The 288,358-nt window shown below is 43.1% G+C and overlaps 1 protein-coding gene across 2 annotated transcripts; it reads left to right on the top strand.

Moving 5' to 3' along the window:
• Nucleotides 1-87,389: 87,389 nt before the first annotated feature.
• nkd2b (NKD inhibitor of WNT signaling pathway 2b) lies at nt 87,390-228,571 on the top strand. 2 transcript variants are annotated; one of them, XM_078415699.1, is made up of 9 exons: nt 87,390-87,783; nt 87,970-87,996; nt 88,242-88,363; nt 192,478-192,538; nt 212,314-212,441; nt 218,892-219,039; nt 220,365-220,449; nt 224,335-224,462; nt 226,353-228,571. In XM_078415699.1, exons 1-9 carry the CDS (start codon nt 87,759-87,761, stop codon nt 226,991-226,993), a joined length of 1,365 nt encoding a protein of 454 aa, XP_078271825.1. In that variant the 5' UTR covers nt 87,390-87,758; the 3' UTR covers nt 226,994-228,571. The 2 variants fall into 2 exon arrangements, with proteins under 2 accessions (XP_078271825.1, XP_078271818.1); XM_078415692.1 differs by having other exon boundaries at nt 220,365-220,488.
• The last annotated feature ends 59,787 nt before the right edge of the window (nt 228,572-288,358 follow it).

Raw genomic sequence — 288,358 nt, 5'->3', positions numbered from 1 at the left:
TTATGAGAAGTGTTGCAGAATTTTTACAGAGAATGCTATGAATGTGAAATTTATGCTACCCAGAGTGGTTAAAGCAGATGACAATGAAACATTTAAGAGCAGGTTTTAAGACTCAACTTTAAGCATTTAAGAGGAGCATTTAAGACTCAAATGTATCCTTTCCTAGTCATTGAACCATTTCCTTATTATATGTAGATATGGTGCATGATTCCCCTTGCTTCATCTATCACTTCAAGCCACAGATTCATTGTCAGCAGCAAGTTTCTCCTTGCCACTACTGTCAAAATAGGATTTCCTTGCTTACCTTCATCAATTGTATATCAAGGAATGCCTCATTGAACTGGAATGAACTTGCCCTTTATGGTTCCATCAGTAAATTTTTATTTTCCTGTTGCAATGTATCTAATTCCTCCAATTCTCTCTTTGCTTTGATCTTCTGAATGCCATTTAGCTCCATTAATATTGACCCTGTGAATCTTAGCCTTTGGGGGAAATGGTGAAGGGTATGGGAAAGATAACGCGCTTCTCCTCACCACAGGTAGTTGACTGTTGATTAAACACAACATTCTTGGCGCGTCCATCCTTTGTGTATGCAACCAAATTCTTGCGAGCGAGTGATCCCAAAGCTATTAGGAAGTTGAAATGTGTCAGTAAAATGAGGCTAATACTCCAGCAAAAGTTATGTCTAAATGCTGCATTGCTCAAAAAGCAATTAGCGCAAATAATTCTTTCTTTCTTTTTCCCCAAGGCTTACTGCAACCCTGTTGATCTTGATGATTAACTCACAGCGTTCCTTTTATCTCGGCTCTGGAAGGATGCGCTGGTGACGTAGGGATCAGTTCTCAAACAGAGCCATTATTTGAAGGTCTGAACAGCAGTCTTTGTGTAGAAGTTCGCTGGGTAACATGAAAGGCATCAGGGTTTGGCTGAGGTCAACAGCAATCACCTGCACTTGGATTGGAATAATGATGGTCTTTGTTGCAGGGATAATTGGCAGAGAATGGAAGGGACCTGACTGGTCAGGAAGAAACTTCAAGCTGATATATCTGCATTTAGCTGGAAAATTACATGTACATCTCAGTGAGAGGGTTAGAAAATACAATCAGAGTATAGTAGCAGATAGTTTGAATACCAGAGATGGCAGGTATCTGATAGCTGTGTTATTCATCTGCGGGAATGAATTTAATCTGTCTGCATGAGACAACATTGGAACAAGATTGGCTATTCAGCCTCTTGAGCCTGTTCTGCCACTCAGTCAGATCATGACTGATGCATTTAACTCCAATAATATTCCATATCCATCACTGACTTTATATTAAAAACAACTGTATGTTGGGCTTAGTATAAAATTAGCATCCAGATGTAGATATGGTGTATTCCATAAACAAAAATAATTTAGAAACTTTAGGTACTGTAATAATTACATTTCAGTTCTGTCACCAAATTCAAAATAATAACACTGCTCTGAATAATCTCACACCGTTTCTGAATTCATCTCAAACAAAACTCAGCTGCCCATATTCAAACACTGGGCCTCTTACATACATCAACCCTCGCTTGCAGAACTATCTCCCCTTAAATCCCTTCACTCCCTATAACCCTAATTTCCTCCAGCCCTTCATGACTCAATAATAGCTGGCCCAACCCTCCATTAACCACACACTGGCCTTCTGTGCATCTCTCATGTCCCACCACTGCAACCAGCATCATACGCATGCAAGGTAGATACAAAATGCTGGAGTAACTCAGCAGGACAGGCAGCAATTCTGGTGAGAGGGTATGGGTGATATTTTGGGTTGAGACCCTTCTTCAGACTTAGGAAGGTACTGCAGATGCTGGTTTACACCAAAGATAGACACAAATGGCTGGAGTAACTTAGCGGGTCAGGCAGCATCTCTGGAGAGAAGGAATGGGTGACGTTTCGGGTCGAGACCCTTCTTCAGACTTATAGGAAGGAAGTACAGATGCTGGTTTAAACTGAAAATAGACACAAACCGTTGCAGTATCTCTTTCAGTCTTGACCCGAAACATCTCCCATTCCTTCTCTCCAGAGATGCTGCTGAGATTCTCCAGCATGTTCTGTCTATTTTCGGTGTAAAACAGCATTTGCATTTCCTTCCTACTCATACACATGCAGCTGCCTTCACCTCAGCACTATTGGAAGTGCTTTCAGTGGCCATACATCTAAACTCTGGAACTTTTTCTCTCAATTGACACTCTTACTAATTCTTCTTTTGGGACCTGGGTATTGCGGGCAAGGCCAAAGTTTGCTCTTCATCCCTAACTGCCACCACCAAAAACTGCAGTCCTCCTGGTGAAGGTTCGCCTGCAGAGTTTTTGAAGAGGGAGTTCCAGGATTTAGGTCCATCGACAATGAACAAATGGTGATGTACTATTATATCAGGATGTCTGCCGGTGGTATTCCCATGTGTCCGCTACCCTTGTTTTTTCTTGATGATAGAAGACAAATTTGGAATCTGCTCAGGGACTATTACAATGTACAGTAAGGCAGTCAACAGTCCAGGATAACCTGGTAGACTATAGGAACTAAATATTGATCTGACTTCTTCTGACTTCAAGAGGCCACTGCCTCTTCTCCTTTCTCCCATCAGGCAAAAGGTCTCGAAGTGTGAAAATGCACATCTCCAGATTCACTGCTGTTATCAGGTAACTGAATCATCCTACCACAACCAGAGAGCAGTGCTGAACAGCCATCTGCCTGTCTCTTGGCTACCCTCAGATTATCCTTGATCGAGCTTTGCTGGCTTTACCTTGCACTAAATTTTATTCCCTTATCATGTACCTATACATTGCATTTGGCTCGATTGTAATCATGTATTGTCTTTCTGCTGACTGGATAGCACCACAAAAGCTTTTCACTGTACCTCTGTACACGTGACAATAAACTAAACTGAACTGAGAGCAAACTTGAGAGAAAATTGGGGCCACAATGAACTACGGAAGATGAAATCTTGAGCAAAACACAGTGCTGGAGGAACTCAATGGGTCTGGCAGCATCTGTGCAGGGAATGGACAATCAACATTTCGGTTTAGGACCCGCCTTCACAACTTTCTGAGGAGCAATTTTTGAAAAATTTGGTCTCACTTCTTTCTTTTGACTGATTTTTGTTTTTAATTAAACATTAGCAATGGGGAGGGTGGTGGTGGGGGGGGGGGGGTGAAGGCTATTTAATTTGGCAAGCAGACCAAACTTTGTGCATTAAAAAACAGAAAATGGTAGAAACACTCAGCAGGTCAGGCTTCATCTGCAGAAAAAGAAATATTGTTAATATTTCAGGTCAAAGACCTTTTGTCAGAACTTTGTTGTTGATGTTGCCTGACCTGCTAAGTGTTTCCAGTTTCTTGAGATCTTTTGATTGTTTTTAAAATGCTTTTCGGGACAGTGTTTCAAACATTGTTCAGAGGATCCACATTATCCTGTTTACCTTTGCAGACCTCAAATTGTCATTGTTCATGCAATCTGCATCTTACTAGCAGCGGGCAGTTGTTACTGATAAAGAGAAACTAAAATAATATTATGTCTTGAAATTTGTGGGACCAGGACTCCAAGTCTTCCAGTTTTTGCCTCAATTGCTCCAGTTATCTCTGTGTCACAGCGATTATGAAATGTAATTCAGTCTTTTAACTTTTCAGAAACATTAAGTCAAAATATCCAAGATTTACCCTGAGAAACAGACACGGGCCATTTAGCCCAACAGATCCTAGGACAGTGCTAATACTTACCACAAATATCCGGTTCAGTTAAGTTTAATTTATTGTCACGTGAACCGAGGTACAGTGAAAAGCTTTTGTTGCGTGCTAACCTAGTCAGCGGAAAGACAATACATGATTACAATGAAGACATTGGACAGATCTGAGAGGAGTTTTAAGAAGATCATGGTTAAAGTATGAAATGTCGCTGTAGGAGTAGAGATTTAAAAGTGTGGAACGATTGTAATATGCGATGGTTAGATCTGCTTCCATGGCTAGAATGCAAATCGTCGCCTGGGTTGGGCGCCATTTTGTAAGCTTGGAGAACATGCCTCTCGTTTTCCTCCATTTAACTCTTTCAGCATTTCCTTCCAGTCATTTATCCTGAATCATTCTGAAAATCTGTTGGATTGTTATTGAAATCTAACTGATTCATTAGTGTCCCCAAATGAAAGGATTACAGTGGATTTTTTTTAAAAGCCCATCGGTATCTCTTCAGGGTAAATAGGTGTGTACAATAAATTGCCAACGATGCTCGTATCCAGAAAATGAATTAAAACCAGCTCAGACATGAATAACAGTTACACAGGCAAAGAAGCAGATCTTGAGAATATCTCTATAAAATTGTAACAAAAAAAATGCATTCAACAGAAGGAAAAATAAGCTACAAGGAAAGAGTTGAGATAAATTCTGATCCCTCAGCAAATTGAATTTCTCTATTTGACGGAACAAGTTGATGAACTGGTTTATCATTTTGAGTCAGAGGAATGATATTTGGCAAAACTCATGAAGATTTCTTGAAATAAATAGTTAATATTTAATTGCAAAACTGCAATAAATATAAAACAGATTGAAAAATATATTTTCTGTGTATGCTGGGAAACAAAAGTCTGTCTTCAGGAAATTTGGCTCAGAATTTGCAAGAATAGCCCAATACATTAGCATAGGACAATTATAATTAGGAAAGTGGGAGCACTTTTCTATAGCACATGTTATGGAAAATTAAATGAAAACTAGTAACAGCCTCAGGATATTTCCATTGCTCTAAAATCTAATTGCCTGTATAACCCATTCCAACTTTCTAACAATGAACAGCACGTAAAATTTCCAGCATTCGGAACACAACAGCACCTTTTGTGTCTCCAATTTGAACACAAAGTCTAACTATTCAAATCCCTCAACTTCTTATTACTAAACATGTTAAGACCAAAAGATACCGACGTCTTTGTTTGTCATCTTACTGTTTCCTCTTCCAAAAGCCAAAGAGACTTGCACAAGCTGAATCTTTGAAGATCTTTAACATTTGAAAAGCTATGCAGTATTCATAAAAGAGTTCTTTATAAATGGAGTTTGAATGGGGATACTGAAGGCAGGGAATTGTAATCACTAAGGAGGCAATAATTTTCCAGCAGCATTGCACATCTTCCGTGGAACATAGGAAAGAATTGAGTCCATTCAGCCCTTTGAGGATATTCTACTATTCAATCAAATTATGGCCGCTTAACTCCATTGCAGCTTTGGTTCACACCCCACAATAACTTTTATAAGCAAAAATTAATCAACTTCAGTTTTGCAATAGAGTCCCGAATTTCCATTACCCTTCGTGAAATAATTCCATTTGTAACCGAGGAAGAAAGGTGAGCGGATGATAAGAAACTGAACTTCTAACAATATATCCTTACCTAAAAATAGTAGATCAGTGTCAAAGATAGGTTGCACGATCGTTGCACAGTATGACATTAACCATAGACACAAAAAGCTGGAGTAACTTTTTGGTTATGACACTACTACTGGAAGCTCAAGCCCAAGGCCTTGTGCATTTGTGGGGAAAATGCACGTTGCGACCAAGGCCAGTTTTGGAATGAGAGGACCAAAGGGAGAGTTGACTCAGCCATCACTGATTAAGTTTGGGAGAGATGGGCATGGGCAGAGTTTAGTCACCCATCAGAACAGTGGCAGTAATGGACTGGTATTGGGATGTAGAAACCAGGAGATCAGGATCGCAACCAAGTGATTGTTTGGCCAGAAACATTGGACAATTAGCAAATCTGGATGTCAGAAGTGAGTTGATTGATCTGGAGGTCAGGAATGGGTGAATTAGCAACAGTGAGGTCGATGTGGGGAAAAGAAAGGCTTGAATAAAATGAGCATAATTATGGAACTTCAAATAGTTGGATATTAGTCCAACACTGTGCTGAAAATACGGTTGTCCCCACATAGGCTTTACCGCTGCTAATTCACCCATTCCTGACTTCCTGCTGTCTCCCCCCCCCCTCCTGGCATCTAGATTTGCCAAATGATCACTTTCTAGCCAAATGGTCATATGATTAAGATTGGGATAAAGTGATCCACTTTCATCAGCAATATTCCTTAAAGAACTTTGCAAGGCGAGTGACATCACCTGGTGCAGAAATTGTATCTGCAGAGTGTGCTTGATTCATGCAAAGTGAATCTCCAGAACAAGGGAAAGATAGTGGTCTTTATCACATTTCATTCCATTCACTCACATCGTGCTAAATTTTTTAAAAAGCGTTGTGCAGAAAGGAACTACAGATGCTGGTTTAAACCGAATATAGCTACAAAATGCTGGAAGTGAAAAAGTAGCTGAAGATGGGTCTCGACCTGAAACGTCACCCATTCCTTCTCTCCAGAGATGCTGCCTGTCCCGTTTAGTTACTCCAGCATTTTGTGTCTATCTTAAAAAAAAAGCAATATGTAATTGAATTTCTGGGTGCACAAGTTTAAAACTTCATTAGTTGCACGTCTGAGATGAAAATTAGGAGAATTCTATAAAAGACTAGACCAAGTAGACCCGTTGGGCCCAAACCTCTCCTGCATTGGTGCAGCACCCTCCCTCCCCCCCCTAGGAGATAGATTTAAACTTTAAAATGTGAATAACTTTAAAAGCATAACACCGATTTCAATGAAACTTCTTCCATTAGCACCAAAGGGACAACGGTGAGCAAGGTGGGCCTAAAATTGTCGCGCTATCGTGTGCCGTTTTAGCTGTAGTTCAGGAACAAACAAACAAACAAACGAGAGTTTTAGTATATAGATGGCACTCCATTAGCATAGCCTCAAAAAAATTTAGTATATAGATGGCACTCCACTAGCATAGCCTCAAAATTTCAAGTGTGTAGAATAATCCCAATTGTTGAATGTATAGCACATGTTTTGATTTTGCAGTCCATTTTTACGCTCATGCAGAGGCAAGATTTGAGTTATGTCTTTTGCTGTTAGTTTATTGAACTTACAGAGTCAAAGACTCCTCATGACCCTCGGACAGACTTGAGCAATGACTACCTTATTTCATATAAACTTAATGTAAGTAAAGTAAGCATTAACACTTTATATCAGTAAATCGGATTCACTCTCCATGTATTATGATATGGTATAGCGTTTTATTTGTCACATATACCGAGGTACAGTGAAATTCATGTTTATATACAGTTCAGTACAAGTATCACTATACATAAGCACTTAGATACATATTAGATAAGTATCTCAGATACAGTACAAGTGTATAGCAGTAGTACACTGAGACAGTATACAGAGTTGTCAGTTTGGGGCCATTTTCAAATCCCAGTTGTTTCAGCAGATTGCCCTACCGGCTAAAATTACTTTTGAGACCCGATCTACACATTTGGAATATAATCTAAGGTAGACACAAAATGCTACAGTAACTCAGCGGGTCAGGCAGCATCTCATGAGAGAAGGAATGGGTGACGTTTCGGGTCGAGACCCTTCTTCAGACAGTACCAAGCTCTGGCAGAACATGTGATGTTTCGGGTTGGGACCCAAGTAGAAGGGTACTGACCAGAACCGTCACTTATCTACTGTATGTTCTCCAGCGATACTGCTTGATCCATTGGGTTGCTCCAGAACTCTGTGTCCTTTTTTGTGTAAGCCAGCATCTGCAGTTCATTATTTCTACATTGTGGCAGACATTGCCTGTTTAAAGAATAACCAGTGGGAAGGCAATGGAATAATTGGGGGTTAGTTATTGCAGCCATTGTAACCACTCAGACAAACAGACACAGCAAGCAAATAAACAAATTAAACAATCAAAGCAAGACATCCCCCCTTTTGGAATGGTTCTTTGATCACAGCTGGGAGCTTTGATCAACATGACCCTGGAAAGTAATTGGCAGATGCACAGCTAGAAAAAGCTACCCTCTAGTAGCAATCTCGTTAGGCTGTTGTTCAACACCATCATCCCTTCAAAATTTATCAACAAACTCAGAGAACTGAGTCTCCACTCATCCCTTTGCAATTGGAACCTCAACTTCTTCATTGGCAGACCACAATCAGTATGATTAGACATCAATGCTTCCTCCTTGATAGCCATCAACAAAGGAGCTCTACCCTTTGTCTTTCCATGCCGGTGTAGCCAGACACAACTCCAACACCATCTTTAAGTTTGCAGACGATACGACAATTGTTGAACAAATAACTGGCAACATTGAGTTAACGGGAGATCGATAATCTGATTGAATGATGCCAGAACAATAATCTTGGTCTCAATGTTAGCAAGGCCAAGGAGATAATTGTTTACTTCAGTAAGAGCAAGCCACGGTACTTGAACCTGTCTTCATGTGATATCAAAAAAAGGGCATTTCTGAGAACCCTGGATGCAGCAAAACGCACGAGACTCAGCAACATCCCAGCTGTAACGCTAAAGACATTGTTCTCCAGAGGTAACCGCACCATTGCACTAGAGGTACAATGAGTGCTAATCTGGATGGACCATGTACTCAAATGCTAAAGTGAGCCGAGAATGCAGAACTGCCTGAGCTGGAGTAGAGAGAACCATCAACCACACTCCAGTTTACAAGAGCCCATAAATAATCCAAAATGGCGCCCAAGCCAGGCGACTCTTTGTGTGCTGGTCACGGAAGTGGATCTACAATGACGCATTACAATTGCTCCACTCTTTTAAATCTCTCCTCCAACAGCAGTATTTCTTCCTTTCACTAAACATTATTCCCTTATTCATGTATCTGTACACTGTGGATGCTTGATTGTAATCATGTATTGTCTTTCCGCTGACAGGTTAGTACACAACAAAAGCTTTTCAATGTACCTCGGAGCACGTGACAATAAACTTAAGTAAACCAAAACTAAAATGACATCAATTCGACAACGTGGACAGCTACATAGAGATGTTCACAAAAATCGATCAAACCCAATCAAAAGCAATTATTGCATCATCTTCTCACAATGATCAACAAAGTGCTGGAGGTTTCTGTAGGCAATGCTGTCAGCCAGCAATTACTCACTGGAGGTGGTACCTGCGTTACAGCCGTTCGGGTGACTGATGTTTCCCCTTACAGAATTCATAAATCATTATTCAAAATTTTGAGCTATGGAATAACATTCACTCTCATGGAATTTATGTGGGGAAATAAATAAAACAACACAAAATGTTTTCAACTTGTATTACTCAAGGTACATGCACATGATGTGACAATGTCTGATGGAAAATCGTGATACATGCCATTTTCTCAGAACGCAACCCACCCCCTCCCCCCCCCTCCCCCCCTCCCCCCCCCCCCTCCCCCCCCTCCCCCCCCCCCTCCCCCCCCCTCCCCCCCCTCCCCCCCCCTCCCCCCCCTCCCCCCCCCCATCCACACCCTGTAACACAGTCTGAAGAAGGGTCTCAACCCGAAACGTCACCCATTCCTTCTCTCCTGAGATGCTGCCTGACCTGCTGAGTTACTCCTGCATTTTGTGAATAAATACCCTGTAACACAGAGGTCGTCTGGCTTTTGAAGTTCACTTTGGATTCTGCCAGACCACTTGACACCTCACCTCATAAAAATGTTGATCTGAACATGGATCAAAGAGCTAAATTCCAGAGATAAGATATGGTCAATTGCCCCAGACAGCAAGGTAGCTTTTGACTGATTGCAGCATCAAGGAGTCCTGGTAAACAATAGTGAACGGATATCAAGATTTAAAAAACATGGCTTTGAGTTGGAGTTGGAGTCCTCACGTACAAAAGAAGACGGTGTGTTTTTTCAGAGGCCTGTCATCTCTGCTCCATGACAGCACTGCAGGAAATTCAGGAGTCAGCAATGGGATGTCTGGTCCTTGCTTGCATGCACTAAGACCTTGATTGCATTGCTTGCATAGATCAACCAAAGCTAGAGTGTAATTCCATCTCAAGGCTTGTTAAACATTATGAATCTGAAAGCCACCATTGGGGAACCATGGTGCAGTAAGGACTCCCGTCTTGGGTGGTTTCATTCCAATTTGTTGGTTTTATCTGAACATGTTCTCAACCAGAAAATAGGAAACGTATTTTAACAATTTATACCTTGTTTCCATTTGCACAACTTATTTGATACGGGCTTAATTTGGTTTAATTCACTATCAAAAAACACATGCAGCAAATTGTATTGTGGAGGATGTTTTTTTGGCCACCAGAGAAACATTAATGATACTTGCACAATATGTCATGTGCAGATAAGGGGTTATTGAAGTTCAGATGGATGCGTGGGAAAGCTGAGTACTAAATATGATTGAAGTACACATTGTAAAGAATGGTAACATGCTAGCGTGCCAGCAGAGGAGGGGGATGAAGAGAACAAATCTTTATTAAGAAACAAACAATGTACTGAAGTAGAATCCTCTCACAGCATTAGAGACAACTGATTTATCTTAACACTGCTGGAAGCCGAGGGCAGATTGCCCATTCTGTATCAGTTTGCCTCTTTTTGCTACACTGGCATTGTAAGACTCGTGAAGTAATGAATGGCTAGTTACAGGCCTCAAAATATCCAGCTGAACTTAGCGTTCACTTTCATTAAAGAATGCTTGATAACTAGCTTCAATTAAACAAATATATATATCTAATTGAGAATTTGGAAGAATATCTTAGCCTTGGAATGAACAATGCAAATTTACCAGAAATATACAATGGTTTAGATAGTTAAATTAGGTTACGTTGGATAAACTTGGCTTCTATCCCTTTAACTTTAAAAGACAGAAGGGCCTATCAAAATCTTGAAAATGTTAACATATGTAGAAACCATTTCCTCTAACGGGGATATTGAGAAGAAGGGAAGATAAGTTTTACTCTGCAAATGGAAAGGCAGAAGGGAAAATCAGAAGTGTCGGTATTACAGTATAGCAAAGGGGATTACAGAGGCATGAGGCAGGAGCTGGCCAAAATTGATTGGAAGGAGGCCCTAGCAGGGAAGACGGTAGAACAGCAATGGCAGGTATTCCTGGGAATAATGCAGAGGTTGCAGGATCAATTTATTCCAAAGAGGTGGAAAGACTCTAAGGGGAGTAAGAGACACCTGTGGCTGACAAGGGAAGTCAGGGACAGCATAAAAATTAAGGAGAGGAAGTATAACATAGCAAAGAAGAGTGGGAAGACAGAGGATTGGGACTCTTTTAAAGAGCAACAAAAGTTAACTAAAAAGGCAATACGGGGAGAAAAGATGAGGTAGGAGGGTAAACTAGCCAATAATATAAAGGAGGATAGCAAAAGTTTTTTTAGGTACGTGAAGAGGAAAAAAATAGTCAAGGCAAATGTGGGTCCCTTGAAGACAGAAGCAGGGGAATTTATTATGGGGAACAAAGAAATGGCAGACGAGTTAAACCGTTACTTTGGATCTGTCTTCACTGAGGAAGATACACACAATCTCCCAAATGTTCTAGGGGCCGGAGAACCTAGGGTGATGGAGGAACTGAAGGAAATCCACATTAGGCAGGAAATGGTTTTGGGTAGACTGATGGGACTGAAGGCTGATAAATCCCCAGGGCCTGATGGTCTGCATCCCAGAGTACTTAAGGAGGTGGCTCTAGAAATAGTGGAAGATTGGAGATCATTTTTCAATGTTCTATAGATTCAGGATCAGTTCCTGTGGATTGGAGGATAGCAAATGTTATCCCACTTTTTAAGAAAGGAGGGAGAGAGAAAACGGGTAATTATAGACCAGTTAGTCTGACGTCAGTGGTGGGGAAGATGCTGGAGTCAATTATAAAAGACGAAATTGCTGAGCATTTGGATAGCAGTAACGGGATCATTCCGAGTCAGCATGGATTTACGAAGGGGAAATCATGCCTGACAAATCTACTGGAATTTTTTGAGGATGTAACTAGGAAAATTGACAAGGGAGAGTCAGTGGATGTGGTGTACCTCGACTTTCAGAAAGCCTTCGACAAGGTCCCACATAGGAGATTAGTGGGCAAAATTAGGGCACATGGTATTGGGGGTAGGGTACTGACATGGATAGAAAATTGGTTGACAGACAGAAAGCAAAGAGTGGGGATAAATGGGTCCCTTTCGGAATGGTAGGCAGTGACCAGTGGGGTACCGCAAGGTTCGGTGCTGGGACCCCAGCTATTTACGATATACATTAATGACTTAGACGAAGGGATTAAAAGTACCATTAGCAAATTTGCAGATGATACTAAGTTGGGGGGTAGTGTGAATTGTGAGGAAGATGCAATAAGGCTGCAGGGTGACTTGGACAGGTTGTGTGAGTGGGCGGATACATGGCAGATGCAGTTTAATGTAGATAAGTGTGAGGTTATTCACTTTGGAAGTAAGAATAGAAAGGCAGATTATTATCTGAATGGTGTCAAGTTAGGAGGAGGGGGAGTTCAACGAGATCTGGGTGTCCTAGTGCATCAGTCAATGAAAGGAAGCATGCAGGTACAGCAGGCAGTGAAGAAAGCCAATGGAATGTTGGCCTTCGTAACAAGAGGAGTTGAGTATAGGAGCAAAGAGGTCCTTCTACAGTTGTACCGGGCCCTGGTGAGACCGCACCTGGAGTACTGTGTGCAGTTTTGGTCTCCAAATTTGAGGAAGGATATTCTTGCTATGGAGGGCGTGCAGCGTAGGTTCACTAGGTTAATTCCCGGAATGGCGGGACTGTCGTATGTTGAAAGGCTGGAGCGATTGGGCTTGTATACACTGGAATTTAGAAGGATGAGGGGGGATCTTATTGAAACATATAAGATAATTAGGGGATTGGACACATTAGAGGCAGATAACATGTTCCCAATGTTGGGGGAGTCCAGAACAAGGGGCCACAGTTTAAGAATAAGGGGTAGGCCATTTAGAACGGAGATGAGGAAGAACTTTTTCAGTCAGAGGGTGGTGAAGATGTGGAATTCTCTGCCTCAGAAGGCAGTGGAGGCCAGTTCGTTGGATGCTTTCAAGAGAGAGCTGGATAGAGCTCTTAAGGATAGCGGAGTGAGGGGGTATGGGGAGAAGGCAGGAACGGGGTACTGATTGAGAGTGATCAGCCATGATCGCATTGAATGGCGGTGCTGGCTCGAAGGGCTGAATGGCCTACTCCTGCACCTATTGTCTATTGTCTATTGTCTAATTGTAATATTAGAGTCTGTGTTTTTTAGGAGTCAAAGCAGAAAACACTTTCACATCCAAAGAGTAGTGGAATTCTGTCCCGTAAATGGGTGTAGATGCAGAAACAATTGACATTTTCAAGACTGAAGTCCTATATACATTGATCACTTTCAATTCTGACTATTCCGATATTTTCCACTGAATTGTCTTTCCTCTGCTAATGCAAACTTCACATCATATAAAACCTCCTTGTGCATTTTGGTTCCAATTCACGAATCTTTGCTTTACCCCACCGATTACCAGTAATCTGCATAGACTTGCTACATGGCCATGGGCTCAGGAATTCATTGTGTTTTTCTCATAAAAGCCAATCTCTTTGACCAAACCCTCATTACATCTCCTTCTTGGACTCAATAATTCTAGTGTCATTTTTAAAAAATGAAGTATTTTTGGGAAGCTTTTCCTAAGTCAAATCAAGGTATTGGCTTAGCATGTAATAATGACAACATTAAAACCATGTAAACCCAGTGTCAAGTAGCAAAATAGTGAGAAAATCTGTTTCCCCTTCCCTTTGATTTTCTTAATTGAGTTTGGCCCTCTGTTTTTTGAAAAAGCATTCCTAAAAAATAAATCTCCCAAGAATAAATAATTAAATATAAAAGAGAGAAAAAAAAATATTCACAAAATCACACTGTTAATTATTCATTCCTCTCCTCCTCATCTAAGCTGCAGTTAAATGATTAGTTCTTGTTGGACCAGCTCCAGCAGTAAGGCATGAATGATGAAGTCAATCCCCAGATGGGAGTCATTGAGTTTTAAAGAACATGTTTCCACAGAGTAATTTTGAGGCTGGAAGCAATTTGGATTTCAGTTCTGGAGCCAAGCACTGGAGGAACTGTGAGGAAACAATCAAGTAGAAAAGTTTACTGACGCAACTTAAAACCACCAGAGTTAATGAATAAGTGCCTTTTGGTTACAAGCTGCTGCGGCTATTATTCTTCAATGGAAAAACTTTAAGGGAGAAATACTTTAAACTCCGACATGAGAAGATGTGCATAGTTTAGGCAAGAATCCCGATGCAATACTGAGAGAGTCAGCTCCCTTTGGTGGAAACTAAGAACTACAGGTAGAAGAGTGAGCCAGTCAGTTCCTTAAATAGACAATAGACAATAGACAATAGGTGCAGGAGGAGGCCATTCGGCCCTTCGAGCCAGCACCACCATTCAATGTGATCATGGCTGATCATTCTCAATCAGTACCCCGTTCCTCCCTTCTCCAAATACCCCCTGACTCCGCTATCCCTAAGAGCTCTATCTAGCTCTCTCTTGAATGCATTCAGAGAATTGGCCTCCACTGCCTTATGAGGCAGAGAATTCCACAGATTTACAACTCTCTGACTGAAAAAGTTTTTCCTCATCTCAGTTCTAAATGGCCTACCCCTTATTCTTAAACTGTGGCCCCTTGTTCTGGACTCCCCCAACATTGGGAACATGTTTCCTGCCTCTAACGTGTCCAACCCCTTAATAATTTTATACGTTTCGATAAGATCTCCTCTCATCCTTCTAAATTCCAGTGTATACAAGCCTAGTCGCTCCAGTCTTTCAACATATGACAATCCCGCCATTCCGGGAATTAACCTAGTAAACCTACGCTGCACGCCCACAATAGCAAGAATATCCTTCCTCAAATTTGGAGACCAAAACTGCACACAGTACTCCAGGTGCGGTCTCACTAGGGCCCGTACAACTGCAACTAGGGCCCTGTACAACTGCAACTAGGGCCCTGTACAACTGCAGATGCAGATTAAGGCTGTTTTATCATTCAATTAGATCATAGGTGGGTCTGTTTCTTAGCCAGCCACCCACCTTGGCTCCAGAATTCATAATATGCTTGCCATTCAAAAATCCATCACAACCACCACTCTGCACACTGAACTTTTTTTTCTCGTTTATTATGTTGTTTACAGTGTACTATGTTTACATATTCTGTTGTGCTGCTGCAAGTAAGAATTTAATTGTTCTATCTGGGACATATGACAATAAAACACTCTTGACTCTTGACTCACTCACCTAATAATAATATTAAACAGGTCCCATCACTCCTGTCAAATGGATGTAAAAGGCACTTTAGTAGTGATAGAAGCAGAATTAGGCCATTTGGCCCATCGAGCCTAGAGAAGTTAGAAGAAGTCAATATTCATACAGCTGCGTTGTAAGCTGCCCACCCCAGCGGTATGAATTTTGACTTCTCTAATTTCAAGTAGCCCTTGTTTTCCCTCTCTCTCCATCCCTTCCCCTTCCCAGTTCTCCGACCAGTTTGACTGTTCCCCTGATTACAATGTATCTCTGTTTGCCTTGTTGTCACCTTCTCCAAACTAACAATAGCCTCTTCTACATTTTCCTTGATCCCCATCTCTTACACTTCCTTTTCTCCGTAACTCCCTCTCTCTCCCCTGACGCTCAGTCTGAAGAAGGGTCTCGACCCGAAACGTCACCCATTCTTTCTATCCAGAGATGCTGCCTGTCCCGCTGAGTTACTCCTGCATTTTGTGTCTATCTTCAGTGTAAACCAGCATCTGCAGTTCCTTCCTAAGGGAAATGGGATGGAGTGGGAAGCCGGGATGCAGTTTATTTGATTAAGCAAAAGGAAACATGGCAAATCAGAAAAGAGGGATTGAGAGCAGTGATTGTGAGAATTAGATGTTTAATTTTACTCTTTTAATCTCTATGATCTTTGAATTTATGCTGAATATGTGCAGTGTTTTTCCTTATTTCCCCAAAGGAATGAATGAATCACTTAGAAACCAGGTTTTTGAAATAAGAATCAAACAGACATATCAAAAACATCTGAGCATTTGTTCTAAAACCACCATACTTTTAGAAAACTAAGAAAAATGCTTACAAATGGATTTCAGTTCTAAAAATACTTGCACCAGCAAGTCGGTGCAGAACCAAGTAATTTCCAGGCCCTGGCATACATTCCCTTAAATTTGGAGTTCAAACATTGAGTAAAAGCTGATGTACTTTTTAAAGTACTTAGATGTAATTTTTATCCTTTCTTGACTGAAAGGACAGGAGTGGACATTAGGCTGTTGGGGAGGGTGACACCATTCCACTGACCTTCTGTTCAAAACGAGCATAGAAAGCTCAGGGAGGTTGCTTTCAATGACTCTGTCTGACTTCGCTTGTAGTCTGTGCTAGCATGCAAGCTTGCCACAATCAGCGGGTTTCTGTGTGTTTAGTCTGGGGCTCGAGCTTGGTATGGAGCTGCCTCTTGGCGTCCTTGATGGCTTGTACCTAGATTGCAGGTAGATGGATCAGAATCACCCGACTTGAATGCCTCTGAAATGATTTTCACTTCGGAATGGATTTCACAGTTCATCCATGGTTTCTGGTTGGGAAACACTTGGATTGACTTCTTTGGCACACAGTCAGCATTTGCACAAAGTGTGAATGTAATTGTACACACTTACTGACAAAGTTTGCGATGACAGAGGTGCACTCATTTAGTTTGGCTGCTGAGTCCTTGAATATGGACCAGTTCACCGACTCAAAGCAGTCACTTAGAAGCTGACCAGCACTGATGACTTGCTGTACTGGATCTTCACCCTTCAGCTTCTGCTTGTATGCTGGCAGTAGGACCACAGTCTGATGGTCAGATTTTCCAAAATGTAGGCGGAAATAGAGCAGGAGGCATCTTTGACGGTTGTGTAGCCATGGCCAAGAGCACTTGGGCCTCTGGTGGGACAGGAGAAGTGTTGATAGTATTTAAGTTACACAGTCCGAATGCTGGCATGATTGAAGTCTTCAGCTATTATGAACACAATGTTGTGGTAATTTGTTTCAAGGCTATTGGCAGCGGTGCTTAGTACATCCAGTGCAGGCTTCTCATTCACATGGAGCGGTTAGTAAACTGCTGTCAAATGAATTCCCAAAGGCAAGTCTCGATGATTCCCAAAGTTAAGAAGCTCAATGTATGTTGGCCTTTAAAGCAAGAGGATTTGTGGACAGGAATAAAAAAATGTCTTAATATAACCCAGATACAGCGTGGAAACAACCCCTTCGGCCCACGGAGTCTGCACTAACCAGTGGTCATCCCGTGCCACTCGCTCTATCCTAGAGACAATTTACTAGAGAGCTAGTAATAGAGACACTAGAGACAATTTACAATTTATCAAAGCCAATTTTTTTTTTAGTATGAGGTGACACCAGAGTACCTAAAGAAAACCCATACGGTCATTGAGAGAACATACAAACTCCATACAGACAGCACCCATGACCAGGATCGAATCCGGGTCTATGGCGTGGTAAGGCAGTGACTCTACCTCTGCGTCACTGTACCACCCCTGGTGAGACTACTTTCCCAACTGATGCCTTTAGAGACACAGACTCTCTGGCTCATCGAGTCCCAGTGAGACCATGCCTGGAGCTTTGTGTGCTGTTTTGGGCTCCTACATCTCGGAGAGAATGCAGTGAAGGTGCATCATACTAGTTTCTTCCTCGATGGTACATCTGCAAATGAGGAGATTGAGTAGTACAAGTCAACTCAAAATATGATCCCCCATTTGCCGATTGCCATTGAGCTAAACTTTATTGCACAATTCAAAGATTAAATTTCGATATCCCACATATGGATTTTTTGGTTACCTTCTCAAAAAACTCAATCAGATTCATCTTTCAATAGCTCAGGCCCTCAAGTCCTGGCAATATCCTCGTAAATCTTCCCTGCACTATTTCCTGTTTATCAACCTAATTCATAGAGCAGGGTGAACACAACATTGTAAACAGGGCCCCACCAACATGATGTGGAATTGTAACGTAACATTCCAATATTTATGCTCAATACCCTGACTGATGAAGGCCTATATACCGAGAGCTTTCTTGACCATCTTATCTACCTTATATAGACAATAGACAATAGACAATAAGTGCAGGAGAAGGCCATTCGGCCCTTCGAGCCAGCACCGCCATTCAATATGATCATGGCTGATCATTCACAATCAGTACCCCGTTCCTACCCTCTCCCCATACCCCCTGACTCCACTATCATTAAGAGCTCTATCTAGCTCTCTCTTAAAAGCATTCAGAGAATTGGCCTCCACTGCCTTCTGAGGCAGAGAATTCCACAGATTTACAACTCTCTGAGTGAAAAAGTTTTTTCTCATCTCCATCCTAAATGGCCTACCCCTTATTCTTAAACTGTGGCCCCTGGTTCTGGACTCCCCGAACATTGGGAACATGTTTCCTGCCTCTAGCATGTCCAATCCCTTAATAATCTTATATCCTTTTGAAGGAACTGTGTACCTGCACTCCTAGATCGCTCTGCTCTACATTCCCCCGGGCCCTGCTATTCACTGGCAGTCAGTAGTTAAGAAATCGCAACCAAACATTCAAATTTGTGGTAATATTGGCTCCTACTAAATTCATTCCTTGTCTGAACTTGCAGTAAACAGCAAGAAGCCTTGCTTAGCTGGTGGTATAAATATGGATTATAATTTAAAGATTTGATCTAAGCTTTAAATAGTTATTACAGCATTTAAGCAGATAAATGCAAACAATCTCCATGGGGTGGGCACTCTCCTTCGAGATTTCAACCTCAACATAATGGTGGGCTAAGATTTGAAATTTCAAATCCCACGAAAGCCAAATCTTGCCCACTTTAAAAAAATGAAATGTTTACAACCTTTAAATGCTTTACATAGAAAAGGCATTCCAGAACATTTACTTCGTTAATTCTGGAAGCTATTTCAGTTTATATTTAACCTCTGGTGAGCCTTTCATTATGGTGAAAGGGGAAAATTGCAGTAGAAAAATCGTAACATTAAAAAGCAGTCACAGTTCAGACTTCTAACATTTCAGGTCTTGTAAGGCAGGTCACATGCAAGCCAGGAGTGGACAATACTGCTGAATTTTGAGAAAGAACATAGAGCTTTGGAAGAGAGGGTTGTGAGTGAGTCTGGCTCTTGAATGTTCGAGAAAAAAAGGAAGCAAATGCTGTTCCTAATTATTTGTTGATACACTTAAAACCTCAGAGATCAGAGAGACGGCAACTGAACCATATCAGTATAAAATATGATATGGGTGACGGCAAGAGTGAAACATGCCGTTTATTTTCTTTTAATTGTTTGTTGCTATTGCAAAGCAGGAAATCAAATCTGAGCTGAGCCAAGTAAAATCAATATAGCACAAAATTCTTGGGCCCAAAAGAGGGTTATGCATTTCCAGTTTTAAGAAAGTGGAAACCACTACTCCATATTTTAAGACCAGGAAATTTCTCAGAGTGGCTCCTGATCCATATGTTGGGCTTTTGGCTAGGGTCCTGGTGAAGTCGTGTTGGTGGGCTGGGAACAGTTGTGAGGAATTTTTCTGGCCTAAATATATATTCTCCATCAACATCCATACCAACAGACATGGTTCAGATATGCCAAGCTCAATTTGAATTTCCTGCATTGAAAAATCCCTGCCTCCAGCAGCCTTCTCAACCTGGATTGTAGTCTAAGGAAGGGCCTCAACATGAAATGTCACCCATTCCTTCTCTCCAGAGATGCTGCCTGCCCTGCTGAGCTACTCCAGCTTTTTGTGTCGATCTTAAAAAACTTCTTGTTGTAACCATCCTGGATTGTAGGGTGGCAAGGGTGGCAAGGGTGGCAAGGGTGGCAAGGGTGGCAAGGGTGGCAAGGGTGGCAAGGGTGGCAAGGGTGGCAAGGGTGGCAAGGGTGGCAAGGGTGGCAAGGTGGTGTGGCGGTAGAGCAGCTGCCTTACGGCGCCAGAGACCCGGATTCCATCCTGACTGTGGGTGCTTGTCTGCGCGGAGTTTGTACATTCTCACCGTGACCTGCATGGGCTTTCTCCGAGATCTTTGGTTTCCTCCCACACCCCAAAGTCGTACAGGTTTGTAGGTTAATTGGCTTGGTGTCAAATAAAAAGTAAAATTGTCCCTCGTGTGTGTAGGGTAGTGTTAATGTGCGGGGATCTCTGGTTGGTGCGGACTCGGTAGGTCCAAGAGTCTGTTTCCGCGCTGTATCTCAAAACCAAACTAAACTAATTCAAGAAGACAGCCCACTATCAACTTATTCGATGGCAAATCAGTCAGTACATGTCAGGAAAGTCTACATCTCACGGTGTCACAAACATCAATGCCTTGTATTACAACTTTAAATTCTCCTGCCACATGTGTTTCTCGGGATTACACAGAACTGCGCAAATCTGAGAGAGGAGGATCATTTTCTCTACATTGGGACATCCATTCCAATAGAAGAGACAATAATCTATTAGCGGTATCCAATTGATAATGGGTTTCAACATCTTGTCTGATGATTATTATCAGAAGAACTTCCTCACCCAAATATGTAGCAACAGCAACAAATATGTAGAGCATCATTTTAACTCTGCATCCCTGTGTGTTACAGCCACAGTTTGCTTTGATGAACTCTTTAGAAGTAGTGCAAACATGGCCTCATCTGTGTTCTCAGCAAGCTTTATCCCACCATTTTATAACCTGAAAACAGACGTGCCTCGGAATTGGATCACACCCATTTCTGTTACTCTAAACTGTTTTTGGAACTTATGCATGGTCAATCAGGTTCCCTGCAAAAAAAAACCTACCCAAAATCCAATGTGAAACAGTGTTAGGGGGGAATATATCCAGAAACCAGTGCTAAGCTAGGACCTACATGAATCACAAGTGGACCTTAACCAATTTCAGGCATCTCCCTAAACGTTGCTGCGCAATATTCAGGGAAGGACATCATCCTCCAAAGAGTGAATGTTCATGGCAGCCACTCGGAAGCAACATGTACAATGCCCATCATGGAGGAGATAGCGTTCGCAGAAACTACTTCCACATCACTGTGGGCACTCCTGGGTGATGTTTGGTACACCATGTTGCTATGAAGAGCTGCCTCACTTAGTTTTGGATTGTGCGATGTTATTTTGCAGTCTCCTTATAAAAAGTATCTCTGTATTAGAGAGATAGAGTCATTGAATCTATGAATCTAGAGTCCAATGGTTCAATGGTTCTTTGTTGTCACGGCGAAATCTTTCGTCCACCCGTCGCCATATTTTAACGTCATTTACAAAGGCGTACACAGAATGGAAATAGGTCCATCGATCCAACTGTTAAAGTATACTACAGGATATAGATCAGCTACAGAAATGGGCAGAGAAATGGCCGATGGAGTTTAATATGAGAAAATGTGAAGTGTTGGCCTTTGGGAGGTCAAACATGAGGTTTGATGGCAGAACCCTTAGTCGATGCTATGTCTAGAGGGATCTTGGCTTCCAGGTCCATAGTTCCCTGAATGTGATAACACAAGTAGATATTGTGATAAAGAAGGCATATGGTATGATCGCTATTATTGGATGGAGCATTGAGTATACGAGTCAAGAAGTCATGAAACAACTCTTCTGGACTTTAGTTAAGCCACATTAGAAATATTGTTTTTACAGTTTTGGTTGCCCTTTTAAAAGAGGATGTGGAGGCTTTGGAGAGGGTGCAGAAGAGTTTTACCAGGATGCTGCCTGGAATAGGGGGTATTAGCTACAAGCAAAGGTTGGACGGACTTGAATTGTTTTCTCTAGAATGCTGGTGGTTTAGGGCTAGATCTAATAGAAGTATATAACATTATTAGAGGCATAAATAGACAGTCAGAACCTTCATCCCAGGGGCGGATTGTCAAAAACGAAAGGGCATGATAGCGGCAAAGTTTAAAGGAGATGTGCGGGGCATATTTTTTTTACACAGAGACTGGAACACATTGCCAGAGGTGGTGGTGGATGCACATAGTGTAGTGACATTTAAGAAGCTTTTAAATAGGCACATGGATATGCAGGGATTGGAGGGATATGGATCACATGCAGGCAGGGGTAATAGGTTTAACCTGGCATCATGTTCAACATGGACATTATGCCAAAAACCTTATTTCTGTACAGTACTGTTCAATGTTCTCTTCCATTTTATCCGCCCTTTTCCCCTCCCCCCTTTTCCCCTCCCCCCCTCTCCCTACCACCCATATCTTTCCCATCACACAATTCATTCCTCCTTTCCTAACACTGACCCTAATGCCACCTCTTTTTTGCAGCTTCCTGCCCCCTGTACCAATACATACCCCAAACGTTGTCAGTCCATTCCCTCTACAGATGCTGCCTGACCCGCTGAGTTACTCCAGCACTTTGTTTTCTTGCTCAAGGGTTCCATCATCAGCAGTTTCCTGCATTCCCTTTACTGAGCCAAGAATGTTTATTATGCTGACATGTGAAGTGACATTTTTATTGCCATTCTCAATATGCTTTTGACATGTTTTGTGCAATCGGCTTACAAAATGATACCAGCCTACAATTAGGGATACAATTAACTGTACTGTTCATTTAATTGTACTGAGTAAGACCTGCAGTAATCAACTTTATTCATTATTACAAAACTGCCCTTACGTTGGAATACCATGTAGAATTTTCAGAACTCTGCCTATTTTTTTTCGGGTCTGTTCACTGTCTAATTTTCTATTTAGATTGCAATATAGAGTTTTTGACTGGTATATTTGGTTGATTTATTAAGACAGCAACGATGGGATAAACTGCATGAGATAATAAGCCTGCAGCACACAGTGGATACAATAAACAGTTTCTCATTGTCCCCTGAAAGTCATTGAGAACACAATGCACAGATCATAGGATCATGTCACTTCAAAGTCTTAGCAGCATGATCTTTTGAGCCCAGTATAAAAAAAAGAAAAAGAGAAATGAAGATCGTGCTGGCTGCCAGCCTTGAGAGAGGAAGCAACGTTTGATCTCCACTATTCAAAGGCCTGTTCCTGGAAGACGCTGCCACAAGTGACACAAAGCAGAACAGCTATGTACAGTGCCTCATTACAAAGTTGAATCTTAGTCTCTGCTCATGCTAAACTTGCTATGGACGCCTCTAATTGGAAAACATCTGACAAATCCTTTTTAAGTCTTACATTTAGCTTGTTGGCACTGTAGATTCTGCACGCTTGACGTGCAAGTTCATAGAGTGTCGGAGAAAATTAATGCAATGATAAATAAATCATTGGGCCACCACTCCGTAAAGTTCAATGTGATCCTATTTAGAATTATGAGCTTCCAATTATTCCCGGTGGATCCAGTGGCTGTCGACAAAGTTTCTTTCTTACACTGTCAAAATAATATACAACCACTATATGCACTTCTTTCATGCTACTAATGTTATGATAGGATATGGGAGCATGAGCTATAAATGACAGGACAGGGTTGAGGGGGTGCCTAGACTTCTCATACGTTTTGTACCCTCTTTTCAACTCTTAAATTTCTGAAATAACATTTTTCAGTAAAAATGTTAAATGGGCAGCACAGTGGCACATCGGCAGAGTTGCTGCCTTACAGCGCCAGTGACCCAGGTTCGATCCTGACCACAGTTGCTGTCTGTATGGAGTCTGTATGGAGTTTGTACGTTCTCCCTGTGATCGCGGGTTCTTCAGTTTCCTCCCATGTTCCAAAGATGTGCAGGCTTGTTGGTTAATTGACCTGTAAATTATCCCTAGCATGTTGGATAGAACTAGTGTGTGGGGATTGCTGGTCGGCGTGGATTTGGTGAGCCAAAGGGCCTGTTTCCAAGCTGTATTTCTAAACTAAACAAAATGCACATTGTGCCATTTAAGAGCACAATGTTCAATTTAATAATCCGGTACACATCCAATAAACTATCAAACTACTCATATATCAAGCCCTTATTTTTTTTTAAATAAGGCAATCAATATGGACATTTATTTAACCTACAATCTTTTCATAGAGCTAAAAAGGGCTTAAAAACTTGGCAACATTAATCTAAAAATAGACAAAAATATGAAGTCAATAAAATTAGTTCTTGACACTGTGGTTTTTGGTTCCACTCAGTAGAAATGTTACTTGTGTAGAATAAATTAAAAACTGGCACTTACTATACTAACATTAACATTGCCTCCCAGATAAAGTTGATACAGTTCTTGAAAAAGCCTTGGCTAACGGCTCATCAAAGCCTCTTCGTGTATTCGTCTAATCTTGCACTATTACCAAAATACACAAAAACTTTTATTTTGTTACTTGGTTTATTTTATTGTCACGGGTACCGAGGTACAGTGAAAAGGTTTTTTGTCGCGTGCTATCCAGCCAGCAGAAAGACTCAACAATCAAGACACAGAATAAAGGGAATAATGTTTAGTGCAAGATAAAGTCCAGTCATGTCCGATTAAAGATAGTCCCAAGGGTCTTCAATGAAGTAGATGGTAGGTCAGGACCGCTCTCTAGTTGGTGATAGGATGGTTCAGTTGCCTGATATGTATCATGGGATTTGCATTTTATCAGGTGAAGATGTCAGCCAAGAAGATTTAAATTACTGGCCTTTCTGTGCATGCATGCACTCAAACACTGACTTTCAGCTTAAAACATGCTAGCTTGATATTTTTTGCTATTTTTCCCCTCTCTTTCCTCAAAGAACGATATGCACTGATGTTGCTATTGCCATGGGTATCAGGCATCAAGAGGTAGCAAGATTCAAGAAAACAAGATTCACACCACAAATTGTTCATTTGTTTCAATATTTCAGCATTTCCATTTCCAAGCGTGAGGTGTAGATGGAGTCGATGGAAGGGAGGTTTGTGTGATGGTCTGGGCTGCGTCCACAATTCTCTGCAATTTCTTGTGGTCTTGGATGGAGCTGTTCCCAAACTATGCTCTGATGGCAACCTCGGAACCAGTCTAATGAGTCTTTGCCGCATTCCTTCTGTGGCAAATAAATCCCATCCTCGGCAGGGAGGCCAAAACAGCATAGTTTACTCCAAGTGTCATCTCACAAAGTCCCAACATTAGCGAGCTCAACATTTAAAATGGGGTCTATTTAAATGGTACTGTTTAGATTACATATAGTAACAAAATGTCAAAAACACAAGAGCATATTTCTAGTGCTGGTGATAAAGTAAACCTCCCTTTGGAAAATTAACAGGGAGAGTCAAGGTCATTTCTGACAGTTAATAGCTTCATCGGAGAAATGATTACAGTGCTTGGAAGATAAAGTAAAATCAGTGAAGGACTGTAACTCTCTTCTGTAAAATCTCCATCATTTCATTTAATTTGAGGTTTATGGTGACCCTTGGACTATCCTTGATCGGACTTTGCTGGCTTTACCTTGCACTAAATGTTATTCCCTTAACATGTATCTATACATTGTAAATGGCTTGATTGTAATCATGTGTTGTCTTTCTGCTGACTGGATGGCATGCAACAAAAGGGTTTCAATAAACTAAACTGATGCACTGATAGATTAGAGGAGCAAAGCGCGTAAAAAGCAAACTGCTGGAGGAACTCAACAATACTGCAACTGTGGAAGGAAATGGACAGATAACGTTTTGAGTCAGGACCCTTCATCAGACACGCAGCATCTCTGGAGAGAAGGAAGGGTCTCGACCCGAAACGTCATCCATTCCTTCTCTTCAGAGATGCTACCTGTCCTGCTGAGTTACTCCAGCATTTTGTGTCTATCTTTGGTTTGAACCAGCATCTGCAGTTCCTTCCCACACACTTCAACAGAGGGATGGACAAGAGGAGGAATAGCTGGTAGAGAGAGAGAGACGAGGGAAAGGGGTGGATTGGCAGAAGAGTCACATGGGAGGGATAAGGTTGGAGAGAGTAATCAAGGCTGGAGGTGATGAGTGGAGTAGACAAAATGGAATCTGACAAGGAAGGAAGGTGGGAAGTGAATTGTACAACCTGAGGGAAGGGAATAGACAATAGGCAATAGGTGCAGGAGTAGGCCATTCAGGCCTTCAAGCCAACACTGCCATTCAAAGTGATCATGGCTGATCATCCACAATCAGTACCCTGTTCCTGCCTTCTCCCCATATCTCTTGACGGCGCTATTTTTAATAACTCTATCCAACGCTCTCTTGAAAGTATCCAGAGAATCAGCCTCCACTGCCTTCTGAGGTAGAGAATTCCACAGATTCACAACTCTCTGGGTGAAAAAGCTTTTCTTCATCTCCATTCTAAATGGCCTACCCCTTATTCTTAAACTGTGGCCCTTGTTTCTGCTCTCCCCCAACATCGGGAACATGTTTCCTGCCCCTAGTGTGTCCAATCCCTTAATAATCTTATATGTTTCGATAAAATCCCCTCCCATCCTTCTAAATTCCAGTGTATACAAGCCCAGTCGCTCCATTCTTTCAACATATGACAGTCCAGTCATCCCGGGAATTAACCTTGTGAACTTACGCTGCACTCCTTCAATAGCAAGAATGTCCTTCCTCAAATTTGGAGACCAAAACTGCACACAATACTCCAGGTGTGCTCTCACTAGGGCCCTGTACAACTGCAGAAGGACCTTGTTGCTCCTATACTCAATCCTCTCGTTATGAAGGCCAACATGCCATTAGCTTTCTTCACTGCCTGCTGTACCTGCATGAGTACTTTCAGTGACTGATGTACAAGGACACCCAGATGTCGTTGTACTTCCCCTTTTCCTAACTTGACACCATTGAGATAATAATCTGCCTTCCTGTTCTTGCCACCAAAGTGAAGAAAAAATGGGGGGATCGGAGTAGGAAGGGGAGGGAGATCAGTGAGGAGAGGAAAGGAACTGAGTGATGGGGGTGGGTGGAAATAGAGAGAAAGGTGCATCTGGGGATAGGGGACTGGGTAGGAAAGGGGGGTTACCAGAAATTGGTGAATTCAATGTTCTTTCAGCATCTGCAGTCTCCTGTGTCTTCATTTTATAGGATGAAAGTATGGCCAGGGAATTCAAGAGTCAAGAGTTTTTTATTGTCATGTATCGAAACTGAACACTGAAATTTTGACTTACTATGCATTTGCATTAATAGTAATCACTTTTAAGGTCATAAGGTCATAAGTGATAAGAGTAGAATTAAGCCATTCGGCCCGTCAAGTCTACTTCGCCATTTAATCATGGCTGATCTATCTCTCCCTCCTAACCACATTCTCCTGCCTTCTCCCATAACCTCTGACACCTGTACTAATCAAGAATCTATCTGTCTCTGCCTTCAAAATATCCACTGACTTGCCCTCCACAGCCTTCTATGGCAAAGAATTCCACGGATTCACTCAAGAAAGGAGGAGGAGCCAGCGCTGCCCTCGCAGCTGCGGCTTGCCTGCAGTCCGTTTGTCTTTTGTGTTTTTTGTTGTTTTTGTCTGAATTGTAGTTTAATATGGTGCAGTGTTTGTATGTTATGTGTAGGGTGGGGGGGGTGGGAGGGAACGCGAACTGTAACATTCTCTCTCCCGAACGGAGACGCGACCTTTGTTTCTGTGTCGTGTCTCCGTTCCCGCTGCGGCCTACCACCGGCCATGCACCTGGGACCACCTGGGGCTCTGGTTCGCAGAGCCCACGGCCTGGACTCACCACCTGCGGCGCTGGCTGCCTTCGGATGCTGCGGGAGCGGCTGCGACTCGTCTCCGGAGGCTCCGGCGCGGGCCGCCTGGACGTCGGAAGCCCGCAGGCCCCTGGATGGGGGCCGACATCGGGACCTCCGGCAGCGACAGCGTCTTCGCCCACCCCGAATCGCGGGGCTTGGGTCGGCCCGCCGCGGACCTTTCACCGTCCGGCGGGGGCTTCAATGTCGGGAGCCCCGACCGCCCCGACGTGGCAACTCCAACAGCCTGACCGCGGGAGAATTTGGCAGGGAAAGAGCAAAAGACAATCTCGCCTTCCATCACAGTGAGGAGGGGATTGGAGGAGACTCACTGTGATGGATGTTTCTTTTGTTTGGTGTTAGTTTATGATTGTATGTGTTATTGCATTTTTATTGATTATTCTTATTGGTCTTATTGTTGAACTGCGGGTAATGTTTCATTTCACTGCACATTTATGTGTATGTGACAAATAAACAACTATTGACTATTGACTATTGACTATAACTAAAGAAATTTCTACTCATCTCCTTCCTAAGAGAACATCCTTTAATTTGAAGGCTATGACCTCTTGTCCTAAACTCTCCCACTAGTGGAAACCTCCTCTCCACATCCACTCTATCCAAGCCTTTCACTATTCTTTTGATTAATTTAATCATACTCTTCCCTGTATACAAAACAGGAATTTAACTGTACCTCGGTACATACGACAATAAAGTACCGTTGAACCATTGAGAAATTAATTGCAGTTTATATCACTGAAAAAGCCTCTGACGAGCCATTGGCTTACTGATTAGTAGTTTAATTTAGAGATAGTTTAGAGATACCGTGTGGAAACAGGCCCTTCGGCCCACCGGGTCCGCTCCGAACAGCGAACCCGCACATTAAGACTATCCTCCACTAGGGACAATGTACACATACACCAAACCAATTAACCTGCAAACCCATGCAGGTCACGGGGAGAATGTATAAACTTCGTACAGATAGCACCTATAGTGGGGATCGAACTCGGGTCTCCGGAGCCGCAAGCGCTGTAAAGCAGCGACTCTACTGCTGCTCCACCGTGCCGCCCCGTAACCGTCTCCAGGGGAGCTGCCCTGGCGCCTGTGGTGAGGTGATAATTTTGCCTTTAATGTGCTAATGAGAACGTTATTTTCTCATAATGTGAGCCAAGAACATAGGTAAAAAGCAACATTATATCAGCCACATGCATGCTTGTCTCAGACTCTGGAACCCATCCTGTCATCGCACTCATGTTAATGCTGCACGAGAGTGACAGAAGAGCCTGCATTTTATTTTCCTGTGAAAGAAACATAGCTCCAGTGATTTGGGGTTTTTTGGTGGATGGTTTTCAAAAAATCTGAAGTATGTCAAGAAGTATTTGGCTCCCATATCCAATTGACACTTTCAAAGTCATCACTGTATGATACTAAGAACAAAGAAGGACCCGGCATACTGGGGACCACCGTGAGGGAGGGGGAGGGGGAGAGAACAAAGGAGGACCCGGCATAGGGGGAGGGGGAGAGTGCACTTCCCCCTTACCTAACCTGACACCATTGAGATAATAATCTGCCTTCTTGTTTTTGCCGCCAAAGTGGATAACCTCACATTTATCTATATTATACTCCATCTGCCACGCATCTGCCCACTCACTCAACCTGTCCAGGTCACCCTGCAACCTCCTAACATCCTCTTCGCAGTTCACACTGCCACCCAGCTTTGTGTCATCTGCAAACTTGCTAGTGTTACTTCTAATTCCTTCCTCCAAACCATTAATATATATGGTGAATAGTTATGGCCCCAACACCGAGCCTTGCGGCACTCCACTCGTCACTTCTGCCATTCTGAAAAGGACCCGTTTACTCCTACTCTTTGCTTCCTGTCTGCCAACCAATTCTCTATCCCTGTCTGTCAAGACTCTACCCCCAATACCATGTGCTCTAATTTTGCTCACCAATCTCCTGTGTGGGACCTTATCAAAGGCTTTCTGAAAGTCCAGATACACTGCATCCACTGGCTCCCCCTCATCCATTTTACTTGATGGGCCAAATGGCCTAATTCTGCTCCTATCACATGACATTATGAGAGCACCTTCCCAGATTGTCTGCAATTGTTTTAAGATAGCAACAAATCAATATTACAGAGGAGTTGAAGAAGGGCAATAAATGCTGTCCTGGCCAGTGATGCCGAGATCCTGAAAAACTGAAAGCCCAGATGCTATTAACTGGAAAAATAAATTTAAACCAACTTTTTTGCCTTTTACATCATCCGTTGAAAATTTCCGTGTCTATTTTTGTTTCTTGTTGGATTACACGCCTGTTCTCCTTTCCCTTATCAGTGTTTTAGTCGTTGGCTGAATTCTCAAATAGTTCCTTTCCTCTGGCTTGCTGTTCTCTTTGGCAACGTTAAAAGTCTTTTCTTTTGATCTACCTCTGTTTTTAACTTCACTTATTCGCCATGATTTGAGCACATTTCTTGCTGTTTATTTTTTGCCTTAAAGGGTTATACATTTTTTGTAAACTATATAATAAGCTGTTAAGCATTACCCATAACTTGTGTGCTGTCATATATGCTCATGTAGTTTCCTAAAATATAGAACATAGAACAGTACAGCACAGGAACAAGAGGGTCTCGGCCCGAAATGTCACCCATTCCTTCTCCCCAGAGATGCTGCCTGTTCTGCTGAGCTACTCCAGCCTTTTGTGTCTATCTTTAGTTTAAACCAGCATCTGCAGTTCCTTCCTACACAGGAACAGGCCCTTTTGGATCACAATGTTTGTGCTGAACATGATGCAGTTAAACTAATCTCATCGGCCTGCACATGATCCATATTCCTCTATTTCCTGCACATCCAAGTGCCTATCTAAAAGCCTCTTAAACACCATAGCTGCCTTCACCACCACCCCTGGCAATGCATTCCAGGCCCCCACCACCCTCTATGTAAAAAAAAACCTGCCCCGCACATCTCATTAAACTTTCCCCCTCTCACTTTGTAGCTATGCCCGGTAGTGTTGGACATTTCCACCCTTGGAAAAAGCTTCTGGCTGTCGACCCTGTCTATGCCTTTTCATTGCCTATTCACACCGCATAGCTTCATCAAACACAAAGTGTTGATCAAACTCAGCAAGTCAAGCAGCATTTGCAGACGTTTGATTGGTAGACGGGTGGAGTAGGTGATCAAAGGAAAAGGAAACACGAAGGTGCCTGATAAGGAGAGAAGAGGAGGGGAGTGTAGAGTCAGGTGGGAGAGATGTGGGTGGACAGGGACGGAGGGGAGGGGAAAGAGGGGGGAGTAAAAGGGAAATAGGCAATTCAGGGATGGGAGATGAACATACAGAGGAGGGGAATGAAGCAGAGTGGTGTGGGGTGAGAGATGGTGAGATAAAAACCCTCACCAGGTGGGGGGCATGGTCTATGTGGGAAGGAATGATGGGGATAGACACAAAATGCTGGAGTGACTCAGCAGGACAGGCAGCATCTCTGGATAGAAGGAATTAGACCCTTCTTCAGACTAATTATGGTGATTGGCCTCAGGATCTGTTGCAGCTAAATGTTGTCAATAATTGGATACACCTGTCTCCTGTGTGCTTATTTTAGCATTGTGGATTGAATAACAGGTAATAGAAACTGCAGTGGAAGGGCAGGAGTTTTTCATTCAAATGCACTAACAAGCAGATGCACCCTGTCGGCACACAAGATTACGCTAAGCAACCATCATAATAAATGTGCTGTAACGTAGCTCAGGGGCATGCAAAATATGGTGAGAGCTCAGATGAGGGGAAGCCAAGGGACCTCAGTCCTGTGCCAAACATATTGTGAATGCTGTCCAAGGATAAGGATGCTGACATGCCCATGGCAGCTTAACTAAACCTGGAGGAACAAAGGTCAGAAGAGCGATTAAACTAATCCTCTCCTTAGTGATCCAGTGATAATGAAATGAAAGAATTTGCATCTGTATCACATTTTTTTATGGCTTCAAGATGTCTCAACCAATCGTTGCTGAAGCCAAACATCATAGGTCTTAAACACAAAACGCTGGAGTAACTCAGCGGGACGGGCAACATCTTGGGAGAGAAGGAATGGGTGACGTTTCTGGTCGAGAGGTCTCGAGTTACTCCAGTATTTTGTGTCTATCTTCAGTTTACACCAGCATCGGCAGCTCCTTCCTACACATCATAGGTCTTAACTGCTGCAGTGCCTGTATATGATCAGCCATGATCACATTGAATGGCGGTGCTGGCTCGAAGGGCCGAATGGCCTACTCCTGCACCTATTTTCTATTGTCTATATTTGTGTAATTTTGTGGATGAAGAGTCTCAAGCTCAGATCTGAGCATCGCATGATGGTTTATTCCAAGGGGCTCCTCAGACTGTTCCTGGCAGCCTCTACGGACAACTAACTATTCGTAACCCAGAGAGCGTTCAGTCGCATGACTCTGTATTTAACAAGCCACAATCACCTTTCAGCAGCTGATGCTAAATAGACCACAACTGCGGAAAGGTTTAAAGACTTACAGAAATCTTTCCAAATCAAAACACCCCGGGATTATTATTACAAGATCAAATGGCCTACCTGACTGGTTTTCATGCTGTGAGAAGTAAACCCAATTGGAGGGGGTTTGGTGAGAGCACCATTTGAAGTGAACAATTATTCATTGTTTGTAATTAACACAGAGACTGGGAGAAAGGGGACTGCCGGAAAATAATAAAGCTCTTGATAGTAGGGCTGAGAAAGAAAAATAAGCCTTCACTAGGCATGAAGCTTGGGGCACTGCTTTATTGAAACATGATTTTCTTCAAAATACCTTTTTTGCATGAACAATAATTGGGAAATGCACACATGTTTAATGTACTTTCATGAATCTTCTTGTAAAGTAGAAGGACCCCATTTGGTCCATTGAGTCTATGTTGCTTTCAGAGTAATCTCATTCCCTCAAGTATTCTCTCTCATTTCACCCAGCCACACCAGGGGGTACTTTACTCTGGCCAGTTAACCCTACCAACCTGCTCGTCTTTTTCAATGTGGAGAGAGGAAACCAGAACCACTGGAGAAAATCCGTAAGGTCTCGGGGGGGGGGCATGCAGAGTCTGCATAGCTTCAGGATGGAACAAGGATTGCCAAAGCTTAGGGTTAAGGGAATCAAGGGAAGCTTCTGTGGAAGCTTCAGTTCTAGACCCTGCAACAGGATTGAGAGGAAACAAGACAGACCCAGTATACAGCACCATGTAGGGGCTGGGAGGAAGGAGAGGGGGTGGAATGGAGACTAGTAGGTAATAGGGGAACCAGGTGGTGAGGGTAGGACATGCAGGTGGAATCAGCTGGAGGATGTTGATGAGACAGAGGCTGGAGGGTGATAAGGTCATAAGGAATAGGAGTAGAATTAGGCCATTCGGCCCAAGGGGGCTACGCCACCATTCAATCATGGCTAATCTATCTCTCCTAACCCCATTCTCCTGCCTTCTCCCCATAACCTCTGACACCCGAAGGTGTGATAGTTGGAGCCAACTCAGGGGAGAGGATGAGAGGGATGAACAAAAGTAGAAGAGAACTAGATGGACAGGTGAGTACGTGTAGGAGGAGGGCACTGGGGGTATAGGTTATCTGAAGTTGGAAAATTCAATATTTATATCACTGGGTTGTAAATGACCCAAGCAAAATATGAGATATTTGTCTTCCAATTTGTGCTTGACCTCTCCATTGCAATGGAGAAGGCAGAGGACAGACTGGTGGGTGTGGGAGTGGGAGGGAGAGTTAAAAGGTCACGCAACCAGAAGTTTGAGATGGCCATTATGGACAGAGCATAGGTGGTCTGCAAAACGGTACGCTTTGGTTCATGAACACTGAGGAAAAAAGATTCATGATTACTCTCAATTGTGTTAGTTAGGGTCACTGAAATGCTTCAGTACTAAAATGCTAAGGTCAGTTGTCAAGTGTGAACATATGGACGAGTGGAGATCAGTGAAATCATTTGTTATCAGTTTCTCAGCCAGTGCTGTCCTCGGGGAGGAGAGATAATTCCAGGTTCTACACAGGATCAAAGGAGAGTTGCAGTCAGCACTAAAGCACAGGAATTTTGTTCTGATGGGCAAAACGATGGATTTCAAACGGACCAAAAATAAAGCCACGAAAGAGCTCATCTTATGATCTTTGAAAACTGGTGAATCTGCTATTTTATGTTTGCTGATATATTCTCTCTTGATGTAGTATACAGTAAAAAAAGTGGCAACTTGAATTTACAGAGTGCCTTTAATGTGGCAGAATGTTTCAATAGGGTTACCAAAGAAAACTTGATGTTGAACCATGCTTTCGGAGATTTGACCCAATGCTTGATCAAAGGGGAAGGTTTTATAGAGTATCTCCAAGGAATAAAAGGAGGGAGAGAGGCAGAGATATTTAGAGAGGGAATTTCAAAGCTCAGAGCCTCTTAAGACGAAGAATAGTCTTTCCTGATGTAACAAATAGATTTGGCAGTGATCATGAGGCTACAATCCATGGTACAGTAATCTCTGGTTTGTAGGCATTGAGGAGATTAGAAAGATAGGGCGGGGTCAAATCAATACAATACAATACAGTATATCTTTATTGTCATTGTACAGGGGTACAACGAGATAAATGCACAATGTTTTTCTTTGCTATTTCTGTTCTTCTTGCACATGTTAAGTCTATTTTGCAGACTATTAATAAAAGCAGTTAACTGTGCCAGATAAGCAGTTGGTCGCAATAATAAACAATGCACTGTAGCATTAAGCTAGTTACAATTTACTCAAAAGCAGCAAAACCAATTTAAACCCACCGTGAATTGAAGAGTCATTGCAATCTTTTGCACGAGTTTATAAAACAGTTCATTAGAATCAGTCTCCCACAACACCCAACAAAACTGATTACGCCCTCCCCTTGGGTGAATTAATCACCATCAGCTCATTGCAATTGAATCTTTTTGTTGATTAAACCAGTTCTTTTGGTCACAAAGTTATTAAAAGGAATATTTAAAATGCTTTCAAATAAGTTTTTATATTTTCTATTCAATTTCCTATTATACTCCGGTTTATCTAGGGAATGGCTCTAGTACACATCTTAAGAGTCGATTTTAGTAATTCGAAATGTAGATACACTGTGATTCAAAACACTTTTTTTTGTGTGTTGTATCAATTTTCAGCTATATTAATTAAAATGCATCATTACTGCCCTTAAATATATATTTTTTTCATATTTCAGATACAGCGCGGAAACAGGCCTTTTCGGCCCACCAAGTCCGCGCCGCCCAGCGATCCCCGCACACTAACACTATCCTACACACACTAGGGACATTTTTTTTTAACATTTACCCAGTCAATTAACCTACATACCTGCGAAGTATATTTTAGGCAATTGTTTACATTTAAGTTTAAATTGCAAAACACTATTGCTTTAGTTCTTTGGATATTTTGAATCTTCATAAATGAGTTTGAGCAGTGATTCAGAAAGAAAACATTTTCAAAATTATCTCTTTGGATTTGTTTCACAAAATGCACCAAAAAAGGGAAATTTTATCTGCAATCACTTATTTATAGCCCTGCCATATTTTTTTTTACCAAATCTACAAAAGAAAGGTGTGTATGGGTGTCAGGGGTTATGGGGAGAAGGCAGGAGAATGGGGTTAGGATGGAGAGATAGAACAGCCATGATTGAATGGCAGAGTAGACTTGATGGGCCGAATAACCTAATTCTGCTCATATCACGTGACCTTATGACCTTATGAAAGAACACAAGATACTTTGCTTTTACAGCCAGTTCAGTAGATACAGGTGCAATATCATTCCTTTCACCTTCTCCCTTCCCATTGTCCAGGGATGCATTCTTTGCATGTGAAGCACTGATCAACTTGTACAATAGAAGCATAGAGCCCTTCAACTTGGAAACTAGACATTCAGCCCAAATTGTTCACATTAACTAGTAGGCATCCTTTTTCCCAGCTCTTGGTCCATAACCCTCTATGCTGAACCATTTCAAGACTTCATCTAAGCTCTTCTTAAATGCTGACCCGGTTTCAACTATTCTCTCAGGTTTTTACCACTCTCTGTGGGATGGACAGTAGACAATAGGTGCAGGAGTAGGCCATTCGGCCCTTTGAGCCAGCACCAGCATTCAATGTGATCATGACTGATTATCCACAATCAGTACCCCATTCCTGCTCTCTCCCCATACCCCTTGACTCCGCTATCATTAAGAGCTCTATCTAACTCTCTCTTAAAAGCATCCAGAGAATTGGCCTCTACTGCCTTCTGAGGCAGAGAATTCCACAGATTTAGAACTCTCTGAGTGAAAAAGTTTTTCCTCATCTCCGTTCTAAATGGCCTACCCCTTATTCTAATACTGTGGCCCCTGGTTCTGGACTCCCCCAACATTGGGAACATGTTACCTGCCTCTAGCGTGTCCAATCCCTTAATAATCCTATATGTTTCAATAAGATCCCCTCTCATCCTTCCAAATTCCAGTGTATACAATAGACAATAGACAATAGGTGCAGGAGGAGGCCATTCGGCCCTTCGAGCCAGCACCGCCATTCAATGTGATCATGGCTGATCATTCTCAATCAGAACCCCGTTCCTGCCTTCTCCCCATACCCCCTGACTCCGCTATCCTTAAGAGCTCTATCTAGCTCTCTCTTGAATGCATTCAGAGAATTGGCCTCCACCGCCTTCTGAGGCAGAGAATTCCACAGATTCACAACTCTCTGACTGAAAAAGTTTTTCCTCATCTCAGTTCTAAATGGCCTACCCCTTATTCTTAAACTGTGGCCCCTTGTTCTGGACTCCCCCAACATTAACATATAACATATAACAACTACAGCATGGAAACAGGCCTGTCCGGCCCTACCAGTCCACGCCGACCATTCTCCATGACCTAGTCTCATCTACCTGCACTCAGACCATAACCCTCCAATCCCCTCCTATCCATATACCTATCCAATTTACTCTTAAATAATAAAATCGAGCCAGCCTCCACCACTTGGGAACATGTTTCCTGCCTCTAACGTGTCCAAACCCTTAATAATCTTATACGTTTCGATAAGATCTCCTCTCATCCTTCTAAATTCCAGTGTATACAAGCCTAGTCGCTCCAGTCTTTCAACATTTGACAGTCCCGCCATTCCGGGAATTAACCTAGTAAACCTACGCTGCACGCCCTCAATAGCAAGAATATCCTTCCTCAAATTTGGAGACCAAAACTGCACACAGTACTCCAGGTGCGGTCTCACTAGGGCCCTGTACAACTGCAGAAGGACCTCTTTGCTCCTATACTCAACTCCTCTTGTTATGAAGGCCAACATTCCATTGGCTTTCTTCACTGCCTGCTGTACCTGCATGCTTCCTTTCAGTGACTGATGCACTAGGACACCCAGATCTCGTTGTACGTAGGCTATTGCTTGTGAGTTGAACTATCAGGCAGTCATTAGCCCCATTGGTTTTGGCTTGGCTGTTGTAAATGGGACACATCTAGTCAATTCTCCATGTTGTTGGGTAGGTGAATGCCTGGTGGCTTCACTGGAACAGATTGACAACAGTGGCGTCTAGTTCTTGCACACAGGTTTTCATGGACTGCATCTGATCCTGTCGCTTTTGCAGTATCTTTTGCTCTCAGCCATTTCTGTTATCATGTGGAGTGAGTCAGTTTTGTGGAAGATTGGCTTCCATGATAGTGGAAGCTGAAATGGATCATTGCTTGCCATTTCTTTAGCACTCACATGCCGCATCCTGCCATTAATGAAGATGGGGATTTTCTTGGAGCCTTCTCCTTCAATTAGCTGTTTAATTATGCACTCCAGAGAGCCTTTGCCATTGGATCTATTCAGATAACAGAAACAAAAACTTGCAATTGAGTAAAGCTGTCTCTTGATTCTTTAAACCACTGTGGTGTTTTGATGTGCAACCATTGTTGAAATATAAGAAACAAAGTGACCATTTGCAAACACACTCCTGCAAGAAGCAATGAATAAACCTGGTTTAGGTGTGAGTTTCGTGATAGTTGGACGGTGGCATGGTATCTTTAACATCCATCCTTCACATGCCTCAATTAAGAATTGAGCACACCAACACCTCTACTTCCTTAGAAGGCTTAGGAAGTTTGGCATGTCCCCAACAACTCCCACCAATACCTACAGATACGCCATAGTGTAGCGACCATAGAGAATGGTCCGGGTCGTCGAACCCTCAGATTGGCCAGCAAGGTCACGTGTGAGCGCGACCGTAGGGATTGGTCCAGAGAGCGACATCGCTGATTGGCAAGCGTTGTCATGTGCGCTTTTGGCGCCCGAAATGTTCAGTTCGGCGAAGTCTTCGAAGAAGACAGTAAGTTTTTGATGGTTGTCCTTTACCTTGTTGTTTAACTTTGTATTCGAATATTGCGGCTGCAATAAACTTCTTCTACAACCAACAAGTTTTCGGACACGCCATATTGGTGACCCCGACGTGATCTGGACGATCACCGACTATGCAGGAACATGACGCCCCGTTGTTGATTGCCGCGCCTGGCACACCGGAGTTAAGCATGGTAAGCGTTCACCTTCCGTTGTTTTGGACACATTCACCGCAATCTTGGTTTGTCCACACCGAAGCCCAATTTCATATAAAGAACATATCGGCCGACTCGACGAAGTATTACTACCTCGTCAGCGCTCTATCACCGGAGACGACCACACGCGTGATGCGGTTCATCGTTAATCCACCTGCGGAAAGCAAGTACGAGGCAATGAAGAAATTGTTACTGCGAACCTTCGGGTTTAATAGGCATGATTGCGCTGAAAGACTTCTGCACCTACCGGACCTCGGAGATCGACGGCCGTCCGTTCTCATGGCCGAGATGATGATGCTAGCCGGTGAGCATACGGATTGTCTCATGTTCAAACAGGCATTCCGAGAGAAGCTTCCTGAGGATGTCCGACTGCTGCTCACTGATTGTTCTTTTAAGGACCCCGAAGCATATGCAGCGAAAGCGGACGCGCTCATATCGGCTAAAAACAAGGCAAGCGGTTCGATCAACAAGGTCTCGACATCAGTGACCACGCCACAGCAAAATCAAGATGGCGCCGCGTCTCCCGCCAGTTCTCCGAAAGCCCGCCAAAAAGATCCGCACAAGCGCGGCTGGTGCTATTATCACCTACGATGGGGTAGAGAATCCCGCAACTGCCGCTCACCTTGTACCTTCGCGGGAAATGCCTCGGCCGATCGTACATAGGGGCAGTTGCGATTGGCCAGAACCGACGCCTCTATGTCCACGATCGATTCACGGACACAGAATTTTTGGTAGACACGGGAGCCATCGTCAGTATAGTGCCGCCGACCGACCTCGAAACCAGAACGGGTAAGACAGGTCCCACCCTCATCGCGGTTAATGGCAGCCCCATTCGCACTTTCGGTATACGGAAGATGTCCCTTGTGTTAGGCCTCCGCACGTACGAATGGCCATTCATCATAGCAGACGTCAGACAAGCGATCCTAGGCGCAGATTTTCTCTGGGCTTTTTCACTGGTCCCTGATGTCCGCGGTAACGACCTCCGACCCTCCGCCAGCGAGGAGCCCGTCGCTCCGACAATCGCCTCCCCGCCCAGCCCTACTGTCCAGGCCGTCGTCGCGGCCCCTGACTCGTATGCTGAGATCCTGGCGGAGTTTCCAGAGCTGCTCATCCAACGTTTTGACACGCCTTCGGCCAAGCACGGCGTGGTCCATCACATCCGCACCGAGGGCCCTCCCGTTTTCGCTCGGGCCAGGAGACTACTGCCAGACAAACTGGTGGTGGCACGGGCGGAATTTAGGAAGATGGAGGAAATGGGCATTGTCCGTCAGTCCGACAGCCCGTGGGCCTCGCCGTTACATATGGTCTCCAAGGCATCTGGGGGGTGGAGACCATGTGGCGATTATCGGCGTCTCAATGCTGTCACCACGGCTGATCGCTACCCCATACCGCACCTACAGGACTTTTCGTCTGGGCTGGAAGGAGCGGTGGTGTTCTCCAAAATCGATTTGGTGCGAGGATACCACCAGATTCCGGTGCGTCCGGAGGACATACAGAAAACTGCCACGATTACTCCGTTCGGGTTGTTTGAATGGTTGCGTATGCCTTTCGGTTTAAAGAACGCGGCACAGGCTTTCCAACGACTGATGGACCATATGGGTCGGGGTTTACCCTTTTTGTTTATTTATTTAGACGACATCCTGGTCGCCAGCCCCTCAGTGCAGGAACACCAGGTCCACTTGCGGACTGTGTTCCAGCGGCTCCAAGACCACGGGCTCATTATCCAACCCTCCAAGTGTCAATTCGGCCTCCCTTCTCTTGATTTTTTAGGGCACAGAATTACCCCTGCCGGCGCCTCCCCTTTGCCCGAGAAGGTGGAGGCTATCCGGGCATTTTCCAGGCCCACCACAGTAAAAGGACTACAGGAGTTCGTAGGCATGGTTAACTTCTACCATAGGTTCGTTCCAGCAGCTGCGCGGGTCATGCGCCCGCTCTTCCAGTGCCTTGTGGGAAAACCGGTAGAGTTGATATGGTCCCCGGCCGCAGAGTCGGCTTTTACAGCAGCTAAGGCAGCATTAGCAGACGCCACCATGTTGGTCCACCCGAGCCCCTCCGCCCCCACGGCCCTGACGGTTGACGCCTCTGACGTGGCGGTGGGCGGGGTCTTGGAGCAGCAGGTCGGTGGCCGTTGGCAGCCCTTGGCGTTTTTCAGCCCGCAACTAAATTCGGCTGAGCTGAAGTATAGCGCATTTGACCGAGAGCTTCTGGCCCTCTATTTAGCTGTTCGTCATTTCAGGTATTTCCTTGAGGGCCGCCCATTTGTGGCCTTTACGGACCACAAACCATTAACATTTGCATTTTTCAAATTGTCTGACCCATGGTCGGCCCGCCAGCAGCGGCACCTGACTGCTATCTCCGAATTTACCACCGATGTCCGTCATGTCGCGGGTAAGCTTAATGCCGTTGCTGACGCCCTGTCTAGACCTGCTCTTTCCCCTATTTCGGCGGTAGACTGCGAGGTGGATCCCCAGGAGCTTGCGGAGGCACAGCTTCTAGCGGATACCGCCTCGGCATACCAGTCCACCACTTCGGGATTGAAGTTGGCTCAGGTAGCCTGCGGGTCGGAAGGCACAAAAGTCTGGTGTGATGTTTCCCTTCCCCGTCCCAGGCCGGTTGTACCACCCTCCCTTCAGCGCTGGGTTTTTGATGCCATTCATGGGCTGGCGCACCCGTCCATCCGCTCCACCTCTGCTTTAGTAGCAGCTCGGTTTGTCTGGCATGGCCTACGGAAACAGGTAGTGGGTTGGGCGCGTTCCTGCGTTCCCTGTCAGACCGCTAAAGTCCAGCGCCATGTCCAGCCCCCCGTACAGGAGTTCGAGGTCCCAGCAGTCCGTTTTTTCCACATCCACGTGGATTTGGTCGGGCCTTTGCCTTCCTCCCGGGGCTACACCCACCTCCTCACGGTGGTGGATCGGTTCACCCGGTGGCCAGAGGCTTTTCCATTGTCTGATATTTCGTCAGCCTCCTGTGCCAGGACTTTGGCCCTCCATTGGGTAGCTCGTTTCGGGGTCCCGGCAGTTATTACCGCTGACAGGGGACCGCAGTTCACTTCGTCCCTCTGGGCCGCGCTCGCAGAACTGTACGGTTCCAAGTTACAACCCACTACTGCATATCACCCCCAGGCAAATGGACTTGTAGAAAGGTTCCACCGTCAACTTAAGGCGTCCCTCAGTGCAAGGCTTGACGGCCCGGACTGGGTAGACCAACTCCCCTGGGTTCTTCTGGGCATCCGGACTGCTCCTAAGCAAGATCTCGGTGCGTCGTCCGCGGAGCTAGTATATGGCTCGACACTTCGAGTACCCGGAGATTTGTTTCCGGACCCCTCAGACCAGCTGCCTCCAGTCCCATCAGTCTTAGCATCTCTCCGGGCACGGGTGGGTTCCCTGGCTCCAGTTCCGACTTCACGTCATGGGTGTCCCATGGTACATGAACCGCCTTCCCTGAAGGACTGTGAGTTTGTGTTTCTGCGAAAAGATTCCCATCGTGCCCCGTTACAGAGGGTCTATCAAGGGCCGTTCCGGGTTTTGCGTAAGGGAACGGCTACCTTCACCTTAGACATGTGCGGCAGGAGTGAGCTCGTCTCGGTGTCCCGGCTCAAACCTGCACACTTGGATCCGGATCAACCAGTCCAGGTCGGCCAAACCCCTAGGAGAGGCCGAACTCCGTCAGTTCCGCTCAGTCCAGGACCCCCCGTTCCGGCAGTTCCTCCAGGACCCCCCGTTCCGGCAGTTCCTCCAGGACCCCCCGTTCCGGCAGTTCCTCCAAGTCCGGAACCCCCGGCTCCTGTGGTTCAGGCTGCCCCTCTCCATACTCGTTATGGTCGCGAAATCTGGCTCCCTGCTAGGTTCCGTACCTCGGGTTCTGGGGGGGGTCATGTAGCGACCATAGAGAATGGTCCGGGTCGTCGAACCCTCAGATTGGCCAGCAAGGTCACGTGTGAGCGCGACCGTAGGGATTGGTCCAGAGAGCGACATCGCTGATTGGCCAGCGTTGTCATGTGCGCTTTTGGCGCCCGAAATGTTCAGTTCGGCGAAGTCTTCGAAGAAGACAGTAAGTTTTTGATGGTTGTCCTTTACCTTGTTGTTTAACTTTGTATTCGAATATTGCGGCTGCAATAAACTTCTTCTACAACCAACAAGTTTTCGGACTCGCCATAATAGAAAGCATTTTATCGGGATGCATCACAGCTTGGTTTGGGAACAGCTTCATCCAAGACCGCAAAAAATTGCAGAGAGTTGTGGACACAGCCCAGACCATCACACAAACCAACCTCCCTTCCATTGACTCCATTTATACCTCAGGCTGCCTCAGCAAGGCCAGTAGTATAATCAAGGACGAGTCGCACCCTGGCCACTCCCTCTTCTCCGCCCCCCCTCCCATCAGACAAGAGGTAGAGAAGTGTGAAAGCACACACCTCCAGATTCAGGGACAGTTTCTTCCCCGCTGTTATTGGGCAACTGAATCATCCTACCAACAACTAGAGAGCAGCCCTGAGCTACTATCTGCCTCATTGGAGATTCTTGGACAGTCTCTGAATTCATCCCATAAACACTGGCTCTGATAGTCAAGTGTGTTTTATTGTCATATGTCCTGAAACGGAACAATGAAATTCTTACTTGCTGCAGCAGCACAAAAGGTTTGTAAAGTACAGCACTCCCTCAGTAATGGCCCCAGTTTGTAAACCTACGTGTACAGGCATTCTTCTCTCTGATGTTGGATCATCAGACTCCTGAGTGAAGTTGTCAATGCTGACAACAATCGGATCCTGAAGAGAAGGTGCCATTCTTCTATTAGTTTCTGTCATTTACTGGGACTCATACAGAGCACCTCCAACTGAAGGGAAGTCAATAGACAATAGACAATAGGTGCAGGAGTAGGCCATTCGGCCCTTCGAGCCAGCACCGCCATTCAATGTGATCATGGCTGATCATTCTCAATCAGTACCCCGTTCCTGCCTTCTCCCCATACCCCCTGACTCCGCTATCCTTAAGAGCTCTATCTAACTCTCGCTTAAAATCATCCAGAGAATTGGCCTCCACTGCTTTCTCAGGCAGAGAATTCCACAGATTTACAACTCTCTGAGTGAAAAAGTTTTTCCTCATCTCTGTTCTAAATGGCCTACCCCTTATTCTAATACTGTGGCCCCTGGTTCTAGACTCCCCCAACATTGGGAACATGTTTCCTGCCTCTAGTGTGTCCAATCCCTTAATAATCTTATATGTTTCAATAAGATCCCCTCTCATCCTTCTAAATTCAAGTGTATACAAGCCTAGCCGCTCTAGTCTTTCAATTGGTAGACCTTGAGAGGGTAATGATGTGCGTATGGATATTAATTTAATAAAGTTTCCAGCATATACGACAGCCTGGAAATATATATAGAACATGGAATGTAGAACAGTACAGCACAGGAACAGGCCTTTCGGGCTATGGTGTTTGTGCCGAACATGATAAACTAATCTCATCTGCCTGCATATGATCCATATTCCTCCATTCCCTGTATATCCATGTGCTCATCTAAAAACCTCTTAAACGGCACTGTCATATCTGGCTTCACCACAAACCCTGGTAGTGCAATCCAGGCACGCACTAGTCTGTGACAAAATAACTTGTCCTTTCCATGTACCTGTCTAGTTGTTTTAAACATTGCAATAGTCCCTGCTGCATCTACCTCCTCTGGCAGCTCACTCCATACATCCACCACCCTTTGTGTGTAAAGGTTACCCCATCAGATTCCTATTAAATGTTTCCCCCTTGGGGTTTATTGTTGTTGTTATATGCACTGTAATTAATTAAATTAAAAAATTTAAAAATAAACATTTTTCCTTCACCTTAAACATATTCAAGATTTCAAGATTTCAAGATTTCAAGATTTCAAGATTTCAAGATTTCAAGATTTCAAGATAAATTTATTGTCACATGTACTAATTAAGGTACAGTGAAATTTGAGTTACCATACAGCCATTCTAAGTGAAAAGCAACAAGACACACAGCCACATCAAATAAAATTGAACATAAACATTCACCACAGCGGATTCCACATTCCACACTGTGATGGAAGGTGATAAAATTCAATCATCTTCCACTTTGTTCTCCCGCAGTCGGGGCTGTTGAACCATCCGCTGTTGGGGCCCCCGATCAAAGCCCCCGCAGCCGAAGCCCTCGTGTTGGGATGATCAAAACTCCCACGTCGGGACGGTTGAAACTCTCCGCAGCATGGGGCTCCCAAGTCGGCCTCTTCTTACCAGAGACCGCGGGCTTCATGATGTTAAAGTCCACAGGCCTCGCGGTTGGAGCTCTCCACAGTCGATCCCCAGCAAAGGGATCGCAAGCTCCGCAATGTTAAAGTCTGTGCCACGCCAGGAAAGACCGCCAACTCCTCGATGTTAGGCCGCAGTGGGGACAGAGATATGATACGGAAAGAAATCGCATCTCCGTCGAGGTAAGAGATTGAAAAAAAATTCCCCCAACTACCGCCCCCCCCCCCCCCCCCACCCCCACCCCCACCCCCACCTCCCATAAAACAAACCAAAGAACACTAAAACATACTTTTAACACATACTTAAAATAACAAAAACAGAAGAAAGGACTGACAGACTGTTGGCGCGGTAGCCATTGTTCGTGGCGCCACCCGGTGGATATGTCCTCCGATTCTCCATTCCTCTACTCTGGGCAAGAGGCACTGTGCCTGATCTACCTAATCTATTCCTCCCATAATACTACAGAAAATATTCTGGACACTCATGGGAAGCTGGTCTGATAGTGCTGCCCCTGTAGTGTTCAATCACTTGGTATAGTCAATGGGATGAGAATGGTGATCATGAAGTATTCATAACGTGAATGCGGCACATATACATTCCCAGCAGGGTCGTGATTCATTAGTAGAGAACTTTTAACGACTGGAGAGCTGAGATCAATAATGGAATCAATGAACCAACAGGTACACTGTTAATCACTGGCAATGGAAAAGAACAGCACCGAGCCAAGCATTACGCATTCACTGTGATTGCAGTCAAATACAGTGTCCAGGGTGCAGCAAAATGAACAACCATTTCTTAATATAAGTTAGCATGAGTTTCGCTCTGTATGTTCAGTACTAAATAACTTATAGGTCAGCGTTCAGAATTTCATTTTTTAAATCCCTCAGGATTTCCAGTACTCTATCACCATTTATGGAATTTCCTAAAAACTGCCTCATTGACCAAGGTGTTAGCCACCTCTTTCAAAATATTCTTCAATGGCTTGGTTTCAATTTTGTCTGAATATTGAGAAGCAACTTGGGAGATTTCTCTTTGTTAATGTTACTATGTAAAGACAAGTTGTGTTTAACTTTATGCAATAGCCATTTTTCAGATTTCTTAAATCAGTAACTGGACTTTACAAGTAACTTGTGTAGGAAAGAACTGCAGATGCTGGTTTACACCGAGGATAGACTCAAAATGCTGGAGTAACACAGTGGGTCAGGCAGCATCTCTGGAGAAAAAGAAAAAGGAATAGGTGATGTTTCAGATCGAGACCCTTCTTCAGGCAGATAAAGAGGCTCGACCCGAAACATTACCTGTTCCTTTTCTCCAGAGATGCTGCCTGACCCGCTGAGTTACTCCAGCATTTTGTGTCTATCTTCACAAGTACCTTATTGGCTGTAAGTAACTATGCAGCAGACAGAGAGTGCGAAGGGCACCATTTAAATGCAAGTTCTTTATTTACTAATTTGTAATCTCCCTTGAGAAATGTCAATGTTAGGTTTTTTCTCGCAAATACAAGTGATTTTTATGATTCCCATTCAGAACAGATTGACAGTCAACTTTTCCTGTTGCAATGTACACTTCAAAGCTGAGTAATGACCTGTGCAAGGTCTAAAAATATAATTATTCAAATGGAAACAGTCTTTGAAGAAGAAAAATAACTCTCCTTTTTTTTTTAGCATAGAGCGAATTCCTTGACATTTAGACTTTCAGCTGAGCAGACGAAAAGTACATGGGAAAGAATCCACACGGCCCTGATGCTCATTTTGATGGTCTTTCTGATCGGAAATGTCAGAGGGCAGTTGAGAGTGCACTTCAAAAATGGGTGGGGACAACCTGGGAATAATTAGCATTCTCATTTGAACGCAATGCTTCAATGACTATTTGTTTGTGTGTCGTATCTTGTGACATAAATTAGGTGAATAATGAACTACCTGGGGAGCAATTAGGAAAATTGTTTCGAACTTTGCAAATTCGGAACCATAGTTGGAATGCTTTGGGCAGAATACAGGAGCAGGCCGGCAGAAAATATTTAAGCTACGAAGGCTGCTTCAGTCTGAAGAAAGGTCTCAACCTGAAACGTCACCCGTTCCTTCTCTCTGGTGATGCTGCATGTCCCGTTGAGTTTCATTTCATATCATTTCATATATGCAGCGCGGAAACAGGCCTTTTCGGCCCACCAAGTCCGCGCCGCCCAGCGATCCCCGCACACTAACACTATTAACACTATCCTACACACACTAGGGACAATTTTTACATTTACCCAGACAATTAACCTACATACCTGTACGTCTTTGGAGTGTGGGAGGAAACCGAAGATCTCGGAGAAAACCCACGCAGGTCACGGGGAGAACGTACAAACTCCTTACAGTACAGCACCCGTAGTCAGGATCGAACCTGAGTCTCCGGCGCTGCATTCGCTGTAAAGCAGCAACTCTACCGCTGCGTTACCGTGCCGCCCCTGGAGTTACTCCAGCATTTTGTGTCTATCCGTCAAAGATACATTGGAAGCTCGGCTTCACTCCTTAATATAAAGTAGATGCCAGTGTACGACGGGATTGGAAGTTGGAATATGAGATTGGCTTTACTGCTAATAAAAATGTTTGCTGAGAGTTTTTAAAGCCTAAGTAATTAATGCCCAAACATGCTGGGAATTGCTACGCTCCATGCCAGATTGTGCATTTCCCAGACTAAGCACCACAAAGTTCAAGATCCCTTCAGAAATGACCGTTCTTTGCTATTTTCCAACTCACGCGTGGGGTTATGGAGCTGTGCAGCACAGAATCAGGCCCTTTGGCCCACCTTGTCCATGCTGGCCAAGTTGGAATTCTAGGTTAGTCTCATTTGTCTGTATTCGGCCGAAATCTAAATCCTTCACATCCGTATATATGTCTAAATCTCTCTTAAAAGTCTTAATGGTATTCACTTCTATAGGTTCCTCGGGCAGCTCATTCCAGATCCGGACTACTCTCTGAGTGAAAAGGTTGTCCCTGAGGTCCCTCTTAAATCTCTCCCCTCTCATTTTAAGCCTGTGCCCTATTGTTTTAGAATCCTCCACCCTGGGAAAAAGACTGTGAGAGTTCAATTTATCCATGCCCTTCAGGATCTTGTACATCTCAGTAAGGTTGTCCCTCAGCCTCCTTTGCTCCAAAGAAAAAGTTCTCAGCCTATCCAACCTCTTAGCAAACCAGAACTGCACACAATACTCCAAGTCTGGTCTCACCAATAACTTAAGATTGACACAAAATGCTGGAGTAACTCAGCGGGACAGGCAGCATCTCCGGGGAGAAGGGATGGGCGACGTTTCAGGTCGAAATCCTTCTTCAGACTAGTCAGGGGAAAGAGAAACAAGAGATATAGACGGTGATGTGGAGAGATAAAGAACAATGAATGAAAGATGTGCAAAAAGGTGACGATGATAAAGGAGACGGGCCATTGTTAGCTATTAGCTAGGTGGGAACAGGAAGCTGATGCGATGTGGGTGGGAGAGGGATGGAGAGAGAGAGAATGCAGGGGTTACTTGAACTGAGAAGTCAATGTTCATACCACTGGGCTGTAAGCTGCCCAAGCAAAATATGAGATGCTGTTCCTTCAATTTGCATTTAGCCTCACTCTGACAATGGGGGAGGACATGGACAGAAACGTCTGTATGGGAATGGGAATGGGAATTGAAGTGTTTGGCAACCGGGAGATCAGGTAGGTCCAGTCGAACTGAGTGAAGGGTTCAGCGAAACGATTGCCCAGTCTACGTTTGGTTTCTCTAATGTATAAGAGTCCACATCTTGAACGACGGATACAGTAGATGAGGTTGGAGAAGGTGCAAGTGAGCATCTGCCTCACCTGAAAGGACTGTCGAGGTTCCTGGACAGAGTCGAGGGAGGAGGTATAGGGACAGATGTTGCATCTCCTGTGGTTGCAGTGGAAGGTACTTAGGGAGGGGGTGGTTTGGGTGGGAAGGGATGAGTTAACCATGGATTTACGAAGGGACCGGTCTCTGCGGAAAGCAGAAATGGTTGGAGATGGGAAGATGTGACTAGTGGTGGGATCACGTTGGAGGTAGCGAAAATGTCAGAGGATTATGTGTTGTATACGACGGCTGATCGGGTGAAAGGTAAGGACTCGGGGGACTCTGTCCCTGTTGGGACTACTGGGTGGGGGAACAAGGGCAGAGATGCAGGGTACCAAGGAGACAAGTGTGAGGGCCTCATCTATGATTGAAGAGGGGAACCCCCATTCACTAAAGAATGAGGAGGGGCCTCGACCCGAAATGTCACCCATTCCTAAGCAAAAATAACTTGTACTGCTGTATCACAATGTCCCAACATTTTGTACTCAATACTCTTCCCAATCAGCATGGTGGTGCAGCAATAGAATTGCTGCCTTACAGCACCAGGGACCCTGGTTCAATCCTGACTATGGGTGCTTGTCTGTACAGAGATTGTACGTTCTCCCTGTGACCTGCGTGGGTTTTCTCCGGAATCTCCGGTTTCTTCCCACACTCCAAAGACGTACAGGTTTGTGGGTTAATTGGCTTGGTATGATTGTAAATTGTCCCTAGTGTGTCCAGGATAGAGGTAGTGTGTGGGATCACTGGTCGCGCGGACTTGATGGGTCGAAGGGCCTGTTTCCGTGCTGTATCTCTAAACTAATCTAATCAAGGCAGCATGCCAAATGCCTTTTTCACCCCACTACCCACCTGACTTTTACCGCATAAATTATGTACATTAACGTGAAGGCATTTGGCATACTTGCCTCCATTGGAAAGGGTATAGAATATAAAAGTTGGGTCATCATTGTGCAGCTGTACAAATCATTGGTGAGAGCACACTTGGAGTACTGTGTGCAGTTCTGGTCACCCAGCTATGGAAAGGATGTCATTAAGTTGGAAAGGATGCAAAAGAGATTTACTAGGATGTTACCTGGGCTTGTGGGCTTGAGTAATAAGGAGTTATAGTGAGAGGTTGGATAGGCTCGGACCTTTTTCTTTTGAGCGTAGGAGGTTGAGGGGTGACCTTACTGAGGTGTACAAGTTCATGAGGGGACAAGGATAAAGTGAACAGCCAACATCTTTCTCCTCTGATAGTTGATTCTCAAATGATAGTGCACAGGCTTAAGATGAGAGGGGATGGATTTAAGAGGGATCTCTTTCATTCAGATGGTACTCCATGTCTGGAATGGGACAGCAATGGAAGCAGACACAATTACGACTATTAAAAGACATTTGGACAAATATATGGGTAGGAAAGATTTAGCTGGTGAATGCCGCAAATGCAGGCAAATGGGATTTGTCAAATATGCCAACTTGGTTGGCATGAACAAAGTGAGTTGAAGGTCCGTTTTTCAATGCTGTGCTGTGACGCTATGACTCTAAGTCGTGATCTGGTATGACACATCAAAGTTCAACACCACGCTCACACTTGCAAGAGTTAAATTACATTTCCCCTTCCTTGGCCCACCTTCCCAGCTGATCTAGATTTTATTGCAAACATAGATATCTTTTTTTCACTGTCCACTATGCCTCCAACTTTGGTGTTATCTGTAAATTTATTAACCATGTTAACTACATTGTTATCCAAATTGTTAACGTAAATAACAAACAACAGTGGACCCAGCACTAACCTCTGTGGCACTCCACTGGTCATAGGCTTCCAATCAGAAAAAGTATCCTCCACGATGACCCTTTCACTCCTTCCTCCAAGTCAATCTTGAATCCAATCAGCTAGCTCGCATTGTAATCCATGCCCTTTAACCTTCCAGACCAGCCTACCAAGCAGGACCTTGTCAAAGGGCTTGCTGAAGTCGATATGGACATTGTCTATTGCCCTACCCTCAACAGTCCAGTTGCTGACCTCTTCAAAAACCTCAGGTAGACACAAAATGCTGGAATAACTCAGCGGGTCAGGCAGCATCTCTGGAGAGAAGGAATGGGTGATGTTTCGGGTCGAGACCCTTCTTCAGACTTCAAAAACCTCTATCTGATTTGTGAGACATGGTTTTGCACACACAAAGCCAAGCTGATAGCCTCTAATTCCTCAGTGGTGGCACAATGGCACAACTTTAGAACAGTTGACTCAGAATGCCAGGAACCTGGGTTTGATCATGTCCTTGTAAGCTGTCCATGTAGAGTTTGCACGTTTCCCCTGTGACTGTGTGAGTTTCCTCCATGTGTTCTGGTCCCCTTGTACATTCCCAAAAGATACGGGTTTGCAGGTTAATTGGCCTCTTGTAAAAATATCCCTTAGTATGTGGGGAGTGGATGAGAAAGTGGAATAACATATAACAAATGCAAATGCGTGATCGTTGGTCGGCGTGGACATGTTGGGGCAAACGGCCTGTTTCCATATTGTATCTTTCAAATAATTAATCAGTCCATGCCTGTCCAAATGCTGGGAGATGCTATCTCTAAAAATCCCCTCCAACAATAGAGTCATAGAGCCATAAAGAATGGAAACAGGCCCTTCGGCCCAACTTTCCCACACTGACCAACAAGTTCTATCTACACTAGTCCCTCCTGCCTGCATTTGGCCCATATCCCTGTAAACCTATCCTATCCATGCACCGATGAGGAAAAACGTTTTCACCCAGAGAGTTGTGAATCTGTGGAATTCTCTGCCACAGAAGGCAGTGGAGGCCAATTCACTAAATATTTTCAAGAAAGAGTTAGATATAGCTCTCAGGGCTAACGGAATCAAGGGATATGGGTAGAAAGCAGGAACGAGTTACTGATTTTGGACGATCAGTCATGATCATATTGAATGCCGTTGCTGACTCGAAGAGCCGAATGGCCTACTCCTGCACCTATTTTCTATGTTTCTATCTCTTTGGTAATTTGCATATGACCTAAGACATCATAACTCCTACACCTTCCGAGGTGCCGCTGCGGCAGATGCCTTCCGGAGAGCCACTGAAAAACCAAGGTCAGAGCCTCGCGACCGGAGTCTCGCGGGCTGGAGCCTCATCGGCAGGAGGTGGAACCTCTTGAGCTGGAGCCTGGGCCTCACGGCCAGAGCCCTGGTCGAAGCCTCGCAGGCCGGAGCCTCGCCGGTCGGAGCCTCGTGGGTCAGAGGTGGAGCCTCGGGGGTCGACGACGCCCGCGGCCCATGGCCCCTGGTTCTGCGGAGCCCGCGTCTGTAGCCTGGGTCGGCCTACCTCAATTCCTTGAGCAATTGTACCTGATATCCTCTCTTAAGGATTTCTTATTTCCATTATTGGCAATTAAGAGACTTTTGGATAGGCAGTTCAACAGTTCAACAGTTCAACAGAGCTTTATTTGTCATTCGGTACCAAGGTACCGAACGAAATTACATAGCAGTCACACACAAAAAAGAACACAAGACACATGACCCCAACACAAACGTCCATCACAGTGACTCCAAACACCCCCTCACTGTGATGGAGGCAACAAAACTTCCACTCTCTTCCCCACGCCCACGGACAGACAGCTCGTCCCCGACCGACCCGCACAGTCCCCGCAAGGGGATGGAAGTCCTCGCGGCCGAGCCGCACCGGGCGCTGAAACATCTCGCGGCCGAACCGTGCGATGTTAGGCCCCGCGGCCGAGCCGTGCCGGGCGATGTTAAGTCCAGCGGCCAAGCCGCACCGGGCGATGGAAGGTCCCGCGGCCAAGCCGCACCGGGCGATGTTAAATCCCGCGGCCGAGCCGCACCAGCGATGAAAAGTCCCGTGGCCGAGCCGCGCCGGGCGATGTTAAGTCCAGCGGCCGAGCCGCACCAGCGATGAAAAGTCCCACGGCCGAGCCGCACCGGGCGATGTTAGGCCCCGCGGCCGAGCCGCACCAGCGATGAAAAGTCCCGCGGCCGAGCCGCACCGGGCGATGTTAGGCCCCGCGGCCGAGCCGCGCCGGGTGATGTTGCGCCCCGCGCACTGTTAAGTCCAGCGGCCGAGCCGCACCGGACGATGTTAAGTCCAGCGGCCGAGCCGCACTGGGCGATGGAAGGCCCCGCGGCCGAGCCGCACCCCACGCCGTGAGGAAGAGACCTAAAAGAGAAAGGTTCCCCCCCCCCACCCACACCCCCCCACCCACACCCCCCCACCCACACCCCCCCCCCACCCACACCACCACCCCCCACACATACACAACCAAAAAAAAACAAAAACCATCCCAACACATATGGAAGTGAGGACACCGATGCCGGGGGAAGGAACAACGGACTTCCCAGTACGGGGGGAAGGCCGTGAGGGAGGGGGAAGAACAATGGACAATGGAGAACCCGGCATTGGGGGACTGCCGTGAGGAGGGGAGGGGGGGGAGAACAAAGGGGGCAAATATTGGCAATTAAGAGACTTTTGGATAGGTTTATAGATATGCAGAAAATGGAGGGATATGGATTATGTGCAGACAGATAAGAGTTGGTCTTGGCATCATGCTCGGCAGAGACATTGTGGACCACATGCCCTGCTCTTGCTATGCTCTATGTCTTATGTTCTATGCCTGGAAAGTAGATTTTCTATATCAACATATTCAGTTGCACTTTATGCTGCTGTATGTCATGCTCCAGCCATTCAGTATCCTTGTTAAAAATTGCTAAATTGGTCAGAGATCTTAGAAAGGCTTCAGGGCGATTTACACCCTGAAATATGTTGCAACATGTGTTGATTTTAGAGGGTTGTATGAAAACAATGCATTTCACTGTACGTTTACATGTGACGATAATGTATCACTTAATCATTGAAGGCTCTCTGGGAATAGGCTCCTCCTAGAAATGCATGTTGATACCACGACCTGGATGTTCCCAACATACTTTACAGGAGACACAGTGACTTTGAGCCACTGCCTCCCAGATCCAGCATTCAGAATTTAATCCCGACATCTGGTGCTAACTGCATGGAGTTTGCAATTTCTTTCTGTGACAATGTGGTTTTCCTCTATGTACTAGTGTTTTCCCTCATCCCAAAGTCATGCAATTGATAGGTCAATTGGCCACTATAAATTGTCTCTAGCATATGGTTGGCTAGTAGAATCTGGGGGGAGTTGACGTGATTTGAGGGGAGAATAAAACAAAGGGTTAATATAGAATTAATGTAAATGGATCTACTGGCGTCCAAATCAATATTTATCGGATATTTAGAAGTGGTGTCAGGGGTTATGGGTAGAAGGCAGGAGATTGAGAGGGAAAGGTTGATCAGCCATTATTGAATGGTGGCATAGACTTGATGGGCCGAATGAACGTACGCCGCTCCTGAGACTTATGAACTCACACATATAGTTATCACTGATGCAAATTATTTAACTACAATCTAAATGGAGTTTTCTTGGATTTTGTGGAGAGTAAATTTGAATCCTGTTTTCTGGTTTCCTCGAACATTAATAATCATCCAGGGCAATACAAGGGAAGGTTGAGTTTCCTCGACATTGGTTACAATACAGAGAAACAGTTCCTGCAAACAGCAAAGAACAATGTACATTATGATTTTCTGCTTTTCCTGCTGAGAAGGGCTGTAAAGTTGGTCAGTGGGAATTAAATGAGAGGTAGAAGTTGGAGTAGCCAAGGCCTGATTTCTGAAACAGTGGATGGGTTTCTAACCCAAGCAGTTTGGACTAAAGAAAACTGTTAAGATGATGGGCAGTCTTTTTCTTTCACATTTATTATTAATATTATGCTATTCTAAACTCTGTACAGAGATGCAGTGTGGAACTATGTTAAAGTTCAAGAATTTTATTAGCAAAAGAGCTCAGTGTTACTGAAGTCATTTTTTTTTTGCTGGTTACAACATTTTTATTTCAGTTCATCAATAGTTAGGTTCAAAAATATGCCAGAATCTTAGCTATGAGATCAACATCCTGCACCAAAAAGGCTAACAATCCCAAAACAATAGGCAGAACTTTTTTCAGTAACATTTGTCCTTAACAAACTATTCAGTTGGTTCTATTGACCCCCATAACCCTTTCCCAATAGTGGTTAGAATATAAAACTCATGTGGTGCTATTACTGATTTCGAACATGAAACAATGTGGTTCTAAACAATATGGACCACAAGAAATTACCACCACTATGAAAACTGTAACATCCAGGTTCAGGAACAGCTTCTTCCCAACAGCCATCAGGCTATTGAACCGCCACGACGAACTCCAACTTAACTCCAAACTACAAAGTGCCTTGGTTGCACTACGGACTTTGGACTTTGTTTATTTTTTTGCACTACACATTTTTTTTTTTACTTTGTTTTTTTTTAATGTGTGTTTATTACATCATCGATTGAGTACTGTGTTTCCAAGTAAGAATTTCATTGTTCCTTCTCGGTGCAGATGACAATAAAATTTGTGCGGCACGGTGGCGCAGCAGTAGAGTCGCTGCCTTACAGCGAATGCAGCGCCGAAGACTCGGGTTCGATCCTGACTACGGGCGCCGTTTGTACGGAGTTTGTACGTTCTCCCCGTGACCTGCGTAGGTTTTCTCCGAGATCTTCTGTTTCCTCCCACACTCCAAAAGACATACAGGTATGTAGGTTAATTGACTGGGTAAATGTAAAAATTGTCCCTAGTGTGTGTAGGATAGTGTTAATGTGCGGGGATCGCTGGGCGGCGCAGACTCGGTGGGCCGAAGGGCCTGTTTCCGCGCTGTATCTCTAATTCTAAAATCGAAATCTAAAACGCTCTTGTCTCCCTCGTGAGAATGTAGATAACATTTAATGATGCTTTCAAGAGTAGGGAAGTGCTTCTTATTTTCTTGACCTAAAGTTATCCCTTTGTCAACGTTGTTAGAAAACATTAACTGGTCATTTTTGCATTGCCGTTTGTCAGACCCTTCCTACCCATAAGTTGGATGCACCATTAGTTAAATTACAACAGCAATTAAGCTTACAAAGTACTTCACTGGTAGTAAATCTTTTGGGGGAATAGTGGGAAAGAGAAAGGGACCTTAAAACTGTAAGTTTTATGCCTTTGCCTAAGAAGGAACTGCAGATGCTGGTTTACACCAAAGAGAGACACAAAATGCTGGAGAAACTCAGCGGGACAGGCAGCATCTCTAGATAGAAGGAATGGGTGACGTTTCAGGTGGAGACCCTTCATCAGGCTAGAATGGGTGATGTTTTAAGTCGAGACACCTTCTTTAGACTTTCAGAAGAAGGGTCTCGACCCGAAACGTCAACCATTCCATCTATCCAGAGATGCTGCCTATCCCGCTGAGTTACTCCAGCATTTTGTATCTATCTTCAGCTTTATTTATTTTCCTTGTCTGGTTTTACAGCCTTGATATTGCTGCTTGTCATTTCCTCCACTTTCCATCATTTTTGACATTCTGTAACAAAAATATAGCTGGCCAACAAAGAGAAAGGATAACAAATCATATCACATGTGACAGGAGGTTAACATTGTAACACGTATCGAGGTTCCATGCAGGCTTATCTTTCCTTCTTTTCTCCAACAAAACTTATTTTCTGCTTGGTGCACTTGGAAAGATTTATTTTATCCATGCACTTAGCTTAAATATTTCAGGCAGAAAGAAATTCTGCACCTTTTCCGATGGCTTAACAATTGGTAAAAGGCCAAATCATATCAAAGTTACAGAAGTATCATTCTAGGTCTAAAAGTCAATTAACTATGAGAATCTTTCCGACATAATTGTTGAGAGCACGATGCCACTGAGTCCCCACAGATACATGAGAATGCACACAGATCATTGATAGCTCAGCTTGGACTTACAAACCACAAACTTTAAATTAAAAAACGCTGACTGGTTGCATCATGGCCTGGTTTGGTAACTCAAATGCCCAGGAAGAAGGAAGACATTGCCCAGTCCATCACTGGGTACTGACCTCCCCACCATCGAAGGTGGTGCCTCAAAAAGGCTGCCAATATCATCAAAGATCCACACCACCAGGCTTTCATTTCGCTACTACCCTCAGGAAGAAGGTACAAGAGCTTGAAAACTGTGACCAAAGGTTCAAGAGCTGCTTCTGCCCAGCATCGGCCACGGTGGCGCAGCAGTAGAGTTGCTGCCTTACAGCGCTTACAGCGCCAGAGACCCGGGTTTGATCCCGACTATGGGTGCTGTCTGTACAGAGTTTGTACGTTCTCCCCGTGACCGCATGGGTTTTCTCCGAGATCTTCGGTTTCCTCCCACACTCCAAAGACGTACAGGTTTGTAGGTTAATTGGCTTGGTATACATGTAAATTGTCCCTAGTGTGTGTAGGATGGTGTTAATGTGCGGGGATCGCTGGTCGGTGTAGATTCGGTGAGCCAGAAGGCCTGTTTCCGCACTGTATCTCTATGCTAAACTAAATCTATCAGGTTCCAAATCACTACACAACTATGATAACCTCAACAACAATGATTTTCCATGGTCTATGTCTTTGGTTCCACTACAGACTACAGTTTTGCACTATTATGGTTACCCAACATTATAGTTATTAATTTATTGTATGATTAATTATTATTTATTTATCTTTGTGTTACATAAATATTAATCACTTACTGTAATCAACATTCAATTTCTAAACTATTGTGTTGTGTCTTGGATGTGACATTAATCTGGGGTCCTGTCTACACTCCCAAGTGAATGCATAAAAATCATGTTTCCATTCTTAACTAGAAAGTAGAACATAAAACGTGTAGTAGGACAGCACAGGAACTAGACCGAGGGCCCACAGTATCCATGCTGAGCATGATGCCATGTTAAATTAATCACCTCTGCCTGCAGGTGATCAATATCCCTTCTTTCCCTGCATTAACCATGTGCCTATCCAAAAGCCTCTAAAATGCCACTATTGTATCTGCCTCCACCACCACCCCTGGCAACTCATTCCAGGGAACAACCACTGTCTGTATAAAAAGTATGGCTTGCACATCTCTTTTAAACATTGCCCCTCTCACTTCAAAGCTATGATGTCTTTGACATTTCTACCCTGGGGAAAAAGTTCTGACATTTTATCCAAACTATGCCTCTCATAATTTTTGAATGCTTCTATGGGGGTATTAACAATTTCAATAAGAGCAGGGAGACACAAGAAACTTCAGATGATGGAACCTTGAGCGAAAAACAACGTGCTGGAGGAACTTAGTGGGTCAGGCAGCACCTGGAGAGGAAAAAGGACAGATGATATTTTGGGTCTGAAGAACTGTCCCAACCAGGAAAGTCACCTGTCCATTTCTCTCCAGAGATGCTGCAAGGCCAGGGAAGATCTAGAGTCTTTGAGTCATATGGCACAGAAACAGACCCTTCAGCCCAACTCGTCCAGGTGGCGCAGCGGTAGAGTTGCTGCCTTACAGCGAATGCAGCGCCGGAGACTCAGGTTCGATCCTGACTACGGGTGCTGCACTGTAAGGAGTTTGTACGTTCTCCCCGTGACCTGCGTGGGTTTTCTCCGAGATCTTCGGTTTCCTCCCACACTCCAAAGACGTACCGGTATGTAGGTTAATTGGCTGGGTAAATGTAAAAATTGTCCCTAGTGGGTGTAGGATAGTGTTAGTGTGCGGGGATCGCTGGACGACGCGGACCCGGTGGGCCGAAGGGCCTGTTTCTGCGCTGTATCTCCAAATCTAAAAATCAAAAAAAAAAATCCATGCCGACCCCGATGCCTAACTGATCTAATTCCACTTACACATCTTTGGCCCACCACCCTCTAAACCTTTCCTATCCATGGATCTATCTACATACATTTTAAACATTACCAGCCACCAAGATCGGGTGAATCTAAATGTGCACCAGATTTCCCATGTCAAGCAAACCTCCATCAGATCTAGAGAAGACACAAAATGCTAGAGTAACTCAACGGGTCAGGCAGCATCTCTAAAGATGCTGCCTGAGAGGAACTCAGCTGAAGTAATACAGTCTGAAGAAGTCTGTCCTAAAATGTCACCTATCCATATTCTCCAGAGATGCTGCCTGATCCACTGAGTTACTCCAGCATTTCATGTCTTCTTTTGTAAACCGGCATCTGTTTCTTCCATCAGATCTATTTGTCATTTATCTTGCAAAGATAATGCCAAAATGAAATGAGCCAATGTCATTAAACCAGTTACAAAATAAACGCTAGCAAAAATATAGAATTCAACAGGCCTGTTTAGCCATGCATTTTATTTCATGCTTATGCTTTAATGGGATACAGCAGTTGGGAAGTGATCTACTATAATTGAAGGAATTGCTGGATGGAAGAGATTAAATTATTACTTCTGACACACATCTAAAAGAATGAGGCATCAGGTTAAAATGAGAAGTGCACCTGTCATGGATAATGTTGGGAAATACTTCAAATTATACAGCCATGATAACCTGGAACCCTCTCGCAAACTCTGTTGGGACTGAATGCCAGTTGAAAATATAAGAACTGCAATGGGTAAAATATTGTTAGACAAGAGCATTAAAGATCACAGAACCAAGATGACTAAATGGAATTAACATATAAATCAGCCATAATCTATTTGAATGATGGTACAGGCTCAAGGGGAAGAATGGCCTTCTATAACTCCTTCATTCCTTTTGTTTTGTATTCCTTTATCTGTGATGCTCTACAAGTACAATGACAAAATTATTCCACCTCTACGGAATGATTTATCACAGATTTATGAGTAATTGTGTCTACCTTACTTGTGGAATGAAGTGCGTATCCATTGGGTCCTGTTGTGTATCCTTGCTCTATATTTCTTGGCTTTCAAGGGAAGGAAGTTCAGTACCCAAAGGGTTACTCAGTAACTGGTTCTAATTATACTCACAACTCATTCCAGTTCTATGAAAACATACTGAGTTTGACCATGAGTCAAGCCCATTCATGATCCTCGTAAACGCAGTCACCCCAGTCCCATTGACCATAAAGATGAAATTTATAATACTGTCTGAGTGAAACAGCATTGGAGATGTATTTTGTGATTAGACAATTAATCCCACTTTCACTCCTCTCCACAGCAAGATATAGCGGAAATTGCAATTCATCGAGCAATATCATATTTTCCCATTATCATGGTAAGTGTCAGACTTTGTGGCGTTTGTAATAATTTTTGATTGTTCACTTCATTGCAACCCCAGCTAAGCAAATTAGTAAGTGCTAGTTCACTATCAGTCTAGTTGTAAAATGGAAAGATTAAAAATCATATCAGGGTGACTTCATACAAATTAAAAGTTAACATGGACCCCAAAGTAAAGTAAAAAATCTTTATTTACATATTACCCCTCATAACCTTAGAAAATTATAAAGCACCTTACAACCAATGAATTGATTGAATTGCAGTTCATGTTGTGTTGTAAGGAACATCGAAACTAATTTGAACTGTATAAGACCTCAGAAACTTGAATCAGATAATGTCGAAATAATTTGCTTTGGTAGAGCTATAGAGTAATAGAATAATGTAGCATGGAATCAGTCCCTTTTGCCCAACTTGTCCATGCCGATCAAGATGCCCATCTACGCTCATCCCACCTGCCCACATTTGGCCCATATCTTTCCTAAATCCTTCCTATCAATGTAAATGTCCAAATATCTATTAAATGTTGTTTTAGTATCTGACTCAAATACCTCCCCTGGCAGCTCGTTCCATATATCCGCCACCCTCTATGTAAAGAATTTGCCCCTCAGGTTCCCACTAAATCTTTCCCTTTTCACTTTAAACCCATGTCCACTGGTTCTTGATTCCGCTACTTTGGGTAAAAGATTTTATGCATTCACCCTATCGCTTCCCTTCAAGATCTTATAATGTTGGTTGAGCTGTAAATAAAGGCAAATACACTGGGAAAAGCCATCCCCTTCTTTTTAAAGAATGCTATTGGAATTCTACTGTCCATGGAAGAACCCAGGCAAATACTCAGGTAGAAATCTCATTCAAAGGATGGCACCTTCGACAAAGCAGCATGTCCTCAATACTGGAGTATATGTTCAAAATAATTGGATGCATAGTCCATCCAATGTTATGAGCACTGATAGATTTGATGACTGACCGAGAGCCCATGGTATCAAAGAACAGATACTAGCATGGATAGCAGGTTGGCGGAATGGCAGAAGACAGAGTGGCAACAAGGGTTTTTTTTCTGGTTGGCTGCCAGTGACTAGTGGAGTTCCGCAAGGGTTGGTTGCTGGGGCCGCTAGTCCACGTTGTATATTAAAGATTTGGACGAGGGGATTGAAGGCTTTGTGGCAAAGTTTGTGGCTGATACGAAAATAGGTGGAGGCACTAGTAGTGTAGAGAAAGCAGGGACTCTGCAGAAGGACTTGGACAGGTTGGAAGAGTGGCCAGAGAAGTGGCGGATGGAATATAGTGTAGCAAAGTGTGGACTCATGCATTTTGGTAGTAGGATAAAAGGCATAGACTATTTTCTAAATGGGGTAAGAATCCAGAAATCAGAGGTACAAAGGGACTTGAAAATGCTGGTGCAGGATTCCCAAAAAGTTAATCTGCAGTCGAATCAGTGGTAAAGAAAGCAAACTGAATGCTAGCATATATTTCAAGGGGGCTTGTATACAAAAACAGGGATATAATGCTGAGGCTCTATCAGGCCGCATTTGGAATATTGTGAGCAATTTTGGGCACCATATTTGAGGAAGGATGTGCTGGCTCTGGAGAGGGTCCAGAGGAGGTTTACAAGAATGATCCCAGGATTGGGAAGGTTAACCAATGATGAGCGTTTGTCGGCAGTGGGCCTGTACTTGCTGGAGTTTAGAAGAATGAGGGGGGACCTCATTGAAACATACAGAATAGTGAAAAGCTTGGATGGAGTGGATGTGGAGATCTCATAGATCTCAGAGAAAACCCAGGCAGGTCATGGGGAGAATGTACAAACTCCGTACAGCCAACACCCGTAGTAGGGATCGAACCCGGGTCTCCGGCGTTGCATTCGCTGTAAGGCAGCAAATCGACCGCTGCGCCACCGTGTCTCACATTCTTATGTAAGCAACACATTACACAGACAATGAGTCTTCATTTGATCTTAAATGTCCTTTAGCTGTCACATTAGTCTTCTAATCTCACCGTCAGACATATTCCATTTCTTCCACCCATACCCCTCGCTCACCTTCTATACCATCTGAACTGACTAGTTTTCTAATTTTCCCAGTTGATGAGTTCATAAGTGATAGGAGCAGAATTAGGCTATTTGGCCCATCAAGTCTACTCTGCCATTCAATCATGGCTGATCTTTCTCTCCCTCCTAACCCCATTCCACAGAGGACAGTGGAAGCCAAATCACTGGATGGATTTAAGAGAGAGTTAGATAGAGCTCTAGGGGCTAGTGGAATCAAGGGATATGGGGAGAAGGCAGGCCCGGGTTATTGATTGTGGACGATCAGCCATGATCACAATGAATGGCTGTGCTGGCTCGAAGGGCCGAATGGCCTCCTCCTGCACCTATTTTCTGTTTCTATTATCCTGCCTTCTCCCCATAACCCCTGACACCCATACTAATCAAGAATCTGTCTATCTCTGCCTTAAAAATATCCATTGACTTGGCCTCCACAGCCTTGTGTGGCAATGAATTCCACAGATTAAAGAAATTCCACCTCATCTACTTCCTAAAGGAACGTCCTTTAATTCTGAGGCTATGACCTCTGGTCCTGGACTCTCCAACGAGTGGAATCATCCTCTCCACATCTATCCACTCTATCCGAGCCTGATGAAAGGTCCCAGATCGGAAATGTTAACTGTTTCTCTATCCACAGATGCTACATAACGCAGATAGTGGTGGGGGCCTGGAAGTGCTGCTAGGGATGGTAGTGGAAGTAGATAGCATCATAGCATTTAAGACATTTTTAAATAGGTACTGGGATATGCAGAAAATATAGGGATATAGATCATGCGCAGGCAGAAGAGAATAATTTATCTTGGCATCATAGTTGGCATAAAAAGCCTTTTCATGTCCTGTACTGTTTTATATATTATGTTCTCTTTAGCTGAGTGTTTCCAGCGTTTACTGTTTCTATTTCTAATCTCATTTATCCCTTACTGCCCATAGTCTTCAATATCTTTGCTCGTAATCTCAAGACCTTTGTTCCCCTAAACCATTTAAATGCAACTCAGTATAATTGATCTATCTCCCAAATTCCCATATACTTTGGTATCTCATCTCATGCAATTTTACTCTCTCCTCACCGTTCTTCAAACAGTATGATACAATGAGGACAGTTATCAGTGGTATCTTTCTCCCAAGATAGGCACAATGTGGTGGAGTAACTCAGCGGGTCAGGAAGCATCTCTGGAGAAAAAGGATGAGTGACGTTTCAGGTCGGGACTCCTCTTCAGACCTGATTATAAGCCAATACAACCACCTTCATCAGGGAGCCACTGAGGGAAATGCCTCTCAGAGTTCAAGAAAGCAGAATAAATGCCAGTTTATGTTCATAAGATAGAGAAACAGGATTAGGCCATTTGGCCCATCAAGTTGAATCTGCCATTCAATCATGGCTGATCTATCTTTCCCTCTCAACCCCATTCTCCTGCCTTCTCCCCATGATCCCTGACACCTTTACTAATCAGGAAATGTTGTAAACAGCACTCGTGTAGTGTGAAAACAGCATTGGACTTTTCAAGGTCAGAATGGTCCCAACAGGAAAGTTTGGCCATCGTAGATCAAGTCTCTAGAATGGGATTTCAACCTCTGATTCTTTGACTCAGAAGCAAGAGCATTATCATCCAAATTAGACTGATATACAATGTAAACAGAACTGAGGATTTAAACAAATATTCCCTTTGAATGTGTGATATAAAGTGAAGCATATTTTGTGTTGTGATATTCAGATGGTGCTATTCTTAAAGGCCATTACATCTGCCAAATGTTTCAACTCTCCAAACACTTAAGGATGTAAGCCAAACTGAAAAAAAGCGTGGTTGTTAAAATGGATGAAACAAAACCCTAACACATATGTGCTATAACAACAAAGAACAGGCTGTTTCTCTAGTTTTACTTATCCTAGTCTAATTCCTCAGGAAACGAACACAGCAGGATTCCAGACTGTGTCTTAGGTGTCTTGCCAGTGTAAAACAGCATGAAACTAGATGGAGAATTTTCACCCTTTCAGAAGGCCCCCTATCATTAAAGGAAGGTTTGCTCATAGCTGAGAAGCTATTAGTAGTAAAGATAAAACTACTGGTACCTGAGTGCTCCTTTGTCTTTCAGCATCGAACAATACTAAAAGACAGAGCAATGTTAATCTCTGGTTGATATCTTTTTCTCTTTCCCTGCTGAACGTCTAGCTGCAGCAGACAAAATTCAAAATGAAATCATGTAATGTTTTGTGTCACTTTCTTGGCACACTGTTAAAGCTAGAAATGTGTATCAGGTTGAAATTAAATCCAATGTGGAACATACACGATCAGGCGGAATAATTCTGGTGTGAGGGTTAAATTAATCTGGATTTAACTTTCTTCAAAAGGAGGGATGAAGACAAGAGGAGCTCATTCCTGTAAAGTGTGTGTGGCATAGTCCAATTCTTAGATCGTGGATGAACAGCAGAGAGAGTGGAACAATGAGTAAAGAACTTACTCTTAAAGAGTAAATTCTAATTTAAGGGAAAAGAATAAACTGCCTTTATCCTGCAGTAAAACTGGCTGAATATCAACGTGATAATATCATAAGACTGCGAGTAATTGTTATTCATTATAATTTCTGACTTAGCTACAGAATCATTTGTAATGTTTTACTCTTCCCAGGATGTGTGCAAACCAGCTTTTGTTGCCCACCCAAACACCCTTGAGAATATGATGTGCAGGAAGGAACTGCAGATGCTGGATTTAAACTGAAGATAGACACAAAAAGCAGGTGTAAATCAGCGGGACAGGCAGCATCTCTGCAGAGAAGGAATGGGTGACGTTTCGGGTCGAGACCCTTCTTCAGACTCAGAGACTATGATGATGAGTGTGCAAGAAGGAACAGCAGGTGCCGGTGTAAACCGAAGATAGGCACAAAAAGCTGGAGAAACTCATTTCGACCCAAAACTTCACCCATCCCTTCTCGCCAGGGATGCTGCCTGTCCCGCTGAGTTACTCCAGCTTTCTGTGTCTATCTTCGACTATGATGATGAGCACGATTAGAAACATAGAAACATCGAAACATAAATAGGTGCAGGAGGAGGCCATTCGGCCCTTCGAGTCAGCACCGCCATTCAATATGATCACGGCTGATCATCTAAAATCAGTACCCCGTTCCTGCTTTTTACCCATATCCCTTGAAAACATCCAGTGAATTGGTCTCCACTGTCTTCTGTGGCAGAGAATTCCACAGATTCACAAATCTCTGGGTAGAAAAATGTTTCCTCATCTGAGTCCTAAATGGCCTACCCTTTATTCTGAAACAGTGACCCCTGGTTCTGGACTCCCCCAACATCAGGAACATTTTCCCTGCACCTAGCCTGTCCAATCCTTTAAAAAATGTATATGTTTCTATAAGATCCCCTCTCATCCTTCAGAATTCCAGTGAATACAAGCCCACTCGGCCCATTCTTTCATCATATGTCAGTCCCGCCATCCCAGGACATAAGCTCATAAGAAATAGAAGCAGGAGTAGGCCTTCAGCTTTATTGGCCCTTCACGCCTGTTTCACCATCCAATAAGATTGTTCTGCTCTTTTACCTCACCAACACTTTCTATGACTAATCCCTTGAATTCCTTAATATCTAAATATCTTTTGATTGCTGTCTTTAATATACCCAACATCTGAACCTCTGCAATTCTGATGGGTGTTGAATTCAAGAAATTCAGTGCCCAATTGATGAAAATATTTCATCTCATCTCAGATCTTAATGGCCAACCCCTTAGAGATACAGTGCGGAAACAGGCCCTTCGGCCCACCTAGTCTGCACCGACCAGTGATCCCTGCACATTAACACTATCCTGCACACACTAGGGACAATTTACACTCATACCAAGCCAATTAACCTACTAACCTGTACGTCTTTGAAGTGTGGGAGGAAACTGAAGATCTCTGAGAAAATCCATGCGGTCACAGGAAGAACATACAAACTCCGTACCGACAAGCACCCGTAGCCAGGATCGAACTGATGAACTTTAGAGATACAGTGTGTAAGCACTGTAAGGCAGCAACTCTACCGCTACATCACCGTGCTGCCCCTTAATATCTTATATTAAGATTGTGACCCCTGATTCTATCCACTCAGCCAGAGAGACATCACTTACTTTGCTTTTTTTAGTACTTAGCACACCAATGCCTCTACATCCTTAGAAGGCATAGGAAGTTTGGCATGCCCCCTACAACTCTCACCAACTTCTACAGATGCACCATAGAAAGCATTTTATCGCACAGCTTGGTTTGGGAACAAATCCATCCATGACTCCAAGAAATTGCAGCGAAATATGAATGCTGCCCAGACCATCATACAAACCAACATCCCTTCTATTGACTCCATTTATACCTCCCTCTGCCTCGGCAAGGCCAGCAGCATAACCAAGGATGAGACGCATCCTGGCCAATCCCTCTTCTCCCCTCTCCCATAAAGATATAGAAGTGTGAAAACGCACACCATTAGATATCGGGGACAGTTTCGTCCCAGCTGTTATAAGGCACTTGAATCATCCTACCACAACCGGAGAGCAGTGCTGAACTATTATCTACCTCTTTGATGACCCTCAGACTATCCTTGATCAGACTTTGCTAGCTTTAAATTGCACTAAACGTTATTCCCTTATCATGCATCTATACACTGTAAATGGATCGATTGTAAACATGTATTGCCTTTCTGCTGACTGGTTAGCACACAACAAAAGCTTTTCACTGTACCTCGGTATATGTAGGCTCGAAGGGCCGAATGGCCTACTCCTGCACCTATTTTCTATGTCACAATAAACTAAACTGATAAACTTTAGAGATACAGATGTAGAGGCATTGGTGTGCTAAGTACTAAAAAAGTAAAGTAAGTGATGTCTCTCTGGCTGAGTAGATAGAATCAGGGGTCACAATCTTAATATAAGATATTAAGGGGAAGCACGGTGATGCAGCGGTAGAGTTGCTGCCTTACAGCGCTTACAGCGCCAGAGATCTGGTTTCGATCCTGGCTACGGGTGCTTGTCGGTACGGAGTTTGTATGTTCTTCCTGTGACCGCATGGATTTTCTCTGAGATCTTCGGTTTCCTCCCACACTCCAAAGACGTACAGGTTAGTAGGTTAATTGGCTTGGCATGAGTGTAAATTGTCCCTAGTGTGCGCAGGATAGTGTTAATGTGGAGGGATCGCTGGTCGGTGCGGACTAGGTGGGCCGAAGGGTCTGTTTCCGCGCTGTATCTCTAAACGAAACATAAAATATAAGGGGTTGGCCATTGAGATCTGAGATGAGATGAGATATTTTCATCGATCAAACTTTAGAGAAACAGTGTGGAAACAGGCCCTTTTCACTGTACCTCGATACGCGTAATAATAAATTAAACTGTTAAACTGATAAACTGATAAACTGATAAACTGATAACTGATAAACTTTAGAGAAACAGTGTGGAAACAGGCCCTTTTCACTGTACCTCGGTACACGTAATAATAAATTAAACTGATAAATTGATAAACTGATAACTGCTAAACTTTCGAGATACAGGGTGGTGTGGAGATGAGGAACGCAGAGCCAGATCCCCAAGCAAACAACCAACTGACCGGGAACACGAACTCGATAGTGGAAACAGGCCCTTTTCACTGTACCTCGGTACACGTAATAATAAATTAAACTGATGAACTGATAAACTGATAACTGCTAAGCTTTAGAGATACAGTGTGGAAACAGGCCCTTTGGCCCACCAAGTTCATGTCGACCAGAGATCCCCTAGCACACTATGCTACACACTAGCAACAATTTACAATTATTACCAAAGTCAATTAACAAGTCTACAAACCTGCACATCTTTGGAGTGTTGGAGGCACCCGTGTGACAATAGACAATAGACAATAGACAATAGGTGCAGGAGTAGGCCATTCAGCCCTTCGAGCCAGCACCGCCATTCAATGCGATCATGGCTGATCACTCTCAATCAGTACCCCGTTCCTGCCTTCTCCCCATACCCCCTCACTCCGCTATCCTTAAGAGCTCTATCCAGCTCTCTCTTGAAAGCATCCAACGAACTGGCCTCCACTGCCTTCTGAGGCAGAGAATTCCACATCTTCACCACTCTCTGACTGAAAAAGTTCTTCCTCATCTCCGTTCTAAATGGCCTACCCCTTATTCTTAAACTGTGACCCCTTGTTCTGGACTCCCCCAACATTGGGAACATGTTTCCTGCCTCTAATGTGTCCAATCCCCTAATTATCTTATATGTTTCAATAAGATCCCCCCTCATCCTTCTACATTCCAGTGTATACAAGCCTAATTGCTCCAGCCTTTCAACATACAACAGTCCCGCCATTCCGGGAATTAACCTAGTGAACCTACGCTGCACGCCCTCAATAGCAAGAATATCCTTCCTCAAATTTGGAGACCAAAACTGCACACAGTACTCCAGGTGCGGTCTCACCAGTGCCCGGTACAACTGTAGGAGGACCTCTTTGCTCCTATACTCAACTCCTCTTGTTATGAAGGCCAACATTCCATTGGCTTTCTTCACTGCCTGCTGTACCTGCATGCTTCCTTTCAGTGACTGATGCACTAGGACACCCAGATCTCGTTGAACATCCCCTCTTCCTAACTTGACACCATTCAGATAATAATCTGCCTTTCTATTCTTACTTCCAAAGTGAATAACCTCACACTTATCTACATTAAACTGCATCTGCCATGTATCCGCCCACTCACACAACCTGTCCAAGTCACCCTGCAGCCTTATTGCATCTTCCTCACAATTCACACTACCCCCCAGCTTAGTATCATCTGCAAATTTGCTAATGGTACTTTTAATCCCTTCATCTAAGTCATTAATGTATATCGTAAATAGCTGGGGTCCCAGCACCGAACCTTGCGGTACCCCACTGGTCACTGCCTGCCATTCCGAAAGGGACTCATTTATCCCCACTCTTTGCTTTCTGTCTGTCAACCTATTTTCTATCCATGTCAGTACCCTACCCCCAATACCATGTGCTCTAATTTTGCCCACTAATCTCCAATGTGGGACCTTGTCGAAGGCTTTCTGAAAGTCGAGGTACACCACATCCACTGACTCTCCCCTGTCAATTTTCCTAGTTACATCCTCAAAAAAATCCAGTAGATTTGTCAAGCATGATTTCCCCTTCGTAAATCCATGCTGACTCGGAATGATCCTGTTACTGCTAACCAAATGCTCAGCAATTTCATCTTTTATAATTGAATCCAGCATCTTCCCCACCACTGATGTCAGATTAACTGGTCTATAATTACCCGTTTTCTCTCTCCTTCCTTTCTTAAAAAGTGGGATAACATTTGCTATCCTCCAATCCACAGGAACTGATCCTGAATCTATAGAACATTGAAAAATGATCTCCAATGCTTCCACTATTTCTAGAGCCACCTCCTTAAGTACCCTGGGATGCAGACCATCAGGCCCTGCCTAATGTGGATTTCCTTCAGTTCCTCCATCACCCTAGGTTCTCCGGCCCCTAGAATATTTGGGAGATTGTGTGTATCTTCCTCAGTAAAGACAGATCCAAAGTAACGGTTTAACTCGTCTGCCATTTCTTTGTTCCCCATAATAAATTCCCCTGCTTCTGTCTTCAAGGGACCCACATTTGCCTTGACTATTTTTTTCTTCTTCACGTACCTAAAAAAACTTTTGCTATCCTCCTTTATATTATTGGCTAGTTTACCCTTGTACCTCATCTTTTCTCCCCGTATTGCCTTTTTAGTTAACTTTTGTTGCTCTTTAAAAGAGTCCCAATCCTCTGTCTTCCCACTCTTCTTTGCTATGTTATACTTCCTCTCCTTAATTTTTATGCTGTCCTTGACTTCCCTTGTCAGCCACAGGTGTCTCTTACTCCCCTTAGAGTCTTTCCGCCTCTTTGGGATAAATTGATCCTGCAACCTCTGCATTATTCCCAGGAATACCTGCCATTGCTGTTCTACCGTCTTCCCTGCTAGGGCCTCCTTCCAGTCAATTTTGGCCAGCTCCTGCCTCATGCTTCTGTAATCCCCTTTGCTATACTGTAATACTGAGTGGTCACAGGGAGAACGTTCAGATTCCGTACAGACAACATCCATAGTCAGGATCGAACCTGGGTCTCTGGCGCTGTAAGGCCTCATCAACCATATCAAGACTCTTAAAAACATTATACATTTTCACTGAAATCATCTCCCAATCTTCCAAACTCATAACATTACACATCCATTCTACGTAACCTCTCCTAAGACAATCCCGTCCAATCTCAGGAATTGGATCGGTGATACTTTGATGCATTCCACCTATTGCAAGTTCATTCTTTCTCAGGTAAGGGTGCAGTTGGAGCAAGATAAATTCAAACGATTTTGCAAAAACAAAAGCAGCCATAATGTTTGCCTTCTTAACTGCTTGTCTTTACCTGTATATTAATCTTAGGAGACAATGTCAAAGAAAATCTGAGAAATTGCTGGTGCCATTGTAAATGATATCCACTGCAGAATACCCAACCTATGATCTGCTACAACAATATTTAGAGTCAGGAGTGTTTAATTGTCATATGTATTGACAACAGAACAGTGAAATCCTTACTTGATGCAGCTTAATCAGCCCATAAACATAACAGTGCACAGATGATATATAATAATCAAAACTACAATAAACTAACAACCCTTATACTAGGTAGTCATAATAGTGCAAATAAAACCACAGTCCACAGTGCATCTCCGTTGTACATCTTAGTTGCTGAGGTTAGTGTCATGTTCAAGAACCTACTGGTCACCAGGAAGAAGCTGTTCTTGAACCTGGAAATCATAGTTTTCAGTCTCCTGTATTTTCTACTCGATGGTCGCAGCAAAATGAGAGCGAGGACTGGGTGGCTGGGTCTTTGATGATATTGTCGCCTCCTGCAGATCCTTTTGATGGTGGGGAGTTCAGTACCTGTGATACATCAGGCACCACTCATTGTACTCTCCATCGTTCCTCGAACAATGACTGTTTGAGTTGCTGAACCAAGCTGTGATACAAGCAATTATGTGGTCGAACCAGTTAAGTTACTGATCAAAGGAAACTCTTAGGATGTTGAAGGTGGATACCATCAATCGCAGTAGGTAGATAATAGATGGTCTAAGGGACATTAAAATTATCTTGGTGTCATGTTTGGCACAGATATTGTGGGCCGAAGGGCCTGTTTTTGTGCTGTGCTGATCTATGTTCCATGTTCTAATGCCAAGGATAAGTGGTTGGATTCTCTCTTGGTAGAAACGAACATTGTCTAGCACTTTGCCTTTGTCCCGCCCCCCTGACATCAGTCTGAAGAAGGGTCTCGACCCGAAACGTCACCCATTCCTTCTCTCCTGAGATGCTGCCTGACCTGCTGAGTTACTCCAGCATTTTGTGAATAAATACCTTCGATTTGTACCAGCATCTGCAGTTATTTTCTTATATTATATATTGTCTAGCACTTGTGTGCTATTAATATCGCATACACAAGTTTCCGAATGTTGTCCCATCATGAGCTGCCCATTATCTGTGCTGCAAATGGGATGTGACATTACTCAATCACCAGTCAGCCACCACTCTCTTTATCATGGAGCATGTTGTTATGAATTTCTGCAGTGATATTCTGGAGTTGAGAAGATAGACACAAAATGTTGGAGTAACTCAGCGGGACAGGCAACATTTCTGGAGAGAAGGAATGGGTGACGTTTCGGGTCGAGACCCTTCTTCAGCCTCCCTACAAGCAACTACCACCATTCTTCCTTTATACTAGATGTGGCTTTAGCCATTGAATTGTATTTCCTTGATTCCCGTTGATGCCACGTGCTTCACTGAGCTAAACGCTGCCTTGATGTCAAGGGTAGTTACTCACATCATGTTTGGACCAAAGCATTAATAAGGATTGGTTTTGAATGATTTTGGCATAACGCAAACTGAGCATGTGTGAGCAGGTTGCTAACATAGAACACAGAACAGTATAGCACAAGAATTCTCTGCCTCAGAAGGCAGTGGAGACCAATTCTCTGGATGCTTTCAAGAGAGAGCTAGATAGAGCTCTTAAAGGTAGCGGAGTATGCGGAGAAGGCGGGAACGGGGTACTGATTGTGCATGATCAGCCATAATCACATTGAATGGCGGTGCTGGCTCAAAGGGCCGAATGGCCTACTCCTGCACCTATTGTCTATTGTCTAAGAAACAGACTCGTCAGCCCACAATTTCCACACTGGACACGATGCCCAGTTAAACTAATCTCTTTCTGCCTGCATGGGATCCATATCCCTCCATTCCCTGCATGTCCACGTGGCTATCTAAAAGCCTCCTAAATGCCACAATCATGTGGGCATCCACCATCCACCAGTAAACTGCGCAATGCACCCATTGATCCAATTTTTCATGGTTTGTATTATTCAAATCAAAGGAAATAATGGGAAGCTCGTTTGTATTGCTGTGATGGAATGGAGTATGTTTGCATTCCACTTCCATGAAAGCCTGGAGAGATGCAAACTCTCTGTGTAGAAGATGCGCTACAATGCTGAGACCTATATTCTGCACTCTGTATCTTTCCTTTTGCTCCACCTATTGTACTGGAGTTTAGTTGGTTTGTATTCATCTATATAATATTATTTGATTTGATTGGATAGCATGCAAAACAAAGCTTTTCACTGTACCTCGATACCCATGGCAATGATAAACCTAAACAATAAAAAGAAGCATAATGCAGTTCTATAAGACTTTGGTTGGGCCACATTTAGAGTCTTGCGTGCATTTCTGATCACCCCATTACAGGAAAGATGAAGAGGCTAGGAAAAAAACCCAGCAGATGCTAAAGATGCTAAGGCTTTGGAGGAGGAGCAGAGGAGTTTTACCAGAATGCTGCCTGGATTACAGGGTTTCAGCCACAGGGAGAGTTTGGATAACTTGGGTGGTTTTCTCTGGAACATTAGAGGTTGAGGGAAGACTTGATAAAAGTATATAAAATTATGAGGGTAGACTGAATCTTTTTCACAGGGTGGAAGCATTCACACTGGAGGGCATAACTATAAAGTATGAGGGGGAAAATGTAATTGAGAGGTGCAGGGCCTGATTTTTACACAGGTCTGGAATGCACCACCAGGGGTGGTGGGGGAGGCAGATACAATAATTCAGTTTAAGATGCTTTTGGTCTGTAGTCAGAGGGTGGTGAATTTGTGGAATTCTTCACCACAGAAGGCTGTGGAGGCCATGTCAATGGATATTTTTAATTTAGTACGGGTGTCAGGGATTAAGAGGAGAAGGCAGGAGAGTGGGGTTAGGAGGGAGAGATAGATCAGCCATGATTGAATGGTGGAGTAGACTTGATGGGCCGAGTGGCCTAATTCTGCTCCTATCACTTATGACTTTTTGGATAAGCACGTGGAAATGAGGGAATAGAGGGATATGATTCTTGCAAAGGCAAATGTGGTCAATTTAACTTGGTATCATGTTTGGCACAAAAATTGTGGGCCAAAGGGCCTGTTCCTGTGCTGTGCTGTTCTATGTTCTATGTCCCCTATGGTAGGCTGATCTAGAATATTAAGATCTACAGGATAAATAGTGACTTGGTTGTATGGATTTGGAATTGGCTTACTGAGTAAAGACTGAAGGTTATGGTGCAAGGACAATATTCTGGCTGGAAGTCGGTGAGCAGTAGAGTGCCTGGACTTGAAAGTAAACATAGGTGGGTTGATTAGTAATTTTGCAGGTGATACCAAGATTGCTGGTGTTGCTCTGTGGAGAAGGCTGTCAAATATACAGCAGGATATAGATCAGCTACGGAAAAGCATGGAGAAATGGCCGATGGAGTCTAATCCGAGCAAGTTTGAGCTGTTGCTCTTTGGGAGATCAAATATAAGAGGACAATGTGCAATTAATGGCACAACGCTAAAGTGCAGAGATTCTGGGATCCAAATCCATAAATCCCTGAAAGTGCCCACACAACTAGATAGAGTGGTAAAGAAGATCTATGGCATGTTTGCTTTCATAGGTCAGGGCATTGAGTATAAGAGTCAGGAAGTCATGATGCAGCTTTACAGGATTTTAGTGAGGCCACATTTGGAGTATTGAGTACAGAATAATTCAGGTATTAGTTGCAGGGAGAGATTGGACAGATCTGCATTATTTTCTCTGGAATCCCAGAGGTTGTGGGGCAACCCGACAGAAGTATAGAAAATTATCAGACGCATAGATAGGGTAGATAGTCAGAATCTTTTTCCCAGTCAGAGATGATGAATGAACACATTCTGACCTGAAGAAGGATCCTGCCCAAAACATAATCTTTCCATGTTCTCCAGAGATGCTGCCTGACCAATTGAGTCACTCTACAATTTTGTATCCTTTTGTGTAAACATTTCCTTGTTTCTATATTTTGTTCAGGTCTTAATTCATTTGTATTTTGTTCCTTTTTTGTAGTTGCAAGAAAAGTCGCAAGACCGAAACATCACCTATCCTTTTTTCCAGAGATACTGCCTGACCTGTTGAGTTACTCGAGGACTTTGTATATCACTTTAATATCAACAGCAGTTCTGGTTAAATTGCAATTTATATTAATTTTAATTCAAATAAATTTCTTGGTCATTATAGCCTGAGTACTTTAACATGTTCTTCATTAAGTGGATCTTGAAGCTACAATCACAGGGGGCACCCATGTGATTCATATGATTTTGATTCTTACCTATATTTTAGAAACCCTATACACTGTAAAAGATCATCAAAGTAAAATTTTCAGACTGGCAAATATACAGAATCCAATCACTGTTGAAACCTTTTGGCCAACTTACATTTTGGGAGAATCAATCAAGATTTTGAAAAATCACATATCATGCTTTGATTAAAAGCCCTGCTGTTACAGCAGCTAAATTCCATCCCGTTGCAAATTCCAGAATTACTCTTCACATCTTTTTTAAATATAACACGAATTCCATGCACGAAACAAGAATAATTTAGATCTTTCCTATGTCATGAGGCTACTTACTCACAAATGTGGACCAGATGAAATTAAGTGAAGGCAGGGGTGATGAATGAACACATCCAAATGTAGGAAAATCCCAGACACAGCTTGGAAATGGTGCAGAGTTTCACTCAGGGGGGCTAGTGTGCAGAGTGTTGGAGATGTCAGGTCTTGAAATAAGCAATAAAAGTCTTGCATTTATTCACCTTCATAGAGTCAATAGAGCCATGGTGTCATACAGAGTAGAAACAGGCCCTTCAGCCCAAGTTACCCACTTCGACTAATGTGCCCCATCTACACTAGTCCCATCTGCCTGCATTTGGCCCATATCCTTCTTAAACTATCCGATCCAAGTACCTGTCCAAATATTTTTTAAACATTATGATAGCACCTGATGTTAATTCCTGGTTGTATTTTAATCATTGATGGATTTCTCAATTGTTAATTGGAAAATTAGCACAGAAATTACACACAACAATGTCGTCATGTCATACAGCATGGAAACAGGCCCTTCGGCCCAATTCCTCCATGCTGCCCAAGATGCCCCATTCTAGCAGTCCTATTTGCCAGTGTTTGACCCATACCCTTCTAAACCTTTCCTATTAATGTACCTGGCCATGGTGATCATCCCCTTTTTATTTCTCAGTAATTCTCCTGAAGCAGTGATCTAATAATTATCATTTAACATGTGCCTATTCATAATGCTGGTTGAGGAAACAGATATTGTCCTGGATGTGAGGGTGAACATTCTGTTCAAATAAGAGTCAATCAGGACCCAAGTTTAACATCTTTTCTGAAAGATTGTTCCTTTGGAAGTGTGGCATTTCTTTAGGACTGCATTGGACTGTCAACCTAAATCAGGTGGTTCAGTCCCTGCAATGAAATTTGCACTCATGATCTCATGTTCAAATGTCTTATAAATGTTGCTGTTAAAGCAAGTTCAGGTACAATGTTTAAGAGACATTTGGACAGATACTCGGATTGGCAAGGTTCAGAGGGATTTGGGCCAAACATGGGTAAATGGATCTCGCTTAGATAAGGTATCTTGGTTGGCATGAATGAGTTTGGCTGTTTCCATGCTGTATGACTCTGTGACTCTATAATCTGTTGAAACAAGCTTGGAAGTGTAGCCAAAGCTTGGACCGAGCACAGGTGTGCAGCAAAATGGTCACCGAGTCTAGCCTGGTCTCGCCGATGTAAAGAAGGCCACATCAAGAGCACTGGACGTAGTAGATGAGGTTAGAGGTGGTGCACGTAAACCTCTGTCTCACCTGGTAGAACTGCTGGGGCCCCTGGATGGTGGTGGGAGAGGAGATATAGGAATAGGTATTCCATCTCCTGCAATTGCAGGGGAAAGTATTGGATAACTGGTCATTCTCATCTAGCATGGATGTCACCAGTTTCTTGGAGTTATTTACCAATGATTGTCGCAGTTATGTATGAGGCTGAATCAGCATAAACACCTAATGTGCATAAAATTGAACGGAACACACATCGATATGCCTTCACATCGGGAACATCGAATGCAGTAGATGAGGTTAGAGGAGGTGCCTGTAAACCTCTGTCTCACCTGGAAGGACTGCTGGGGTCCCTGAATGGATGTGAGGGAGGAGGTATAGGGACAGGTGCTACATTTCCTGAGGTTGCAGGGGAAGGTACCTGGGTAGGGGGTGATTCGGTTGGGGAGGGATGAGTGAACCAATGAGTTGTGGAGGGAGCCGTCTCTGTAATTCTCCAATTTTAGGTAACTAACCTACAACCATTTATTTCTCCCCCTCTCTCCACTTTTTCCCTCCTCTCTTCCCTGTGCCCCATCTGGATTTGCACCAATTTCTCTCTGCAACCACCCCCCCCCAATCCCCGACCCTACCATCTATATTCCTTTCCTCTGGCTTCACAAATCGCATCTGTTCTATCCTTTTTGTCTTTTCATCTCTGTCCAACCATCCATCAATCAAAATCCCTCTCACCTGTATCCACCCATCACTTAGAAACATAGAAACATAGAAAATAGGTGCAGGAGGAGGAGGCCATTTGGCCCTTCGAGCCAGCACCGCCATTCATTGTGATCATGGCTGATCATCTACAATCAGTACCCTGTGCTTGCCTTCTCCCCATATCCCTTGATTCCACTAGCCCCTAACTATCTTTTAAATTCATCCAGTGAATTGGCCTCCACTGCCGTCTGTTGCAGAGAATTCCACAAATTCACAACTCTGGGTGAAAAAGTTTCTTCTCACCTCAGTTTTAAATGGCCTCCCCTTTATTCTTAGACTTAGGCCCCTGGTTCTGGACTTCCCCAACATTGGGATTATTTTTCTTGCATCTAGCTTGTCTAGTCCTTTTATGATTTTATACGTCTCAATAAGATCCCCACTCATCCTTCTAAACTCCAGTGAATACAAGCCTAGTCTTTCCAATCTTTCCTCATATGACAGTCCCTCCATCCCAGGTATTAAGCTCATGAACCTACGCTGCACTGCCTCAATAGCAAGGATGTTCTTCCTCAAATTAGGAGACCAAAACTGCACACAATATTCCAGATGTGGTCTCACCAAGGCCCTATACAACTTGCCAAGCTTTGGCCTGCCCCCAATTCTCTGCCAACTTTTTCTACAGTTCCTTGTGCCTCCATGTAGTTGTAGAATCTCTTTAGATTCTTCTTTACCTTACTTGACAAAGCCATCTGAAGCCACTATTTTGCCCTTCTGAATTAGTTTCATTACATTAAGCTTTAATAAAGGACTAGCTATTTCCATCTTGATTAGAGATTCCAGCATTTTCCGAACAACAGATGTTAACCCATATGGCATATTACTTTCTCACTTTTTGCCTCCCTCCATACTTAAACAAGGGTGTGATATTTGTGGTTATCTAGTCTGTCCATTGCTGCAACTTGCTGAGTTTTGAGAAAATTCCACCAATGGCTCTATTATTCTTGCGGGCACATCCTGGTGACTCTTTTTCCTTCAGTCCATTATTTTTTTCCAATATTTTGTCCACCTTGATAGTGAATGGTTAATTTACTTTAGTTCCGTTTATTATCATGTGTACTGAAGTACAGTGAAAAGTTTTTGTTCCGTGCTGACCAATCAGCAAAAAGATTGTACCTGATTATAATCGAGCCATCCACCGTGTACAGAGAATCTGTACACACAATCTGGAGCTCACACTTCTGTACCTCTTGTCTGATGTGAGAGAGAAAAGGGAGTGACCGGGTGAGACTTGTCCTCGATTCAAACTTACCGAAGCAGTGTGAAGTGTAAATGGAGTTAATGGAAGGGAGGTTTTGTTTGTGTGATGGGCTGGGCTGCGTCCACAATTCTCTGCAATTTCTTGTGGTCTTGGATGGAGTTGTTCCCAAACCATTGCGGCACGGTGGCGCAGCGGTAGAGTTGCTGCCTTACAGCGAATGCAGTGCTGTCAGACTCAGGTTCGATCCTGACTACGGGTGCCGTCTGTACGGAGTTTGTATGTTCTCCCCGTGACCTGCGTGGGTTTTCTCCGAGATCTTCGGTTTCCTCCCACACTCCAAAGACGTACAGGTATGTGGGTTAATTGGCTGGGCAAATGTAAAAAAAATTGTCCCTGGTCTGTGTAGGATAGTGTTAATGTCATATCATATCATATCATATACAGCCGGAAACAGGCCTTTTCGGCCCACCAAGTCCGTGCCGCCCAGCGATCCCCGTACATTAACATTATCCTACACCCACTAGGGACAATTTTTTACATTTACCCAGCCAATTAACCTACATACCTGTACGTCTTTGGAGTGTGGGAGGAAACCGAAGATCTCGGAGAAAACCCACGCAGGTCACGGGGAGAACGTACAAACTCCTTACAGTGCAGCACCCGTAGTCAGGATCGAACCTGAGTCTCCGGCGCTGCATTCGCTGTAAAGCAGCAACTCTACCGCTGCGCTACCGTTGGGCGACGCGGACCCAGTGGGCTGAAGGGCCTGTTTCCGCGCTGTATCTCTAAATCTAAATTTAAATCTAAATCATGCTGTGATACATTCCAATAAAATGCTTTCTATGGCACATCTGTAGAAATTGGTAAGAGTTGTTGGGGATTTGCTGAATTTCCTAAGCCTTCTTCTTCCTACTTATTTGAAAATATTCCATCCGTCATCCTTGGGATATCTGCGGTGTTGTCCTCCACCATGAAGGACTGCAGTGGTTCTGGAGGGCAGCTGAACAGTACCTTCCCGAGGGGAGTTAAGGATGGACAATCAATCGTGGCCTTGGCAGCAAAGACCTGATTCAAAAAATGAAGATACTGTATAAAACAGAATGTCCTTTTAAGTAAACAAGTATAATCTTCATCCAATAACTTGTTTTCAAAGTCTTCCTGAACTCCTTACAGGTTTAGATATTGAATCAAACAGTGCACTGTTTGGTTTTAGAGAAATCAAACTCTTAGAAGGTTAATTTTCTTTCTTAGACTTGCATGGACTTGACACGGGCGGCACGGTAGCGCAGCGGTAGAGTTGCTGCTTTACAGCGAATGCAGCGCCGGAGACTCAGGTTCGATCCTGACTACGGGTGCTGCACTGTAAGGAGTTTGTACGTTCTCCCCGTGACCTGCGTGGGTTTTCTCCGAGATCTTCGGTTTCCTCCCACTCTCCAAAGACGTACAGGTATGTAGGTTAATTGGCTGGGTAAATGTTAAAAAAATTGTCCCTAGTGGGTGTAGGATAGTGTTAATGTGCGGGGATCGCTGGGCTGCACGGACTTGGTGGGCCGAAAAGGCCTGTTTCCGGCTGTATATATATGATATGATATGATATGACACTTCACTTTTTGATACAAATTCATGACTGAGTAGTTCATCATCCAGACTTGACTCATCTGAAGAGATCATATGATAATATGAACAATTCAGATTTTGTCACCAAATATCTTTTGGTTTTGCAAACGAATCCACTTCTTGACCCTCACTGTTGTTTGCTCAACCAGCCAGGGGGTGAAGAACACAAGTGCACTCACTTTGTTTGAAACTATATTCTTACTGATTTGTGCCGTCATGACATTTTGGAATCAATTGCCTTTGTTCCACTCTTGAAAATAATTTTTGTTGAACAAAACTCTTTGTTTCATTAGTAGTTCTGCAGGTGTATCCCCATGGTAAAGTATTCTGCATTCCAGCAAGAAATTGGACAAGCAATGTTTCATGCTGAGATTTGATTATTTCTGCACGCTTTTTTCTTGTGAGTCTCTTCGACAATTCCGAATGATCTCTCAACTACTCTGTTTGAAGCCAGATATCAAAGAATGAGAGTTTATTTGATTTCATTCCATTTCATAAAGTTTGAAAACTGAGTAGATCAAATATGGGGTCCATTGTCAGAAAGTGATTTTGAAGTGAACGATGACATGTACATTTTGGCTTCATCTCACTGGTAATATTTTTAGTAGTACTGCAAGAGGCTATGTATTTCATGTCAATTCACTTTGGATGGCTATCAGTCAGTTTGGGAAGTTGTCATCCTCTAAATCACAGAGGTTAATGCGACCTAGTTGACTTATTCAGAGACAACTGATCCACATCAGAGTCCTGCATCAGAGTTTGGGGCTTCATTTTCCAACAGTTTTAGCAAATTCTGCATGTCCTTACGCACTATTCAAGGAAAAGTAAACAAAACCACTACAATTGCTTTCCTACTAGTTATTCCCTTATCCTTTAAGAAATTTGACCCAGACGTTTTCTATCCATGATCCCAACGGATACACCTCTGTTTCATGACAACCTATTGCGCTGGTGTAGAATGGGTTCATTTTTTTGACTGTACATTGGCAACAATCTGTCCATCCTTCTAATTTGTGTTCATGGACGCTTCTCAATACTGGGTCTTTGTGGATCTTGACTATCTAAGGCACAACTACCAAAATGACCTAATTGACTATATTTTGTTTTTTCATGTCAGAGTTCTCACGTAATGGTTGCCATAGAGCATCTACAATCTTGTTCTGTTTGGAACTCCTGTACAGTTGCAATAAAATAGGACAATCCTTATGCTTATCCTTGCATCACTGATGCAAATCTTATTGATATCATTAACCTGAGAAATAATATTATTGGTAATTGATTCTGATCTGTTATCAGGTAATAGAATCCGATGGTGAAAACTGATAGAGTTTCCTGACTCCAGACATTATTGTAAGTGCTTCCTTTTTGGTTTCTACATCTTGTGCGAATATAAACCTCAAAGAAGATTAGCATTTCTTGTCTTATCACTGCATAACTTAAAGCAATCACATGTCAACTGTGTGGAGTTACAATAAATAAGATGAGTTTCATTGCCATTTTTTTCTTGCAGTCATCAGATGCAACCTGATGCTTCCCCATCCATATCAATTTCATTAATTTCTGATCTTAAATCTGCTATATTTTCAGACTCTGGAGCACTGTCAATGACCTCTACTTGGTTCTTCACTGGTTGTAGACCTTAGCATTAATCTTCCAACAAAGGTGCAAACGTCATTGCAAAAAAAGTACATTTGGTCAACATAATTTTGTGTCCATGCAATCTACTGAATGTTTCTTCCAAAATCGGAAGATTAGTTTAGTTTAGTTTAGTTTGGTTTAGAGATACATCGTGGAAAGGGCTCCTTCGATCCAACGAGTCTGCGTTGACCAGCGATCCCCGCACACTAACACTACCTAACACACTTGGGACAATTTACAATTCTTACCCAAGTCAATTAACCCATGTCTTTGGAGTGTGGGAGTAAACTGGAGCTCCCGGAGAAAACCCACGCAGTCATAGGGTGAATGTACAAACTCCGTGCAGACAGCACCCGTAGTCAGGATCGAACCCTGGACTTTGACCATGTTAGGCAGCAACTCTACTACTGCGCTACCTTGTCGCCCAAGTAAAAGATCTCCTTCTTCTATTCCCATGTTAATTGACACTTAGCGGCACAGGCAGCACCTCTGGAGAGAAGGAATGGGTGACGTTTCAGGAGACCCTTCTTCAGACAGGTTAGGGACAAGTAAGGGTTTGGCTGTTCCACTGCGAAATCTCCTCAAGGTATGTCTACTTCAAAGAAGTTCTCTTCTCTCCGAGGAGAGTTCTGCAACATCATCTCTCGCTGCTCCCCCTCTGTGATTCCTCCTGCTCTCCGACTCTACGACCATGTTTTAACCCAGACTCGCTACCACAGCCACCTGTGTTTTCTCGGTGCTTGCCTGCACCTCCATCTTCTACCTCATGGTTCCAGGCATCCCAGTTTGGACCCAACCCGGACTACAGGTACCGACAGTCTATCTGCCGCTTTTCACAACAGTTCTCCTACGGTGCCCTGCGTTCTACACTGGCCACGATGTGCCGGCTCCAACAGGCCCTCGCTCTGACTCTCCCACAGCTCCGGGCCTCACTCACCCACACCTGCAATGGACCCCAACTGTACTTCATACAACACCAGATCCACACCCTCAACAAACTCTTCCGCGCCTACCTAGACTCTACCAAGGATCACAAGCTTGCCCGCCTCCAGACCGGTCCCTCCATTGACACTCCTTGACTCGACCGCCCGCAGGCCCGGGGCGCCTGCCTCGACCGCGCCGTCTGCCTGAACACCACGAAGCCGAGATTACCACTACGAGGAGCAGCACTAGCATCCACCGCCTCTCCAACTCTCATTGCCTTCCTGGCCGAACCCAGGCCCGGACCACCAAACCTGCCGCGGCTGCCGACTCTCACCGCCTCCCTGGGGCCACCACCACCACTGCCGCCGACCTTCACTGTCTCCCCGGGGCCACCGATGTTGCTGCTGCCAACCCGTATCTCTTCTCCAGCCCCCCCACTGGTCTCCACCAGCGACTCGGCCGAAACTCGTCTCTCCACCGCCTCACCTGAGTTCCAGGCCCAGCACCGGGCCCACAGCCTCCACGATGCAGACTCCCACACCACGTGGCCTGACTCTGCTGGGTCCTACTGCTCCCCCCACCTACAGGGAACCATTACACCATGGTGAATTTAAGATGAAGTCTTTCTTCCATGCGATAAATTTGACTATGTATGGTGACTTCTGGACTGATTGATATTATAAGAAAATAACTGCAGATGCTGGTACAAATCGAAGGTATTTATTCACAAAATGCTGGAGTAACTCAGCAGGTCAGGCAGCATCTCAGGAGAGAAGGAATGGGCGACGTTTCAGGTCGAGACCCTTTTTCAGACTGATTGATGATCAGGTACGACTTATTATCTTTGACGACATTCAATTGTGCATAGGCATGGGAGAGACTAATTTAGTGAGAACCTATGTTCTTGTTAATCACAAAATCAAGTTCTGCAAGTTAGATTGGAGACACTGCCCATCATGTCGAGTTTGATTTGGGGTAAATCTCCACAAGATCATTTTATTTTGTCTGGCTTTTGCATGATCCTTGCAAGTGTGACTAACTCACTCAAGTTGTTTCTTCACAAGCATGACATTCTAGCCTACGCAGTTCCTTTTTCAATGTAACTCTTTACAGTTTCCTGGACTGGTATATACTTGCAATAGAATTTGTTGCAAGAATTGGATACAAACATATCCAATGTTCAACCCATGCTTATACGTTTCCAATAATGTATCACAATAAGATTTTGCAGAATCAGTGCTGAAATCCTGCTTCCAATCCAGCTTGAGTTCCAATCCTTTCCCATTAGAGATGGTCTATTTTCAGATTCTGCAATAATGATGGGTAGCTAAAGTCATTGTCCATTGAGAACATAGAATGCAGAACAGTACAGCACAGTAGCAGGTCCTTTGGCCCACATTGTCTGTGCTGAAGATGATGCCAAGCCAATTCTTATGTGCCTGTACATAATTCATATCCCTCTATTCCAAAAGCTTCCTAAATGCCATTATCACACCTGCCTCATCCACCACCCCCAACAGTTTTCAGGCAATAATCACCCTCTGTAAAAACTTGCTCTTTAAACTTTGCCCCTCCCACCTTAATGTTTGTCCTCTCGTATTGATTTTCATGTTTAGTTTTTTTCTTTGACTGGATAACATGCAACAAAAAGCTTTTCACTGTACACGTGACAATAATAAGCTAAACTAAATTAAACAATAGTTGTTAAACAATGTTACCAATAGGCTTTGTTCATTTTGACTTTACTGCTTGTTGTCTCAATGAGCTTCAAACTATGAAGTCCATCTTTATGTTGTCATTTTGAAGTGCCACTTGTAGACCAATGTCTGGTTTTACTGTTGTGCATCCGGTCCATAATCCAGGCCAGGTTTTGTACTGCGTTATCCTGCATTACCCTGGTGTTAGTTAGGAGACTATCCTGAGGGCTGGAGGTAACGGTAGCCAGCATCTGTACTGCCAATGATCTGCTAATAAAGGACTTATATACACCGGAGTGCCTCTGAAAGTACCCACTCACAAACACCACTAAAATTATTTTTGCTGCTTATCTTTTTCTTGGAGTTCCAGGCGCTCAAAATGTGATATTACTTTTGGCAATTGAAAATCATTTGGCTGTGAGTGATGGTTACAGCAACTGACTAAACTGGTCTCACCGGTATCCTCTGGGCTTGCCTTGGACTTTACTACAGCTCCGTTTGAAGATTGCACCTGCACTGATGACCCCTAGTGATGAAGGTAGACACAAAATGCTGGAGTAACTCAGCGGGTCAGGCAGCATCTCAGGAGAGCAGGAATGGGTGACGTTTCGGGTCGAGACCCTTCTTCAGACTGATGTCAGGGGAGGGGGTGGGACAAAGATAGGATGTAGACAGGAAGACAGTGGGAGAACTGGACTGGCGGGAGAACTGGACTGGGGGAGGGGAAGAGAGGGACAGAGGAACTATCTGAAGTTGGAGAAGTCAATGTTCATACCGCTGGGCTGTAGGCTGCCCAAGCAAAATATGAGGTGCTGTTCCTCCAATTTGCGCTGGACCTCACTATGACACTGGAGGAGGCCCATGACAGAAAGGTCAGACTGGGAGTGGGAGGGGGAGTTGAAGTGCTGAGCCATCGGGAGATCAGGTTGGTTAAGGCGGACTGAGCAAAGGTGTTGATCAAAACAATCACCGAGCCTGCGTTTGGTCTCGCCGATGTAGAGAAGTTGACATCTAGAACAGCGGATACAATAGATGAGGTTGGAGGAGGTGCAGGTCAACCTCTGCCTCACCTGGGAAGATTGTTTGGGTCCTTGGATGGAGTCGAGGGGGGAGGTAAAGGGACAGGTGTTGCATCTCCTGCGGTTGCAGGGGAAAGTACCTGGGGTGGGTACCTTCGATTTGAACCAGCATCTGCAGTTATTTTCCTGCCCCTACTGATGAAATCTTCTACCATTCTGGGTGCCTTTTTCATCAGTACAGCAATTTCATATGCAAATTCAGACATCAGGGTTTGCATGTTCAACAGCTTTGACCAAAGTAATTTGTCTATAAGTCAATGATGAAGGTACCCTCACAAGAACTGGCAGTGAATGCAACGTACTGTAAGTGCCAGGAAAGGAACATCTTCATCAAGAGCAAATGTAACCACCCTACTCTTGATATTTAATGATAATACCTTTGGCAGGTTCCCCGCCATCAACATTGTCGTGGTCACAAATGACCTGAGGATCGAGTGGCCCGGCTAGACACTTAGTGTGATTTAGATTTAGATTTAGAGACACAGCGCAGAAACAGGCCCTTCGGCCCACCGGGTCCGCGCCGCCCAGCGATCCCCGCACATTAACACTATCCTACACCCACTAGGGACAATTTTTTTAAACATTTGCCCAGCCAATTAACCTGCAAACCTGTACGTCTTTGGAGTGTGGGAGGAAACCGAAGATCTCGGAGAAAACCCACGCAGATCACGGGGTGAACGTACAAACTCCATACAGACGGCGCCCGTAGTCAGGATCGAACCTGAGTCTCCGGCCCTGCATTCGCTGTAAGGCAGCAACTCTACCGCTGCGCCACCGTGCCGATCTTATGAACAGGCAATATGTTGGGTGCCGACTGATTATTGACTCGTCTGAAGAAGGGTCTCGACCCGAAATGTCACCCATTCCCTCTCTCCTAGATGCTGCTTGACCTCCAGCATTTTGTGATACCTTCAGTGAGAATGCTTATCATTAAATGTTCTCAAAAAGTAATTTCTATGCAGGCAAGTTCCTCTGTCTCAGTAGTTGGATAAATTCCATTTTAGGAGTTCAATATGTTTGTGATTGGCGGCTTAGCTTTTGAAAAATTAACTTTTTAGGCAGTTATTGATATTGGCTTTAGCAAAGTTTAGTAAAGGAATCAAGGGATATGGGGAAAAAGCAGGAACGGGGTACTGATGTTAGATTGAATGGCGGTGGTGGCTCAAAGGGCTGAATGGCCTACTCCTGCACCTCCTGTATCTATGTAGGTCATTGTTAGCTGAAATGAAAGCTGCTGTGACTAGGAGAGGGATGGAGAGAGATGGAGAGAGAGGGAATGCAGGGGTTACTTGCAGTTAGAGGAATCAAAACTCATACCCCTGGTCTGAAGAAGGGTCTTGACCTGAAAAGTCACCCATTCCTTCTCTTCAGAGATGCTGCCTGTCCCGCTGAGCTACTCCAGCTTTTTGTGTCTACCCCTGGGTTGTAAGCTGCCTGAGCAAAATATGGGATGCTGTTCCTCCAAGTGAGCTCTGACAATGGAGGAGGCCTAGGACAGAAAGGTCAGTGTGGGAATGGGAAGAGCAATTAAAGTGTTTAGCTACCGGGAGATCAGTTAGGTCCAGGCGGACTGAGCGAGGTGTTCAGCGAAATGATCGCCCAGTCTATGTTTGGTCTCGCCTATGTATGAGTCAATAGACAATAGGTGCAGGAGTAGGCCAATCGGCCCTTCAAGCCAGCACCGCCATTCAATGTGATCATGGCTGATCATTCACAATCAGTACCCCGTTCCTGCCTTCTCCCCATACCCCCTGACTCCGCTATCATTAAGAGCTCTATCTAACTCTCTCTTGAAAGCATCCAGAGAATTCCACAAATTCACATCTCTCTGTGTGAAAAAGTTTTTCCTCATCTCAGTTCCAAAAGGCCTACCCCTTATTCTTAAACTGTGGCCCCTGGTTCCGGACTCCCCCAACTTCGGGAACATGTTTCCTGCATCTACTGTGTCCAATCCCTTAATAATTTTATATGTTTCTATGAGATCCCCTCTCATCTTTCTAAATTCCAGTGAATACAAGCCCAGTCGCTCAGTTCTTTCATCATATGACAGTCCCGCCATCCCGGGAATTAACTTCGTGAACCTACGCTGCACTCCCTCAATAGCAAGAATGTCCTTCCTCAAATTAGGAGACCAAAACTGCACACGTCACTCCAGGTGTGGTCTCACCAGGGCCTGTACAACTACAGATGGATCTCTTTGCTCCTATACTCAACTCCTCTCATTTTGAAGGCCAACATGCCATTAGCTGTTTCCTTGGTATCACAAAATGCTGGAGTAACTCAGCGGGTCAGGTTTGTGATACCTTCACATGATTTGTACGAGCATCTGCAGTTATTTTCCTGCATTAGCTGTTCCCTTTATCATCGTAACTCTTTTTGCATATCTTTCGTTCATTTGTTCACAAAATGCTGGAGTAACTCAGCAGGTCAGGCAGCATCTCAGGAGAGAAGGGAATGGGTGACGTTTCGGGTCGAGACCCTTCTTCAGACTGGGCTGAATGGCCTACTCCTACAGACTGAATGGCATCAGTCTGAAGAAGGGTCTCGACCCGAAACGTCGCCCTTTCCTTCTCTCCTGAGATGCTGCCTGACCTGCTGAGTTATTCCAGCATTTTGTGAATAAATACCCTATATCATTGTAACCCTTTTTGCATATCTTTCGTTCATTTGTCCTACATCTCTCTACATCATCTCTCGTTTCCCTTTCCCGTGACTTTCATGTCTGTAGGGTCTCGAGCCGAAACGTTGGCCCATTCATCCCTTCTCTCCTGAGATGCTCCATGTCTCCGCTGAGTGACTCCAGCTTTTTTTTTTGTTGTGTTGTGTCTATCTTCGGTTTAAACCAGCGTCTCTGCAGTCCGTTCATCCCTTCCCTTCCTACACAGAGTTCAGAATATCGCAGTTCTCAACATTGTAGCACATTTCAGCTGCAAATTTTTTTTGTTGTTGTTGTTGAAATGCAGTGGAATAAAACGTCCTTAAGAAAATAAGACGCCAAGTGTGGTCCCCTTGCCAGATAATGCCGAACGTGCAGAGAATGTGTACATTTGGAACGTGTTTTTTTGGTGAGAGCTCAGCACTCGACTGGTCGCGTCTGCAAGAGCTGAAGTGGTTGGAGCATTGGATTCAAAGGGGGGAGAGCCTCGCACTTTAAAGTGCCGCCGAGAGTGAGTGAGCTTGCAGCTTTTTCATGTGGTATCAGTGAGAGGGGAGAGCAATGCACTCGAGCATGCCTCGCTTCGCCGTCCCAGTCGCCCTGTGACAGCTCTGCTGGAAACTCTTTCAAGAAGATACTCCTCCTTTCGTTTGGCGAGAGCTTTCTTTGTACTTGTGGGATTAATATTATTTGGCTTTTTTTCTTCTTCGTGTTTTTTGTTTTTTGTTGCTCACTCTTCCTTCCCCCCGCTTCGACAAAGGAAGAATTACAACCAGAACTCCAAATGCTTTTCTCGGCGAGGAAACGAAGGAGAAACTATTAAAGCAGCTGCTTGAAAATGGGCAAGCTTCAATCTAAACATGGTAGGGGAATTAAAAACTCATCCCACCCCACCACGGGCGCATACACGTGGGGGGCTGTTCGTATTTTCGCAAAGGGGGTGGGGGGGTGGGTTTCTAATTTAGAGATCAGGTCATTTGAAAATGAAACGCGCCACCTTTACTAACTTTTATTCATTTGTTTTTACATGGCTCGATTGAAACTGGCAGCTTGCAAGCGGAGAGAGAACCCTGAAGGTGAGATACCCTCCCTTTGAACGATTTTATTGACCAATTAATCTAGATGGGAATAAAACTGTTCAAGTTGATTTCACCATCGCCTTTTTTTTAAAAAAAAATGTGTTTTTGGTTTTTAAAAAACCTTCTGTCGCGTTTCTTGCAAATGTGTGTTTCTTGCGACAGTTTTCATCGGTTTTGTAACTCTCTGCTTCAGCTCTCCCTTCACCGTGTTTGTGTGTGTGTGTGTGTGCGCGTTTCTGCAGGAGACAGTTTCGTGACGAACGCCTATCCGAACCGCCAGGGTTTGGAAGAGTACGACGGGCAGAGAGCTTCGAATGTGGTCCCGGAGCAAGCGAAGCAGCGAGGATACAAACCACTCTCCACGGTAATAGACCAACCTAGCCCTAGCCCAGCCTGGGTACTGTGAAATACCTCCATCCACATGTGTACACACTCCAATACACCCGGCCGGCCGGCCGTGCATTCTTTGTTGTTGTTGTAAATTCCACTTTCCATCTGCGTTTTTTATTTGTTGCAAATGTTTTTTTAATTAGCAAACATCGTCTCTGCTTGTAGCGTTGTTGTAACTGGGATACGCTTCAGTCTGAAGAAGGGTCTCGACCCGAGAACGTCACCCACTCCTTCTCTCCCGAGATGCTGCCTGACCCGCTGAGTTACTCCAGCATTTTGTGAATAAATGCCTTCGATTTGTACCAGCATCTGCAGTTATTTTCTTATACACTTCGCCATCTCTGCGCCAGTCAGTCTCTCTCTCTCTCTCTCTCTCTCTCTCTGCGGAGGATCTGTCCTCCCCTCGGCTTCCAGCTTTATCCCTGCCTCGCTCGCTTCCAGTGATTGCGAGTGGCTGGCTGGCGGCTTTTTTCCTCCCCTATCAGTTTATTATTATTTTTTGTTCTGGCCTGGGATTGTGCGGGAGCAGGGGAGAGGAGCCCCGATGTGAATCTGGGACCTGCACCATCTAGATCAAACCGATCTCACTATATATATATATATATATATATATGAAAATAACTGCAGATGCTGGTACAAATCGAAGGAATTTATTCACAAAATGCTGGAGTAACTCAGCAGGTCAGGCAGCATCTCTGTATATATTTTTTTACGGTCTGCCTTCCAGGCATGTTTTCAGACGCGGACACCCTTTGGAACATCGATCCAGTCTAGAGAAACAATTCTCCCAATGGGAATTATTAGCCCCGTCTATTGAGAACCAAATTTGAATGATTTCGACATTCACCGAAACTAATCCAATTACAAATCTGCCCTGACTCCTAAATCACCTAAATTGTAGGGATTTATTTCGAACAAGAAGAGGTTCGGTTTAGGTAGGGGGGTGGCTACATTATTGGACTCTCAGCGAGAGTTCTGGACCATCCGTCCAGTTTAAATACCACCACTGTGGCTGGGGAGTTTACGTTAAATAATTAAATTAAATTAAAGCTCGTCTTAGTACGTGTAACAGCGAGGCCAAACGGATTCATTGGTTGGCTCGGTGCTGTTCTCCAGGGAAGGATGTCTGCCATTCCTATCTGGTCTGCCCTTTTGTCAGTCAACCAATTCTTAATTACCTTTTCAGTTCAGCAGCAAATAGGCAGAGATAATCGAAGCCAGGTGTCATTGCCAGTGATGCCCCGTGTCCTGTGAACAAATGGAAATCCGTTGCAAGCACGGATTTAACTTTCCATTTGATTTCCATACCAAAGCAGCATTGCAGTTGTGAGGCTTCGACACTGTATCAGAATAGGACATGGAACGGCACAGGGCAGGAACAGGCCCTTCGGCCCCCAATGTTTTTACTGCTGTGTCTGATGGCCAAATTAAATTCATCTTTTTGGCTGCATGTGATTCATACATTTTCATGTGCCTTTCTGAAAGCCTCTTGAATGCCATTATGGTATCTGCTGCCTTCACCACCAACCCTGGAGGTGGATTCCATCCACCTATCACTCGGTGTACTAGAGGGTTTCCCCCTCTGAGGTGAAAGCGATATCCTCTAGTACTTGACATTTTGACCCTGGGGAAAAAAATATTCTTAACTGTCTCTCCTATCTGTGCCCCTCATAATTTTTGTAAACTATCAGTTCACCCCTTAACCTCCGATGCGCTAGAGAAAACAATCCAAGTTTGTCCAACCTCTCCTTGTAGCTAATATCCTCTAATCCAGACAACATCCTTTTTAGATTTAGATTTAGAGATACAGCGTGGAAACAGGCCCTTCGGCCCACTGGGTCCGCGCTTCCCAGCGATCCCCGCACATTAACACCATCCTACACCCTCGGGACAATTTTTACATTTGCCCAGCCAATTAACCTACATACCTGTACGTCTTTGGAGCACACTACGTTTAGAGAAACTACTTCTGCATCCTCTCCAAATCCTGCCTGTAATGAGGCAATCAAAGTCCTATAAAGATGGCAGCACGGTGGTGCAGCGGTAGAGTTGCTGCCTGACAGCGAATGCAGCGCCGGAGACTCGGGTTCAATCCTGACTACGGACGCCGTCTGTACGGAGTTTGTACATTCTCCCCGTGACTTGCGTGGGTTTTCTACGAGATCTTCGGTTTCCTCCCACGCTCCAAAGACGTACAGGTTTATAGGTTAATTGATTGGGTAAATGTAAAAAAAATTGTCCCTAGTGTGTATAGGGTAGTGTTAATGTGCGGGGATCGCTGGGCGGCGCGGACTCGGTGGGCTGAAGGGCCTGTTTCCGCGCTGTATCCCTAAATCTAAAAATTTTTTTGTTGACTTCCTGACATACTCTGCCCTGACCAATGAAGGCAAGCAAACCATATGCCTTCTTTATCATTCTATCTACCTATGATTGGCCCTCTTGGGGAGCTATGGACTGAGATCCTGAGATCCCTCTGTACATCAATGTGGTTAAGGGTCTCGCCATTAACTCTATACTTTTCCATTAGGATTCCACTAAAGTCCATGTAGACAACATCCACTGCTCTAGCCTCATCAAGCAAAATCTACTGCCCCACCCTCATCAACCACTGTAAACAAGTAGAGATCCTATTTGCTAGTGGAGCGGTTGCATTATTGTATTTGTGGCCAGAACTCTAGATGATTGATCCAGAGACCCAAGTTCAAATGCCTCCAGAGTTGCAGAGGAAAATACATAAACAATTACATTAAATGTTACTATGAAGTTACCATTATGTTCTTTGTGTGTGTATATATACAAACACAACAGAAAATGTTGTAAATAGTCAGCAGGTCAGGCTGCACCTGGGTGAAGAGAAAACGAGTTAATGTTTTGTGTCGAATGTTAACTCTGATTCTCATGCCACAGATGCAGGCCGACCTGCTGAGTATTTCCAGCATTGTCTGTCCTTATTTTTGTTGTTGATCCCCAATTCAAAGGGCTGGGTGAAAGGGGAAACAATTAAAGGAACAGGGACTGGTGGGCAGGGCAAATGGGCTTCAGTGGAATAATTACAATGCAATTGTTGCTTATGTGACTGGGCTGTTCCAACAGGAACCAAGGGTCTGAAAGCTTTTGAGAAGTTCATACATTGTAGGAGCAGAATTAGGCCATTCGGCCCATCGAGTCTACCCCACCATTCAATCATGGCTGATCTATCCCTCCCTCCTAACCCTATTCTCCTGCCTTCTTCCCATAACCCCTGACACCCGTACTAATCAAGAATCTACCTATCTCTGTCTTAAAAATATCCATTGACTTGGCTTCCACAGCCTTCTGTGGCAATGAATAATGATAACATGCTCCGTGGAATTCTCTGCCTCAGAAGGCGGTGGAGGCCAATTCTCTGAATGCATTCAAGAGAGAGCTAGATAGAGCTCTTAACGATAGCAAAGTCAGGGGGTATGGGGAGAAGGCAGGAACGGGGTACTGATTGAGAATGATCAGCCGTGATCACATTGAATGGTGGTGCTGGCTCAAAGGGCTGAATGGCCTACTCCTGCACCTATTGTCTATTGTCTATTAAAGTGACTACTCTGAGAAAATGAATCCGAGTGTTCATGAACTAATTAAGAGAAAAGTTTGACTTGATCACGATTGAGGAATGATATGTGAAAGTTGATATCTGGTATCAGCAGCTGGATTGGCCAGTTTAAACCCAATGTGAACACATCATTATGGAATGGAAAGAGCTGGATATTGCTTTGATGCTATCAGTAAAATGATTTTTTCTTTGCCATCTAAACTATTCATAAATACTGATATGGTCACTGATTTAGTTATGAAATATGGTACATTCCTCAGTTTCACATTCCGTTTATTTTATTAAAAGGCATTTATTCCGTATTCCACCCTAAATTTATTTCTATATTTACTTATCTTTTTGTCTTCAATCAATGCAATGGGTTTTTCATAATCCATCTCTTCCTGATTTTAAGTACCCTTATTAAATCATGCTCCTATTCTGATTTCTCCCATTTCTTTCATGTTTCTATGTCTTTCTGCTAGACAGTGTTCCTTTGGCTTCTTACTGTATTCTCTGTACCACTGACTTTAGTATCATCTGGAAATTCTGACACTTACTTTGATAGTAAATCAAAATCATTATTGTAAGTAATAGGTAGTTGTGGAATCTGATCATGTGGTGCACCACCTTTCACATCCAACTACCGTTCTTTATTCCTGAACTGTTTCTGCACTTGTAAACATACTTTAATCATATTTGCTATTGTATTATCTTTTTTTCAATAATTTATTTGTTAGTCTTTCCAGAGGTTCAGTAACCACAGCATTGAAAATACATTTGGGCAGGTACACGGAAAGGAAAGTTTTATAGGAATGTGGGCCAAATGCAGGCAAATGGGACTGGCTTTGGTGATGCATCTTGGTTGGCATTGATGAGTTGGGCTGAAGGGCCTATTTCTGTGCTGTATGACTCTATTAACCACTTCCGTAATGTCCAATAATTGCACAGTAAAATTCCAACCACCTGGCACCCTTGAGATTTTGGTACTGGACTAGCAGTTCCTCTAGACTATTGGATATTATTTATTATACATACTGGACTATTGGATATTATTCCTTATTACTTGGTATGCTTTTTTAGATGTTAAATTATAATTTGGTGGGTCAAATTCCAGCTCTGATTTAAAAACATAGAAAATAGGTGCAGGAGGAGGCCATTCAGTCCTTCGAGCCAGCACCGCCATTCATTGTGATCTTGGCTGATCATCCACAATCAATAACCCGTGCCTGCCTTCTCCCCATATCCCTTGATTCCACTAGCCCCTAGAACTCTATCTAACTCTCTCTTAAATCCATCCAGTGATTTGGCCTCCACGGCCCTCTGGGGCAGAGAATTCCACAAATTCACAACTCTCTGTGTGAAAAAGTTCCTTTTCACCTCAATTTTAAATGGTCTCCCCTTTATTCTAAGCTTGATAATTGTCAAATGATTCCTTCAATCCAAGTAAGGACTGATTTTGGTCAGATTAACTCTAAATTTGATTTCACATTGCTCGAATGGCCTCTCCACAGGTTGGCATTCTCAAACAACAATTTGTTCTGTACCTTTTCATACCGCTAGTCTCCCTCTCTCCTGACTCAGTCTGAAGAAGGGTCTCGACCCGAAACGTCACCTATTCCTTTTCTCCAGAGATGCTGCCATACCCGCTGAGTTACTCTAGCATTTTGTGTCTATCTTTAGTCTCTGCAGTTCCTTCCTACACATAGGATTTTGGAATAGATGGATTAATGGATTATTGGATTTTTGCTGTATGCTGAAATCAATAGACGCTTGATAATTGTCAAATGATTCCTTCGATCCAAGTAAGGACTGATTTTGGTCAGATTAACTCTAACTTTGATTTCACATTGCTCGAATGACCTCTCCACAGGTTGGCATTCTCAAACAACAATACAATGAATTGTAAATGGCATTTACTGCTGCTGAATCAGTTGTTTACCTTTATTCCACATAATGGATATCAGTATGCAGAGTCTTTGTGTGATTGCTTAATAAAGCAACTCGCTTGTCAGCTGATTGACAGGAAAGTGGTAACTTTTAAGCTCTCCTGAGGCAGACCTGATTGATGTATAATTGCTACAGAGGGGTCAATGGGAATTCTGAAATGTTCTAGCCAATATCAACCAGGAAGCTGGCATACCATTAAATATGTAAGATTAGCTTGGCCAGCAATATTCTTGGAAATCTTCCTTAATGCTCTCTTGTGATTCAAGCCAGAAGAGAAATGCTTGGCATGGGGAAGGCTTGGCCATGCAGTGCTTTGGAGGGGAGAGAGTGAGAGATTGTAATGGAGAAGTCTGCATTTAAAAAAAAATCCAGGGTTTAAAGACTTGAAGGTAGAGTTGCAATAGTGGAATTTTTAAATCTCGGTGATGTCTGAGGCAGGAATTGGAGGACTGCAGATATCTTCATAAGTCATAGGTGCAGAATTAGGCCACTCAGCCCATCAAGCCTACTCTGCCATTCAGAGTGGTCAAGGGAAATGGTGATAAAGGAGAGGCATCAGTGTGCACGTGGAATTAAACACAGTGTTCTGATATGGTAACACCAAGGGACAGATTGCAGTCCAGAAGTATGAGGGAGTCGAGGATTATTCTGAGGACAGCGAAGAGTCCAAGTGGGGATGGTTTGGAAGCTATTACCTGCGATTGAATAGGAAGAATACAAGTACGTGAGTATAGTCTCACTGAGCTGAATGACATTGGAGGCTGAGAATTAGGTCAGTTATGGCAATAGCAGAGAGGTCAAGAAGCACAAGGAAGCCTATCTTGTCTTTGTTATCATATCTGAAGGCATATCTGACATTGACGGGTGCGGTTTCTGTATTGTCACATGCATGGAAACCTTGAGGAGTTTCTAGAACGGGTTACTATGGAATTCAGAGACGACCGACTTGAGCTGCTGAGGAGCTTCAGGCCATCTTTTATCACAACTTGCTTTGCTACACAGCTTTCACCATGGATTGCCTCAGACTAGGGAGTGATACTGCTCAGTAAGTTCCCATTTACCCATCTCGTTTGCAATCATCACATTGGCTATTTATTGACTGTCTTTACCTGTACTCAGCTGAGTCAAAGTTGAGTCTAGGGCGGCACGGTGGCACAGCGGTAGAGTTGCTGCCTTACAGTGAATGTAGCGCCAGAGACTCGGGTTCGATCCTGACTACGGGCGCCGTCTGTACGGAGTTTGTACGTTCTCCCCGTGACCTGCGTGGGTTTTCTCCGAGATCTTCGGTTTCCTCCCACACTCCAAAGACGTTAATTAGCTGGGCAAATGTTTTTTTTTTAATTGTCCCTAGTGTGTGTGTAGGATAGTGTTAATGTGCGGGGATCGCTGGGCGGCGCGGACCCGGTGGGCCGAAGGGCCTGTTTTCGCGCTGTATCTCTAAATCTAACAAAATCTAAAATCTTGTCCCCGCTCTAGTTGATTGCATACAATTTGGCAGCAATATAAATGCTCCTTTTAAGAGCCTGACATTTGAGAGTACAATGGTGGCAGAACTGTCTGCGTTTTCCAGAATTTAGTTTGACGCGGCAGTATTAGAATATCAGAGAGTGAAGATGTACTCTGAAAACAGGAATTTGAATGCAATCTGCGCTAATAAATTCTAAGCAAACCACAAACTGCTGGAGGAATTCTGCGGGTCAGGCAGCATCTGTGGAGGAAATGGCCAGACAATGTTTTGGGTTGGGACACTTTTGGAAGAAGCATATCGACCCAAAGCATTGTCCGTCCATTCCCTCCACAGATGCTGCCTGCCCTGCTGAGTTCCTCCAACGCTTTGTGTTTTGATCAAGATTCCAGCAGCTGCAGTCTCTTGTGTCACAAAAAAACTGAACATCATTGCACCAGTTTGAATGATGCTTAAAATGGGATTTAGTGTGATTAATAAAATAAGTCGTTACTAACCCCACATATTATGTTATTAAGAGAACATTATCCCTTTGAAATTATTTCCTAATTTTTATTTACATTTCAGTTGTAGGATAAGCCTTTATTTTGACTTGCAAATTATTCTGATGTACATAGAAAATTTGTGGTTTGCAATTTTGAGCATAAGCAAAAATACTAGTACTGTATATGTAACTGAATGTTGTATTGCACTGTTATAATTTTGTTAATAATTCTGACTTTGAATGATCTGTCATTTTTCTGAGCCAGCAGTATACCTTCTTACTGCCATTTTTTGTTTTAAAAAATCCACCTGGAACTTTCTTTACTATACCCATTCTCCACATATCTTGTCTCGAGCTGATGAAAGGAAAGATATTTAAATGCAAAGAGCGAAATTGTTAGGGGTTAAATAGCCTGATATTGTAACATTAAGCAACACCGACTTTGTTTCTGCTCAAGTACTGTGGGCACTGTAGAAACAGATGGACCCTGAAACACTGCCACAAGTGGAGCAGAAGGTGCTTGATAGTGTGCGTGGTTTGGAATGCTATCGATGTAATAGTCAGAGGTTCGCGTTGGTGTCCTGGCCAATATTTACCCCTCAAAAATACCCATATGATTCGACCATTATCACATCACTGTGTGTGAGATCTTGCATCCCAGTCAGTAAAGCATTTTTTAACGTACAATCACTGGAAAACGGCAGACAATTTGTGCACAAGTGCATCCCGCAAACGGCATTGTGATAACCATCAGATAATCCGTTTGGTGATTGTGGATGGTTCAGTATGGGGCCAGGACACTGTGTTATTTATTCACTGTAATGTTAGTTGGATTATCAATTTCTAAATAGCATGGTGGCAGCTTAAATACTGAGTAAAAATGAGGGGAGGAAGTAGATGAACGGACAAGAAATAGGAGAAAAAAAGGAAATACCAACAAAATGATTGCTATCCTTGGCACAGCCAGTTTCAAAAAGATTAAAAACAAATTTCAACATAAGAATTCTGCAAGCAATTGGATCTGATCAGTAAAATCTTGCTGAACGAGATCCGATGTGGTATTTGCATAGACTGATTAGTCCGTACAAAGGCAAGATTTTATCTGTGGCTCTCTCCAGAAGTAATGACTTGCAAGCTCGTTTTCAGATTTGTCTTTGAATTTGGATATTGTTCAAGTCTCAAGCTGTTCCTAATTTTTTATTTTTTTTTAAACCTGGTCTAAATGAGGTAACTTTACTGAACTATAATTTAGTTTCAAAGATTAAAAATTCTCATGTTCTGATGGTAGTTTTTAAACTAGTTGAATGGAAACTTTCCAGCCAGTGACAGAACCACACTTGATTCTGATCAACGGTTCTTTTGCCTTCTAATTAAGCACTACCTCCTGGCTGCCAGCCACCTTTGAGGCTACCGTTGCTAGAGGTTAAATGGGAGAACAGTACATAATGGGCTGAATGGCTCCTTCCAAGTTTGTGCACCAACTTGTTCAAAGAGGAATCCAACTATTCTCAATCATTCAGAAGGAACTGCAGATGCAGCAGACAAAATGAGTAGGAAAGAACTGCAGATGCAGACTGAAGAAAGGTCTCAACCCAAAACATCACCTATTCCTTTTCTCCAGAGATGCTGCCTGACCTGTTGATTTATTCCAGCTTTTTTGTCTATCTTTAGTCTCAATCATTTGCTCTTTTCTCAACAGTAGGAGTAGTTTCCTTAGTGTAATGTGTTCATGATATTGAACAACTCCAATCAAACCTCTGCCATAGCCTCCTTAGTGCTAAGGAGAATAATCCTAGCTTTGTCCTGTCGGTGGAACTATGATCCATCATTGTTGAAACATTTTTCGTAAACTCCTTCAAAACATTCTTCAACTCTGGAGGCAGGCTTTGGCCCTGATTCCAAAATGGAATATCTGCCTCTTTGTTCTCTCAGCCCCCCTGTTTAAACTGGGTCTTGCCTTCACCTCAATCTACTCTTGCTGGTTGCTCATACAACCTTCAAGCACAACTTCACAACTCTGTCAGGGAGACAGTTAGCCAGTGTTTTGGTGAAGTACTATCACAGACTGATGGAAGACCTCTGCACTGACCTGCCAATCCTAGAGACTTTAGTCAAATTAGGAAGGAATTAGGAATATTTTATTGTCACATGTGACTAGGCACAGTGAAATTCTTTGCTTGCATACACAATGTATACAAATTACAGGCTCTTGTTGCCTTCAGAAAGCAAATTTTGGTCAAAATCATTGTTCCAGACTATGATCCGCTGAGCCATTTTCAGTGTTACATGATAAGGGAATAATGTTTATTGCAAGATAAAGCCAGTAAAGTCCGATTAAGGATAGTCTCAGGATCACTAATGTAGATAGTAAGTAGTTCAGGACTGCGCTCTAGCTGAGGTAAGATGATTTGGTTGTCCGTTCACAGCTGGGAAGAAACCATCCCTGAATCTGAAATTGTGCGTTTTCACACTTCTATACCTTTTGCCCGATGGGAGAAGATGGAGTGGCCAGGGTGCGACTTGTCCTTGATTATACATGCCGTCTTTGAATGAATTAATATGTATGACAATACTCCTAAGCCTTCAGCTGAATACTGCAACATCCTCATTTGAAGAACCTGTTAATAGCCCAAATTTAATCTTAGTTGCTGATCTTAACTTTTTTGTTTTAAAGCAACTCGGCAAAAATGTTTTTTAGTTTTAATGATTAAGCATGGAAACAAGTCCTTCACCCCACTGTGCCCATGCTGATATATTGATGACCCGTTCTACGTTACCCCACTTTCTTTTGTCAGAATAATGATAATCTAAATAGTGTTAAAGTGTTGCCTTGGATCTGCTTAATGCCCAACTATGTCTCATGGATAGCATGCTGAACTTCATAACAGAAAGTTTTTGTCTAACTGTTTAACTCTCATAGGAATCAGAATCCAATGTTGACTTAATTCTGGATATTCTGAAGGGAGGAGGTTTGAATTATCTTCTTTAAAAAGTCGTGTAAAGTATGTTTGTCTGGCGGAATTACTGACGTAAATTAGTCTTATTCTGTAACTATCCTCCAATAAATCTTCTCAGTTAATCTGATTACTGAGCATAAGAATTTTTATCACCCTATCCCAGTCTGCTTACTTTTCCGGCCCCATTCAAGGATGTCTCAAGGGTAAATTCATTCCTCGGTTGCATTGTTGTCTTTGAGCTAATTTGGGCCGGCTATTCCTTTGCCACGGGGATGGGTACAATCACTAAATTAAATAACTTTACAGCATTTTCTCTTTAATACTTGATTATCAAGTGGTGAACCAAGGTAAATAAACAGAGTTTGATTAACAAGAAATTGCAGGTGCGCAACCTCATAATCTGTTGAAACATTTAATACCCTGTTGCATTTGACTTGCAAATTTGGAATTCTTCAATTTCCAACAGAATCCAAATAGCTGATCAGGTGAAAACATTTACCTCTACTACCAACTGTTAGTAAATCTGATATGTAACCTGTTCTTGAATAGAATGCTAAGTTTGCACTTTGGGATATGCATATCAGTGATCATCGATCACTACAGAATATTTACAATTCTTGAGGCGGCTTTTTGACCTTCTGTGAACAAGCCAGTTGGAAAAGAGTCATCCAGTCTAATCCCTCCTTGGTCCTGCAGGTCATGGCTCTTCAAGTACACATAATACTTTGGGCTATATTTAGGGTTTCGTTCTATTCCGCTCTTAAGGATGAAACATCTAGAATGGGAAAAGCTCCTTCCCCAAATTCTCTTCGAATCTGTGGTCCTGACCTTTAATCCCGCTGTTCAGGAAAACAATTCCTTCCATTGACTCCATGTAGGCTCCTCAATTAAGTGTAGACTTGTCCTTCTGTTCCAAAGAAAAACAACCCCAGATTCATCCAGTCCTTCCTCATACCCTTGACTTTCCAGTCCTGGGAACATTTGTGTAAATCTCTTCTGCACCCTGGCCAAGGCATTCATATCTGTCAAATAGAGTGACCGATTAAGAATTGTTTGAGCCATGTCTTAACTGGTGTTACATGCAATTTTAATATAATGTCTCTGCCTATGTTTTATCATTTTTAATTTTTAATTATATCTATGAAAGGTGTGAAGAGCATAACTTTCAGTCGGAGTTCATAGTGTTCAGGAGCAGAATTGGGCCATTCGGCCCATCAAGTCTACCCCACCATTTAATAATGGCTGATCTATCTTTCCCTCTCAACCCCATTCTCCTGCTTTCTCCCCATAACCACTGACAACCTTACTAATCAAGAATCTATCAATCTCTGCCTTAAAAATATCCATTGACTTGGCCTCCACAGCCTTCTGTGGCCAAGAATTCCACAGATTCGCCACCCTCTGACTAAAGAAATTCCTCCTCATCTGCTTTCTAAAGGTAGTAATGTGTAATTGTTTGTACCCCGTCAAAGAGTCAGCATAGGCATGATGGACAGAATAGCCTTGTGTTGTAAGTTTCTATGATTATTTTTAAAACAAAAGGAACGTGTAACAGGGAGAGGTTGAATGACACAAAATGATGGGTATGATGATTAAGATCAAAGAGAACTAACAGTGGAATTAGTCAAAACAAAAGAAAGTGTAAAAAAAACAGCCCAGGAACTGAGGTACAAAGCTCTATTTGCTGGAATCTAAACCAAAAGAAGCTTGAATAACAGCTTCTCATCTTCAAACTGCGGTTGACAACACCACCAGGTAACCCGTCTCTCCAGTTTGTTGCAGAAATCATGAAAAGTTGTCAATCTATAATTTTGGATCTATCTTTCTCTCTGTGCAGTTGCTGCTTGACCTGCTGGGTATTTCCTGCTTTTGAGTTGGATTTCCGGCAGCTACAGTGTTCTGGATTTCTCCATTCTGTTTTTCCTCTGTCCTCGTTCATCTTGCCCTCTTTACATCGCCAGACAGATCAGATGTAATTAACAAACCTTCAATAGACACAAAAAGCTGGAGTAACTCGGCGGGACAGGCAGCATCTCTGGAGAGAAGGAATGGGTGACGTTTTGAGCCGAGACCTTTCTTCACCCTCTTTAGCAGTCACGTCTGTCTCTTTATCTCCATTCTCCCACATACTTCCCTTTGTTCATTCCATCCCTATCCCTTCTCTGAAACTTGAGATGTTTTCTAACTTTTCGTTGTATGAGAGGTCATCAAGGTGAAACATTTGTACTGCTGTTTTTTCTTTCCACTGGTGCTGCCTGACCTGGGTGTTCTGTTTTTATGATAGCTAATGTCCCGCATCAAAAACATGATCAATGATATAACCTTTCCTTGTAAGTTTGGTTTAGGGCTGAACATTGGTGAGGATGGCAGAATGCAGTTTAGTTTAATATTGTCACTTGTACCAAGGTACAGTGAAAAGCAAATCTCCTACACTCTTCTTTAAACTCGTACTGAGGGAATTCTTTTTAGCTTTTGGTTTTAGAGATACAGCGCGGAAACAGGCCCACTGAGTACGCGCTGACCAATGGTCACCTGCACACGAGTTCTAGCCTACACCTTGTGGACAATTTACAGAAGCCAATTAACCTATAAACCTGCTTTTCTTTGGAATGTGGGAGGAAACCGGAGAAAATCGACATGGTCACAGGGAGAACGTTCAAACTCCGTACAGATAGCACCCATAGCCAGGATCTAACCCGGGTCTCGGGAGCTGTAAGGCAGCAATTCTACTGCTGTGCTGCTGTGCTGCCCCCAATATTGCTACATTTTGGCGATACAGCATGGAAACAGGCCCTTCGGCCCACCGAGTCCATGCTGGCCAATGATCACCCATTCACACTAGTTCTAATCCCACCTTCGCACAGACTCCCAAGAAACCTGTGGGTTCTCTTTCATCATCTGAGGATTAGGTGAGGTATTTGGTGTCCACTTAACATCTAATCTGAAAGATGATACTTTTTAAGCGCAGCTCCCTGTGTATTACAAATAAGATTTGGGGCTCCTATCTTGGGAATAGAACTTGAACAGATGATCTTACGATTGTACATGCTTCAGTTGTGAGTTTGCTAATCGCCTTAGAATTGGCAGAACATATGTACAGGGTAGGGTTTATTAGCTCAACAACAACCTGTACTTAGCCTGCATCTGCATCTTTCAATGTCAGCAAAACATTCTCCTGGTGCTTCGTAAGGATAAAAAAAGATACTTGATTGTGTTAGGAGATATCACAACTTGGTTAGACGGTTAGATTTTGACAAGAATCTGGAGTTAGAGAGATAGAGAAGCTTAAAGAGTGGATTCCAGGGTTTAGGATGTTTTCAATTGAAAACTTGGCCGCTAATGTTAGAGATCCTCCAGTGGTCAAAATTGGAAGAGAATAAACGTGTGTTTTGGGCTGGAAGAAATTAATCAGAAGTCATTGTAGGTCAGTAAGCACAGAAGCTCCAGATGAATTGAACAATCTGGATATATGGAGAAGAAACTCGTTGTTGTTTTACATGCACTGCTCTTGTGTTTCAATGAGAGCGAAGAGTCTGTTCTGTCTGTACGCAATTGATAATTCTTATTTAGAACTGGAGGCTTGTTTAGTTCAGTTCATCAGTGGGACAGTAAACTTGGGGAAAATAGTCTATTGTCCCTGTTGGGCAGAAAAGTTTCTTCATTTTGTTAACTGTAGTTTCTTAGTTCCTTTTTCTGAATTGTGCATCTGTTCAATTGTTGGCATTGTTCCACGTAACTTGCATACATTATTGGAAAAATAATTACTGTCTAATTTAATTACTGCCTACTTTAATCTTCCCCTGACTGGAAAAAAAACTTCCTTTTGAGCTTTTTTATCTCGTGTGATTATGCCTTCTGGTTGTACACAATCAACCACTTAGATGCAATGTTTGTGCAACTGTTACTTCATAAATAACGTCATTAAATTGCATGTATTTAACTCACCAGATGTAGTGGTACTTGCTTTGATAGATTAAAAAACATAACAAAACTTGTGTTTCTTATCTCCACCACTTTCACTTGGCTCTTTTATAGTTTTGAAAGGTTTTAAATGCATGTGGAAAGGAAATATGGTCTCCCCCCAAAGGTTAATGTGTTAATAGTGTTAAATACTATGAAGGGATTGTAATGTGGTGACTTTATTGGGATATATTTGAGAAGGGGATGAGGGTATTTTTTGCAAGCAGTTCGGTAATTGGATTCCACAGCTGCTCCACATAAAGATCAAAGAGCCTTGAGAGGAGAATTATTCCGGGTTACTCCATCACTTGAATGGCAGTATCCGGCCAGAACCATCTGCTCCACCTTCTGATCCAGAAAGTTTAAATTAAAAGCTTTAAGTTGAGTGGACGAGGGAGTTGTATGTATCATTTTTTTAAAAGATTAGTTTCCCTCTGATGGATTTTTTTAAGTTATGAGGGGTGCTTGGAGAACACCTAGCTAGGATTGTTATTGAGCTGAATTATACACAACTCTTGTAAAGTAGTATACAATCATGAGAGGAATAGATGGGGTGAATGCATCCAGAACCAGAGGATAAAGGCTTATGGTGCGAGGGGTAGAATTAATGGGAACTTGAGGGGCAGATTTTTCACATAGTGGGTGGTGGGTATATGGAGTAAGCTGCCACAAGAAGCAGTTGAGGCAGGCAAAAACATTTAAAAGACATTTGACATGTACATAGATCGGAAAAGGTTTCAAGGAATATGAGCCAAATGTGGGTAAATGGTGCTAGCTTTGATGGGGAATCTTGGTCATCATAGATGAGTTGGTCCGAAGGGCCTGTTTCCATACCGCATGACTCTCTATGATTCTTGCATTTTCAAGAAAATTGTTTGGAAAGCTAGTTTTTATCTCAAACCTTGTGCATTGGAGCTTTAAATTACATTGCCCATCCCAAAATACTCTCTGAAGTGCATAACAAAAGTTTTCTGTTAATGGGTTTTCCCATGGGAAACATTTTACAAATACAGTGCAATGGGTCATAGATTCCTAGTCATACAGCATGGAAATGAGCCCTTCGGCCCAATTTAAGAACTTGCCCTTGCCGACCAAGATGCCCCATCTACACTAGTCCCATAATCCTGTGTTTGGCCCAAATCCTTCTAAATCTTTCCTATCGATATGCCCATCTAAATGTCTTTTATATGTTAAATATTGTTATGGTATAAGGTGTGTTATTCCGACTAATGTCCACAAATGTTCCCAACTGCTAGTTCAGTGAATGCTAGCTCACATTCCACCGTGCCAGGGGTTATTGGGAGAAGACAGGAGAATGGGGTTAGGAGGGAGAGAGAGATCAGCCATGACTGAATGGTGGAATAGACATGATGGGCCGAATGGCCTAATACTACTACTATTCCTTATGACCTTTAGTGATGTGAGAATTTAAATTTAATTTTGTGCTCAATTAATGTAGATGTCTTTGGAAAGGATGGCATTTATTTTCTGTCCTAATTATCCTTAAGCATTTCAGAGGGCCGTATTGACCAATGTTTTGTGTTACCGTGCATGTGTTACTTTAAGAATGGAATCTCCCTGACTTTGTTGTGTCCCAACGTGATGAGATTTTGAACTGCAATTACAATTGTCGCATATAAACGTGTTTGGCAGTATTTTTTAAATTCAAGATTTATTTAATGACTTGAGTCTAAATTCCACAATTGCTACGGTGCTATTTGAATGATTGTCTAGATCAATAATTCCTGATAATTGTCTGTAAACTTCCCAACTATGCTACTGTAACCTTGTGCTTATTTATTTTAAAAAACACTTTTTTTTTTGCAATAGTGATCATGAGATTCTTATTCTTTTTACATTTAAAAACTGAAGAGTTGTTGTCTTTTATTTTTGAGAAGCAAACTTCATTTTATCCAATTTTGACCTAAAACTATATGTGGCTTAAGCCCTAAACCAATGTTGGTTGATTTGTAACTTCCCTCTGAAATGGTCTGGCAAGTCATTGTTATGCTATTTGTTTTGTCTATTTGACCCATCCTCTGTTATTGATGTACAAGTAAAGAGAAGTATTTAAAAAAAAATTGGTGTAGTCCTTTGAGCAATTCTTTAAGTGAAAATTGAACAGGGTAAGTTCAGCAGCCCCCTGAGGTACTTTGCTGGAGAGTACAGTGCAACATCTCGCATGTCACTTTGAATCAAATAGTCTGACCTATCAAAGTTTTTACTGGATATTTTAGAAGCTGGCTTCTCTTTGCTGTATATATTGACAGACATTACCCAGTGCTCTTCTGCAGAATTTTGGTATTTCCATATTTTTGCGTTCGGAATTCACTTGCAACTCAAATTTGTTTTGAAACCAAGCCAGCTTCAAATGAATTGATTCAGGTGTAGACACAATCAGCAGCATTCAGATGTTGAGATGATGGTGATTGCTTTACGGAGTAGTTATGAAGTCGGGAATATTTTGCATGAACTTTGTATTAGAGCTAAATGCAAAGTAGTGGAGGAAGCCTGCAGATCATGCGGCATCTTGGGAGGGAATGGCCAAGCAACGATTTGGGTCAGGACTCTTCCTCAGGCTGTTGGACACGTGTCTGTAGGAGCGACTAAGGGTCAAGACATGGTGGAACAGCAGGACAGCAGCAGAAATCACAGAGGGGAAATCCACAGTAACTGTTTGAAGATGTGTCCCGATCCAAACCGGCGCCTGCCAATTCCCTCCACAGATGCTGCCTGCCTCCAGTACTTTGTGCTTTGCCCAAGATTCCAGCATCTGTAGTTTCTTGTGTCTCTTTGTGCTAAAACTAAATAGGTATCAACTTTGGCTTGAACTACAGTTGTGAAAGGGGCAGCAAGGTATTAGCCTTGTGTGCCATCAGCTGTGCAGGTTATAACAAATAAGGAGAAGATAAAATAAGGAGAAGGCAAAATTAGAGCACATGGTATTGGGGGTAGGATACTGATATGGATAGAAAATTGGTTAACAGACAGAAAGCAAAGAGTGGGGATAAATGGATCCCTTTCAGAATGGCAGGCAGTGACCAGTGGGGTACCGCAAGGCTCGGTGCTGGGATAGCAGCTATTTACAATATACATTAATGACTTGGTTGAAGGGATTAAAAGTACCATTAGCAAGTTTGCAGATGATACAAAGCTGGGTGGTAGTGTGAACTGTGAGGAAGATGCTATGAGGTTGCAGGGTGACCTGGACAGGTTGTGTGAATGGGCGGATGCATGGCAGATACAGTTTAATGTCGATAGGTGTGAGGTTATCCACTGGTGGTAAGAATAGGAAGGCAGAGTATTATCTGAATGGTGTCAAGTTAGGAACAGGGGACGTACAATGAGATCTGGGTGTCCTAGTGCATCAATCACTGAAAGGAAGCATGCAGGTACAGCAGGCAGTGAAGAAAGCCAATGGAATGTTGGCCTTCATAACAAGAGGAGTTGAGTATAGGAGCAAAGAGGTCCTTCTGCAGTTGTACAGGGCCCTAGTGAAACTGCACCTGGAGTACTGTGTGCAGTTTTGGTCTCCAAATTTGAGGAAGGATATTCTTGCTATTGAGGGCGTGCAGCGTAGATTTACTATGTTAATTCCCGGAATGGCGGGACTGTCGTATGTTGAATGACTGGAACGATTAGGCTTGTATACATTGGAATTTAGAAGGATGAGAGGGGATCTTATTGTAACAAATAAGATTATTAAGGGGTTGGACATGTTAGAGGCAGGAAACATGTTGGGGGAGTCCAGAACCAGGGGGCCACAGTTTAAGAATAAGGGGTAGGCCATTTAGAACGGAGATGAGGAAAAACTTTTTCAGTCAGAGTTGTGAATCTGTGGAATTCTCTGCCTCAGAAGGCAGTGGAGGCCAATTCTCTGAATGCATTCAAGAGAGCGCTAGATAGAGCTCTTAAGGATAGCGGAGTCAGGGGGTATGGGGAGAAGGCAGGAACGGGGTACTGATTGAGAATGATTAGCCATGATCACATTGAATGGCGGTGCTGGCTTGAAGGGCCGAATGGCCTACTCCTGCACCTATTGTCTAGTGTCTATTGACAATTTTTGGGGGTCCTGTTGTCTAAATAGTAGGCACCTTATGACATGCTCCTAACATTGAAATGTGCTTTATGAAATACTTTTGTAGTGTGTTACCATGTGTATGTTACTTATCATTAACACCCTGCTTCTCAGTGCTTCAATCATGGCTGATCAAGTCAAGTCAAGTCAAATTTATTTGTCACATACACATACACGATGTGCAGTGAAATGAAAGTGGCAATGCCTGCGGGTTGTGCACAAAAAGAATTACAGTTACAAATAGTAACTATCTGTCCCTCCTAACCCCACTCTCCTGCCTTCTCCCCATAACCCCTGACACCCGCACTAATCAAGAATCTATCTCGGCCTTAAAAATATCCATTGACTTGGCCTCCACAGACTTCTGTGGCAAAGAATTGCACAGATTCACTACCCTCTGACTAAAGAAATTCCTCTTCATCGTCTTCCTAAAGGATCATATTTTAATTCTGAGGCTATGACCTCTAGTCCTAGACTCTCCCACTAGTGGAAACATCCTCTCCACATCCACTCTCTCCAACCCTTTCACTAATCATGTACTAATAGTGTGACGACTGACCAAATAGCTTCTTTCAGTGTTCGGGAATGCAGTTTTGGCCAGGATGCTTGTTCTTCTTTGCTATTTTCATGGGATTTTATATCCACACATAAGGAGTGTTTTATGCTCAAGTATCTGAAATGCAACAGTGAATGTACAACTTCTGACTCCAACAGAGGTTCTGCTTCTGAATTAAAACTGACACCTGTGTCTATCTAAAGCCTCACTAGGGGGAGTAACTAGGTTTAGTGATCAATTATTTTGATTTGACTTAATCAAAAATAACTGCATTAAACTTTTCTTGGGGGATGCATCCCACAGAAACTAAAGACTCCAAAAGACTGACTTTTCTCCAAGTATTCTCTAGACTTGCTGGGAACATTTATCCAGACTTTTCAGACACACACCCTTCAGTTTCAATAGTTATCAGTAGATCCAGGATTTTGCCATAATAATAATAATAATAATAAATTTTGTCATATGTAGGTTGGCACAGGGTCAACTGTACAATGAAATGTATTTGACAAGACAACGGGTCACCTCAACAGTAATATTCCAAGGATAAATAAGTTTTAAAAAATGACATTAGTAAGGTAAAAAGACAACATTGAAAATAGGTAAAAAGACAATATTAAAAATAATCAACATATATGATTTGAAATGTGTTTGAGTTCAGAAGCCTGATGGTAGAAACTGTCTTAAGTCTGGTGGTACGCGCAGCCATGCTCCTGTATCGTCTGCCTGACGGTAACAAGGAGAACAGCCTGCGTGCTGGGTGGCTGCGGTCCTTGATGATGCTGCGTGCCTTCCGCAGGCACCGCCAGTAGAAATTGTCCAGAATGGCCGGGAGACAGTTGCCAGTGATGTGCTGTGCCATCTTCACCACTCTCTGTAGTGATTTGTGGCTGTGGGCAGAACAGTTCCCGTACCAGACTGTAATGCAGCCCGTCAGCAGGCTCTCGATGGTGCATCTGTAGAAGTATGTGAGGATGCCGACGTTCATGCCAAACTTCCTCAGTCTTCTCAGGAAAAGGAGGCGCTGGCGGGCCTTCTTTGTTATTGTGTCCGTGTGCAGTGTCCAGGAAAGGTCCTCGGTGATGTGCACACCGACCGAGGAACTTAAAGCTGCTGACCCTTTCAACCTCAGCATCACCGATAAATGCCATAAGTGCCTTTTCATGTCTTTTTTGATGATTTCAGCAAGATAATGCCCTTTTCATGATCGAGTGCCTAAATCAGCTTTTTTTTTACCGTGTTAACGTAACCTACAAGAAAATTTCCACCACTGGGGCGAAACTGGGTGCTCCACCATCAGTTGTTCATTCATGGGTAGTGGACGAGGCCCCAGTCTTTTGCAGTCAGGCTGTAAGTGGGTGTTAAGTGGTGATTGGAGAGGGGTGGGTGGGAAAAGGTCCAGTGTTTTCAAACTGGAGTCAGGCTGTGATTAGGTGTGAAGTGTTGGTATGGGAGGGGGGAGGGGGTACCAGGATTAAGTTTCTGTTTATTGAACCTGCAGTAGAACTCATTCAGGTCGTTGGTCAGCTGACGATTGTCCAAGGAGCAGGGGGTTTTCCTCTGTAGCTTGTGATTTCTTGCAAGCCCTTCCAAACTGAAGAAGTGCCATTAGCTGAGAATTTGCTCTTCAACTTCTCAGAGTACCTTTTCTTGGCAGCTCTGATTCCTGTTCTCAGCTTGTACTTGGCCTGCCTGTAGAGGTCTGCATCCCTACTCCTGTAGGATCTATCCCTGCAAGCGTCAAAATGCCTAAAGTCAACCCAACGCCTTGTAAAACACTGAACGATTTGATGAGAGTGTACGGGAGTGATATATTCTCTACAGACAACTGTGTGCTGTTTTGCAAAGCATGTGAGAAAGCAGTGAATCATGAGAAGAAATATTTCGTCTCCCAGCATGTACAGACAGCTAAACACAAGTCGGCAGCAGAGAAACTGAAGGCGTGAAATACGCAAGCTTGTCTCCTCACTACATTTACTGCTGGCTCCAGTCGCAAATCTGAGTTTGAGTGATCAGTGCAAGGCATTCATTGATGCTGGAATACCACTGTGGAAGTTGGAAAACAAATCTCTCGGAGGTTTTTTAGAGAAATACACAAAGGAACATATACCGAGCGAGTCATCATTACGGAAAAATTATGTTGACAGCAACTTCAACATTGTTGTGCAGAAAATTTGAGATGAAGTGGCATGCAACAAAATATGGATCTCAATAGACGAGACAACCGATGCTGTGGAGAGATATGTTGCCAATGTGGTCATCGGTACACTGGAGGCAGGTCAACCATCAAAGGAGTATTTGTTGACATCGGAAGTATAGGAGAAGTCAAACTGTTCAACTATTGCTCAGTTGTTTACGTCTTCACTTGCTGTACTTTGGCCAGAAGGTATAAAACACAAGAATGTTCTTCTGTTTGTGACTGATGCAGCTCCATACATGAAAAAAGCTGCTCGTGCTCTTAAAGTTTTATTCCCCAAAATGTTGCATTTGACATGCTTAGCTCACGGACTCCATAGAATTGGCAAGCACATACATTGCTTGTTTCCAAATGCTGATCGCCTAGTTTCCAATGTCAAGAAAATCTTCCTTAAAGCACTGTCACATGTGCAGTTCAAGGAAATGGCACCCGAGATTCTACTACCTCAGGCGATGTAGGTAAAGACAGTCAAGGAAAATGTGAGAGAGTGATTTTAGGTAACAAAGGTCTTGAAGAAATACAAAACATAGCTAAAGTTCTCAAAGGTAGTTAGTATGCACAAGATATCGACATGAATATAGAGTCTGTAGCTTGTTTCGGGTATGCACCAGTGACCTCAGCTGGGGTAAAAAAAGGTTTTTCACAACTGAAGCATATTCTGTCTGACAGACGGCATAGTTTAACACCAGATAATTTGAAAAAAATGCTAGTAATTATGTACAACTAGGCAACTTTGGTCATGTAATGTAGTATACCTTTATATTATCATTTTTAACCATAGTTGATGGTGGAAATACATGCCTTTTTATGCCTTTTTGTCAATAAATTCCTTTTTTGTGCCTTTTTTGTAATTTTATTATGCCTACTTGCCTGCTTATTTCAGAGATTTTTAGCGCCTAAATATCCTGGCTCTAGTTATCAGACAAGGGATTTTTGGAAGCTTGTCTGCAGTGTGAATTCTGGGCAAGTGAGAAATTGTGAGAATCTGCAAAATGGTGCCCTCTGTTCTGCTGCCATCATTTGGGTCAGCAACATATCCACGTGGGCATCAAGAGAAACAAAGCAAAGTGGGCGGAAGCTTTTCAGCCCCTTGTGCGTTTTGTTCCGTTCAGTAAGATCTCTTGCCTCTATGCCATTTTCCTGCATTAAATTTTATTCCCTTAGTATCTGAAAATCTGAAACCCTCTAGCCACCTTGATACGCTTCAGCGATTCACTACCCTAGGTGAAGAAATCTCTTTTCATCCCAGTCTTGAATGGTTGACTCTCTGTGACTCCAAACCCTTAGCCAGGGGAAGCCATACCCCACCTGTGAAGAATTGAATTGAATAAATTTTATTTGCCAAATATGTGTACATACAAGGAATTTGCCTTGGTGCTTTGCTCGCAAGTAAAAACATGACATACAGTAAACAATTAAGAATAAAGCATTATAATTTAAGCATGTGAAGAATGAAATAAAATACCAGAGCAAAAGGAGGCTACAGACGTTTGGTTGTTGAGTAGAGCTATTGCTCGTGGAAAAAAAGCTGTTTTTATGTCTCGCTGTGGTGACTTTGACAGTCTTGAGTCGACTTCCAGAGGGAAGTGCTTCAAAGAGTTTGTGGACAGGGGTCAGAGATGATCTTACCCGCTCGCTTCCTGGCCCTTGCGGCACGGTAGCGCAGCGGTAGAGTTGCTGCTTTACAGCGAATGCAGCGCCGGAGACTCAGGTTCGATACTGACTACGGGTGCTGCACTGTAAGGAGTTTGTACGTTCTCCCCGTGACCTGCGTGGGTTTACTCCGAGATCTTCGGTTTCCTCCCACACTCCAAAGACGTACAGGTATGTAGGTTAATTGGCTGGGTAAATGTAAAAATTGTCCCTAGTGGGTGTAGGATAGTGTTAATGTGCGGGGATCGCTGGGCGGCACGGACTTGGAGGGCCGAAAAGGCCTGTTTCCGGCTGTATGTATATGATATGATATGATATGATACAGTTCGTCATTGGGGGAAGGTTGCAGCCAACAACCTTCTTGGCTGATCGAACGATGCGCTGCAGCCTCTTGATGTCATGCTTGGTGGCTGAGCCAAACCAGACCATGATGGAGAAGGTGAGGACAGACTCAATGATGCAGTATAAAACTGGACCATCATTGCCTGTGGCAAATTGTGTTTTCTCAGCAGCCGCAGGAAGTACATCCTCTGGGCCTTTTTGACTGTGGTGGCCTCCTGTTTAAGGTCCCTGGAGATGATGGTTCCAAGGAACTTAAATGATTCCACATATGTGACTGTGGTGTTGTTGATGGTGAGTGGGGGGAGGGGAGGGGAGGGGGAGCTCTCCTAAAGTCTACAATCAATTCCACTGTCTTAAGAGCTTTGAGCTCCAGGTTGTTGTGAAGGCACCAGGACGCCAGCTGTGGTGTGTTTCAATGGGATTGCCCCTCATTCTTCTAAATTCAAGGCAGTAAAGGCGACATCTGCTGAATCTCTCCTCGTACGACATTCTCACCATCCCAGGCATTGATCTGATGAACATTTGATTTACTTCTATTGCAGTATTGTCATTCCTTTTGACTGCACAATCAGAAGATTCCAAGTGAAATCTCGACAGGTCCCTTTATGGTTGGAGCAAGATGTACTTGTATTCAAATACTCTTGAGTGAAGACATTTACTTCCTAATAACTTTAATGGGAACATTTATGATGGCCTGATTGTAAACACGTAGAGTCTTTCCATTGACTAGATAGCACGCAACAAAAAGCTTTTCCCTGTTGCTCAGTGCATGTGACAGTAATAAACTAAACAAGAAATTTCAGGCACACATCCCTTCAGTTTCAAAAGGTATCAGATGTAGTATTGTTGGGAGTTTGATGAATAATTATCTTAGTAGTTGGCTTGCTATTGTTCTGTTTGCCCTTTTCTTAACCAATATCATGGTCCTCCTTTCCTGAATTCTGGAGTTGTCCCAATCCTCAACTTGCTGCTTTTTTTGACAATGTTATAAGCTTTTTCCTTTGATCTAATGCTATCTTTAACTTCTCTTGATAGCCGGAGCTGGATGTAAACAATGTATTATTTCTTTATACAGGCATCAGCAGTGTGTTATCTTTTATCTGTACATCTGAAATTACATGGTGTAATATTCTCTGGAGCTGTGGAAATTGGAATTACCTTGCGTAATGATAAATATCTTGATGTTTAAACCTGTCACTGGTTAAGTACCAGAACAGACAAAATTAATGGTTCTTGGTTCGAGTCCAAATACTGTACACTTGGTGGATTAGTGTTTGATTTTTTTTTTCCGCTTGGAATGCATTGGTTTGATTTCCCTTTTGTGCTTTGTTTTGTACTTGGAGACATTACCGTTGCTTTCTGTATTTATTTAGTGCCTGAAGTGTGGCAGTTAGTGAGGCTGTTTGAGGGTTGGGGCAGGAGAAGTGAATTGTATCTGTACTTGTGCAGTTAAATAATTTTTCTTATCGCGAAACTCCAAACAAAGCACAAGGGCTGCACCGAACTTCATTACCTCCCTGCCCCAGAGGTTTCACTGCAAGCCTCCTTGCTGGTTAGCAACCCTGGTCTCCACTACCTGGATGGTTAGTCTGACTCAACCCCTGGGTAGGAAAACTGCTCCTGAAGTGGTGGCTGGTTTGTGTGGGCTTAAGATTACTGTTGGACGTCTCTCCAACATTTAGGTCTCTCCTCCCTAGAACTTCCTGGAATTGGACTTCACTCCAAGTTTTTCACGCTGAAAGGCAAGAATTCCATTCTGGATCCCTGATTAATGTGGTAAAGCAAATACCACTTGAACTCTCTGCCCTGTGCTACTACAAATGTTTCTGTATTGCATTAGATGTGTGTTTAGCTCTTGACGTTCTGCGGTAGGACATCACCTGGCATGGGCTCATATCTCTATACAAACTTCCTTGCTTGTTTTTAAATCTGGCTTTGAAAATATCGCAAAAGTTTTCCACTTGCCAAGTTCTGAGCTGGAACTTGTCCTTTTTATCTGTTCCAGGGATTTCTTCTTGCGTTTGGAAATGACAGATTTTTAAGTTCCGTCTTGTTCAATGTAAGCAAAATGAAAAGGGAGTGCGGCTCAAAACTTCGAACTAATCAAACCTAAATCAGGGTCAGAAATCCAGCTCTTCAGTCTGATTATATTTAAACAAATAAAAATGATCAGCAATGGCAGTGAAATGTTATGAAATGTGATCCAAAAAATGCTGCTTGAAATAATGAAGCAAATTCAGTTGTGTCTGGGAATCAGTTAAATGTTTGAAGGACAAACAATAATTGGGCCTCGGGTAAAGGTCATAAGTGATAGGAACAGGTTTGGGCCATTCGGCCCATCAAGTCTACTCTGCCATTCAATCATAGCTGATTTATCTCTCCCTCCCCACCCCATTCTCCTGCCTTCTCCCCATAACTCCTGACACCTGTACTAATCAAGAATCTATCTCTGTTTAAAAAGCGGGAAAATGAGACTAATCAGGAAGCTTTTCAGAGTTGGTACTAGCATGAGAGGACTGAAAGGCCTAGAACATTCTACAACACTCTCCCATTAAACGCCTTGGTGTGGATGCTAATACCCAACACCCAGCTGTTAACAGTTGCAAATCTGTACATTCCTGTTGGGTCAAGAGGCCCATATTTATTTTGCCTTGTTTTGTTTCCCCTTTCATCTGAAAAGTACTTCCATTTGTGCACCACTTTTCTTTGTTTCTGAATGGCTGATTTGGATGATGCAGTCCAGATGTATGCTTCTGACTAAACATATCCAGAATTGAACCCAAGGCCATTCCTGAAATTCGACTTTATGATGGTGCATGCAAGGAAAAATAACAATCGGGCAAAGAGCGTTCATGTCATGAAACTGCACGCTATTATGGCTGAACCATCATGTCTACAAACTTCCTTAAGAGAGTGATGGGAAGTGAGAGAAGCTATGGGGAGAGGTTGAGTAGGCTGGGTCTCTATGCCAAGCAGGATGATGAGGTGTGATCTTATAGAGGTATACAAAATCATGAGAGGAATCGATCAGGTAAATGCACAGTCTTTTGCCCAGAGTTGGGGAATTGAGGACCAGAGGACATAGGTTCAAGGTGAAAGGGAAAAGATTTAATAGGAATCCGAGGGGTAAACTTTTCATACTAAGGGTGGTGGGTGTATGGAACAAGCTGCCAGAGGAAGTAGTTAAGGCTGGGACTATCCCATCGTTTAAGAAACAGTTAGACAGGTAAATAGATAGGACAGGTTTGGAGGGATATTGTCCAAGCGCAGGCAAGTGGGACTAGGGTAACTAGGACATTGTTGGTGGGTGTGGGCAAGTTGGGCCAAAGGGCCTGTTTCCACACTGTATTACTCTATGACTCTCTAAGTTGCTGTCTTAAGCTGGGTTTAGGTTTGGATTTATTATTGTCACATGTACCGAGGTACAATGTTTAGTTTAGAAACATAGAAAATAGGTGCAGGAGGAGGCCATTCGGCCCTTCGATCCAGCACCACCATTCACTGTGATCATGGCTGAACATCCACAATCGGTAACCTGTGCCTGCCTTCTCCCCATATCCCTTGATTGCACTAGAGCTCTATCTAACTCTCTTAAATTCATCCAGTGAATTGCCCTCCACTGTCAGAGAATTCCACAAATTCTCAACTCTCTGGGTGAAAAGGTTTCTTCTCACCTCAGTTTTAAATGGCCTCCTTTTTATTCTTAGACTGTGGCCCTGGTTCTGGACTCCCCCACCATTGGGAACATTTTTCCTGCATCTAGCTTGTCCAGTCCTTTTATAATTTTATACGTCTCTATAAGATCCCCTCTCATCCTTCTAAACTCCAGTGAATACAACCCCAGTCTTTCCAATCTTTCCTCATATGACAGTCCCACCATCCCAGGGATTAACCTCGTGAGCCCATGCTGCACTGCCTCAATAGCAAGGATGCACTTTCTCAATCTTATAGAGACCAAGACTGCACACAATATTCCAGATGTGGTCTCACCAGGGCCCTATATAACTGCAGAAGGACCTCTTTACTCCTATACAAAAATCCTCTTGTTATGAAGGCCAACATGCCATTAGCTTTCTTCACTGCCTGCTGTACCTGCACGCCTACTTTCGGTGACTGGTGTACACGGACACCCAGGTCTCATTGCACTTCCCCTTTACCTAATCTGACACCATTGAGATAATAATCTGCCTCCTTGTTTTTGCTGCCAAAATGGATAACCTCACATTTATCAACATTATATACTGCATCTGCCATGCATCTGCCCACTCACTCAACCTGTCCAAGTCACCCTGCAATCACCTAACATCCTCTTTGCAGTTCACTCTGCCACCCAGCTTTGTGTCATCTGCACACTTGCTAATGTTACTTCTAATTCCATCATCCAAATCATTAATATATATTGTAAATAGTTGCAGCCCCAGCACCGAGCCTTGCGGCACTCCACTCGCCACTGTCTGCCATTCTGAAAAGGACCCATTTGTTCCTACTCTTTGCTTCCTGTCGGCCAACCAATTTTCTATCCATGTCAACACCCTACCCCCAACACCATGTGCTCTAATTTTGCTCACCAACCTCCCGTGTGGGACCTTATCAAAGACTTTCCAAAAGTCCAGATGCACTACATCTGGACTTTCCGAAGTCCAGATGCACTACATCCACTAGCTCTCCTCATCCATGTTACTTGTCACATCCTTAGAAAATTCCAGAAGATTAGTCAAGCATGATTTCCCCTTCATAAATCCATGCTGACTTGGACCAATCCTTTTAGTGCTATCCAATTGTGCCGTTATTACCTCTTTAATAATTGACTCCAGCACCTTCCCCACCACCGATGGCAGGCTAACTGGTCTATAATTCCCTGTTTTTTCTTCACTCCTTTCTTGAAAAGTGGGATTACATTAGCTACCCTCCAATCCACAGGAACTGATCCTGAGTCTATTGAACTTTGGAAAATGATCACCAATGTGTGCACAATTTCTAGAGCCACCTCATTGAGTACCCTGGGATGCAGACCATCAGGCCCTGGGGATTTTTCAGCCTTCAGTCCCATCATTCTACCCAATATTATTTCTTGCCTAATGCAAATTTCTTTTAGTTCTTCTATTTCCCTAGATCCTCTGTCCTCTAGTACATCTGGGAGATTTGTTAGTGTCTTCCTTAGTGAAGACAGATCCGAAGTACCTGTTCAACTCTTCTGCCATTTCCTTGGTACCCATAATAATTTCCCCTGTTTCTGTCTTCAAGGGACCCACATTTGTATTTACTGATCTTTTTCTCTTAACATACCTAAAGAAGCTTTTACTGTCGTTCTTTATATTCTTGGCCAGTTTACCCTCGTACTTCATCTTCGTGTTGCCCTTTTTGTTACCTTCTGTTGTCCTTTGAAAGTTTCCCAATCCTCTGGCTTCCTGCTACTCTTTGCTATGTTATACATCTTTTTGGTTAGTTTTATTCCATCCCTAACTTCCCTTGTCAGCCACAATTGCCTCTTACTCCCATTAGAATCTTTCTTCCTCTTTGGAATGAAATGATCCTGCATCTTCTGGATTATGCCCAGAAATTCCTGCCGTTGCTGTTCCACCATCATTCCTGCTAGGATCCTTTTCCAGTCGACCTTGACCAGCTTCTCTCTCATGACTTCATAGTCCCCTGTTCAACTGCAACACTGCCACTTACGATTTTACCTTCTCCCTCAAATTGCAGATTAAAACTAATCGTATTATGGCCACTACCTCCAAGCGGTTCCTTTACCTTGAGTTTCCTTATTAAATCTGGTTAGTTTAATTTAGAGATACTGCGTGGAAGCAGGCCTTTCGCCTCAACAAGTCTGTGCCAACCAGCGATCTCCGCACACTAACAATATCCTACACACACTAGGGCCAATTTACAATTTTACCAAGTCAATTCGCCTACAAACCCGTACTTCTTCAGAGTGTGGGAGGAAACCGGTGCTCCCGGAGGAAACGCGCATGTCACGGGGAGAACAATAGACAATAGGTGCAGGAGTAGGCCATTCGGCCTTTCGAGCCAGCACCACCATTCAATGTGATCATGGCTGATCATTCTCAATCAGTACCCCGTTGCTGCCTTCTCCCCATACCCCCTGACTCCGCAATCCTTAAGAACGTACAAACTCTGTACAGACAGCAACGAACCCAGGTCTCTGGCACTGTCAGGCAGCAAGTCTACTGCCGCGCCACCATGCTGTCCCATGTTTTGATTTGTGTGCTCTCCAAACAAATCAGATCTATCATACATATCATATCATATCATATATATACAGCCGGAAACAGGCCTTTTCGGCCCTCCATGTCCGTGCCGCCCAGTGATCCCCGTACATTAACACTATCCTACACCCACTAGGGACAATTTTTACATTTACCCAGCCAATTAACCTACATACCTGTACGTCTTTGGAGTGTGGGAGGAAACCGAAGATCTCGGAGAAAACCCACGCAGGTCACGGGGAGAACGTACAAACTCCTTACAGTGCAGCACCCGTAGTCAGGATCGAACCTGAGTCTCAGGCGCTGCATTCGCTGTAAAGCAGCAACTTGGAGGGGACTGCGGAGCATCCTGGCCCATACAGCTCCCCCCTCCATGACACACTGGTCAAACTGAGGAGTACCTTCAGCAACAGACTGGTTCCACCAAGATACAGGACAGAACTCTACAGGAGATCCTTCTTCCCTGTGGCTATCAAACTTTACAACTCCTCCCCCTTCTGTCGTGGGGTAGACTGAGACTGACCACTCCCCCCACATCTCCTCAATCTTTGCACATCCCTAAAGCCTTACCACTCATCACTTTATTTATGTTTCTGTTTTTTATGTTTTTTATTGCTGTTGGCAAATTAATTTCCCTCCTGGGATAAATAAACATCTATCGTATCGTATCATATCGTATATCAATATTCTACATGCAATAGAAAATTAGTTTTGGAAGTTTAGCATTAATTTTACATGGTTTTGAGAAACCAACAATACCCAAATGGAGTTAAAATTACATTTTAAACACAACAAAATGCTGTTAGTGTGGAAATGTACCTACGTATAAAAGAAGAGTTCCTTACCCTTTTTCTTGGTCTCCCTCTAGGCCTTTTTGCTCCTGTGGTTTCTGCTTTCTGTTTTTTAGGTCATGGGCACCATCCAGCCATTTCAGAGCATTACTACTCTGGGGGAAGGGGGGAGAAAGTCTGTCTAACATCTGCCTATTCCTTATATTAGCATAACTTAAATGACACAAATGGCAGTCATCATTCTGTACATGTTAAAACTGAAGCAAAATAATTTTGGGAGTGTTGGAGAAAGGGGAAATTAGAGGCACCTGTTGCCTTCTGATGATTAGATGTGAGAAATCTGTTTTGAATGTTGTTTGGGATAAAGTTCTGCATTGAGTTTGATTGAAAGGTGTGCTCTTTTTGTTAAATTTAAAGAAAATCTGGGTGGGGGTGATTTTCCAGGTTCCGTGGATAACTTTGCCGCAGTGTGTACCGGAAAATCGGCAGATTTATTACCAGGCATGTGGTCGGCTCTCAATTTGCTCAGGTTTTTATTACACTTGGCTGATCGAGTGCAGCTGTGGCAGGCTAGAAGAATTTTATCCTTTCTCAACTGCATAAACTGTACCTTCTGCAAAAATCAAGTGCCTTCACTCATTTCAGGCCATGCTTCAATCAAAGGCAATCATTTCATGATGCCTTCCTTTTTTTCATAATTTCAAAATATTTTTCATAATTTCACCCTTGGTTTTGTTGTCTCTTTAGAGTTGGACTTTGGCTCACAGCAATCAGAGTATAGTTAGAATTGTACCCTTTTAATATTCTTGCAGAGATTATGGTGCCAACTTTGTTCTGTTGGGTGGGGTTGGCTTTTGTTGATCAGTATCACTCGGCAGTTTCTGAGGATGTAGCAAATAATTAAAATGTGGAAGACAGACAGACATAAGTTCATAAGTGAAAGGAGCAGTATTATGCCATTCGGCTCAACAAGTCGATTCTGCCATTCAATCATGGCTGATCTATCTTTCCTGCTCATCCTGGGATGGCAGGACTTTCATATGAAGAAAAACTGGATAGACTCGGCATGTACTCGCTGGAATTTAGAAGGTTGAGGGGGGATCTTATAGAAACTTACAAAATTCTTAAGGGGTTGGACAGGCTAGATGCAGGAAGATTGTTCCCGATGTTGGGGAAGTCCAGAACAAGGGGTCACAGTTTAAGGATAAGGGGGAAGTCTTTTATGACCGAGATGAGAAAGTTCTTTTTCCACACAGAGAGTGGTGAATCTGTGGAATTCTCTGCCACAGAAGGTAGTTGAGGCCAGTTCATTGGCTATATTTAAGAGGGAGTTAGATGTGGTCCTTGTGGCTAAAGGGATCAGGGGGTATGGAGAGAAGGCAGGTACGGGATACTGAGTTGGATGATCAGCCATGATCATATTGAATGGCGGTGCAGGCTCGAAGGGCCGAATGGCCTACTCCTGCACCTATTTTCTATGTTTCTAACCCCATTCTCCTACCTTCTCCCCTTAACCCTTATCAAGAATCTTGTCCCAACACTTAATATTTGTAGTAGTTTTCCTGCCCTATGCTTTCATCGTGCAAGAATGAGTCACATAAGCCTTTTGTTTTGCAGAATAAATCCAAAGTCAACCCCATAAATTGTGATTCTGGTGAGCAATCTCCTCCAAGGCTCCTTGCCCCTTGTTGGCTAAACACACTAGGGTCTCCACAAACCCTCTTTTGATCCAAATATGCAGTGCAGAATTAGCCTTAACAAATCGTGATGAATTAGTATTGTTGGTGTTAGATTATTTAAACTTTTCTGACAATTTTGGTTGATTTTATTCTCCCGTTTGCCAAGGGCATCTTTTGATCTTGTCGATTTCCATGAATTGGAGAGCTACTCAAAGAACAGCCAAACTATTTGGGTCTGTCAACCCTCCAGCAGTATCTATTTTGTTTTCATTTGCCAGTAACCTAGCCCTGTCCCTGCCTCTTGTGCCTCCCTCTAACCTGATTTAAATCATTGGAGCCCTTTTCCTTCCCACGTTCTTTACAATGCAGAGAGAATAAACCAATGCCACCTGCAGGCTGGTTTTTGCAGCTGACCAAGGTTACAGCATATCTTTCTGTAGCTGTGAAGGTCATGACATTACTAAGCGTCTCTGGAACAAGATCCATCCAGAACACGCTGGAGATGTGCCAAATAAGCCTGTCTCCAATTCATATTCTAAATAAACCCACTGACTGCTGCCACGTTTGCTGGGGAAATGCCTTTTAACGGTTTCCCAGTGGAAACGTAACACCAACCCAAAAGCAGGTTCACTATTTATCCCACCTGGCCGGCTTCCCAAATGTCTACGTCATTTTGAAAAGAACAACAAACCTGCATTTATATATCATCTTTCATGCCTTGTGGAGGTTCCGAAACACTTTGCTGCACTTCTGAAGTGTAGTCACCATTTTGCTCCTTAGGCATATAAAGAGGCCAGTTTATGTATAGGTTTTGATTATGGGTACAAGGTAAACAGTTTTGATTAAATCTAGGATGTTAGGGGACCCAGTTCTCAACACCCTCACACCTACTCTTCACTAAACCTGCTGGTTTATCCCTAGACAATACTACTCTATCTTTGGCCTTCACCCAAGTGGGCAGCGCCTCTGGTTTAAAGTCCACTGTGACAGATGGATGTCATCTTGACTGTAAGGTTGCAATGTTGCTGCTTACCTTCTCATGGTGTGCAATGATACTGGTCACTTCTGCAAGCTATTCAGTCAACTTGTGTCCAGGCCTAATTTCCAAGGACTTGGAGATGGATTATAAGTAGGCTTTCATGTTCCAAGCTGGAAACGTGTGACCTGTACTCGTGTGTGCATCTCTGTAACTTTACTAAGATTAGATCGCATGTGCGTTGTCTGATTTTGGTTTTCTCCACAGCAAGTCAGCAGTACAGAGCAAAAGTCGAAGCAAATAACTCGTCCACATGCTTTCCTCAAGGAAATTATAAAGCTTTTTTTTTAATGAGCTGACCTCTTCCTATTTTGGCTTGCAGTTCTATCTAGCTTCTGAAAGTTAAAACCTAACTGCCCATATTCTCTTTCCATTTTGAGGCCATATGATTGCAATTTATTGGGGTTTTCCTTTTAAAGAAACTTCACCAACAGATAAGACTACTTCCAGCTACCCCTGACCTCTCCCCCCCCCCCCCCCCCCCCCCAATACCAACTCTGTTCTTTCTCTGACAGTTTTTAAAAAAAATCCAAGTATTGCTAGTCACTACAAGGGCCGTGACAGTGACTTTCGAGTCAATAATTGATCAAAAGACTGGCCAGTAATCTTTTCCTCTCTGTCTTTTAGGTGTAGTTTTAAACAAAACAAAAATCTGTTCTCAAGATGACTCGAAGCCAAACTGATTGATGGGCCTGGAATTATTTAAATGACCCTCTCAGTTTCAGCTCCACAACTTGGCCAATCTGGCTTTAATAAATCTCATCGGTAGGTTTGTAGCCCGTTGGTTTTAAAAAAAATATAGAACCTGTGTGAATTTGCCCAGTGCTAACATGCAGCAATTAAGCATAACTCTAATCCTAACGTCATTCTGCGAAGGGAAGGAAAAAAAATCATCAAAAATCCTGAAATGTAACACCAGACAACAGCTGGAGCCACATCTGGCCGTGCTGTGTCTGCTTGCTCTCTGGTACTACATTATCCCATTTTTAAGGGATCTGATTAGTGTGGGAGGATACGGTGAAACTCTGAGAAGCGGCTGCTCTTCAGACTATTCTATTCTTGGAGTTCCCTTTTGGAGAAGCAGCGATCTGCTTGGGAGCAGATGTTAAGCTGAATGTTAAGCTGGATCCAACCAGCCATCCCACCCATTGAATCTGCACAGCTGTATTTGCCTAGATTGGAGGCAGAGTGTTGATGAATTTGATCCTCCACAATGGGGAGGAGTATCAAGACCTCGTAATAGACAATAGACAATAGGTGCAGGAGTAGGCCATTCGGTCCTTCGAGCCAGCACCGCCATTCAATGTGATCATGGCTAATCATCCACAATCAGTACCCCATTCCTGCCCTCTCCCCATACCCCCTTGACTCCACTATCATTAAGAGCTCGAACTCTCTCTTGAAAGCATCCAGAGAATTGGCCTCCACAGCCTTATAAGGCAGAGAATTCCACAGATATACAATTCTCGGAGTGAAAAAGTTTTTCCTCATCTCCGTTCTAAATGGCCTCCCCCCTATTCTTAAACTGTGGTCCCTGGTTCTGGACTCCCCCAACATTGGGAATATGTTTCCTGCCTCTAGCGTGTCCAATCCCTTAATAATCTTATGTTTCAATAAGATCCCCTTTCATCCTTCTAAATTCCAGTGTATACAAGCCCAGTCGCTCCAGTCTTTCAACATACGACAATCCCGCCATTCCGGGAATTAACTTAGTGAACCTATGCTGCACTCCCTCAATAGCAAGAATGCCCTTCCTCAAATTTGGAGACCAAAACTGCACACAGTACTCCAGGTGTGGTCTCACTAGGGCCCTGTACAATTACAGAAGGGTCTCTTTGCTTCTATACTCAACTCCTCTTGTTACATGCTACAAAATGCTACAACTCGGTCCCCAGAACCCCAGAACAATCGTAGAAAGAAGGCAAAGCTGATGGTGGAGCTTTATCTCATGTTAACTAACACCTGCGAGATATCCATAAAGATTGCTGCAAGTTAAAATGTATTAAACTAAAAATATGCCATTACATATCACATTTAAAGACACTAAATATAAAATAAGCAAATGTTTCCCTATTCAAATGAAAGGGGTCTCCTTTCCGATACTAGTGCTGCTGAGTCCAGCTATGGTATGAGAGATGTCCAAATATTTGTCAATCTGGGAGATATTGGGACTCCTAGCTCTGAGGATTGTTTGCCTGCTTTGGGGCAGATGACTATTTGTGATCCCTTTGCAACTGCTGAACACGACCAACCCATTTTGTCCCAATTCCAGAGTGGGCAAAGCCCATTATTACTAGCTTTCCAGTTCACTAGTCACAGCACCTTGAGAGAACATTTTATGGGGTTGTATGGTTGGTGCTTAAAGGCTCCCTTGCTGGTGGCTATAATTATGTCACGCATTCCATTTCCACAAACTGTTCATGAAACCTTTTACAACTTGGTGCAAGCTTTTTGTGATTAATGCAAAGTATGCTTCTGAATGCTTGATGCTGCCGTTTGAAGAGAGTCCCCATAACAATCGGTCCACTGAGCAGGCATATGCTACAGCCCAGACCTTTCAAGAATGAGTTGGAGGCAGGGATTAGGTGTGCAGTGCAGTATTGAAGATGGAAGAGTTGTCATTCGGAAGGAATGTTAAATCAAACTTCTTTTGCCCTCTTTAATAAAGATCTCATGATTCTATCAGGAGGAGGATCAGGGTTCTCATATCATATCATATCATATATATACAGCCGGAAACAGGCTTTTTCGGCCCTCCAAGTCCGTGCCGTACATTAACACTATCCTACACCCACTAGGGACAATTTTTACATTTACCCAGCCAATTAACCTACATACCTGCACGTCTTTGGAGTGTGGGAGGAAACCGAAGATCTCGGAGAAAACCCACGCAGGTCACGGGGAGAACGTACAAACTCCTTACAGTGCAGCACCCGTAGTCAGGATCGAACCTGAGTCTCCGGCGCTGCATTCGCTGTAAAGCAGCAACTCTACCGCTGCGTTACCGTGCCGCCTTTTGATATATTGATATATTGATCAATATTCCTCAACCATTTGCATTTTTTAAAAAAAGCATGATTTCATGTTTGACATTTGGTGCTCTATTAGCATTGATGTGCAGTGTAACTATGCTGGCCAAATGTATTTTTTATTTGCTGTTCAGTTTTTAAATTATATTTTTATTAATGGCAAACAAATTGCTAAAAATGATCAGCGCTGTGGATTTGCTGTCCAGTATATTGCCAGGATTATTTTGGTTATTCAAAGAGTGATCTATTATGAATATTGATGTTCTGTTATATTTTACCTCAAGATGCACCATAGAAAGCATTTTATCAGGATGCATCAAAGCTTGGTTTGGGAACAGCTCCCTCCAAGACAGCAAGAGATTGCAGCAAATTATGGACTCAGCCCAGACCATCACACAAACCAACCTCCCTTCTATTGACACTATTTATAACTCTCATTACCTCGGCAAAGCCAGCAGCATAATAATCAAGATCAGCATAATCAATGACTCACACCCTGGCCATTCCCTCTTCCCTTTCCCATCAGGCAAAAGTGTGAAAATGCACACCTCCAGATTTAGGGACAGTCTCTTCCCAGCTGTTATCGGGCAACTGAATCATCCTACCACAACCAGAGAGCAGTGCTGAACTACTATCTACCTCTTTGGTAATCCTCGGACTACTCTCGAACGGACTTTGCTGGCTTTACCTTTCACGAAACGGCATTCCCTTATCGCGTATCTATACACTATAAATGGCTCGATTGTAATTCTGAGTTGTCTTTGTGCTGACTGGATAGCATGCAGCAAAAGCTTTTCACTATCTCGGTGCTTGTGACAATAAACTAAACTGAACGGAAGTAAATTATGATTTTAAATTTAAAAAAATTGAAGGGGGAGAAAAGGTTTGATACTTCTTGAATCGCACAAAAACGAACACTGTACAATCTCCCTCAATAGTTGACACTTGTGTGAAGGACTTTGTGTAAAAATAAGTAAGAAAATGTTAATTTGTATGTGAGGTGCCTCTGGAGCCTCTCTGTCCAAACAGTAGTTGGCAGTCTACGGTCATTAACGTATTTGCTTCAGTTCCTCACCATGTATAGAGCAACTGTGGATTCTCCAGGCGAATCCAAAGGCTCAAATGTACATTGAATTGGATTTTTTGGAGAGGGTTGGGGTGCAGAATTTAAACTGGCATATTCTTAAAGTCACTAGGCAGGTTCCTGTGTGGATTCAAAGAAAGATTTAAAAGTGATCTAAAGACACATGATGATTCGGGGGGGGGGGGGGGGGGGCTTCAGTATGGCAGACATACAAAAATCAAAGCCTATGAAATGGATGAGCTAATGGGAGCAACTGCACCTGAATGAATATAACTTGTTTGTGCTTTCAATAACCATTAGAACAAGATGGAAGTCAGAAAGTGTCAATGTCTGAAAAGTCAAATAGAAATTAGTAGCTGATACTCTGAATTGATGAAACCTTCCTTTCTTATCTTATGTGATTTGCAGGACGTCCTATGGGGTTTTTCAACCAGATAAGTAGTTTTTTTCCAATTGACATAAAGTACTGCAGATGCTGAAATCCTGAGCAAAAATCAAAAAGTGCAGCAGGACCTCTGCGGGTCAGGCAGCATCTCTGGAGTGTGGGGTTTGGCTAAATCTCTGGTTGGCATCAGACTGGGGCCCTCTTCAGACTGAAGAAGGGTCCCAACGTGAAAAGTTGCCCATCTATGTCCTCCAGAAATACTATCTGACCCGCTGAGTTACGCCAACACTTGGTGGGTTCTTTTTTACTCGTGGTTTTTCCGCACAGTTGCTGCTGCAGGAAATATGGTAGTCAAATTATACACACAAGGTTCCACTCTGTCTGTGTTTAGTTGTTGATTGAAGATGAAATATTGACAGGCAAGTGGTTGAAAGTGAAGGAAGAAAGCCGTGACACATTTTGGGAGAATTAAGAAATCTCTGTTGTTTTATTGTGTCATAGAACAGTTTTGTGGATTTGTTTCAGTGGAAAAGGAGAACATTCAATCTATCCTGCCACTGGTGCTTCGGAATATACCAGTTCATTGCACTCCGCACGCCTATCCTTGCAGTCCTGCAGGGAATTTTCCTACACATCAATTCTCTTTAGAAAGTTACTAACAAGTCTGCTTCCAGCACTCTCTTCTGCTACTGTGTTCCACACTTTCTGTGTTTTTGAATCAATACCCTCGAGTTGCTTTTGGTTCTCTTTGCCAATCCCTTCAAATCTGTCATCTGTGGTTATTGATATTGCACTGAAAGTTTTCTTTCCTCTGTGATTAAAAAACAAACATCCCTCTTAATTGTTTCTGCTCTGAGGAGAGCAGCCTTGGTTTCGGCAATGACTTTCTATAACTGTTGTATAAGAAAATAACTGCAGATGCTGGTACAAATCGAACGTTGCCCATTCATTCCTTCTCTCCCGAGATGCTGCCTGACCTGCTGAGTTACTCCAGCATTTTGTGAATAAATACCTTATATAACTGTTGGTTTGATTTTAGTAAATTTCTGCTGCATTCTCTCCATGGTGTTGATATCTCCCTAAAACATGGTGTCCAAAATGTGATTCCCTGGAGCCGAGGTTAAACTGAACCCGGTTTTTCAAACAACTTCCTTGCATTTGGACTGTCTTTGTAAAGCCACTGGTTCGGTTGGCATTTTCAGCGGCTTTCTTAACTGGTCCTGTTGCCTTCAAAGATTTACACTCTTCTATCTTCCAGGATCTCTGCTCTCTATTAAATTACAGTTCGTATAGTTCCTCCTCGTACATCATATTCAAAGTATTTCTTTGAATTTGTGCAGAATTTTTTTTGTTTTCATCTTCCATTTTGCTGGCCTGCCTTTGACCTTGTTAGACGGCAAACTGTTTTGAATGAGCAATTCATCCATAAATCGGCACTTCAAGCAGTGCAACACTCCTTTTTGCTGCACGAAAGCCTTCTAATTATGATGACAACCGCAATGGACATTGATGTGATGTATCTTGATTTACAAATGTTTTACATAAAAGTCTTTTGATTATTTTATTTAGAGTTTAGAGATACAATGTGGAAACAGGCCCTGTGGCCCACCGAGGCCCACATTGATCACCCGTATATCCCACTTTTGCATCCTACACACTAGGGGCAATTTACAGAAGCCAATTAACCTACAAACTTGCACGTCTTTGGAATTATGATAAAGATTTGGGATAAACACTGGAATTAGCTGCAGGGTAGAAATGTCAAATTTTAAATTTATCTAATTAACACACCACATTGTCTTGGATGAAATGTTTAACGTATAAGGAGAGACCGGATAGGATATATTTGTTTTCCTTGGATCAGGGGAGGTTAAGATTTAAGGCTTCAAAGATTTATACAATTATATCTGCAAGGATTTCTGCACTCTTTTAAATTGCAGTGCAGTGATAGAAATATACATAAAACTATGAGGGACATTAAGATCATAAGTGATAGGAGTAGAATCAGGCCATTCAGCCCATCAAGTCTACTCCGCCATTCAATCATGGCTGATCTATCTCTCCCTCCTAACTGCATTCTCCTGCCTTCTCCCCATAACCTCTGACACCTGTACTAATCAAGAATCCATCTCTGCCTTGTTAAGGTAGGCATTGTTCAGGTAAATGGTAGGAAATTTTCCCCATGGCAGATATGCCAAAAACCCGAGAGCGGAGGTTTAGGGTCAGGGGTAAAAATGTTTTTTTAGTGCATCTGAGGAAGAATTGTTTTCAGCCAGAGAATGGTCTTGAACCTGGAACGCACTGTCTGAGTGGGTGGTGGAGGCAGGTGCTCTTACAACATCAAAACATCTAGATGTGCACTCGACTCGCCACGACATAAGTGGCATTTGGTCTGTAGCTGTCTATCGAGATGAGTACTTGAAAGTCAGCATGGACATTGTGGACCCAAGTACTTTAATTGTGTCGCAGACAAAAGACAAAGAGCCGAGTGGGTTGCGAAGTCTGGACCATTCACTTGAGCAACTGAATTTGACGTTTGCTGCAAATGGACACATTTGTAGAGGGTGCTGGTTCGGACCAATGGAACTGTAGAATACAGGTTCAAATAAGAGGGACAGATTTACTAACACTCGCAGATAATAAGGGTTGGTTCTTGATTAGTAAGGATGTCAAGGGTTATGGGGATGAAGGCAGGAGAATGGGGTTGAGAGGGAAAGATAGATTATTGAATGGCGGAAATGCCTAATCTTGCTCCTAGAACTTATGAGGATAGCACGAGAGACTAAGGAGTCCTGGAATATATTACGGGAATGAATTGAATGCCGTAAGGTCATTAGGAATAGGGGTAGAATTAGGCCATTCGGCCCGTCAAGTCAACTCTACCATTCAATCATGGCTGATCTATCTCTACCTCCTAACCCCATTCTCCTGCCTTCTCCCCATAACCTCTGACAACTATACTAATCAAGAATCTATCTATCTCTGCCTTAAAAATATCCACTGACTTGGTCGCCAAAGCCTTCTGTGGCAAAGAATTCCCCAGATTCACCATCCTCTTACTAAAGAAATTTCTCCTCATCTCCTTCCTAAAAAAATGTCCTTTTATTCTGAGGCTATGCCTCTAGTCCTAGAATCTCTCACGTGGAAATAACCTGCCCACATCCACTCTATCCAAGCCTTTCACTATTCTGTATGTTTCAATGAGGTCCCTCCTCATTCTTCTAAACTCTTGTCTCCTTGCGTCCCCGAATGCATGTTCTGTGCATGGATGGAGCTGAATGGGCTAAATGGCGTTTTGGAATGATCACACTCAAGGTGGGAAAGTTATCCGGCTGGTGGAGGGCAATACCATGTAGCCGAGGCACTCCGCTTGCTGCAGTCTGAATTACCACCTTTGCAGCAACAAATTATTTTAAAATGGCATGCGTAGACTCGGCAAATAAGCAGTAATTATTTTGCACGTTGGCTTCCAATAAACTCCGGGTACAAAGCCAAAACTGCAGGCTGTAAAGCAGCAAGTAATGAACGCGTGGCTGATGCTGGTAACTTGAGGAGCAGAAGCCGATGACCCCAACCTCAGCCAGTTGTAGCCCTTTGACTCCTGAGAGCATAAAATCGGTTCAGAATTGGCTGCCTGAGCTTACAGCCAAGCAAAAGAACAAGAGGTAGGTTTTTGAACAATGCGTTCTGGGGGAAGAATTATCTGCACAGGATATCGTGCGTTGCCAAGTGCACAAGCTTTTCTTGTGCAGAGTGTTTCTGTTGTTGGTGGTGGGAAGGAGGGGGGGAGGGTGGGGGTTGGAATTTTTGTTGGCTTTTGAGACTGTGCTGTGGCTGAGAGGCATGTGGAACCTTTCATCTCTGAATGAAAAACGTATGGCGGGCATCCAGAACAGCAGGGCCTTTCATCATTACGGCAGTAAACATCTGCTATGGGTTTGTGCTTTTTTTTTTACAAATCCCACCAGAGGGTCGGGGGTGGTGGGGGTGGGGCGAGGATGGAGGGAAGGAGCTTTGCAGCAAATGGGGAGGGGAGTGGTGGGGAGAGAGGGCGGGAGGGAGGATGGGTGGAAGGAGGGAGGCCAGGCAGAAGCAGCAAGTGACTGAGGCTGCAAAGAATAACTCTTTGTTTGCTATTGTGCAGTGCGGAATGCTTAAAAAGTAGATCTTAGTTTAATGAATCATTTTAAATTTGAGATCGTTGGAAGTTAGCTGTCAAATGGTATGGAGGTGGGTAAGTAGACAAGGTGGGTGATTGGAGACTAGGTGCAAATCGCCCATGAACTCATTGAGTGGTGAGATAGATTCCGGGGCTGAACGGCCTTTGCTGTTCTTGCGTTTCCTGCCTCGCTCCCTCTCCTTCCCATCCCCTTGCAGAGTTGTCAGGCCCTTCTTTCTAGCTCATGGCTGTTGTATGATTCCATATTCCCAGTTAGCTTGCGAGACAGAATGAAGATTATCGGCCCATTGAGTATGTGCTGGCTCATGTTAGCAGTTCCATTCCCTCTTTAATTTTACCTGTAAGTAAGTGCAGATGCTGGCTTACACAAAAGGACATAAAGTGCTGGAGTAACTCAGCGGGACAAGCAGCGTCAGCAACATGGATGTTTCGGGTTGAGACCCTTCTTCAGACTGAAACATCACCCATCCATGTTCTCCAGAGATGCTCCCTGGCCTGCAGAGTTACTCCAGCACTTTGGGTCCTTTTAATTTTACACTATTCCCTATTCTCCCTACATTCCCACAATTGTTCTTGGATTCTGCCACTTTCCTGCACACGAGGGATAATTTGCACTGGCCAATTAATCTAACAACCTGTACTGAAGCACCTGGCGGAAACACGTGCAGATCTAGGAAGAATGAGGAAACTCCACACAGACTGCACTGGAGGTCAGGATTGAACCGGGGTTGCTACAGCTGTGAGGCAGCGGGTTGCTTCACAGGGCCACCCAACATGCCTCACTCAGTTGTCAAATCAGGTGATGAACAGGGCTGTCAGACACAGCAGATAAGCTAAAGATGCAAAGAGTTGCAGATGCTGGAATGTTTAACAAAACACACAGTACTGGGCCCCCTCTTTCTTTCCCGTGCGTGCCCCATCTCCACCCCAGTGCATTCCACTTAGAGTCATAGAGTGATACAGTGAGGAAGCAGGCCCTTCGGCCCAACTTGCTCTTACCAGCCAACATGTCCCAGCTACACTAGTCCCACCTGCCTGCACTTAGTCCATATACCACCACACCTGTCCATTCCGTGTACCCGTCTAACTGTTTCTTAAACATTGGGATAACCCCAGACTCAGCTACCTCATCTGGCAGCTTGTTCCACACACCCACCACCGTTTGTGTGAAAAAGTTACCTCTCAGAGTCCTATTAAATCTTTTCTCCTTCACCTTGAAACTATGTCCTCTGGTTCTCGATTCCCCTACTCTGGGCAAGAGACTCTGTGTAACTACCTGATCTATTCCTCTCATGATTTTGTACACCTCAACAAGATCACCCCTCATTCTCCTGCGCTCCAAGGAATAGAGACCCAGCCTACTCAACTTCTCCCTATAGCTCAGACCCTCTAGTCCTGGCAAGATCCTTGTAAATCTTCTCTGAATCCTTTCAAGCTTGACAATATCTTTCCTATAACATGGTGCCCAGAACTGAACACTATTCTAAATGCGGTCTCACCAACGTCTTATACAACTGCAACATGACCTCCCAACTTCTATACACTATACTCTGACTGATGACGGTCAAGGCCTTTTTGATCACCTTATCTACCTGCGACTCGACCTTCAAAGAACCATGCACCTGTATTCCTAGATCCCTCTGCTCTACAACACTCCCCAGAGGCCTACCATTCACTGTTTAGGTCCTGCCCTTGTTAGACATCCCAAAATGCAACACCTCACACTTCTCCTGCTATGTCCCACTCTCCTCCCAGTCACCTGCATCTTCCCCCTTGTACACTCATCTTCCATCCCCGTGTTCCCCATTTTTTTATTCCCCCTCTTCCCCCCCCCCTTGTTTCCTACCACTCGCATTCCTCTCTCCAGTTTTACTTTTCACTCCTTTCCTTATCAGATACCTCTTTTGTCTCCTTTTCACCTCTCGCTTTTGTCCCTAACTAGACTCATCTCCCAATGAAACCCTCCCTCACCTGTACCCCTCTCCACTTTACACTTGCCAGGCTTTGCCCTGTCTCTCACGTCTATTCCAGCTTTCTCCCTCCCCCTCCCCCGGCCCCCTATCCACCAGTTCCAATCAATTTGAAAAAGAGTCCTGACCTGAAATGTCTCCCTTGTATTGTGTCCCCAAATACTGCCTGACCCCTAGATGAGCCAAATCCTGTCTATAAAACGGTTTGTCCAGCAGGAATTGACTGGTGTGATTCTTTCCTGTTCTTGAAGCAGTTGGCTTCACTGCTGTCCCTGCAAACTCAAATAAGCTATTGATCAGGTGAAGTTCCTATTGATGTGCCTTGGCAGTGAAAGAATAATGAGTTGGTGAATTTTCCACACATCTCCGAGCTGCATGCCAAGTTCTGCTCCTCTACTGCCACTGAACTCTCTGATTGATATTGCTTCAATAATGAAATTGTCATTTTTCTTTTGTTGTTCAAAAGCTTGCATTGGTTCATCCCGACCTCTTATAACCTTCAACCCACAGAAATCTATTTTCCCTTTCTCATGCATCTGACTTTTCCATGTTTCACCCAAGGGGTTCTGTGCTCTGCTCACTTCACCATTATCACTGCAAATGACACCATATATTTCAAACCTTTCTCTTTAAATGCTCTTTTAAAATTCTTGCTGTATCCTCTTGATGCATCTAATACTTTGTATTTTTGTTCCACAAGCACCTCCAGACATCTCATTATGCTACAAGTTCAATGTCTAACTGCGAATTGTTGTTTAAGAAAGAACTGCAGATGCTGGTATAAATCGAAGGTCGATACAAAATGCTGGAGTAACTCAGCGGGTCAGGCAGCATCTCTGGAGAGGAGGAATGGGTGACGTTTCGGGTCGAGACCCTTCTTCAGAAATTGTTGTTGTTGGGAAGTTTAGTGTAGAGATACAGCATAGAAACTGATCCTTCGGCCCACCAAGTCCATGCTGACCATCCATCCATCGATCACTCGTTCACACTCGTTCTATGTTATCCCCATGCTGTCATTCACTCCCTACAACATATATAACCATATAACAACTACAGCACGGAAACAGGCCCGTTCGGCCCTACCAGTCCACGCCGACCACTCTCCCTGACCTAGTCTCATCTACCTGCACTCAGACCATAACCCTCTAATCCCCTCTTATCCATATACCTATCCAATTTACTCTTAAATAATAAAATCGAGCCTGCCTCCACCACTTCCACCGGAAGCCCATTCCATACAGCCACCACCCTCTGAGTAAAGAAGTTTCCCCTCATGTTACCCCTAAACCTTTGTCCCTCAATTCTGAAGCTATGTCCCCTTGTTGGAATCTTCCCCACTCTCAAAGGGAAAAGCCTACCCACGTCAACTCTGTCCGTCCCTCTCAAAATTTTAAAAACCTCTATCAAGTCCCCCCTCAACCTTCAACGCTCCAAAGAATAAAGACCCAACCTGCTCAACCTCTCTCTGTAGCTTAAGTGCTGAAACCCAGGCAACATTCTAGTAAATCTCCTCTGTACCCTCTCCATTTTGTCGACATCCTTCCTATAATTTGGTGACCAGAACTGCACACCATACTCCAGATTCGGCCTCACCAATGCCCTGTACAATTTTAACATTACATCCCAACTTCTATACTCGATGCTCTGATTTATAAAGGCAAGCATACCAAACGCCTTCTTCACCACCCTATCCACATGAGATTCCACCTTCAGGGAACAATGCACAGTTATTCCCAGATCCCTCTGTTCCACTGCATTCCTCAATTCCCTACCATTTACCCTGTATGTCCTATTTTGATTTGTCCTACCAAAATGCAGCACCTCACACTTATCAGCATTAAACTCCATCTGCCATCTTTCAGCCCACCCTTCCAAAAGGCCCAAGTCTCTCTGTAGACTTTGAAACTCTACTTCATTATTAACTACACCACCTATCTTAGTATCATCTGCATATTTACTAATCCAATTTGCCACTCCATCATCCAGATCATTAATGTAAATGACAAACAACAGTGGACCCAACACAGATCCTTGGGGTACTCCACTAGACACTGGCCTCCAACCTGACATACAATTGTCAACCATTACCCTCTGGTATCTCCCATTCAGCCATTGTTGAATCCATCTTGCAACCTCACTATTAATACCCAACGATTTAACCTTCTTAATCAACCTTCCATGTGGAACCTTGTCAAATGCCTTACTGAAGTCCATATAGACAACATCCACAGCCTTGCCCTTATCAATTTCCCTGGTAACCTCTTCAAAAAATTCAAGAAGATTAGTCAAACATGACCTTCCAGGCACAAATCCATGTTGACTGTTTCTAATCAGGCCTTGTTTATCCAAATAATTATATATATTGTCCCTAAGTATCTTTTCCATTAATTTTCCCACCACAGACGTCAAACTAACAGGTCTATAATTGCTAGGTTTACTTTTAGAACCTTTTTTAAACAAAGGCACAACATGCGCAATGCGCCAATCTTCCGGCACCATCCCCGTTTCTAATGACGTTTGAAATATTTCCGTCATAGCCCCTGCTATTTCTGCACTAACTTCCCTCAATGTCCTAGGGAATATCCTATCGGGAGCAATTTTACAGAGGTCGATTAACTTACAACCCCGCACGCTTTTGGGATGTGGGGGAACTTGGGAGTACCCGGGGAATCCCTCGGGGAGTGTGTGCAAACACCGTGTAAACAGCACCTGAGGTCAGGGTCTGTGGCGCTGTAAGGAAGTGACTGTGCCACTGCCGCTGTGCTGTGGGTAGGGAAGGAGTTAGTTCTAATTGTCCAGCTTCAATGTTGTCTCTATTATGTATTAAAAGTCTAGAAACTAAATAGGAGGTGGAAGAGAAACACCATCTGTAAACAATGTTTGAAAGGAACTGGCCATTAAATTTTATTTTATAATGGCATTTCAATGCCAGATTTATAAAACTTGTTATTTTTTTTGTTGCGTTTTTTTTTTGGCTTGTATGTTACCTTGGCAGCTGAATCAAGAATGTCTCTGTGGAAACAAAAACATCAAAATATTGTTCGTAACATCCCTGGGAAGCTTGTTGTAGTTACAATTTACAAAAAAAAATCAGCACAATGGATTTTAAAATGGTCACTGTCCTTTGCACCTAGGACAATAGCTTGCAGTTGTATCGAACTATTGGCCGGTATGGACTCGGTAGGCCAAAGGGCCTGTTTCCGAGCTGTGTCTCTAAAACATCCCGAAGGCTCTTTGTAAATGTTAGTTGGAAAATTTGATGTGAGGAAAAGGACAGTCAAAGATTCTGGTTTGAATGAGTTTCTTCAATTGAAGAGAATAGAAAGGTTTAGAAAACGTGTGAACACGAGGGAAGATAGAAGCCGGATAAGGCTACCTGACCCTTCTGCCGTTCAATATGATGGTCTGCCCCCAGCCTCATTCCCTTTTCTGTGTCACAGCCTTCAGTTTCCTGACTTTTCAAAAATGTATCTACTTTCTTTTTAAATGCCCCCAATGATCCAACCTCAACATCTCTCTGAGGCAGAGAATTTCAGAGATTCACAACCATTTCCAAGAAGTTATTCCATGCTGCTAAATTCTAAATAACCACCTCCTAATCTTGTCATTCCAATGTTTGGGACCTTGTCAACAGACGCTCTGGGAGAAGAAAAATGGCGAGGCAGAGTGGAATTCTCTGCCTCACAAGGCAGTGGAGGCCAATTCTCTGAATGCATTCAAGAGAGAGCTGGATAGAGCTCTTAGGGATAGCGGAGTCAGGGGGTATGGGGAGAAGACAGGAACGGGGTACTGATTGAGAATGATCAGCCATGATCACATTGAATGGCGGTGCTGGCTCGAAGGGCCGAATGGCCTCCTCCTGCACCTATTGTCTATTGCCTGAATTAGTAGAATGTTGAATTTTTGTGAGGCTTGTAAAGCTGAAGGAGATGACTGAGAGCAGGAGGGCAGAGGCCATGGGATGACTTGATCACAATTTTAATTGAATAAATATCCTCTTTAATGCTCCAAGCAACATGAGTGCATATTGGAGCAATGCTGGATGGTTCAGAATGAATGAGGGTGGTCAATTGTCTCTGTGGCATGATTTCATGACCAAGCTAACACTAGATGAAGCAAATCATGTTGGGGTGATTAGCAGGCACTGAATCCACAATGCCCACATTCACATTGTCATATCTGTAGACCCCGGACAACTCATTTGTCAGTAGATTTCAGCAACACACACGCTCAATTATTTATGGTGAGTTTTGAAAATGTGTATTGGGTTAGAATCGGATTCCAACCATTATATTTTAACAAGCAATCCATATGCACAGCAGTATACAGTAGCAGTATATCAGTGGTTTTGCGTACATTGGGGTAAATGGTCATGGTGGTAATTGGTAACTCATGTCGTTACTGCATATTCTCTGTACAATGTATATTTATTCTGTGGGATGAAAACACAGGATTATTCAAGAATGCCCCTGACCCAACTTGCCTCCCTTTATTCAATAATTGTATTTCAAGAGTGATGAGTGTTTCCTATGTACTGACAATGGAACAATGAAATTTGCACAATCTGTACCTATTCGCTTTGTTAACCTCAAAGTTAGCACAACAGCAAGATTGTGTGAAGTTCTGTGGCGCTGCAAGGTATATCATTGCTGCTTATTGGATACTGTATGTTTTCCTTTAACCTTTTGGCACATAGAAAAGCAGTGGAGACCTAACTAGCCGTAGTATCATATCTGATGTACAGGGCAGCCTGCGAGTATGCCTCAAATCAGCAACACTGTAATTCAAGGATAGTAAGGAACTCGAGGTCTCAGTTGGAAGAGCATGGGGATGTTTGTACAATGCGAGAATTGGCAAGCAGATGCATAATTCAAATAATGTTTCCTATCGCTTGGAGCTACCCCTGTGGGGTTGCCAACTTTGCTTGAATGCATTCCTGGAGGTAACATCCCATGACTTCCTGCCTCCAACTGCCCTACTCCCATTCTTATCATCCAATGGGATGAGAAAGATAGGAGTTGACTTTTTTGAAGTTTACACAATTCGTAGTATTCTTAATCAGCATTGCACGTTCTTCCCCGTGTGTATTTAGTTTGTAGAGCAAAATCATTGCCATGATCATATTGAATGGCGGTGCTGGCTCGAAGGGCCGAATGGCCTCCTCCTGCACGTATTTTCTATGTTTCTATTGCATTATGTGTAGGAAGGAAGGGTATCGACCAGAAACGTCACCCACTCCTTCTCTCCGGAGATGCTGCCTGTCCCGCTGAGTTACTCCAGCATTTTGTGTCTAAAACATTGCATTATATTGATTGTGATGTAGAGGAATGTTCGTAGCCTGTAATGTTCTCTAAAATCTATGTTTAAAATTTTTTTTAATGAAGAAAATCCCGTGAATATTTTCCAAATTGGAAAGAAAAACAACACTTTATCTCGCAAAATGCCTGTAACTTGGATGTTCCATTGCAAATCTCAGGAATCAAATTACTTTTGCAATGCAGTCATGCTATAGAGACCTTTAAATAATTATGAGAAAGACTCCTTTGTTCCTAAAAGAGCAATAAGATCTTTTCCACGGTTAATTCGAAAGGGTAGATGGAGTGTTGTTGTAATGCTGATTGAAACCTGACATATCTGAACCCTTCCGCTTGGTACTGCCCTGAACATTGTATGTTATATTCCTGGAGTGAGCCATGAACTCGGGTGGTGCTGAGATTGTTGGAGCATCACCACTTAATCAGAACCATGTAGAATAATCCACACTGCTAGAGTAGATTTCTCTTCCAACCTCTCCGTCTTATCATAATGACAAATCCCCTTCCATTTCTCCTCTTCTCTCATTTGCAGTAAGATCGTTCATCTCAATGCAAAGCAAAAGTAACAATGATTTTAGTATTTATGCATCTGTCTTTAAAGATGGTAACGACTTTAATATTTGTTCCTTTTGAATGCATTTCCTACGTTAATGTCTGATCTACACTGTTTGATTTCAGTGTACCTTAGCTGTTGAAAGCTGTTTTGTCATAAGCCAAGTAGGCTAATATTTTGATTGTTATTTCTTAAAAGTGATACCATTCAGTTTTTAAGAACTTTTGTTTTAAGTTTATTGGATTGAAAGTAAATTTAATGCTTTTGAGTGGTCACAGCCAACTCGACTTAAACGTTAACAGGTTTGCATATGTTTTCCATTTCTCATGGGTAGTTGCGTATTTAAAATGTCATACCGATGAAACATGTAAAGGCAAGGATGGTTGAAAGGATTGGTGCCTCCAGTCTGATTAAAATCCTCCCTCCTATCCTAATTGGTTCGTTGAAGAAGAAATTCTAAGAATGCATCTGCTCTTTTGCAATCCTCTCCCAATTTTGTTTGGTTCATTACTGATGTGCAGGAAATGAGCAATAGTGCTCTCTGGACTATCTTACAGGTTGTGAGGTTGACCCCGTTTCTTACTCTTTAAGTGCTAAGCCACAGTGTTACAGTTTCCAGCCTAGTTTCATAAGTACAAGCCCAAAGTGCACTCCATGTTCAAATTGGAGTGTTGTGATCAGGAGTTTTCTCTGTTCCCCTCAATAAAAGTGTTTTCAGATATCCTGTGTAAGGAGGAACTGCAGATGCTGGTTTAAACCAAAGATAGACACAAAAACCTGGAGTAACTCAGCGGGACAGGCAGCATCTTTGGAGAGAAGGAATGGGTGACATTTTGGGTCGAGACCCTTCAGTCTGAAGTTAAGTTACTCCAGCTTTTTGTGTCTATCTTCAGATATCCTATTCACTAGTAGTGTACTTGGCTGTTACTATGGTGTTGGTAGTTGAGGTGAGGAAGGTCAGACACTGGAACATTTGGCCTCTGCTGCTAGAGTTCTGGGGCAGAGCACAAATATCCTGAACTGAGAGGTCAGATGTACTTCAAAATGCGATACACTTTACATTTGGTGTATATCGGACAATTCCATACATTTGAGATCATTTGTTTTCTTCACTTTGTTTTCATTAATTTAAATTACATTGAAGATGTTTTTAAATGTATTCATTTTTATTGAAGTAGCAGCTTTAATTATTTAAATCTGTTTGAACTATTTTTTAAATGCTTCTGCCTTGGATGCCACAGAGGTTTATGAATGTGTGAAAGGCCATTGACAGAAGCTGGGGGGTCTGCCCCACAGTAACTAGGCCTTCAGAGTGATGAGTCCATAGAGCCACAAAAAAATGTATACAGGCAATGGGGAAAAATATACTGGTGATCATGGGCAGCAGAATGAGCATCAGCACAATCAAACTTCTTTAGTTTAATGACACAGCGTAGAAACAGGCCCTGTGACCAAGCGTGGAAACAGGCCCTGCCAAGTCCACGCCAACCAGCAATCACTGCTACACAAGTTCTATCCTGCACATGAAGGACAATTTACAGAAGCCACTTAACCTACAAACCTGCATGTCTTTGGAAAGTGGGGGGAAACCAGAGCATGCAGAGAAAACTCACGCAGTTACAGGGAGAATGTACAGTCAGCCCCAAGTCTTGTATCTCAACAGAATCAATGGGTGAAAAATAAATGTCATTTATTGTATTATTGTTCCTTACTGTATTACCATTTGTAGTATCTATCTATTCACACTGGTTGTCATGTTTTGTACATTGTAGCTGACACTGGATTCAAATTCATTAAATGCACTTTGATTCTGAGGTAATTTGAGGCACCAAGAAATCCAGATTCTTGTTGCTGCTTAACAATGAAATGTCAATAATATTTGTGTTTTGGATTTGTTTCTTTAACTGAAGTTTTTTTTACACAGAGGGTGGTGGGTGCCTAGAACGCATTACCAGGGGTGGTGGTGCCAGCAGATACGATAGTGACATATAAGAGGCTTTTGGATTGGCACATGGTTGTGCAGGGAATGGGATGATATGGACTATGTGTAGGCAGATAAAAGTTGATCTTGGCACAGATATTGTATGTCCAGCATAGACATTGTGGGCTGAAGGGCCTGTGTCTGTTCTATAAAGCACAAATCCTGTCACACCAGCAGAATATATTGATATTAATAACAACCTGACAATAAACAGATACCTGCAACAAAAAGTGTTGTCATTAAATACAGTCTGGCTTTGCCACATTTTATTTTTAAATGTCAAGTTTTTGTTGGAGGTACTGAAGTTGTGGCTAAATACTGGGGAGTAGTTGTTGTTGGATGCATGGGCTGTGTAGAGGCCACTAGTATGACCAAAATAGTAAGCTTATTTATGCAAAGCAAGACAGAACATTTTGTAAAACTGGGGCAACTATTTGGGATTTGCAGTGACAGCTGTGCATGATGGACAGCTTTTTTGAATGTTGTCCAAAACCACCTCTATCAACACTTCACAGGGGATTTTTGTGTGGGTTGCTCTGTAGCTGAGGTTTGGATTTGGCCCAGGTTTGACTAACTTGGCACGGATTTCAACGGGATGATTGTTTGTCCCTCCCGGATGAAGTGCCTGCATCTAAGGGAATGTTTCTCTGCGTGATCAGTGCCACTGAGTTGAGTGCGGTGCTGCGGGGTGAGATCTAGTCCTGTTCAGACTTCAAGTGACTTTGCGTTCTTGTAAGCACAGTTGAGAGCAGCAGTGCCTTGTCTTTTCTCCCAAAACCAGCTGCATGCAGAGCTGCCTACAATGGAATTTAGAAGGATGAGAGGGGATCTTATTGAAACATATAAGATTATTAAGGGATTGGACACGCTAGAGGCAGGAAACATGTTCCCAATGTTGGGGGAGTCCAGAACCAGGGGGCCACAGTTTAAGAATAAGGGGTAGGCCATTTAGAACGGAGACGAGGAAGAACTTTTTCACTCGGAGTTGTAAATCTGTGGAATTCTCTGCCTCAGAAGGCAGTGGAGGCCAATTCTCTGGATGCTTTCAAGAGAGAGTTAGATAGAGCTTTTAATGATAGCGGAGTCGGGGGGTATGGGGAGAGGGCAGGAACGGGGTACTGATTGTGGATGATCAGCCATGATCACATTGAATGGTGGTGCTGGCTCGAAGGGCTGAATGGCCTACTCCTGCACCTATTGTCTATTGAAAGGGGTGGTGCAGTTGATTTCCAATAGGGAATTTTCTCATGATTTAAAAGCTGCAGAAATTACCTAATGAAACTAGGTTTCTAATTGTATACTTTACCCAGTAACATGTAGAATTTTTAAGTGAAGGGGGAAAGATTTAATAGGACTCTGAGAGGTAACTTTTTCACACAAAGGTGGTGGGTGTATGGAACAAGCTGCCGATAGTCGATGCACGGACTATTGCAACGTTTAAGAAACAATTAGACAGGTACATGGATAGGACAGGTTTAGAGGCATATAGAGGTTTAGAGGCAGATGGGAATAGCGTAGATGGGACATGTTGGTCGGCATGGGCAAGTTGGACCGAAGAGCCTGTTTCTGCACTGTATAACTCTATGACTCTAATTGCAAAGTAATTATAGACTGAATTATGAACAATAAATTTCCATCAAATTAAGATAATTACTTCTCTTTTTGAAGAGACAGTTTACACTTGTGTGACACAAGATGCCAATTTAGGTACTGCCAACTCTTGCATCACAAGTATGAAATAAAAGATCAGATTAAAAACATTTATATAGGTGAAGGGCTTGGCTGGAAGGCAAAAAAATCCACTAGTGCTGTTCCTGAGATCTTTGATCCTCACCTAAGAGTTAGCTACGGCTTAATGTTTTGCCTTAAAATTGACCACTATGGTATGACATGCAACAGTCCTGTCACTGTACAGTAAACATTGTGGTGGATTCTGTGCACAAAATGATTAGATGTATTTAAAACCCGTTGTTTGGCATACATTTTTGGGTGAACCATGCTGCTTTGGCAGGCTTTAGTTCTTGGGCCGTGCAGTAGATAAAATGCCAAGGTTATCACAATTCACCATTGTTAAGAAGTAAATCAGACAGCTGCATCCAATGACCATGTGTATCCCATTAATGAAAATGTGGAGACATTGCTGTTTCAAAAGTGCTCCAAAAGTTTTGCTATGTCTGCCTTGCTAAGGATTTCCACATTCCACAAGCTGCAGTTATTGGCTGTACGGATGTCAACAAGGCATTTGATAAGGTAGCTGCCCTGTAAGGTTGGATTGTATGTGATCCAGGGAGAGCGAGCCAACTGGGTAGTGAATTGGCTTCATTGAAGGAAGCAGAGGGTGATGTTTTTTGGTCTGGAGGCCTGTGAGTAGTGGTATGCCTCTGGGATCAGTGATTGACCCATTGTTGTCTGTCGTTTATATCAATGATTTGGATGAGAAGGTAGAAAGCGTGATTGGTAAGTTTGCAGATGACACCAAAGTGAGTGGTCTGGTAGTGAAGATGGCTATCAAACATTACAAGCAGATCTTGATCAGGTGGGAAAATGGACTGAGGAGTGGTTAATGGAGTTTGGTGCAGATAAGTGTGAGGTTTTGCATTTTGGAAAGTCAAAGCAGTGCAGGAGCTTCCCAGTGAATGGCAGGGCCCTGCAGAGTGTTGTAGAGCAGTGGGATCCTGAAAGTCAAGTCAAGTCAAGTCAATTTTATTTGTATAGCACATTTAAAAACAACCCACGTTGACCAAAGTGCTGCACATCTGATTAGTAGTGGGTAGGGTGGTAAGGAAGGCTTTTGGTACATTGGTCTTCAGTCAGGATACTGAGTAAAAATGTGTAAGAAGGAACTGCAAAAGTTGGTTTAAACCAAAGATAGACACAAAAAGCTGGATTAACTCAGCGGGACAGGCAGCATCTCTGGAGAGAAGGAATGGGTGACGTTTCGGGTCGAGACCCATTCCTTCACTCCAGAGATGCTGCCTGTCCTGCTGAGTTAATCCAGCTTTTTGTGTCTGTCCCGAGTAAAAATGTTGGGATATTATGCTACACCAGTACAAGGCACTGGTGAGGCCACCAATGCAGTAGTGTTCAGCTTTGGTCACCCTGTTACAGGAAAGATGTTGCTAAGCTGGAAAGAGTACAGATGAGATTTACAAGGATGCTACCAGGACTTGAGGGCCTGAGCTATCTGGAGAGGTTGGACTGGTTAGGAGTTTAGGAAAAAAAATTGCAGATGCTGGCTTAAATCAAAGGTAGACACAAAATGCTGGAGTAACTCAGCGGGTCAGGCAGCATCTCAGGAGAGAAGGAATGGGTGACGTTACAGGTCGAGACTCTTCAGTCTGAAGAAGGGTCTGGACCCGTAATGTCACCCATTCCTTCTCTCCTGCGATGCTGCCTGATCCGCTGAGTTACTCCAGCATTTTGTCTACCCTGGTTAGGAGTTTATTATTTGGATTGGAGGAGGATGAGGGGTGATCTCATAGAGGTGTATAAGATCATGAGGGGAGTAAATAGGGTGAATGCATAGTTTTTGTTATCCAGAGTAGGATAATCAAGAACCAGAAGACATGGATTTAAGGGCCTACCATGGGCAGGTGGGACTTGTGTAGATTAGGCATCTTGGTTGATAATGGTAAGTTGGGCAGAAGGCCCTTTTTCAGTGCTGGAAGACTCTATTCAAATGGCTATATGACAGAATTCTTTAACCTGTTTGAAAAATGTCATTGTTGTTTGTCACATTGGCACCAAACCCACTTGAAAAGATGGTGTTCTCTACCAGATCTTGAATAACCATGTTGCAGTTTGAGGCTCGTGTAGAGTTGTGGTTCCTGTATGTGAATGATTATTGGGTGTTATTCATTGATTCTTGACCCAAAATCCAGGGCATTTTTAAAAAAAGAATCGCCAAAACTGTATCTATTGAAAATTATTTTTATTACAAATTAACAAAAACAATACCACTTTCTGCTCTGTGCTCCCATCTTGCTTTGTGCAAATGACTGAAAACTTCAGATTATTTTTGAGTAAAATGGAGAATCTGAAATGCATTTGGCCAGATTTAATAAACTGATATTATATTGGAGCACCACTGGCCTCTTGGATTTAGAATGGCTGCTGTCTCATTCACAGCAAATCATGCCACCCCCACACCTGACCAACCAACTTGACCCCTTCCAGCTTGAGCAGATATGTTTGTTTGTTGCACTCTATCTGGAATATATCTTAGCAACCAGTATTGCACTTTGATGCTGCATATGGGAACAAGGTTATACTTTTACCCCATTTAGATCAAAGTGTGATTCATGGTAAGTATCACCCAAATGTTGATGTAGCCCATAAAAGCCTATGCAGAGAAGAGCAAAACCATGTCAGTGGGGAAATTGACTGGATCAATCCTAATCATTTTTGTTTGTTTGGGGGTTTTTTTGCAACAGGATGTGAATTGAGAGGGTTTAAAAAAAAATCTGCTTTTGATTTAGTGGGGATTACAGAGACATGGCTGCAGGAGGATCGGGCCTGGGAACTGAACATTCATCCTATAGAAAGGACAGGCAGGTGGGCAGAGGAGGTGGGGTAGCTCTGTTGGTGAGGGATGAAATTCAGTTTCTTGCGAAGGGTGACATAGGGACTGGCGATGTAGAGTCACCGTGGATAGAATTGAGGAATTGTAAAGGTAAGAAGACAATAATGAGAGTTATCTACAGCCCCCCAAGCAGTAGCCTGGATATAGGGTGTAAGTTGCAGCAGGAGTTAAAACTGGCATGTAACAAAGGTAATGCCACTGTGGTTATGGGGGATTTCAATATGCAGGCAGACTGGGGAAATCAGGTTGGTTCTGGACCCCAAGAAAGGGAGTTTGTAGAGTGCCTCCGAGATGGATTCTTAGAGCAGCTTGTACTGGAGCCTACCAGAGAGATGGCAATTCTGGATATAGTGTTGTCCAATGAACCAGATTTAATAAGGGAACTCAAGGTAAAGGAACCACTTGGAGGTAGTGACCATAATATGATAGTTTTAATCTGCAATTTGAGAGGGAGAAGGTTAAATCAGAAGTGTCAGTGTTGCAGTTGAACAAAGGGGACTATGAAGGCATGAAAGAGGAGCTGGACAAGGTCGACTGGAAAAGGATCCTAGCAGGAATGACGGTGGAACTACAATGGCAGGAATTTCTGGGCATAATCCAGAAGATGCAGGATCATTTCATTCCAAAGAAGAAGAAAGATTCTAAGGGGAGTGAGAGGCAACCGTGGCTGACAAGGGAAGTTAAGGGATGGAATAAAACTAAAAAAAAAGATGTATAACATAGCAAAGAGTAGCGGGAAGCCAGAATCTTGGGAAACTTTCAAAGGACAACAGAAGGTAACAAAAAGGGCAATAAGGGCTGAAAAGATGAAGTACGATGATAAGCTGGCCAAAATAAAGAAGGATAGTAAAAGCTTCTTTAGGTATGTTAAGAGAAAAAGACTCGTAAAGATAAATGTGGGTCCTTTGAAGGCAGAAACGAGTGAAATTATAATGGGTAACAAGGAAATGTCAGAAGAGTTGAACAGGTACTTCGGATCTGTCTTTACTAAGGAAGGCATAAACAATCTTGCAGATGTACCAGAGGATCGAGGGAGAAATGGAACTGAAAGAAATTTGCTTTAGGCAAGAAATGGTATTGGGTAGACTGATGGGACTGAAGGCTGATAAATCCCCAGGGCCTGATGATCTGCATCCCGGGATACTCAAGGAGGTGGCTCTAGAAATCGTGGAAGCATTGGTGAGAGTTTCCAGTGGTCTATAGATTCAGGATCAGTTCCTGTGGATTGGAGGGTAGCTAATGTTATCCCACTTTTCAAGAAAGGAGCAAGAGAGAAAACGGGCAGAAAACAGGGATGTTCAGTTAGCCTGACATCGGTGGTGGGGAAAATGCAGGAGTCAATTATTAAAGAGGTAATAACGGCGCATTTGGATAGCAGTAAAAGCATTGGTCCAAGTCAGCATGGATTTATGAAGGAGAAATCCTGCTTGACTAATCTTTTTGAATTTTTTGAGGATGTGACAAGTAAAAAGGATGAAGGAGAGCCAGTGGATGTAGTGTATCTAGATTTTCAGAAAGCCTTTAAGGTCCCACAGGAGATTGGTGAGCAAAATTAGAGCACATGGTATTGGGGGTAGGGTCTTAATAATAATATAATAATATATTCCTTTATTCGTCCCACACCGAGGAAATTTACAGTGTTACAGCAGCAAAGTGGATAGCAAGAGAGCAAGAGATCATTCATTATAAATAAAAGATACATAAATTGTCATCAGTTTTCTATGTGTTATTTGGTGTTGTTGACTCATCTGCTGGGAGCAGTGCTGGTTGTGCAGTCTCACAACAGCGGGAAGGAAGGACCTCCTATATCTCTCCTTCACGCACTTGGGGTGAAGGAGTCTGTCACTGAAGGAGCTACTCAGTGCAGTGACATTCAGTGACAATGCAGTCTTGACATGGATAGAGAGTTGGTTGGCAGACAGGCAGCAATGAGTAGGAATAAACGGGTCCTTGTCAGAATGGCGGGCAGTGGCAAATGGAGTGCCGCAAGGCTCAGTGCTGGGGCCGCAACTATTTACAATATATATTAATGATTTGGATGATGGAGTTAAAAGTAACATTAGCAAGTTTGCAGATGAAACAAAGCTTGGGTGGCAGTGTGAACTGTGAAACGGATGTTAGGAGGTTGCAGGGTGACTTGAACAGGTTGAGTGAGTGGACAAATGCGTGGCAGATGCAGTATAATGTAGATAAATGTGAGGTTATCCACTTTGGCGGCAAAAACAAGGAGGCAGATTATTATCTCAATGATTTCAGATTAGGTAAAGGGGAAATGCAACGAGCCCTGGGTATCCTTGTACACCAGTCACTGAAAGTAAACATGCACGTACAGCAGGCAGTGAAGAAAGCCAATGGCATGTTGGCCTTCATAATGAGAGGATTTCAGTATAGGTCCTTCTGCAGTTGTATAGGGACCTGGTGAGACCACATCTGGAGTATTGTGTGCAGTTTTGGTCTTCTAATTTGAGGAAGGACATCCTTGCTATTGCGGCAGTGCAGCGTAGGTTCACGAGGTTAATCCCTGGGATGTCGGGACTGTCATATGAGGAAAGATTGGAAAGACTGGGCTTGTATTCACTGGAGTTTAGAAGGATAGGGGATCTTATAGAGACATATAAAATTATAAAAGGACTGGACAAGCTAGATGCAGGAAAAATGTTCCCAATTTTGGAGTCCAGAACCAGGGGCCACAGTCTATGAATAATGGGGAGGCCATTTAAAACTGAGGTGAGAAGAGTTGTGCATTTGTGGAATTCTCTGCCACAGAAGGCAGTGGAGGCCAATTCACTGGATGAATTTAAAAGAGAGTTAGATAGAGCTCTAGGGGCTAGTGGAATCAATGGATATGGGGAGAAGGCAGGCACGGGTTACTGATTGTGGATGATCAGCCATGATCACAATGAATGGCGGTGCTGGCTCAAAGGGCCAAATGGCCGCCTCCTGCACCTATTTTCTATGTTCCTATGATTGACTTTCTTCATTTGATAAAGTTAAAATGATCCTTTCTGTCTACCCCGTTCAATCATAGGAGCATCCATTTGGAGTAACAAATTTGTAGGAAGGGACTGCAGGTTTACACTGAAGATAGACACAAAATGCTGGAGTAACTCAGAAGGTCAGGCAGCATCTCTGGAGAAAAGGAATAGGTGACGTTTCGGTCAAACTCTTCTTCAGTCTGAGAGTCGGGAGGGAGGGAAACCTGAGGTATGAAAAGGTTCAGAACAAATCAGAGCCGGCACCGATAACCAAGGAAAGGTGGAGCCCACCATGGTCCATTGTTGGCTGTGGAAGAGGTAATAATGCAGGGATATATGGATGCAAACAGTGGAACTGGCATGACGACTATGGTGGGGGAGGGGCGGAGAGAGAGGGAATGCAGGAGTAACTTAAAATGAGAGAAATTATTTTAGTACAGAGATACAATGTGGAACAGGCCCATCGGCTCACCGAGTCCACGCCGACCAGCAATCCCCACGCACTAAAGCTATCCTACACACATTAGGGACAATTTACAATTATACCATGCAAAGTAGTCTACAAACCGGTCGTGCGTGTTTGGAGTGTGGGAGGAAACCGGAGATCCCTGAGAAAACCCACACAGGTCATTGGGAGAACATACAAACTCCGTGCAAACAACACCCGTAGTCAGGATTGAACCGGGTCTCTGGCGCTGTAAGGCAGCACCTCCACTGCTGCTTCACCATGTCACCCATAACTCTTAAGAACAAATTTCTTGGCCAACTATCTATCTGCAGAAAGTAATTGCCAATGACTTCCCCAATCCCTTTCCTGCTCCTTCTGCACTAGGGTCAATTGTCACAACCCCAATGCTGGCAGGACTGAAATTGGGCAATTTAGAAAAGTCCAAGTAAAAAATATGTTTAAAAACAAGTTGATGGTTGTGAGAGATGATGGCTGAGTAACAGTGGGCAAAATATTTTTTTAAGAAAAATGACGCGGCTGTTTTTGTTCAAGAAGTGCATTATTATATTTGTTGCCTATTTTTCCAAAGCTATTTAACTGTACCTCTGGATGCAGTAAATTAGTGCATATTCATTGGAAGCATGCCAGAGCAATATTTTACAGTTCCTCTAAACTCTATCTGGGACTGTCTTTTTGCTGTTTGAATGAGTGAATTCAATACCATGGTTTGGAGAAAAGCTCATTGCAGAGTTTTTTGGCTTAACTCTTGATTTAATTCCCTGTTTGATCTCCTGCTAAATCTCGCCAGTAACAACAGACTTATTAAAAAGTTGAACTTGCATAGGAAGTTTTTTAATGTGCTGGCGTTCTATAGCTGCTAAAATGCTGGCCGACCCATAAAAGTGCTTCCACCTGTACGGCCCATGCGATGTGTGATGGACAACTCTGCTTTCAACATTTTTCTCCAAAGTCGTTTGGATTGTGACGATGTAACAACTTTGAATCTTTCTGATTCTTGAAATTCGATCCCTGTGTTAAATGCAATTGATCTCTTTGACAAGTTTTTTTTTGCTTTGAGCTCAGTCAAGTGAAGTAGACATGCCGGCTGGAACTTACTGCTGCCCTTGAGGTGGTATGATTTCACCTCAAATCCCTTCAGTCTGAGTAACAAAGGCACTCCAGCAGTCCTATGACAGGCTCTCAACCCATTTATATGGGAATGGTGTCCTCTCCCCAGGTCAGGGTAGTGTGTGACTGGGCAGTGACTGTCTTTCTATTGGCCTGAGGAAGAGACTCTTGGATGTAAGAATTTTGTGGCATTCCCTTCACGAGGACTGTATTTTGGTTTTGATTTCTCAAGGTTGTCTTGACCCATTTGTTCTTGCTCTTGCACCATCAAAGAATAAAGAACATAGAACAGTGCAGCACAGGAACAGGTCCTAAGTCCCACAATGTCTGTGCCGAAAATGATGTCAAGACCAACTCTTAACTGCCTGCACATAATTTGTATCCCTTCCCTCCCTGCATCTTTATAGAGTCATAGAGAGTCACAGAGTGATACAGTGTAGAAACAGGCCCTTCGGCCCAACTTGCCCACACCGGCCAACATGTCCCAGCTACTCTAGTCCCACCTGCCTGCGCTTGGTCCATCCATATCCCTCCAAACTTGTCCTATCCATGTACCTGTCTAACTGTTTTGTAAATGTTGGGATAGTTCCAGCCTAACTACCTCCTCTGGCAGCTTGTTCCATACACCCACCACCCTTTGTGTAAAAAAGTTACCCCTCAGCTTTCTATTAAATCTTTTCCCCTTCACCCTGAACCTATGTCCTCTGGTCCTCGATTCCCCTACTCTGGGCAACAGATTCTGTGCATCTACCTGATCTATTCCTCTTCATATGCCTATCTTTTTTGATAGTAGGAATTTCGCTGGCGTTGTTGGCAACTGTCTACTCTCAAAGCCTTTGGTCTCCATGGAAACTAGAAACATAAATTAGGTGCAGGATTAGGCCATTCAGCCCTTTGAGCCAGCACCACCATTCAATATGATCATGGCTGATCATATAAAATCAGTACCCTGTTCCTGCTTTTTCTCCATATCCCTTGATTCATTTAATAATAATAATAATAATAATAAACATTTATTTTATATAGCGCTTTTCCAAGTGCTCAAAGATGCTTTACAAAACAGTCATGACATAAAAACAAACAAACGAACTGTCCTGACGGAGAAGCGGCGAACAAATAGCGCCAGCGTCCTCTCACGTCGGGGTCCGGCAGTAGACAATAAAGAACAATTTAGTCCTAAGAGTAAATCCAACTTTTACTTGAAAACATCCAGTGAATTGGCATCCACTGCCTTCTGTGGCAGAGAATTCCACAGATTCGCAAGTCTCTGGGTGAAAAAGTCTTTTCTCATCTCAGTCCTAAATGGCCTACTCCTTATTCTTAAACTGTGACCCGTGGTTCTGGACTTCCCCAACATTGGGACCATTTTTCCTGCATCTAGCCTGTCCAATCCTTTAAGAATTTTATGTTTCTATAAGATCTCCTCTCATCCGTCTAAATTCCAGTGAATACAAGCCCAGTCGACACATTCTTTCATCATATGTCAGTCCCGTCATCTCGGGAATTAACCTGGTGAACCTACGCTGCACTTCCTCAATAGCAATAATGTTCTTCCTCAAATTAGGAGACTAAAATTGCACACAATACTCCAGGTGCGGTCTCACCAAAGCCCTGTGCAACTGCAGTGAGACCTCCTTGCTCCCAAACTCAAATCCTCTCGCAATGAAGGTCAACAGCCATTAGCTTTCTTCACTGCATGCTGTCCCTGCATGCTTACTTTCAGTGACTGATGCACAAGCACACCCAGGTCTCATTGCACCTCCCCTTTTCTTAATCTGACACCATTCAGATAAGAATCTGCCGCCTTGTTCTTCCCACCAAAGTGGATAACCTCACATTTAACCACATTATATTGCATCTGCCCACTCACCCAATCTATCCAAGCCACCCTGCAGCCTCATAGCATCCTCATGGCAGCTCACACTGCCACCCAGCTTTGTGTCATCCGCAAACTTGGAGATGTCACATTTAATTCCCTCATCTAAATCATTAATATATATTGTAAATAACTGGGGTCCCAGCACCGAGCCTTGCGACACCCCACTAGTCACTGCCTGCCATTCTGACAAGGGCTCGTGAAGTCCTACTCTTTGCTTCCTGTCTGACAACCAGTTCTCTATCCATTTATCAATACCCTACCCCCAATACCATGTGTTCTAATTTTGTACACTGATGTCTTGTGTGGGACCTTGTCAAAGGCTTTTTGAAAGTCCAGATGCACCACATCCACTGGCTCTCCTTTATCCATTCTACTCATTACATCCTTAAAAAATTCCAGAAGATTAGTCAAGCATGATTTCCCCTTCATAAATCCATGCTGACTTTGTCCAATCCTGTCACTGCTTTAAAAAATGCACTGGTATTATGCACTGGCACGGCATCCTGCCCACTACCAATGTAAGGATAACTGGTCTATAATTCCCTGTTTGCTCTCTCCTTTTCTTAAAAAGTAGGTTTACATTGGTCACAGTAACTGATCCAGTGTCGAGAGAACATTGGAAAATGATCACCAGTGCATCCATGATTTCTAGGGCCCTTGATTACTCTGGGATGCAGACCATCAGGCCCTGGGTATTTATGTGCCATCAGTTCCAACAGTTTACCGAACACCATTTCCGGACTAATGTAGATTTCCTTCAGTTCCTCCCTCCCACTAGATCCTCGGTCCCCTAATATTTCTGGGAGATTGTTTGTGTCTTCCTTAGTGAAGACAGAACCAAAGTACTCGTTTAACTGTTCTGCCATTTCCTTGTTTCCCATTATAAATTCACCTGTTTCTGATTGTCAGGGACCTACATTTGTCTTCATTAATCTTTCCCTTTTTACATATCTAAAGAAGGTTTTATATTCCCCGCAAGCTTTCTTTCATGCTCCTCCCCCCCCCCCCCCCCCCCCTTGATTAATCCCTTTGTCCTCTGAGTTTTAAATTTCTCTGGTTTGCTGCTTCCTCTGGCCAATTTATATGCCTTTTCCTTGGATTTAACACTATCCTTGATTTCCCACATTAGCCACGGTTGAGCCGCATTCCCCGTTTTATTTTTTCACCAGACAGGGATGAACAATTTCTGGAGTTCATCCATGCTGTCTTTAAATCTTTGTCATTGCATCTCCACCGTCAACCCTTTAATTATAAATTTGCCAGTCTATCCTAGCCAATACCCGTCTCATACCTTCAAAGTCTCCTTTCTTTAGGTTCAGGACCCTAGTTTCTGAATTAACTCTGCCACTTTCCATCCTAGTGCAGAATTCCACCATATTATGGTCACTGTTGCCCAAGGGGCTTTACACAAGATCGCTAACTACTCCTTGTGTAGGGAAATAACTGCAGATGCTGGTCCAAATTGAAGGTATCACAAAATGCTGGAGTAACTCAGCGGGTCAGGCAGCATCTCTGGAGAGAAGGAATGGGTGAGGTTTCGGGTCGAGACTGAAGAAGTGTCTTGACCCAAAACGTCACCCATTCCTTCTCTGCAGAGATACTGCCTGACCCGCTGAGTTACTCTAGCATTTTGTGCTGACTAATCCTTCCGCATTACACAATAGCCAGTCTAGCTAGGATGGCCTGTCCTCGAGTCGGTTCTTCTACATGTTGGTTTAAAAACCTATCCTGCATATATACCAGGAAATCCTCCTCAGTGCTGCTACCAATTTGATTGGCCCAATCTATATGTAGATTAAACTATTACGAGTCCTGCCTGTTAGTAATGCTAAAGATTTTGTGCCATCTTGTGGTTCATTGTACATAATTACACTTGTGAAATACGAAAGAAAAGGCAAGTAGTGGGCTACTGTTTGGGTCTTGGGTAAGCTGGGGATACTAGCAGTTGTGCTGCAGTTGCGCTTAGTTACTCCAGCACTTTGTGCTTTTTTTGTGTAAACCAGCATCTGCAGTTCTTTGTTTCTACATATACAGCTATTGATGGTAGTTTGGGAAAACAATAGCTCAAATGAATGAAGGACACACTTGTGAGAGGAACAAGAGCTGCTTCCAATCTAAACAGTATATTTATTTGTCGGATCTGCAGCGATTAGAGGATAGTTGCACGTGAATTGGGTGCTTTAATTCAGCTTCATTTGCTTGAAATGCTGCAGTTACCAGGTCTGATTAACAACAGTCACCCAATCATGTCTACTGTATGTGTATGAAGGAACTGCAGAGGCTGGTTTAAACCGAAGCTAGACACAAAAAGCTGGAGTAACTTACCGGGGACAGACAGCATCTCTGGAGAGAAGGAATGGGTGATGTTTTGGGTCGAGGCGCTTCTTCATTCTGAATCCTGTCCTGCTGAGTTACTCCAGCTTTTTGTGTCTAGCATGTCTAGTGTTTATTGGAATAGGATTATCATGAAATATGGCTCTCACTAAAAAGGTCTTTGAAGTTTGGTCAGTGTTATAATATGTATGAAATGCACCAGGTCACTTGTCTACAGAAAGTTCGCTAAGAATCACTTTGGAGGTGAATAGGTAATTTGTATTGGGAATGTTGAGAGAGTGTTGATCCAAGATTCCAAGGATGATGTTTCCTGCTCTTCTACCTTACTACTGTGGAACAGAGTACATCTAGCTGGAAGGAGTAAAGGAGTTTATCATTTGATAGCAGGTAGTGCAGTATAGTGTTGCAATGAAACTCGCAACTGTGTGCTCACTGTGGAGAGGGGGCGAACCAAGTTGAGTTTATTGTCATCTGCACAAGTACAGTGAGGTTTGGTACAAATAGCAACAACACGGGCACATGGACAGGGCTTTCTCCATCGCTGCTCCCACCCTCTGGAACTCACTACCTCAGACCATCAGAGACTCCTCCTTACTCACCACATTCAAAACATCACTGAAGTCTCACCTGTTCAGCACTGCCTTCAACCACTGACTGTCACCTCACCTTATTTTTTCCTTTTCTGTTCGTTAACTTTTTTATTTTTTTTCTATGTTTTAGTAAACCCTGTAAAGCGTCTTTGAGTTTTTAGAAAAGCGCTATACAAATGTAATGCATTATTATTATTATTATTATAGGCTTGAACAATACATTAAAAATATAAATGATATCCATACATTCCACAAATTCTCCATGACAGTGAAAAGAATAATAATACTGTGTACAAAAGACAAGACATTAGGGCATAAACTTGATGGTAGTGCAAGAGGTGGTCTGTAATGTTCTGTTGCTTAGGTAAGATTTAGGATTGTGTAGGTCTGTTCAAACACCTGAAGGTTGTGGGGAAAGTAGCTGCTCCTGGACCTGGTGCTGTGGGACTCCAGGCTTCTGAACCGGTGGTAACAGCAAGAGCAGCACAATGGTAAAGTTGCTGCCTCACAGCGCGAGAGGCCCGGGTTCAATCCTGACTGTGGGTGCTGTCTGTCTGGAGTTTGTACGTTCTCTCTTTGCTGCCTGGGTTTTCCTCCCACACTCCAAAGACGTACAGGTTTGTAGGTTGATTGGCTTTGGTAAAAATTGTAAATTGTCCCTAGTGTATACGATAGTGCTTGTGTGTGGAATGACTGCTGGTCAGCGCAGACTCGGTGGGTTGAAGGGCTTGTTTCAAAGCTGTATCTCTAAAGTAAAGTCGAAAGCGAGAAGAGGATATGGCCTGGATGGTGGAAATCCTTAGGCGGCACCTCATGTTGTTGCTTTCAACAGTGGGGAGGGCTTTGCCCTTGGTGAGTTAATATCTTCTGATAATCTCTGCCTTACACAATGTAACAAACATTACTACATAATATCATATTATGTGGTAATATAATATGATTTTAGATTTTTTTTTAGATTTAGAGATACAGCGCAGAAACAGGCCCTTCGGCCCACCGGGTCCGCGGCGCCCAGCGATCCCTGCACACCAACACTAGTCCTACACACACTAGGGACAATTTTTTACATTTACCCAGCCAATTAAACTACATACCTGTACGTCTTTGGAGTGTGGGAGGAAACCGAAGATCTCGGAGAAAACCCACGCAGGTCACGGGGAGAACGTACAAACTTCGTACAGACGGCGCCCGTATTCAGGATTGAATCTGAGTCTCCGGCGCTGCATTCGCTGTAAGGCAGCAACTCTACCGCTGCGCCACCGTGCCGCCCTGAATACAACAAGGAACAGTACAGCGCAGGAACAGGCCCCTCAGCCCACAATGGTTGTGCCAAATTAAACTGATCTCATCTGCCTGTGTATCCATATCTCCCTATTCGCTGCACTTCTATGTGCCTATGTAAGAGCTTCTTAATTACCACAATTGTATCAGCCCCCACCACTACCCCTGGCAATGCCTTCCAGGCCCACACTACTCTCTGTGTGAAAAAATAACTTGCCCCGCATGTCTTCATTAAACTTGCCCCCTCTCATCTTATAGTTATGCCCTCTTTTTTTTCCCCCCTAGAGTAGACATTTCCACCCTGGGGGAAAAAGGTTCTGACTGTCTACCCTATCTGCAGACTGTCTCTCATAATTTTATACACCTCTATCAACTCTTCCCTTAACCTCTGACATTCCAGAGAAATAGGTTGATACGAGGTGAAACTTTGATTTGTGTTCATGGGATATCCTGCTGGAGAAAGTTTCTCCGATCACATATAACAAATTGGGCTCTGCACAAAGAAGATATATATGTGAGCAGCAGGGCCCAATATGAAACCCAACAGGTTGCTTTAATCAAGCAATGTGTACCTCTCAATTACCCATAATCCAGCCAGCTCACTGGGCTCGTGGCTTCTGCTGATACTCTCGAGTGTAAACTGTTCAGGCGTAAAGCGCAAGACCAATGTTCTGCTTTGCCCTCTTTTAAAAAAAAATAAATTGGAAACCCATCACTGCGTTCAATGAACAAGAAAGTCTTTCTGTGTTCAGGATGAAGGAGAACATGAGCCAGTGCAGGCTGGCTCATTGTGGTTTGGGTGAACCACAACCCAATCTGTGATGTTCAGACTTGAGTTTATTTTGAAATGGTTGCCTTGCCTTTTTTTTTTGTTGCTTTGCCTGCTTTTGGGGATGTTGGGGGTGGTGCTTGCTGGTCTCACTGTACAGAGCAGATTCTTCACGTTCACTGATATCTGGATGCTATCCAGTGGACATGCCTTATTCTGGTGGCAGTTCCCACCTTCCCATATTTCCCAGCCATGTTTCTCGGTGTTTCACAGAACGTGCACTACCTGGCGACTGTGAGCTGGTAAAATGGGAATCTAGGCTGCGTTGTAGAGCAAGATTGTCCATTAACCTGGTGCCTGGAGCTGTCAAAGTGTTTACATCCCTTTCAAGAAATATTTATTCATTCTGCTGGCAATAAAATGAAACTCCGTCTTGGCATCTGTTGCGGCCGGATTGGAAAGGAGTGCTGAAATGTCCTGATTTTCTGCCATCACAACAGATAGTGGTGGAATGCTTTGAAGATAGTTATGAAAAGTGTTAAAGGAAACACACGGAAATTTGTTTGGTTAAATTGAGACCGTATTTCGGTATAGGAGATTGAGGAATAACTGTTATATGATTCGATGGGATAGATTAAGAGCAATTTCCTCAAAAACAATCAGTGAAATCTTAAAAATTAGAATTGGGTCACTTTGGAGTCCAATTGGTCAACACCTCTTCCAGTTTTCCATTACACTTATCATATCATATATCTACAGCCGGAAACAGGCCTTTTCGGCCCTCCAAGTCCGTGCCGCCCAGTGATCCCCGGACATTAACACTATCCTACACCCACTAGGGACAATTTTTACATTTACCCAGTCAATTAACCTACATACCTGTACATCTTTGGAGTGTGGGAGGAAACCGAAGATCTCGGAGAAAACCCACGCAGGTCACGGGGAGAACGTACAAACTCCTTACAGTGCAGCACCCGTAGTCAGGATCGAACCTGAGTCTCCGGCGCTGCATTCGCTGTAAAGCAGCAACTCTACCGCTGCGCCACCGTGCCGAGCACACTCAAAAAAGCTCTGAATCCTGGGTTGTTTGATGCTTTAGTGATAGTTCACTTTTTTGGGATGAAGGAGTCTATAGAGTAGTGTAATCAGCAATGTTAGAATTGGATTACAGAGCAGGTTCTGAATGACCGGCAGTGTTGCACAACCCAAACATATCCAAATGAGATTTCCAATTGTAGACTACTCTGATTTAATATTTCCTTGTGGTGGCTTCTGTTTTTATCCATCTATACATGTTCCCATTCACCCTCATTAGGCCTGCAAACCTCTGTGCCTTGTTGATTTCAAATGGCTGTCTAAATATCTCTGAAACATCTTTTGGCAGAGAGATCCAGTTATAGACAATAGACAATAGGTGCAGGAGGAGGCCATTCGACCTTTCGAGCCAGCACCGCCATTTAATGTGATCATGGCTGATCATTCTCAATCAGTACCCCGTTCCTGCCTTCTCCCCATACCCCCTGACTCCGCTATCCTTAAGGGCTCTATCCAGCTCTCTCTTGAATGCATTCAGAGAGTTGGCCTCCACTGCCTTCTGAGGCAGAGAATTCCACAGATTCACAACTCTCTGACTGAAAAAGTTTTTCCTCATCTCAGTTCTAAATGGCCTACCCCTTATTCTTAAACTGTGGCCCCTTGTTCTGGACTCCCCTAACATTGGGAACATGTTTCCTGCCTCTAACGTGTCCAACCCCTTAATAATCTTATATGTTTCAAAAAGATCTCCTTTCATCCTTCTAAATTCCAGTGTATACAAGCCTAGTCCCTCCAGTCTTTCAACATATGATAGTCCCGCCATTCTGGGAATTAACCTAGTAAACCTACGCTGCACGCCCTCAATAGCAAGAATATCTTTCCTCAAATTTGGAGACCAAAACTGCACACAGTACTCCAGGTGCGGTCTCACTAGGACCCTGTACAACAGCATAAGGACCTCTTTATGCCTATACACAACTCCTCTTGTTATGAAGGCCAACATTCCATTGGCTTTCTTCACTGCCTGCTGTACCTGCGTGCTTCCTTTCAGTGACTGATGCACTAGGACACCCAGATCTCGTTGTACGTCCCCTGTTCCTAACTTGACACCATTCAGATAATACTCTGCCTTCCTATTCTTACCACCAAAGTGGATAACCTCACACTTATCCACATTAAACTGCATCTGCCATGCATCCGCCCACTCACACAACCTGTCCAAGTCACCCTGCAACCTCATAGCATCTTCCTCACAGTTCACACTACCACCCAGCTTTGTATCATCTGCAAATTTGCTAATGGTACTTTTAATCCCTTCATCCAAGTCATCCAAGTTACCAACTATTCTGTGTAAGATCCCCTTTAAAATTACTTCTTCTTGCCTTGAACCTATGCCCTCTTTTTTTTTATGCCCCTACCATGGGAAAAACAGTATGACTAACCCATCTATACATCTATCAGGATCTATCAGGCCACACTTTTGACTCCTTCCCTCCAGAGAAAACAAGTTAAACCTATCCAGTGTCTGCCCTTACCTAAAGCCTTTGAACCCAGGCAATATTCTGGTGTATTCAAGAGAGATTCAAGATTCAAGATTCAAGATATCTTTATTTGTCATCCAAAAAACAAGTTTTTTGGACGAAATTTCGTCACCCACAGTCCAACAATAAGAGCAATAAAATAAGCAAATTACACAACCCCAACCAACACAAAACCCCCCAAAAAGAAACATCCATCACAGTGAGTCTCCTCCAGTCCCCTCCTCACTGTGATGGAAGGCCAGAATGTCTTTTTCTCTTCCCCTGCCGTGTTCCAGGCTGCGCCGGACGGTGAAATGTCCGCAACGGGCCGACCCAAGCCCCGCTGCAAGTCGGGGCGGTCGGGGCTCCCGACATTGAAGCCCCCGCCGAGCAGAGAAAATTCCGTGGCCTATTTCAGGCCGCGCCGGACGGTGAAATATCTGCGGCGGGCCGACCCAAGCCCCGCAATCCGGGGCGGGCGAACACGCTGCCGCTGCCGGAGCTCCTGATGTCGGCATCCACGCGGCCCGAGCCTAAGGCGAGTCGCAGCCGCTCCCGCAGCCTCCGAGAACGGCCGGCTCCGCTGATGGTGAGTCTGGTCCGCGGGCTCTGCGAACCAGAGCCCTGGAGGCCGCCAGCTCCAGGAGTTGGGCCGATGGTAGGCCGCAGCAGGAACGGAGACACCACCCAGAAAACAAAGGTCGGGTCTCCGTTCGGAAGGGATACATATTTACAATGTTACAGTTCCCCCCCTCCCCCCCCACACCCACACATAGTACACAACACAAAAACACCACATCACAACTACAATTAAGACAACAAAAACAACAAAAACACAAAGACAAATGGACTGCAGGTAAGCCGCAGCTGCTAGGGCAGCGCCGCCATCTCTTCTGCACTCACTCCAGCACAACCTTGTGTTAGTGTGGCAACCAGGTCTGTTTACAATACTCCCAAGTGCAATCTAACCATTACCTTGCAAAGTAACATAACAACGTGACAGTTTTTATATTCTTTGCTCCAAACCACAAAGACACACTTGTCTAAGCCTTCTTCGCCAACCTTTCAGGGAACTGTGGCAGAGAATTCCACAAATTCACAACTCTCTGGGTGAAAAAGTTTTTTTTCCCCACATTTGTTTCCTAATAGACAAAAAACTACACATGCCGCAAATATAAAATACAAACTGAAAATGCAGGAAATATTCAACAGGCCAAGCAGCAAATGTGTATTTTCAGTGTAAACCTTTTTTCAAGTTAATGGTCTGCCATCCAAACTGGGAAACTTTAAGAATAAGCAATATGTTTAAAGTTAAACATATTAAACGAGGAAAGAGCTAAAAGCGTGTGATGGGGTGGAGACCACAAGAGACTGTAGGCTGTTGACTGAGATGTGATGAGGAAGGCTTATTAATTCCAGCTGATCTGTCTGATGGATACGAAGGGGATGTAAATAGGAAGCAATGAATGAGAACAAAGGAGAGAGGAGATAAGATGCAAAACATTGCAGATGCTAGAAATTGGAAATATAAACCAAAATTACTCAGGGGCAGGCCAAGCAGCATCTGCAAAAAGAGGGAGACAGAGTTTATCTCCTGCCTTTCTATCAGAGCTGAGTAATTCTCATACAAACCAGAAAGATTGGTTATTGAAAATTAGAGAATTTTCTGATTTTTCTGCATTTCGCTTTTTTGCATTGTGGAGTTCTAGTTGTTTTTTCTTCTTTCCCATCTCATTCTCCATGTTATTCCGGCACCTTGTGTTTTGACTCTTGGTCACCATCCCTCCCCTTCTTGCAACTAAAACCTATTTGATTCCTAATTTTTCCTACGGAAGTGTAGATAATATGTAGGTGGCAATTGTGTACGGTGGGGGCAGCCCAGTGAAGCATCTGATAGATCTGGGTTCAATCCAGACTTCCATTGCTGACTGACTGTGTAGAATTCTGTATATTCTCTCTGTGACTGCATGGGCCACTATACCAGGGGCCAAATGACTGCATCTGGTTAGCAAAGTGTGGAAATACTGTGTTGCTATAATTTAGTATTTGGAGGTTAGAAAGGTACTGCAACTTCTTGTGCAAATCCTCATACATTCTTCGCCGAATTAATTTCCACCTACCTCGACTCCATCCTATCCCCCCGGTCAAATCCCTCCCCGCCTATGTCCAAGACACCTCACATGCCCTCCGTCTCCTCAATAACTTCCAGTTTCCAGGCCCCCACTCCCTCATCTTTACCATGGATGTCCAGTCACTCTACACCATCCCCCACAAGGATGGCCTTGAAGCCCTCCGTTTCTTCCTCGACCACAGAACCAGCCAATCCCCATCTACTAACACCCTCCTCCGCCTGGCAGAGCTGGTTCTTGCCATCAACAACTTCTCCTTTGACTCCTCCCACTTCCTCCAAACCCGAGGCGTAGCTATGGGCACTCCCATGGGCCCTAGCTCTTTGTTGGGTAGGTCGAACAATCCCTGTTCCAGGCGTACACTGGCCCCGTCCCCGAACTCTACCTCTGCTTCATTGATGACTGCATTGGTGCTACCTCTTGTACCCATGCAGAACTCACTGACTTCATACATTTCACCACTAATTTCCATCCTGCCCTTAAATATACTTGGACCATCTCCGATATCTCCCTACCATTTCTGTTCATAGTGAGGCCCACCGCAAATTGGAGGAACAGCATCTCATATTTCGTTTGGATAGTTTACATCCCAGCGGTATGAACATTGACTTCTCTAACTTTAGATAACTCCTCTGTCCCTATCTTTCCCCTCCCCCTTCCCAGTTCTCCCACTCTCGTCCTAACTCCAACTACATCCTTTCTTTGTCCCGCCCCCTTCCCTGACATCAGTCTGAAGAAGGGTCTCGACCCGAAACGTCACCCATTCCTTCTCTCCTGAAATGCTGCCTGTCCCGCTGAGTTACTCCAGCTTTTTGTGATACATTCTTCTTGATGCCCACGTAAAGGATGTTGTGGAATTGATGTAGAGCACCTTGCTGTGGGGTTTTAACTGCGGAGGTTCCTCGGTTTACAGTAGCGGGTGGATGGGAGCAGCAGCTCTCAGCCCTGATGCCGTACACGGCAGCCGCGCCAACAGCCTGTCTCGTCTTTTTCATCTGTCTTGGTATGTGTTTACTGTATTTAGATTTAGAGATACAGCGTGGCAACAGGCCCTTCGGCCCACCGAGTCCGCGCCGCCCAGCAATCCCCGCACATTAACACCATCCTACACACACTAGGGACAATTTTTACATTTACCCAGGCAATTAACCTACATACCTGTAAGTTTTTGGAGTGTGGGAGGAAACCGAAGATCTCGGAGAAAACCCACGCAGGTCACAGGGAGAACGTACAAACTCCGTACAGATGGCGCCCGTAGTCAGGATCAAACCTGAGTCTCCGGCGCTGCATTCGCTGTAAGGCAGCAACTCTACCGCTGCGCCACCGTGCTGCCCTTACTTGTATGTTTTTAGTGCACCTTTAGTTTTTGTATTATGTGGGGGTGGGGTGTTGGGGGAATCCTTTTTTATCTCTTGCCTCGACGGAGATGCGATATTTTCATCGTCTCTCCGTCTGCACTGCACTGGTGAGGACTCGGCGTGAGTGCAGTGATCTCAGTGTTTTGCGGGGACGTGGCTCCAAGAGGACATTCCGGAGTCTAGTGCGAGTGTGGATGACTTTCTGACTGTTCGGGCGGACAGGGATTGCAGCGAGAGTGACAGCGGTCGGTACAACTCTGGTCACATCACGGTGAAGGAACGTGTGTGTGGCCCGGACATTAAACTGATGGTTGTGGGTCTCTGCTTATGCTGTGTGTCCTGGGGATTATCTGGGCTGTGTTTAAGTTCCCCTTCTCTGATTTCTTGGGGCAGGCATCTGGATTATTAGGGCACAGGAATCGCATGTGGTTAAAGTGCACATTGTCAGATTTTAATAAAAGCCATTTTTATACATTTTGGTTTCACCATTAGAAATTACAGCAGTGTTTATACATAGCACCCCCCGTCTCCCCCCCCCCCCCCCCCCCCCGAATTTCAGGGCACCATAATGTTTGGGACACAGCAATGTCATGTAAATGAAAGTAGTCATGTTTAGTATTTTGTTGCGTATCCTTTGCATGCAATGACTGCTTGACGTCTGCAATTCATGGACATCACCAGTTGCTGGGTGTTTTCTCTGGTGATGCTCTGCTAGGCCTATATTGGCTTAAGCTTATTTTGGGGGCTAGTCCCCTTCAATTTTCTCTTCAGCATATAAAAGACATGCTCAATTAGGCTCAGATCGGGTGATTGACTTGGCCACTCAAGAATTGACCATTTTTTTAGCTTTGAAAAACTCCTTTGTTGCTTTCACAGTATGTTTGGGATCATTATTTTGCTGTAGAATGAACCACCGGCCAATGCGTTTTGAGGCATTTGTTTGAACATGAGCAGATAGGATGTGTCAAGACATTTCAGAATTCATTATGTTACTACCATCAGCAGTTGTATCATCAATGAAGATAGGTGAGTCAGTACCTTAAGCAGCCATACATGCCCAGGCCATAACACCCCCACCACCGTGTTTCACAGATGAGGTGGTATGCTTTTGATCTTGGGAAGTTCCTTCTCTCCTCCATACTTTGCTCTTGCCATCACACTGATATAAGTTAATCTTCGTCTCACCTGTCCACAAGACCTTTTTTCAGAACTGTAGTTGCTCTTTTAAGTACTTCTAGGCAAATTGTAACCTGACCATCCTATTTTTGTGGCTAACCAGTGGTTTGCATCTTGCAACGTAGCCTCTGTATTTCTGTTCATGAAGTCTTCTGCGGACAGTGGTCATTGACAAATCCACACCTGACACCTGAAGAGTGTTTCTGATCTGTCAGACAGGTGTTTGGGGATTTTTCTTTATTATAGAGAGAATTCTTCGGTCATCAGCTGTGGAGGTCTTCCTTGGCCTGCCAGTCCCTTTGCGATTAGGAAGCTCACCAATGCTCTCTTTCTTCTTAATGATGTTCCAAGCAGTTGATTTTGGTAAGCCTAAGGTTTGGTTGATGTCTCTTAACAGTTTTATTCTTGTTTCTCAGTCTCATAATCGCCTCTTTGACTTTCATTGGCACAACTTTGGTCCTCATGTTGATAAACAGCAATAAAAGTTTCCAAAGGTGATGAAAAGACTGGAGGAAAGACTGGGTGCTGAGAGCTCTCTGATACCTGCATGAAGGAGGCAATTAAACACACCTGAGCAATTACAAACGCCTGTGAAGCCATGTGTCCCAAACATTATGGTGCCCTTAAATGGGGGAACTATATAAACACAGCTGTAATTTCTACATTGTGAAACCAAAATGTATAAAAATGGCCTTTAGTAAAATCTGACAATGTGCACTTTAACAACATGTGATTTTTTTTCTATTTTAAATCTCAGATGGTGGAGTACACAGGCAAATAAATAAATGATGAGTCTTTGTGCCAAACATTATGGAGGGCACTGTAACACTTGCAGGGGCCCAGTGCTCTGTAATCCATCTCTCAGTATTGTTGTAATGCACCCTCTGTGGACCTCAGCTGTGAGCATAGAGGTATTATTCAGGCCATAAAACTACATTGTCACATCTGAAACTGTTTTAGCTGTTGAAAAGGAGACTTAAGCTTCAAAGGCTTTAATAGTATTTCCAGACTCCCCTTGCTAGCAGATCACCTTGATATTAAATTCCACTCAGATGGTGAGTGTGTTAGCAGAGCTCTTTTTTTAATACAATCTTTTTAAAAAAATAGTTTCTGTGCCAGATGTGCTTCACAGAAGTTGAATGCGGGCATCTGTGAATAATTGCAGGAAATTTCATTATTTCAATATTTCAAAGATTTTTAGCGTGTGTTTGTGCACAAGTGTATCTGCATGTGTAAACGCATAAATGCTTATTATTTAAATATGGCTTTGTTTTTTACTGAATACTTCATTCATCATTGAACATTTCAGCAAGTGAGAGCAGTTGGAGCCAGCCCATATTTTTCTGCAGTGCAGTTGTTGCACCATAACTTCCACATTGAGGAGAAATGAACTTTATCCCACTTAGGAAGGAAAAGCCTAATAGCTGTTGCTCTGCGTGAGGTGCAAATGAATGTTTAACTATAAAATCAGTTTGAGAAGGGTCCAGTGCACAGGCTTGGTTGGACTGGTGGGGTTACAAGGTGGCAAATGGCAGGCTGCTGATTTTACCCCCAATTCACTCAGCGAGAATATAACTACTTTGAATCAGACATCTGTTTCACCACCCTTTCACTTCCCATCTAGTGTTTTCTCGGACACTTAAGAGGCATGTTTGGAGTGATCATTTCATAGGGGTTAAGATTTTATCAAATATGTTTTCATACAGTGGGTTAATAAGAACTTGGTGGCTTTGTACATTTTCGTGGAGGTAGAGTGAAATTTGGCTTTCGATCTCGTTCTGGCTATTGTCTCAAATGAAGACTTTATCGTGGCGGCACAGTGGCGCAGCGGTAGAGTTGCTGCCTTACAGCGAATGCAGCGCCGTAGACTCGGGTTCGATCCTGACTACGGGTGCCGTTTGAATGGAGTTTGTACATTCTCCCCGTGACCTGCGTGGGTTTTCTCCGAAATCTTTAGTTTCCTCCCACACTCCAAAGACGTACAGGTATGTAGGTTAATTGGCTGGGCAAATGTAAAAATTGTCCCTAGTGTGTGTAGGATAGTGTTAATATGCGGGGCTGGGCGGCGCGGACCCAGTGGGCCGAAGGGCCTGTTTCTGCGCTGTATCTCTAAATCTAAAAAAAAGACTTATCCTTGCCAAATATTGGGACTTTCACCAAAATTCCTTCCTGACACTTTTCCCAAACCAACCAAGTTGGGTCCTAAGAACTGTGCTACTTGATACTGTGTGTATTTGCTGCAGTGTATGCGATACTGGAGTGCTTCCTTAATAACAGACTCTAATAAATGCCGTTTTGGCTGCTGGACGAACGGCCTTCAAGCCTTTAATCTTGAACAGTGATTCTGTTTCACAGTGCCATATGCCTTTTGAGGCAGCATTTGGTATTCCGGGCAATGTATTGTGACTTTTAATGGCGGTGGTTCAGTATTGCATTAGAAATGGTATCTCTATGAGTGATGTATGTTTAAAAACCTATGGTATTTAAGTTATTGGTTTTTCATCTGTTTGCAATATCTAAACCATTGTCTACTGAAAGTGCAGGTATGTTGAGTGCACAACACAATGTTAAGTCAAACAGTTTCCATGGCACATCAGAGGCTAAGTGATCTTCTGCTATTCATCCGTTCATAAGACGATAGGAGTAGAATTAGGCCATTTGGCCCATCAAATCTGCACCACCGTGGGATCGTAGTTGACTTTTTTTCCCTCCCAACTCTGTCGCCCTTGCTTTCTCCCCATAACCTTTACTACCCTTACTAATCAAGAACAGCTTTAAAAAAACTCCCAATGACTTGGCCTCTGCTGCCGTTTATATTGTGGCAATAATGCCGCATATTTGCCACAATATAAACCGCATCAGGCTAAAGAAATTCCTCCTCAGATTTGTTTATAAGGGATGCCATTAAATTTTGACAGTGGGCAAATTACTGCCTGCAAAGTTTCGGCAGAAATCTTACCCAAGGATATATTTAGGGGTTTATACATATTTATAGAATATAGTTTTTTGCCTCGACTTGAGCCAATGGCAATTATAATTGACAAACTACTAGAGGAGCTCAGCAGGTCAAGTGGCATTTCTGGAAGGAATGGGCAGACAACATTTCTGGTCGGCACCCTTCTTCAGATTGTTCGGTGAGAGGGGAGAATGCTGGAAAAGAGAGGTGGTAGATTGGGCAAAGTCTGGCCAGTGATAGGTGGATACAGGTGAGGGAAGAGGATGAATGGCAGATGGGTAGTGTAAGTGAAAAAGGCCAGTGGTGAAAAGGAGACAAAAGCGTGTCATAAAAGGATAGAAGAAGTGGAGTGAAATATGAAACCAAATGAAGGGAAAAGGAGGGAAATAGACAATAGGTGCAGGAGGAGGCCATTCGGCCCTTCAAGCCAGCACCGCCATTCAATATGATCATGGTTGATCATTCACAATCGGTACCCCTTTCCTGCCTTCTCCCCATACCCCCTGACTCTGCTATCTTTAAGAGCTCCATCTAGCTCTCTCTTGAAAGCATCCAGAGAATTGGCCTCCACTACCTTCTGAGGCAGAGAATTCCACAGATTTACAACTCTCTGATTGAAAAAGTTTGTCTTCATAGGACAGAGGAGAAAGTGAGCTTTTCCAACAGCTCCTTTTGGCTCAAGATTCCAGCATTTGCCGTTTCTTGTGTCGGCAATTACAATCAGTTTGTTTGAGATTTGCATTCAATTATTTGACAAAAGAACACACTGACCAAGTATTTATTCACAAAATGCTGGAGTAACTCAGCAGGTCTGGCAGCATCTCAGGTGAGAAGGAATGGGTGAAGTATCGGGTCGAGACCCTTCTTCAGACTGATGTGACTGATGTGACCCATTCCTTCTCCCCTGAGATGCTGCCTGACCTGCTGAGTTACTCCAGCATTTTGTGAATAAATACCTGCGATTTGCGGTTATTTTCTTACACTGACCAAGTAGTCATTTGACCTTGGCATAAAGTCCTGTTTACATTTGTGATCCAATTTGCAGTTGTAACTGGGAATTTGGAAATGGTCTATAGTATTTGTTATCGACATTTTCAACCAATCAATTACCTAGGATATATGTTAATCACTCCTATTGTTTCAGAAACAGTAAAAATGTAAATGGTTTTACAAGAAGAGGCAGTGGTGTTAATTTGGCCAAAGTTGGCCTGTTTATGGAGGTTCTTTTGGAACTTGAATCACAAATATTCTTGTTGAAAGTTGCTCTTTGTGTTCAGCCATTTCACTGTTATGAAGATGGAGATAGAGATGTGAGCAGTAGTCAGCTGGGTAGCTGAGATGCAGCCATTCCCAATAAAATTATGTTGAGGGTACTTATAACTTTGCATTCTTATGATTAAATGGGTTCCTGTTTAATGTGCCCTTCCAAATTTAAATTTCAATAAAGCCCATTTAGCAGGTGGTTCAATTAAAAGCTAAACTGCTAGCGGCAAGGAAAGTCTGAATGTGCTTGCTATTGAGCAGAATGGGATTAAGGCTTCTACCAGCTGCTCTTTGAGAAGAGGGTTGGAGGGCTTGTTCTGGATTGATGAGGGCTGGTGCTTCTGATCGCTGACCTTTATCCCCAGTTGGTGCTGGGTTTGGGTATTCCTCTGTGTTCATTCGATATCCTACTGTTGGATCTTTGGCACAAAAGGACACGAGGTGCTGGAGTAACTCAGCAGGTTAGGCAGCATTGTTGGAGAACATTTTGACATTTTGGTTTGGGACCCTTCTGACCTGAACATCACCTATCCATGATCTCCAGAGATGCTGTCTGACCCGAGTTACTCCAGCACCTAGTGTCCATTAGTGTCAACCAACATCTGCAGTTCATTGTTTCTACATTAAGGAAGGGGATGGGAACACAAGAAGAAAGCATATAACGATTATTTGAACAATTAATTGTGTGAGATACTCTATCCAACCATTTTATGTTCAATTTTAAAAGGAGACTTATTTTTTAGTATAATATTAAGAGCTCCAGAAATTTCACTCCAGAATCATAAGCATTTAGTCCAAGGCAACACTCCAATGCAGTACTGAGGGAGTGCCATGTTGACTGTGTTCTCTTTTGATCTTTTCAAACATTGCTGGCTCGAAGGGCCGAATGGCCTACTCTTGCACCTATTGTCTATTGTCTAGTGTCTATTGACTGGAACTGGAACATTATGTACTGTCCTTCATAGAAGACATTAAAAAATGACACCAGATGCCCTTTCAGTGTGAGTGAAGTAAGAGATTCCATTCTCCAATTTTGAAGTGGTTTTGAAGATCCTTCTGAAATAATTATTAGTGATTCCCCTTTTGAACATCCTTATAAAGAAATCACACGTTATGTGCGCTTTATCACGATATTGTTTGTAGGATCTGTTGGTGAAACAAAACAGGCTTGCCACCTTTCAAATTCCATCTATAACAAAGCACTTTATTGAAGAACCTTTCAAAACCCTTTTCCTGGAGTGGAAATGCCAAAGTCTAGAGGGCACGGTTTTAAGATGAAAAGAGACATGTACGGGGCAAATCTTTAACGTAGAGACCGGTGGATGCCTGGAACGTGCTACCAGGGCCGATGGTGGAGGCAAATAAGGTAGTAATGATGTTTGAAAGAGCCTTTTTGATGGGCACATGGATATGCAAGGAATAAAGGGATTATAGATCGCATGCAGACAGAGGGGTTTAGTTGAGCATGGGATTGTGCACAACAAGGGCAGTGTGGGCTGAAGAGCCTGTTCCTGTATTGTTTTGTTCGATGTTCCAAGTAAAGCTCTTCGGTACATCCTGAGACCATGAACAAAGCTGCATAAGTGCATGTTCTTAATCCTTTATTATTTGATAATCTTACCTGTATTACTGATCTTTGTTTTGAAAATCATTTAAACGATGGAAAGCATGTGTGTGGGTCTGTGTGTTAAAAGGATGATCTAAGAATTGATGTTCGCGATCTGGTTGGTGGTGATGATAGATGAGTCTTTCTGTGACATTCCTGTGATGTGCTTATCAAGCTGTGAAATCAAAAACTAGGAACAGTTGCTGCTAAGTGACGGAGAAAATGCATTTTGGTTCATGCCTCAGTTCATGCATAAAGTCTTCATGATCTACCCGTATGGGAGTGGAACCTGAACATCGTGTACTTTAGGGGACAGACACACTGTCACTGTGGGAGTCTGGAATTTGTTGGGATTCTTTTTTTTTTTCTCTCTGTGATGTGCAACCTGTAGGAATGTATAAATAAAAACAGCTGGCTGTCTGACTTTTCTTATTAATCCTGAGACAGAGGTTTGGCAAGTCTTTCAATTGGAGAAGGCACGGCGAGAGTATTGAATCCATTTGCCCTTGCTTACTTTGAGCACTCAGAAACCGTTCAGAGCCTCCCTTTATCCTGGCCAGACTATTTATCACAAATGTTGGTAGTGTGATGCATGTGCTTACAATGCATGGCTCTCTTCATGTTATATCGTCATCATGTTTTAATTTTCAGCTTTTTAATCTTGGGGAACATAGTTTGAGAAATAATTTCTCTCTATGTGCGTCCTTAATTCGCATTTGAAGTAAGCCTTCTAAAATTAAAGTGTACATCCATGGGATGGATGGACCCATTGGATTTTAGTCATTTGAAGTTCAATGGTAGTTTAGTTTAATTTAGAGATACAGCTCTTCAGCCCAGTGAGTCCGCGCAGACCAGCGATCAACCCGCACAATAACCACTTTCCTGCACACATGAGGGACAATTTACACATACACCAAGCCAATTATCATACATACCTGTCCGTCCTAGAGAAAACCCACGCGGTCGCGGGGAGAATGTATAAACTCCATACAGACTGCACCCGTAGTCAGGATCGAACCTGGGTCTCCGGCGCTGAAAGTACTGTAAGGCAGCAACTTTACCGCTGCTCCACTGTGCTGCCCTTTGCTTTAGATTTTTTTCTCTTGCTAATTGGTTGTGAAATTGATGAAACTGAGACTAATAAATGTAGTTCCTATTGGAAACATCAATTGGCATTGGAGGAGCATTCTGCTCATGGTGGATCTTGAACTGGCCATGGTAATCGAGATGGGGAGAACCAAGGGCATGCAGAGATTCCCGGTTCTAACCCCATGAGAGCTGTTTGCTGTTTTTTTTAATTTTTAGTTTTAGAGATACAGCGCGGAAACAGGCCCTTCGGCCCACCGAGTCCACGCCCCCCAGCGATCCCCGCACATTAACACTATCCTACACACACCAGGGACAATTTTTACATTTACCCAGTCAATTAACCTACATACCTGTACGTCTTTGGAGTGTGGGAGGAAACCGAAGATCTTGGAAAAAACCGACGCAGGTCACGGGGAGGACGTACAAATACCGTACAGACGGTGCCCGTAGTCAGGATTGAACCTGAGTCTCCGGCGCTGCATTCGCTGTAAGGCAGCAACTCTACCGCTGCGCCACCGTGCTGCCCGTTTGCTGTTGTTTGAGAATAATTAATTTGATGAAAATTAGTGGTGTGACTACAAATTCTTAAGTTGCTGCTATCTGAAGTTTTGATATCCTTTTTATTTATTCTTCCGATCTGGGTATTGCGTATCTTGTTTCCCGGTGAAAGTGACAGACCTCCTGTTTGATACAGCTGAGCGATTAACAATGTTCAGTTCAAACACTGCTACCAGGTGATTAGAGAACAGCAACATGGAAATTAGAATCTTTTATCAGTAAAGGTAATGCAGCCACCATGTTGATTCAAAACCCAATTGGTTCAGCGTGTCCTATTTGGGAAGGGATTACTGTTCTCGATATGTGACTCCAGTGTCACAGCATGTGACTTCAGTGTCACAGCAGAATACTTGACCCAACCTTGCCCTCTGAAGAGGCCTGCCAAGGCATTTTGTTGCAACAAATGTCACAGGCTTTTTGAAAAGTCGACATGCCAACCTGCAACCCTTACCACAAGCAAACGGGGATTACTAGTCATGTCTATATCCTGATGAAAAAGAAATAGGACATTACTTTTTTTATCTTTTAACTAGTTTGTCATCTCGGTCCTCTATTTCACTACAATTCTTGATTACTACGGGTGTCAGGGGTTATGGGGCGAAGGCAGGAGAATTGGGTTGAGAGGGAAAGATAGATCAGCCATGATTGAATGGCGGAGTGGACTTGATAAGCCGAATGGCCTTCTTCTGCTCCTAGAACTTATTTGCTTATAAACTTATGAACAGTGTGTCCTCATTGTATCTATAGATATTTTGTGGGGGTTTCTTCTATGAGGTAAAAAAAAAATCTGCATCAGTGCTGCAGTGCCATGGCATCAGATACAGTTTGGGTTTCTATCTTGTACTGTTTTTGCAAACCTAGTGAATTGCAGGGGAGCCCTGTATTAATGTATGTACAATGCAAACATTGTAAAACACTGTAGTGTGTTGTCTATATCAGTTCCTGCCCTTGCAGAACTCGCACTGTGAAATATTTCAATCGCTGTTTACAAAGGAGTTCCCTGCGTCTGAAACTGAGAGGTTTCTTTGAAGCAATAATTTTCCACTGACCTTACTGTTCCATGATGTAAAGAGCCTACCACAGCCATACAAATAGGCCTGCTTCTAACACTTGTATTTTCACTAGTCTTGTTTGCTTAGACCAGTGCCGCTGAAGAGAATATACATTTTAATTTGGGAGGTTTTATGCGTTGTCCTTTTTTAGTCCTGAGGATTTGTTGAACTGGAAACATCTGCCCACGATAGATTTGAAATAAATAAGGAAAGACATTAAAATTAGTATTTTTTGTTAACTAGTAGTTTAAGTTTAGTTTGAAATAGGGCTTGTTCCATCAGCTAAATTGTAAGTGGAGTGTTGAAAGATCGGCAGAGAGACGACTTCTCTTGCTCTCCAGTCCTTACTCATCTTTGTTTCTGCCACATGCATACTTGTACGCTCTTTTTTTTGCTTCTCTTCCTTTTCCAAAGGAACTGATTCACAGCCTAGTGATTTGATGGCTGGTACAAACTATTGCTTCTGGAATTACTTGAGCATGGAGAAATGACAGGTGAGTCCACTGGCCAGAAAGATGTGTAGGGACATTGATTTGCTGCTGCACTGCATCCTCAAGTCCTACCAAGCTTGACTTCAATTGCCCCGCCAGCTATTCCAAGAAAGACTAGTCAGGTTTGGTTCCTGGCAAAAGATCATCATTATTTCCCTGCCTTATTTTCTTACATGGGATACATATTTTGAAACAGAGCCAATTTGTACTCAGCGAGTTGTTGATTATGTCAAACAGCAATGAGAACTAGGAACTAATGCACTCTCTCAGGACGGCACCAGTTGTGTCAGCTTGGTTCATGTCCTTGACTGTAGTTATTGCAAAGCAAGAACAAAATATAGCACATGCTGAAAATCTGAAACCAAAGCAGACAATCACTGAAGTATTAACAGATTGGAGATAAAAACTGAATGTATCCTGCTGATGGATTTCGGTCATCTATATACACATCCAAATACCTTTAAAATAGTTTCTGCCTCTACGATCTCCCCTGGCAGCTCATTCCATATACCCACCACCCTCTGTATGAATGGGAATTTGTTCTTGAATGTGCTAGGCAGAATGGATTGAATCGATTTGCCTAATTTTGTTCTTGTCTTAACGTGTGTGCGGATGGAAATAAAACCTCATCCACAGTGCTATTTGATTGCTTTGGAACTGAGCTGGAGGCTCAATTTCTAGCCTTGGGGAATCTGGTTGTGGATGCAATAAATCTTCTGTTTACATCCAATATATATATATATTTCACAATGTAAGTGAAGAAACTTAGTTAGCAAAAATGGAATATAATCTACAGTGTAGAAGTGCATTCATCAGCGCAACCAGTTAATATCTGAGTTACTCCAGCTTATTGTGTCTGTCTTCAGTTCATGACACTTCCATTCACCCAGAATAAGGTCTACCGGTGTATACCTTTTTCCCTCTGCACTTTTTTATTATCTTCACTATGCTGTGGAGGGGGAGGGGGAGAGGGGGGAGGGAGGGGTCACAGTGGCTTAGCGGTAGAGCTGCTACCTTATATAGAAAATAGGTACAGGAGGAGGCCATTTGGCCCTTTGAGCCAGTATTGTGATCATGGCTGATCATCCACAATCAGTAACCTGTGCCTGCCTTTTGTGGATGATTCCTGGTCGCCGCTAACTCAGTGGGACGAAAAGCCTGTTTCTGCACTGTTTCTCTAAAAGTCTAAAGTCTAGCTGCCTCGTCTCTCTGCGCCAGTAAGTTCCACATCTTTTCTTGATAAAGACTACTTTTTACTCCAAATTCCCTGCTATTTAATAGCCCCTAAATTCTGCTTTCCCTACAAGTAATAACAGTCTCCCTGTCTCGCATATTAAATTCTTGTCGTGATTTTTAAAGATATCTATCAAATTATGTTGCGGCATTTTCTTTTCCAGAGAAAGGAACCTCAGCCATTCTTGATCTTTTTACTCTCCGTCCTACTACAATCCTACTTTTTCTTTTGCGCGCTGCTTTTTTCCATTGCCTCAATGCCGTTTTAATTACTTGGAGACCCAAGCTCCTTTTCGCCTTTGCCCAAACAATACCCTACATTTTGTGGCTGCAACAGAAAATATTTTCTTCTCGGCTGATGGCCAAATTTAGTTTCCGAATGCCTTTGCCCACTAATTATTGAGCAATCGGAAATACCAATTCCTTAACATGTGACCGCAGTTTCAGCCTATGGAGATTTTGAGATATTTCATCAGGAGTCTGAAATCCATGTGTGGATAGATTAGATTTAATACATATGTAACAACTGGAATTTGTTTGACTTGGAGACTCACAAGCATAACCTTTGGTCTCAATTTACTTGTCAAATTTACTTCCAGTGTTGGATTGGTCATTTGAGTCAATATATCATGTGCAGTCTTCACACCTCTAACCAAACTCCAATAATCATAGAAGCTTGTTAAATGTAATAGTTTCGAAGTTGAGCCTTTTTTCTTTGGAATGTACAGTGGTTAGTTTTTTTAGTTTAGAGATACAGTGCCAAAACAGGCTGTTTGCCCCACCGAGTCCACGCCGACCAACGATCCCTGCACATTGACGCTATCCTACACACACTAGCAACAATTTACAATTATGCCAACCAATTCACCTACAGACCTGCGCGTCTATGTAATGTGGGAGGAAATCGGTGCTTCCCAGAGAAAACCCTCGCAGGTCACGGGAAGAGCATACAAACTCCGTACAGACAGCCCCCGTAGTCGGGATCGAACCCAGCTCCCTGGTGCTGTAAGGCAGCAACTCTACCGATACGACACCGTGCTGCCCTTCTGAAGTTAACTTCAGAGTTTCTTTTATGCCCATCCATATGTTTGGTTTTAGTGTTAAAAGCTCCTCATTTCTTGCCGTAAGAGTTGTGCTGCATGTCAAGAGTCCAGTGGAATGCTCTGCAAACTTGTTTTTCCCCGTTCCTGCTTTTCCTCGTATCCCTTGATTTCATTAGCCCTAAGAGCTATATCTAACTCTCTCTTGAAAACATGAGATGGTTTCAGTCGGCACTGCAGTGTTCTACCCGGGGAATACTGTGCTGTTGGGATCTTTTGGAAGGGAGGCCCTACTTCCCAGTCAAGTTAACATAATCCCATGATGCAATTTTAAAAGTAAACCGGATGGTTTTTCATAGTGTCATGGCTAATAACTCTTAAAACATCATTACTAAAAGCAGGATATTGCATATTCAACTAAACAGTAGTTGCACTTAAAAATGCCCTTTTTTTTAAAACGAAAGACTGGGGCAAAATGCTGGAGTAACTCTGTGGGTCAGGCAACATCTCTGGAGAACATTAGTAGGTGACGTTTCGGGTCAGGACTAGACAGTCCAGTACCTTAAGAAGGCTTCTGACCCCCAATATCACCTATTCATATTCTCCAGAGATGCTGCCAGACCCACTGAGTTACTCCAGCACTTTGTCTTTCTTTGGTAAACCAGCAACTGCAGTTCCTTGCTGTGTCCTGGAGACATGAAAGTCCTGATATAACTGCCAAATTGACTTTTTTTGTTTTGTTATTTCTTTCTAGGTATTGTATTACAAAATGCACTTTTGGCAAATGATCAACATAATAATATGTTTCCAATCTGCAGCCATCCGTTGTTCATGAAAGTGGTTGTGGAGAGATTCTGGATGGGGGAGGTGTGGAGAGGTATTTGAGAGAAAAAAAGGTGACCTGTGGAGTGACTTTCACCTCCGATCCATCACCATAGGTTTCCCTTGATGAAATACAAGCATCAAACCCACTGCAGATGTTGGGGATAATTGGTTAAACCTGTCCAGTGCTGGTAAATTTTCAGCTGGTAATGGCAACGGTGACCTATGGATGCCATTTCGTGAAGATTGTTAATACCTCACCACATGCTTTGCACTTAAATTGTTTCAGTTTGAGTGGAGTTGAAGCAGATTGATCATGATCTGATTGATTGGGGCTCAAAGACCTAACTGGATTGTCCTGTTCATTCATTGCAGCATTACCTATGTATTTGTTTCGGCACCAATAAAAAAAATTATAGGTGATGCATGATCCCAGATATTTTAGTTTCAATTGGAGTTCTGCTATTGGAAATTATGTTTTCAAAGTTTAAAAGGAAACTGCTTCTGTTAGTATAAGAAAATAACTGCAGATGCTGGTACAAATCGATTTATTCACAAAATGCTGGAGTAACTCAGCAGGTCAGGCAGCATCTCGGGAGAGAAGGAATGGGTGACGTTTCGGGTCGAGACCCTTCTTCAGTCTGAAGAAGAGTCTCGACCCGAAACGTCACTCATTCCTTCTCTCCCGAGATGCTGCCTGACCTGCTGAGTTACTCCAGCATTTTGTGAATAAATCGAACTGCTTCTGTTAGTTCACTGTAATAGCAATATGCATGTTATTGTTTTGTTCTTTCCTCTTCAAGTTAGTTTAAGGAATCTCCAATTTATTATTTTGGGTGATGGCGCATTTGGTTATGGTACTGGAGCAAATTGGGATGTGGTTGTAAAAGAATGAGTAACCTCAGATCTGTGCTTCCCAAAGAACTAATATTATTATCTTGCTTTTGTCACAATCAAAGTCACAGATGTTTTAATCCCTTCACTATTACATTCAAACTACAGGTAGGGCCACATGAAGGAGAAAGAGGATGAATTAATATTGGCTGCTCGACCCCATTGAATAAGGGGAGCCCTGGGTCTATTAATCCCACAATGAATGTAACTTGTGTGTTTATTTTTCATCAGAAGTGTACTGGGATGGAATGCTTATTTGGAACTTCAAAAAAAATCAATGCAAGCATTAAACTAATGGATAATTTCTACGTCACTCCACCAATAAATCCTAGAAAGCCAACTTAACTCTTTGCTGTCGGGTTTTCTGATTTTGGGTAAATGCAAAACAAAACACCAGATGTCAAACGGTGCAAACAAGCCAGTAAAGTGACAGACCAGGGAAGAACTGGCAGTGAGATATCACTGCTGTCATTTTCTTTGCTCTCGCTTGTTCATCTGGTGCATCATTGCTCTGGGGGTCGCCCAGCTGGCCACCTCGTCCTTGTCACACCATGGGGTCAGAACTTTTCCGAAGGACCTTGGAATGTGTAACAAATCCCTTAAGCTTTATCAGCTATTTTGTGTGTGCGCTACGAGCTCAGTTCCTGAGCCAAACACTGAGAATATTGTTGCAGGAATGTACTTGGTTGGCCAAAAGTGGAACTAACATCTTGTTAGAACTGTTAAATTGTTTCCCACACAACCTTTTCATGGGTTTGACGAGTTTATTCCCTGATGCTTTTCTTTCAAATTATCTTGTTTGTTTTTTCAAGAACACTACTTCCCAGGGACACAGGGAAAGCCATTGGTGTTGATTCATTCCAACACATCTTGGATAATCATATTTCAGAAAGTAACTCTTTGGGTTAAGGAACTGGAGCAATTTAGGATGTGGTTGTAAAAGAACGAGTAACTTCAGATATGTGCTTCCCAAAGAACTTTACTATTATTCTCTTCCTTTTATCACTTCTGGGCCAGTTGCAGCTGAATTGATAGCTTTTGACTAACATAATCGCAATTTCCTTTCATACAATTGATTTTGAGATTCCATGTACATGTCCTCCTCGCTTTCCTTTCATGTAGAAACAATGAAATGCAGATGCTGGTTTACACAAAGTGACACAATGTGCCGAAGTAACTCAGTGGGTCAGGCAACATCTCTGGAAAACATAGATGATGGGCCTGGCCTGTTCCTCTGCTGTTCTGTTCTATGTTCTGTTTATTCTCTTTTCGAGTCTTTGCATCCCAGCTACTTTCACTTCCGCTGTGCATTAAGATTCTGTGGTAGTCTCTGCAACTAATGCACTACAATGCTAAAAACTATATTCTGTATTCTGCATCCTCCCCTTTACTCTTATCTATTGTACTTGAGTTTGAATTGATTATATTTATATACCACGTTTTCTGATATGTTTGGATAGCATGCAAATGGTGCATGTGACAATAATAAACCTAAATGCACCCTCTTGCATGAATCAATATTCTGTGCTTCTCCCATTTCTCACAGCTTGTTCCCATTGTGACCTATTTCAAATTTCTTCCTCAATTGTTAGAGTCATAGTCATAGAGTGATACAGCATGGAAACAGGCCCTTCAACCCAACTTGCCCACACCGGCCAACATGTCCCAACTACACTAGTCCCACCTGCCTGCGTTTGGCCTATATCCCTCCAAACCTGAACTATACATGTACCTGTCTGAATGTTTTTTAAAAGTTGGGATAGTACCAGCCTCAACTACCTGCTTTGGCAACTTGTTCCATAAACCGAGAGACAACTAGAGTTAACAGTTTGGGTGGATGAGCTTTACAACAGCAATCGAAAAGTTAAAATCAAGATGTAGATGCTGGAAATCTGAAATGAGAGCATTAACACATGCTCGCGTCAGGCACTATCTACAGAGAGAGGAAAACATCATTAATATTTCAGATTAATGACCCTTCATTGGAACTCTTGGAACGAGATGCATGGAACAAGACTGATGACAAAGCATTTCTGTTTGACTGCTATCTTCCAACTGCCCATGCACTCAAAACAGGGATTGCTGAAACATTTTCCATTATATTTTTGGAAATTTCATCACTACAGTTTCCAGATGGGTGAGGTGCCGTGGCAACCTCGCTGTAATTCTACTCCAACACCGTCCCTTGGCAAATTCTGCAATAATAAATTTTAAAGAGCCCTGTGGGTGAAAGATCACAAAACAAAATTCTCAGACATATTTATTAAAATAGAATCATCAACCACTGTTGGAAGTAAATCCAGGCAGAAAAGTGGATGGAGGCATCTGTCTGCAAGTATATTTTTCAAATGGTCTCCTGATTGTAATTGGAAAGCTTTGACCAAGGTGTGATTCCTTAGTACATGTCAAAACATTATTTACTTTGCTCTTGGATAGGACAGTTTTCGAGGGGTATATGGGCCAAACTCAGGCAAGTGGGACGAGTATAGATGAGACATGTTGTTCGTTGCGGGCAAGTTGGGCCAAAGGGGCTGTTTCCACACTGTTTGACTCCGTGGCTATTGTGCATGGCAATGAAACCAAGAAGTCAAAATGCTGAACAATTGGAAGAAAAAACTGAAAAAAGCCGGAAGCACTCAGCGGGTCAGGTAGCATTTGTGGAAAGAGTTAACATTTCACTTCTGAGACCTTACTTTACTGAATTTTCTGTGTTTATTCAATTTTCGTTCCAATGCTCCGTTTCAAGCTGTGCACCTATTGCGATATCACAGTGGTTTAAAAACTTTTTGAGGGAAAAGTCTGTCCATTGTGCATTTTCCACACTTGTGATTCTGAACCACACATCCAGCTGAGACTTTGGCTTCTTTCCAGTCGCAGGATTTAAAAATAAAAAAAAATCGGTTAAAGTAGGGAACAGATGAGCCCTTTTTTGTAATGCTGGTTAGATTGGTAGGAAGGTGTTATTCTCCTTGCGAATGTCAGCCAAATTAATATAGCTGCTCTTTGACCAAGGACCAACCTCAGAACCACTGCCAAAAGCCTTTGCATTCTACACACTACGAAGAGTGACCTTGTTGCTTTCACTGATATTTGATCCAACCATTCCAGTGTTTGAAGGCTGCCCAGTGCCTTGACTTGTTTTGATTGTACATAGAATGCTGCGCAAATTATTAGAAGTGCACCAAGGTCGCCTCTGTGGGAATGTCTTGGGTGAGCTGATTGTTTGGGTAAAGTTACTGAGAATAATGGTGGTATAACTTTGATCTTTGCAAAATCTTTTCTTTGCCAGAATGATATATTTGGACTGTTAATGAAATCAAACGTTTTCCATGACTGGCGATGAAGGGGGAGAGGGAAGGGGAAGTCAGATGATGGGAAAAGGCAGCTTCACCTTTGGAGTGACTGGTGCTGAAATTCCTTGGAGACATGATAGTTTCGGCAGAAATCACTACTGTATATTGGGCCACAGTTTAAGAATAAGGGGTAGGCCATTTAAAACTGAGATGAGGAAGAACTTTTTGAGTCAGAGAGTTGTGAATCTGTGGAATTCTCTGCCTCAGAAGGCAATGGAGGCCAATTCTCTGAATGCATTCAAGAGAGAGCTAGATAGAGCTCTTAAGGATAGCGGAGTCAGGGGGTATGGGGAGAAGGCAGGAATGGGGTACTGATTGAGAATGATCAGCCATGATCACATTGAATGGCGGTGCTGGCTCAAAGGGCCGAATGGCCTCCTCCTGCACCTATTGTCTATGTTTCTATGACCAGGACTCCCTGGATTGCTGATGACTTTAAAATAGGCAGTATCACAGATGTTGATGAGGATTATCAATAATTACAGTGGGATCTTGATCAGCTAGGTAAGTGAGACCAAGAATGACAAATGAAGTTGAATTTCACCTTTTAAGCCTGCTATTGCTGACTCGATATAGCACGTAACAAAAGCTTTTCACTGTACTTCGGTACACGTGACAATAAACTAACTTTGAACCAAGGCCGTGAAAACACATGGAGCTGATTGATTTAGTGAAACTCAAAATGGGAATTGTTATCCCTGGTGTAAAAGAAAAAGGGAAACCGGAAAGGTACACAGTACTCCAAAAAGTACTGAAGAAGGTTGGGAGAAAGGTCTTGATCCAAAACGTCACCTATCCATGTTCTCCAGAGGTGCTGCCTGACTCGCTGAGTTACCCTAGCACTTGGGCCTTCTTTCTCTTCATTCCCACTTCACCGCCTGCTGTTCTTTGGGAGAAGATAAACTAGATTGAATTTTCTCAGAAGTGTCCTTCCAATGAAATTGTGAGAATTTTAGGTTATCGAGGAAGCTTCTTTAATTCTCCATCCATGTTGACTTGCCATTTTTTATCCCAGACTCTACCGGATCTGTTCCATGATGCTGCCGCCTTGAAAGGCGTTCACTATATATTTGCAATGTTTTCCTTTCTGTAATAGGATAAACATATCCAAAATGATTTTTATTTTGCAAATTCTTCTCACCTGCTTTGTACTCTCCACTGCAATTCCTTCATTCTGAAAGGCGTGACAGGGCCTGGGCTTATGGTAGAAGTAGTGGGCAGATTCCTGCAGGTGTATGAATAGTGACTACTTCAAAGGGTAGTTGGTGGCTGCATAACATAGCTAATTCAGTTATTACTTGTTAAAGTGGTCGTGGATCATCCTGTGTGGAATTTCTGTGCACTGAATTTAAAATGTAACTTTGATCAAACATAACATGATCAATGAGCAGTTTAATTTTGAAGAAATAGCATGAAGTTCCATCTTTGCCTGAAATGTTCTGGGAATACCTGACCAGATTATAAATCGGCTTTATGCTTTTGGAAGTAATGTATGGTTTGAAGTCGGGTTGTGACCTGATTTTTCACCTGAATAGTTTGCCTGAAGTTGTGCTGTTTAATTTCCTTTAACCATGGAGGAGAGGGAGGAAATCAACTCTTCAAATGTTTGGTGTTTTGGATATCTAAAGATGGGAGGCAGGGACTATCCCTACATATAAGAAACAGTTAGACAGGTACATGGATCGGACAGATTTGGTGGGATATGGACCAAACACAGGCAGGTGGGACTAGTGTAGCTGGGATATGTGTGGGCAAGTTGAGCCGAAGGGCCTGTTTCCTCACTGTGTCACTCTATGACTCTACATATGCCAAGGAACTTGAAACTCTTGGCGATCGCCAATTCGGCACCATTGATAGTGATTGAGGAGTGCACTCCACCTTGTTTCTTCATCTTGCTGGCCATGAGGGAGAGGGGGGGGGGGGGCAAGTCTTATCATATCATATATATACAGCCGGAAACAGGCCTTTTCGGCCCTCCAAGTCCGTGCCGCCCAGCGATCCCCGTACATTAACACTATCCTACACCCACTAGGGACAATTTTTACATTTACCCAGCCAATTAACCTACATACTTGTACGTCTTTGGAGTGTGGGAGGAAACCGAAGATCTCGGAGAAAACCCACGCAGGTCACGGGGAGAACGTACAAACTCCTTACAGTGCAGCACCCGTAGTCAGGATCGAACCTGAGTCTCCGGCGCTGCATTCGCTGTAAAGCAGCAACTCTACCGCTGCGCTACCGTGCCGCCCTATGTTATCAGGCTCTCTATCCCCTTCTTGTGCTCTATTTCGACATTGTTTGAGATCTGCAAACTTGTAGAGTTGGAGCACCACGGGAGGTAGTGCCCAGCAGAGAAGTCATTAAAGTCTGTCCACAGCTTGGTGTAAAAGTTCCTGTGGTGTTTTAAGGTGGTTGGAAAAAAATTCCCCGACGTCTGGGATAAATTCACCATGGATTTTGGTGCTTATTAATGTGGCCAAGAAGAAAGCATTTTACTTGAGATGTTGTAGAGGATAGCAGAGGATTCAACCAAGCTGTCCCAAAGTTAGCTAGGCAATTCTATATCAGTCTTTCATTACTTTTTAGTTAAAAGTTTAACATGAAATTTACAAATGTATAATTTATGAAATTGGTCTAGGAAGAAAAAATGGGCCATGTAGTCCTCAAGTTTTTCAGCTTTCAATAATATTATGGCTTATCTGATCTTGACCTTGAGTCTAATTTCCTACCTGTTCTCCAGAACCATATACTGACTTGAAGCAGTCAGTTTTGACTTTGTATGTATTCAATGATTTGGACTCCACAGTTCTCTGAAGTAGAGAATTCCAAAGATTCACAAACCTCCAGGAAAATAAATTGCTTTTTGTCTCGGTCTTCAATAAGTTTTTGTGTGTGTTGTGACTGTCGGTAGACCAATTTCCCTCCGGGGATGAATAAAGTTTTATCCTATTGTATCGTTGATGTTCTCCATATCAATCCACATCCAGAATTTGTGTTCAATAGAAAACTTCTCATTCTTCTAAACTCCAGTGGACTCCTGCCTGTTCAATCATTCCTCTTTTTAAAAAAACCCTTCATCCCAAAAGTCAAGATGGTGACCTTTCAGTTTAATTAGGAGATTGGCAGTGCCCAGTTGTGATCTCAGCAATGCCTTATTATCTACAGCCAACCCAGGATTTATTGCTTTTTATTCTCCTTCATGGTTGCGCAGCAGTAGAGTTGCTGCCTTACAGCACCAGACACCCGCGTGCGATCCTGACTACGGGTGCTGTCTATACAGAGTATAGACCTATGTATGACCTGCGTGGGTATTCTCCAGGAGCTCCATTTTTTTCCCCCACACTCCAGGTTTGTAGGTTAATTGGCTTGTAAAATTGAAAATTATCCTCAGTTTGTGTAGAATAATGCTAATGTGTGGGGGTCGCTGGTCGGCTCGGACTCAATGGGTCGATCAATGTTTCAATGTTTCCATGCTGTATCTCTACACTATACAAAAGCTAAACTATTGCAACATGACTTTTGCATTCCTCATTATTCACTGACTTTATAAAATATAGAACAGTAAAGGTAGACACAAAATGCTGGAGTAACTCAGCGGGACAGGCAGCATCTTTGGAGAGAAGGAACGGGTGATGTTTCGGGTCGAGACCCTTCTTCAGACCGATCCGAAACATCAGCCATTCCTTCTCTCCAAAGATGTAGCCTGTCCCGCTGAGTTACTCCAGCATTTTGTGTCGATCTTCTATTTAAACCATCAAATGCAGTTCTTTCCTATGCATAGAACAGTAAAGCACAGGATCAGGCCCTTCAGCTTACAATGTCTGTGCCAAACATGATGTGCAGTTAAACTAATCTCACCTGCATGTGTTCCATTACCCCTTTTTATTTTATGTGTAGGGAGACCCAAATCACTCCCTATTGCTGCGTTCAGTATATGCGACATCGGAGCAGAATAAGACCATTTGGCCACTGAGTCTATTCCCCCATTCAATCATTTTATTTTTCCTTCTCAACTGGCGGCAGGGTAGCGCAACGGTAGCTTCCCTACAGCGCTTGCAGCACTGGAGACCCGGGTTCGATCATAACTGCGGGTGCTGTCTGTACGGAGTTTGTACGTTCTCCCCATGACCTGCGTGGGTTTTCTCCGAGATCTTCGGTTTCCTCCCACACTCCAAAGACTTGCAGGTATGTAGGTAAATTGGCTTGATAAATGTAAAAAAATTGTCCCTAGTGTGTGTAGGATAGTGTTAAAATGTGGGGATCGCGAACCCGGTGGGCTGAAGGGCCTGTTTCCGTGCTGTATCTCTAAACTAAACTAAACTCCCCTGCCTTCTCCCTGTACCCTTTGATGCCTTTACCAATAAAGGACCTTCATTCGGAAGACTTTTTCCACTTAAACGATATTGCTATTCGTGTTCGCACATTGGATAGCATTTAAAATTATATTTGTTGAGAAAACAGAATGGATGCAAATTGCATTACAGCTTTAAGGGTTTGCGAAGATAACATGTACATACGTACTCTGGAGCTATTCGGAATGTTTTACTTGAATTCTGTTCGTTTGCTCATGTTTTTTGGGTTTTTTTAAACATCTTTCATCCGGAAACAGGGTATGGAGAATGTGCCAGATTGTTGGAAATAAAACAGAGAGGGTGTTTATAGAGCACACTAGTCATCTTAGTCAAGGTTTTAACCTTTTTTTAAGGTTCTGTTATTGGATCACTGACTTACAGCCTTCTCAAAGTCTTGCCCATTTCCAGACTTTTCTTTATCTAAAAGGTTGATATGCTTGGGGATCTCTCTGTATTAAGTGCAAGTGTGATGTCCTTGTCAATCTGTTGACTGTAACGAGTAGCTCATGAAGTTTGCTTTTCGAGCAGGAAGTATTAAACAAAGCTCTGTAGTGTTTCTGGCCGCCTGGGAATGAAAGGGGGAGCTTTGCCGCCAATGGGAGTTGTAGCAGTTCTTGGGCTGAAGTCACCTGGTCCTTTTTCCTTCCACTCATGAGTGATGACAGGTCCTCTGTAACCTGACTCCACTTGAAAGGCTGGAAATGGTCGAGTTGAAAGGTGATCAGTGGTAACTCCACAGAACTCGAACTGTCAGTTGGCTTGCTCTCCTTTTTTTTTGTGTGTGTATGTGCTAAATAAATCTGAGGGGTCATCTTCAAAGCTTCATCACACGGAAACCTTCCTGAATGAAACCTAAGCCCTGACTTTGGACGTTTCATGAGATAATCTGCTTCTTTGAATGATCGGAGCATGCTGGACTTTCTTGTCACAGTTTGGTTTAGTTTAGAGATACAACACGGAAACAGGCCCTTCGGCCCATAGAGTCCGTGCCGACCAGAGATCCCCATACACTAGCACTATCCTACACACCAGTGACAATTTACAATTCTCACCGAAGCCAATTAACCTACAAACCTGTACGTCTTTGGAATGTGGGAGGAAACCGGAGCACCCAGAGAAAACCCACGCTGTCATGGGCCGAACGTACAAACTCCTTACAGACCGTGCCCGTAGTCAGGATGGAACCCGGGTCTCCAGTGCTGTAAGGCAGCAGCTCTGCTACTGCGCTACCAGGTATCGATCAATACAAACATGAGGGGAAGTTTATTTATGATGGAATTTAATTCAACAATTGGGTTCCAATACTGCAGGGCTGTATATTTTTTACATACCAAGTTAATGAAGGGGCATGGCTTGAACGTGCTGGTCAATGTTCAGATGCAAAACTATTCGTAGTAATTTTGGGATCATGGTGGGGTGAATCAGAAACCTATTTTGAACTATCCTCTGCTGTTTCTGTTGACATGAAAGGAAACCAAATCTGGACAGAGGTTGCTCATTCATTATCACCTTGTCAGCTTAACGTGATTGGTTGCACTCGTGTTTCTCAAACTTAATGTTGTGGATTCAAGTCCCATTCTGAGGACTTGGAACGTTTAATGCAGGCTGCCACTTCAGTGACATATTGAAATCTTTTGAAGGAACCATTCAATCGAGGCTCTGTCTGCTCCCTTCAATGGATGTAAAAGGTCCCATGTCAGTCATTTTGAAGAACTGTCGAGCAGTTCCCCATGGCCAACAATTAACGTTTTCTCCAAAATAAAAAAATCAATGAACAGTTACTTGTCTGCTCAGCATGGAAACGGGCCCTTGGGCCCTACGGGTCCATGCCATCCATCGATCACCCCTTCACTCTAGTTCTAAGTTATCCCACTTTCGCATCCACTCCCTCCACACCAGGAGCAATTTACAAAGGATAATTGGCCTACAAACACGCACGTCTTTGGAATGTGGGAGGGAACCCGAGCACCCGGAAGCCCACACTGTCACAGGGAGACCGTGCAAACTCCACACCGATAGCATCTGAGGTCAGGATCGAATCAGGCTGTCTGGTGCTGTGAGTGGTGAGTCTGTGGAATTCTCTGCCACAGAAGGTAGTTGAGGCCAGTTCATTGACTATATTTAAGAGGGAGTTAGATGTGGCCCTTTTTGCTAAAGGGATCAGGGGGTATGGAGAGAAGGCAGGTACAGGCTACTGAGCTGGATGATCAGCCATGATCATATTGAATGGCGGTGCAGTCTCGAAGGGCCGAATGGCCTACTCCTGCACCTATTTTCTATGTTTCTATGTGAGGCAGCGGTTCTACCCGCTGCACCACAGTGTTGCCCCTCAGCTGAACGTTGGCTTGCATGATATTCTCCAGAACACTGTCTACTATTTGAAAGGATGTTAATAACTGAAGTAAAATCCAGCGCAATTGAGAAACTGGTAGAGCCGCTGCCTAACAGTACCAATGACCTGGGTTCAGTCTTGACCTCCAGGGCTCCATGGAGTTTGTGTGTTCTCCCTGTAACCTCATGCTTTCCTCTGGGTCCTCTGGCCTCATCCTGCATCCCCAAAGATGTGTGGATCACAAATTGATCGTCTGCCGTTGTGCAAGCACATGTGTAGAATCTGAGAAGAACAAATGGCAATGTGGGAATAAACAGGGGTTAGTATATGATTTGTGTAAGTGATGATTGGCAGAGGCCCTAACTCTGCTGCTTGACTTGAGAATTCCCTAAAATGTAGCATTCCCAAATGATTTGAAAGATGCTGCAGTATAATAAATATGACTAATGCTTTTTCATGAAAGGATGAACAAATTCAACAGAATGTCCTAAAGGGGATTTTGTAAGTACATGAAGGGGAAAAAATGCACTTGAACTGTAGGCCAATGCAAGGACCTGGGACTAATCAAGAGCCAGATGAGGCATTAGCCAAATGCCTTTCTTCTCTGTAATAAATGCAAGTTCATACATCACTATTGATTTTTATGTAAACAAGATGTGTACTGTGTCCATTTCTCCAATTGGTCTGTTTTTGCAGGGAAATATTGCATTCATTAAATGCATCTGTATTTTCTACATAGTCATAGAGTTCAATCTCCAAAGGGGTTTGGTTAAAGCAATAACTAGTTATTTGTAAGTTAGAGCTGGTCCTTTCATTTCTCCTAACATTTGGGGCTAAACATTGTTTGGTGTAGTTTAGAGATACAACATGGAACTGGGCCCCTTGGCCCACCAAGTCCACGCTGACCATTGATCACCCATTCTAACGAGTTCTATGTTATGCCCCTTTCTCATAATAATGTATTACGAGTGTTGGTAGGTTGTTGGGGTTAGAAACATGGAAAATAGTTGCAGGAGGAGGCCATTCGGCCCTTCAAGCCAGCACCGCCATTCATTGTGATCATGGCTGATCATCCACAATCAGTAACCCGTGCCTGCCTTCTCCCCACACCCCTTGATTCCACTAGCCCCAAGAGTTCTATCTAACTCTCTTTTAAATTCATCCAGTGAATTGGCCTCCACTGCCTTCTGTGGCAGAAAATTCCACAAATTCACAACTCTCTGGGTGAAAATGTTTTTCTCATCTCGGTTTTAAATGGCCTCCCCTTTATTCTTAGACTACGGCCCCTGGTTCTGGACTCCTCCAACATTGGGAACATTTTTCCTGCATCTAGCTTGTCCAGTCCTTTTATAATTTTATATGTTTCTATAAGATCCCCTCTCATCCTTCTAAACTCTAGTGAATATAAGCCTAAACTTTTCAATCTTTCCTCATATGTCAGTCCCGCCATCCCAAGGATCTAACATGCCATTAGCTTTCTTCACTGCCTACTGTACCTGCATGTTTACTTTCAGTGACTGGTGTACAAAGCACCCAGGTCTCGTTGCACTTCCCTATTTCCTAATCTGATACCACTGAGATAATAATCTGCCTCCTTGTTCTTGCTGCGAAAGTGGATAACTTCACATTTATCTACATTAATATACTGCATCTGCCCACTCGCTCAACCTGTCCTCCTAGCAACCTCCTAGCATCCTCTTTGCAGTTCACACTGCCACCCAGCTTTGTGTCAACTTAATTTGCTAGTGTTACTTTTAGTTCCATCATCTAAATCATTAATATATATTGTAAATAGTTGCGGCCCCAGCACCAAGCCATGCGGCACTCCACTCGCCACTGCCTGCCATTCTGAAAAGGACCCGTTTATTTCTACTCTTTGTTTCCTATCTGCCAACCAATTCTCTATCCATGTCAATACCCTACCCCCAATACCATGTGCTCTAATTTTGTCCACTAATCTCCCGTGTGGGACCTTATCAAAGGCTTTCTGAAAGTCCAGATACACTACATCCACTGGGTCACCCTCATCCCTTTTACTTGTCACATCCTCAAAAAATTCCAGAAGATTAATCAATCAGAATTTCCCCTTCATAAATTCATGCTGACTTGGACCAATCAATTTACTGCTATCCAAATGCGCCGTTATTACCTCTTTAATAATTGACTCCAGCATCTTTCCCACCACAGATGTCAGGCTATGGTCTATAATTCCTCGTTTTCTCTCTTGCTCCTTTCTTGAAAAGTGGGATAACATTAGCTCCCCTCCAATCCATAGGAACTGATCCTGAATCTATAGAACATTGGAAAATGATCACCAATGTGTCCACGATTTCTAGAGCCACCTCCTTGAGTATCCTGGGATGCAGACCATCAGGCACTAGGGATTTATCAGCCTTCAGTCCCATCAGTCTGCTCAATACTATTTCTCGCCTAATGCTAATTTCTATCAGTTCCTCTGTCTCCCTAGATCCTCTGTCCTTTGGTACATCAGGGATATTGTTTTTGTCATCCTTAGTGAAGACAGAACCAAAGTATCTGTTCATCTCTTCTGCCATTTCCTTGTTCCCCATAATAATTTCATCTGTTTCTGCCTTCACGGGACCCACATTTGCCTTTACTAATCTTTCTCTCTTAACATACCTAAAGAAGCTTTTACTATCCTTCTTTATATTCTTGGCGTAAGCTTACCTTCGTACTTCATCTTTTCACCCCATATTGCCCTTTTTGTTATCTTCTGATGTCCTTTGAAAGTTTCCCAATCCTCTAGCTTCCCCCTACTCTTTGCTATGTTATACACCTTTTCTTTTAGTTTTATACCATCCCTAACTTCCCTTGTCAGCCATGGTTGCCTCTTAATCCCCTTAGAATCTTTCAACCTTGGCTGACAAGGGGTTGAGGGAACAAGGTTGTTTTAAAAATGTAGGTCACATTTGAGGATAGCTTTTCGAGGACCAGTGGACATAGGTGAAGGGGAAAAGATTTAATAGGAATCTTTCATATGTGGAAAGACTGGATAGACTGGGCTTGTACTCGCTGGAATTTAGAAGACTGAGGGGGGATCTTATAGAAACATATAAAATTCTTAAGGGGTTGGAGAGGCTAGATGCGGGAAGATTGTTCCCGATGTTGGGGGAGTCCAGAACCAGGGGTCACAGCTTAAGGATAAGGGGTAAGTCTTTTAGGACCGAGATGAGAAAACATTTCTTCACACAGAGAGTGGTGAGTCTGTGGAATTCTCTGCCACAGAAGGTAGTTGAGGCCAGTTCATTGGCTATATTTAAGAGGGAGTTAGATGTGGCCCTTTTTGCTAAAGGGATCAGGGGGTATGGAGAGAAGGCAGGTACAGGCTACTGAGCTGGATGATCAGCCATGATCATATTGAATGGCGGTGCAGGCTCGAAGGGCCGAATGGCCTACTCCTGCACCTATTTTCTATGTTTCTATGTAAAGGGTAACTTTTTCACACAAAGGGTGGTGGGTGTATAGAACAAGCTGCTAGAGGAAGTTGTTCAAGAAGCGACTATCCCAACATTTAAGAAACAGTTAGACAGGTACGTGGATAGGACAGGTTTAGAGTGATATGGACCAAACGCAGCCAGGTGGGTCTAGTGTAGCTGGGACATGTTGGCCGTTGTGGGTGTTGGGCCGAAGGGCCTGTTTCCACACAGTATCACTCTATGACTCTATGTAGCAAGTGAAAACTACCCCTTTCCTGAATTTTATGTGAAATGACAGCTTTAAAAAAATCTGGATCATCTGTTAGAATTTCTGATTAATGACAGCTGTTTGCTGGTAGATTTGAAAACTTTCTCGGCATCCTGCCGGTGTAGAATTCTTAAAGGTTTACAAGCATGGGACAGATGATTTGCAAGGATGAAATGCATTGAAGTGTAGAGAAGGTGCCTGTGAGAAATGGTACTTTCTTAAGGAGGACGAGGGCAAGGTTATCGTGGTTAGAAAACTTCATTGCAAGTGGCTGGTTAAATTTAAACAAGTCACTGGTGTTTGTCAGAAACTGAGCCCCATTAGAAGTCAGGAAGGGAGATTAAGGGGTTTCTCAGATTTCACTGAGTAGCTTTAGCTCTGCAGGCAAGAATAATCAATTGCATAGGTTGCAGGTGCAAGTTCCGATTGCAACGCAAAATTGCAGGGTTTTGTGCCGTAACTGTCTCAGGAACTGAATTAAATATGAAAATGGGAATTTGAGGATGTTAACTTAAATTCCAAAAATGTGAAATAAAAGGTGAGAAGCTAAAGAAGGAAGAAAATAATGGGAGAATGGTCTGAATAGGTAAATGAAACAGGATAAAAAGAGATATTAAAGCCATACAGCACAAAAACAGGCCCTTTGGCCCAACTTGCCTATGCTGACCAAGATGCCCCATCTACACTAGTCCCACCTGCCCACATTTGGCCCATATCCCTCTAAACCTTTCCTATCCATTTACCTACCCAAATGTTATGTCTTTCCATGAAACCAGTTCTCTATCCAGTCTGCTAGTATGTGTTCTAACCCTCCAGAGCAGCCTACAATGCAGAACCTTATAAAATACCTTGCTGAAGTCCATAATGTCTGGCTTTGTCCTCATCAACCTTTCTGGTTACTACTTCAAAAAACTCAATCACATTCGTAAGATATGATCTCCCATGTACAAATGCAAGCTGACTAATCCAAATCAGCCATTGTCTATCCAAATGCATAAGTATCTAATATTGCAGAACCCTCTCTGTAACTTGTCTACCATAACTATCAGGCTCACTGGTCTATAATTTCCAGACTTTTCCTGGCAGCTCTTAAATTGAAGCACAACATTAGCCACCCTCCAGTCTTCCGACACCTCACCCATATCTAATGATGGTTTATATATCTCAGCTAGGATGCCTGGAATTTCTTCTATCTTCCCACAGTATCGTCTGATATTCCTGTTCAGGCTTGGGAGATTTATCTACCTTTATACGCTATAGGATATTCAACACCTCCTCAACTCTAATATGGACTGTCCTCAAGATATCTCCATTAACTGCCCCAAGTTATCCAGTTTGTCTTTTTATTTCTCCATACGCCTAGTGTGTAGAATAGAACTAGCGTGAACAGGTGATCACAGGTCGGTCAGGACTCGGTGGGTCGAAGGGCCTGTTTCCACGCTGTATATCTAAACTTAAAACAAAACCTGTAAGATGCTTCACTGGAATTGGACATTGAGCCAAAGGAAGAGGTACTGGGATCAATGGCCGAAGATTTGTTTATGATTTGAAAGGAGGTGGGAGTGTTTGTGTGGTTGAAATGTTGGCTAACGTGGGCTAAATTTGACAAAGATTTTGATCCGCAAACCTCAGAAGTGAGAGGACATCCATACCAACGATGTGGCTTCAACAAATCTTTTGTGGATCGAACCATAAAATACAGATGCCAATTATTATTGTTAAATCTGCTTTTTTTTTTAAATACATTTTTCAGAGCACAATTAGAAATGTTCTTTTTTTTTACCTTCAGGAAGATCATGCTAACAGTGAGAAAGTACAGATGAAATTTATTGTGGGTGGCTTTGTTAATGGGAAGATAGATGAAAAACTTGGCCTCTTTCATTAGATCAAAGAAGTTTATGGGAGATCTGGAGGAGGTGGTTCTCAATGAGTGAATGGAAATTGAATTCCGCTGCTCAGTGAATCAGCAAGTTGAGGGAACAGATTAATCACCAAAAGAATAAAGGAATAGATGATAAGAAATTCCTTAGGTGGGGAGTTGGACCATGAAATATAGTTGTTGGTCCGTGGAGTACCTAATCCAAGCGGGGAAAATGGACAAACATTCAAGATCTGAGTGCAAAGAACATTGTGCCTTGGACAATAGACAATAGGTGCAGGAGGAGGCCATTCGACCCTTCGAGCCAGCACTGCCATTCAATGTGATCATGGCTGATCATTCTCAATCAGTACCCCGTTCCTGCCTTCTCCCCATACCCCCTGACTCCGCTATCCTGAAGAGCTCTATCTAGCTCTCTCTTGAACGCATTCAGAGAATTGGCCTCCACTGCCTTCTGAGGCAGAGAATTCCACGGATTCACATGTTGATAACACTGGGAGGACAAGTGGAAAGGATAGATTGGTCCCACCTTCACAGAACAATTCTGCACTAAGAATAAAATTATCGTCAGTAAAGTTGTCCATCTGTATGTGTCGACTCTTCCTTTTCAAAATAAAAGGACACTTGAATAATTTCACCAAACTACATTGCAGCTGGCTTTGTTTTGATTTTTGGGACAGTGCATACGCAGCTCGCTGCTGCTCCTTTTATCTGAGTTCCTCGGCGCAGGGAAGTGCATATCCTTTGTTAATGACTCATCGACTGCGATTCTTTCCTATTCCCCCACATCTGTTACTTGTCTGTAAAATGTAATTTCTCTCTCTGCAGGAACTTCTGAATGGAGAACTGAAAGGTGGTCAGTTCCTGGATGACCAGTGCCCCCTAGAGGGTAAGTGAAAAACGCAGCGCAGTCTGTAATTGTGGAGTTGAAATAGGTGACAAACAAATATTCAAAATAGTTCATTTTTTAAAGCACCTCAAAAATGCCTGTGGTAGTGTGAAGAAAACTTTTTTTTCTGAGACCTGGTTCATCAGAAGTTGAATGTTAATGAAGGTATGTACTTAACGCTGTAAACATGATGCTTTCAATGCATCTAAAGGAGTGTCAAATTAGCTTTATTTGTTCAATTTGGTAAAAATCCAAAAGCTTAAAACTGATTTATTTTCTGTGAAAAAGGACACAAAGGGCTGGAATAACTCAGCGGGTCAGGTGTCATGAGGTCTCACCGGCAGCATCTCTGGAGAACGTGCATAGGTGATGTTTTGGGCTGGACCCTTTTCTTGGGGGAGCAACCCGACCCGAAACGTCACCTATCCATGTTCTCCAGACATGCTGCCGCTGATCTGCTGAGATACTCCAGCGCTTTGTGTCTTTGAATGTAAATCAGCACTTGCAGTTCCTTGTTTGTAGTTTCCTTTGTGTGTATTTGGATTGTGAATGTCACTGGTGAAGCCACCTTTTATTGCCTGTCCACAAATGCACTTGAGCTGTCCTCTTGAACCACAGAGTGTCATCCACTGAAGGTATTTCCACAGTGCATTTAGGTGAGAAGTTTCAGATGCAAGACCCTGTAGGCGGTAGTATTTTCATCTGCCTGCTACCGTTAGTCCTCTTGGGGGTTAAGGTTGTGGGCATGGGGAATTGCCTTGAGCGAGTAGCTGAAATGCATTTTGTAAGCTAGACACACAGCAGCCACTGTGCTGGTGGTGGTGTATGGAATGAATGTTTTATGGCAGTGGGTAAAATGCCTTGCAAGGAAGCTGCTTTGCTTCGGGTGTTGAGAAGTTCTTTGAGAGTTGTTAAAGCCGCACTCATCCAGGCAAGTGGAGATTAATCCATTTCACACCTAACTTGTGCCTAGTAGTTTAGTTTAGAGGTACAGCGCGGAAACAGGCCCTTTGGTCACCGAGTCCGCACCGACCAGCGATCCCTGCACGTTAACACTATCCTACACACACTAGGGACAATTTTACACTTTACACCAAGCCAATTTACCTACATACCTATAAGTCTTTGGAGTGTGGGAGGAAACCGAAGATTTGGGAGAAAACGCACGGTGAGAACGTACAAACTCCGTACAAACAGCACCTGTAGTCGGGATCAAACCCGGGTTTCCAGCGCTACAAGCGCTGTAAGGCAGCAATTCTACCGCTGCACCACCATGCCGCCCACCAAGTAGGAAGTACAAATTGGCAGTAGAAAGGCTTAGGAACGTCATTAAGACATCACCATGCCTTGTCATCACACTACCACCCATTCCATCACCGCATTATTTACATAGGTAGTCCAGGTAGGCTTCTTGGTACTCAGGTTTTCGGTTTTGAGCGTGTACTTTTGTCAATATTGAGCTTGTAATGAACAGGCTCACAGTTAAAATACCTGAAGAAGGGTCTCCACCCTAAACATCACTTATCCATGTTCTCCAGAGATCCGACCTGACCTGCTGAGTTACTCCAGCATTTTGTGTCCTTTAGCCCACAGTTATTTTTTCCCCACCACCTTCACCCATCCAGAATCTGTACAGATCAATAATCGGTCCTAGATGGACACAAAGTGCTGGAGTAACTCGGCGTTCTCAAGGCTGCATCTCTGGAGAAAAAAATAGCTGACATTTTGGGTCGGGAGCCTTCTTCAGACTCTTCATAATCCACCCCAACCGCATTCATAATCTATACGGACTTATAATTTGTATAAATTATCGTTGTGGGGTGGTAGTTGATGGACTGTAAAGAATTAGGACACATTAGCAAAACTATTTCAAAGCCCACCTACACAAGATGGAGGGTGGCAAGTTGGATTATTTTGGGGGGCTGGAGGAGCTTACCAGTAAAGGCAGAGAAGTAAAGGCAGAGAACTTTTTAACAATAATTCGCATTTATAAAGTGGATTTTAGAATGATTTAAATGTTCAAAGTTTTACAAGAATTATCCGACAAAACAAAAGATATTTGAAACGCATGAAGAGATTTTTGACAGCTGACCTAAACTTTGGCCACAGGTGATATTTAAGGAGCAACTTGAAGGTGCAGAATGAGGTGAAGGAGTTTTCAGAGGTAATTTTAGAGCTACCGACCAAGGCATCTGAAGGTGCAGCCACTGAGTGGAATTGCCATGAAGAGTGTAGAGTCAAGAAACTTGCGGATCAAAGTAGACACTGATTGCAAACAAGCTCCTTTTAACCTCGAGCTGTTGCCAGGAAAAGGGATGAAGTTGGTAGCTGGGACAACGGGCAACAGCTTTTATCTTTGCAGTGTCTGGTGGGGAGACAGTGGATGTTTGGCAATCAGTTTGACAAATTGGAGCAAGGGAAGCAAATGAGGGAAGCAGAGTGATTAGAGCTGAGTACCACCAGCATTCAAGTGGGATCTGAGGGGGAGAAACATAGTGTGATTGCAAACCAGCTCAATGCGAAAAGTAGCAATGCCCCTTTGGTTTTTCCATGCATTTCCCTAATCCACCCCGACAGTTTCATATATCTATGTGCAGTCTGGTGATTATAGCTGCCAGTTTTTACTGTTCACAGTGGAGCCTTCAGTAAAGTACTGTGATTGCTGGTGTTATTTTAAAATCTCCTGTTCCTGTGTTTTGTCTCCTGCTGCCAACTTTGCCGAACCTTTCTTCTTGAGGCTGCATTAAGGAGAGTCACATGCGAACAAGATCAGGGCAGCATGCATATCTCTTAAACCCCCAGCTGGGGTGCAGGGAAATGTGGGAGGAAAAGATGTGTTTGCTTTGAACATGCATTAAAATAATCCACCCATCTTTGCAAAAGACAATAGGGCACTGATGTGAGCAACACTTTTGTAATTGTTCAAGTGGGAGTAAAACCTGCAACTCCCTGCAGGTAGTTGGTGTATTTGTCCATTTTATGCGTGGAGGGTTAGTGTGTGGGGCGGTGCTAGTGTGTGGGGCGATGGCTGGTCGGCCCTGACTCAGTGGGCAAAAGGGTCTGTTTCAAAGTCATTGGGTGATTACAGAATAGTGCACGCCTTTCCCTTGCCTTGAAAGTGGCCGTGGGTAGCCTGGATATGGGCCAAAGGTGGGCAGGTAGAACATTTGTAGATGGGGCATCTTGGTCAGCATGGCAAGTTGGGCTGAGGGGCCTGATTCTATGCTGTGTGACTCTATGACTTTTTTTAGAATGACACAATGGTCATTGAGCCAATAGAACACGACAATTCTGACTGTCCTGAACCTTGCCAATGCAGGCTACTTGCAGATAAACAGAAAATCTGAGAGTGAATTGCTTAACTCTGTCAACTTGTACATCTCACCAGTATTGGAAGGCCTGGGATGGAGCTAATTACATACCGCCTTGGATCCCAGTACATGGGAGCTATGGCAGATGGTGGAAAACGCTTGTGTGTGGGTTAGGGGAGAGTATCACTTGTTGTGTGAGGAAGAGAGAAATTACTTTAACCAGAAATATTTTTTTTGCAATATCATAGTAAGTTGATGACAAGCGTGAGCCTTGTTAAAATACTGCATGTAATCTGTTTTGAGTTTTTATAACTGGAACTCCATGGCTAATTAGCTTTCAAGAGCGATTGGGAAAGCGCGCTCTCAGTGGCGTCTGTTCTAGTTGACATGAAGTACTGCTACAGCTGATTACATAGAATGGTCATCCAAACAAAATATGAATCGGAGATTTAAAGAGCTGCAGATGCAGAAATCCTGTGTAGAACACAGTGCTGGAGTAACTCGGTGGGACAGGCAGCATCTCTGGAAGTTAATGGATAGGCAACGTTTGGGGTCAGGACCCTTCTTCACTCTGAGGTTACTCCAGCACTTTGCGTTGTATGCAAAATTTGTTTAGTTTATTGTCACATACCGAGGTACAGTGAAAAGCTTTTGAGTGCTAACCAGTCAGCATAAACATAACACAAGATTCCAATTGAGCCATCCGCAGTGCACAGTTACATGATAAAGGGAATAGCATGAATAATGTTTAGTTCAAGGTAAAGTCCAAACAAAGATAGTCCAAGGGTCTCCAATGAAGTAGATAGTAGCTCAAGACCGCCCTCTAGTTGTTGGTAGTTCAGATATTGACCTGTTAAGTGAGAGGCACTGGTACATCACTCAAGGTTGTCCCTGGTCTTTTTTACTCTTTTCCTTTCGCTTGTTCAAAGTTGCTTTGCTTTTGCATTGGTCCACAAGACTATTTCAGCTGGGTGGTTTTGTTCCGCTCATGTACATGCATTGTGAAACGTGATTTAGAGTGGCCAACAGCGCCGTGGGGATTTTCTCCATTTCCTTTAGAAGAATTAAGAATTCTAAAGGTTAGTTCTAATTAAATAAATCAGCGGCTGCTTTAGGATTTGAAAGGGATAATTATGTGAGTCTAAATATGTCACCTCCAAGTGACACAGGCATGTCTAATTAGTTATGGCTGAATAAAACTGCTTTTGGTTAGAACTGCTTGTTTACTGAAAACAGTTCTCAAATTGTGTCTGCCAATGAAGTCCCAAGGGTCTGGAGAAGCTTTTGGCTCCTTTTACAACCCAGCATTTAACACCAATGGTGAGGGAGGAGGTCAGATAGGAATTTTGAAAACGAATCTGTAGTATGCATTATAAACTACTGAGGTAATACGAAAAACATTCTTACATTGGTCGCTTTCTCTGCTAAGTAGACATTGCTCAAACCAAATAGGCCTTTTTTAACGTACTTATAAGGAACTGCAAGTGCTGGTTTACAAAACAAAAGACACAAAGTGCTGGAGTAACTGATCTCTGGAGAACATGGATATGAGACATTTCTGATCAGGTCCCTTCTATACCTTTTGTGTGCTGGTTACATTTACTGGACAGTGTCAGTCAAACCTCTGTTTTCCCACCTTGCTGGAATGTAACTTTAATTAAGTAACTCTGGAATGAAGATAAGCACAAAATGCTGGACTAACTCTGGGTCAGGCCGCGCCTCTGGAGAAAAGGAACAGGTGATGTTTTGGGGTCGAGACCCTTCAGACTGAGAGTCAGGGGAGAGGGGAAACTAGAGGTTTGAAAAGGTACAAAGAACAAATGAATGAAAGGTATGAAAAGAACAAATCAAAGCCAGCGACGATGATCAAGGAAAGGTGGAGCACCAAATAGTCCATTGTTGGCTGTGGAAAAGGTGAAAGAAAACGAGTGGATACAACTCTGGAATGAAGATTGATTTTTAGGAATGGTGAAAACTAACATCTGATTCACTGTTGTTCAGGGAATCAATTCTGCCATGCTTTCTGCTTCGGATTTAAATGGGACATCAGATCTCAATCAATGTGATTGACTCTTGAATGGTCTATGATGTGATCTGGCAATAACTCAGCTCGAAGGCAGTTCGGGATGGGCTACATTGCTGGCCTTTGATACCCACATTCCACGAATCCAAATTAAACATTGTAAATCACTTTCTTAATGGGGGTAGACAGTTTTCTGTCTTGACTGTATTTTGCTAATTGAAAATGGAGTGTTGGCAACAATTGTAATAGTTCTTGTGCAGTTGATGACTTGTGGATTTACTTTTTCTACAACATAAAATGGATGATTGATTCTTATTTCAGCAATTAAATATTTTGGAAGCTGGTTTATAAATTCAATAATGAACTGTTCAGGCAGGCTAAACAAAATCCAACAATCTCATCCAAAAAGGACTTGCTGCATGCCCCCATGAGAGATGTACATTGTAGATATCCAAAACGTTGTGAATGGTAGGCCAAAATAAGTGAGTAAGAAAAGAAGATAGACACAAAAAGCTGGAATAACTCAGCGGGGCTGGCAGCATCTCTGGCGAGAAGAAATGGGTGACGTTTCGGGTCGAAACCATTCCTCAGTCTGAAGAATGGTCTCGACCCGAAAAGTCACCCATTCCTCCTCTCCAGGGATGCTGCCTGTCCCGTTGAGTTACTCCAGCTTTTTGTGTCTAGCTTTGGTTTAAACCAGCATCTGCAGTTCCTTCCGACACAAGTGAGTGGAAAACTTGCATTAAAGATACATTATACGTTAAGTCGGGTCGAGTACATTATTATATGCACCTATACACATGGTTCTTATTCATCCCCTCTATTTACATCTCCTAAACGGCAGATCAGCTGTGATTAACAAGCCTTTACCAGGTTCTCTCGGTTGCACCACCACTAAATCATTAAGTCTCTCTTCATTTCCACCCAGTCACACAAATTCCCTTATTTCTCTGCACTCCTCCTTGTCATTAAATCCTGTTTGCTTTCTAATTGACATCTTTTTTTGTTGAGCATTTATCAATCCGAAATATCAACTCTTTGTCCCTCCAGAGCTTTTGCCTGACGTACTGAATATTTCAGGAATTTTCTGTTTTTATTTCAGATTTCCAGCATTTGTAGTATTTTAAAATTCTTGATGAAATTACACGATGCGAGTCTGGTTATCGAGGAAAGTTCTTTCTGCAGGCACGGAATAATCCTATTAGCTAAAGTGGTTTTCAACTGGCTATGAAGGCCATGAAGAATTATATTCACGTTGATTCAATTTTACTGAAGTAACACAGTGCAAAGGCAGAAAAGAACTCATAAATATAATCATAACATAGGAATTAGAATCAGGATCAGGAGCAGGCTAACTGACTCCTTTAGTCTGCAACATTACAGAGATAATTGCTGAAGATCAGCCTCGACTCCATGCCCTTATCCCGTAATGTCCAACAATCTATTGGTATTGGAAAGGCAAGTGGATATACAGGGAATGGAGGTTTATGGATCATGTGCAGGCAGATGAGATCTTTATCTTAGCATCATGTTTGGCATTGACATTATAGGCTCAAGGGTCTATTATGGTGCTATGTTCTATTTAAAGCTAATTCTGGTTTTCTGTTTTCTACACTGAAGTGGTCAACCTCGCGTTTTTCCACATTGCTTCCAACTGCTGTATTTTTGCCCATTCATTTAGCTTGTCTTTAAATTAAATTTCATTTCTTTACATTCTCTTTCATACTTTCAATCCAAACTAGTTTTCTGTCATCAACGGGCTTGGAAATATGATGATAGACACAAAATGCTGGAGTAACTCAGCGGGACAGGCAGCATCTCTGGAGAGAAGGAATGGGTGACGTTTCGGGTCGAGACCTTTCTTCACAAATATGATGTTTAATTATCTCGGCTAAATCTTTGATATCTGTTGCATGGCACGAACCTGTTTTCCAGGTAGACTAAATGATTTTTTTATCTGACACTTGGTGTTTCAGGGATTTTGTGAAAACCTTATTTTGGAATCACTATTTGACTTGTCTCTTACCATTCTGTTAGTTTTGAAAAATCCTAGTCACATCAATTTTTTAGTTTAGTTATATTATCACGTATACCGAGGTACAGCGAAAAGCTTTTTTGGTGCGTGCTATCCAGTCAACGCGAAGATTATACATGATTACAGTAAAACCGTCCACAGTGTACAGATGGATAAAAGGGTTATTATTTAGTGCAAGATAAATAGCATGCCCTTTGCAATTGGCAGTAGAGCTGAAATGAGGTGAATACCCAGGAGTGGAACGCTTGGGAAGCAATAGTCCAGAGACACCCATTCCTTTTACACTTTCCATGCATCACATCTCAAATTACCCTCGTATTGTGATCTTTAAAATCTCGTTTTTTTTAATAGTGAAATAGGTTTCAGCTGTTTGAACCAAGAAGGCAACAGCTAATTGGCATCTCATTTCAAAGCCTGCCTGATCTTTTCCATTGAAGAAAGACACTAAATGCTGGAGTAACTCTGCGGGCCAGACAGCATCTCTGGAGAAAAGGTATAGGTGACGTTTCAGGTCGAGACCCGACTTCAGACTGATCTTTTCCATTGTCTGAGAGGGGGCCACTCGGAATCAGCTTTGTAGGTCCTGTCTCTCTGATTTCTCAACTGTACAAAAATGGGCATTTTTACGATCTCTGTAAACACGTTGCGCCAAGTTTGCAGAAGGGGGCAAATTGACGACGTAAATCTTTGTGATAAATCTGTGAGCCGCCTGGTTCATAGAAACTTAGAAAATAGGTGCAGGAGATGGCCATTTGGCCCTTCGAGCCATTCATTGTGATCATGGCTGATCGTCCCCAATCAATAACCCATGCCTGCCTTCGCCCCATATCCCTTGATTCCACTAACCCCTAGAGCTCTATCTAACTCGCTCTTAAATTCATCCAGTGATTTGGCTTCCACTACCCTCTGTGGCAGAGAATTCCACAAATTCACAACTCTATGGGTGAAAATGTTTTTTCTGACCTCTGTTTTAAATGGCCTCCCCTTTATTCCAAGACTGTGGCCCCTGGTTCTGGATTCGCCCAACATTGGGAACATTTTTCCTGCATCTAGCTTGTCCAGTCCTTTTATAATTTTATATGTTTCTATAAGATGTTCTGTTTAGCCTTTGAGAGTTAATGTCCAAGTTCCAAGGAAAAGTTTGTTTCCTTACTAAAATGAGCCAAGGCTATCCCAATCTGAGTATCAGGAGTAAATTGTCCTTATGTCAGAAAAGGAGTAAGTTGTAGCTGGGAACAATTAATCGGCTCAAATTTCGTCTCTGATTTTCATGGTTCTGTCTTTTTTTAAAATATGTTGTTTGACCCTTCTCCAGTGAGATTATAACCTGATAATCACTTCCAGGTACCCACTGCTCTCTTAAATATCTCTTGTGGAGTAAATGATTTCAATCTGTTCGTTTAAGGTTTGAAGAGTGCATTTCATAGTAACTTCAGATTGTCACAGAGCTAAATGATTCTATTTTTTAAAATCAGTTGATCTTGTGGATTCTGAATGGTGTGCTATTGCCAGTCCATTCGGTATCATTAAAGTTAGTATAAGCTTTCAACTTAGCTGAATAAGGCAATCTCCTCACTGCTGCTGCTCTTGAATTTATTCATTCACCAAATATTCATTTACCGAACCCGTGGATAAATAAAATACGTTTTGTTTTTAAATGAAGAGCTGGGATCTATCCATGATTTATGCATCCCAAATATGTCATCACAGCACAGGCAAATGGAATATAGTGTTACAAGTGTGGAGTCATGCATTTTGGTAGTAAGAATAAAGGCGCAGACTATTTTCTAAATGGCGAGAGAATCCAGAAATCGGTGGTACAAAGGGACTTGGGAGTGCTGGTGCAGGATTCTCAAAGTTACTCTGCAAGTCGATTCAGTAGTAAAGAAAGCAAACTCAATGCTACCATTTATTTCAAGAGAGGTTGTATACAAAAACAGGGATGTAATGTTGATGCTCTAAGGTGCTGGTAAGGCCGCATTTGGAATAGTGTGAGCAATTTTGGGCACCATATCTGAGGAAGGATGTGCTGGCTCTGGAGAGGGTCCAGAGGAGGTTTACGAGAATGGTCCCAGGAATGAGAAGGTTAACCTATCTATGATGAGTATTTGTCGGTACTGGGCTTGTACTCGCTGGAGTTTAGAAGAATGAGGGGGAGACCTCATTGAAACATACAGAATAGTGAAAGGCTTGGATAGAGTGGATGTGGAGCGGATGTTTTCACTAGTGGGAGAATCTAGGACTAGAGGTCATAACCTCAGAATTAAAGGACATTCTTTTCGGATGGAGATGAGGAGAAATTTATTTTGTCAGGAGGTGGTGAATCTGTGGAATTCTTTGCCATAGAAGACTGTGGAGGCCAAGTCAGTGGATATTTTTAGGCAGTGATAGATAAATTCTTGATTAGTACAGGTGTCCGAGGTTATGGGGAGAAGGCAGGAGAATGGGGTTAGGAGAGATAGATCAGCCATGATTGAATGGCGGAGTAGACTTAATGGGCCAAATGGCCTAATTTTACTCCTATCACTTATGAGGGCGTGCAGCGTAGGTTTACTAGGTTAATTCCAGGAATGGCGGGACTATCATATGTTGAAATACACTGGAATTTAGAAGGATGAGAGGAGATCTTATCGAAACGTATAAGATTATTAATGGGTTGGATACGTTAGAGGCAGGAAACATGTTCCCAATGTTGGGGGAGTCCAGAACAAGGAGCCACAGTTTAAGAATAAGGGGCAGGCCATTTAGAACTGAGATGAGGAAAAACTTTTTCAGTCAGAGAGTTGTGAATCTGTGGAATTCTCTGCCTCAGAAGGCAGTGGAGGCCAATTCTCTGAATGCATTCAAGAGAGAGCTGGATAGAGCTCTTAATACTGATTGAGAATGATCAGCCATGATCACATTGAATGGCGGTGCTGGCACGAAGGGCCAAATGGCCTCCTCCTGCACCTATTGTCTATTTTATAATATGCATTTGTGAATTCCTTTATAATATCAAAAGGTCCTCAAGCTCTCCATGATTCTGTAAGTGGGGGAAGTGTGATGCCAGCAATGGGGTACATTAGCACAGGCAAGTTTTAAAGAGTTTGTTGAAGGACAAAGGAGGAAAAGATAATGAAGGAATTCCATCGTTCGAGACCCAAGGTACCTGAAGGCACGCTAGAGCAAAGAGAATTGCTGTCAGGCCAGAAGTTAATAAATGGATGAGCATGGATCTCAGGATTATGGAACTGGAGGGGTAAACCTCGTCCAATATTCCCACTTTCCACACGTCGACCACGTGGCCCGATACCCGATGGGAGTAGCAGACAGAGTTGATTGGTCTTGTGGCCATTGGCTGGGGATGTTCCATTCAGACTAGGGACAGAATCCAACATAAATGTTGTTAATCTTGTCACTTCATTTTTGCTTGGCAATACGGTTGCTGGAGTAATTGCCCCTGTCATCATGCAGACATGGCATGTTTGGTGATGGCACTTTGTGAAAAGAAAACTAAACAACATTTTATTCATCATTAAATTTAAGGATTTCATCTAAATGCGAACCTGAAATTAATTTAGTAATCCAAATATGTTTCTATTTAAAAGGAAATAATCTTGGATGCAATATTAATTGTAATTTTCTTGACAGCAGCCGAAGGGGTGGCACAGTAGTGTAGCAGTAGAGTTGCTGTCTTATAACGCCAGAGACCTGGGTTCAATCCTGACTATGGGTGCTGTCTGTACGGAATTTGTACGTTCTCCCTGTGGCCCCGTGGGTTTTCTTCGGGTCCTCCAGTTTCCTCCTACACTCCAAAGATGTACAGGTTTGTAGGTTAATTGGCTTTGGTGAAATTGTAAATTCTTCCTAGTGTGTAGGATAGTGCTAATGTACAGGGTGATCACTGGTTGGCATGGACTCGGTGGGCCGAAGGGCCTGTTTCTGCATGGTATCTCGAAAGTTTAAATGCTTTTACAATGGGGCTGTGTTCACTACTGTGGTGGCTGTGTTCACTACTGTGGTAACTGTTGAGGGTGGAACTATTTGATAGGAAGAACAAGGAAGATATAATAATGTAAAGGTATATTAAAGCAGGTTGAGCAATTCTCTCAGTGGCAACTTTGTGCGAATGTCCTGCCTGCTTCAACGGCTGAATTTTTTTAACGTCCCCTATTCCTTTTCTCCGGAGATGATGCCTGACCTGCTGAGTTACTCCATCTTTTTGTGTCTATCTTATGGTCATCTGGTAACTTGCTCCACTGCCATTTGTGGCACTTGGTTACTCTTAAATAGGTCTGCTGCATTTCCTATGTTTCAGCAGTGAGTGGTTCATAGAAACATAGAAAATAGGTCCAGGAATATGCCATTCGGCCCTTCGAGCCAGGCAATATGATCATGGCTGATCATCTAAAATCAGTACCCCGTTCCTGCCTTTTTCCCATATCATAGAAACATTGAAAAAAGGTGCAGGAGGGGCCATTCGGCCCTTCGAGCCAGCACCACCATTCATTGTGATCATGGCTGATCGTCCCCATTCAATACCCCGTGCCTGCCTTCTCCCCATATCCCTTGATTCCACTAGCCCCTAGAACTCTATCTAACTCTCTCTTGGTTTCCACTGCCCTCTGTGGCAGAGAATTCCACAAATTCACAACTCTCTGGCCATCGGAGCTAAATCGAACTCTTTCTTGAAACATCCAGTGAATAGGCTTCCACTGCCTTCTGTGGCAGGGAATCCCACAGATTCACAACTCTCTGGGCGAAAAAGTTTTCCTCATCTCATGAGGAAACTAAAGTTCTGGTTCGGAAAAGTACGAGTAAATCTGCTTCTTCCTTGAAAAGACCCAAAGGACTCTCATTGTAAGTCAAATTTATTTTACTTTAATGATCCCTTGATATCATTTACACAATTACATTGGGGAAAAAATGCACGTTTTTGTGTAATTCCAATGGAAATGGCTTCAATGGGTTTTTTGGCTGCAGTTTCTGGCTCATGGAGATAGGAAGTGAAGCCAGATCCTGCAGGCGTGCCATGGGTATGCAAACATTTCTTTTCCTCCTGTTGCCCTTGGCTGCAAAAATCCAAATATCTCCATGGATCTGGTCAGGAATGTTTGCTTTTTATTGATCCACAGACAATGAATGATAACTGAGTCTTTGATAACTATTAGCAGATTAAGAAATACAATAGCCCATTGTAATGAATTTTCAATTTTTTAACTGCATGTAGATCTATGGGCAACTTTTATGGGGCACAGATCCGTGTTCAGTTTTCCTAAATGAAAGATGTGTAAGAGTCTGATACTGAAAGCTGTAAGAGTGAAATAATTACCAACAGAATGTCCAGTCGGTGATACGTGACAAACATCTTCATCTTGGAATGGTTCTGGGTCTTGCTATTATTTAAAATGTGTTTCATTTTATTAAATACATAGCTACCTTATTGGGGTAACCATTAAAACTGAGGTGAGAATGAACTTTTTCACTCAGTGAATTTGTGGAATTTGTGGAATTCTCTGCCACAGAGAGCAGTGGAGGCCAAATCACTGGATGAATTTAAGAGAGACTTAGATAGAGCTCTGGGGGCTAGTGGAATCAAGGGATATGGGGAGAAGTTGGGCACAGGTTACTGATTGTGGATGATCAGCCATGATCACAATGAATGGCTGTGCTGGCTCGAAGGGCTGAATGGCCTCCTCCTGCACCTATTTTCTATGTTTTGCAGGAAAACATGGGGTTTGTTAAAAGCTGTTTTCGGTCATGATGCCATGCTGGCAGTTAAACTGCAGATCGTTCTCGGAGAACTGAACTTAGTGGGCAGCACAGTGGCACAGCTAGCAGAGCTGCTGCCTGGCATCTCCAGTCACCCTGGCTTCAATCTGCACTTTCAAAGCTGACAGTGTGAAGTTTGCATGTTCTACCATGAACCATGTAGGTTTCCTCTAGGTGCTCCTGTTTCCTCTGGAGTCCCAAAGTCTTGTGAACTGGTAGATAAATTGGTTGCTGTAAATTGTCCTAAGTATGTAGATGAGTGGTAGAATCTGGAGGGAGTTGATGGCTATGTGGAAAGAATAAAGTGGCATTCAGTGCTGGATGACTGCAGATAGGTGCTTCATCATCAGCAAGAATCGAAGGAATGAATAGTCTGTTTTTGTTACATTTGACTTTGACTCTATGATGACCACTGCTCGTGTTTTGCACTGCTATCTGAAACAAAAATCATTTACATAGAACGTAGAATAGTACAGACACAAAATGCTGGAGTAACTCAGCAGGTCAAGCAGCATCTCTGGAGAAAAGGAATAGGTTTCAGGTCAAGATCCTTCTTGTTACTCCAGCACTCTGAAACGTCACCTATCCATGTTCTCCAGAGATGCTGCCTGACTTGGAGTTATCCAGCATTTTGTGTCTGTCTTCGGCATAAACCAGCATCTACAGTACAATTCTCTCTCACGCGTAGAACAGCATAGGAACAGGCCCATTGGCCCACAATGTCTGTGCTGAACACAATGCCAAGGTAAACTAATTTCATCTGCCTGCACATGTACATAGCTTAATCACTGTAAGCACTTCAATCAAAATGGTTTCAAGGAAGATAAATTAAGACAGCTCCAGAAATTCCAAGAATTTCCAGAATTTTCTAATACAGAATAAATTTCCCAGAATATTTTAATTCTTGGAATTGTTCCCCAGCAAACAAAGTTTCCTTTACTTTTGGCCTTCTCTGTCCCCTGGCTTGTTCCAAATCCCAGTTGGACTATTGCTTAAAAGTCTTCCTGCACAGCGTGTTCCTCTCCAGCTGAAGGAATTCCTGACCAATATTTATCATCTCCGCTGACATCATTTCAAAACAGTCAATCTGATCCCTTATCTTGTTTTTGCAATCTTGCTGCGTGCAAATTGGCTGCTGCACTTCCAACATGACTGCTCTTCTTACGTACATCTCTGGCTGTCACCTATCTCACTGTCTCTTTTGAACTGCCCGTCTATGTTTGGAGACTTGCACATCAAAAACATTGAAGGCATTGCAAGGCCATGCTCGTTATTCCATATACCTCACATTTCTGCTGAAATACACAAGACATAGAAACATAGAAAATCGGTGCAGGAGTAGGCCATTTGGCCCTTCGAGCCAACACTGTCGTTCAATATGATCATGGCTGATCATCCAGAATCAGTACCCCGTTCCTGCTTTTTCCCCATATTCCTTGATTCCGTTAGCCCTCAGAGCTAAACCTAACTCTCTATTGAATACATTCAGAGAATTGGCCTCCACTGCCTTCTGAGGCAGAGAATTCCACAGATTCACAACTTTCCTCATCGCAGTCCTAAATGGCCTACCCCTTATTCTTAAACTGTGACTCCTGGTTCTGGACTCCCCCCAAAATCAGGAACATTTCTCCTGCATCTCGCCTGTCCAATCCCTTAAAAATGTTATGTTTCTATAAGATCCCCTCTCATCCTTCTACATTCCAGTGAATTTAAGACTGAGGTTGAGCATCATTGATGGGACTTTGGTTTAATCATCACTCACCAGATTTGTTTGGACTATTTTAAGCATTGTAGTACCTTGCTTTCCATTACTAAAACTGAGTGCCAATTAAAGGTTTTCATGAAATATAGGATTACCCTGGTCTCCACTCTGTAAACTTTTGAACCCGTTCTGCAAAGAATTATCACAAAGATAGATGACATTTGCCTCTGCTACTTATGAACTTTCTCTTGGCTCACTACACAGTCTCACTTTTTTCATACCTCTCCTATTGATAGCCTTTTACAGGATTTTCACCCAACTCCTCTTGCTCTCTCTGATCTCATCTAGTCCATGAGTCATCTCACTAGGTTACGCCCAATAAAATTCTATACCAACCAACTTCTTTTCCTGAGCCCAGTGTTATCTAACTTTGCTAACCTTTCCCTCTCCTGCATTGACAACAAATGTGTTGACACCAACCGTCTCATCAATCGCATAAGACTCATTGTTCCTTCAAAGTATTCCCTCACATCCAACCTCCCTTTCACACCCAGAGTCCTTGAGTGTGCTGATATCTCCCAATCCGATCTCGCCACTTTCTCAATATGATGTTTGGATTTTAATTCTGAAATGACCCTAATCGAAGTGTGACATTCTGATGCAGTTTTGACAGTGTTAACTATTCCTAGTACATCATGATCGTATGATAACGTTTGCCACTCCATCTTTCTCCTTGCCTATCCTTTATCATCCATCTGCATGGACCTATACTGACATTACCTTTGTGCTCACCTGACGCTGTTGCCCTAGTTTGACAGTGCAATGATTTTAGAATTATTATTATGCCTGCTTATTAACTGTACTGCAACCAAAAAGGTTACCTGCAACAGGTTCTTCTTGTGCTCGTGCACTTTGACTTTGGCAGCAAGTCCCTGTTTTAGCTTGCCTGCTGTTTGAACCTTTCTTTGCTTGAACCTTTGTAACCTTTAGGTTTGATTATTCCAGTGCTTCTCCAGGCAACTTTCATCATCTACCATATATCTCCACATCACACCTGTACTTGCCAAACTGCATTTCGTTCCACTTCATCAACCTACGACCTTTTTAAAAGCCCCATTCACTAAGATGGCACCATAGTGGCAACTCTTTGTAAGCTTTTCCCAAAGAAGGATCTACTATCATCCGATACAATTGCTCTGTTCTTTTAAGGGGTTTTTTTCTACCTGTAATTATACACAATGCTGAAAACTCTATACTGCACACTGTATCTTCCCCTTTGTCCTATTTATTGTACTTGAGATTGGCTTGATTGTATTCACGTATAGTATTATCTGAATTTGTTTGAATAGCCTCATTAACTCAGCCGTCTATGGTCAGGTTTATATTATCTGTCCTGAATTCCACTTTTTTAACTCTCAAAACATTTATTGAGGAGAAGGTGCTTGGGTAGCTAAAAGGTCTGAAGGTGGATTAGTCACCTGGACCAGATGGGCAACACGCCAGGGTTCTGAAAGAGGTAGCTTTAGAGATTATGGAAGTATTAGTGGTGATCTTTCAAGAATTACTAGAGTCAGGAATGATCCAAGAGGAGGTTTATGAGAATGATGCTAGGTATGATTGGGTTAACATATCATGAGCGTTTCATGGCTCTGGGCCTGTACTCGCTGGAATTCAGAAAGATGAGGGGGACCTCATTGAAACTTACCAAATAGTGAAAGGCCAGCCTATAGTGAATGTGGAGAGGAAGTTTCCAATAGTGAGAGTCTAGGACCAGAGGGCACATCCTCAGAATAAAACGATGTACCTTTAGAGAGGAAATGAGGAGGAATTTTATGTAGTCAAGGATGGTAAATCTATAGAATTCATTGCCGCTAATGGTTGTGGAGGCCAAGTCATTTGGGTATTTTTAAGTTGGGGGTTGACAAATTTTTGATTAGTGAGGGTATCACGGATTATGGGGAGATGGCAAGAGAATAGGGTTGAGGGGGAAAGACAGATTAGCCATGAATGAATGGTGGAGTAAGTTCGATGGAACGAATGGCCTAATTCTGCTCCTGTGGTTTATGAACTTACAATGTTAAAATCTTTCTTCATTAGCGGTGCTACTTAAAGTGTAAATTGTAGCTGTTGCAATGTGCTTTGACACATGCTGAGAATTTAAAATGTACAATGCTTGTTCCAAACTTTTAGTAGGTGAAGGTATGAAGTATTTGCTCAGAAAATGTAGGAATTTTACTTTTGTTATTAGTTATTTGGTGAGCTTTGTGCATGCCAAGATAATTACTGTGAATGATACACTGAGGAAATAGAGTTGCCTTTGACCCAATTAATGTACTGCTTATGTGACTTCACATTGGGACTGCAAGAACTGGAACAGTCTGGAACAGGAAAAGGCCATTTGGCCCAGTGAGTTACACATCTTGATCTGCTGCCATGCATTCCACTGTTCTTTTTAATAGCTGTGTCTGGTGTTTGCATGGGAAAAGTGTTCCCACTTTTTCAGAAATTTGTGAATTGGATAAAGGGAAGACAAATTGCCTATGTAGACAGAGCCAGAAGGGAAAAAGAAGATCCAGTACCAGAACATGAACCAACCAGTTCTTGGGTGAATTCTAAATCTTCTGCGTTGCCTTAAATGTGACCTAATTCTTCAATTTGGGGCATGTATCTCTGCATATGTCACCACCTTATTAACTCCTGTACATTGTGTCCCTGCCTGGAAATGCTTCGATTTTGGATTTGCCATTCTTGTGCTTAGATTTTTTTCCCCCCTTTATTCATTCATATATTCCTTCAAAATAAACCTCTTCTATGATGGCCTCTTGAGGATTCTGACCTGAGCTCACCATTGGGACCGAGCCTGTCTGAAGAAGGGCCCCAACAGAAACATTTCAACTTGCACTATTATGGTCCGATTATCTATTGGATCTCAATTCCATAGTGGAATTCAATGCTGCAGAAGGCTGTGGAGGCCAAGTCAATGGATATTTTTTAAGGCGGAGATGGATAGGTTCTTCATTAGTACAGGAGTTGGGGGTTATGGGGAGAAGGCAGGAGAATGGGGTCAGGAGGGAGAGGTAGATTAGTCATGATTGAATGGCGGAGCAGACTTGATGGACCGAATGGCCTCTTTCTGCTCCTTTCACTTATGAACCTAGTATTACTGATAATCTGTTGCATTATTTATTATTGAATATCTATTTGTTGGGTAGTGTTAATATGTCTGTAGCAAGTACTAATTTAATTGTTCCGTTCCTGGTACTTGCATCAATTAAATACTCTTGACCCTTGAGCACAATCGAGCTAAGTTTAATGCATACTATAACTTGGAATGTTTTTCCTTGTTTTGGGTTATTTAATCTATAAATAAATAAAAACAAAAGTATTAGCCAGTACGTATAGGTCTAGAACCAAGTTTCTTATCTGTCTTCTGAGATGGCAAAAGATTGCAATATCTTTTGCCTTCCAGTCAACAATTTACCTTGACACAGGATAAATAGGGGGTTAGAAATTGGTGTTTGGGTATCTCTGGCTCATGAGGAAACCAAATTATCATAATTGGAGTCAAAATAAAAAGAGAGACTTTAATTGTAGGGTAAATGTAGCTGAATCTCCAAGGAGATTAAATGGATTTATTGTGTTTAACTACATCAATTGTGTTCCATCTAGTTTATTATCACGTGTATAGAGGTATAGTGAAAGGATTTTTGTTGCATGCTAACCAGTCAGCAGAAAGACAATACATGATTATAATCAATCAATTTACAGTATATAGATACATGATAAGGTAATAAAGTAAGAACTTGCATGCCTTATGTAAGGACATGCCTCAGATAGACATGAGTGGCTTCAAACTTCCAATGAAGTACTGCTCTTTTGGAGGTGCCCTTTTGTTTTGCAAGATACACCAAGGCTGTTTTATTGTCAGATGGATGTGAAAGATACCATGGTACTGTTCAAAGAAGAGTACATAGAACATGGCCTATTCCTGTGCTGTCCTGTTCTATGTCCACACCGGACATGATGCCAAGACCAACTCTTATCTGCCTCCACATAATCCACATCTCTCCATTCCCTGCATATACATATGCCTGTCCAAAAGTCTCTTGATTGCCACTATTATATCTGCTCCACCACCACCCACTGCCCATGTCCCAGGAACCCACCACCCACTCTATACTCGAGTCTTTTTTTTTTTTTTTTTTTAATTTTTAATTTTTGAAAAGCATATGTACAAATAGAAATAAAAAACACATTTGTTAGAGTTCTTACATAGCTTCAATTTTTAAATTTTTAAAGAGAGAAAATAAAAAAAAATAATATAAAGAAGAAAGGAAAAAAAAACACCAAAAAAAACAACAAAAAAACTATAAACTATTGGGAAGAGAGAATAAGAGGATTAAAAAAAAAGATATAACTATAAAAATTAAAGGGAGTAGATCTGGGAGACAATAACCACAGTTGTACATCCAACCCCTAACTCAAGTTTCAACTTTTAATTTAATTTTTTTATTTTAGTCCTGTGCCAAACCCATTTACTTTTCTAAAAATTCAATAAATGGAGACCATATTTTAAAAAATAACTCAGGTTTGTCAATTAAGGCAAATCTTATTTTTTCCAAATGAAGGGTCTCTGTCATTTCCGTAGTCCACATTATACTCGAGTCTTTAACAACATCAGGATTAATATTTCTCACTCAACCAGCCATTTAAAATGGATAATTTTCTTTTAACTGTGAGGATATTTTACATGCCTGTTGGCTGCAATATTTAATGTATTAACATTATGGTAACCAAACCTATTTCATTAGTTATAAACTACATTGTGTGCCCTGGGATTCAAAGTGTGTGATATTAATGCAAGTCATTTTTCAAACGATGCTGCAAATTGGTAAAGTGACTTTGTTTGATCATGTTTATAATGAACAGTTTTTCTTCTCCTTCTTTCTCCAGTGGTGCTTCCCCCAGAAAAGATAGAACCATGCAATGGAATTACATCAACTTTCACTCAAGAAGACGGAGAAAAGTGTCCCAGTAAAGAGAGCAGTAAAGGGACAAGCAAGAAGAGGCTGAACTTTGAGGTGAGTTTTGAAACCAAGATGTGTATCAAGTGTTTATGGGGCATATTCTGTTGGCCTGAAAATACTGAGAACATAGTTGTTTTTTGTCCTTCAGCAAACAAAAGGATGTTACAAATGTTCCCGTTTCAGTTGCAAGGTGTTTATTTATTGAAGATGGCAAAGGCTGGGTACGTCTACAATAGTAGTAGTTACGCTGAGTATGTGTAGAGTAATGAGAAATGCAATGTGTGAAACTTGTGTCCATACAAAGATTAAGCACAGATTCCTGGGTCTGACTGAACATCAGTGTGAAGAACGGTCTCGACCCGAAACGTCACCATTCCTTCTCTCAATAAACAATAGACAATAGGTGCAGGAATAGGCCATTCGGCCCTTCGAGCCAGCACCGCCATTCAATGTGATCATGGCTGATCATTCTCAATCAGTACCCCATTCCTGCTTTCTCCCCATATCCCCTGACTCCGCTATCCTTAAGAGCTCTATCTAGCTCTCTCTTGAATGTATTCAGAGAATTGGCCTCCACTGCCCTCTGAGGCAGAGAATTCCACAGATTCACAACTCTCTGACTAAAAACGTTTTTCCTCATCTCTGTTCTAAATGGCCTACCCCTTATTCTTAAACTGTGGCCCCTGGTTCTGGACTCCCCCAACATTGGGAACATGTTTCCTGCCTCTAACATGTCCAACCCCTTAATAATCTTATACGTTTCGATAAGATTTAAGAATCTTATACGTACTCTCCTGAGATGCTGCCTGACCTGCTGAGTTACTCCAGCATTTTGTGATACCTTCGATTTGTACCAGCATCTGCAGTTATTTTCCTACAAGCACAGATTCCTGCTGAGCGTGCAGTAACATTGTTGGTACAGGAGTGAATCATTCCAACCCTGTTATCTCTATCAAGAGATTAAGGTGAAGACACTTGAATGCTCAGCAGGTTAGGCAGTGCGAAAATGGTATTGTGGGTTTGATGAGTTCCAAGGAAAGCCTATTAATATTTGAGCTGCTTCTGAAATGCCACTAGCATGCCACAAATATGAAACCTGTTAATAAGAGTAATCTATTCCTGTGCATGAGTGTATATGTGGAGGGAACAAATTGCATGGACCAGCCCTAAATTACTGGGCCGTAATTAAATAGATGATGAAGTCAAATCATTCAATTTTCTTTTTGTTGGAAGGCAAAGGATTTTGCTGGTTAAATTGGAAAAACAGCCTTAGGTGCCCCTGGATTATCATCACATGTACGGAGGTACAGTGAAAAGCTTTAGTTACGTGCTAACCACCACCCCTAAGGCAGCCATAAGCCTCCTCCACTTCCCCAAAACAGCTGACCTCAAAGGCAATGTGAACCAAGATTCTGCCATGCTGCCATACCATACACTGGTATGGTGCGTACCTTTGGGTTACAGCATTTCAAACTGTTGAAAGGATCTCAACAGTAGAGGAGAGATTTAGAACAGAGAAATGCACTGTCTTTTCAGGGGCTAGAGTGTAACATGTCTGTTGAAGAAGATAACCACCAGGGATGGACCTTCACTCTATGATTTTGACAACAGTGGCAAGGTTACTAAGGAGGTACATTTATATTTGTCTTTGCTTCGTAGGATGTTGTGGTGATTTAAGTTGCGAATGTTGCCATTGTACAGCAGGTCATGGAATAGGAGAACTGGCAGAAAATACAATCAACTTTCTCTTTACTATCTTCATTCATCAATGTTCATGATCCTACAAACCTATGCCGTTAATTATAGATGGGTAAATGATTATTGGCATGGACAATGGTGGGCCAAATGGCTGCTGTATGACCTGTGATTCTAACAGCTGACAGTGTACAGATCCTAAAGATTAGATGAGATAAGGCCATGAGACATCAGGAACAGAGGTAGGCTATTCGGCCCATAGATAAATCCCAATGAAACTTGCAGCTTCAACTGAGATCTTTTCAATGTTCAGAGGAGTGCTATTTCTATTGTTATTGCTATTAGAACAATTCCAATAAACACTTTAGTGCAGTTTGTGGAGCGGGTAGAAAAAAGGGTGGGGGTGGGAGAATCGTGAGTGGGAATCGAGGAATGGGGCCATTTAAAATTGAGGTACATTGAAAATTTGCTCTCTGAGGATGGTGAATTCTCTGCCCCAGCAGGTAGTGGAAGCTGGGCCCGTAGATGTATTTAAAGCGAATGTAGATAAATATTTGATGAATCGAGGAACAGAGGAGAAATGACAAAGAAGATCAACGTTGATCAGCCATGATTATATTTAATGGTGGGGCTGGCTTGAAGGGCCTGATAGCCTACTCTTGCTCCTTTTTTCTTGTTTTGTGCTCTTGTTTGTAGGAGGCAGTTGGTATAGAAGTTGTACTTAAGTGGTACTGGTAAAGAAGTGGTGGTTAGCACACAACAAAAGTTTTTCACTGTACCTTGGTACATGTGACAATAAACCATTCTAAGCCAGTAAAATGGAGGAGAGAGGCAGGTAAGGCAAATGAATGACAGATGGGAAGTGGAGAGATAAGGAGGCAGTGTTACTGGAGCTGTGAAAAATCTCTCGAAGCTTAGACAAATCTTAGCCGTGTCACACGTAAAGCAAATTGAGATGTGGAGAAATACTTTAGGAGAAGGCCAGAGGAAGTAACTTAGAAGTAATATGTTCTGCAAGTGGTTTTGTTCATCTTAGCCCATCAACATTGTTGGCATGGGAGAAGCTGAGGCAACAGTATTATTCAAACACATACTTTGAAAATAGGAAATGAACAATCTCTTGCGGGAATTTCATGTGAGTTTAGTTTTTATTGCAGTGAGATTCCAGGAATTTTTAGCTTGTTGGGTTTGGATCAGTCCTTGATCACTGTACAAGTTCTTTCATCCATTATATTATTCTTTTCTTTAATCATTTTGCTGCAGCATCTGTTTTTTGTCATATGTGTTTTATGCTGTTTGCCTTTTCGGAACAAAAAGTTGTCATGCATTATTGATTGGAGAAATAAAGTTTGAACTGAATTATCTGTGTGAGAAACCTTCTGAGCTGTATGTAGCAGGTACTTTTGTTTTTGCATTTGTTGCTTTTGGCTGCTTGTTGACCAAGCAGTGACTGGGCAGAAGTAGTAAAGGGAAGTGTAAATGTCTGACTTGCATTAAGATTTGACTTGTCGATTAGTGATTGTGGTACTGAATTGATTGAGTTGTTGCTTCCTACACTGATTGGCATGTAATATAAATTAATATCATATTGCCAATTGACTTGGGTTCAAGCCACTGATGTAGTGCTTCTCTTCAAGATGCCAAAGATAGCCTTTCACAAGTCCTTTGACTTTTTCATACTTTACAGAAAACAATGCTACAGATTACCTCCTCTCCAACTAGGCATCAACTGAGTGCGACATTGATTAGTCACCAGCAGATTGCAAACAAGTCAGAGGCTTGGGTCGTTACACTGGGCATTTGCATGGAAACGCAAGGCAAATTCATGTCTGCTGGTTCTCAGCTCACTTTGCATTCTGGTAATATTTCTCCCAAATGGCTGGGAATATTTACTATGTGGCGGCTCCCTGGCCTTCTTCAGCCGGCACCTCGACAACGCCCAAAGGAAGTACAGCGCATTCGACCGCGAGCTCCTAGGTCTGTACCTGGCAGGTGCGCCACTTCCGCTATTTCCTGGAGGGTCGCCCGTTCACCGCGTACACGGACCACAAGCCGCTCACATTCGCCCTGGTAAAGGTTTCGGACCCGTGTTCCGCCCGACAGCAGCGCCAGTTGACATACATTTCAGAGTACACCACCTCAATTCGCTTCGTCGAGGGGAAGGAAAACCGGGTGGCCGACGCGTTGTCTCGCCGTTTTCGAAGTGGCGCCCGGCATTGATTATTCTGCCCTGGCGGAGGCCCAGCCAATGGACGTGGAGATGCCCGCCTACTGGACTGCCATCTCTGGCCTCCGCCTTGAGGATGTCCCTCTTGGCGCCGGAGGAAGGACAATGTTGTGCGACGTGTCGTCTGGTCAGCCGCGCCCCATCGTCCCTGCCGCCTGGCGCCGGAGGGTTTTCGACGTGGTCCACGGGCTGGCTCACCCATCCATCCGGGCGATGACGGCACTTGTATCTGCGCGGTTCATGTGGCGCGGTCTGCGCAAGCAAGTTGGCCACTGGGCCCTCACCTGCATTCCATGCCAGACGGCGGAAATCCAGTCCGGGCGCCACTCCAAGTGATCGGTCTACCATGCCGGCGTTTTGACCACCTGCACGTGGACATTGTGGGCCCTCTTCTGCCGTCCCGGGGCATCACCCACCACCTCACGGTGGTGGACCGCTTCACACGGTGGCTGGAGGCCATACCGCTGGCCGACACAGCCACAGCAACATGCGCTCGGGCATTGGCCGCTCACTGGATCGCTCGCTTTGGGGTGCCGGTGGTCATCTCATCGGACCGGGGATCACAGTTCACATCTGAGCTGTGGTCGGCCATGGCCCACCTGTTGGGCGTGCGGCTGCACCACACCACGGCCTATCACCCGCAGGCAAACGACCTGGTGGAGAGGTTCCACCGGCAGCTCAAGGAGGCGCTGAAGGCGCGACTCTCCGGCCCGGACTGGATGGACGCACTATCGTCGGTCTGGCTGGGCATCCGGACTGCGCCTAAGGAGGACATGGCCTCATCTTCAGCGGAGCTCGTGTACGGGTCGCCGCTCATGGTGCCCGGGGAGTTCGTGCCCTCGGCGCCGGAGCAGCAGGAACCGCCCTCATCCACCCTACAGCGACTTCGCGAGCGAGTGGGCAAGCACGCACCCGTGCCGACGTCCTGCCACGGGACATTTCGCCAGCAGGTGCCATCAGCCCTCCGGGACTGCGCCTATGTGTTCCTGCGCCGTGACGCCCACCGGACGCCGCTCCAGAGGCATTATGAGGGCCCGTACCGGGTGCTAGAGCACAGGCAGACAACCTTTGTGTTGGACATGGGGGGCCAGCCGGAGGCCGTGTCAATTGACCGCTTAAAGCCGGGACATTTGGACATTGACTGCTGTCACGTGCCCAGCCTCTTACCAGTCAGGAAGCACGTGGAATAGTGGAATTTTATCTAAAAAGTTATGGATGCTTACTTAATTGTTAATGTCAGGCAATCATTTTTGTTAGGTTAGAGTATTGAGGGACATGGGACAGAGGCGAGCAAACAAATTGATACTTAATGTGTAAGAAGGAACTGCAGATGCTGGTTTAAACCGAAGATAAACCCAAAAAGCTGGAGTAACTCAGTGGGACAGGTAGCATTTCTGGAGAGAAGGAATGGGTGACATTTCGGGTTGAGACCCTTCTTCAGACTGGTTAAGGATAAGGGAAACAAGAGAGATAGACGGTGATATGGAGAGACAAAGAACAATGAATGAAAGATATGCAATAAAAGTAATGATGATAAAGGAAACAGGCCATTGTTAGCTATTTGTAGGGTGAAAATGAAATGCTTGTGCGACTTGGGTGAGGGAGGGATAGAGAAAGGGAATGCCGGGGCTACCTGATGTGAGAGAAATCACCTGTCGTCTAATGTAATGGCATTACAAGCTTTGGCACTCCGTCGCTGTCTCCTGTCACTATGAGGAAACTCTGCCTGCCTTGTTAATTTTTAACTTTTCATTCTTTTTTTTTTTTTTTTTTTTTTTTTTTTTAGTGAAGAGTAAAGAATAAATTAGTGAGTATCGAGTGGAAAAAAAAAAAAAAAAAAAAAAAAAAAAAAAAAAAAAAAAAAAAAAAAAAAAATGTGCGAAAGTAAAGCAGAGAGGAGATTCTCCCACGCAACCAATCGATGTTTTCTTAATCAATTTTCAGTCAAACCCCGAATTTTAATTTTATGCTGATATTACACCGCATGATTCCACAAGGTCAATAAATGGAGACCAACTCGATAAGAATTGGTCTTTTTTTTCTATTAGGAGGAGTCTCATTTCTTCCAAATGTGCTGTTTCCAACATATTACCAATCCACATTTTAAGTGTTGGTGGACTAGACTTTTTCCACAATTTAAGTATGAGTTTTTTCGCTATTATTAAACCATAATTAAAAAATGAGATTTGGGATATATTTAATTTATTTACATCTCCAAAGATAATCATTTCCATGCTAGGTTCCATTTTTGTCTTAAATAAACTAGTAAATATATCAAATATATCACCCCAAAAACTTTGAAGTTTTATGCACGAAACGAAAGAGTGTGTAAGATTGGCATTTTGTGCCAACTTTTCATTCTTTAATGTAAAAATAAGTGCGCTGATAATGGAGCATACAAAGAGGCATGGAATTCAAAGAAAGTGGTTAAGAATCTTTCATCTTGGAGATTCTGGAGGTACATGGTAGGGAGGAGTGTCTGACAAAGATGTGGGTTAACAAGAGGAAAAGCTGTGCACCCAAGAAATCTTCATTGTGATAAATGGTTGCTAACCAACTGTATATCTTTGCTTCACACATAGGATATGTCCAGCCTGATGCACACCATCTATGAGGTTGTAGATGCTTCAGTAAACCAATCATCCACCAGCAGCAAGACTTTGAGGGTCAAACTGACGGTCACCCCCGAACCTTCTCAAAGGAAGAAAGATGGCCTTGCCAACGGTCAAGGTAAGCCAGTTGATGTTTGTTGACTCCTGTACCATAGGCCCAACAGCAAATTGATTCCTTAGTCTGATTTTGCCATTTAGTGTCGATGTTTGCTTCCATAACACATGGGACTACAGTACACTTTATTAATTTCACAACATGAAGAAAACTAAAACTGCTTTTCTGTTCAAATTAAATAAATAAATAGATTGATAAATAGATAAATAAATAAATAGAAAAATAGATAAATAAATAAATAAACAGATAAATAAATAGATAGATAAATAAATAGATCCTGATTGAATTGCTGTGCCCTGCATGACACGATTAAGCCCATTATGAATTTGTCAATATGTACCTGGTCACACTCTCAACAAAATGACAGTGAGCCGAGTGTGGAGAGCATCGTCAATTCTGTGGAAGACAGAATGGCTTGAGAGACAAATGGATCGAATTTTAAAGTGTAGTTTATCCTTTCCTCAGCAATATGCCTGAACTGCATCTCCTTAAGAGAAACCAGCTGTACAATGTATATTTCTATTTCCCCAAGCCGTTATGCAGTCTCTAGATATGAAAGTCATTTGCACCAATTTATGACCATTTTGTCAAGTTGGTTCTAAGCCATCAGGGCCAGAATTGAAATCAGAAGTTCAATTTGAGTGCTAGCAGGTGAAAGAAAGGACGGACTCATTTTAATTCTTCGACGAATTCTATCCCCAGTCTCTCTTGCTCTGCTCTATTGGATGCTGTGTGAGCTTTCACCTGAGGGGGGGGGGGGGGAGGGGGGTTCTCCAGAGGGTTGCAAGGTACAAGCTGCAGGAGCCTGCACAAATGTATATTCTTTGTGTTTACCAGATTGGGAAACTGCTTCAGACAGTTCTCAGACTATTGAAGGGTCGTTTTGTATGCCAGGGGTGTATTTCCAATCTCCCAACCTACCTCATTATGGCCTTTGCACTTGTTTTTTTTTAATCTGCTCTTTCATTGATGCTTTATTCACAAAATGCTGGAGTAACTCAGCAGGTCATGCAGCATCTCGGGAGAGAAGGAATGGGTGACGTTTCGGGTCCGAAACGTCACCCATTCCTTCTCTCCCGAGATGCTGCCTGACCTGCTGAGTTACTCCAGCATTTTGTGAATAAATCGATTTGTACCAGCATCTGCAGTTATTTTCTTATACCTTTCATTGATGCTGTTAGTGTGGTATTTTTCTCTTTGCACTACCTGTTGTACTTGTGGACGGCTTGACTGTATTCACGTGAAGTATGATGTGACTGGATAGCACGCAAACTAGGTTTTTCACTGTACACGTGACAACAATAAACCAATGGCAATAACTGTTGCAGATCGTGAAAGCAGCCGGAGCAGGAATGAAGTCGAACATGTAGAGGAAATGAAGAGTCCAGACAAACGACTGTCTGCCCAGCTGAGGTACTGGAGGCTAAACCATTTCCTCAACACTGGATCTAGGTATTACAAGGATCATTGTAAAGTAGATGAAGTGGAAAACAAAAACATATTCAATTGCAGGAGTGCTGAAAATTTAAATATGTTTTTGATTTCCCAGCAAAATGTGGCAAGTTTCAAAGAAGTTAAACTCTGGTGGAGTCACCCCTTAGACTGAAAAACTGACTGCATAAGCTGCCCTGTAATGTCAAAGCCACCACTCCAATCTGTGTTATCAATGCCGAGAGAGGAGCCATGAAAAACAGTCTTAGATACTCTTTCAAGCAATAAATGCTCACAGATTAATTGCATTTTACTCCTCTCATTTCTTAATTCCTTTTCTCCAATAAAGGGCATCCACAATTCTTATGTTTTTCCCTATAAATTTACTTTGCAGTATCTTTGTGTGTACGCATATGGACCCTTCCCAATCTTTGCTCCAGATTGTTAAGTTTATACTTCACTTAAGTTGAACATACTGAAAGGTCTTTCTGCATACAGATTCATAGAGCACAGAAACAGACCCTTCTGTTCACCAAGTCCACACGGACTATCAAGCCACCCGCCTTCACCGGAGGTCGGGACTGAACCTGGGTCACTGGAGCAGTGAAGCAGCATCTCTACTAGCTGTACCATTTTAACTATGAACTTTATCTTGTGCAATGAAGAAAGTTGAAGAATGTGAGAAGAGATGAGTGGTTTGAATGGACTCACTCTTAGTAGTTTTTTAAAATTCTTGGCACCTTGCTCGTTCTTTGTTTATCACTTTTAAACCAATGTGCCATAACGTAAGTCATACAGCTGAGTACAGATGGTTGTGAGCATGAGCATAAATGGACCCAACATTAGTTGACGCACATGTCCAGTTTGTATTGAACCACCAACCTATGCCTGCTCCCACTCCATTACTATCTCTGTGGCTGTGCTAATCTTTGGCTGCCCCACAGATCCAGTTGAGCTGGCCATATCTTTCTGTTTCAGTTGTCCTGTAAGGTGGGGAAACTTGTAAGGGCAGTCAGGTGGTGGATCCCAAGGCTACATTCTTTACATTGAAATAATTTACAAAAAAATAAAATAATCCTGACGACACTGTTGCTAAATTTCTATCTCCTTCCAGTACTCTGTCTCATCATTGTTAGTGATCTGACCCTCTGCAGTGATGTCATCCTGCAAGCTTGAGTTTGACCTCAATTTTGTTGAGCTGAATTTGGTCTTAAGTGTAAATAGGAGTATAGTAGGGGACTGAGAATGCATAGCAATGCATTTGACTGTTATTTGAATTAACATCAGTGGTTTAATCAATAGAAAATGAAAAACTATTAGATCCAACTTATTTGTGGCTCCTTAACTGAGCTGCATTACTGAGAAGCGAGTGGATCTAACCATCAGTGTGTTGAACATATCTGTGCTGCACTGTAGAGTTACAGATGTCAAACGTGCTCTCTCTTCCACTGCTGTTTGTTGACTGAGGAGGAGCACAATCCAGACCAATGATGAAAATCAAGATCAGTACCTTTCTGGATAGGAACCTGAAGTCAGTCTTTGGAATTGTTAATTAAACATGTTCAGGCTAATCTTTTGTGGATGAACTGAGCTGAACAATCATGCACATCTGTTCCAAAATTTTTGAGAATTGTATAACGATGGTTACGCCTCAGTTTAACTTAAACTTAAATTTAACTTAAATGTCTTTCAAGTTTTACTCTGTTCCATTATTGCTGCCATGGTTTAGCTTTATTATAACTCCCCATCATATGGGTGCTGCCAATTAACATGGTTTAGCTTTACCATAACTCCCCATCATATGAAGGACCCTGCATCTTGTCCCACTTAAAATCTCTTCCTTCGAGAGTTCCTGGTCCCCAAAATTAATCACTTTATATTCTTGCTCTTGTAAGTTCTTCTGAAATTCACTAAATTATTTTAGATTTAGATTTAGATTTAGAGATACAGCGCGGAAACAGGCCCTTCGGCCCACCGGGTCCGCGCCGCCCAGCGATCCCCGCCCATTAACACTATCCTTCACACTAGGGACAATTTTTACATTTGCCCAGCCAATTAACCTACATACCTGTACGTCTTTGGAGTGTGGGAGGAAACCGAAGATCTCGGAGAAAAGTCACGGGGAGAGCATACAAACTCCGTACAGACGCCGCCCGTAGTCAGGATCGAACCTGAGTCTCCGGCGCTGCATTCGCTGTAAGGCAGCAACTCTACCGCTGCGCCACCGTGCAGTTTAACAAATCTATGTTTTGATGTAATCATTGTACCCTCCACTACCCGTTCTTTCTTTCCTGGACTGTCACAGTGGACTGTCATGGTCAGTTGGTGACTTTATTAGCAGTGCTGGCTTGAAGTGCCGAATGGCCTCTCCCTGCACCTATTTTCTATTATTTATACGTTTAGTTCCCAAATTTAACAAGTGTCACAAAAGTGTTTTTTTTAATGAGGTACATAGAAATTTCTTCTCACAGAGGATCTCTGGAAGTCTCTAACCTAGAGTGGGGTTTTTGTTTAGCTTTGTTTATTATTGTCATGTGCACCAAGGTACAGTGAATACATTTTGTTTGCATGTTGTGGGTGCTGGATCATGAGAAGTGAAGGGTAGATGAATTCTTGAAAGACCAAGAATTGAGGGCTATGAAGAGCTAGCACAGAGGAGCGGTTGTGGCCCGAGGTGGATCAGACATGATTTCATTGAATGGATGCACGAGAGACTACACATGCTGGAATCTGGAGCAATTTTTTTTAAATATAACTACTGGAAGAACTCAGCAGATCAATCAACATCCGTTGAGGCAAGGCGGCGGTTGACATTTTGGCGTGAGAACCTTCCCTTTGCCTCCACTGATGCCGCTTAACATTCCGAGTTCCTCCTGCAGTTTGTATTTTGCTCTGTGATCACATTGCATGGTGGGCCAGGTTTGAGTGACCGTGGCCTACATTTGCTCCTAGTTCTTTGTGTTCTCATGCCATGCACTGTTTGCCCAATTTTCCAAAGAATCTGCCGGCACATCTTGTCAATCAGCCCATCATTCCTTCGTTGCACCTTGAAAGAATTACCTAGTTAGATTATTTGCTGTTCCTTCCCCATGTCCACAATCGCTCCCAAAAGCTCCAACTTTCTTATTATTGAATTTCTGTTTTCTCACTCCAAATTTTTCAAATCAGATGTCCAATGGTTTTATACTCGATCGTTTTTTAAAATGTTTGAGTCATTTTCCTTTTGAACCTTTCTCAAGATTTAGCGAGATTGCCAAATAATTTTTGTGACAGCACCATTAATTTTACTTTCTAACTCTTTCACGATTCAACAGATGAAAAAATCTAGGGTGGATAGTTTACATTCAAATTGTAATTTGTAAAGGCCCAGCCAGTTCAGCAGTATTTACATCAGCTACTTGGCACACTTTTTGATAGTCCCCAGTAATCTGTTCCACCCAATTAACTCTTCCCCCTCGTAACGTAGGGAACGATGATAACTAACTAGTTGATGACTCTGTTTTTCTTAAACTCTTGGCTGCTGGAATTTTGCACTTTAATTGCTCATCATCTTGAAGGGATTTGCATCATTCTCTTAAAAGTGCTTGATTGTTCGGTCTTTTCGTGCCACGCTTCAGTTGATTAGGGAAAAAAACTGCCAGGTCAAGTCTCAACCAAAACAATGAGGGGGTGGTGAAGAGACTTAATTTGAAGTGCAATTGGTGTTTGTCCAGACCTGGGTGGAGAAATCTAAAACGTGGCCAGCGATTGAGTTGGGAACGCTGGTTTAGGGTTGAACCTGAACCAAGCCCTGTTCCCATTATGTTGGATGAGTCAACTGTGGAAAGATAAAAAGGAATATCAATTCTCTTCTGTTCTTTCTTCCAGAAGATACAACAGTGAACAGCAGCATTCAAATATCCGTGAACAATACTGTGTGGATGAAAACACAGAGAGAAGAAACCATTATTTAGATTTGGCTGGGATAGAAAACTACACATCTAAATTTGGACCAGGTATTGAATTAAATGGCTACTTCTGTCCAAGCATTCTCGGGTCAATATTTGCATCGTTGTTTGCGAGTTTGGTCAAACAATTGTCTCCATTTGAATTGGCTGGTTATGCATTAAACACAAGCAGATCGTTTTGCTTATTGATGCTGACTGTATGGAGATGGGCATGAACATTATCTTATTTTGCAGCTCTCACCAGCATTTAACCCGGTGATCAGGCAAATTCAATTGATTGCTTTGTTTAGTTTAGAGATACAGCACGGAAACAGGCCCTTCGGCCCACTGAGTCCGCGCCAATCGGTACACTGCACTATCCCACACATTAGGAACAATTTACAATTTTACTGAAGCCAATTAATCTACAAACTTGTACATCTTTGGAGTGTGGGAAGAAACAGGAGCACCTGGAGAAATACCACACAGTCATAGGGAGAACGCACAAACTCCATACAGACAGCACTCATGGTCCCTGGTGCTGTAAGGCAGCAACTCTATCGCTGTGCCACCCTTTGAACCAAGGGAAAAAAAAATATTTGAGTTTCGGTCTTCTATTTTTCATGTGGTTGTTTGAGAAAGCGTTGGAATTTTGGATGGGATAGAGATGAAGCCTCTGTTCCTCTACTTCCAGCTCTCCCTGCACGACTACATTCCCAAGCCTCCCCCTTCCACACTGTTTAAAATTACCCAAATTCTCCTGACAAGGAATTATATCCTGTAGTTGAAGGAATAATTTTGCATTAGTCATCATTCCATCTTTCTTAAACAATGCTGTTGGGGGAAAAAGTTAACAAAGAGGAAGAAATGTTTGGCATACTCAGTAACGTAGGAGCGGCACAGTAGAGCAGCAGTAGAGTTGCTGCCTTACAGCGCCACAGACCCATGTTCGATCATGACTACGGGTGCTGTCTGTATCTTCTCCCTGACACTGCATGGATTTGCTCCGGTTGTCTCCCACATTCCAAAGACGTGCAGGTTTATAGGTTAATTGGCTTCTTTATATTGTCCCTTGTGTGTCAGATAGAACTAGTGTACAGGTGATTGCTGGTTGGTGTGGACTCAGTGGGCCAAAGGTCTTGATTCCACGCTGTCCCTCTGAACTAAACCAAATCTATAGAGATGAACTATGTTAACTTTCTGAATAATGTCCCTTTTCTCTACTGAGTACAAGTAAAGATGCAGCAATGGTGTGGAGGAAAGGAGTGAACAAAAACTAAACTTTGCAATAGGAAGGAATGCCGATTAAATGATGATCATCTCCAATTATTTCCAGTTCCATTGAAGAAGACTTGAATAGATACGTTAATTATATTTCGCCCTCCATAGATGCTGTCTGAACTGCTGAGTATTTCCAACATTTTCTGCTTTTCTATCAGATTACAGCACCATTGCATGCTTTCCTTTGTAATACTGATGAAATAACTCAGCAGGCAAGGTTTACAATATTAGATGTAGCCACTCGAGGTAACCTCATTAGATAAGCCTGCTCCACTTGGAAGTAATTGAAGTTTCCAAGTAGCCCAGTATCATACAATCATAAGTTCTAGGAGTAGAATTAGGCCATTCAGCCCATTGTCTACTCTGCCTTTGCTCATGGCTGATCGATCTTTCCCTCTCAACCCCATTTTCCTGCCTTTTCCCCATAACCCCTGACACCTGTACTAATCAATAATCTCCACCTTAAAAATATCTATTGACTTGGCCTCCACAGCCTTCTATGGAAAATAATTCCACAGATTCACCACCATCTGGCCAATCGTTTTGGAAATGAAATACCGAGATGAGATAAATTTCACTTGATTAGGAATAACAGTTATTGGTCATACCAGAAATGTCCTGCTATTTTTGTCTCCCCCAGTCAGCCTGTCTCACTTGGGTTTGTTTCTTCCCATGCAGGGTCCCCGCCGTTGCAGACCAGGCAAGAACACCACGGGAAAACCCCTCACTCTCAAAGCCGGTCACGATCCCAGGAAACGGAGACTCATGGCTGCCACCAGCGACGGTCGCAACTCCTCCAGGACCAGCCCTCTCCAGCCAGTGCCGGCGAGCTCCGGTCAAGCGAAGCACACCAGCGGCTGAAGTGCCAGGAGAAGTTGCTTGGGAAGTCTCCCAAGGGGGCGGGCAAGGTTTCCGCTGCACCCGGCCAGAGCAGCGGGAATAAGGCAGGTAAAGGTATCCATCACCACTCCCAGCCTGCCCACCCGGGTCACGACCATTATCATTTCCAGCAGCAGCAACAGCAACAGCACCAACAACAACAGCAGCAGCAGCAGCAGCAGCAGCAGCAGCAGCAGCAGCAGCAGCAGCAGCAGCAGCACAGCCACAAAAAGTACAGGCAAAGAATGAAAGACGCCACCCATTCCCCGCTGAAGACGGCCCACGTTCAGCCCATGGCACTGGAGCAGGAATTTGTGCGCGACCTGCCGCCGGTCATGTCGAGCGAGGGCTACGTCATGCCGGTCGTCCAGAGGCACGAGCATCATCATCACCATGAGCACCATCACCATCATCACTACCACCATTACCATCAGTCGTGAGGAGCCGGCAACAGCGGCAAGAAAGCAAGCAAGAAAACACAAGTCCCAGCTTGTGGGCTGTCCTTTGTCTCTGCCCACCACTTACTCTGCTCTCTACATTGCAGAACAATGGCGGTGGACATTTTCGAGTTGACACAACAAAGCAACAGTTGGGGACTTGTTTCGTCTGAACTGATACACGTGCAAATCTCTTTAGGGTTGATAATCACTTTTATTTTATCCTCGTCCCCAATGCCTGCAAGGCCTGGGTGAAACGTGAAGCTCCTGGCTACACAAAAGACTGCCCATCACAAAGCACAGGCCTACTTTATCTTTTTTTAATTCATAATGATATTTGAGAAATAATCCAAGAAGATTTGAAACACCACTGCCATTACTCTGCTGCATAAGAAATATAAACATCAGAATTTATTGTTTTATTATATTAGCTGAAATGAACTTCTGTTTCCTCTTTACCGGACTGGAAATATTTCAGCTCGCCTTGTTCTGTGGTGCTGCAGATATGAGCTACCATGTTGAACCATCAGTAATGGAGCCAAAAACTCAATCCACAAATGGTTTGGTGAATTGCTTCCTCTGTCAAAGCAAGATTAGCTTTACTGTCGGACACCAAATGTTTAATGTTATGAACCAGAACATAGATTAGTCTATCAGCATGTATTAAAAATACCATAAGGATGAATGTAACACATAGTAACCATTGTTAAAAATATAATTTATTCATATATTGATAAATCTTTTATTTTTAGTTATATCTTGCTAACATTATCAATTGGGTCTCGTTTTCTTAGGGAAGTATTTGACATTTCTTTAGTTCTTAAGGAACACTCTTATTTTTCTTGTACTTCCTGTGAATAGCATTGTGATCCATTTCAAGGCAATCTGCCTTTACAAGCCATTTGCAAGAAGCTTTGCCATCACATTTTCACCTGCGAGGACTGCCCACCCTTCATTAGTTAGTTATGTTGTGCTCACACAATGGCCTCACCTTGTATTAAACATAAAGTTCTATTTCGCCCTTGGTTGTAATACACCTCATTGTATTTGAACGTGGATGATTGAAAAATCTTGATGGTAATAATATTTTCACCTCTGCCACTACCAATACTTTTGATTAAAACAAAGTTCTGAGGAAGTTGAAATGACCATTAATCAATCCAAGGATTAAATTTCTGCAAACACTTGGAGCAGACCATTTCAGCGACTGATGCGATCTTAAAAATACTATTTCCCATCTGGGTGATACTGTTTATGCCCCACGTTAGAATCACTTTGCAACCTGTTAATCATGCAAAACATCACTGCCTTGTAAGGTTGACAGAATATTTCTGTACTAGTGGTCATCGTAGAAATGTACTGAAAACTTGGGTCGCAATCAATTTGGCTCTGACCCATTTGTTTGAGAACAAAGGCAGTATGTTATTGTAATACATACATTCCAATGTTGTGTGGATTTCCCCCGTATTATGTTGACAGTATTTTCCCAGATATGTTATTAAAATTAGTCAATACCATATTGTAGTGATATTTTTGTAAAAGAAAGGACCTTTCTTAATAGTTCTACTTTATTGGACTTCACTGCGTTTTATTTTGTATAGTGTTGTATATTGACTTAATTAAATGTATTATTTATTTAACAGAAAGCAATGTGTTTTCATTTAGAGTGTAAAGTGTCGTCGGTATCTTCAGTTAACTTGCCAGATGTATCATACAGTTCACATTTGGAGTTCTGTGCACAATTTTGATTCCCTTTTTTTTTTAAATGATATGCTGGCACTGCAGGCAGTCCAAATGGGAATAACTGGACTAAAACCTGGAAATAGATAATTGTCCTGTCATGATTAGCTGTGGACATTAGATAGACAATAAACAATAGGTGCAGGAGGAGGCCATTCGGCCCTTCGAGCCAGCACCGCCATTCAATATGATCATGGCTGATCATTCTCAATCAGTACCCCGTTCCTGCCTTCTCCCCACACCCCCTGACTCCGCTATCCTTAAGAGCTCTATCCAGCTCTCTCTTGAATGCATTCAGAGAATTGGCCTCCACTGCCTTCTGAGGCGGAGAATTCCACAGATTCACAACTCTGACTGAAAAAGTTTTTCCTCATCTCAGTTCTAAATGGCCTACCCCTTATTCTTAAACTGTGGCCCCTTGTTCTGGACTCCCCCAACATTGGGAACATGTTTCCTGCCTCTAACGTGTCCAACCCCTGAATAATCTTAGACGTTTCGATAAGATCTCCTCTCATCCTTCTAAATTCATAAGATCTCCTCTCATCCTTCTAATCTTTGGAGTTTAAAGAAATTAGGAGTAACCTGACTGAGACATGCATGCTCTGTGGGGAATGACAGGGTTCAATCTCAAATGAGGAGACTTTGTTGATTGTGGGAGTAAGGTGAGGTTGGACAAGCTTGGACAGGGGTGCTGATGGAGGCAAATACAATAGTGGTATATGAACTTGTTAGATAGCACGTGGATATGAAGGGAATGGGGGGTGGGATATGGATCATGTACAAGCAGATGAGATCAGTTAATCTTCGCATCATGTTTGAATGAATGAATAGGTTTATTGGCCAAGTATGCATATACAAGGAATGTGCCTTGGTGCTCCGCTGACAAATGACAACACAAACATACAGTTAACAATTAAGAATAAAGCATAAACATATCAAAACAATAAGGATACAACATTACAGTCTAAACATGTGGGTGAAAATAAACCAGAGCAAGAAAGAGACTACAGACTTTGGTTATTGAATAGAACTATCACTCGTGGGGAAAAAAGCTGTTTTTATCTCTGGCTGTGGCTGCTTTGACAGTCCGGAGTCACCTTCCAGAGGGAAGTGCTTCGAAGAGTTCGTGGCCAGGGTCAGAGGGGTCAGAGATAATCTTGCCCACTCGCTTCCTGGCCCTTGCAGTGTACAGTTCGTCAATGGGGGGAAGGTTGCAGTCAACAACCTCAGCTGTGCGAACGATCCGTTGCAGCCTCCGGATGTCGTGCTTGGTGGCTGAGCCAAACCAGACCATGATGGAGAAGGTGAGGACGGACTCAATTATAGCAGTATAGAATTGGACCATCATTGCCTGTGGCAGATTGTGTTTCTTCAGTTGCCGCAGGAAGAACATCTTCTGATGGACCTTTTTGATTGTGGAGTCGATGGTGGCCTCCCATTTATGGTCCCTGGAGATGATGGTTCCAAGGAACTTAAATGACTCCACAGATGTGACTATGGTGTTGTTGATGGGGGGTGGGGAGGGGGGATCTCTTTGAAAGTCTACAATTAGTTCCACTGTTTTGAGAGCATTGAGCTCCAGGTTGTTGCGATGGCACCAGGGCACCAGCTGCGTCACTTCCCAGCTGTAGGCAGATTCTGTTTGGCACAGGCATTTGAGGTTGAAGGACCTTTTCCTGTGCTGGACTGTTCTATGTAAAATTAGTGGATGGTCACTTAAGGATGAGGTGCACAGGAACAACTTCTCAAAAGGGGGTGATAGAACTCTGGAATTCTCTAGCCCAAAGGTTTATTGAGACTCAAATCATTTGAGGTTGTTTTAAAGGGAAAGTAAATACACTTTTGAATGATCAGGGAATTGAGTGCTATGGAGAAGAGGTGATGGAGGCCTCATTTGCTTTTCTGTGCCAGTTTTATCATGTTCTTTAACTTCTATTTTGTCATGTTCTTTAACTTCCATTTGCTGACATGTTAGAGGGTGAACTTTTGCAAGATAGCTTGAGCTTTTTTGATTATAAAGGTATTAGCATCTTAAAGTACGAGCAGATCTCAAACCGTTCAAATAATATAATGTACAATGCCCTCCATAATGCTTGGGACAAAGACCCATCATTTATTTATTTGCCTCTGTACTCCACAATTTGAGATTTGTATTAGAAGAAATCACATGTGGTTAAAGTGCACATTGTCAGATTTTATTAAAGGCCATTTTTATATGTATCGGTTTTACCATGTAGAAATTACAGCTGTGTTTTTACATAGTCCCCCCATTTCAGGGCACCATAATGTTTGGGACACATGGCTTCACAGGTGTTTGTAATTGCTCAGGTGTGTTTAATTGCCTCTTTAATGCTAGGTACATGCGAGCTCTCAGCCAGTCTTTCCATCACCTTTGGAGACTTTTATTGCTGTTTATCAACATGAGGACCAAAGTTGTGACAATGAAAGTCAAAGAAGCCATTATGAGAGTGAGAAACGAGAATAAAACTGTTAGAGACATCAGCCAAACCTTAGGCTTACCAAAATCAACTGTTTGAAACAACATTAAGAAGAAAGAGAGCACTGGTGAGCTTACTAATCGCAAAGGGACTGGCAGGCCAAGGAAGACCTCCACAGCTGATGACAGAAGAATTCTCTCCATAATAAAGAAAAATTTCCAAACACCAGTCTGACAGATCAGAAACACTCTTCAGGCGTTAGGTGTTGATTTGTCAATGACCGCTGTCTGCAGAAATACAGAGGCTACACTGCAAGATGCAAACCAGCTGTAAAAATAGGATGGGGCCAGGTTACAGTTTGCCAAGAAGTACTTAAAAGAGAACCGCAGTTCTGGAAAAATGGTTTGTGGACAGATGAGACGAAGATTAACTTGTATCAGAGTGATGGCAAGAGCAAAGTATGGAGGAGTGAAGGAACTGCCCAAGATCCAAAGCATACCACCTCATCTGTGAAACACAGTGGTGGGGGTGTTATGGCCTGGGCATGTATGGCTGCTGAAGGTACTGGCTCACTTATTTCATTGATGATACAACTGCTGATGGTCGTAGCATCATGAATTCTGAAGTGTATAGAGACATCCTATCTGCTCGTTCAAACAAGTGCCTCAAAACTCATTGGCCGGCGGTTCATTCTACAGCAAAACAATGGTCCCAAACATACTGCTAAAGCAACAATGGAGTTTTTCAAACCTAAAAAATGGTCAAAGCTAAAAGTGGCCAAGTCAATCACCCGATCTGAATCCAATTGAGCATGCCTTTTATATGCTGAAGAGAAAACTGACTAGCCCCCAAAACAAGCATAAGCTAAAGATGGCTGCAATAGAGGCCTGGCAGAGCATCACCAGAGAAGACACCCAGCAACTGGTGATGTCCATGAATCGCAGACTTCAAGCAGTCATTGCATGCAAAGGATATGCAACAAAATACTAAACATGACTACTTTCATTTACATGACAACATTATGGTGCCCTGAAATGGGGTACTATGTATAAACACTGTTGTAATTTCTACATGGTGAAACCAAAATGTATAAAAATGGCCTTTATTAAAATCTGACAATGTGCACTTTAACCACATGTGATTTTTTTTCTATTACAAATCTCAAATTGTGGAGTGCAGAGGCAAATAAATAAATGATGTCTTTGTCCCAAACATTATGGAGGGCACTGTATAAACCAGAGATTCGTGGAGATTAATAGATTTTTTTTTTCCAGCTAGTTTCTCTGAAATCTGGTTTTATTTAAAGAAGATCTGATAAAAGAAAACATTCTTTTAGTTTATTTTAATTCATCATCAGGTATGGTTAGCGATGTCAGAATTTATTTTCCATTCGTGATTTCTCATACCTTCACATTGCTGTGCCATTTGGGTCAAACCCGTGCAGACTGAATATTTGCCTAAAAGGCGCCAGTAAATTGGTTCGGTTTTTTCAAAACCCCAAGTTCTAAGGCCTCTTTTTAATGACAGATTTTCTGACTGCCATTTGGGATATGAACTGCAGATTATTAACCTCGTAGCACATTTTCCCCAGCTCACCTCCAGTTGTAAATCAGTAGTTTTTAAAAATAAATTCCAATATGGGTCTCTAAGCAATTAAAATCTTGTGTAGGAAGGAAATGCAGATGTTGGTTTAAACTGAAGATAAACACAAAAACCTGGAGTAACTCAGTGGGTTAGGCAGCATCTCTGAAAAAAAGGAACAGGTGATGTTTCTGGCCAAGACCCTGCTTCAGACAGTTTTAAAATCTTGTCTTTTTTTAAATTAAAAAAAAATGTAATGGTGGGTTAAAAAAGTATGCTATGAAGCGATGTCTGTAAAATTGGAGGAGAATTAAAGAGCTAGAGAGCGTAATGACGAGAAATAAATCTATAAAGATGCTTCTGGCATCTCTATTGAATTTGCTTTCACATTTTCATTCACACTGTGGATAATAAAGATCACAAAGAAAAATATGGCAGCTGAAATCAGGCCTGTGTCTGGGATTGTGCGTGGGTTAGGACTCGGAGATTAATCTTCTGTGGATGCAAAAGATTTATCTTTAAGTATCTAATCAGTTAAGATCTGAAGAAGACATGAGACTGCAGATGCTGGAATCGAGTTACAAACAATCTCCTGGAGGAACTCAGCATTCAAGAGCTAGATAGAGCTCTTAAGGATAGCAGAGTCAGGGGGTATGGGGAGAAGGCAGGAGCGGGGTACTGATTGAGAATGATCAGCCATGATCACATTGAATGGTGGTGCTGGCTCGAAGGGCCGGATGGCCTACTCCTGCACCTATTATCTATTGTCAGCGGTCAAGCAGCATCTGTCAGGTAGGGGGAGGAATTGTCAACATTTCTGTTTGAATCCCTGCATCGGCATTGAGAGTGGCGAGGGAAGAAATGAGGAGTGGAGGTGGGAGGGTGAAACAGAAGCCAATAGGTGGCTGGTGAACCAAGGAGGGATGGTGGGCAGATGGAGGCAGGTGGGGGAAGAAGATTAGAGTTAGGATTCGGGCACCAAAATACATGTGGGGATAGAAGAGGTGGACAGCGATGGAAGATGGTAAGCAGCCACAAAGACTACCAGATTTGAAGGAGCTCTCCACTTGAGGACTATCAATGAAGACCAGCTGAAGAGGATTTTAAGCTAGGAAGTAATGTGCAACACATGAAAATCTTTGAGATGTTGGATCAGAACAGTCACCTGATGAATAGAAACTTATTTCACGGCTGGTCTTTTACTTCAATGCTGCTTTCCTGCACTAAACCCATATCCCTTGGACAACCCCTCATCTTCTCCCAAATCAAATCAGTCATTGAAAGCATTTATATAGTACAGCCACTGCGATTATGTAGGGTAACGGTGGGGAATTAATTTGGGCGCAAGGAGATCCCACAAAACATGAAATAAATGGCCAGGTAATTTATATCTTCATTTTAGTTCACAATGCCTACTCATCACACTAAGCCTTGTTCTTTCAGTGATGCCATGGGCCCAGCTGAGATGGCAGAGGATAACTGCTCATGTAAAAGGTAACATCTTCAACTAAAGGTGATCACCAGGTGGCGCCACCAATGGCTGCCTCGCTAACAGTCTGTCTCGTCACTTTGTTGATTTTTTAGTATGTGTTAAATGGATGTTTTAGTGTTCTCTAGCTTGTTTTATATGATTTTAGAATTAGATTTAGAGATACAGTGCGGAAACAGGCCCTTCGGCCCACCGGATCCGCGCCATCCAGCGATCCCTGCACACTAACACAATCCTACACACACTAGGGACAATTTTTAAAAAACATTTGCCCAGCCAATTAACCTACATACTTGTACGTCTTTGGAGTGTGGGAGGAAACCGAAGATCTTGGCGAAAACGCACGGGGAGAACGTACAAACTCCATATAGACGGCGCCCGTAGTCAGGATCGAACCTGAGTCTCCGGCGCTGCATTCGCTGTAAGGCAGCAACTCTACCACCGCGCCATCGTGCCACCCACCGTGATGGGGGCGGTTGGGGGAAACTTTTCTTAATCTCTCACCTCTACGGAGATGCAACTTTTTTTCCCGTATTGTGTCTCTGTCCGCACTGTGGCCCAACATCGAGGAGCTTGTGGCCTCTGCTGGAGACCGACCTAGGGAACTGCAACCGCAACCGCGAGAGCCTGCGGACTCACCATGGTGGAGCTCGCAATCCATGTCAGGGATCGACTTTGGTGTTCCAACCGCGGGAGCCTGCGGACTTTAACATCGTGGTGCTCGAGGCCCCTGGTTGGAGACCGACTTCGAGAGCTCCAAGCCGCAGGGGGCTTCGATCACCGGCTGCAGGATTTCAGTCGCCCCGACTGCGGATGGTTCAACTGCCCTGACAGCGGGAGAATAAAGAGGAAGAAGTTTAGACATTATTGCCTTCCATCAAAGTGAGGAATGTGGGGAATCCGCTGTGGTGGATGTTTACGTTAACTTTTATATAGCTGTGTGTCTTGTTTTTTTAGTTGTGGCAGTATGGTAATTCGAGTTTCACTGTACCTTAATTGGTACACGTGACAATAAACTGACCTTTGAACCTTTATAGAGGGTCTTTATAGGGGATCTTATCAAAACATATAAGATTATTAAGGGATTGGACATGTTAGAAGCAGGAAACATGTTCCCAATGTTGGGGGAGTCCAGAACAAGGGGCCACAGTTTAAAAAATAAGGGCCATTTAGAACGGAGATGAGGAAAAACTTTTTCAGTCAGAGAGTTGTGAATCTGTGGAATTCTCTACCTCAGAAGGCAGTGGAGGCCAATTCTCTGAATGCATTCAAGAGAGAGCTAGATAGAGCTCTTAAGGCTAGCGGAGTCAGGGGGTATGTGGAGAAGGCAGGAACGGGGTACTGATTGAGAATGATCAGCCATGATCACATTGAATGGCGGTGCTGGCTCGAAGGGCCGAATGGCCTACTCCTGCACCTATTGTCTATTGCCTATAGAGCTCCCCTCTGTACTGGTCTGTCCTAATTATGTGCTAAAGTCCCTCGACATGGCTTAGACCCATGACATTGACTGAGGGGCTAAACAAAGGGCGCCATCTAAACTTAAACAGAGAAGATCCTCGGACAATCTTTAATCGGACTTTACTGGACTGTATCTTGCACTAAACGTTATTCCCTTTATCATTTATCTGTACACTGGATTGTTCAGAATATGTAAACATAGTACTCTGAAAACAATATAATAAAGAGGGAAAAAAAAGTTCTGGGTGTGTATGTACACACATAAAAATAAACAATAATAGTGCAAAAACAACAAAACCAATGCCCGATCTATGTAGTTCAGAGCTAATTGGAAGTTTAAAAGCCTGATGTCTGTAGGGAAGAAGCTGTTCCTGAACCTGGATGTTAGAGTTTTCAGGCTCCTGTACCTTCTTCCCGATGGCAGGAGTGAAATGAGTGTGTGACCAGGATAGTGTGTTTCTGACGATGCTGGCTGCCTTCATGAGGCAGCGAAGCCTGTAAACCCTTTCGATGGTGGGGAGGTCAGAGCCCATGATAGAATGGGCAGTGTTCAACAATTCAAAACTGTCATACAGTGTAAAGAAAAAGTTTTTTAACGTTTTTATATGCGGAGACTGCTGGATTAAGGAATGTTTTGCCATGGGAGTATCGGAAACGGGCACCGTTTGCATTTTTTTGAGAAAGATTGGATAAATATTTGAAGCTGAGGATTTGGCCTGTTTTTAGATTGTTCTAACAGTCACGGTTACAATGGGCCGAGCAGACTCTTCCTGTGCTGCAAAACTAATTAGTTTCTTGAAACGTTTGAAATTACTGAGTTTTATTTCACAACCAGGAGTCTTGCCATTTCCCTTTGTTTTTTCACAGTGGGTCAGTAACAGGATGTGTAGATTTAAATTACAGCAGGCAAAAGAAAACATCCCCTTTTATTTAGTGGGCCCACCCAGAGAGCAAATCAAAGATTTTCCCCAAAGCCTCACTGGTTTTGGAAAATTTGAACTAAATGTTATAAATCAGAGATCAGACTGCTGAGAATCTACATCCTTGCCAACTTATGGTAAATGTGCTCTTGATTCCATTAAACAGTTTTACCTTGCACTAGTTGGCAGCCCTTCATTTAAACTATAATTCTTAACACTGAAATGCGGGGATATTGCCTGTTAATGCTCATTGAACCCTTAATAAATTTAAATGCTAGAGTCCCAACTCCTGAGCTCCTCATAGGTATGTCAATTTTACAGCTAATCTTCTTAGCCCTTTTCAATGGGTTATTGATACTATTCAGAAGGGGCCCAGTTTCTTTAATCTCTCAAAATTGAAGTCTCTCGCATCTGGTGCCAACCTTATACATCTCCTCTTTACCGTCCCTTTACCCTTGGTATTCTTTCTAAGTCAACACACCCAACACACCCTGCGGCCATGGTGGCTCAGCAGGAGAGTTGCTGCCTTACGATGCTTGCAGCGCCAGAGACCCGGGTTCGATCGCATCTACTGGTGCTGTCTGTACAGAGTTTGTACGGTCTCACAGTGACCTCGTGGGTTTTCTCTGAGATCTTTGGTTTCCTCCCACACTCCAAAGATGAACAGGCATGTCGATTAATTGGCTTGACGTATGTGTAAATTGTCCCTAGTGTGTGTAGGATAGTGTTAATGTGCGGGGATCGCTGGTCGGTGCAGACTCGGTGGGCCGAAGGGCCTGTTTCCGCACTGTATCTCTAAACTAAAACTTAACTAAATCAGATCAAGGCCAACTAACCCTAAGTGTTTGCAAAGGCATAGCAAGTGGCTTGGAAAATTAGCACTACGAGACTAACCTTTGAAGAAATAAATCGGTTAGGGCCATCAAAACAGTTAGTGAGACCACATCTGGAGTATTGTGTTCAGTTTTGGTTATCCTGCCATAGGAAGAGTGCCATTAAGGTGAAAGAGTGTAGAGAAGATTAACAAGAATGTTGGAGGACGAGGGCGAGCTATGGGGAGAGATTGGGGAAGATAGGACATTATTCCTTGGAGCACAGGAGGCTGTGTGATCATATAGAGGCGTTTAAAATCACGTGGGGAATTGACAGGGTGAATGCATTTAGAGGTTTCAAGAACCAGAGGACGTGGGTTTAAGTTGAGAGGCGAAAGATTTTATAGGAACCTGAAAGGCAACGTTTTCACTCAGTGGGTGGTGTGTATATGGATTGAGCTGCCAGAGGAGGTAGTAGAGGCAAGTTCTATAACAACATTTAAAAGATATTTGGGCAGGTACATGGATTGGAAAGGTTTACGAGGATATTGGCCAAATAGGATATGCATCTTGGATGGCATGTACGAGTTGGACCAAAGGGTCTGTTTCCATATTGAGTGACTCTATGATGGATTCAGTCACGCCTTTTAAAGATCTCGATGATAGATTTGGAAAAGGAAAAAAACCAGGAAAAAGGATTCCACTAAGATAGTGGAATAGCCTTTTGATTTTATTAGAATAGACTCAAGAGTACACTGAAATATCATTTAAATGAGTTTTAGCGCTTTGCTCTTGACTTGGTAACTATTCTCTGTATTTTTTTCTGGGTTGTTATCATAATGTTGACATTGCAAGTGTGAAGTAGCCACCTCTTCATGCTTGGCTTTCAGTCTGCACTAGTGACCCAACGAACATATCTCCTAACTTTGCCCTCATCTGTGCATTGCAGAATCCTGCACCCCTCCAAGTTTCATGTTTCACTCACCATTATTCCATGAGCAAGGGGATTGAAGCAGTTCTAAATCCTTTCTGTCGATCTTTAGCAAACTGCTCACGATCCCCAAGGAAAGGTTTAACTATCCCCAAGGAAAGGTTTAACTATCCAAGGCATTGCCATTCATTTCGGAAGTTAAACCAAAGAGCCATCAAGTCCTTCCGGAATGTGATGCAATTGCACCATTAGACAAAGTGCAAAGGTGTCTTGGCTTACAATTATTACTCAACCTATATCCCGGCAGCTGATCACAGGCTAGGTTAGGCAGCCAAAAAAACAAACTGCTGGAGGAGCCAGTAGTAGCATCTATGGAGGGAGTTGGACAGGTGATATTTTGGATCGGGACCTTCTTCAAGACTGGAGTAGAGAGGAGATAGGTGGTAGGAAAAGATGAGGAGAATGAGGCAAGACCTGGCGAGTGAAAGGTGGATCCATGTTGATTAATAGATGAGTCAGGTCAGAGAAGGAAGGGTGATAGCATTACAGGTTGAATGGAGACGTCTAAGGAGTACAGATTGCGGAATCTCAAGGAAGGTGAGCATTGCAATGTAGAACCGTAGGGAGGAACAGTCTCTTGTGTCAATAGGAACTGGGCAGGGGTGGAGAGATAATAAAGGAGGGGAAAGGAAATTAATGATGGGCAAGGGGAGAGAAAAGAGAGACATATGTGATAGGACCTGGATTGATCAGAAGGGAAGGTGGGGGGTTTACCTGACGTTGGAGAATTCAATGTTCGTGCCTTTAGGTTGTAGGCTATCCAAGAGGATATGAGGTGGTGTTTTTCCAGTTTGTGTCTCATCTCACTCTGGCCATGGAGGAAGATGAGGGTAGACTGGCCGGTATGGGAATGGAAAGGGGAATTGAAATGGCTTACAACTGGGTGGTCTGGCTGGCCCTCAAGGACAGAGTGTAGGTGTTTGTCGAAGTCTATGCCCCAGTCTGTGCTTGTTCTCAGAGATATAGAGGATCCATAATTTCAGTGAGCAAGGTGACAGGCCTCAATGGCAAACAACCAGTGGCAAAGTGCTTTGAGAGGTTAGTTGTGAAATGCACCAATTCTTTGCTTGGTAAAGTTTTTGGTAAGTATACGATTCGAAAAACTGCCATAATAGACCAACAGCAGATGCAACCTCACTGGCTCTCCACACTGCTCTGGACCACTTGGACAACAGGAACACGCACATTCAACTACCATCATTACTCATCATCAAACTCAGACAACTAGGCCTCTGCTCACGTGACAGAAGGCTGTGAAGGCCAAGTCAATGGATATTTTTAAAGCGGGGATAGATAGATTCTTGATTAGTAATGGTGTCAGGGGTTATGGGGAGAAGGCAGGAGAATGGGGTTAGGAGGGAGAGATAGATCAGCCATGATTGAATGGCGGAGTAGACTTGATAGGCCGAATGGCCTAATTCTGCTCCTATCACTTATGAACAACCTCGACTTGTTCAATAGCAGACCTCAATCAATACAATTTGGAAAGAACAGCTCCTTGCTGGAGCAGCTCAAGGCTGTGTACTGAGTTCCCTAGTGTAAACTGTGGTGATGGTCAGTGTGGACTCAGTGGGCAGTTTCCATCTTTCAATTCAATTCAATTCAATTGTCAATGACAGCTTGCAGCTTAAAGAAGCCTGGTGGCTATTGTTTATTTTTCATGATTAGATATCTGGTTTCACAATACAGATCCTGGGCTGATGTTTGTGAGACCCGAGTTCCAATGCCACCACTGGCAACACCGGCAATACAGCATTGCGCACTGACTGACTGTTTGAAGTGTCTACTCTATTTCCTTCCATTGGGCAATAGCTGGTTGTATACTGACCTCCTCATCAATATGATATCCTAAGATAGACACAAAGAGCTGGAGTAAGTCAGTGGGTCAGGCAGCATCTCTGGTGAAAAGGAATAGGCCCAGAGATGCTGCCTACCCTGCTGAGTTTAAACCAGCATCTGTATTCCTTCCTACACAATATGATATCCTATATGACCCTAGTCACAAATATTGAAACAGCTACAGAACTAAAGTTGCACATTAGCCATTAGAATGAGTTTGGTGCCATTGTCTGCGAGCAATTTCATTGTTGTTTTAGGGGATAGTTGACTCTCATATTTCCCCAGAATGGTGATTACGTTCTACGAGTTATGAGGTGCTTCGAGATGATTATACTAGCTCAAACTTCTTTAATTCATTCCAATGAATGTACTGTAAACTTTAGATCTGACATTGTTTCATTTGTTGTGCTTTCAACCAGGTTAAAATCCAGTCTGTGGTTTGCAATGTGAACGTTACAGTGATCTCAAGCTCCAAATTAGCCTCTCACCAGCTGAGTGGAAAACCAATAAATTTGATGCAGTTGGGAAAACCTTATTTCTGGCCCTTGCTGCATGGGTTTTGTTGTAATCCAGTCTAGCATAACAGTGACCATATTTCCAAACTCCAGGATCTCCACATTTAATAAATATGTCACCAGAGACACTAGCTGACATGATAATTAAGTGGGTCAGTCCCGTGAAGGGTATACTTTTCCTTTGTTCCGACTACTCCTGTGACTGTCGATTTTCATTGATGCGTTTAACTGGAAAATGTCAAAATACTCGTTGCCAGTCTATTTCTGCTTCATAAACAACGGATTTTCCATTAGGCCTTGAGAATGCAGCAGGAACTTGCAGCAAATTATCTGTGAGGACTCTCTGTTCGACCCTTTTCATGCACAATTTCATTCGTTTTCTCAACGGCGCCCTTTCACCGTGCCCACTGATATAACTGAGGGGGAGTGGGGGCAGAGAGGTGGGGAGGGATTACCAATCCTCCAGGTCTGGCCTATACTTTCCCCAGAAGGTTAATCTTCAGGACTGTACCCAAGAGTAAAAGTTACAGGGGGTTTTAACTTCTAAAGGAGATGGCCGAGCGGAAGGAAGAGCTTGCCGGGCAATAAATGGCAAGTGGGTGGGAATAGCATGTTTGGAGACAGGAAGTTATGCAGTTGAAACCCTGGGAATACATTCAACCACAGCTGGCAGAGATCCCTGCAAACAGGAGAAATGCAAATTGATTCAAAACGCACAGTTTCATCAAGAGATTTTGCTAGCCCATCTGGCCAAATGGCTGTCTCTGTGCAGTAAACATCCCGTGATTCTGTACTGTATTCGTTCAGTTCATTTAGACTGAATAGCGGCAGGTCCTTGTCACCCAGTCATTATATTAGTGTTACGCAAACACACAAAGTACTGGAGGAACTCAGCGGGTCAGGCAGCATCCGTGGAGGGATATAAAGATAATGTTTCAGGTCGGGGCCTGTCTTCACACGCAGCCCGATGTCGGACGATTGACATCAAACCCCCTCGCTGGTGACCCACTGCCGACTGGCATCAGTCTGAAGAAGGTTCCCAACGTGAAAGGTCATCTCTCCACTCCCTCCACCAACCCATTGTGTTCCTCCAGCACCTTGTGTTTTAGTTATGATTCCAGCTTTTGCGGACTCGTTAACATGATAACACACCAAATACATTTACAATAATCAATAAATTAATAATCAGTAATACCAGCTAACCAGGCCATAATAGTGCAAAACCAAAGTGAGTAGTAGATTGTTGGTGAGTTAGGGCCAGGGTTGTGCAGGGTGGTTCACGAAAATGATGATTGGTGGGAAGAAGCAATCCTTGCACGTGGGGACCATGGTTCTCAGACTCCCTGCCACCTTCCTGGTGAGAGATGACAGCTTGGACAGAGTGATGTGGGTCTTTAATGATACTAGCTGCCTTTTCGATGCAGCACCTTCAGTTGATCCCTTCGATGGTGTGGTGGTCTGCACCAGGCAATGTTCACCACTTTCTGCAGCCGCCTCCATTCTTGCCCATTTGACTTACCAAACCAGGCCGAGATGCAACCATTCATTATGTAGGAAAATAACTGCAGATGCTGGTACTAATCGAAGGAATCACAAAATGCTGGAGTAACTCAGCGGGTCAGGCAGCATCTCTGGAGAGAAAGAATGGGTGACGTTTCGGGTCGAGATCCTTCTTCAGACTGATGTCGGGGGGGGGGGGGGTTGGGGGGACAAAGAAAGGACATAGGTGGAGACAGGAAGACAGTGGGAGAAATACACCGCCTTAACCAACCTGATCTCCCGGTGGCTGAGCACTTCAACTCCCCCTCCCACTCCCAGTCTGACCTTTCTGTCATGGGCCTCCTCCAGTGTCATAGTTCATAGTGAGGTCCACCGCAAATTGGAGGAACAGCACCTCATATTTTGCTTAGGCAGCTTACAGCCAGCGGTATGAACATTGACTCCTCTAACTTTAGATAGCTCCTCTGTCCCTTCTTTCCCCTCTCCCTTCCCAGTTCTCCCACTGTCTTCCTGTCTCCACCTATATCCTTTCTTTGTCCTGCCCCCCCCCCCCCCCCGGCATCAGTCTGAAGAAGGGTCTCGACCCGAAAAATCACCCATTCCTTCTCTCCAGAGATGCTGCCTGACCTGCTGAGTTACTCCAGTATTTTGTGATACAACCAATCATTATGCTCTCTACTATATTCTTGAGGTACAGAATCTCCTCAACCTTCTAAGGAAGTAGAGGTGTTGTTGAGTTTTCTTTGTGATTATATCAATGTACCAGGCCCAGGACCGATCTTCAGAGATATGTCTTTAAATTTCTAAGAAAGACTTTCAGATCTCTCTATCCACTAACACCACACAAACAAATCAGTTTTAGAAGTTTCAGATTGCATTCCATTATGTGAAAAACAATGCTTCTCATTTTCACTCCTATTTTGAAGATTTTTCCCTCCCCTCAACCCCATAAAGAATGTGTGTGGATCGAACAAAAGCCCTCGACTTAACACCACAGCATTCGACCAAAGAGAGGCACTGTGGCACAGTGGTAGAGTTGCTGTCTTACAGCACCAGGGACCCGGGATCGATCCTGACTACAGGTGTTGTCTGTACGGACTTTGTACATTCCCACTGTGACCTGTGTGGGTTTTCTCCGGGTGCACTAGTTTCCTCCCACAGCCCAAAGTCGTACAGGTGTGTAGGTTAATTGGCTTTGGTAAAAATTGTAAATTGTCCCGTGTGTGTGTGTGTGTAGGATAGTGTTAGTGTGCGGGGATTGCTGGTCGATGTGGACTCGGTGGGCCGAAGGGCTCATTTCCGTGCTGTATCGCTAAACTAAACTAAACAAGACTCCAAATGACCAAGTAGAATCCAGAATGTATTCATAGTGTTAATAGCATTCCCAGCTAATCACGTGCAGAGAAGTACGATGTCAACTACAGATCAATGGTGGCACTCTCCCCTCTGAAGATGAAAGGTGGCGGATAGACACAAAATACTGGAGTAACTCAGCGGGACAGGCAGCAGCTCTGGAGAGAAGGAATGGGCGACATTTCGGGTCAAGACCCTTCTGCAGACCAGACGAGGTGGCGGGTTATGGATTGATTTGTGAGAAGACAACATGTAATCTGAACCTTTGCTCCAAATCCAGTGCAGGGAGAGATTGTACCAAGGCTCCCTCTAATCTTTAGGGGAGTTTTTCCTAGTTTTCTGGCCAATATTTATCATTTAACCAATATCCTGAAAATAAATCCTTTAAACATTAATGAATTGGATGAGAACATACAGGGCAACATAGAAAATAGGTGCAGGAGGAGGCCATTTGACCCTTTGAGCCAGCACTACCATTCATTGTGATCATGGCTGATCATCCGCAATCAGTAACCCGTGCCTGCCTTCTCCCCATATCCCTTGATTCCACTAACCCCTAGAGCTCTATCTAACTCTCTTTTAAATTCATCCAACGAATTGGCCTCCATTGCCTTCTGTGGCAGAGAATTCCACAAATTCACAATTTAAATGGCCTCCCCTTTATTCTAAGACTGTGGCCCCTGGTTCTGGACTCTCCCAACATTAGGAACAAATTTCCAGCATCTATCTTGTCCAGTCCTTTCATAATTTTATACGTCTCTATAAGATCCCCTTTCATCCTTCTAAGCTCCAGTGAATACAAGCCCAGTCTTTCCAATCTTTCCTTGTATGACAGTCCCGCCATCCCGGGAATTAACCTCGTGAACCTATGCTGCACTGCCTCAATAGCAAGGATGTCCTTCCTCAAATTAGGAGACCAAAACTGCACACAATACTCCAGATGTGGTCTCACCAGGGCCCGATACAACTGTAGATGGACCTCTTTACTCCTATACTCAAATCTTCTCGTTATGAAGGCCAAAATGCCGTTAACTTTCTTGCTGTACCTGCATGCTTACTTTCAGGTCTCGGTGCACTTCCCCTTTACCTAATCTGGCACAATTGAGATAATAATCTGCCTCCTTGTTTTTGCTGCCAGTAGATAACCTCACAATTATCCACATTATACTGCATCTGCCATGCATCTGCCCACTCACGCAACCTGTCCAAGTCACGCTGCAACCTCGTAACATCCTTTTCGCAGTTCACACTGCCACCCAACTTTTCGTCATCTGCAAACTTGCTAGTGCTACTTCTAATTCCATCATCCAAATCATTGATATATATTATAAATAGTTGCGGCCCCAGCACCGGGCCTTGCGGCACTCCACTCGCCACTGTCTGCCATTCTGAAAAGGACCTGTTTATTCCTACTCTTTGCTCCCTGTCTGCCAACTAATTCTCTATCCATGTCAATACCCTACCCCCAATACCATGTGCTCTAATTTTGCCCACCAATCTCCTGTGTGGGACCTTATCAAAGGCTTTCTGAAAGTCCAGATACACTACATCCACTGGCTCTCCTTCATCCATTTTACTTGTCACATCCTCAAAAAATTGCAGGATTAATCAAGCAGGATTTCCCCTTCATAAATCCATGCTGACTTGGACCAATCCTTTTACTGCTATCCAAATGCGACGTTATTACCGCTTTAATAATTGACTCCAGCATCTTCCCCACCACCGATGTCAGGCTAACTGGTCTATAATTCCCCGTTTTCTCTCTTGCACCTTTCTAGAAAAGTGGGATAACATTAGCCACCCTCTAATCCACAGGAACTGATCCTGAATCTATAGAACATTGGAAAATGATCACCAATGCGTCCACGATTTCTAGAGCCACTTCCTTGAGTACCCTGGGATGCAGACCATCAGGCCCTGGGGATTAATTAGCCTTCAGTCCCATCAGTCTACCCAAAACTATTTCTCACCTAATGCAAATTTCTTTCAGTTCCTCTATCTCCCGAGATCCTTTGTCCTCGGGTACATCTGGGAGATTGTTTGTGTCTTCCTTAGTGAAGACAGAACCGAAGTACCTGTTCTACTCTTCTGCCATTTCCTTGTTACCCATAATAATGTCACCTGTTTCTGCCTTTAAGGCACCCACATTTGTCTTTACTCATCTTTTTCTCTTAACATATCTAAAGAAGCTTTTACTATCCTTCTTTATATTTTTGGCCAGCTTCCCCTCGTACTTCATCTTTTCACCCCGTATTGTCCTTTTTGTTACCTTCTGTTGTCCTTTGAAAATTTCCCAATCCTCTGGCTTCCTGCTACTCTTTGCTATGTTATGCGTCTTTTCTTTTAGTTTTATTCTATCTCTAACTTCCCTTGTCAGCCACGGTTGCCTCTTACTCCCCTTAGAATCTTTCTTCCTCTTTGGAATGAAATGATCCTGCATCTTCTGGTTTATGCCCAGAAATTCCTGCCATTGCTGTTCCAGCATCATTCCTGCTAGGATCCTTTTCCAGTCGACCTTGGCCAGCTCCTCTCTCGTGCCTTCATAGTCCCCTTTGTTCAACTGCAACACTGACACTTCCGATTTAACCTTCTCCCTCTCACATTGCAGATTAAGACTAATCATATTATGGTCACTATCTCCTAGTGGTTCATTTACCTTGAGTTCCCTTATTAAATCTGGTTCATTGGACAACACTAAATCCAAAATTGCCTTCTGTCTGGTAGGCTCCAGTAAAAGCTGCAAGTTTGGCAAGTTTGCTGATGATACAAATGTTAGTGGTTTTGCAGATAGTGAAGATGGTTGTGAAAGATTGCAGCATGATCTGGATCTATTGGCCAGGTGGGCAGAGGAATGGTTGATGGAATTTTATACAGAGAAGTGTGAGGTGTTGCATTTTGGGACATCGAACAAGGGCAGGACATACACAATAAATGGTAGGCCTCTGGGTAGTGTTGTAGAGCAGAGGGATTGAGGTGCATGGTTGGGCCAAAGGGCCTGTTTCCACACTGTATCACTCTATGATTCTAATTGCTATTTGTGGCATCCTGCTGTGCACGTATGGGTTACCTCAGTTCCCAACCACAATAACACATTATAGGATAGCAATGTATAAAGGACCTCGGAGCTGGCATGATATGCACCCCATCCACTACCATTCATTCCATCACTGATGCACAGTATCAGCAGTTTGTACCATCTACAGGATGTATTACAGCAACTCACCTTTAACAGTATCTTCCAAACTCATGACCTCTACCAGCTAGAAGGACAAGGGCAGCCAAAGCAAGGGAACGCCACAACTTGGAGGAACAACACCTCATATTTCGCTTGGTCAGTTTACAACCCAGCCATATGAATATTAATTTCTCTAACTTTAAGTAACCCTTGCTTTCCCGTTCTCATCGTCCATCCCCCGACCTAGTTCTCTGACTCGTTTCACTGTCCTCCTGATTCAATAGACAATAGACAATAGGTGCAGGCGTAGGCCATTCAGCCCTTCGAACCAGCACCGCCATTCAATGCGATCATGGCTGATCACTCTCAATCAGTACCCCGTTCCTGCCTTCTCCCCATACCCCCATACCATTTTACTGTTTGTAAGCCTCGTTGTCACCTGCACTTCAGCCAACAATGAACGATCCTACATTTCCTTGATCGTCGTCTGCTTTGATCTGTCCTTTTCACACCGTAAATTCACTTTGTACCTTTCCATATCTCTAGTTTTCCTCTCCCGACTCTCAGTCTGAAGAAGGGTCTCCATCCGAAACGTCACCCATTCCTTCTCACCAAAGATTCTGCCTGTCCCGCTGAGTTACTCCAGCATTTTGTGTCTACCGCTTCTTGGAAGTTGCCCTGCTAGCCACACACGATCGGGATTTGGAAACATACTGCTGTTTCGTTGCTGTTACTGGCACCAAATCCTGAAACTCCCTCCCAAATAGCATTGTTGGTACATCCGCACCTCAAGGACTGCAGCGGCTCAAGAAGACAGCTCACTGCCACCATCTCTAGAGCGATCAGGGATGGGCTATCAAATGCTGGCTCAGAAAGCAGAGATGATTAGAGAATATATATGCAGAGATTGATAACTAAAGGCAGCATGAGAAGAATTTTTTTCTATGTGGCAGGAAGATTAATGCATCTGATTACACTAATTAAGTGGGCAACGGAAATCACAACTCCTAAAGCTTTCAAAGCAAAATTGGATAAATATCAAAAAGTGAAAAATGTGCAGGCCCAGCGGTAAGCCACGGGTTTAGGAATTAATTGAAACATTCTTTTTTAAGAGGCTGACAGGAGCTGAAAGGGCCAAATGGCCTCCTATGCAAGATTCAAGGATTTCATGCCTACGTCTCAGGATTGTGGTCAGGAGGTCCTGTTGAAAATGTTCTCTCTATGTACACGCAGGTTGCTGTGACTTTAATATGCCTTTGGAGTCACTGGTGACACTGAGATTACATTTCAGTGGGGAGGAGCACTTCTGGAGACCAAACTTCTTCACGCAGCACAGATCAAAGAGGAGCCAGAGCCCTAAATGTCAAGTTTTGGGTGTCTTGACATTCAGATGTGAGTAATAGGCACCAGAAGCATAACATTCACGGTGTCCCAGATCATAAATAATCAAAGCCTTCTGCAACCAATCCAAAGAAAACACAGGCACTCACACAAAGCCAACACCATCAGCCTTCATTAACAGGCAGCCCATGTAGGACCAGCAACACAGTCACAGCACAAGTGATCTCTTTGATGTGCACAACAAGCCCTGTGTTGTTTTGGATTATTGCTTGCCTTTAAACCCCACTGTTATCCTATGTTATTCACTTGTTAAAATGACTGGGACTGAACTGGCATGGGGGAGGGAAGGCTACCCCTCCTCAGTGGAAACAGATTGACGTAGACATGAGTGAAAGTTGCCGATGGAGAATTTTTCCAGTGTTTGGACAGGTTTGGTTATAATTGATTTGAATTCGGAGCCAACCACTGTACATAATGTACGCATTTGTGCAGAAAGTGTCTGGCTACTTAAGGAAGAACATACAAAACCTCCATTTATATATAGCCCTCGCCATTTCAACTGGAATTAGTGTTTAATTAATATTAATTGAAGTACATGATTCAGGAATCACCATTGTAATACCAGATATTTTTATAATGTTATTTTTGTTCAACTTGTGGCACGCCTGGTGCTGTCGTTTCCACAAGCTACTTTTATTTTTCTTACATTTTACAATCTACCATTAAGCATTTTTTTCTTGTTGTGATAAGTTCTCAAGTATCAAGACCATTTCCTCATGACATCATAAAGTAGATCAAGTGCCTCAGTCAGTTTCACTTATTCCAGCAAATTTCAAAAGGCTCCCCATTTATTACCAGTTTATGTGAACATATTTTTAAGTGCAATATTCAAAAGGAATACTTCAGACGAAGTCATGAAATATTGTTTATGTTATAACTCCTGAGGGTGACCTTGGTTTGGCTTCACTTGTGAGTATATAAATAGCTTTTCATCCTTTTCCATGAAGCATCTTAATCCTTCCAAGTTTACAACAGGATTTTGTCAATGTAGGAAATACTGGATCGGATTGGAATCCAGGGCTTGCTTTTAATAAATTAAAAACCCTGAGCTTTGTTTCCTGTTCCCTGACTCCCCCTCCCCCACGATTAGATTTTTAATATAGGTTTCACCCTTGCTCTGCTGAAGATGCTGACTCATGTAACTTTGCAATTCTACTGCCGACAGCTCTTTGTCATTTAACCAGACTAATGGATGTTGAAGTATCCCAGATGGGTCCTTGCCTGATTACTGGCCACATTCCTCAAGCATGGGTGAGTGTAGAAACGTGCGGCAGTAAATAATAGAAAACATCGCTTGATGGCACAGAAATCAGCGTTAATACTTTTGTGTTATGAGCATAGGCGCTGTGTCAGAGAGTCTAACACATGGATTAGATTAGGCCATTAGGGTTCCAGAGAAGTATGTTGGGTAAACGAGAGATATCAGGTTAATGTAACTTAAGTAGGATCAAAGTATTTTTGTAAGAATCCTAACTAGTCTGGAGCCAAAATGTCTACACTTCAGCTGCATTCATTCTGTTAAGGTGCAATGTTTAAAACCATGCAAAGTCATCCTATCTTCTTCTACTGACATGAAACAAACAGTCATCATTAACGGGAGCATGGAATGCATGTGGTCTGACATTGCCATCTACTGGTGTGGTGGCAAAGGGCACATAATGATCAAATGATAACGACCTTCGAATTTATATGTTTAGTGTAATAAACTTCTAATTGGAAATCCTGATGGCTCAAAACTTGTCTCACTTCTTGATGGATCAGGAACTGGGCGATCATGCAGTATTTCGGGAGGACACGGATAGGCGGCAATTTGGGTTGGGACCCTTCTGACAGATAGGTGACATTTCGGGTTGGGACCCATCTTTAGATCGAAGAAGGGTCCCGGTCTGAAATGTTGCCTATCCATGTCCTCCAGTGATACTGCATGATCCGCTGAGTTACTCCAGCACTTAGTATTTTATTGAGTATAGGTGTTGGGACATTATGTTACAGTAGTAAAAGGTTTTGAGGGGAAAGATTTAATTGGAATTTGAGGGGCAACATTTTCACTTCAAGGGTGGTAGATATATGGAACAAGCAGTGAGAGGCAGTAGTTGAGGCAGGTCTAGCACAGTGTTTAAAAGACACTTGGACATGTACATGGATTTGGAAGGTTTGGGGGGATATGGGCCAAACATGAGCCAATAGGACTAGCTTTGATGGAGCACTTTGGTTGGCATGGATAAGTTGGGCCAAAGGGCCTGTTTCCACCCTCTGAGTGAAAAGGTTGCCACTCAGATACCTATTAAATGTATGGCTCCATAACTCATACATTTAAAAAGTGTAATTTGTAAGGTGTTCTTGGATATTAATGGAGTAACATCAAACAGCCATGATCACATTGAATGGCTCGAAGGGCCGAATGGCCTACTCCTGCACCTATTGTCTATAAACAGTCCAGAAAATCTGCTACCTTGTCCCAAAGTCCCAGGAGTGCTGCATTATCAGCATTTTACTATACATCTGGCCTTGTCCTTCCAAATTAATAGCTCTCAATAGTTATTATAATTCCTCAATGAAAATTTGCCTTGGCTACTTAAAGTTAAAACAAATGTGTTGAATATCTTCAAAATAAATATATAGACTTGATCTTTCTATTAATTAAAAACAAAAATCTAGAACTCTGATAAACAGACTAATTTAATTTATTGCTTGGTGCGTACAATGCTTAAAAGCCCAAGCATCCTGTGGTACCACTCCTGCTGCTGAATAGATTAACCATCTCAACACAGAGAGAAAACACATGCAGCCCATGTTGTTCATTATTATGTTAAAAAAAAGGAACTGCTGATGTTGGGTTATTTAAAAAAAGACACAAAGTGCTGGAGTTACTCAGTGGGTCAGGCCTCATCTCTGGAGAACATGGATAGGTGATGTCTCCTGTCCACGTTCTCCAGAGATGCTGCCTGGCCCGCTGAGTTACTCCAGCACTTTGTGTCTTTTTTTAAATAATCCAACATCAGCAGTGGTATTCTAATTATTTAGTTGGCAAATCTGCAGACCTATTTAGTTTTAGACTTTTTTTTTCTAATATAGTTCTTGTGTGCGGGCTTGGAAGAAAGGAAATGGTAAACCCGGCGTTCTAGTTTCACACTTGGAAAGAAAGGACCTTGATTTTGTTTTGATCTTTACAGTATGGAAGCAGTTCGACAGGTCGAAGTTAGTGTTTATTCTTCACATGAGCCGAGGCAGTTTGAATCCGTATTCCTTGTAGTTTAGAAGAATGAGCTTATGCAGACATGTAAGATCCTAAAGCAACTTGACAGGGTAGATGCTGAGATGTCTTTTACTTGTGGGAGAGTCACAAACAAGGAGAGGTAGTTAAAAGGTAACCAACCCTGTCATTCAAAGCTGAGGTGAGGTAAAATGTCTTCTCTACTAGAGTAGATAATCCCTGACATTCATTTTGCTGTAGGGTGCTGGAGGCCAGATTTACAAATATTTCAGATGGCTTCTGAATAATATTTCAAAGCTTGGGAAGTTGAAAATTATAGGAAATTAGCACAGAAGAAAATCAACCATGATCATGAGGTGACAGACAAAAAAATGCTGGAGTAATTCAGCGGGACAAAATTGAGGAAAAACTATTTTTAGTCAGAGAGTTGTAAATCTGTGGAATTCTCTGCCTCAGAGGGCAGTGGAGGCCAATTCTCTGAATGCATTCAAGAGAGAGCTAGATAGAGCTCTTAAGGATAGCGGAGTCAGGGGGTATGGGGAGAAGGCAGGAACGGGGCACTGGTTGAGAATGATCAGCCATGATCACATTGAATGGCGGTGCTGGCTCGAAGGGCCGAATGGCCTCCTCCTGCACCTATTGTCTATTGACAGCCAGCATCTCGGAAGAGGAAGGAATGGGTGACATTTCGGGTCGAGACCCTTTTTCAGACTGAAGAAGTGTCTCGACCCGAAACGTCACCCATTCCTTCTCTCCAGAGATGCTACCTGTCCCGCTGAGTTTCTCCAGCATATCTGGTTTAAACCAGCAACTGCAGTTCCTTCCGACACATGATCATGAAATTAATGGTGGGACAAGTTTGAGGGACCTGTTCACTTACTCCAGCTCATATCTTCTTATGTTCCTTCCACTGTACTTAATATAACTTAGTATCAACATTCCCTTCCACTTTGTGCACCTTTGTGTCTTAACCTTGGATATCACCCTTTGGCCGATGCATTTTACACAAGTGGATTTCAGCAACAAGTTCTCAATACTGATGACATCCATCCCTTTTGCTTTTGTTAGACAGTCCCTAGCAGTGGAATGACTGAAAATTGACAAAACATGTCCAAGATTGCATTTGTTCTCTTATTTTGAAACACTATATGGTAATCCCACTCATCGCAAATTGTAAGAAACAATCTAGAAACAAGGAACTGCATATGATGGTTTGATACACAGAAGGACACCACGTCCTTGAGTAACTCTGGAGAACGTGGAAAGGTGACATTTCGGGTTTAGACCCTTCTTCAAACACAATCTTGTTGTCCTGTGAAATACCCAGTCCTTAGCCAAACAGAAGAAAAAAAATGTAAGTGAAAGATAGTGAGAGTAACAAAGGTGATTCTTCCAGCTCTCTTCTGGTTCCAGTGCAAATTCTATGTTAATTGCTTATGCTGAGGCACTGATAATCACCTCAGTGATCCTTTTCATCTTTTTATCTCTCTGTTCCTTTAAGATGCTTCTTAAAACTTCCGCTTTAACCAAGTCATCAGCTTTATTAACTGATTTTTGATAACTAGAATTATGGAGTGGAATGGAATACATTGTTGTCACATGTGATAAGGCACAGTGAAATTCTTTGCTTGCATACCCAAGATATGCAAATAGTCACCACATAAACGGCAAGGACTAAGTTACAAAGTATCCCGCACCGGCTCCCTTTTTGTTTCTCACCCCCCCCCCCCCCCACTAACTCCACGACTCGCGAGGCTCTGTTGACCCGCGAGACTCCACCGCCATCGAGGCTCCACCAATCCGCGAGGCTCTGTCGGCCGCGAGCCTCCACCGACACCGAGGATCCACCGCTGAGGCTCCATCGGCCTCAAGACTCTGTCGGTCGCGAGGCTCCACCGCTTCACGAGGCTCTGTCAGCCGCTGCGTGGCTCCTAAGACCCAGGCAGGCTTCGCCACCCGATTCATGGATTTATAGAATTACTAGACCAAGTGGACCCGTTGGGCCCAAACCTCTCCTGCATTGGTGCAGCACCCTCTCCTTCCCCCCTCTCCCAATCCTCCCCTCCCCCTCATCCCCTTGTCCCCTCCTGCCCTTCCCTCCACCCCCCCTCTCCCCTTCCCCTCTCCCCTTCCCCTCTCCCCTTCCCCTCTCCCCTTCCCCTCCCCCTTCCCCTCCCCCATTCCACCTCCACCCCCTTATCCTCCCTCTCCTCCCTCCTCCCCTTCCTCCACCCTCTCCCTCCCTCCACCCCCTCCTTCCTTCCCTCCACCCTCTCCCTCCCTCCACCCCCTCCTTCCCTCCCTCCACCCCATCCCTCCCTCCACCACATCTTCCCTCCCTCCCTCCACCCCCTCCCTCCCTATGAGATAGATTTAAACTTTAAAATGTGAATAACTTTAAAAATATTACACCGATTTCAATGAAACTTCATGCTGCGTCTTTGCTGGAGAAATCATTTCCAATTCTTATTTAGTTCTCCCTGTTACCATTTACCTTTCTGGGCATCCAGAATTAATCAACACTTCCCCAAAAGGGTTCAGTTATCCTGTCTCAACAACTGCCTGTGGCAATTAACACCAGCATATTACTACGGCACCTTTTATTGGAAGCCTCTTTGGTGTGTTACCAAATAAAATCTAACACTGAGCTACATAATGAGATGTTTAGACGTGATCATGAGGACATTTCACCTACTTTTCCTCTTGATTTCAGCCTTAATTTGATGAGTCCTTAATCACTGACTAGCTAGCTGGAGGTGTCATATCCCCTGTTCACTTTGCCATTAGTCCCCATTTAAAAAAATATATATATATATCCATACTAAATATTCTTTTAGTCTTTAGAAATATGACTATTATTTCACCTGACTCCTGAAGAATGGTTTTCTATTTCTGTTAACATACTGATGAAGCTTTGATTCATGTGGCCTTGCTTGCTGGCTCTACCTTGTAAAGCTTGCTGGCTTTACCTTGCACTAAACGTTATTCCCTTATCATGTATCTATACACTGTAAATGCATTGATTGTCATGCATTTCTGTTGACTGGTTATCACGCAACAAAAGCTTTTCACTGTATCTTTGTACCGGTGACAATAAACTAAACTGAACTATAACTATAGCTGTGAGTCTGTGTCCTGAATATCCTTTTTGCACTAGAATAGACAAATCTGTGTACAGCATTTTAATGTGGCTTAAACAATATTGTAGTAGAATTATCCATTTATGCTGTGATGCACTAGATCATTATTTTCAATATACACACCATCCTTTTTTACACAGAGGGTGGTAGCAGGGCCATCTTAACGCATGGACCTGATGGGCACTTGCCCGGGGCCCCACGAGCATAGGGGCCCCATGCTGATCTGTGTATGTTAAGTGACTTGCAATAAATAAATACTACTTTAAAAATGTAGGTTCAATAAGTGCTTTTTTCGCAACATTTTCGGTCCCTAAGTGCTTCTCACAGCGATCTTAAGTGCTTTTTGCAACAATGTAGCACCCTAAGTCCATCGCTAAGTGCTTTTCGCCGGCACGACGGGGGGGGGGGGGGCTGGTAGGGAAAGGGGGGGTGGGGGAGAATAACGGTAGGGGCCCCAGTACACTGCTTTGCCCGGGGGCCCATAATGCTGTAAAAATGGCCCTGGGTGGTAGTTATACGGAATGAGGTGCCAGAGGATATGGTTAAGGCAGCTACAATAACAACATTTAAAAGACATTTGGACAGATACATGGAGAGGAAAGGTTTAGTGAGACATGGACCAAATGCAGATAAATGTGACTAGCTTAAACGGGGTATCTTGTTGGGCAAAGACATGTTGGGCCAAATGGCCTATTTTTGAAAAACACTAGGTTCTGGAGTAACTCAGCGGGTCAGGCAGCATCTGTGGAGGAAATGGAAAGGCGATGTTTCAGGTGGGGTCCCATTCTTCACACTGAGTGTATTAGGGGATTGTTTCTGTGCTCTATGACTCTCCGACTATTATATAAGCTTGTTTGACTTTACTAATTGCACTTCCAGTTTTAGATTATTCCATATTTTAACTTTCAGTCATTCACACCCTTCAAAGTCTTTCCGTTCAATATCTGCCTCCCTCTCTATTTTTTCTCTATTCATGAATTATGCTATTTGAGAATTATCCATCTGTCTGTCCACTTGTTCGAGTCCTCTGGAACCATATGTCCCCCGATTTAAATCATTAATGGATATATCAAAAACAAAAATAGATCGATCTCCATGGAGTACCACACTTCCCGAGCGCCTCCAAACACAGCAGTATCCATTTCCTCTAAATGTTTGCTTCCTTTCTATAGAATGTGAGTATTAATGAAACCTTGGAAACTAACATTTAAAAATATTGCCGGGGAAAGAGACCATGACTGGAAATATTTACTCTTTTAGGATATATATCATATAAATTTGGTTAGAGGAAGAAAGAGATTGGCTAATATCAAGGGCAATATAAATCAATAATGGATTAAAGTAACATTTCTCAAGTATATAGAACGAGCTGACTAATGCCAGGTAGGACTGAGTGTGAATGATAGAGGTTAGATGAATGCAAAGAGGACAGAAAGTTTGATGAATAAGTAATGGAGTCATTGATTCATACAATATGGAAACAAGCCATTCAGCCAAACCCGTCCATGCCAACCAGGTTTAATAACTGAGCTAGTCTCATTTGCTTGCATTTGGCCCACATCACTCTAAACATTTCTGATCAATGTGCCTGTCTAAATGCCTTTTGAAAGGTCACCTTCGGTTTATTATTGTTACATGTACAGAGGTACAGTGAAAAGCTTTGGTTTGCATGCAAACAGATCAGATACCATACATAGATACAATCAGTTCAAACGCAAGTACAACAGATTGAGCAAAGGGAAAGATACAGAGTGCAGAATGTAGTTCTCAACGTTGTGGAGCACTGTAGTGCAATGGTTCCTTAGACGAAGTCCAATATTCTCAAAGGGGTACAGGTGTATTGACCATTACCCTAGCTTATGGAAGGACTGTTCAGAAGCCGAATAACAGAGGTGAGGAAGCTGTTACTGAGTTTGGCGGTGCATGCAATCAAACCTCTGTATCTTCTGCCGAATGGGAGCAAGAAGGAATGACCAAAGTGGGACAAGTGTTTGATAATGTTGGCTGCTTTTCCGGGGCAGCATCAAGTGTAGATGTAGTCAATGGAAGAAAGTCTGGTCTGTGAGATTGGGCAGAACTATTCTCAGACCAAGCTGTTTGAAAATGTTTAAAGAACACCTTCCAGCATTCAAAGCTGATATATTCTGTAATTAAATTCCAAATGGAGGGATCCCAACAATAAAATAAAGCACAATTCATTGCACAGAGAATAAAATGTCTTTATAATTGCCATCTCATTCCTCCACACAGTACGTTATGCTTTTTCTATATTTTTTATTAGTTAATAATGAAGTTCCAATGTCTGCCAGCAGTGGAAGGATTGTTTGTTATGCAACCTTGTGCCATCGTTAAGTGTGGAAATGATGCTAGACAATTCTAGACAAACATCAGCAGTGCTGGTGGGATCCCTGTCTGGAAGTACTTGGACCTAGATCCCAATGATTGACCTGGAAATAATGGCTGGCACAAGCTAATGTGCCAAAAACAACCTTTATGTGCAAATGATGCATAAAAAAACGTGCATGAGTGGTCCAATTTTAAGGCAATTGAGTGCATTCTATGGGTCTACATTTCACATGTGTGGTACAATATGATTAGGTGATGTATGAGGTGATATTTGCATTGGCATGCCACCATGAGAAGTCTGACTGCTCTTATTTTCATATTCTGAATATTTTTAGCTCTCCAACTCCATTAGGTTATGTTTTACAAGGCTGAAACAGGAAGGGAGTTCAGCCCATGTATGTTCCGACAGGAGACGGCCATTACAAAGCAATTTGCACTGTTCCATTGAAGAACATCTGGTAGCTGAAATTCACATGGAGTGGAAAATGTAGATGTACAAATGTACAGTATAATCTAGATGTAATGGAGGAAGAACTGAAACTAACCAATTGAATTGAATTGAATTGAATTGAATTGAATACTTTATTGTCACATGTGACAAGTCACAGTGAAATTCTTTGCTTGCATTCTCAAGGTATGCAAATAGCCGCCACATAAAGGGCGCTGACAAAGTTGAGGGCGTGCAGCATAGGTTTACTAGGTTAATTCCCGGAATGGCGGGACTGTCATATGTTGAAAGACTGGAGCTAGTGACTAGGCTTGTATACACTGGAATTTAGAAGGATGAGAGGTGATCTTATCGAAACGTATAAGATTATTAAGGGGTTGGACACGTTAGAGGCAGGAAACATGTTCCCAATGTTGGGAGAGTCCAGAACAAGGGGCCACACTTTAAGAATAAGGGGTAGGCCATTTAGAACTGAGATGAGGAAAAACCTTTTCAGTCAGAGAGTTGTGAATCTGTGGAATTCTCTGCCTCAGAAGGCAGTGGAGGCCAATTCTCTGAATGCATTCAAGAGAGAGCTAGATAGAGCTCTTAAGGATAGCTGAGTCAGGGGGTATGGGGAGAAGGCAGGAACGGGGTACTGATTGAGAATGATCAGCCATGATCACATTGAATGGCGGTGCTGGCTCGAAGGGCTGAATGGCCTCCTCCTGCACCTATTGTCTATTGTCTATTGTCCAAAGTTACAAAGTATCAAAGTATCCCGCGCCAGGTCCTCCTTTGTTCTTCTTCCCCCCCCCCCCCCCCCCCCCCTCACGACTGTACATCACGGTTGGAAATAAATATTGGATTATGTACAAAATGCTCTGTGTAGTGCTGCCACAAAGTGTCACAAAGCATAAAAATTGACGACATTGCGACATTTCCTGGTGTTCTGATCTTTAGAGGCAATTGCCCTAGACTGGTGCATGAGATATGATTAACTCAATACACATACTGAGAACTTTAATTTTGACCTTCTGCCCTTCGTGAATATATTGCTTTTTGACAATGGTGTCCCTGCCAAAATTTTGTTACTGTCAATTGTATCCCCTTTAACCATTCAAGGCCAAACCAGAATATTTGTAACCTTGCGGCACATTTGATGCTGAACTAATCTTTCAAGTTCATATGCATTCCATTATCAATATCACCAAATATTATCTCCACAACATGAACTGTCTCCTCCTCTGACTTATCTTTGTGCATCCTGTTGTGCATTGTATCATGATAATATCTGAAATTCTGTGTTTTAAAAGCTCCATAGGTGTATCCTTGAACACCATCGATGTTAAGATACTGTACAAACAGTTGCTGTTGTCGGTTGTGCCATAGGTTTGATCTGAGATGCAGCACATAAATAGGCCCATCAGCCCATCAAGTCCTCTAGAAACATAGAAAATAGGTGCAGGAGGAGGCCATTCGACCCTTCGAGCCAGCACCGCCATACATTGTGATCATGGCTGATCATCCACAATCAGTAACCCGTGCCTGCCTTCTTCCCATATCCCTTGATTCCACTAGCCCCTAGAGCTCTATCTAACTCTCTCTTAAATGCATCCAGTGATTTGGCCTCCACTGCCCCCTGTGGCAGAGAATTCCACAAATTCATAACTCTCTGGGTGAAAAAGTTCCTTCTCACCTCAGTTTTAAATGGCCTCCCCTTTATTCTGCCATTAAGCCATGGATGATCTATCTCTCCCTCCTAACCAAATTCTCTTGAGTTCTCCCCATAACCCCTGACACCCGTACTAATCAAGAATCTATCTATCTCTGCCTTAAAAATATCTATTGATTTGGCCTCCACAGCCTTCTGTGGAAATGAATTCCACAGATTCACCACCCTCAGACTAAAGAAATTCCTCCTCATCTCCTTCCTAAACTAATTATGAAGCTATGACTGATCCTAGACTCTCCCACTAGTGGAAACATCTTCTCCACATCTACTCTAACAGGCCTTTCCCTACTTGGGAGGGATGTCACATTAAAGAGAGGTTAGGAAGCTTTCAACAGAATATCAGACATTCTAAAGTCACATTGGAGGAGTGATTCAGGCTGGGTGGAATGAAGAGCCTGGAGTGCTCTTTGAAACATATAAGATTATTATGGGGTTGGACACGTTAGAGGCAGGAAACATGTTCCCAATGTTGGGGGAGTCCAGAACTAGGGGCCACAGTTTAAGAATAAAGGGTAGGCCATTTAGAACGGAGATGAGGAAAAACTGTTTCAGTCAGAGAGTTGTAAATCTGTGGAATTCTCTGCCTCAGAAGGCAGTGGAGGCCAATTCTTTGGATGCTTTCAAGAGAGAGCTAGATAGAGCTCTTAAAGATAGTGGAGTCAGGGGGTATGGGGAGAAGGCAGGAACGGGGTACTGATTGTGAATGATCATCCATGATCACATTGAATGGCGGCGCTGGCTCAAAGGGCCAAATGGCCTACTATTGTCTATTGTCTATTGAGTAACGTGGGCCTAGACTTTCATTATGAAGTCAAGGGGAACTCTGCTAAGCTGCGTAGTCACAGAACTAATAGTTACTGAATTGCTGGAGCATCCTTGAGATGTTGCCAATTTTCTCAGGACAGAGTGAGCAATGTATGTGAAAGGAAGTTGAAATAGCTTGGCTCGTTGGCATGAGTTAACGAGGCATCCAAAGTATAGCCATATTGATGTAAACCCCTTCATGTGGTTTTTAGAGTCTCATGTAGGGCATATCAAAGAAGCTTCCCTTTCCTAAGTCAGTGGTTGGCAATCCTGTGATGAATGACTCATCTCCTGGTGTGTGCCTTTCCACAATCTACAAGGCACATGCCAGCAGTATGATGGAATATTTTCCACGTGCCTGAATGAAAGCTGCTCCAGTAACACACAAGAAGCTCAATGCCATCCAACACAAAGCACCCTGTTTGATTGCTACTCCATTAATCACTCCAACCATTCATTCCTTCCTCCACAGCAATACTGCAGTTTGTACTACCTGCAAAATGTTTTGAAGGTACAAGTTACCAGAGTTTTATTGCACTGTGATTGTTAGCAAATAATTCCTATTGGATTATTATTGTCATATGTTACCGAGATAGCGTGAAAAACATTGTGCTGCATGGTATCGAGATGAAAACATCCAGACATGCTTCCAATCAAAACCATGCATAAGTATTACAGAGTATAACTGCAACGAGAAGGGAAACAGAGTGGTGAATATAGTGTTACAGCTCCCGTGCAATAAGAAGAAACTTTCGTCCCTGTTCCTACAATTTTTACTGGGTTATTTTACTGGGGAAAGTGCTGGGTACTCTGCAGTTAGTGGTTTATATTATGTTAGTAAGATTACATATGACATGAAAGTAGGTGGCATCATAGATAGCAAAGATGATTGTCAGAAATTGCAGCAGGATCTTAATCAGTCAGGCCTGAGGAATGGTTAATGGAGTTTGATTCAGATAAGCACGAGGTGTTGCATTTTGGGAAGTCAAAGCAGGGCAGGGCATTTACAGGGCTCTGGAGAGTGTTGTGGAGCAGAGGGATCTAGCAGTGCAAGTACACAGCTCCTTTAAAGATTATTATCACAGGTTGATAATAATAATAATAATAATACATTTTATTTATATAGCGCTTTTCATATACTCAAAGACGCTTTACAGAGATTTTGAGAACATAGGGGAAATGAATAAATAGATAAATAAGTAAATAAATAAATGAACAGAGAAAGGAGACAGAAGGTGAGGTGACCTTCAGTGGTTGAAGGCAGTACTGAACAGGTGAGACTTCAGCGATGTTTTGAATGTGGTGAGTGTGGGGGAGTCTCTAACGGTTTGGGGTAGTGAGTTCCATAGGGTGGGAGCAGCGATGGAGAAAGCCCTGTCCCCCCAGGATCTGAGTTTAGTCCGGATGTGGGGGGATAGGAGATTGGCAGCGGCAGAGCGGAGGGTGCAGGTGGGAGTGTGCCTGTGGAGGAGGTCGGTCAGGTAGGATGGGGCCAGGTTATGGAGGGCTTTGTAGGTTATGAGGAGGATTTTGTACTGGATTCTCTGGGGGATGGGGAGCCAGTGGAGTTTATAAAGGACGGATGAGGGTTTCTGCAGCTGTGGAGGAGAGGGATGGACGGAGACGGGCAATGTTTTTGAGGTGGAAGAAGGCTGTCTTTGTGATGTGTTTGATGTGTTTGTCGAAGGAGAGGGTTTGATCAAGGATGATTCCAAGATTCCGGATGTGAGGTGAGGTGGATACTGGGAGACCATCAATGTTGAGGATGAAGTTTTGGGTGGATTTGGTGAGCATTTTTGGACCAATGATAATGATTTCAGATTTGTTGCAATTGAGTTTGAGGAAGTTTGATTGAAGCCAAGATTTTATTTCAGTAATGCAGTTTGTCAGTGTAGAGTGTGTGGTGGAGGAGATTGACTTGGTGGAGATGAGGAGCTGGATATCATCGGCGAAGCAGTGGAAGTTGAGACCATGACGGCGGATTAATTGACCAAGGGGGAACAAGTAGAGGATGAAGAGGAGGGGGCCAAGGACTGAGCCTTGGGGGACACCTTGGGGGAGGGGAGCGGTGGGGGATTTACAGTTGTTAATGGAGATGAACTGGTGTCTGTCAGAGAGGTAAGATTTGAACCAGGATAGGGCTGTGCCGGTGATGTTAAGGGAGGTTTCAAGTCAGGTGAGGAGAATGGAGTGATTTATGGTGTCAAAGGCGGCGCTGAGGTCAAGTAGGATGAGGATGTTGAGGTTGCCAGTGTCGGAGGAGAGGAGAATGTCGTTTGTGATTTTGAGGAGCGCAGTTTCAGTACAGTGGTTTGAGCGGAATCCGGATTGGAAAGTTTCATACAGGTTATTGGTAGAGAGGTGGTATTTGAGTTGGGAAGCTACAGCACGTTCCAAAACTTTGGACAGAAAGGATAGGTTGGAGATTGGTCTGAAGTTGTTTGGGGTGTCAGGGTTTAGACCAGGTTTTTTCAGAATGGGGGTGACAGCAGCGATTTTGAGGGATGGCGGGACGATGCCAGTGGACAGGGAGGAGTTTATTGTTGCAGTGATAAGTGGAGAGAGAGCAGGAAGGCAGGCCTTGACAAAGCTGGAGGGGATGGGGTCCAGAGAGCAGGTGGCAGTTTTTCACATTGGCCATCAGTAATTGAGTATAGAAGTTGGGAGGTTATGTTACAGTTGTACAAGACATTGATGGGGCCACTTTTGGAGTATTGTGTTGAGTTTTGATCACCCTGTTAAAGGAAACATGTTGTTAAACTAGAAAGGCTGCAAAGAAGATTTACGAGGATGTTCCCAGGACTTGAAGGCCTGAGCTACAGGGAGAGGTTGAGCAGGCTAGGATTTTATTCCTTGGAGTGCAGGAGGATGAGAGGTAATCATATAGAGGTGTACAAGACCATGGGGGGCATAGATAGGGTAGATGAAAGTCTATTACCCAGAGTAGGGGAATCAAGGATCAGAGGACATAGGTTTAAGGTGAGGGGAGAAGATTTAATAGGAACCTGAGGGGCATCGGTTACTTTTTACAGTAGCTGTAAATAAGTGTTCTGGTGCATCATCTTGAGATGGTTGATTTTTCCTGGAATATTTCACTACAGATGTCAAGATACATTTCATCTTCACAAAGCTAACTTCACACAAATGTTCTGGCCCTATCTGTTGTCATGTGCAGATAAAGTGACAATAGACTATGTGTGATGGGCATTGCAAGCCCAGTCCTATGCTTAAGAAATTTAATCCATAAAAGCCTTTTTCTCATTGCAAATTGTCTTTGAACAACACAGCCTGAAATTTAAGCTGCTGCACAAATCACTTCTAAAGCAAAGGCCTGCTTCTACACAATATCCCAGGCACTGCTGAGTTAGATGAACTGGAATAGCAAGGGGTGGCTGTGGCACCTCTGGTAAAAATTAACCAATTCACCTCCTTCAGGCCACTGCACAATGCATTCCAGTGGATACCTACCAGTGAGGGAGGTATTAGATTCAAACCCACTGCCCTCTCTATGTCATAGGTGAATAACTCCACAAAATTCACTCTAGGTTCAAGACTCAAGAATCAGGAGTGTTTTATTGGCATATGTTCCAAATAGAACTATGAAATTCTTACTTGCAGCATCACGACAGGATACAAGGAACATCTATGTATTGCCATTAACTCGATAAAACGGGCAAACATCTTGGAGATAAGGGAATAATTAGCAAGGAGGTGAGTAACAGTGGTCATTCAATGCTTTAGGCCAACTCCACCAATCAACTAAACAAAACCTGCTGGATCTGTACCTCATCTCCATGTATTCAGCTTCTCCCTCCCTCCATCTATCTAGCCTCTCCCTTTCCATCTGAAAAAAATGACCATTCTCTTCTACTCGGCAGTGGGGGCCAATTCACTGGATGTTTTCAATAGCGAGTTAGATTTAGCTCTTAGGGCTAAAGGAATCAAAGGATATGGGGAAAATGCAGGAACAAGGTACTGATTTTAAATGGTCAGCCAAGATCATATTGAATGGCGGTGCTGGCTCGAAGGGCTGAATGGCCTACTCCTGCACCTATTTTTCTATGTTTCTACGTTTCTTTATCATTTTACTGTCATTAGTCTTCTGAATGAGAGTGCCTGAAACATATGGCTATGAGTGCTAGTTTTCTAAAGTTATTTTTCAGTTCACTTCCTTCTCATGGCTTTGTCAATTAGTGGAGACGCCCTGGCGATGCCAACGACACTTCAGCACAATTATGTAGAAGCAGTGAGAGGAGTTGATGCACTTCAGTTGGTGACTGACCACAGCCAACTCCTGTGCTGGAAACAGAATATCAGAGGCGCCATGAAAGGGGAACCAACATTTGGAAATCAGCCAGTCTGTCATTTTGAAACTAGAATTTTATTTTATTATTCATGGTGAGAAAGTGATTAATGAATCATTCAACTTGCAATTACGAAATAAATAAGTCTTGGCATATCCTTTTCTTGAATGGATTATCATCTGAAAATTAAATCAACGTTGATGTCTTGTTAATGAGCTTGAAATCTCAATGGGAGAGAGATGCCATCCCTTCAGGGTTGTTCTAGAGCCTCCAAGAATTGATGTTTAATCTTCAGGAATTTGTTCCAAGCAAACAGGGAGAAAGAAATGTGTTCTTTGAATACTTGGAAAAATATTGGACTTGCGGGGGAAAAAAAAGTACTTGACTAACAGTCAGGAGTAATCTACTTGGATGACAAAGTCTCTGTCAATTGGTGCAGGAAAAGTGAGTGCCTCAAGAATAAACCAATGCCAGAAGAGGCTGCAGGTGGTAAAACCATCAGAGTGAACTCAACCAAAGATGGCCGCCCTAATGTGGTGATCAATTGGAGAAGAAAATGGAGGTAAACTCACCAAAATATTTTCAATAGTTCCCAATGGAAAGTGAAGTTCTAGTGGAGGACTAAAAGTGAATTGCTTTGTTCTCCTTCTAGTTGTCCTGGGAAACAGGGTTTCTGAAATTAATTTTTCACACAGTTTAATGTTTTAGTAATGGAAGTTCATTACAAGATATTTGCTGTCTTTTACCAAAAACACAAAAGCTGGTTGTGTGGAGACTGGGCTGCTTTATTTCATCGCTTATAATTCCGTCAATAAATAATTCTGCTTCAATTCAAATCCGGCTTTGGAGAGGGTGCAGTGGAGGTTTACCAGAATGCTGCCTGGATTACAGGGTTTCAACTACAAGGGGAGGTTGGATAAACTTGGATTGTTTTCCCTGGAATGTCAGAGGTTGAGGAGAGACTTAATAAAAGTATATAAGATTATGAGAGGCGTAGATAGGGTAGATAGTCAGAACCTTTTTCCCAGGGTAGAAATGTCCAACTCTTGAAGGCATGCTATTAGGTGAGTGGGGGAAAGTTCAATAGAGATGTGTGGGGCAAATGTTTTACACAGAGAGTGGTGGGAGCCTGGAATGCATTCCCAGGGGTCGTGGTGGAGGCGTGTACAATAGTGGTGTTTAAAAGACTTTTAGATAGGCACTTGGAAGTGCAAGGAAGAGAGGATATGGATCATGTGCAGGCAGATGAATTCAGTTTAACTTGGCATTATGTTTGACACAAACATTGTGGCTGAAGAGCCTGTTCCTGTGCTGTACTGTGCTATGTTCTATATTTCAATAACATTTCTCAAATTTATATGAACACCAAGAACATCTTACTTTTGTTTCTGAGTCAGAAAAGAATGGAATTTATTCCATTTTGGGAGCAGAACAATGGTATAACTAGTAGAGCTACTGTCTCATGGACCCAGTGACTTGGGCTTAGTTCTGACTTCCTGTGCTCTCTGAGTGGAGCTTGCATGATCTCTTTGTGACAATGTGGCTTCCCTTCAGGTGCACCAGTTTCCACCCAGATCCCGAAGAAACCTGTAGTGGTAGGTTAATTAGGCACTGTAAACTGTCCATAGTATGTGGGTAAATGGTGGAATCTGGCAGTGGAATAGGGGTTGTTGATTGAAGTAGGATTAGAGGCTTGGGGACTTGATGGTCAGCATGGATTCAGTGCAGTAAAGGGCCAGTACGCATACTGTCTGTTCTGATATGACTACAGATACCAGAGTGCAATATTCATGCTGATATGCAACACTAGTGCTGGAAAGTAACTGCAGCCACAATCTACCACAGCAAAGATTTGCAAGAAGTGATGAGATATCTGGAATTTAGAAGGATATGAGGGGATCTTATTGAAATGTATAAGATTATTAAGGGGTTGGACACGTTAGAGGCAGGAAACATGTTCCCAATGTTGGGGGAGTCCAGAACAAGGGGCCACAGTTTAACAATAAGGGGTAGGCCATTTAGAACGGAGATGAGGTAAAAAAAATTCAGTCAGAGAGTTGTGAATCTGTGGAATTCTCTGCCTCAGAAGGCAGTGGGGGCCAATTCTCTGAATGCATTCAAGAGAGAGCTAGATAGAGCTCTTAAGGGTAGCGGAGTCAGGGGATATGGGGAGAAGGCAGGAACAGGGTACTGATTGAGAATGATCAGCCATGATCACATTGAATGGCGGTGCTGGCTCGAAGGGCCGAATGGCCTCCTCCTGCACCTATTGTATATAAATGATCAGCCATTATCTTTTAGGTGTTAGTTGAATACTCCCTGCTCTTGAGAAATAGTCAGAACATTTTGTAGGTGGAATGAAACAGCCCAAGGTTTGTGGCCCACATTAGTTTTCAAAATACAGCATGGAAACAAGTCCTTTGACCCAACGAGTCCATGCCGATTATTGAACACCCATCCAAACTAGTTCTGTTATCCCACTTTCTCATCCATTACTTGCACTAATGAAGGCTGGCAAAAGGCGGAGTCTCACGGGCAGAGGTCCGTGGGTAAAGAAAGGAGAAGGAACGTGAATGTAGTAATTACTGGATTATTGGTAGGTCAAGTCAAGTCAAGTCAATTTTATTTGTATAGCACATTTAAAAACAACCCACGTTGACCAAAGTGCTGTACATCTGATTAGGTTCCAATGGAAAAAAAAAAGAGACATACAGTAGCACGCAAACAGTTCACAGCGCCTCCTCAATGAGCCTCAAACGCTAGGGAGTAGAAATAGGTTTTGAGCCTGGACTTAAAGGAGTCGATGGAGGGGGCAGTTCTGATGGGAAGAGGGATGCTGTTCCACAGTCTAGGAGCTGCAACCGCAAAAGCGCGGTCACCCCTGAGCTTAAGCCTAGACCGCGGGATAGTGAGTAGATAGGTAGGTAGGTAGTTGGAAAAATGGTGCGGAATAAAATATTTCAGATTCCTGCCACCCAATGATGAAGGGGATCTGTGAAAGCTGGCCCTCAGATGGGCTAATGGGAATGGGGAAATGAATGTGTTTAAACCAATGGGGCAGAAGAGTGGACACTGGGGTGAAATATTAGATGTTTTAGGTTGACTAAACAAAATGTAAAAGATAATTTGGAGAGGCAAATATATTCGGAATAATTCTGAAATAAAATGGCTCGAAACAAGTGTAATGTACCTAAACTGGGTCTTGAGTATATATGCAAAATTGCATATAGTGTGATCAATGGAAAAGACGAATACAACAGCTACAATATAACAGCATAACAGTATAACAGAACTTTATTGTCATTCGGTATAAATACCGAACAAAATTTCAGCAGTCACAAGACACAGCAAAAAAGAAAAGAACACAGGACACACGACCCCAACACCAACATCCATCACAGTGACTCCAAACACCCCCTCACTGTGATGGAAGGCAACAAAACTTCCACTCTCTTCCCCCCCGCGCCGACGGACAGGCAGCTCGACCCCTACCGAGGCAACCGACACACACAGCCCCCGCAAGGGGATGGAAGGCCCCGCGGCCGAGCCACACCGGGCACTGAAACGTCCCGCGGCCGAGCCGCGCCGGCGATGTTAAGTCCCGCGGCCGAGCCGCACCGGACACTGAAACGTCCCGCCGGTGATGTTAAGTCCCGCGGCCGAGCCGCACCGGGCACTGAAACGTCCCGCGGCCAAGCCGCGCCGGCGATGTTAAGTCCAGCGGCCGAGCCGCACCGGGCACTGAAACGTCCCGCAGCCGAGCCGCGCCGGCGATGCCAAGTCCAGCGGCCGAGCCGCACCGGGCACTGAAACGTCCCGCAGCCGAGCCGTGCCGGGCACTGAAACGTCCCGCAGCCGAGCCGCGCCGGGCACTGAAACGTCCCGCAGCCGAGCCGCGCCGGCGATGCTAAGTCCCGCAGCCGAGCCGCAATATATTAGATGTTGAGAAACCTGGCTCAAAGAAGTTGAGAAATTGGAAATGTTTTGTCAGGAAGGGTAACGGAATTTGGGATGACATAACTGATTGCAGAAAGAATTTTACATTGGGGAGGAATAATGTGAATTAAAGGATTAAAAGCCATATCTATGTGATTCAAGTTCATAAGTCTTAGGCACAGAAGTATGCCATTCGGCCCATCGTGTCCACTCCACCATTCAATCATGGCTGGCCTATCTTTTCCTCTCAACCCCATTCTCCTGCCTTCTCTACATAACCCTCAACACCCTTACTAATCAAGAATCTACCAATCTCCATCTTAATAAAACCCCAAGACTTGGCCTTGACAACTGTCTGTGGCAATGAATTCTACAGATTCACCACCCTCTGACTAAAATAATTCCTCCTCATCGCCTTTCTAAAGGTACGTCCTTTTATTCTGGAAAACAGTATAGCAACTGTTCTTAGCTGGTACTATAAGCTGCCATACACGGGAAAGGAGATAGAACAAAGTTATTAAAAAATCACAACATTAAAATAGTGATAATAGGGATAATATGGTGGACAAAGAAGGTAGAATTTCTAAAGATTGTTGGGAAATTGAGTGAAAGAAGCCATCTTGAATCTGGTTTTGGGGCATGAACTGGGACAATCAAGGTATCATTTTTGCCAAATGAGGCGGACATTTGGGGAATGATAGTCCCCGGTTTTCATGAAGCTATAAAGAATGAAACAATACAACCAAATGTAAAAGTACTCAAGGAGGAATAACTTTATTTTACAAAAGGATCTGTCCCATGTTACTGGAATCTGTGGTTAATGAGCAAAAATAATAACAGAAAGATATAGTCCTTTAAGCAGAAGATATCCTGAATAAAGAGTGAACGTATTCTTATGAGAGAAAAAAGAAAGGAACTCCATTGTTTCCCAGGTGATTAAAACTGTACATGTTAAATGAGATAAGAGGATGGGGATTATGAAAAAAGCGTTAGGAAGTAGTGACTATAATCAGGGGTTTTAATGTGGTAGCCATTTCACACTAACAAGAACATGAATACAAATGTATTCATTGCTTCATTCACTGCTATTAGTTCAAATGTAATCTATAAGCAGTAATCAGTTTGAAATTTCAAGCGCAGATATGTGATTGAATGGAATTGTCCATGAAGAGATATGTTGGAAATTGACATAACCATGAGAAAACACACATGCATTGGCCTAATGTGCAAACAATACATCAATCTTAATTGGTCTAGTTTGAACTAGATATCAGATATTTTAGTCTTACAGCACGAAAACAGGCCCTTTAGCCCAACTTGTCCTTGCTGACCAAGATGCCCAGCTACCCTAGTGCCATCTGCCTGCATTTGGCCGATATCCCTCAAAACCTTTCTTATCCATATATCTGCCCAAATGTATTTTAAATATTGTTATGGTACCTAACTCAATTACCTCTTCCGGCAACTCGTTCCATATATTCACCACCCTCTACTTGAGAAAATTTCCCTCGTGTTCCTGTTAAACTGTCCCTTTTCACCCTAAACCTATGTCCTCTGGTTCTTCATTCCCTGCTCTGGGTAAAGGACTCTGAGCATCATCATAAATATTGTCTGCACCTTTTCAAACTTAATAACTTCCTTTCTCTAGCAAGGTGGTCTAAACTGAACACAATATTCCAAATGCAGGCTCATCAATATGCTGTACAACTGTGACAAAATGTCCCAACTTCCGTACTTAATACCCTGACTGATGAAGGCCAATATACCGAATGCTGAAAGAGTTATCTACATGTATTCGTGGATCCCTCTGCTCTACAACATTCCCCAGGACCCTACCATTCACTGTGGGAAAAAGTGAATTCAGTCACTCACTTCAGATATGTTGTCACAGAGACAATTAGCAAATTTGCCGATGATACAAAGCTAGGTGGCAGTGTGAACTGTGAGGCAGATGCTATGAGGTTGCAGGGTGACTTGGACAGGTTGTGTGAGTGGGCGGATGCATGGCAGATGCAGTTTAATGTGGATAAGTGTGAGGTTATCCACTTTGGTGGTAAGAATAGGAAGGCAGATTATTATTTGAATGGTGTCAAGTTAGGAAAAGGGGACGTACAACGTGATCTGAGTGTCTTAGTGCATCAGTCACTGAAAGGAAGCATGCAGGCACAGCAGGCAGTGAAGAAAGCCAATGGAATGTTGGCATTCATAACAAGAGGAGTTGAGTATAGGAGCAAAGAGGTCCTTCTGCAGTTGTACAGGGCCCGTCCTTTTATTCTGGAAAACAGTATAGCAACTGTTCTTAGCTGGTACTATAAGCTGCCATACACGGGAAAGGAGATAGAACAAAGTTATTAAAAAATCACAACATTAAAATAGTGATAATAGGGATAATATGGTGGACAAAGAAGGTAGAATTTCTAAAGATTGTTGGGAAATTGAGTGAAAGAAGCCATCTTGAATCTGGTTTTGGGGCATGAACTGGGACAATCAAGGTATCATTTTTGCCAAATGAGGCGGACATTTGGGGAATGATAGTCCCCGGTTTTCATGAAGCTATAAAGAATGAAACAATACAACCAAATGTAAAAGTACTCAAGGAGGAATAACTTTATTTTACAAAAGGATCTGTCCCATGTTACTGGAATCTGTGGTTAATGAGCAAAAATAATAACAGAAAGATATAGTCCTTTAAGCAGAAGATATCCTGAATAAAGAGTGAACGTATTCTTATGAGAGAAAAAAGAAAGGAACTCCATTGTTTCCCAGGTGATTAAAACTGTACATGTTAAATGAGATAAGAGGATGGGGATTATGAAAAAAGCGTTAGGAAGTAGTGACTATAATCAGGGGTTTTAATGTGGTAGCCATTTCACACTAACAAGAACATGAATACAAATGTATTCATTGCTTCATTCACTGCTATTAGTTCAAATGTAATCTATAAGCAGTAATCAGTTTGAAATTTCAAGCGCAGATATGTGATTGAATGGAATTGTCCATGAAGAGATATGTTGGAAATTGACATAACCATGAGAAAACACACATGCATTGGCCTAATGTGCAAACAATACATCAATCTTAATTGGTCTAGTTTGAACTAGATATCAGATATTTTAGTCTTACAGCACGAAAACAGGCCCTTTAGCCCAACTTGTCCTTGCTGACCAAGATGCCCAGCTACCCTAGTGCCATCTGCCTGCATTTGGCCGATATCCCTCAAAACCTTTCTTATCCATATATCTGCCCAAATGTATTTTAAATATTGTTATGGTACCTAACTCAATTACCTCTTCCGGCAACTCGTTCCATATATTCACCACCCTCTACTTGAGAAAATTTCCCTCGTGTTCCTGTTAAACTGTCCCTTTTCACCCTAAACCTATGTCCTCTGGTTCTTCATTCCCTGCTCTGGGTAAAGGACTCTGAGCATCATCATAAATATTGTCTGCACCTTTTCAAACTTAATAACTTCCTTTCTCTAGCAAGGTGGTCTAAACTGAACACAATATTCCAAATGCAGGCTCATCAATATGCTGTACAACTGTGACAAAATGTCCCAACTTCCGTACTTAATACCCTGACTGATGAAGGCCAATATACCGAATGCTGAAAGAGTTATCTACATGTATTCGTGGATCCCTCTGCTCTACAACATTCCCCAGGACCCTACCATTCACTGTGGGAAAAAGTGAATTCAGTCACTCACTTCAGATATGTTGTACCATTGTCACAGAGACAATTAGCAAATTTGCCGATGATACAAAGCTAGGTGGCAGTGTGAACTGTGAGGCAGATGCTATGAGGTTGCAGGGTGACTTGGACAGGTTGTGTGAGTGGGCGGATGCATGGCAGATGCAGTTTAATGTGGATAAGTGTGAGGTTATCCACTTTGGTGGTAAGAATAGGAAGGCAGATTATTATTTGAATGGTGTCAAGTTAGGAAAAGGGGACGTACAACGTGATCTGAGTGTCTTAGTGCATCAGTCACTGAAAGGAAGCATGCAGGCACAGCAGGCAGTGAAGAAAGCCAATGGAATGTTGGCATTCATAACAAGAGGAGTTGAGTATAGGAGCAAAGAGGTCCTTCTGCAGTTGTACAGGGCCCTAGTGAGACCGCACCTGGAGTACTGTGTGCAGTTTTGGTCTCCAAATTTGAGGAAGGATATTCTTGCTATTGAGGGCGTGCAGCGTAGGTTTACTAGGTTAATTCCCGGAATGGCGGGACTGTCCTATTTTGAAAGACTGGAGCGACTAGGTTTGTATACACTGGAATTTAGAAGGATGAGAGGGGATCTTATCGAAACGTATAAGATTATTAAGGGGTTGGACAGGTTAGAGGCAGGAAACATGTTCCCAATGTTGGGGGAGTCCAGAACCAGGGGCCACAGTTTAAGAATAAGGGGTAGGCCATTTAAAACAGAGATGAGGAAAAACATTTTTAGTCAGAGAGTTGTGAATCTGTGGAATTCTCTGCCTCAGAGGGCAGTGGAGGCCAATTCTCTGAATACATTCAAGAGAGAGCTAGATAGAGCTCTTAAGGATAGCGGAGTCAGGGGGTATGGGGAGAAAGCAGTAACGGGGTACTGATTGAGAATGATCAGCCATGATCACATTGAATGGCGCTGCTGGCTCAAAGGGCCGAATGGCCTACTCCTGCACCTATTGTCTATTGTCTATTGTCTAATTAAAGATACCAGGCTGACAGATGGTCATAAACATATTTTTTCTGTAAGTCAAGATTTGGGTTGTTTGTGTGAGGCCTCATAATACTGAGATAAAAGAGGATATTATCAGAAGATTTCTGAATATTGATGTGTATTATTTGGTCTCTACAAAGATATATGTTAGTCTTGTCAGTTAAGATATGCTCCTATTGTAACTGTACAACTCTTGGGAACTATTCTTATCATTCTCAAAATATTGAAATAAATTTTGCATAAAAAGTATTGAAATTGTATTTGATCATTTGCTGCAGTATCTCCTTGGTATACAAAGGGTATAAAAATTCAAGTACTCTAAGTTCTGAGAGATTCTGCCACCAGGTCTTGCATCTGCTTGTTCTCAAGATCTGTTACATCTACAGATCCACTCTGTGTGTGGCATATTCACATCCAAGGCAATAATGTTCAGTATACAATAGAAAACTAATCTAAATTCAAAAAGTACAGAGGAGATCAAAAAGGGGAATAACAGAGAATATGTAAATAGATTTGTAAAAAGATGTCAACGGAAAGCTTGGAGCAATTAGAGATCAAACAGAAGATTTTGCATGGAGAATGGCTGAGATTTTAAATGAGTGTTTTGGAAACATAGAAACAGAAAAAAATAGGTGCAGGAGCATGCCATTCGGCCCTTCGGCCCTTCGGCCATTCAATATGATCATGGTTGATCATCTAAAACCAGTACCTGGTTCCTGCTTTTTCCCCATATCCCTTAATTTCTTTAGCCCTAAGAGCTAAATCTAACTCTCTCTTGAAAGCATCCAGTGAATTGGCCTCCACTGCCTTCTGTGGCAGAGAATTCCACAGATTCCACTTAACAAAGAATGTAGGAAGACCAAGACCAGACATCCACATATGAAAACACCAGGCCAAGGTGAGAAGAGTGATTAAAGAGCATATAGAATCGTTAATTTTTGGCAAAAACAAGCAAATTATAGAGGTGTACATCACAGAAACGGACCTTTTGGTCAACCACATCCATGATGGCCATCAATTGTCCATATAATTTAATCCCACTTCCTTCACTTGGTCTTCCATGCTTTGACAATTCCAATACTCATTGAAATACTTCTGAAGCGTTATGAGGGTACCACTTGCACTATCCACTCATGCAACAAATTCCAGGTTTCAACCACCCTTCGGGTGAAAGAATTTTTCCTGAGATCCCTCATTCCCTTTACCTTAAACCTATGTGTCCTTTAGTTTTGGATATCTCTTTTCATTGTGAAATGTTTCCTGCTATCTACTCTACTTATGCCCTTCATAACTGCATGCATCAATCCGATTCCCCACAACATTCCTCTATTCCAAGGAAAAAATACCCAACGTATCCTCAGTGATGATATACTCCATCCCAGGCATCTATATACTAAAACTATTGTTTGTTTGTTTGTTTATCCCTGAACTACAGCCAAAACTGTGCATGATAGCGCGACAATTTTAGGCCCGCCTTATTCACCGTCGTCTCTTTGATGCTAATGGAAGAAGTTTCATTGAAATCGGTGCTATATTTTAAAAGTTATTCACATTGTAAAGTTTAAATCTATCTCCTAGGGAGGGGAGGGGGGGGGGAGGAGAGGGTGCTGCACCAATGAGGGAGAGGTATGGGCCCAACCGGTCCACTTGGTCTAGTCTTTTGCTAAACCTTTAGCATAAGACTAGACCAAGTGAACCCGTTGGGCCCAAATCTCCCCTGCATTGGTGCAGCACCCTCTCCTCCCCCCCCCTCCCCTCCCTCCCCTCCCTCCCCTCCCCTCCCCCCTCCCTCCCTCCCTCCCTCCCCTCCCTCCCTCCCTCCCTCCCTCCCCCCCCCCCCCCACTCCATCTCCCTCAACCCCCCCTTATCCCTCCCCCCCTCCCTCCCCCCCCTCCCTCCCTGGGAGATAGATTTAAACATTAAAATGTTAACAACTTAAAAAATATAACATCGATTTCAATGAAACATCTTCCATTAGCACCAAGGGGACGATGGTGAGTAAGGTGGGCCTAAAATTGTCACGCTATCTTGTACTATTTTGGCTGTAGTTCAGGAATAAACAAACTAGAGTGTTAGTATATAGATTATACCTCATCTAGGGATGGGCATCATATTTTATGAAGGAGTGCGCACAAAGAATGCACAGAGCTGATTTACTAGAAAGGTGTCAGTGATGAGGAGGGACAAGTAAAGTTAGGAATTTGGAATAGAAACAGGGAATGCTGGAATTACTCAGCAAGTCAGACAGCATCTGGGTTAGGAGCGAGAGATAGATCAGCCATGATTGAATGGCAGCGCAGATTTAATAGGCCAGATAGCTTAATTCTGCTCCTATCACTTATGATCTTATGACCACCTGTGGAAAGATAAACTGTATGTCTGTCAGAATTGGGAATGATAGACACTGAGGTGATTTTCAGTAGGAGAGGAGGTCTGAAAGACTAGAAAATCTGAGCCAAAATGAGCTTCAGGGGTCTGGCACTGTTGTCACCAAGGATGGCAGATCTCCTTCCCTGAAGAATATAACATTTGAAGCTTTTTGAAGCTTTTTGATACTGGCTTTTGATTTTCAATTATTAAAAGTGTACTTCAAATTAACAAATCGCCTTGGAGGATTTGAACTAATTTTCTTTGAATGATACCACAGACTGCCAGCTCATGCACCCTTTTAAGATACTTCCAAAAATCAGAGACCAGTAGCTCCAACCGTATTAATCAGTGAAAGAACATGCGCTAAGCCAGCACCTTCACTGTACTAGTGCTGAAAACTATGTGGTGCAGTGAGTTTTGTATACTGTCTGTAGACTTCAGGTTTTGTCCAGCAATTAGAGATCAATTAGATGATGAGTGGCAAAGCCTCTTGCTTCTGAGTTAACTGGTTGGACAACATCTAGAGGTCATAAAGTGTTACATAAATGCAAGTTGTTGCTCCATTTAAATATCTGCTTATGTGAAAACGAGCTCCAGTGCCCAAGTTGAATTTTAGGTTTTTGGAGCTATGGCAACAGTTATACCTCTGGCCGATTTAGGTGGTCTTCTGACTGAGATTTTCTTTAGAATATCATTGAGAAATAGACTGATTGTACCAACTATGCAGAGAAGTTAGTACATTAACTAATGGCTTATTATTGAACTCTACGTTTACTTTACTGATGCTGATAGAGGAAATGAAAGGAACGGTTTCTCCTTCTGTCAAAGGGACAAGCACAGATGTTGCTCCCCAGGAGGCTAAAGACTCTGAATTGTGCACAGAGTTGAAACTACTTCATTCATTTTTCATGAAGAAAAATAAACTTTGAAGAACCCATTCATGTCTCTCTAGTTTTTTTTGGATTAAACAAAAACAGACAGGGGGTTTAAAAGTGACTTTTATTTATTGAGAACCTGCCTTCCAATCTCTGTGATACTCTCCTCTTTATTTCATAGCCGGATCGGTGGAATGCCACACAGTCCCTGAATCCTAACCCTCCCCCACCTATCACGCCTTGCTCTTGTCTTCAACGAACCGAGTGAAAGTTTCCTGGACCCCAGTCAGGGGAAAACTCTCAACTCCTGAAGCAGGAAGTGCATTGATTATTTGTTTCAAGACCGCATGCATCCCTCCCCAGCCGCCCCCCCCCCCCCCCCCCCCCCACTTGCTCCTCCTTCGATAATGACGTTGAACTCGGAAAAAGGTTTAATGTCAGAACTGCCAGCTCGCTGCCTTCAAACCAATTTCAATTTTTAAAAATGTTCTCTTCTGTTGCACATACATCTGAGAAATATCAAGTGCCCTGAATAATTTACAATCTCCAAATACCCCATCATTCCTATCTAAGGGTCACGGCTAAGCTGAAACTCAACCAGACCAGCCACAGGTACGTGTATTTTCTGGAGTAGGTTAGAGACTGTAGTGTACAAGTGACTCACTTCCAAATCCTACCATTACCTACAATCTTGACCACATCCACTTTATCCAGACCTTGCACTATTTGGTAAGTTTCAATGAGGCTCCCCCCTCATCCTTCTAAACTCCAGCAAGTACAGGCCCAATGCCGTCAAAACCTCATCGTATGATAACCCACTCATTCCTGGGATCATTCTTGTAAACCTCCTCTGGGCCCTCTCCAGCGTCAGCGCATCCTTCCTCAAATATGGGGCCTCAAAATTACTCACAATACTCCAAATGCGGTCTGACGAGTGCCTACAGAGCCTCAGCATCACATCCCTATTTTATATTCTAGTCTTCTCTAAATAAATTCAAGGTTTCTTGTTATGATAAACCTAATTGCCTTTATCAGATCACAGTCGATATCACATTCCTTGATGAAACCTTTGATGTCTGAGGTATACTCATTCAGCCTGGTCTTCAACATGTTCCAGTCCACAGACTCGAGGAGATCCTGAACTAGACCCTTGGCCGCCACAGACCACTGCTGTATTACTCTTGCTCTTCAATCTCTGTAAGCTGACAAAAGCAACACTGATACTGTAGTTGTGGGGCCCCTTTCAGCTTTCTTTCAGAGTACTCAAAGTAGTGGCCCTAGAAATCGTTGATGCATTGGTGATCATTTTCCAATGTTCTATAGACTCTGGATCTATTCCTGTGGACTGGAAGGTAGCTAATGTAACCCCACTTTTTAAGAAAGGAGCAAGAGAGAAAACGGGGAATTATAGACCAGTTAGCCTGACATCGATAGTGGGGAAGATGCTTGAGTCGATTATTAAAGATGTTATAGCAGGCCATTTGGAAAACAGTGACAGCATTGGTCAAACTCAACATGGATTTATAAAGGGGAAATCATGCTTGACTAATCTTCTGGGATTTTTTGAGGATGTAACATGCAGAATGGATAAGGGAGAGCCAGTGGATGTGGTGTATCTGGACTTTCAAAAGCCTTTTACAAGGTCCCACACAAGAGATTAGTGTGCAAAATTAGAACACAGGGTAATGGGTATTGATATAAGAAAATAACTGCAGATGCTGGTACAAATCGATTTATTCACAAAATGCTGGAGTAACTCAGCAGGTCAGGCAGCATCTCGGGAGAGAAGGAATGGGTGACGTTTCGGGTCGAGACCCTTCTTCAGACTGAAGTTGAATGGATTGACATGGATAGAGAACTGGTTGGCAGACAGGAAGCAAAGAGTAGGAATTAACAGGTCCTTTTCAGATAATGGCAGGCAGTGACCAGTGGGGTGCCGCAAGGTTCAGTGCTGGGTCCCCAGTTGTTTACAATATAAAACAATTTAGACAAAGGAATCAAATGTAACATCTCCAAGTTTGCGGATGACACAAAGCTGGGTGGCAGTGTGAGCTGCGAGGAGGATGCTATGAGGCTGCAGGGTGACTTGGATAGGTTGGGTGAGTGGGCAGATGCAGTATAATGTGGATAAATGTGAGGTTATCCACTTTGGTGGCAAGAACAAGAAGGCAGATTATTATCTGAATGGTGTCAGATTAGGAGAAAGGGAGTTGCAACGACACCTATGTGTCCTTGAGCATCAGTCACTGAAAGTAAGCATGCAGGTACAGCAGGCAGTGAAGAAAGCCAATGGCATGTTGGTCTTCATAGCGAGAGGATTTGAGTATAGGAGCAAGGAGGTCCTACTGCAGTTGTATAAGGTACTGATGAGACCGCACCTGGAGTATTGTGTGCAATTTTGGTCTCCTAATTTGAATAAGGACATTCTTGCTATTGAGGGAGTGCAGCGTAGGTTCGCCAGGTTAATTCCCAGGATGGCGGGATTGACCTCTGATGAAAGAATGGGTTGACTGGGCTTGTATTCAATGAAATTTAGAAGGATGAGAGGGGATCTTATAGAAACATATAAAATTCTTAAGGGATTGGACAGGGTAGATGCAGGAAAATTGTTCGCGATGTTGGGGGAGTCCAGAACCAGGGGTCCCATTTTAAGAATAAGGGGTAGGCCATTTAGGACTGAGATGAGGAAAAACCTTTTCACCCAGAGAGTTGTGAATCTGTGGAATTCTCTGCCACCGAAGGCAGTGGAGGCCAATTCGCTGGGTGTTTTAAAGAGAGAGTTGGATATAGCTCTTAGGGCTAACAGAATCAAGGGATACGGGGAAAAGGCAGGAATGGGGTACTGATTTAGGATTATCAGCCATGATCATATTGCGTGGCAGTACTGGCTCGAAGGGCCGAATGGCCTACTCCTGCACTTATTTTCTGTTTCCCTCCCCTCCCCAACTCCCTCCCCACAATCAGACTGAAGAAGGATCCCAACCCGAAACGTCATCTATCCATGTTCTCCGGAGATGCTGCCTGACCCGCTGAGTCATTCCAGCACTTGTGTCTTTTTATGCGCTGTGAATTGATGAATCTAAACTAACAAAAGAAAGGTTCTGGCTTTTTTTAATGATAGATATACATGGAAAAAGGCAGCATCTGCAAATAAACAACAAAAACAGAATGGCAAAGAAAAATATTGGGTCAGAAAAAAACATGATCGAAATGCACAAACACACACTGATGAAAAGAGAAAGTATCTCATTGTAAATTCTACACTTGGGAAAAATGCTTTGATCTACTTGACACTTATGAGTGTTGCTGGATAAAAGAGCAATTTCCTTAGATCAAAATGAACAACCACTGACAGAAAAAGCAAAGGAACAAAGATGAAAATCCGTTGGGAATGGTATGCGTGTGTGCGTAGGACAGAGTGAGGGGGTGAGAGGGAGAGAATGTGTGGCCTCATGGGCAGGAGTTCATCTGTCTGTGTGAGACTGTGTGAGAGTTTGCTTATGAATATGTGAAAGACTGCGAGGATTAAAGTTTAAAAAAATAAATTTAGCCTTTAATGAATTTGCTTTCAAAGGATTTGATCAATTTATGCACTAAGCTAAAATGTTACAACGCCAGGAGGCAAGTGACCGGCTGATTCCATTTATTCATCTGTCATCTTATGCAAATATCAAGGATAGAATACTTACAAGCGAGAAAGTGGAAGTAAAATCCTTTGAACAAAGAATGTTTTGTTGACTGCAGAGATAAGTACCATCTGAGTAATGACCTGTACGATGATACTGAATTCTTAATTTCTGTCTGGTCGCAATTCAACTGAACATTCCCCATCTTGTCTACCATCTCCAAAATAGCATTCCAGAGAGACTGTAAAATTTTGGGTTCATTCTTTCATCATTTCCCCATGATGGAGGCAAATAAGATCCGACAGTTGCCCTTTGATCTCCTCTCGAATCTTTACCCAGTAGCCTTAATGCTCCTTCCACCAAATGACTAGTCCTTTCAATTTAGTACGTAGCATTTGCTATTTACGATGCAATGTTCTGGAGAGATTGGCTGATTGACCTTACTCACAAACCTGAGCTTCTAGTTACTTTGCAATTTCAATTATCTACAGCTAAGTTCCATTTACATTTACAGACACAAAATGCTGGAGTAACTCAGCGGGATAGGCAGCATCTCTGGAGTTCTTTCCTTCCATTTCCATTTCCTCTGTTGGTGCCATCTGTGTGAAGTTTTCCCCGTGACTGCATGGGTTGCCTCAGTGCTCCCGTTTCCTCCCTTAGTTCATGTGTTTATCAGTCATAGGAGCTGAAGTTGGCCATTTGGCCCATTGAGTCTACTCCACCATTCAATCATGGCTGATCTATCTTTCTATCTCACCCCCATTCTCCAGCCTTCTCCCCATAATGCTTGACACCCACACTAATCAAGAATTTATCTATCTTTGCCTTGAAAATGTCCATTTACTTGGCCTCCACAGCCTTCTGTGGCAATGAATCCAACAGATTCATCACCCTCTGACTAAAGGCCCTCATCACAAAGATAGTAGGATCCATAGGCTGATTGGCCGCTGCAAATTGGCCCTATTGCGTAGTGTTAAAGAAAACATTAAAATGCACCACAAAGTTCGGGTAGGGCAACCAAGGCTTTATTTAAGAATGTTTTTTAAGAGTTAGATTTAGCGCTTAGGGCTAAAGGAATCAAGGGATATGGGGGAAAAACCAGGAACGGGGTACTGATTTTGGATGTTCAGCCACGATATTGAATGCTGGTGCTGGCTCGAAGGGCCAAATGGCCTACTCCTGCACCTATTTTCTTTGTTTCTATGCTTCTACAATGGCCGTTGGGAACAGTGAAACTGGACTGTTCACTGAACAAAGTTTTGTGTGATCTTTCTACAATATTCTCCCTTCATGTTTGTCTACATTATTAACACCAATGGATTTCACGTGGGCACTTCAGCATTTCTTCACTCTTCAGAATGCTCCATCAACAGCTATGAATCATACACCTCAAACAGACACAGGACAACAGCCACAGCTCAAGCCAACCCCTGCATGGCAGCTAAACAGATGTCCCATTACCTTTTTGATCTCATCATCGCTACCTCCTTTTACGTTTATTCTTTTACAGTAGTGGGAGAATATGGGTGGAGTTGGTGAGAATTTAAAATTGTATAAATGTAGAATTAATGTAAATTGTGGGTGATGATCAGCACAGAAGCGATGCATTGAAAGGCCGGGTTCCTCAGTGCATCGCTCCGAGACTTTATTTTGATCCAGTAGCAACAATGTAAGATTTCAAATCAAATGGAATGTGTAGGAAGGAACTGCAGATGCTGGTTTACACCGAAGATAAACACAAAACGCTGGAGTAACTCAGCGGGTCAGGCAGCATCTCTAAGGAAAGGGGGCATTTCTGGTCGAGACCCTTCTTCAGTGTGAGAGTAAGGGGAAAGGGAAACGAGAAATATAGAAGATACATGGAACAAATGAATGAAATATATGCAAAATGATCAAGAAAAGGAGGAGCCCACTATGGTCCATTGGTCCATTGCTGGCTGTGGGGTCGGTGATATCGAGTTATACAGACAGAATAGGATGGAACTTGGAGAGGAACTTGTAGATGGTGGCTTCGAGAACAGTTGCTACCTTTGCCCTTCCAGGGGATATATGACTGTTTGTGAGGTTTTGTTAAAGATTACAATTACAGTACAAGAATACTTCAAAGTTCCTTGCCTGGTGTTGTACAATTTAGGATGTTGGAAAGTCGTGAATGTGATTATACAGATGCATTTTGGATTGAAGATAAGATATCAAAGGTTATTCCAACACAAAACTGCAACGTGCTGTCTCCAAAATATTTTGTTTTTCATGGGCAGTGTTCCAACCCACACTGCATCCCAGAAATTTAAGGACAGCATTTGGAATTATAATTGTTATAAACATAGCCAATTCTTGACATAACATAACTTTGATTGTCTTTTGGTTCTTGACAGCACTTGTTGAGATATACCAGTTCATGTCCGCTTGACATAATTTGGCAACTTTGAAAACATGAAGAGGTTTTTCCAAATTCACCTAATTCAGATGGTTGACAGATTGCTGTATTAACAAAAGTGCAATTCTTGAAAATAAACTTTGAATCAATTCCTTTCCTGCCTTTTATCAGCAGGTGAATTTTATCAGCGGGAGTTGTAATCTTCCATCTACCATCATTTCTTGCGATGACACAAACAATGGCTGAAGGCAAAAAAACAAAGTTATTCTCTACAAAAGGGTCGGATTCGTCTTAATTACTAATTGAATTGTGAATTATCTGAGGGATCTGGTGAAAGTAAATGAGGGAAGGAGAAGTATTTAAACTATAAGAAAATAACTGCAGATGCTGGTACAAATCGAAGGTATTTATTCACAAAATGCTGGAGTAACTCAGCAGGTCAGGCAGCATCTCGGGAGAGAAGGAATGGGTGACGTTTCGGGTCGAGACCCTTCTTCAGACTGATGTCAGGGGGGCGGGACAAAGGAACGATATAGGTGGAGACAGGAAGATAGAGAGAGATCTGGGAAAGAGGAGGGGAAGAGAGGGACAGAGGAACTATCTACGTATTTTAAGCACAATGAGCTTTAGCACTCATGATTCTGTTCAAGTATTGGTGGCCTTACTTTCTGCTGCGTAGACTCTAAGCTCTGAAATTCTCTCCATAAACAACTCCAGGTCTCTACCATTTTTAAGGTGCTTGTGGGGTCAAGGAAAGAGCATTCACGTCGCGGCCCTGTTTCCACCAATCTTTCCACCACCACACAAGAAGCACGAGACACCAGTGTATGCAGATGCCGAGAAGTGTCTTCAGCTCTGGCTGAACAAGTTCTAGTCTTGTGATGTGGACTCGATAAGAAGAGGGTGCTTGTCATAATCCTACACTTTATTTAAGCTCTGGCCATTTTAGCTTAGCAGGTATTAAGTTTATAAGATAACATCCCTACGAGGTGTCTATTTCTCATCTTCATTCTGAAATACTAGCTCTTATTTTAAGACCATGACTCCTGGTTCTAGATACCCCAACCATGGCAAGCATTATTCTGTTTCTACCTTGTTAAACTTTAAGAATTTTGTACAGTTTAATAAGATTACCTCATCTTCTAAACTCCAGATTAAAAGCTAGTCTACTTAATCTCTCCCTCAGGACAATTACCTATCCGAGGAATTAATCCAGTGCTTTCATTGGCTTCCCTTTATGTCAAGTATATCTTTAATTTTCCGGTAGTCTCACCAGAACTTTGTGTTATTGCAATAAATGGGAGTTGCTTTTGATGGGAAAACAATCTTGAAATTTAAACCATGTGGTTGTTTAATTTTTATGTCTTTTGTGTGGTCGTAGGACAGTTAGGTATACGATTATTAAGGGGTTGGACACGTTAGAGACAGGAAACATGTTCCCAATGTTGGGGGAGTCCAGAACAAGGGGCCACAGTTTAAGAATAAGGGGTAGGTCATTTAGAACTGAGATGAGGAAAAACTTTTTCAGTCAGAGAGTTGTGAATCTGTGGAATTCTCTGCCTCAGAAGGCAGTGGAGGCCAATTCTCTGAATGCATTCAAGAGAGAGCTAGATAGAGCTGTTAAGGATAGCGGAGTCAGGGGGTATGGGGAGAAGGCAGGAACGGGGTACTGAATGAGAATGATCAGCCATGATCACATTGAATGGCGGTGCTGGCTCGAAGGGCCGAATGGCCTCCTCCTGCACCTATTGTCTATTGTCTATAATTTATGTTTATTATTGTCACGTGTACCGAGGTACAGTGAAAAGCTTTGTTTTGCATGCTATCCAGTCAAGTCAGATACTTTACATAAATACAATCAAGCCAAACTCAAGTACAACAGGTACAGCAAAGGGAAAAATGCAGAATGTAGTTCTCATCATTCGTGCAGTTAGAAACATAGAAAATAGGTGCAGGAGTAGGCCATTCGGCCCTTCGAGCCAGCACTGCCATTCAATATGATCATCCATAATCAGCTTCTCCCCATATCCCTGATTCCGTTAGACAGAGACCAGTTCCAGAGACAAAGTCCAATATCTGCACTGTGGTAGAGCAGAATTGGACGATACCCTGGCTTATGGAAAGACCATACAGAAGTCTGATAACAAGGAAGAAGAGGCAGTTTCCGAGTCTGGTGGTGCATGCTTTCAAAGTTCTGTATCTTCTGCTTGACAGGAGTGGGGAGGAGGTGGAATGACTGGGGTGGGAAAGGTCTTTCATTATGTTGACTGCTTTTCCGAGGCAGCATGAGGTCAATGGAATCAATGATGAGAGTCTGGTCTGTGTCATGGACTGGGTTGCATTCACAACTCTCTACAACTTCTTGCGGTCTTGGGCAGAGCTGTTCCCAAACCAACCTGTGATGCTATGGAACGAAGCTCTCAACTATTTCCACCAACACCATTGATGGTGATTGGACATGTACTCCACCATGGTTCCTGAAGTCGATAACTAGCTTCTTCATCCTGCTGACACTGAAGGAGGAGGTTGTTGTCCTGATACCATGTTACTAAGTTCACTATCTCCTTCCTATGCTCCATCTCATTATTGTGTGTGGGGTGGGAGCTGCTTTACGTCCTCCTCGTCCACCCTGGGTAGTTCTATGGAACTGGCAAAATTTGCAGCAAAGCGCCAACTACTTGGCTTCAATTCAATTTCCTCAAACTCAACTGCGACAAATCTGAAATCATCATCATTGGACCAAAAACGCTCATCAAATCCACCCACAACTTCACCCTCAATATTGGTGGGTTCCCAGTATCCACCTCCCCTCACATCCGGAATCTTGGAATCATCTTTGATCAAACCCTCTCCTTCGACAAACACATCACAAAGACAGCCTTCTTCCACCTCAAAAACATCGCCCGTCTCCGTCCGTCCCTCTCCTCCACAACTGCAGAAACCCTCATCCACGCCTTCATCACCTCCCGTCTGGACTACTGTAACAGCCTCCTCTATGGTTCACCCTCAAAAATCATCAATAAACTCCAATACATCCAGAACTCCGCTGCCCGTCTACTCACCCACTCCCCGATCCGTGACCATATCACCCCTGTCCTTTACAAGCTCCACTGGCTCCCCATCCCCCAGAGAATCCAGTACAAAATCCTCCTCATGACCTACAAAGCCCTCCATAACCTGGCCCCATCCTACCTGACTGACCTCCTCCACAGACACACTCCCACCCGTACCCTCCGCTCTGCTGCTGCTAACCTCCTGTGTCCCCCCATCCGGACCAAACTCAGATCCTGGTGGGACAGGGCTTTCTCCATCGCTGCTCCCACCCTCTGGAACTCACTACCTCAGACCATCAGAGACTCCTCCTCACTCACCACATTCAAAACATCACTGAAGTCTCACCTGTTCAGCACTGCCTTCAACCACTGACCGTCACCTCACCTTATTTTTCCTTTTCTGTTCGTTTACTTATTATTATTATTTTTTTCTATGTTTTAGTAAACCCTGTAAAGCGTCTTTGAGTTTTTAGAAAAGCGCTATACAAATGTAATGCATTATTATTATTATTATTACTCTGAAGCACCAATTGCCACTTTGTCAGGTGTCATCTGCAAACTTATAGCTGAGTTTGGCTGCCTAGTCATGTGTACAGGTAGTATAGTAAGGCACTGGAATGTAATCTTTGTGGGATACCAGTGTTGAGAATTATTGTGGTGGAGCTATCCCTACTGATTGTGGTCTGTGGATCAGAAAGTCAAAGATCCAGTGGCAGAAGTGTTGACTTCAAGGACCAGGAGTCTGGATGGGATTATGATGTTGAAGGCTAATATTGTTGATAAATAGGAGTCTGACTTGAATGTCCTTGTTGTATAGGCGTGGCAAAGAAGAGTTTAGGGCCAGGGTGGAATCTTCTGCGGACCTGTAGTGATGGTGGGCCAACTGCAGTGGATCAAGGCTGCCTCGGAGGTTGGAATTAATGTGCACTGTCACCAGTCTCTTGCAGCATTTCATGATGGTAGATGTCAGAGGCGCTAGATGGTAGTCATTAAGGCACGCTAGTTTACTTTTCTTGGGTTTATTAGAGATTTGATATTCTCAGGGCCACTGTGGCATGCTTTGATTTACTAAAGAAGCATTGAACTCAAGGGAAGGCTTGTTCACATGCCATTAAGCAAAACCAAAATCTGTAGTCCCTTCAATACTAAACATTATTTTCCATTGCGAGATGCAGGGAGTAGATGTGTAGAATGGATTTTTTTTAGAATTAAATAAGTCATAGAATTATACAGGCTCTGCAGCCCAACTTGTCAAACCCAACCAAGTTATCTACCTAAGCTGGTCCCATTTGCTTGGATTTGGTCCCTATCGCTCTAGGTGTTTTTTATCCATGTAAGTGCCCAAAGATCTTTTAACTGTTGTAATTGTATCCACTTCTATAAATTCCTCGGGCAGCTCATTCTATACTCCCACCATTGGTTTTTTTAAATAGGTACTTTTGTGTCAGATGTCACAATTAGCATAATTTTATTGGTTTCGAAAAAGTCACAGCAAAAGATTTGTGTCCACAAGTCAAAGTCCTAAATTTCGGTAAGGCAAAATTTAAAGGCATTTGACAGGGAGAGGTTGATTGGGAGAGGACACAAAGTACTGGACTAATTCAGAGTCACACACTTTACATACATAGACAATTGGTGCAGGAGTAAGCTTTCGGCCCTTCGAGCCAGCACCACCATTCAATGTGATCATGGCAGATCATCCACAATCAGTACCCCGTTCCTGCCTTCTCCCCATATCTCTTTATTCCACTAGCCCTAAAAGCTCCATCTAACTCCCTTTTGAATGCATCCAGTGAATCGGCCTCCACTCCCTTCTGAGGCAGAGAATTCCACAAATTCACAACGCTGTGTGAAAATGTTTTTCCTCATCTCAGTTCCTAATGGCCTACCCCTTATTCTTAAACTGCGGCCCCTGGTTCTGGACTCCCCCAACATCGGGAACATGTTTCCTGCATCTAGCGTGTCCAATCCCTTAATAATGTCATATGTTTCTATAAGATCCCCTCACATCCTAAATTCCAGTGAATCCTTCTAAATTCCAAGCCCAGTCGCTCCATTCTTTCATCATATGACAGTCCCGCCATCCCGGGAATTAACCTCGTGAACCTGCACTGTACTCCCTCAAGAGCAAGAATGTCCTTCCTCAAATTGGACCAAAACTGCACACATACCCCAGGCGTGGTCTCACCAGGGCCCTGTACAATTGCAGAAGGACCTTTTTCCTCCTATACTCAACTACTTTCTTTATGAAGGCCAACATGCCATTAGATTTATTCATTGCCTGTTGTACCTGTATGCTTACTTTCAGAGACTGATCTACTAGGACAACCAGGTCTCATTGTGTTTCCCCTTTTCCTAACCTGTCACCATTCAGATAATAATCTGTCTTCCCATTCTTGCCTCCAAGGGGATAACCTCACATTTATCCACATGATACTACATCTGCCCACTCATCCAACCTGTCCAAGTCACTGCATCCTCATATCATCCTCTTCACAGTTCACACTGCCACCTGGCTTTGTGTCATCTGCAAATTTGCTAATGTTACTTTTACTTTAATTCCTTCATCTAAATCATTACTGTATATTGTAAATAGCTGCGGTCCCAGCACCGAGCCTTGCGGCACCCCACTAGTCACTGCCTGCCATTCTGAAAGGGAGCCGTTAATCCCTAATGTTTGTTTCCTATCTGCCAACCAATTTTCTATTCATGTCAATACCCTACCCCCAATACCATGTGCTATTGATTGGAATAAGCCGTTTGCAGGGAAAGGAACATCTGACATATTTTTCGCAGGTCAAGGGAGTCTAATAAAACAAAATGGCCTAAGTTTAAGGCGAGTAAATTAAAAAAGGACCTGTGGGACATCATTGTCTTGTAGGTTTTGCAGAATTTTGCATCAAAGTGTAGAAGGCAGCGACTTTGGTCACTGGGAGTCTAGGAAACATTCTCTCCTTTGTGTAAGAAGGAACTACAGGTGCTGGTTTAAACCATAGACACAAAAAGCTGGAGTAACTCAGTGGGACAGGCAGCATCTCTGAAGAAGGGTCTCGACCTGAAACATCACCCATTCCTTCGCTCCAGAGATGCTGCCTGTCACGCTGAGTTACTCCAGCTTTTTGTGTCTACCGTTCTTTCCTTTCAGCAGTCTCCTTCATATGCATTTTATGGCCTTTAACCTAAGACCCGTGAAACCTATTTAAATTCTACCAGATGCATTTATGTTTAGACTCTTAAAGTTGAGGATC

The sequence above is a fragment of the Rhinoraja longicauda genome, chromosome 2 (assembly GCF_053455715.1).
Source record: "Rhinoraja longicauda isolate Sanriku21f chromosome 2, sRhiLon1.1, whole genome shotgun sequence".
NCBI lineage: Eukaryota > Metazoa > Chordata > Chondrichthyes > Rajiformes > Arhynchobatidae > Rhinoraja > Rhinoraja longicauda.
Note: the sequence above shows the minus strand (reverse complement) of the source record. Positions and strands in the feature narration are given on the sequence as shown.

What these genes read in the sequence shown, in the direction of transcription:
- nkd2b (XM_078415692.1), top strand. Translation starts at nt 87,759, where the DNA reads ATGGGCAAGCTTCAATCTAAACATG. An exon ending in AGAAGAGGCTGAACTTTGAG is followed by an intron (nt 212,442 to 218,891) that starts GTGAGTTTTGAA and finishes CTTCACACATAG; the next exon opens with GATATGTCCAGCCTGATGCA. An exon ending in TGGCCTTGCCAACGGTCAAG is followed by an intron (nt 219,040 to 220,364) that starts GTAAGCCAGTTG and finishes TAACTGTTGCAG; the next exon opens with ATCGTGAAAGCAGCCGGAGC.